Source organism: Sturnira hondurensis, unplaced genomic scaffold (genome assembly GCF_014824575.4).
Source record: "Sturnira hondurensis isolate 20B ecotype Veracruz unplaced genomic scaffold, ASM1482457v3 Scaffold0021143, whole genome shotgun sequence".
Taxonomy (NCBI): domain Eukaryota; kingdom Metazoa; phylum Chordata; class Mammalia; order Chiroptera; family Phyllostomidae; genus Sturnira; species Sturnira hondurensis.
The window spans coordinates 19,276,195-19,519,390 of NW_028093774.1; the positions used below are offsets into that span (position 1 = coordinate 19,276,195).

The 243,196-nt window shown below is 51.2% G+C and overlaps 1 protein-coding gene across 3 annotated transcripts; it reads right to left on the reverse strand.

Moving 5' to 3' along the window:
- Positions 1-32,223: 32,223 nt before the first annotated feature.
- ESRRB (estrogen related receptor beta) lies at positions 32,224-194,353 on the reverse strand. Of its 3 annotated transcripts, none has more exons than XM_037031178.1 (8): positions 194,121-194,353; positions 190,194-190,343; positions 83,118-83,527; positions 67,751-67,867; positions 48,439-48,549; positions 47,847-48,008; positions 39,491-39,760; positions 32,224-33,900 (listed from the first exon to the last, which is right to left on the reverse strand). In XM_037031178.1, coding segments are annotated over exons 2-8 (1,317 nt in total). In that variant the 5' UTR covers positions 190,196-190,343; positions 194,121-194,353; the 3' UTR covers positions 32,224-33,655. The 3 variants fall into 3 exon arrangements, with proteins under 3 accessions (XP_036887073.1, XP_036887072.1, XP_036887071.1); XM_037031177.1 differs by having other exon boundaries at positions 190,194-190,384; XM_037031176.1 differs by lacking the exons at positions 190,194-190,343; positions 194,121-194,353 and adding an exon at positions 135,571-135,923.
- Positions 194,354-243,196: the final 48,843 nt, after the last annotated feature.

The following is a 243,196-nucleotide window of genomic DNA, read 5'->3' on the forward strand; positions in this document are numbered from 1 at the left end:
TCTGGGTTGGCTCTGTCTTCAAGCAAGTCTGAAAGGAGCCACACAGACAATGTGAGTGAAGTGTCCCTTGTCCAACACTGAAACAGTGCAGGTCCTGCTTTCTGCTTTCTGTCTTTCTCTATGAGGAAATTAGTCTTGGATTTCATGAGTTTGAAATTAGGAGAGGTCTTGGGAATACATCTCTCACATAAACACTGGCCTGCCTGGAATTCAGCGCCGCATGCCAGCCCTTGCCTGCGCTCTGCGGGGGCAGCAGGTTGCCTGGGGACCTATGCTGGCACTTTAAAGAGGCTTCCAGAGAGAAGACCAGGGGAGGAAGAGAGGGAGTGTGCTGCTGCAGGAGGCCAAATTCATCCCCCCCCCCCACACACACACAGCAACACCGCTCCTCCTGGAGCTTGACTCTCGGTTCTTAATTCTCCCCGACACATTTACTGGGCCCCTCCTCCGTGTGCAGCAAGGTTCTGTGCCTCAGGGCCACACACCAGTGAGCAGGCAGACCGAATTCCAGCCCTCTTGGAGCTTACCTTCTTGTAGGAGGAGACAGGTCCTAAGCAAAACAAACAGGTAATTTGCACCTTGTAGCAGAGGTGGTTAGTATGTCGGAGGAAAATATAGCACAGCTGGGTCACTGAGTGCAGGGCGCTGCGTGCATGCGTGCACACACGTGCTTAGGTGCACAGATCTTCAAAGGCTTTCAGGGACGGTCTCACTGCAAATGTGACAGTTGAGGGTTTCTTCGAAATCTCACGTTTACATGTTACGTTCCAGTGCATCATTTGTCAGCAAGATCATAACTCCTCTGGAGTGGAAACTGCCTCGCTCACAGGGCCTAGCATGGAGTCGGACCCCTTATGGGGATTCAAAAATACTTTTTGGAAGAATGGATGAAAAGGATATGAATGAATGTACGAAAATGGAATGAATAAAGGTAAAAATGTCCTGCCGCCCTCCCCTGAGAGTTAGGCAGCTGGTCCAGGTGTTACCCAGCCAGGGAGTTCTCCCTCTTAGGGCCAGAAGAAGAGGATGGGACCTGGGAAAGCCAGCAGGCAGGGTGAGGGGGGGGCAGCGCAAGGAGGGTGAGGTGGGATGGGGGAGAGTGAGGCGGAGGGGCGGGGGTTGGAGAAGAGACAGGGGAGCGGGAAGAGCAGGAGGGGAGAAAACAAAAGATCAATAAGAGCGGTAGGGGAGGTGACAGGGAGGTGACAGCAGCCAGCCGGGGAGCGCTCCTCCCTTGATTAGAATTCATGAACTCCCCTCTTACATTAAGTCTTTATATGACACCTGGCCTTTAATGCAAAGCTGGCTGCGAACATTAAAAATTAAAAGCCGAAGGTAGGCTACATCCATCTCTGATAGCGCGGCTCCCCTCCTATCTGAGGTCTGCACAAAGCTATTACACATTGATAAATTATTTGGGGTAATAGCCGAGATATTACATTGTTTCTGAGTGAAGGTAAAATCTCTCCCTGACGTGGGCATTTATCAGGAGTGCCTTTCATCCTATTTATTACGGGCCAGGTGAGCGTGGGGCTGTGGCCGAGGGGGTGTTGGGCTGGGCCTCCTTCCCCTTGCCCACCTCCCCTCCCTCTTCCTCCGTCACTCCCTTGATGAGCTTCTGAAAAGTTAATTATCAACTAAAGATATGCAATTCACCTTAAAAGGGCCAGGGGCTCCTGGGAAAGAAGGACATTGTTATTGAACAGTCACAGCCTGGGCCCCTGAACCCATCTTGGTCCCACCAGGTGAAGCTGAAGCCACCTCTATGCCCCATCCTCACCCCACTCACTGCACCTGGGATGAAATCCACTCAGCTCCTGCCCGCTCCCTGCCCTCCCCTCCCCTCCCATCCCTCAGGCTGGGAGCTAATCAGAGTTGCTGGAAGTTCTGCAGAGGAGGAAGGCTGGGAGGTGTTTACCCTGCTGGCCCCTGACAACAACAACAACAACAACACCCACCCACACACAAGCCCCACCCCCGAAGGTACAGAGAGTCCAGGCTAGCAGCCTCAGCCTCTTGATGCGGAGTCTGCAAACAGTAGCATCTGCCCCTCCTGCTGTCCTTCCCTCTCCCTGTCCAACCTCCACACCTCCTCGAAACTCCTCGACAGTGTCCTTGGTGCTGACTGTTCAAGGAAGAGGCAGCCTTTGGAACCCGCATTTACCTGTAGGCCAGTCACTTGAACTTCCTGAGTCTCAGTTTCCTCAGTTGCAATAGGAGCATCACAACATACCACCCATCTCTCAGGGTTGCTGTGACGAGGGGTCACATCTCGGATGGCTGGCCACCAGTGTGGAGCCTTGGGGATGGTGTGTGTGAGCGTGTGGACTGACTGATGTACCTGTGGATGTGATGCTGCAGAGAGGACCACCATCGATGTGGGCAATCAGGTTGGGGGGGGCCAGGACTCGATCCACAACCCGCTTTGGAAGAAGCATTCCTTACAGAAATGTTTCCCGAGTGCCTCCTGTTTTCTGGGCACTGTGCTAAATGCTGACTAGACAGTAGTGAACACAACGGACCAGGTTCTGCTCTCTAGCTGCTCACATCTAATGGAATTGGCCTGCGATCCCCAGAGGAGAGAGGCAAGTGCTCTGGATGACTTTGGTCCCCAGGGATAGGTCAGCTCAGCGGCCTTTTGTTCCTGGATCCACGTCATTTCCAGCTCCCGTCAGGTGCCTGGCGCAGAATCAGCGGTCAATAACCATCCTTGGAATGGAGGACTGACATGATGAATGTTGAGTCACGGGTGGCAGGAGTGACCTCTTTGAGTCTCCCTGGCCCAGGTATAGTCAGTCCTGCTCTCTAGTGCACAGAGGCTGCTGGCTCAGCTCAGGGGAACCGCCGTCCCCAAGCCCCAGGCAGATGAGGTGACCGCAGCATAAAGGAAAGGGCCCGTTGTTGCTGGATATAAGGTAAGCGCTGAGGTCCTCACGGCTGCCAGCAGAGCCAGAGTGACTGTCCTCTTTCTGGAATTTCCACCTAAGGACCAGACATCTGTGGAACCCACCCACTGTGGGAGGAGGGGAAGGTCGCCCTAGGGCCCACATTCTCTCTGGGCCCAGCGTCCACTCAGCGTGCAGAATGGGTGGCTGCTGGAGGAGGCCAGATGGGGGTCACCACTGCAGCCGTGTGCTACCAGCTCGGCCGGCACCTCTTCAGTCCCCACCTTTCCCTCTCTGGCCAAGCCTCGTGAGCTTTGGCAGGGCCATCTGACCGCCTCTCAGTTTTGGCTTCAGCCTGCCTGCCATCTCTCCAATCATCCAATTCCAGTCTCTGCTGAGCAGGCCCAGCCCCACCCTGCCCTGCACCCAACCGAGCTTCCCAAAGCCCAGGGAGGATGCCTGGACCCTGATGAAGGATGGATGCACTTGGGCGTCTCCAAGAGAACAGGTGCCTGTCTGGCCACGTTGAGGTTCAGTTGGGCTGAACCAGCCCCTTCTTAATGACCCTTTTCCTCTTGGGAGAAGCAGGAGTCTAGAATCTCCACCACTATCGTGAGCCGTTTTCCCCTCTTCCCCTTGTAACAGAATGAAATTCTGTTACACTCAACTGGCTAAACTCAGTCACAGCTGTTTGCTGCTGAGAGTAGGTCTCAGNGCCTGCCTGCCATCTTTCCAATCATCCAATTCCAGTCTCTGCTGAGCAGGCCCAGCCCCACCCTGCCCTGCACCCAACCGAGCTTCCCAAAGCCCAGGGAGGATGCCTGGACCCTGATGAAGGATGCACTTGGGTGTCTCCAAGAGAACAGGTGCCTGTCTGGCCACGTTGAGGTTCAGTTGGGCTGAACCAGCCCCTTCTTAATGACCCTTTTCCTACTGGGGGAAGCAGGAGTCTAGAATCTCCACCACTACCGTGAGCCGTTTTCCCCTCTTCCCCTTGTAACAGAATGAAATTCTGTTACGCTCGACTGGCTAAACTCAGTCACTGCTGTTTGCTGCTGAGAGTAGGTCTCAGTCAACAAGTGTGATGAGGCAGAATAAAGGCTGAAACTGTGCTTTAAAAAGTTGATTGTACAAACCAAAATGAAAGGAAAAGCCTTCTGAGATTAGTTCAATGAGATCAGTTCGATGATACCTAATAATAATAACAGTAACATTAACAGCTAATCCGGAGTGTCCACCCTATGCCAGACACTGTGATAAGCATTTTGTGTTTAGTCTCTCCTCAATTCTCATAAATCCTCAGGAAGCTGGCATTGCAGAGGCTCAGAGAGATCCACAGTAAGGGGCGGAAATGGGATTGCACTCTGAATCTGACCCTAGACCACATGCTCTTAACCATCACCCTGGGAAGGATCTTCAAGACAGGCCCCTCCATCTCGCCATTTTTACGAGAGGAAAACTAGGGCCCAGAGAGGGAAACTTATTGCCTAGAATTAGCGGCAGCACTGCAACTGGGTTCTAAGTGTCCTATGTCCAAAGCTGAAGCTTTTCTCTACTGCACCACACTGTGCACTAGGAACAGAGCTCTCCCATCTTCTCCCCTGTCCCTCTAAGGCTGAGGGAGATCACAAAGGCAGAGGCGGAACCCAGAGCCAGGAGAGCTGGGATTAAGCTATAAGCAAAGCATTGCCACAGAAAACAACAGGCATGGGCTTGCATCCAGGGGAGCTCCAAAGACGATGGTGTTTAAGGTGGAAGCTGGAGTCAGAAGCCAAAAATGCAGCTGGAGGTATGGAGTGTGCAGCTACCTGTGAGTCCAAGTGGGTCAGGATTCAAGAAATTGGTGAAGACAGTGGCCATGCAGCCCCAGTGTTGAGGACACTTGGAGACAGGAGCCGGCAGATCCAAGGGTCTGCTGTGGCAGGAAGGATCCCAACAGGCTTGAGAGAGAGAGAGAGCCACTGAAGGAACGCAAGAAAGTGCCAGCAATGGGCAAAGGCAGAGAGACCTACTGGTGAGAAGAAGGTGCGTGTTGTAAGTAGTAGCAGGAGATAAAGAGGCAGCCAAGTTCAAGGGATGGGAAGCAGTGACCTGCAGTGAAGAGCTGGGATCCCTGCGTTGCACAGCCTGCTGGGGTAGGGGTGGCAACCTGACCCAGAGTCCCGGGTGGGGGCTTGGAGGGCTTCTTGGTTTGGAGTGGGCGCTTGGGGAAGGAAAAAGATGCCAAGAGCATCTTAGAGGTTTTTTCTGTGCATCAGATAAATATAGTTCTCTATGTTATTTTCACAAGTAACTGCTATCACTACTTGTTTTAATGAGTTTTTGGTAAGATTTTTTTAATGGAAATTTGTGTTGAGAATGGACCACATGGGAGCTTGAATTTTTGAGGGTTATATTTCAAATCAAGAAACATTTTTTAAAAAAAATAATAAAAGGATGAGATACTTGTATACCTACTATACCTGTGCCTAGAACTTCTCCCCCTTCTGTCCAGTATAATTTTAGAATTTATTTTTTTGAATGTTGGTAAAGAGGGGTACACAGTATCGAACACTCTTCATCTTGAACCTGCCTCTCATTAGGGCTTGCTGGGGTCCTCAGAGTCTTCTCCATTCCCCGGAGGAGTGCTGTGGGCAGGCAGGACTGCGTTTCTGCAAGGGATGCACCAGCAGGTCTGCAGATCCACCTCAGATCAGCAAGGGGATCACAACCACTCAGGACGCATAAGCAGGCCACTCTTGCATCTAAAGTCCAAGCTAATTCTGCACATTCCTCATCTTTGTACTATTTCGAGCTGCCGGGTTTTAGACTTGACTGTTTAGAGTTAATGTTGCTGGGGGGTGGGGTGGTGGGGGGCGTCGGGGAAGAGAGGTAAGGAGGAGGATGATGAGTTTTTACAAACCCAGTGCCTCTGCACCCAGAACCTGGTAAGGGGGCAGTGGTCAGAGGGAAACAGAGGGAGAGAAAGATATCAAGTGTAGTAATCAGGATGAAAAATGGAGCCACGGTTACTTTAAACAAGAGCTAATTCATCACAAGAACGAGTGGATAAGTAGCTGAGTTTCAGGCGTTCAGTAAGTTCCCCGTTCTGCTCCAAAAATTATTCCACCCCTGTCTGCATGCTCCCATAAATCATCCCTTCTTCACATCAGCTCCGATTACCAATTACTCCTGCCCGTAACAGGCTTTCCTTGCCCAACACCATCTGATGGGGCCCTGCCTTTTAATTTTACAAATGCCTTTTTTCTCCACTTTGCTTCTTTCTCCTCCAGTCTCTCCCCTCCCCCAGCCTTTCATTCTCTCACTCTCTCCTCTTTCTCTTCTTACTTGTGCAAAGCCCCTTCCCTGAGCCCCTGTCAACCTGGCTGTCCACAATTGTCCCTTGGAAAGGGGAGAGCAAAGCCATCTTGGGTAGTGGTGGCACCCGGAAGGCCTGGGGAAGGTTCCGCTCCATCTTGCCCCCACAGACATCCACACCCAGCCTGCTTCTTGGTCCGAAGACCTGGGTAGATTTGGGTCTAGGGTTCCGACAGCCTGTTGGGAAGGGTTATGAATGGTCCCTGAGTGGAGAGCTTTGCATTTCCTCGGCACAATGACAATGGTTGTGAATGCAGTCATGCACAGTGTGACAACGTTTTGGTCAACAGTGGACTTCACGCACGATGGTGGTGCACCATGAAGTCTAGGTTTGTGTAAGTGCACTCTGTGGTGTGCAGTCCTCGACGAGATCGCCTGAGGACACGTTTCTCGGGACGCGTCCCCATCGTTAGGCAGCACAGGGCTGTGTTTATCGTGACACAGATGGCGGCTGTCCGTGTTTACCGCGTGGGGGCAGGGAGCCTCTGCAAGGCTCTAACCACCCCTTCGGAAGAATCCCTGCCCTCCGGCCCCGCTTCTGCTCCTGACACAGAACCATGCAAAGCTGTGTGTCCCGAACTTCACGCACTGCTACATCACTGGCATGCTTTTTTCTGCCACATTTGAATACTGTGTACGCTATTTTCTTTAAATCAACTTTAAATGTATTTAGCTTTCAAAATTTAACTTTGTCCTAAGGAAAATGCATGAACTCGTGTGTTTGAAGTAATAGTTATGTTTCTCAATACCTGCGAGAGTCAATGCTTAGCTACTGTACCAGTGAGCCTCACTTTATACCCAGCAGCACCCGCTGCGTGTGGACCACACTTTGGTTACAGTGCTGCTCCCTTCTGTACACCCAGAGACGTGGTGCAGTGGCCGGCGTGGGTCCAGGACACTGAAATCAGAGAAGGTGGATCTCGGAGAACTTCACTGCCTAGCCCAGCCCCAGCTCCAGAGATTCTGATTCTGATTCAGGAGGTCTGGGACACAGCCAGAACTCTGGAGCTGGACACGTACCCCTGGGGTCCCTGACCCTGCTTTGAGAAAGCCTGTGCTAGCCTGTATATCAAAAACTAATTGGCTTTATCACCTTAGGAAAACCACTTATTTCTCTGTCTCTTAATTGCTGAAACTTTGCTACCTCATGGAGGCCAGAGGGGGTTCAAACTTGACTAGTTAGTGGGGAGTGGGTTTGAAAAGGAGCCCAGCTCTGTTCAGGTGGGTCGGGGAGGCACGGCTTGCTTCTTTCAGCTTCTGTGCCTCTTCACAGGGACAGGAGCTCAGCCTCACCAGCCCCCTGGCATTCGCATGCTGGCCTTGCATCATCAGAGGCTGCCGATTTTGGTTCGATTTGAAAACTACAGATTCCTGTAGTGTTGAAGACCCCCAAAGTGGATTTCCAGCCAGTTTCATGGTGGTCATTTAAATACAATTGTGTATGGGGTGTGGAGATATAAGGAGTCACCCAGAAGCCCCGGGTGGGGACAATGGTGCTGCAAGCAAAGTCCCTCCGGGGCAACATTCAAAGGGGCCCTTCCTCTCAGATGCTGACCCTGCACTTGCACGATCCCAAGAGCGAGGGCCTCCTCCATGTTGCCCCCTGCCTGCCCTGTTTGCCACTTAGGACTGCAACTTATCCCATTAAAAAGACTCGTTTCCCCAGACTCCTTTGCAGCTAGAGTAATCATTCGGCCTGGTTCCAAGTAAGGAGAAATAAACTATGGGATAGGGTTCCAGGAGGACCTCAAGTGAGAGTCAGCTGGCACAAGCCTTTCCCTTTTGCTCGTTCCTCATTCTTCATGCCTGGAGCATGGTAGAGAAATCTGGAGGTGCAGCAGCCATCTTACAACCATGAGGATGATGGTCACGTGTTGTCGGAGCTAGAAAGGGCCTTGGTTTTGATGACTTCCTCGAGTGGTTTCGTGAGTCAGGGATACACTCCTCTGGACCTCTTGTAACAAGAGGAAAATAAAGCCCTAATTGGGTAACTGCATTTGGGCTTCTGTTATATGCAGACAGTTGTCACACCTAATAAACAAAGGGGCTCATGCGTCCTTAAAGGCGTGCCTTCATGGTCAACCCCAATAGTTCACCATGACCCACTGCAATGTCCTCAAACTCGATCAGAATCACCCTAAGAGCTTGTGAAAATGCGGCTGTTGAGCCCCACCCTGATTTGGTAGGATTGGTGGGGCCTGGGGATTCGTATTTGCGTGTCTAAGAGGTTCCCAGGTGAGGCTGATGCTGCCCGTGCAGGTGTCTCACTTTGAGAACCACTGCCCTACAGAACTGGGCTCAAGATACTGCTTTAGGGCCCTTGACAGTCCGACCCTAACTGGTCCTCTGGCCCTGGCCCTGGCTCCCCACCTCCCAGTCCCCCAACCACCCTATTCTCCAGCCGTACAAAACTGGAGCATTACCCACACACCCCCATGGGCTCACACCTCCAAGCCTTTGCCCAGGTTGGTCCTTCCTCTTACAATTCTCTTTCTTTCAGTTTTTCTGCAACCAAACTCTCCTCTTTTAGAGCTCAGCCTTCCTCTCCATACCCTGTTCTCCAACTCCTCCTGCAAGTGAAATATTCTTTCCACTGGGTCACCAGCACTTAGCTTTCAGCTGTTCCTGCATTTCTTTCCGTCTGCCTGGAATCACAGGCAGTTGTTCGCTAGGTTGTCTCCCACCAGGACAGAGTTCCATGGGGTGCAGACCATGTAAGTGGATTCAGCTCTATAACCAACCCCTCTTCAAAATGCCTCAATGCTACAGACATAAACGTTGCTTAGAAGAAAATGAACTAGCCCTGGCTGGTGTAGCTCAGTGGATTGAGTGCAGGCAGCAAACCAAAGGATCACCAGTTCGATTCCCAGTCAGGGCACATGCCAGGATTGCGGGCCAGGTCCCCAGTGGGAGCCACGTGAGAAGTAACCACACGTTGATGTTTCTCTCCCTCTCTTTCTCTCTTTCTTCCCCTCGCTCTAAAAATAAGTAAATAAAGCCTTAACAAGAGAAAATGATGAATTACATGAGCACTTCTGGGGAGAGCATCTCCCCCAAAGCACAGTGCCTGCTATGTGCAGGACCCAGGTGACTTGCACTGTCCCACTGAGTCTCACCAGGTCTCAGAACAGGCTGCATCACCTTCCTTCTACAGATGAGGAAACTGGGGCACCAGGAGTCGCAGTACCACCGTGCAGCAAAATTAATTCAAATTGGTGGAGGCAGGACTCGGACTAGAGCCCCTGCCTTTCCCCAGGCATTTACCTGCCTGTCAGTGCCAAGGCCAGGCCTGTCGGGTCAGGGATGAAGAAATATTAGGGAGAAAGGTGATCCATTCCTGAATGACTAGGAGGTGAGCGAAATTAATCAGGGTCCTTAAGTGGCTGAGAAGTAAACCACCTATTAAAACCTGTCTTTAGTAAGAAAAATAAAGTCAGGAAATGGGTGCAATTAGTAAGTCATAATAAAAAAACAGGTAGAGGGTCACTTAGAAAAATTAAATGCTGGGGAGATACATAAATCAGAGGGTCTTGTGGCCTGCACACTGAAGGGTCTGGCCAGAATTAGCTAATGAACTTGAACTCTTGACATCTTTCAAAACGTGAGAATGAACCACGGAAGAGGGCGTGGGGAGAAAAATCGTGGGACTAGACTCGAAAAACAAGGAGAAACCTGCTCCAGCAAATTTCCCCCCAGGGAAGCCATAGTTCCGTCTGTAGGCAAGCCATAGAACAAATTTTATGATTAAAAATTTACGATAAATTTTATGAGAAAAGAATCCAGTAAGCAGCTGGAGGGCAACAGAGGCCTGAGCCATAAACCGAACTGGCAGGTTTACGCGGGAGTCATGCCGGGAACCCGTAACGCTTTTTTATTCCGACTAATTTGTGAAATTAGTGGGAAGAGGGTCCACTGAAGATCTAGTGCTTTTTGATTTTTAGGAAAGCCTTTGATTCAGTGTCTCATGAAATCTGACTGGCAAAATTAATTCAAATTGGTGTGGACAGGGACCACCTCAGGGATGGGGCTATAAACCAAGGTGTGATGAACGAGAGTCACCAACTGGAGGGGCGAGGGGGCAGGCCCAGGCCGCCGCTCTGAGGGTGGACTGAGCAGAAGCAGGTGTCTGATCACACCCACAATCTCCATGAAGGTTAGGTTAATGACTGATTAGTTAAATCTGCGCCTGTAACTTAGCCAGAGGGACGCAAACAGGAGGGAAGGCTACCTGGGAGACATGAAAAGGACAGAAGTATTCCCAGGAAACAGTGTGGGCTGGGCAGCAGGTACCTGAGAGCTGAAGAACCAAGGTCCAGCTGGCAGGAGAAACCGGAGTCCAGGTAGGTAGGTGTCTGGCAAGATCCCCAAGGGGTGAGGGTCGCACACAGGTTGTCAAAGCCAGAAAGGGGTGCAAGTCACGGAAAACCTGCCTTAAGCAACAGAGAAACATCTCACATATGGGCATGGCAGAGGTAGGGTTAGCTTCGGGGACAGAGTGACCAGGGGTCTGGCTTAGTGGCGCTGCCATTCGTTGCCTCTGCTCTCATTACCACATGGTAATGCGGGCCTCAGGCTGGCTTTTTTCAAGATTGCAAGATGGCTATGGTGGGGTGAATGGCTGCTCTAGAAACATATCTATGCCCCCAATAGACCTTATCTGGAAAAAGTGTCTTTTCAGACATAACTAAGTTAAGAATAAGAGATCATCCTGGACTGGCTGGGGGCAGGTGGGGGGGGCCTGAATCCAATGACAAGTGTCCTCATAAAAAGCAGAAGAAGAGAAAGCACAGGCGTGGAGGGGAGGCCACGTGAAGGCAGAAGCAGAGAGTGGAGTCCTGCAGCCTCTGGCCAGGTGGTGCCCAGAGCACCAGAAGCTGGAAGAGGCCAGGGAAGGTTCTCCCCTAGGGCCTTCAGAGACAGCAGAACCCTGCCGACGCCTCGCGTTTGGACTGTTGGCCTTCAAACTCTAATGGAATAAATACCTGCTCTTTGAAGTGGCCAGTCTGTGGTAGTTGTTACAGAAGTTTCAGGAAGTGAATGCAACGCCTGTTAGGAAGCTGGGCACTTTCTTGCTCTTAAGCAGATTCGCTAACCCTGAACCAGTCCTGGCCAAGGCAGTTGGGACCATATTGCATGGCTTCCGCTCATCACCTAGTGGAATAGGTGACAGCCACTGGCTACCCGCGAGGGTGAAGTGGAGCAGAGATGACCAGCCTCCATGACGGACATGCAACATGAATGAGAAAGGACTCTTTCCTCTGCACCACTGAGAACTGGGGTCTGTTTGTTACTGAGGCCTACCTGACTAACACAGCGGGGAAGATCACTGACATCAGGCGGAAGGACTGGCAGGCTTTGGGCAGGAAGATATAGTCCAGACAGGCAGGATGCATGAGCAAGGGACACAGGGTCAGTGGGTTCAGGGAATAGCAGTGGCTGTGAAATGCATACCAGAAAGGAAGAGAATCACCCAGCCAGGGAGGAGCAAGGCTCTGCCACACCGAACTGGGATGCGAGGAAGAGGAACACAGGTGACAAGCTAAATTTGGGAAGCTGCTGCCAGAATCCAAGTAAGCATAATGAGGACTTTACCCCAAGAAGAAGAATGAAAAAGACGATAGTAATAACATCCATGGTAAGTAATAGTGTTGGGACCATTTACCAAAGCCTCCTATGTGCCAGGGCCTGTGCTGAAGGCTCTGTCTTCCCATCCTGGTGGAAAGGAGGGCTAAGGCTAAGACAGAGGGGCGAATGAGGATGCCATGCGGGTTAGCATGGAAAAGCCAGCTCTACTTTGCCTCTGTAGAGCTCCCCTTGCAAGCCCTGGCCTGCAGAGATTTGCCCTGAACTCTGGTGAGCATGTTCGCTCAGCTGGTGACCCACTCGGGAGGAGGTGGGCCCAGGCGGGCAGCATGCCGTGGCCACAGGACCACAGGACCACAATCCAGGGAGGTCAGCCCTCCTCTGCCCTGATTAGAGATGGACCACTCAGAGGTGAGGGTGAAGAGTACCTTCCCTCTCACCGGGGCTGATGAGCCAGTTGTGGTTTGCGTGCTGCGGCACCTTGGAGTGACAAGCCTGGGGAGATAGCATGGGAGGCTCCTGGGTATCCTTCGAAGAGCATTATTTCCCTTGAGGAGAGAATGGACAGTTCCCACAAGAGGCACAAAGTTATAAGCAAACTAAGGGCTTGATGGGTTAATTTATTGAAAGGCCCATGGATAGGTGTGGCTTCAGGCTGGACTAGGTAGGATCTGGGTGCTTTCGGTGTGTCAGGAATCCAGCCCTCCTGCCCTCTCTCAATCTCCTTGGCTTTGGTCTCTCTCTGCTTGGTAGCAAGGCTGACTCTGGTCGCTTCAGGCCTTCATGGTCTTTGCAGCCAAGGATCCTCGTGAAAAAGACTGCACACCTTCCCCAGTGATTTCAGCAAAAATCCCAGAGAAACCCTCACTAGCACAGCTTGGGTCAGGTGCCTAGCTCAGGGCCAGCAGTGGGACCAGCTGCATCTAAAGCACATGAACTGAGGATGGCGTTAGGGTGGTATCTTAGCTGGGTGACCCCAAAGACAGACCCTGAGGCAAAGGCTTGCATGCAAGTAGTTTATTTGGAAGGTGGTCCCCAAAAGCATCATTAGGGGTGGAGGAAAGCGAGACAGGGAAGGGAAGAAACAATAGAAGATACATTTACAAGCAGGTTATATTATGGGCAGCTGCGCTCAGCGTCACACAGGCCCTCTGGGTGACTGCAGAGGCAGCCCGGGAGTTGTTTCGCCACCAATGCACAATTTACCCTTGGTTGAGCACTGCTTCTGGGGACATTAAGTCTCCTGCACCTCTCGCCTGCTCCAGGCATGGGGACTGAGCATGCTTCTGTGGCCAGAGGGAGCCCTCTGGCAGGTGCTCCCAGCAGCGAGGTACCAATGTGTCTGGAAACTGGGATTGCTCAGGGAAAATGGTCAGTCCATTGACACTGTGCTGTAGACTGTCCCCAAGGGAAAATAAGGGGCTATTCCCCAAACCAGGGAACAGGAACACAGGGCAGGCATAAATTATTGATGTCTTCTGCAGCCAAGCACCTGACAGAATGCACCCTAGGTACAACGGGCAAGCTGATTTTAACCCCCTACTCCCCACAGATTTGTGCATGTTTCTGGGCAGACCATCTATAGATCCCAACGACTCTCAAACAGGGTCTGTTCATAGTCCCAGAAATACGAAGAATCATTTGTCTAAGGATCATCTGATAAAACTGAAGGTCTCATCCCTCCCCAGAGATTCAGACTGATAAAGGATGGTGACAGACCCAAACAAGTACACCACTAATGACAGAGTTTCGGCCCCACACAAGCTGTTCCCAGGGAGAGCTTCTTGGGAAGAGGGACCTACCCTTGCTTTGTACCCCACAAGGAGTCACCTCTGTACTAAGTAGATATAAGATGATGGGACTATAGCTAATAATAGTCATTGCTAATCTGGTTTGATCTTTTAATAATCTGCGAGGCAGGAAGAATAAGCATCATCCCACTTTAGAGAAGAGAAAACAGAGGCTCAGAGGTCACACAGCCTATGAGACTAATGCATTTGTCTAACTCCCATCAGACTCCCCCATTGCTGTCCCACGTGGGACAAAAGGCACCGGCGGGAGAGTTCTTGCTTGTGTGACGTCATCCCCCCAACTAGGAGCACATTCCTGGGACATTTCTCCACGGCTCTAAGCCCTCCCCCAAATCCAGACCCTACACGGGGGCTATTGTCAAAACAGCAAGGGGCAGAGTGGAAGGAAAGCACAGGAACCCCAGGGGCCAAGTGCGAGGAACTCAAAGAGCACTATAGAACAATCATAGCAACCTAGTCCTGAGGAAGACAGGACAAATGTCTCACAGAGTCTCCAAAGTATCCAGTTACTGATTTTGTAGTCACTTGACTGAGTACTTCTGCCCTGTCTGTGCCCTCTTAGATATGCACCAGGCAAAGTGCCCACCAGTCCCAGGAAACAGGGTCTTCCTGGGTAACAGCTGCACCTCTGGGCACTCATGGAAGAGGACGGTGCCCCACCCTAAACAGCTCACTCAGTTCTCCGAAGCAGGCATTCAGAGTGCAGACGTGCCTCGGAGGAATAAACAACCTACAGTCATCTTGTGTGCCTCTGGGTGTTGAGTAGGGATCCCAGTGCGTGTGAATCTTGCCCGGGGGGTTCCAAATTGTGTGATCTTGGGAAAGATTCTTAAGCTCTCGTGTGCCTTCTTCTTCTCATCTGTAAAAAAGCAGACAACAACAGTACCTACTTCTTGGATTGTTTTGAGGAGGAAATGGATGAATGTATGCAAAGTGCTTAAAACTGGCCCATAGGAAGTATTCAACAGATGCTAGCTATTTGGATTCGTGGGTTACTGATGAGTATGTGAACGATGCCTCATTCTACAAGGAAGCTGCTCTTTGTAGGAAGGGTGTCCCAGGCAGGCTTCTTAAGACTTCTCAGTTGTTTTCATTCCTGCATCATCAACATTTGGTCAACTGACTGCAATGAAACATCATTTCATTGCTGTTTTCTAGCCCAGCTGTGGCTAAGAGATGCCAGGCTGTGGAGTGAGTGTCTTGCAATGAGAAGCTGTAGATCTGCTTAAATCTCACTCGTAGAAGGCAAGAGGGTGGGCAGCCTCCTTTAGCTCGTCTGGGCTCCTTTGGCAGAAAAAGGGAGCCAGCTGCTCCCTCACTGCCGCAAACTCAGTAAGAGGAAACTGCCCTGGGCTGAGGTCAGGACTCGGGTTAGCTCTAGGGTCAGGCCTGTTCTGAGGTCTTTCCTGAGAGCCTAGAAGATGGGTGAGGAGGCCACCTCACTGCACAGGGAGGCAGTGGGAGAGGTTGATGGGATCACCGCCCTTCCCAACTCCACTCCTCCTCCTGAACCTCGCTCAGCCTGTCTCTCTTTGGAAGAAGGATCTCACTGTTTTATTTGGTCATCCCACGAATGCCCATGAACTAGGTACTATTTTATCTCTTTTCTAGAGTTGAAGAAACACAAGCACAAAGAAGTTAAGTAACTTGCTCAAGGTCACACAGCCATTACGTAGAAAAGTCAGGCTGCAAACCCAGGTCTGTGCATCCGACTCCACAGCCCCTGCCCTGACCAGCCACTGACCCATAGCCAAAGAAGAACACCTGCAACTCCCTTGGCGGCCTTCAGTGATGTGGTCCTGAGAGATCAGGACACGAGCAGCCTCATTTAGACCCCTGGCTCCCCGCTGTCCTGGCTCTGCCCTCACGGGGATTGCTAAAATGTACAATGCCCTGGGACAGCGGGAGCACCAAGGGTCCTGAGTTTTGTTACTGAGCGAAGAGATCAAAGAGGCCACCCGAAACAGTAGCAGTTGGGTGACCCAGAGACAGCCAGTGATGCCATAGAGGAGGGGATCAAATGCGGAAAGGGGAGGTCAGAGCAGGAAAAGCAAACTTCCCACAGGTTCTCAGTTTGCCCAGGACTGGCTCTGCCTGCCTGGCACCTTCCTTCCCAGGTGCCCCTCCCCAGCCGCCCCAGCCCCGGCCCCTGATCAGGATGCGGCATCGCAATGGGCTGTTTTTAATCCTTGCTAGATCTCTTTTATTTTTTTCCCCCTTTGCTGGGCTTCCTGGGCTGTAATTTTTCCCTCTGTGTCATCCATCACAGACACAACGTCGCTTGTGCAAATTAAAATGCACCTCAGAATAATAAAAAAGGGGGCTTCTACTCCCCCTCCCTTTCCTTCCCAGCAGCAACTCCTCAACACAAAACATTTGTCTCTGGGCCAGAGCAGGAGCATTAACCCTGCATGTGCCATCGTCAGGACTACCCTGTAGTCCCGGCAGCCATGGGCAGACAGGGAGCAGGGCTGGGGCAGCTGGGGAACAGCAGAGACATGAGCCTGGCTGGATCTGTCAACTTCGCTTCATGCTAACAGGTGCCAGACCCTGTTCGGACAGTGGCCATTCAGTCCTCTCTGCACCCTGTTATTGTCTTCATTTTACAAATGCAGAAGCTGAAGAGGGGAGGTTAAGTGACTTGCCCAGTTAGCTGGTCCCTGACCTGGGATTGGAACACTGTCTGGCTTTAAAGTCCACACTCTACCGTTGCTACTTAAACTGTGGTCTGTGGATCAGTAGCATCATGGGCATTAGCTGGGAGCTTGTTGGAAATGCAGCATCTTGGGCTCTCTCTCAGACCTGCTGAATCAGAATCTGCATTTTGCCCTGGCTGCTGTGGCTCCGTGGGATGGGCGTCATCCCACATACTGAAAGGCCAGGGGTTCCATTCCTGGTCAGGGCACAGGCCTGTGTTGTGGGTTTGGTCCTCAGTTGGCGCACGCGTAAGAGGCAACTTATCGATGTTTCTTTCTCACATCAATGATTCTTTCCCTCTCTTTCTCACTTCCTCCCCCGACCCAGAACCAATAAAAGAAATTTTTTTTTAAGAATCTTCATTTTTAACAAGATCACCAGCTGATTCATGTACACATCCCATTAGTAGTTTAAGAATCGCTGCCCTAAACCACCACACTATAGCCTCTCTCTTCTGCTCCCTACCTTGGTGTCCCTACCTTGACCTGCCAAAAGGGACTTTTTCTGGGGATGGATTAGGATCTGCAGTGGATTTAGGTCAAGCATCTCCTTCATGAAGTCAGGCCTCAGAAGCATGTGACCAGGCCTTCTTACCTGGACCTATTTCCATCACAGCAGACGCAACAAGTAAAATAAATATAATTGCACTCACTTACCCACGTGCCTGCTTCACCTCTCTACAGGCTCCTTGAGGTTGGAGTTGTTTGTGCTTTATTTTGTTCTGTCCCTGCAGCGCCAGTACAGTGCCTAGCACCTCACCAAAGGCCGACAATGAGATGTGATGTACCTGTATCTAATGCTCCCAAACACACGAACAACCATATACACACATAATTTTTTTCTAATCATAAAAGTTATATAGTACGTAGCCTGGCTGGTGTGGCTCAGTGGATTGAGTGTTGGCCTGAGAACCAAAGGGTTGCTGGTTCGATTCCCAGTCAGGGCACATGCCTGGGTTGTGGACCAGGTCTCCAGTAGGGGGCTCGCAAGAGGCAACCACACACTGATGTTTCTTTCTTTCCCCTTTTCTCACTATAAAATACATAAAATCTTTTTTTTTTAAGTTACATAGTAGGACTTCTGCTTCTGGGAAGATGGAATTGACATACATTTCTCTGTTACTTCCACTAAGTATAACTAGGAACCTTGGTTATTATATACAAAACCTAAAAAGACTGAAGGGTAGAGAGAAGAAGGCAGGCCAGCCAGGGATGATGGAACCTGAAGAATGACATAATGAGGAGTTCGGCATGTTCCCTTTTTGTTTCCTGTGCCCCCGACTTGAAGCGGAAGCAGGCGACCTACAAACAGCAATAAGCACAGATTTTAGAAAGCCCATATGAATTTGGGGGTGGGAGACACAAACATTCAATCCGTAACAGCAACTATAGATCATCCATAAGAAATTCACTTATATACTATGACAATGTAGGTAGTTTGAAAGTAAGAGGATGGAAAAATATGCCTTGCAAATAATCATCTGTAGAAAACAGAGTGCCTATATTAATATAAAATGATTTCAGAGCAAAGAACATTGCCAGACACAAAGAGGTCTATTACATCATGATGAAAAGTCCATCCACCAAGAAGACATAACAATCCTGAATGTGTATGCACCAAACAACAAAGCCATGATGTATAAAAGCAAAAGCTGACAAAACTGAAGGGGACAGAGGGGAATCCATAATTATGGTTGGAGACTTCAATACCCCTCTCTCAACAGTTAGCACAACTAAGCAGAAAACCAACAAGGACGGAGAAGAACTCAACCTACAGCACACACGGACAGAATCCAATCAATATTTATAGACCATTCCACTCCGCAAAGCAGAAGACACATTCCTTTCAGGTGCCAATGGGACATAAGCCAGGACAGATCCTGTTCTGGGCCATAAAGTAAATCTCAGCAAATTGAAAAGAGTTGGAACCTTTCAGAGTATGTTATCTGACAGAAGTGGAAGCAAACTAGATCAATTACAGGAACATCTCTCACTAGTTGGAAACAAGATAATAAATTTCTACATAATCCATGGATTGAAGCAGAGAATCTCAAGGGAAACAAAAAAATAAATAAGGTTGAATGAAAAGCATAATGTTCATATTAATGAACATAAAGCATTTGTTGGTTTGTAGATAAAACCATGCCAAGAGGGAAATTTGCAGCATTAAATGCTTATACCAGAAAAGAAAAAAATGTTAAAACAATATTCTAAGCTTTCACCTCAAGATCCTTAAATAAATAAATAGAAATTAAAAGCAAACAAGAAGGAAGGAAATAAGAAAGATAAGAAAAGAAATCAGTGAAATTAAAAACAGAAAAAAATTAAATCAATGGGAGAGTTGGTACTTTGAAAAATATCAGTAAAATAGACAGCCCTCTAGCAAGACTTACAAAGTAAGACAGAGAATGAAAAATATCAGTAAAATAGACAGCCCTCTAGCAAGACTTACAAAGTAAGACAGAGAAAAGGCAAATAACCAATATCAAGAATGAAACAATGGATATTACTTTAGATGCTACAAATATAAAAAGAATAAAAAGAAAATAGTACAAACTATTCTACACACATAATTTGACAACTTCTGTGAAATGAAACCATTCCTCAAAAAACACACCAATTACAACTCACCCAATAACACATAGGTAATCTGAATAGCCTTATATTTTTTTGAGGAAATTAAATTTATAACTTTAAAACTTCTAAAATAGAAATCTGCAGGCCCAAATACTTTCACTGGAGAATTCTACCAATTGTTTGAGGAAGAATTAGCACCAATTCTATAGTAATTCTATAGTATCAAACTGTGGAATTGGCAAATGAACAGACACTTAAATCAATAGAACAGAATTTTTAAAAAGCAGAAATAGATCTCTCACAAATATGCTCAACCTTAACTCCCCCTTATTATGTAACCTAACGTGTTCCAGGCTCCAGGGATTGGGTCCTGGACTATTATTCTGCTACCACAAATATATCTAAAGAAATAACATTTTGAAACAAGAGTGAGGAACATGAGTATAAAGAACAACAAAGAGGAGGAAGTAAAACAAATAGAACTTATAGAAATGGAAAACAGAATAAAGTCTCAATGGAAGGATTAAACACAAGATCAGACACAAATGAAGATAAAAAATACTAATAAAAATAGATTAAAACATTTTCCAGAATTTAGTTCAAAGGACAAAGACATGGAAAATATGAAAGAGACCTTAAAGAGGCATAAAGGGTAGAGTGAGGAGGTCTCAAAAAAGTCTAACTGCAGTCCCAGAAGGAGAGAAGGAGAATGGAAAAGAGCCAATATTTGGAGAGGTTATGCCTGCAGATTTCCAAGAGCTGCTGAAAGACATCAGTACTAATGTCCTGGGTGTCCAACAGACACTAGGTATAATACATTAAAAGAAATTCATTCCAAATACATCACAGTAAAATTATAAAACATCAAAGAGAAAAAAACTTTTTAAACAGCCTAAGTAAAAGACAGATCACTTAAAACGACAGCAACAACAAGACCCTCCCCCAAAACAAAAGAGCAGTTAGGCAATGGCTCACTAATCAATAGTAATAGTGGAAACTAGAAGACAGAGATGGTAGTACCTTCAATACGCCAACCTAAGATTTATACCCAGCAAAGTATCTTTTAGGGTCTAAAGATTAGTAATACATTTTCATATGGATAAAGACTGGGTTTACCTCACATTAATATTAAGTGCCTACTATGTGCTAGGCACTCTGTGAGAACCATTACAGCCTGTTGAAGTAAGCATAGTCATTCCTATGTTGCATATGGAAAACTGAGCTTCAAAGAGGCCAAGAGATTTGTCCAGGCCCTTCTGATCCCAGAGTCCACACACCAAGGAGATACATATGAGATTGACAGTGGACTTTCCAGGATTCTTCTGTTTCAAAACTGGATTCAGGGTGGAAACTTTGAACACAGGAGGCTGCCTGTTTGAGGAGAGGGAGCTCCAAAACCCCAGATCTCCAGAGTTTACCACTTCCCCTCAGCAAGTCTGTGCAAACAAGTGATCAGAGCTTGGAAGGGAGAACTGTCTGCATGTGATGAGGTTCCATCTGATGCCTTGTGGGGAGGGTTCTGGGAAGTACAGTCAGGTGTCATTCTTCTCCCTTTCTCTCCTTCGCTCTGCCCTTTCATACTCACCTCTCAGTCCAATATTCTCTAGCCTGGACAGTCCTTCCTTCATAGTTATAACATCATTTGTCCTGCACGGTTGTCATGAATGCTAAGTGAGCAAACACCAGGTAGAGCTCCCCACGATGTGTACACCGCATCAAGGTTATTCTCTACTTCCCTGTCTTGTCCCCATTCCCATCAGCAACACTGGATACCATGTTCTATAACTGGCACTGAGAATCCAGTGACAAAATGCCAGAGGGATGACCATCATGGTCATTACCCAGCCAGCATCTTCTAAGTTCCAAGTGGAAGGGATAAAATTGGAGGAGGAAAAAAAAACATAAAAAAGCAAACATGTAGCTTTTCTGTAGCAGAGGGAGAAAAAGAAGTTGGGGGGGGCAAGCGTGGGAAGAAGGGAAGAGAAGTGGAAATCACTATTCTTAATCATTACATGGTGCATTATAATAATATGATTATTGAGTGGTGTTCTAATTAGGCTTAATGAAGAGTAATGGGCATGAGAGAGGCCTGAAACATATATAGTTTTATATAGCGTATGTCCCCTCTCCCCCTGCAAGGAAGCACAGGACCCCATAGCAGGACCCCAGGGCTTGGAGGCTAGCACGTGCTGCAGCCTGGGCCAGCTGGTGTCCAACCACAACTCCTGACATGTATGGTTGATAGGGTTAGTGTCTGGGGAACCATGTGTATTCAGTGTGTGAGGAACAGGTAGCACTTGACAGGTGAGGGATGGGGACAGGCAGAGGGACGTTTTCTGAGCCGTGAGTGACATGGACTTGTATTGTGGAAAGCAAGCTGGTAGGTGGCACGGGTGTGATATTATGAGTTGTGAGCCCCTCCCCCATGGGCATGTATACCTACCCATGAAGGGTATCTCAGGGTGCATATGAGCTAGGAAAGGGACAAGGCCAGATTTAGGGGGTGAATTTCCTTTGAGGTTTAAGCATCCCTAAGTCACTAACTACATAGAACACAGAAAGGAAAACTACTCATCTCTGCTGTCTGGGGGAGGGCTTGTCTGTCTTCACAGTGGTAAACTCACCATGGGCTTTACAGCTCTTGAGGCCGTGACTCTCTCGTGGTTGTTCAACTGTATTCCTGGTTACTGACACGGTGGCCTCCCTTCCACCCACCCTCCCTTCCTTCCTTCTTTCCTTTTCTTCCTCCCTCCTCCCTCCCTTCTTCCTTGTTTCTGGGTGAGAGGGGGTTGGGTGGACTGGGGTCAGCATGGGCAGTAAAATGGGCCAGAATGATGATGGAAGGATAGAATATAATTTCAATGAAGTCCTCCAAGCCCTGTGGGCTCTGTGGGTGTGTCAGTCTAGGTCATGCTGGTTAAAAAAAAATCAGAAACTTGCTGTGACAAAGGCTTCTTCTCATTTATCCTGGGGACTGTACTCAATGTTGACATCACTCCAGGACCCCAACTGATGGAGAAGCCATCTTTCCTTCCTTCTCATTTTGCAGGTTTTCAAAGCAAGGGGAAAGAGAGCTCTGGCAATTAAATCCTTCATCTTAAACATGACACTTGGTAATTCCACAAGTAACTCATTGACCAGAGTGGTACCATGGTCCCCACCCAAACACAAGCAGGCCAGGGAATGCAATCCTACTGTGTGCCACACAGGTATAAATACTTGGTTAATAGCACCAATGAGGTTAAGAGGCTCCATAGTTCTGAGCTTACTTGTCATGAACTTTCCCAGGCTCACGGCCATCAGCTACTCAATTGTCAAATATTTGCTGATGGCCTATTCTTAGTGGATCCTTGGGCTGCATTTGGGGGGACAAAGATGAACATGCCATGGCCCCTGTCTTCAAAGACCTTAAGGACTTATGTGGCAGGCAGACAAGTAAATAAGCAATCATGGTTCATCATTGTAGCTGCTTTGATAAGTAAATGCAGGTGCTGTGGAAACATAATACTCAGACTGAGAAGTCTGGGCTGTGGTAAAGGAGGGGATGCTTATGGAGCCTGAGGGTTAAGGAGCAAGGGAGGAGAAGAAAGGGAAGGGCATTTCAAGTGGAGGGAATGGAACAGGCAAAGGCCCAGAAACAAGCTGCTTTCCGAGAAAAATAAAATATGCCCTGGTGTGTATGGTATGGAATACAATTGGTAAGAGATGATGTTGGAGAGATAGGCAGAGGCCAGTTCACAAAAGGCCTTGTCTGCCATTCTAAAGACTGTGAATTTCATTCTCTGGGCAAAAATAGACCCAAAGGGGCTTGGCTACATTTTCAAAACAACCTATTGCTTGTTATGTGAAAAAAAAAATCACTTAGATGGAGTTGTGAGACTAAAGTCAGGGATAGCAGTGAGGAGAGATATTTATGGCCTGACCCGGATAGTAGCAATGGGGTGGATGCCGATAGGCAGAAGGGGATAGTTTCAAGCTAATACTCACCTTATTGGAGTGGTTGACCAGTTGGACAGGCTGAGCATGGTGTGGAAAAAGGGCTAGAACTTGTGTCGTGCTTTGTTTTTGTGCAAGTCTGCTCTCTGGTGTCTGCTTTAATTATTTTCTAGAAGAAGGCAGGGCACAAAACTATCTGTCAGTACTTCTACTTGATGGCTGTGCACTACACACAGAGGATTCAACGGGAGCAAAGCCCAGCCCACGCATGGAAGAGCTCACAGTCCCGATAGGCTTTTCATCCGGGTTTGCTGGGGCTGAGGGCCAGCTGGAGGCAGGAGAGCGTGGGGCTCCAGACTTCTCTTACACAGTGCTACCCAACTTATTCCTGCCTATTCACTTATTCCTGCTCCACCTTCACAAAATTCACCAAATCCCTATCTCACTCCTAATCTCTTTATTTAAACTAACTCACTTTAAGTCTTATGTACCTACTTTAGCTTCTCCCTAAGCAAAATATATAGAGACCATATATTTGGATATGTTAGTAATATTTTCTCTAATACACATTAAAATAAAACAAAGGCAAATGAAATGTAAAAAACGTCTGAGTGCCACCAGAAAAGATCTTGCAACTATACTTTGGGAAACACCGTCCTACAAGGAAGGACTAGGCGAGTCCAAAATTGTGTTTCTTTTCAGGTCTGCTCCCTAGGTGACCGAGCGACCTGCCTTCATCATTTTTATATTCTGATCCTTCTAGCAGATGTAGCCCCTGACCTCTGTTTTTCTTCAAGTTTTTTTCCTTCCAGCTACCCAAGGGTTCAGACATTCAGCAATATATTTGTTTCGGGTTTCTTGTGGGCAAGGCTGTCTTTAGAAACCCATGGAGGGCACCTGTGACTACTTCCTTACTGGTTTGTTAAATGCTACTAGACAGTGTTGGGTCAAGGGCAGTTGCTGAGATTATGTGAACTGCTAACTACCTGACCCCCTCCACCTGCTCAGGCTGGGCAGTATCATTCAGGACACAGGTGTACCTGTGTCTGGGCACAGGCTGGAGGAACTCACTTGGTGTAAAACACAAAGGATCATTGATGTATATGGCATCTCTCAGGGGGATCTCCACCTGCTGGACGTATACCTTTTTCTCTCAGAAAGCAGGCAGCGAAAGCTCACTCCCTGTTATCTATTAAAAGTCTCCCCAGCTGGGAGGCAACTTCAACAAGTCAACCTGTGTCGCCTACAGTCACTTTCTGATCCTAGATTCAAGAGTCTAACGGGATCACCAAGGTCTTTGATGGCAAGCATCAGACATTGACCCTGGGGTTTTATTAGAGAAATAGTGGAGAGTTTGCAGAACTAAGGAGGAGATGGACAATCCAATGTCAGGAAGAGCAGGAATCTGGGTAGCTGTGTTGCCTGAACCACAGCAGGTCCCTTAGGGAGCTGTCATCATGTGACCTGTCCCAGAGTCCAAGTGGCCAGACTCAGACCCTGGGCCCACCCCTCACCGGGGAGGGCAGTATAATTGAAGCCTCACCAGGACCACACGGGAAGGGAACAGAGAAGGGGATTGCTGTTGTCACAAAGAGAGAAAGGGATCGTAGGCTTGAGAGAACCCCATGTCCGCTGCTGGGTTGCACAAGGAATAACAGAATGAGTAAATGGGACGGTAATGGAGTTCATTTACTAGACCCAACAATTTAGGGGTGAGGAAACCAAGCGTCAGAGAGTTTAATTAACTTGCCTGGGGTCGCTGGCCCTTCTATGGCAAAGCTGCGTCCCCAATCCAGGGAGGTTTCCTAACCCCCAAAGCAGGGCTTCTGCACCTCACAGCTCTCCACGGACACAGGAAGAAAATGAGCAACAGTTAAGTCTGCAGGATCCTCTCGCCACCCCAGTGTTTCCATTGGCTCATTCTTAGCGCACATTTACTTTACTGCTTTGTGGAGCACGATGAAGATCCACACAGAGGGAGGGGGAAAAACCCACCACACAAATGGAAGCCAACACTCTCTGGTTGACCCCGGCATGGAAGTGACCACAGGGTCAAAGGAGACCCCTGCTGCCCCAGAAAGGGGGCCGTGAGAAGGGCAGTTGGCTCAGGTGGACTTCCCTCCCTTTCATCAACCCCAGGATACCCATCTCTCCCCAGTGTCAGAAGACACCCCAAGGAAGATGGATTGGGCTGTTGACTCTGAGCAGAAGGGGTCTGAGAGCCTATGGCTCTTCAGAGAGCAAGGCACTGCCTGGTGCCCGTGCCTTCGAGTGTGCTGGCTGCACCGCTCTGACAGCATGAAGGATGTCTGGTTTCGTTCCCAGTGCTGTTATCATTCATCATCCTCTTGTAGAAGCTGGCACCCTCCTCCTGTTCCCCTTCCTTCTCACTCTCTCCCAACCCCCCACCTCCACCCCAACCTCCACATCCTGCCTGTCCCCACCCCTGCCACTGAGGGGAGCCCTCTCGTATTTACCCCAGAGGAGACTCTCCCACATTGGTTCCCAGAACTCCAAGGGACATCCCAATTGAATGAAACATTTGCTGAAAAAGTCCTGAACAAGGTAATATGGTTGGGGCTTTGGGTGTTAAAGCATAAGACAAGTTCCTGCCTTTCCCAGACTCTCCCAACGTGTGGTGTTTCTGCCTCGCTCTCTGAGCATGCCTGTGTTTGGCTGCTGAGGACTTCCCCAGTGCTGGCTTGGGGGCAGAGGATGGGAGACAGAGGGCAGGGTTAAACAGTGGGTGGTGAGGGTGACAATGAGAACATCAAACATCTGGAGACAAAAAGTAGCTGAGAACACAGAGAAAGAGATGAAGTCATCATATCTGAGCTGGTTTGAAGGTGAAAGAGGAGAAGCCAATGAGACGGGAAGGTTGAAGGTATAGGAGAGAGGAAACAGTTGCTGAAGCAAAGGCCTAAAGGGGCTGGTGGGGCAGTCAATGGGGAAAGTCTGGCAGTGGAGGGAAGTCAGAATGCATCGAATTTCAAGAACAGTGGAAAGGAAGACAGGACTCGGCACCTACATGGGGAAACTTGGTGATAAGAGGAAGCTATGTTGGCTCCATCTTCTTAGAAGGAGGTAAGGTCACCTGCTACAGGCTGGAACTGGCTTGGGGCCTTAAAAATACTGGAATTTGGAATCTCCACCAAGGGTAAAAGAAGGGCATACATTAAAATATAAAATTTCTGAGAAATAAAGAGCTGTCTAGCATTAAGGCCCCTGAGTCAGGGGTCTTAATGAGAGTCAGCCTCACCCTAGGGCCTTTGCATATGCTGGTTCCTCTATTTATTTGCACAGTTAGCATTTTCCCATCTTTTAAACCATGGCTTACATGTCACTTCTTCAGGGTGGCTCTCCCCAGCAATCCCAGCTGGAGTAGGTTCCCACCCCATCTCATGAGTCCCCATCTCAGCTTCTTTACTCCTCACATTTGCAATTACTTTATTAGCTGCTTCTTTTTAAAAATTATCAGTGTAACCCAACCAGTGTGTAAGCCCCAGGGGATCAGGGACCACACCTGTCCCGTGAGACACATAGCAGGAGCTTGACAGACACCTGCTGAGTACAGGAATGAGTGAGGAAGAACGTGCGTCTGCAGTGCAGCGAACAGCCAGGCTGAGCCGTCATCCCCAGGGTCAAGGATCGCAGACTGAGGCTCAGATGGAGTTGGTGGTGCAAGAGGTTTATTGTGGTGGGAGGTAGGGAGTAACCTGGGAAAGATAAAGGGAGGGCAGCAAAATCTCCACGTGTGGCCCAGAGGCAGAGCTGGGGTGGAGGTGCGGTGGGTAAAACTGAGAGGAAGGCAGAGGTGTCTCCATCCCCAATGCAGGTACTGGATGTGCACAGAAAAAATATGGACTGTCCGGGCCGTTGGGTCGCCAGGTTTAGCGAATGGAAATCAGGACACCCAGTTAAGTTTGAATTTCAGGTAAACAAGGAATAACCCCAAGCAGTATTTGGGACATACTTATACTAAACATTATTCCTTGTTTATCTGACATTCAAATTTAACTGGACATCTTGGATTTTATCTGGAAATCCTACCAGGACGTTACATTTTTGTCACTGAAGGTATACTGGCCCAGTCTGGGACACCAGGTGGAGGGCTATGGTGTGGTGAGGGCTTGAGTTTAAGAGCCCCAGACCACCCAGCCAGGCATTCAATTACCCCAGTGTCCTTGGGGCAGCGTGTGGGCAAGGGGCATCCCGCTGCTCCCTAGAAGCATTTAATTCACTGTCCCTGAGCCGGACAGTGGCAGGCTCTTGTTTAGCTAGAGCTCTGCCCTCCATGGTCTGCCGCAGCCCGCAGCCCGCACCCTGCACCCCACAGCCACATCCGAGCGAGCACAGCCGACCTGGGAGGGGGTGGTGCCAGCGGAAGAGCTCATCCTGCCGCTGGCACAGACGTGGACCCAACAACCCAACCCTCAGGGCCAGGCTCCCCCCACCTCCCCCGTCAAGCCCCTCTCCTGGGTGGCGAGCTGTCACCACCCCTGCCCGGTCCCTTGGCCTGCCATCACCACACACACTCGATTAGGGGGATCCGAGTGACTTACAGGGGCTGCTCTTCCCCAGGGTCGGCATTTGCATAGGGTGATGGATGCGGAGATGTCATCTAAACACATCTGCACTTTGCATTTTAAACAAAGCAATTTCCAGAGGAAGCTGGGGAGGTTTGTCTCCTTCCAGAACGTTTCCTTGGAGTGGAAACCTCTTTCTTTTTGGCACTTCCCACCACATCTGTCCCAGATCCCTCTTCTTCACCAGCCTCCTGCTCACTCCCCACCCCACCCCACCTCCATGGTAGTAACCCCGGTTTGACCAGGGCCAGGCAGGCCTTCTGTGCCTGACACGGGTGCCCCTCCCCATGAGCACCCGGCAGGAGACCTGTGACTAGGAGAAGAGCGTTCGCCAAAACCGGCCACCTGTGAGTGTGGTTGGAGGGACCCAAAATACCTGCTTTGGATATCCCTGTCCCCTCCCCTTCCAGTACACGAGTCCAGGATACCCCTTAGATCCTCCATGCTTTGTCAGGGGACGTAGGATTTCTTCCAACCTCTGACCTCTGATAACACACAGTGGAGAATTTCCTCTTAATGAGTCTAAGACTTCCCCGCCAGGGACCTTAGGAATATGATAAAAATGTCACCATAACATTGACCCACAATATTAGGATGATTTATTTTCTGCAAAGACAAGCAGGAAGGAATAAAGTAGGCAGTCCCTGGAATTTCGCTCCCACTAATGTGGCCTGAGGGCCAGTAGCATGGTCCCAACTCAGTAACTGACAAGGAGCATGACTTTGGTTCAAGTCCCGTAGCCACCAAACTGGCACAGCAGCACCCGCCCCCCCACCCCCGCCCCCCCAAGGCTTCTCTGGAATAGCGCACGCCAACGGCGGGACACCGCAGTGTTTGTTCATGCTCCCTTCTCCCCCTGTCCGGCTGGATGGGCCACAGGGCGGGGGCAGACATCTGTGGCTGGGGGTGGCTCCTGTGAGGCTGTGTGGTTCTGTGCGGTGGGAGGCGGGTGCGGAAAGGACTCAACTTTGTTGAGTGCCTACTATGTGTCTGGCCCTTGGGATGGCCAGTGTGAAACATGGCACGGCAGGTAAAAGACTGGAATTGGACGCCTACAGATGTGGACTCCCGCCTGGGCTCTGTGACCTTCAGCAAGCTGATTACCCTTTCTGAGCTTTGGCCTTCCATGAAGTGAAGGCAGTGGCGTTTACATCAAACACTCAGTGTGAGGAATAAATGGGACCGTGTGTGAAATGTCTAGGAGGTAGCTGGCAGCACCCCCATCCCCAGGGGGGTGGTCGGCGGGGAGGGAGGAGCCTGGCCCTGGGCTGTTTCACCCACCATCCCCAGGTGGGAGAGACAGATCTGACCACATCCCTCCCCTGCTTAAAACTCTGCCAGGGCTTCCCACATGTTCTGGGATTGAGAGCAATGTCCTCATCAAGCCAACCAAGCCCCGTGCCATGGGGCCCCTCTGATTTGCAGCCTCCTCTTCCTCCTCTTTGCCACCAACCAACCAATCAGCCGTCCTTTTCCAGTTTCTTGAGCAAGCCTGGAGCCTCCCTGTCTCTCCCCCTCTGTTCCTCAACAGCTCTCCCTCTCCCTGCAATGCCATCTCCCAGCACCACCTGACTTCCTCCCCGCTATTGGTCTCAGCCTCCACCTGCACCCACAGGATGGTTTTCTCGCGCAGCCCTGCCCCAGCTAAAGGCCAGATTGGTTCCCTTGTTACACACCCCCATATGCCCCTGAAAGTGTCCTATTTAAGATACGCTCATAAAACGCCAGTTTAATGTCTATCTTCTCTGCTCAGCTGGGAGTGCCCACTATGCCCCCAAATCTAGCCGTGTACCAGGTGAGGAATGAGAGAGTAAAGAGTGGGCCCGAGTGACTGGGGTCAGTCGGGAAAGCAAGGGCTAAGGAGACAGAGCACACCCTGGATCAGAAAAGATTTGCCTTCCTGGGTGTTTGCTGAAAGAAGACTTAAAACTGTGGCAAGTCCTCGAGGCTGGAGGTGAACTCCTGGAAGGGCATGTCCTGGCTCTGTGAAACCACAGTCCTTTTGCACAACGAAGCCTCAGGCAAGGGAAGGGGCAGCTGTCTGAGGTTCCAGGTGGCGTCTGTTCTTTGGGGGCAAAGTGAATTTGCAACAGAGGCAACATGAAATAAATATACGGGGTGGCGAGGATCTGTCCACTACCCCCGTGCCACAGCCTTCGCTAAAGAAGAGACGTGGCTAACAGGATCGGCTTCTGACTCTTCAGCTTGTGCAGAGAAAGGGAAAGAGGCTAAGAGGCTGAGCTGATGTGGGTAACAACCAGCTGGATCCTGGTGAGGAGGGGCGAGGAGTGCCCATGGAGGCTGCGTTGGGGAGAGTTGGGGGCGTTGTGGAGATGCTGAGAGAGAGAGAGAGAGAGAGGTTTCCAAGAGCTGCTGCTACGTGGGAGAGAGGGAGGAAGAAAGAGCTTCTGATGAAGCCCGGCTGTGCATTAATAATGTAACACCCTGCTGGTGATATCGACAGTGCGCAGGGCAAGGGCTTGGGTCACTTTCAGTTCTTCTGCGCTTTGCTGGACTGTTGTTTCTTTGGAAGTGAGTGTCTGGGCATTGAATGTGAAATTGAGGCTTTCTTGGGGGCATGTGTTTAATGAGGGGCCTTGTGAACAGGGGCAGGCTGGCCCCTCCTTCATGTTGGCCCTGGTCTTAGCCTCCTTCCAAGCTTGATCGCAGGGGATTGTCATGTCTGTCAGTGGGAGGAGGGGATGGGAGGCTCTGGCTGTCCCTCTTCTCCATGGGGGATGTGGGAGAGACTCTTCAGTGCCCGAGTGAGAGCCCAGGGCCTTAGCTTTGCCTTGTGACAGCTGCCGAAGGGATCTTTGCACAGATGGACTGGGCATTTGGGCTGGCAAGGGAGGGGTGTCTGCAGGAGTGAGACCAATTTCCTGGAAAAAGTAAGTAGGAAAAAGGCCTCTACAGACCACTCCCCACATCTCCTGTAAAAAAGAAGGCAGGCTTCCGACCGCCAGACACTGGAGTTGGAATGGCTAATGAAGTGCTTTAGGTTCCCATACATTTGATGTTCCATGTCCGTGACAGTAATGAAGAGAACAGAGTGCCTCACCGTCACTGTTCCAAGTACAAAAGGCAGGACGGGGTTTCTCAGACCAGGGTCCTACTTCTCAGGTTGCATCTCTGAGTGTTGCTGCTGAATGCGCTTGAACGCCCAGGGAACTGGGCCCGAGCTGGCTCTCCCCGCGGCCTCTCCTAGCGTGGGCCTGAGACTGGGGGCAGCCAGCCTGAGAGAGAATGTGTGAAGAAATTCTCCAACAGGCCGTTTCTTATTTATTAGATTCCAGATACATGGGACCAGGACTGGAGAATCCTCGGTGGTGCATTACATGGGGGTCTCTGGGACACACATACAGAGGAGGAAATCCGTACAGGTGGGTGATGCAATGAGGGGCTGCCATTCTAAAAATATATACATTTAAAAAGCCATTTCCAGCCACATTATCATTAGAAAATAAAACAATCTTTCCACATAGTGCTTTTCTTTGGTGCTGTTCCATGCGCAGGGCCCGTCTTCCTGCTGTAGGTGGGCCACCCCTCCCCCAGGCTGCCCCTGCCCCCTGCCCCGGCACTTCTTCCATCTGTACAGGAGAGGGGAGCGACTGGAGGGGAAGGTGGCCCCCGACACCCGGGTGCATGCAGATTCCAGCTCCTCTAAGCCCTCCTCATGGCCACCCACCCCACTCTGGTTTTCAGAGCCTCCTGCTGGGCTCTTCCCTCGTGCCCTGGGAGGCAGCCGAGGCTTCCTGTGCGTGAAAGCTGGCGCCTCTTTTCAAGGTTCAAGTGTGGCAACACCAGGCTGGAAGCTTTAGCAAGGGTGGGGACACGGGGACCAAACAAAACCCAGCCACAACCACCTTCTCTGCGGTCGGATTTGTACACTTTATTTCTTGGTTCATTTCAGTGACCTGTATCATGAGAATACAACTGAGAAGGGCTATTTCCGCTTTACAGATTTTCCAGGAACAGCAGATTTGGGGGTGGAACTTGAATTCTGTCCTGTTTTTTTGGGGGGGGGCAGAGTATCCTAACCTCTCCTCACTTCACCATCCCCCCACTGAGCCAGGGCCACCCTCCTCCCAGGGAGGCCCCGGAGCTGGAGGTGCTTCCAACCAAGGCGTTGGCCCCTACACGGGCTCTCCGAACATCTGTGGCTCCAACATGGGCCCAGACCTCTCCCACCAAGTGGAGTTCCCGTTGTTCCCGATGCCAGGTGCAGTGAGGCACAGCTGCCCTGTGTACAGAACACCTGCCCGCTCCAGGCCAGTGTCACACCGGTAGCCAGAGAGGCTTCTCTTGGAAAAGACGGACTGCAAATGCCAGCGGACACAAGCCCTGCCGCGTGATCCTCATGCTTGAGCAGAAAGTGACACCGCACGGAGCGGGGCGCCCAGGTACGAGATGCTACCCTCTCCCCACCACCTGCAGCACGCAGCCCGGGGAGAGGCAGGCCTCAGGTTCTCTCACCAAGAGTTCTCCAGGTCAGACCCTGGGCTTGACCACGGTTAGGTTGGATTTGGGCTTTGTCCCAGTTCCTTGATGCTGAGGAGGTGCCCTCCCAGACCAGGGACAATGGGGACCCCCACAGAGCTAGGGATGGAGCATCCTTGATCGATCTTAATTCCAAAGCTGACTATCAAGTGACCATGACCTTGGTTTCCCCAGAGCCAAAGGGGAGGGGGACACATGTCACTGGGACCCTTGATATTTCCTATGTGAGGACATCAGCCAGCCACTCTGCAGCTGCTGGGTCTTAGCCAGCCCTCCTGCCTGGACAGCTGGTGTCTGTCTGGAGAGACAGGGAGGTGGAGCCAGCAACAGCCACCAGCCTTGGAAAGCCCAGGAGGCTGTGGAAGAGGGCCCCTGGCCTCCTGGTGTCCTAGTGCAGGGTGGTGGGGAATCTGCCTGCCTCTCCAGGTGATGGGAGGTTGGGTTAGAAAGGGTGTGCATATGTCCCAGGTGAAAAATGTCCCAGGTGGGGTGGCTTTGATGCTTACTTTAGAAGTTGGATGCTGGGAAGGGCATCTTCCATTCTTGGGAGAGAGCCTCTAAGCCACCCTGGGCCACCTGTGCAAACCATGCGGGGAGGGGTGTCCAGGTGTCCACTGCTTGTGGAAGCAGGATGGGTCAGAGAGGCCAGTGGCCTCCACTAAGTTCCCTGTCTCCAGGTTTCCTCTGTCTGCTTATCTGCCTCTGGGCTTTTCTGCACTCAGCAGAGATTGGTTTGGGCCTCCCCTCATTCTGCCCAGACCCTCCCAGCCTAGAATCCTCGTGCCCAGGTCCCCAGATGGGGCCAGGGCCCTTCAGATCCTCCTCTCCCCACAGACCGCATGCTCTGGACCTGACCTGAAGGCTGGCAGAGGGAGGGGGAGAGCATGGAGAAAGGGGGGCTGTGGGGAGCTCTCCTCCGGGCCAGCACTCTTCCAGCTACAGCCCCTGGCCACAGCGGCTGGCAGAAGCAGTCTGAGTGAGCTCGGAGGGAGAGACAGGAGGTAGCAGGGGGTCTTTTGGGGGTGAAGAGGAGGAGGAGGAAAGGCAGATGGGGGGCACTGAGCACTGGGGTGCCCATGAAAACGTGTGAGTTCTTGCAGCTGCTCTCCTGATGGTGAGACCCCAGGAGCTGGGTGTGTGCAGAGCTGAGGCAAAGTGGAAGGAGGGGCCGGCTGGACTGTAGAAGGCACAGGGCCTCTTGAGGGACCACGGGAACCAGAGAGTAGGCAGGGCTTCTGGGAGGGAGTACCTGCCCTCTGAGAAGGACCACTGCCGGGTGGTATCCAACCTGAGTGTGCCTGCATTCTGGGCCCTGGCACTGCCCACCAGGCCGGGGGTGGGGGAGGGTGGGTGGAGGTGGGGCCAGGAACTGTTCGAGCTGCCTCTTGGTGGTCTGGTGGGGAGAGGGGCCCCTTCCTCAGTGGTCTCCAGTCACAGGGAAGTCAGCCCTGGCCCAGGCGTCAGCACTGCCCATGGAGAAAGAAAAACATACCAAAGAAAAAGCCAGTTTCAGATGAGCCCCACGCCCGCCCCCCATCCCCGTTCCCCTGCCTCACAGCACCCAGGACTCTGCACACAGCCTGGAAGCAAGAAGCCCCTTCTTCTGGGGCTGCCCAAGGCCATGACACAGGGCTGGAAGGGCGAGGCTGGTGGCTGTGGAGGTCTCTGCATTGGGCCAGCCATTTGTCTGTCCACAGGTGGGAGTCTGTCTGTGTCCTAGGCCGTCAGACCTTGGCCTCCAGCATCTCCAGGAAGAGTTTGTGCATGGGCACCTTTCCCTGCAGTTTGATGCTGTAGAAGTGCTGCACGGCCTTGGCGGCCGTCTGCCTCAGCAGCGGCAGCGTCAGCAGCAGCTGGCCCGTCCTCCGCGGCTCTGCATGGCGCTGGCTCAGCTCGTAGTCCTGCAGCGCCTCGTGCAGCAGGTCCTGCAGCTTCTGGACCGCCTCGAGGTCTTCGATGTACATGGAATCTGCGGGTACAAGGGTGAGCATCAGGGGCCCTGGGTGGAGAGCAATGCCATGGGGCTGGGGGGCCGCCAGGGTCCTTGGCTCTGCTTTGGAGCTGTCCAAGTCCTCACTTTAGAGAGAGGGAAACCAAGGCTCAGAGAGCCTGGGCTGCCAGTCTGAGGTCACAGAGGCCAATGACAGAGCTGGGGGTTGGACTCAGGGAGTGAGGGATCTCTATCTGTGGAGGCCATTTCTTGAGAAACCACCAAGAGACAGAAGCGGAAACCCTGAAGGGTTTGAACATGAGCAGACCTGTAGGTGCCCTGCAGGTGCTGGGTGGGCCCTGGAGCCAGACTGGTGGGGGTGGCATCCCGCATCTCTCACTTGCTATTAGGCAAGTTATTTAGCTTCCCTGTGCCCCATTTTCATCATTTGTGAAATGAGGTAATAGCCATACCTACCTCAAGAGTTTAAATGAATTAATACAGATCAAGGGCTTAAAACAGTACAAAGTAAATGCCCAGCTAGTGGTATCAGCACCATCACCACCACTACCATCATCATCAGTATCACCACCACCATCAGAATCACCACCACCATCATCAGCATCACCACCATCATCAGCATCACCACCATCATCAGCATCACCACCACCACCATCATCAGCATCACCACCACCATCAGCATCACCAACACCACCGTCATTTCTACCACCACCACCAGCACCACCACCAGCACCACCACCATCAGCATCACCACCACCACCACCACCACCACCACCATCAGCACCACCACCACCATCATCACCACCACCATCATCACCACCACCACCATCACCACCACCACCACCATCAGCATCACCACCACCATCAGCATCACCATCACCATCATCACCACCACCACCATAACCACCATCATCAGTATCACCACCACCATCAGCATCACCAACACCACCATCATTTCCACCACCACCACCACCACCAGCATCACCAGCATTACCATCATCAGCATCATCACTACTATTGCTGCTGCTGCTGCCAGGCACCAGCTCAGGCCTTCACTGCAATCGCTAACCCCACAAAATGCTGGCTAGAGAGTACAGACACAGACCCAGTGGGAGGCTATGTGTCTGGGTGCCCCATGGTGGGGGACATGGGGGGTATTGACACAACGTGGCTGGAGACATAAGGCACAGTGATGAAGGTAGCTGTTGGCAGGGACCACTGTGATCTAAAATCCCCGGGGAGGGCTTTGGACTCAGACCATGGATTAGGGGTTGAGTAACTCCTAATCCCCAAAACAGGCCTAACCCCCAAACAGGCCCGTCCTTTCCCCACTTCTGCCTGCAGCCAGCTGCTCCACTGTGCAGCCCAGACCTTGAGCATCACAAACTCCTTCTCCTTTGCAATTTACCAAAATCTCAGGAGGGCAGGAGGTGCTGACAGGTGGGTTACAGTTGGGTCTGAGCTGAAGCAAAGGGAATCTCCTGGAACCCATTCCCTGGCCTCGAGGAGAATGACCAGCCCTCTTCTGACATTTCCGAAAGTGCCACCCCAGACTGCAGCGTCCAGTGCCTGCCAAAGTTCGGGGGCGGGCACATATGAGTCAGGTCAGCTTGAAGCTCTGAGTGGGTCTCCAAGGAAAGCTGAGCAAGTTTCCTAATCACTCAAAGGAGCAGAGCAGTTGGGTTGGTTTAGATACCAGACCACCAAGGGCAGCTGCACCAATGACCACTGCGACCTCCTGGGTCCACTCTCAGCCTGTGCCCTCAAGAGCCCCGCCCCTTTCTCTCAGGAGGACAGCAGTAGGAGGAGGCAGATGAGACTCTGGAGTCTCAGCTGCTCGTGCCTTTGGCCACGTTACTTGGGCTCTTGGTCTTCAAAATGGAGCACAGGAGAGCGAGCAGCTCAAAGTGGAGGTGAGGGTTGAACGAAAGAGCACAGTACCAGGCAGTAGGTAGGTGCTTAATGAGCATTACCATTCCCATGTTGAGAGGACTCCCACTGGGGGCGAGAGCCCTTGCAGGGCTGGGATGTTACTGACCCCATATCCAGGACCCCTCCCTGCGTTTAGGCTCCTGGTTGCCGAGGTAGGGAGGACTCCTTTGCCAGTTGCCGGGGAGCCTGGCTCCATTCCTACTCTCCTAACTGTTCACAGAGTGTGAATTTGAGATGTGTGGGTGCCTGTAAGGCAGGAGGCTGGCCACCCAGACTCCCTGCCTCCTGCCAGCTTCCTCTCCCCAGCTCCCCACCCTCCCCAAGGAGGCTGAAATTGGCAGCTGCTTTCGACCAAAAACGAAATAAAATAACATTGCAAGATTAATTTCTTTGCAATCCATCAGCACGTCTGTATCGATGGCATTGATAAACTGTTAATTACAAAATCAATGGCTATGATTTTTTTTTCTGCTGTCAGGGAGCCTTAGAGAGGGACAAGGGGTGAAAGTCGGCCTGCAGACTCCCCAGGGGGCAGGCTGTGGGGCGAAAGCCTGTCTCTGATGTGCTTCACCCTTCTGCCTATTGTTAACCCCCTGAACTGCATCTGAGTGGGCCCGTCCCATCCTCTCAGCCTCAGCAGTGGTACTCACAGGGGCCATTGGGCAGCCACCAGGACCACAGCAATGATCCCCTGGCCCCTAACACACTCTGTCTGCCTGGGTGACTTTTCTACCTTATTGCTGGGGACAGGGGGCCCACCCTATCTTTCATGGTTTCCTATGCTGACCCCATTACAAGCCAATCCCTTCACAGCCTGGGAGCCTCTAGGACCCCACACTGCTGTTCTAGCCTAACCCCTAAACAGGCCCGTCCTTTCCCTGCTTCTGCCTGCAGCCACTGCTCCACTGTGTAGCCCAGACCTTGAGCATCACAAATGCCTTCTCTGCCCTGAGCTACTTGAACCTGCGCATGAGAGGCGGGATGGCTTGGAAGAGGCCCCTGGGGCAAAAGTCCAGGCTCCTAGAACTTATCTCACACGACCAACCCTGTTTTTTAGGCCAAGCTTGGTGCTAGCGGAAGGTCCTGATGGGCTCATGTCACCAAGCCACCTTCGGTCTCCAGGTGACATGGTGCCTATCCATGAGTGTATGTGTATATTAGTATGCATGTGCATGTGTGAGAATCTGTGTGTGTGCATGCTTGTCTATACGTCTGTATGTGTCTGTATGTGCTGAGACCAAGGCAAGAGCAGCTGGCCTGGCTGAAGAGCCTTCTGAAAGGCGCTGAGGGTGGAATGAAGGTGACAGGGAGTGGCTTCCCTTCCTTCACTCTCTGCTCCCAGTGGGGCCAGCTTGAGCTCAGGGTCTGGGGTGAAGAGGTCGGGAGAACCCAGAATCGAGCACAGGCCCTCTGAGGCTGCCAGCCTTGCTGTCTCACCTGGCTGCCCGGGGTCCTCTGCTTTCATTGGGTCCCCTCTCCTGTCATGCCCCTCCAAACTGCCAGGCCCTCTGCAATGCTGCTTCAGGTGCTGCCCTCTGAAGAGGTGAGCAGAGGGGATCGCAAGGGCCGTGCAGCTGCTCTGTGTGGTGTGTCACGATGGAGCACTGACATCAAACATCTGTTAAAACCTCTAGACGCGTACGCCGCACAGAGTAAAAGCCCTGATGGCAGCTATGGACTTTTGTTAATAATAACATATCAATATTGGCCTGAACCTTTCAGCAAATTACCACACGAATGCAAGACATTCCTCACAGGGGAAGCTGCGCAGGGGTGGAGCGGTGCGTGGAGCTCTAGGTGCCACCTGCTCACTCCGTCCCTCTCAAACTGCACTCAAAGCCCCAACAGCATGAGCATTCTCCAACAAAACGCGCGTTGCACTGTGGGCGTCTCAGGGTACAAATACATCATCTCTATGGAAGTGTGCAACATGGTAGTTATCATTTTGCAGTAGTCCATTACTAAATGCTTCCCCACAGCAGGGGCTGAGACAGGGGTTTGGCCATGGGGTCTGTAGAGGGCATGATTTCAGGAGAACAGAAGAGGGGGACAGGACAGGGCGAGGGTGGGAGCCTGCAAAGCCTTGCCTTCCAGCTGACCCCTCCCTACTGGGAACTCTGCCCTTTGCGCCCCTGTGCAGGTCCGCCATGGGCCAAAGGTGCCAGGGGGTGGGTGGGGAAGGTAACCTTCTGGCCAGGCAAGTGATGGGGTCTCTGGTGTAGGGGGCAACTGTGAGCTATCAGCTGCAAAAGTCAGCAGCTGGGGCTCAGGAGCATTGACCCAGGAAGGGGGATCTGAAGGGCATCAGCAGCGCCTCTGTGTGCTCCATGAAGCCCTTTGTTAGAGGGACCAACCGACGCGTGAGCCAGGGACCGGGGTTTCCTGGGATACGGGACTTTCAGGCAAAGTGCAGCAGTATCAAGCACACCAGCTGGCTACTCCATTTGCACGGCCTCCACCTGGGAGCCAGCTCTCCCTCTTCCGCGTGCTGGAAACACTTTGCTTCCTCCAATACTAATAATAATGATACTAACGAGTATTTATGGAACGTTTCCTCTCGGCCAGGCACCGACTAAGCGCTTTGTCTTCGGTCGATCATTTGGTACAAAAGCGCTCAGAGGAGGTACTGGGATAGCCCCATGTCACACACAAAGACAGAGCTATGGAAGATGGCCGCATTGTCCAAGGTCACACTGCTACCACGAACCAGAGCTAGAATTTGAACTTGGGTCAATCTGGCTCAGTCTTGAACAGTTAGGTCAATGTGCCGTCTTGCAGCAGAACCCGTGTGTATGCTGATCCTGTCTTTGGGACAAGGACCCTGCCTGTCTCTTCCTCGTGCATCCCAGCAGGGAACCCTGCATACGGTGGACACCAAGTGCTGACATAGATTAGATTAGATTTAGGCTCATGCCCCTATGCCAGCCCCTCTCGCAGAAGCTGCTAGAAGCTAAAGAAATGGAGCGAGGCCTCCTTTTGAATGCCAGACCCTAAGCAACTTAGTGGGGAAGGTTTTCTGTCTTGGGCCTGTGCAATTTGGTTGTGAGATTCAAGGAACGGGCATAAACTCAGGGTGATTTTGGAATCATACAACCTTGGTTCCACTCCTTGATCTGTGCGGCCCTGGACAATTTGCTTCATCTTTCTAAGCCTCAGTTTCCACGTCTGTAACATGGGTTTAAAATGGTAAGAATTTTGCTCCTAGCATAGCTGTGAGAATGAAATAACTTCACAGCTAAATTTATTGAACAGGCTGAGTACTTATTATGGGCCAAGAATGTTGGTGGCACAATATAATTCTATACAAATAAATCCCTTCCATAGTCTCATGGGGTAGGGAACTGCTTATTTTCCCCATTTAACTGATGAAGAAACTGAGGCACAGAGTGAAGCCACCTGCCCGAGTGCAAGAAGCAGAATTTGACTCTCAGGAACCCGGCTCTGAAATTTGGGCCCTTAACTGGTGTGCTGGCCTGGAGATCAAGGGCCCAGCGGGGCACCCTGCAACTGGGGCTTAGGAATTGCTCACCCCAAGCTGACCTTCATCACCATCCTTTTAACCCCAGACCCCGTCTTGTACAATCTGGCGACAAGAAGCTCCAGCATCTTCACACTGTCCGACTGATAGGCTGAGAAGACGTCTCAAAGCCTCCCCCCACACACAGGTCCCCGTTACCTGAGTTGGCCAGGGCCAGGGCCTTGAGCGTCACAAACTCCTCCTTCTCCACCTTGAGCTTCTTGTACCTGCGCACCAGCTGCAGGATGGCCCGGTAGAGCTCCAGAAGCCCCGTGAGGCGGGAGTGCTCCTCGTCCATGATGTAGTCCTCCGCGTACACCAGCTTGTCGTCATAGGGCAGCGAGCGGTACACAACGCCCAAGATGAGGATCTCCATCCAGGCGCTCTGCAGCAGGCTCATCTGGTCCCCCAGAGAGAGGCCCGAGAAGCCTGTGGGAAGAGGGGGTGAGGAGGGTAGCCAGGGCTCCCCCTGGGGCTGGCTGGAGGACGGGATGAGCGTGGAGGTGTCCAGGCCCCTCCAGACCCTGCCTGTGCTCCCCCGCGCCCGCCCCGGTACCTTTGGGACTCATCGTCCCTCCCTTGGAGAATGAGTTGGATGTGGATTTCACGGGAAAGACTGACCTCACGAAAGCTCAGTTGATGTGGACACTTGTTATTGCCGTTATTACTGTTAGTTCTCTGGTGCTTTTCAAAGTTCTGGAGAGGCGGTTTGACTTGTTATTATCATTATCACTGTTCTCTGGCATTTTCTGAAGGTCTGGCGAGGCTTTGTGATTAGTTCAATGCATTCGTAATTTAAGGAGTCATTGAACCCATAGTAGAATTAGGAGGGGGCAGCCCAGGCTCCCCCCTCAAAAGCCAGGGGAGGGTCTGGTGTTTGAGAGTGAAGCTTGATCCTCTGTGCAGAGTCTCAGCTGTGCAGAGACCCAGGGGCCCAACCAGGAATGAGGACTCAGCTGTTCCTGGCCAGTGACCTCCTGTGGCCACAGCCTGGGGTTACAAAATGCTCAGGAGACCCCAGGGTCAGGGGGCACTTTGTCACTGGGCAGCCTGTCCTCTCTGGAGTCAGACCCCTGCTGCCCGGGCCATTACTCTCCATTTAACGATGACCCAGCAGTCCTGCGTCCTGTGAGCCTGGACTCATGGGAGGCCCCCTCCCTGTAGGCAAGGAGGCTGACTCCAGGAGTGAAAGAAGGATGGACATAGGGATGGCCCCAGAATCGTGACACTGTCTTGTCCAGTGTGTTCTAAAGGTGGCCAGGCTTGCATCCTGACTGCCCTTGAACTAGCTGTGGGCCGACCTTGGGGAAAGCTGCACAGCTTCTCCAAACCTCAGCTTTCTCGTCTATGAAAGGCTGTGACCGTGGCCATCATTACAGTGGCTTCAGAGCATCACTGTGAAGGCTGAATGCGCCAGTGGGGACAGAACATGCAACCCAGTTACGGAGCTTTTACTGTTATTGTTAGGGATGAGATGAGAGCCTACATCTGCAAAATGAGAATGATATATTGGAGCTGCATTCTGTGCAAAGTCAATTAACATATTGATAAACAAGAAAGAGGGAGATAGGAAGAAGGGAGGGAGGGGGAGAGAGAGAAGGAGGGAGGGAGAAAACGCTTTTCAAACGGCTGGTCACTAAACACAGGTGGTGACTTTAGTGCTTGGTTCCAGCACTGACTGTGCCAGATATATTGGAAGAAGGAAAAGTATCCACAAAGCTACTCGCACCCTATGTCATGGCCATGGATATTCAGGGACTTCCTGAAAGAAAGAAAAGCTTTTTTGCTTATGTAGGACCTGTCACTCATTGCCGACCAAGATCTTAACCCCATCGGGTGCAGCGGGCGGGGTGAGGACGCAGACGAGGGTGAGTGGATCCGCGCTCACAGCAGGTGCTCAGCAAAGCCGAGCCAGACGGCGGTGGTGGTGGTTCTAGTGGCTGCTACTATTACTTGTGTGGTTAGCATATTATTGGTACGGCTCTCTCCTCCCCTTTGGACTAGACGTCTGGGGTGGTCCCAAGCTCCTGGACTGGCCCACTGCCCTGGGCTTCCATGGAGACAGACTCTATCCCACCCTTGTCTGCTGTCCCCTGTCTCTAAGAACTGCTGTCGCTCCCTGTCTTCCAGCTGGTAGGGGAGTGTCCATCTGCAGGGCCCACTCCTGGGGCTGGAGCCCCCTTTCCCTGGCAGGCCGCCCTTTCCCTGTTCGTCCAGTCACCGCTGTCCCCAGGCCCAATCTGCACAGCCTGGGCCTTGGGGAGATACCTGGCTGCTGGCATCTGGTGGGGATGGACAAAAGAGTTAGATCGATGACACGGACAACAGGGGCAAGCCTGGACTGATGCACCTTCTCTGGGGACAGGCCGGAGCTCAGAGGGCCAGGTGCATGCACGCTGTCCAGATCCCAGAATGGGAGACTGTGTGTGGCTGCCTGTGGTTGTGGGGAGTGCCAGGAGGTAATAAAAGATAGATAGAAATGGACATCCAATTTCCCTTATCAGGCTTCTGAGCACGAGAAGCCTTGGGCGACATTAATTAACAGATACCAATCAGCCAGCCTGTGAGGAGGGTGTGTGTGTGTGTGTGTGTGTGTGTGTGTAGGGGAGTGTGGGATGGCACTGTGGGAGGGTGGCGGTCTGAGAGCAGACAGAATGAGGGGAAAAATGGCAGGGGTGGATGGGGGAAATTAGTAGACAGTTGAATTGGAGTGGCAGAGAGGGAGGGTGAGGTGAGATCCAGGCTTCTGCAAACAGAGGAGAAAAGGTGCTGTGAGGCTAAGCACGCAGGTGCAGTCCCTGGAAGAAGGTGAATAGTGTGCTTTGGCCCCTTCTTTCATCCAACAACCATTTACTGAGCACCTACTCAGTGCCAGGCCCTTGGCAAGGTACTGGGGACAGGTGGGGAGCTCACAGGCCAGAGGAAAAGGCACACCAGGCACCATGTGTTGCTGTGAAGTTACGACCTGAGGAAGGTGGAGGGCTCTGAGAGGGCACAGTGGGGGTTGTGGCCCGAAGGAGAGTCTGGGGAGGCTTCACAGAGGAGGAGGCTTTGGCGCTGAGCTCCTTGTCCTCTTCCCGCCCCGCTGCTGCCCCTGCTGCCGAGTCCCTGCCCTGGTGCAAAGGAGGTGCCCCACAAACATTCAGGTCACAGAGGAGAGAACGGACAAATGCCACCGGGCCTTGACTCCTAGGTGATGAGAAAATGTGTCAAAAGAACTTGGTAAGTCCCTCCTTGTCCTTTAGATAAGACTGTGGATTTAGCGGCCTTTGGGTTGGAGACAGGCCTGCCCTCTGGGGGGAGGCTTGTGGGTGGGGGGAGACCGCTGCTCGGAGAGCTTTGTGCCACCACTGAGGGATATGCCCCGAGGCCTGTGTCCAGGCCTCCCTGCCAGGCTGGTCTGAGCAGCGGGTCAGCCTTGCCTTCTCTCCTCGCTTCTAGAGCATCTTCCAGCAGTGGGCGATACTCCCCAGCTGGAAGTAGCTCTGGAAATCCGAACGCCCACTGCGAAGTGCTGGGCAGCGCTCATAGGCAGCTCCCATTGGAGCGAGGAAGCAGGAAATGTCCAACCTTTTCTAATGTTTGACACAAGAAACATGAGGAGGAAAAAAGAGAACTAAAAACTGTTACCTCTAGGAGGAAGTGGGAGGGGATGGGGGGAAATGAGACTTCCATGTGTATATATTTTTGTCTGTTTTTGGCTTTTGAACCTGTCCATGTTTAAGGTGTCCAAAGATAAAATTAAATCAGGCCCAAAATGGAAGTTATGCTCCCTGTAACCTAACAATTCCACAGCTGAGAATTTCTCCTAGAAAAGAGAGTATGCTTAAATACGCAAAGATAAATGTGCAAAGGTGTGTGCTGGATCCATTTGAAGTGGCCCAAAGCAGGAAACAACCAAAATGTAAAGAACGCAAGGCATGCCATTGTTCTACAAATGTGATTGATAGTTAAATGAATGGCACAGTAGAGGCCACTGGAAAGAATGGGGTGCAATGAGTGTGGATGTGGAAGATGCTCGGAGCACAGGGGAGGGGCAGGCGTGAAGCGCACAGAGGCCAGAGCCCTCTGCCTGTTAGAGTCCCAGCCCTGCCCGGCCCTGGCCACTCAGCTCTTGGTGCCTCAGTTTCTTCGCCAGAAAATGAGGAATAGGAACAGTGCTGGCCTCATGGGGTCGTTTGAACCAGATGAGCTGAGGTGCGGAACTCTCAGAGCATTGCTCCGCACGTGGTAGGTGCTACTGTTGGGGGTAATTTAATGGAAGGCGCAGGGTGTACAGCAGTGTCAAGAGTGCGATCCCCAGAGGGGATGGGGATGCACATGCACGCATGCACACCATGGTGTGTGTGTCCGGGAGACCCCCAGAGGGGTGCACAAGGAGCGCGAGGGGTCTGGAACTCGTAACTTCCGACTTTACTGGAAGCTCGCGTTCCTTCTCTTATTAAAACCAAACAAAGGGGCTGAGCCATTCCTCCCTGCCCTTCACAAAGCACCCTTCACTTGTTTTTTTGTGCTGGGGTCCTCTGCTCCTCCATCAATTAATTAGCAACTCTGGGACAGAGCAGTCTGCTGGGACAGGCTGGGTGTGGCCCGTGCCCCCGGAGTGCAGCGCTGTCCCTGTCCCCATACTGGCTGAGCCCCCAGGGCACCAGCCCCTTCAGGTGCTTCGCAAGCTGGCTGCCCCCAGGGCCTCTCTCCCCAGGTCTCCCACCCTGAGCGCTGCTGCTCCCAGCAAGTTGCTTTACCCGCACTGACTGATCTAACACCATTCAGGCTCTTCCCAAGCTCCCCCTCCCCCAGTGATTTGACAGCACAAGCTCCTAGAGTTTAAAAAAAAAAAAGAGCACATAATTTGTGGCAAGTGGAGTTCATAATCTGTTAATTTATTATCGTTTCTGTCGACCTGGAGGGCCATTAGCAGAGGTAATAAAGGGAGATGTAATTATAGGATCTGAGGCCACTCCAGACACAGCTGCTGTCACTCGGCAGCCCATAATTCATCGGCTGCTGGCATCCTCTCCCCCCTGTGAGCCAGCCAGCAGCTACCTGGGAGCAGGGCCACTGAGGGCCCCTGCCTGCGTGGGGAGGCCTCTGGGGGTGCCCCGCAGACACGCCAACGCACCTGTTGGCTGGAGCAGGCAGGGGCGCCAGCCACTCCGAGAGGGCCGGCAGGAGAAGGAGCCCCTGGCTGGGGCAGCCTCGAGGCCACCTGGGCTGAAGATGATGGGCTGATGACATCTGGAAGCTGCGATTCATCGAGTGACACCCACTGTCTACCTAAGGCCGAGGGCTCCTGGTCTAAGCTCTCACTTGCCAGAAGTAAGACGTGGATGATCTAAAGACATGGGCTTGTTCTCTGGGTGGCCCAACACTCAGGAAATCAACAACTGGGCGAGCAGGACTTCCAACCAACAGAAATAAAACAGTGGTTTATTCTGAGCAAACCCCAATCAGGCCCAATTCCCCACGACTCACCCCGTGTGTTCAATGCTGTGGTAAAAGGGAGCAGAGAGCAGGGAGTGAGTTTGTCCTGAAACGGCCCTTCCTCTGGCTGAGTGGGCTTCTGGGTGCCCACACGAATACTCCAACTTCTGTGTGTTGTCACAGCATCTACCGCCCTTCTGGACTTCCGTCCATGGCCTCTGCCCTTCAAACCCTGAAGGCCCGGCTCAGGTTCTGCTCTCCCCCCCGGCAGCCAATGGCATCGCCCCTGCCTCCAAACTCCGTCCCAGGGTTCCTCTCACTGTGTGCTACATGTGTGTCTCAAGGATGAGAGATAGGAGGGACATGGTGGGTAGATCTGAAACAGTTATCACCCGTTGACTCGGGGTGATGGATACACACAGGTGCATTATACTCGCTGACCTACCTTTGTTCAAAATTTTCTATGACCAGGGTTTTTTTTTGTTTTTGTTTTTTTTTTAGTTATTCATCATATTCCCAAATGGGATTCTTGGGGGGAGAAATCAATCTAATTCTTTGTATCAGCCACAAGAAATCTTATATACAGTTAATGCTCAATAAATTCATGCAGAGGCAACTATGAAACCCGCTCTGTGTGCCGGGCTCTAGACTGAAGGTTAGAGGATACTGAGGTCTGAGATGTGGTTTCCTTTGCTGAAGGACAGAGGCCTGGGCTCCTTTGAAAGTTCTATTCTTGAGCAGTCGTAAGAGCCAGTGCTTCTGTCTGTCCAGGAGCCAGGACAGACAGGAACCAGCACAAGCCCCAGGGTGGGACCCAGGCACGCATCCTTCCCGCTCACCCTGCTCTCTTCCCTGTACTCTCTTCTTTCTAAGGGTTGGTGAGCAGGTCCTCAGGTGAGTTTCCCATTTAGTCTAAGATGGGAGTAAGTCGATTCGTTTAAATACATCAGGCCCTTGATGTGTCATCGCCCTTAACGGGAGGTTTACAGGCAGTGGCAGGAGACTCTATTAATTAATTTTACCTTAAACACTAGAAGGTTAGGCCCAAATAATTCAGCATGCACCTTTATGCAAAATAGGCAAATTAGCGTCTGAGGCAGACAAGTGAGCTTCTATGTTTACTTTATTTTTTAATAGAAAAGAATTTGGCTTGGGACAGGGAGAAATGGTGATGCAAAAGGAGGCGTTTACCACTGTCAGTAACAGTGACAATGGTCATGCGGTCCCTGTCACAGGCGGGGCCTGGGCTAAGTGTGCCACCTCCTCCCTGCACTCCGGCGAGGGGGCTCCATTCTGAGTCCTCTCCCATTTCACAAGAGAGGACACTGAAGCTCAGAGAAATGAATGTCTTGTAATACGAGGAAGGGCAGCCGGGATCAGAACCCAGGGCTGCCCGAATCCAGGGTCTGTGTCCCCAGGAGCCATTCTGCTCTGCCCGATGGCCTCCGGGTTGGAGCTGGGAAGTCAGGAAGGAACAGGGGATGGGTGGCAGGGGAGACGGTGCCTCCTGGGTCTACTCTGTCCTCTCGGAGGTGTGGCAGGGGTCGGGTGGCAGAAGAGGGAAGCAGTGACGGGGGGAGACCACCAGGAGCCAGTCCTGAGCCATTGCTTGAATACCGCATCTGCGAACTCTGAAGTGAGTGTGTAATGAGGGGCGGGGCACAGGGGAGCTGTGCCTGATTTGGCCCTGGGTTAGTGGAGCAATCCAGGCTGAGGTGTCTTAAGCAGTGGCCTGACCCCACATCTGTGCTGAACCAGCACAGGACAGATTCGGAAACTACTGAGTGTGTAATCCCGAGAGGCTGAGCTCCTTAGTAAGGGCTCTGCAGCCCAGATCCTTGGGATCCCAGCCCTGTGCTGACATGCCTTGGGGCCACTAGGAGTTCCCCAAATGTGGGAATTCTAGGCACTCCACCAGCTAAGCCACACGGGCACCACCTCTGACCATGTGGGCTCTCTCTATAAGCCTGTCAGTGGGAAGGCTCCTCCCTGTAAGCTGTGCACACATCCTACATAAAGGCTTTCTCCTCACCGAGGGTCTCAGCATTGAAGTCTAGAACACCTTTGCTATGTAACCACGTATGCTGTGCTCATTGTTCAGAGATCATGACAGACATACACATACACCAAAAAATGATCTACAGACAAGAAGATGAAGTACTCCATGCCACATAGCTAGTAAGAATCCAAGTCCATGGTCAATTATTGCCAGAGGATTACAGGATATCTCCACCACACTGCAAGCCAAGTTTGTTAGAACCTTACAGGAATAAACGGCACAAATTTCAGAAAGGTCTCTAATATGTATGCTATATAAAACATGTGGGAATCAGTGTCTACAAAAATAAAATAAAAAAATTGGATCCCGCCATTTATCCAGAACAAGAGAAGCTAAAAGAGAGTTGGATGCCACATGCAACGAAGAAAAGTCCTATCACCCGAAACATGTTCACTACACACACTTTGCATACCAGAAACAATCATAAAATCACAGAATCCACATAAGGAGACAGGCCTCCCCTAAAGATCAGGCACATGGCAAGAGTGGGCACGAAACCAATGTCAGGATGTGCCTACTGCTCACGGCGCAGCCCACCAGACATGGGTGGACCTGCCCAGGGTCACATGGCTAGCAAGTTGCAAGTTGAATCCTAATCTGATTTCCAAGCCCTGTTCTTGACTGTTCTACTTCACCTGCCTCTAACAAGGAGCTAGAGGGCTGTTCCACCTTCTGTGCTGCTTTCCACTGTATTTCCAATAAGGTCGACATGAAAAACTCTACTTCTTGGTCTTCAAGGATTCAAAGAACATGCTGTTCAAATATCACCTATTGCAGATGCAGTCATGACCCCTTAGAATGACAACCAGTTCTGAAGGCCCTAGCAGTTGAAGAACATTACCAGACCTTCCAAACACCTGCTCACCTCCAACCCCACAAGGAAAGAAAAGAAAACCAGGGGGGAGACGGGCTTGCCGAGATTTTACAGGGTCCCTGAGCCCCAGGCTCCCCTGTGTCAGAACCACAGCCGGCTGCGGGGACAGCGGCTGGGAGTCCCTGGCTATGCTTTCTCCCTGGGCCTGTGTGACTCACCTGGGATGTGCTTGGCCCAGCCGATGATGACCACGAGCTCTCTGTCCGCCAGGTCACAGAGAGTGGCCAGGGACTTGATGTCACCCTCAGGCATGCCGGCGGGAGGCATGGCGTGCAGCTTGTCTGGCTCAGCCACCAGCAGGTAGGAGACGATCTTGGTCACTGCAAAGACCAAAGTGGGAAAGTAAATGCCTGGAAAGAGGGAGGGGCCAGGGCAGAGCCTGGGGTGGGTCAGGAAGCAAAGTCAGGTTCAGGGGAACCCAGGAAGGTCAAACCTAACTGTCATCTCCCCTCCCTGGTAAATTCTCCCAAGAGGAACCTGCTTTGAGTAGGTGGCTAGAGGGGCGTCTTCCAGGTGCTGGGGCCCAGGCCCTCTCAGGACTATGCTTCATTTGGAACCACATACTGGGGTGTTCCATATGGAAAGATATCATGCTGAAGCACCCAACTGCAGTGCCAGGCACTGATGCCACTTCCCCAGGATCCACACTGTCCCGTAACCCAGCACTGGGAAGATGGTGTTTCCCCAAGGGGTGCCAGCCATTCCAGTACAGGTGCTGGCCACGGGGGCATGGACTGCCCTGGCACTCACATGGCTTTTTAGCAGGTGGAGAGATCTGTAAGCTCAGGTATGGGCTGTTCTCCGAGTCCAGCCGTCGCTTGTATTTCTGGCGGCCTCCACGCACTCGGTCAAGGCGCACACCTGTTGGAGAGGAAAGGGAGGAGGTCTCAGGAGCTGTTCAGCACGACCAGGGATATTAGCACTGACTTTGGGATTTCAGCACCTGCTGAGTCCTGCCCGGCCACAGCCAGATGGCCTTTTACAGCTGCTCTGTGGCCAGCCTCAGGCCAGGTGGCTGGACATTCCCAAAACAAGTGTCTACAATAATGGCCCATCTCAGTTGCCCCGGGCCTGGTCCTGCCTCTCTGGATTCAGCGTCCTCCTGAAATCCGTCCCAAGCAACCTTCAGCTCCTGAGTCTTTCTGTCTCTAAAAAGGAAGGGGCAACAGAAGCACACCTCCTCCTCGGGTTGGGGAAAGGAGACGGGTGATTTCAGATCTGCTGTGAATCCCCCAGGGAGGGCTGAGGCCGCTGGCCGAGAGAGGAAAGGACACCTGCCACTGGCACGAGCCTCACAAGACTCACAACAAGGATTTCCAAACCTTCCAGTGAAGAAGCCCCTGGGTAGGCGCTCGTTAAAAACGTCAATTTCTGGATCCTACCCTCCGTGATTCTAGGATGGAGATCGAGAGTCGGTCAGCTACACAAGGTCCCCACTGGATGGGGATGCGGGGGGCTCTGGCCACATCTGGAAAACCAATGCCTGGAGGTATCTCAGCAGCAGGTGCAAAAGCAGTGTGGCCACCCCACACCAACACCCATTTCCAGGAGTGAGGCCCAGTCCTTGAGATCTGTATCGTTACTGGGTCCCCACCACCTTCAAGCAACCGGCCCCGCCGCCAGCTCCTGCTGTGTACACGGGTGTTGTAGCATCTGACACCCCCCGCCAGCAAGCAGAGTGGACAGGACCTGGACTGGGCTCCTCATCCAAGGGCACGCAAGCTCCTGCTGGCCACTGACCTGTGTGGCCTGACCAGAAGAGATGGCTGCAACCCAGCAAATCAGAGGAAACTAACACAGAAAACAGGATGGCTCTCCTTCCCCTGCCATGAAATGGGCCTTGATGAAAACACAGGAAAGGTCAGGAGCCAGCGTCCTGACAGGAAGCCAGCTCAGTGGCCTCCTCGGCCTCTGCCCTGACCGGCTAACTTCAACCTCTGGTCCTTTCCCCACAGGCCACATTTCACGTTTCCCAGTCAGTGGATGATCTCAGGGCTTCCCCAGCACCTCCTTCTGCTGGGACTAGTTTGTTCCCGGCTCCTGGCAGGCAGGCCTGGCAAGGCCTATCAGCCCCGGCCTGCCTTGAAGAGAGGGAAGGGGAAGGCAGGAATAGTGTAACGGGAGGAGGATTTAGAGCCAGGGGTGATTTTCTGGCTGCTTCTCAGTTAGGATGGATGTACAGCTCTTCAATTCAAGTCCAGGATAGAAAGTTTCCTGGGGCCAGAGAACAGCTGGAAGTGAAACTGCTGTTTAGGGAAAGGGCAGGATGGCCCTTCAAATGCTAATGGCCCTAAAGAAACTTCCAGGGGGAGGTGCCGATCCAAGTGCTTCCAGGCAAGGGCTCCGCCCACAGCCTCCACCCAGAGGGCAAGGAGGAAGCTCTGAGCACAGCAAGCCCAGCAGACTGCCCAGGGGACTTGCCTTCTGGGGAGCCAGTCGCTGCTCTGCATTTTCATCTGCAGCCTCCTTTCCTACCCTGCTTCCTAATTAAAGGGGACTCTCCTGTTGTGGGTCATCCTGCTGGAGGGCCTAGTACACCCTGTACTATGGATATCAAAGGGTCCAGGTCCTCCTTCTCTCCACCCTCTGGAGATGGAAGCATGGACTGGTGACACAGGCAGAGCCAAGTGGCTTTGAATCAGGACCAAATGGCACCAAGACAGAGGGAGGGTGAAGATGGGTGAGGGCAGCAGTGGTGGCCTCAGGAGCAGGGGAGTGGGCAGCCCTGGGTCAGACTCTCCTGGTTCCTCCTGTATGTCCTGCACCTGGGCAGTCCGGGCCTCCCCTAGTCCTCCTCTGGCTTCTGAGGGTGGTCCCGGGGCCTCCTGATAGGCTTCCAATGAACTCCCCTCTTGCTTCAAGAGTCAGAGTGGGTTGCAAGTGACCACCTCTGTAGTGGATTCTCCAGGAGCAGACCCTGAGACAAGAACTCGAGGCAGGCAGTTGATTTGGGGGGGACCATCTCAGGAAGACAGGCTGTGATGGGTGTGCTCCTGAACAGGCTACTGCTGTGGGAAACCTGAGGACCCTAGGACACAGTGCAGAACAGGCCTCAGCTACCCTGATGCGGATGAGGGCCTTGGGGCATCTGACCACCTCTCCCGCAGTCCCTGGCACTTTCTAGGTCCCGACTGAGCTGGTTTGGCGGCCAGAGAAAGCCGGGGCCAAGCTGTAGTCACAAGGTGGCAGGCAGACAGGTCAGCAGGCCACAGGGATCTGAGTAGATGTGGGTGGGGCACCCAGGCTGCCTTCCTTCTCCAAGCGTGGTCCAGGGCCAGCAGCATCAGCATCACCCAGGAGCTTGTTAGAAATGCAAAAATCTCAGGCCTGGCCCCCAAGGAATCAGAGTCAGCACTTTAACAAGGTGATGCACAGGCGCTCGAGAGTTGGAGAAGTGCTGCCCTCCAGCATCCTAGCAGATGTCAATCAACTCCCATCACTCCCTGGGACTTTGGAGGGGACAGCTGACTCTTATCTGGCACAAAACTTAACACATGAGCTGGTACAACTTTGGCTCACATTTGCCCCTTACCCCTCCCAGCCCTTCAGAAAGGTCACAAGGAGCAAGTACACAAAGGCAGGTAGCATAAGCCCTCTCTTGAGGGTTTCTGGGGAGAAGTTCTGTTTGGCAGAGTTTTCCTGCCCCCATCCTGTGACACAGCCACAAAGCAGCTCCCATGGCCCCCACGCCCAAGGGAAGCCAACCCTCCACCAAGCTCTGCTTCCCCTTGGAGAGCTGGTGAGACCAAGAGTGAAAATGCCAAGCTTCACTCACAAAGGATGTGAGGAGCCCATTTCTGGAGCGCCTACTATGTGCTAGGGTCTGCCGGTGGAGTCCAGGGGGAGGCCCTTCCCCACTTCACCAACTTTCTCTCCCAGAGGGGCCGACTCGTGAGCTCTCCCCTCCCATCCAGCCTGCCTGGCCCAGGCAGCTGTCAACAAGAGTGGAAACTTCTCAACAAAAAGCAAAAAGAGGCACTTAACCCTTAGCCAGACAAGGCAATGGGCAGTTGCCACATCTTGTTGCCACCTCCATCTGGAATGTTCTCTGTCCTGATACAAGACCTTGCCCTTAGTGGGTGTTCAAGAAAGTCTTGATGAATTTGGCAATAGGTGTGTCTACTTCCAGCCCCCACACCAGCCATGTTCCTCTTCCAGGGCTCGGATAACAAACTGGGCCACCCCTACCAACTAAGCGCCCCTTACGCTCAGCCACTCCATCCTACTCCGGGGTCTGCCACGGCACCCGATATGCAGTGGATGCTCAAGAAATTGTACCTATTCCTATCACCATCATTTGTTCTTCCCCAGCACTGCGTACATCTCTCTGGAAAACCACATGGATAGTGATAATGTGAACAGCCTAATTTACAAAGGACTTTCTCTATGTATTGCCCTATTTAACCCACAGCATGTCAAGCAGGTGCTATAATACCTCTTTATCTCTATTTTCCCTATTTTTCCAGAGAGATTTAGTAATTTGCCCAATGAAAGAGCTGGCATCCACGCTCTTTACCGTCTGGGGTCTGACCTCCCAGGGCACACAGCAAGCATAAACTCGGCTCTAAATGTCCTCCCTGAGATCGTTATGGCTCAGTGGTCAATGGCTCCAGTCAATAAATGGATCAATTACCAGAATATTTTGTTTAAAAAAACAAACTGCGGGCTTCGATTATGTGCAAACTGACACCTGGTGTGAGATGTGCTTGCCCCCCTTGCTTCCTGTCTGCTTCTCCCTCCGTAGGAGCTGGAACCGCCCTTGGTGGGGCGGGGGATCCGGTGATTCAGGGCCCAGGCCCGTCTCCGCCCCCGAGGGTTTTGCAGCCTTGGTTTCACCATCAGGTACAGGGGAGGGGGCAAGGGTAACCCCAACCCTGCTCACTGTACATGCCTTTCGTGACAATCAGATGCCATGCTAGTGGGAAAACGCTCCGCAAATTGCAAAGTGGCTCCGGCTTCGGCTCTGGCTCCGACGGGCCAGGTGAGGCTCCCATCCCTCTGCGCTTCGGCACTCACCTGGGGCTTCACACGCCACCCCCACTTGCGTCTGTATTCGTATCTGATCTTCGGTTCATGGGTTCTTAGAGGACAGAGCCCAGGCCAGCTCCATTTGCTGAGCTCCCCCTCCCCCAGCCACACACTGTCCCACCGGCAGGATCACCTCAGGCTGAGGGGTCCTGTAGCAGAAACATGTGCTTCCCAACCCAGGGACCCCCCATTCTCCTGAACTGAGATTGGGGCAGATGGGCCCTAAGGGAAGTGACCGTATCCCTCCTGCCCACACTATTCCCAAAGGCGACTTGGGGCCTGAATGTCTGAAGGCCCAGTTCAAGTATTATCTTTGAGAAGTCATTCCAGACTCGGCTGGCAGAGCTTCCTGGGCTCCTTTCGCTCAGCCACCGATACAGTAACTACAGTCGAAATAACAGCTCTTCACAATACCCCGCATCGCATCTCCCTGACTGACGGTGGGGACCTCCTGGGCAAGGGCTTTCACTCGTGTTGTAGTCCAAGCAAGTGTCTGAGTAGAATGATGCGCCAGCTGAAATGAAGCCCCGTGGACTTAGGAAACAGAGGAATCTCAGGGTCTGGCCTTTTCTCTGGTTTCCATTTGTCCCTCCAGCCTCCAGAAACCCGCTCCCTCAAGGCGGCCCATTCCTCACGACATTTCCCCCTCACATCAAGCTAAATTCGGTCTCCAAATCACTTCCTACCCCTCACCCCATCTGTGAAGACTACATCCTTCCACAACACAACCCTTTATGGACTTGAACTTTTCTTGGGCACCCTCCTTGCATGGCCAAGCACCCTTATTTTCTGTATTTGTAGAGTGCTTTCATGCCAATCCCTTCCCTGCCTTGTAAGCATTTGTCTTTACTGATGTGATCTGCTCGGAGCTGAGAAGGGCCAGCCCCTCAAGGGCAGAGACGGTGGACAGAGGTCTGAATCCCTCTGACTCAGACATTGCTCAACTGTGTTCATCCTTATTATCAGTCTATGTGTTTTTATAATATTTTCTCAAGTCTACTGCTCATAATCTTAGTGAATAAGTCCCTTCCCAGCTGGTTCTCATCCCGAGAGCAGGATGTCGGATCGTGAATCTTTTAGAAGCCGATCGCCAAATTCTAACAATTGGGCCTGGCAGACATTAGCTGTCTCTCCAGTTCTCATTCCATCCTCCTTCCTCCGCACTAACAGAACCAGGATTTTGGTGGCGGAGACAAGGTATCCTAGCAAGTCCCAACAATCCTGCTCCCCAGTTTCCCTCATAACCAGACCTGATCATATGACCTGGTTCTTGCCAACAGGATGCAAGGGGAAGTCCACCGTGGGGGTTTCTGGGGATGGTTTTGCTTTTCTGGTAAAAGAGACAAATATGGTGAGGTGGCTGTTTTTGCCTTTCTCCTACCCTGACCTGGAAGGTAAAGCTGAGAGCTGTGGCAACCACCTTGCAACCATGAGGCAGCCTTGTGAGGGCAGCAAAGAACACCTGAGGAGCAAGCCTGAGCCTCCGATGCTGTGTCTGAGGAGCCAGGGCAATGCCAGCAACTGCCCATCTCCAGACTTCTTCTGAGGGGGAATCAATCTCATTTATCAGTGCTTAAGCCACCGGCATCCAGCCCTCCAACTCTAGGCAGAGAGACATTTTCACCGATGCGATGGGCAATTACTTTGAAGTTAGGATGCTCGTGTCTTACAAATACCAAAGTGAAAGGAAAGGGGGACTTGAACTTGTCATTTGTATTCTTATACGAGCAAAATATCAGAAAAGAAGGCTCACAGAGCATGTCGAAGTACTAATTAATTTACAATTACTGCCAGGGATTATTGGATTGTATCATCACCTCATTGATACCTTCTGTTTAAACAAACATTGATACTACCCATCTGTGAAGTGCACCAGACCTCCAAGTGCTGTAATAAACATATCCTTTGTTGTAGCCACTGTTCGGCATGGCTTAATCCCTGGCACGTGCAGGCCAAAACTGAAGCATTCATATGTGTTCCACGAACACAACAAAGAATGACAATCACTGGATCCATGCCCCGGTGCAGACCGGTCCTTTACTTGAGCCCAAGACCAGATAAGGAGTTGTCCCCCTTCTTGGCAACAGGACAGCCCCCCTAAGTCTGTAGACACAAGTATAAGCACACGCTCACATCTACTGCCCAGTGGCTACCAGGTGCTGGCCTCTGCTCTGAGCACTGCATGGGCATCATTTCACTTAGGGACAGCAACAGCCCGGTGAGGGAGCTTCTATGATTATCCCACTTTACATATGGAGAAAGTGGGGCTAAGAGAGGCTGAGGCACACACCAGGGCTGCACAGGCAGGAGCGGAGTCTGACTCCAGAGCCCAGGCTCTCAACCACACTGGCAGTCTGCACCTCTCAACACGCCAGGAGTCTTCATGTTGAAGACAAGCAGCAGAGGGACCCTGAGTCAGGACCACAACACACACCTCCCGGGGCACCATTCACTAGAATTCAGTCTGAGTAAGGCCCCCAGAGATGCCCCTGACGGCACATAGAAGCCAGCATGGCCTCAGCGAAGAGCAGCCTCCTCCCTGCTGGTGGCCGACCCTGCCCAGAGGCCATTTGCCAACCACACGTGTATAATCTGCAGAGGATCCTGCTGTGGCATGCACGCAGGCAGAGCCAGTGACATCTCCCTGTGAGCAGCTTTCTGTGCTGGTGGATGGGCTGTGCTTCCTTTGCTCCGCCAGTTCCACACTCTACTCTTATCTGCCCTGTTCTGTCACCTGGGGTCCCTTGTCCTCCAGCTGCCAACTAGGAGTGCTTCCTCGAGGCACCACAGAGGATGAGGGAGGAGAGAACTTGGGGTATTTATTCCCAACTCCCACCATTCCCCTCCCTTCCCGTTGGGCCACAGTGTGGCCGAGACTTTGACCTCTAAATGCAGCCACAGTTCTCACACCTGTTCCTGCCCAGCCCTGACCAAGAGAGCAGGGAGGTGGGATGAGCTTGGTCACCCTCGCAAAGAATAGGGGGAAAGACAAGGCGAGCAAAGGGAGTATCACGGCCATGCTGAGATGCTCCATCATCATACCTGGGTGCAAACGCCCAGCGGCCTGACTGTGGCTTCCTATGCTAACCTGGTGACTGCGCTTATTTTGGGAGCAACAACCGTGTGGAGGCCCACAGGTGTCCTCACCTCTGAGGCAGAAGAACAAAGCACTAGGCCCCGGGGTCTACCCCTTACTACGTCTTCACTTCTCTGTGCCTCAATTTCTGCACCTGTAAAATGGGGATAATAATAGTACTTACCCTGTAGGATTGTTGTGAGGATTAAATGAGCTAATACACGTAAAACACTTAATATAGTATGACGCATCCATACCATTTCCTAAATGCTAAGGAAATGTTAGTGCATGTTATTAACATTAAAAATACCTCACCCTTGAAACTGTTCTATAGACTGATTGATAATCAAGTCAATAGTTTGCTGTGATATTGCCCTAGAGTTTTACAAGATGCTACCATTGGGAGAAACTGGGGAAAGGGCACACGAAATCTCTCTGTATGTGTTCATACAACTTCATGTGAATCTACAATAAAAAGGTTAGTTAAAATTTTTTAACCACTAAGCTGTTATACAGGCTCAGTGGTTCCTCAAAAAGCTAAACCAAATTATCCCATGACCTAGCAATTCCCCATCTAGGTGTCTACCCCAAAGAACTGAAACCAGGAGCTCAAACAGATACTTCACTGCAGCAGATTCACACTGTCCAAAAGGTGAGGCAGCCCACCTATCTATCGACAAACAAATGGATAAACAAGATGTGATACTTTACGCCCGGTGGAATATTACTCACTCATTTAAAGGAATCTAGTTCTAATACATGGATGGACTTCGGAAACATACTAAATAAAATAAGCCAGACACAAAATAAGGGACGTACGATTTCACTTAGAAGAAATATCTAGAATGGGCAGAAAGTGGACTGCCGGCTGCCAGGGTTTGGAGGAAAAGGAGAATGGGGAGCGACTGTTTAACAAGCAGAGTTTCTGCTTGGGACGATGAAAACGTTTGGGAAGCAGAGGGTGGCGAGAGCCGCAAAACATTATGGATGTGCTTAATGTCACTGAATTGTATGCTTAAAATGGGTTATAAAATGGGAATTGTGTCCTATATATTTTGCCACAATTAAAAAACATTAAAATATATTATACCTAAAGCCACTGATTTGTACACTTCAAATGGGTGAATTTTGCCTCAATAAAGCTGTTAAAACATTTTTAAAAATATTCTATCTTGTTCGGGTTGGGGTAATTAAACAATATAAGCATGTGAAACAGACCAAAGTGCTTGGTACACAGTAAGCACTTAATAGTAATTTCTTTCCTTACACCTGCCTACACAGAAGGTGATGGGGTCTGGCTTGAACGGGCGGGCTTTTTTCCGGGGAAGAGAGAGAGTGTAACTGCCCGGTTACAACCGCCACAGGTCAGACACGGTCAACAAAACCCTCAGGAAACTGAGGGTCGCAGAGGGTGTGCCCGGGAGGGCGGCGCAAAGCTCCCCCGCAGGCACTCTCCTCAACTGCCCACAGGGCAGAGGGGCCGCCTCCGCCCAACCCGAGGGCTGGGCTCTGCCCCTGATGCAGTCGCAAGGCCTCCAAACCTCCCACCTGTCTCCCCACTGGGCCGAGACCCCCTGTCATCTGGCTGAGAGGACCCGAGAAAGTTGCAGGCCCCCTGTGGGGCGGAAACTCCTTGGGTGGAGGGGCGGGGCTCCCCACACTTCCCCGCACCCCACGCCCCATCTGCTGACCCCTCCAACCCGCTGCGGGAACCTCAGAGCAACCAGAGCGGGCGGCTGCCACGTCCTGGGTCAGATGTCCACTTGCTGACTTGCTACGCTCGGGCTTCTGACTTTTTTCTTAATGGAAGTACATGAATTCCGATTCTCCCCCACCCCCACCTTCTTGGTTTCCCTTCCTAAGCTGGAGGAGAGCCCAGTCTTTTGGAAGTAAAAATAGCCGAGTGTGCAGGGGCTGCGATGGCAACAGGGGGCAGTTTAAATTTCTTTCATTTTACCCAGGCGCTAAAAATAACCTGCGGGAGCTCTGAAGTGCTCGGCCGGGCTGCTGGCCTGGAGCCTGGCCTGGCGCTGCCCCTGTCACGGCTCTCCTCCCCCGAGAGGCTCGGATGAGACCTCTGAGCCCTGAGCCGGTGTCCTCATCCTGCCGCCTATGCAGAGCAGCAGTCTACGACGAAGGGCAGGGTCTCTGACATTGCATAGTTTTCACGGTCAAGGCCCTTCCCTTCCCCTTCCCTAGAGATCCCACTCCCCTCCCCCCAAAGTCAACGTTCTTGGCATTTTAATGAAGCAGGTTCCCCCCCGAAGGCAGTGCTTCCCAGTTTACAAAGTGATTCCGTATCTCCTTTTATCTGCACAGCAGTGACCGGAGAGGTAGACTACCTGATTACTATTTTCCCATGTGGAAATCAAGGTCAGGTGATCGCTCAAGGTCACACAGCCCGGAAATGTCAGGGGGCGGGATCTGAACCTTGACTTCCCAGGCCCATCTCCCTTGCCCTGAACTTCAGAACACGGTCCTGTCGGATCATAGAACACTCTGGAAAGCCTTGGAGCTAAACAGGCATGGAGGACTTCCCCTGGGTCAGTGCTCTGGGGTGACGTCCAGGAATGGCTAGGTTTTCAAAGCCCCTCTAATGGTTCTGATTACCCGCCGGGTCTGGGGAGCACAGCGCCAAACCTTTTTCCTTTTTTAAAATATTTGATCTGACCCGTGTTCTTCCCAGGGGTCTTGGCAGTTGGGTCTAGACAGTTGACTCTTCGCCTCTTTCTTCTACCAAACAATACCTGACCTGTCTCCGGGGAGAGGAGAAAACCACCTGAGTATGGTGTGGGTACCCTGGGCTCCTGAGGGCCCAGAGGCCGTGGGTCACGTGGGCATGCTGACGGGCACCCCTGCTGATGGGCATGCTGATGGGACTACCCTCAGCCACCTGTCCTGTGGGGACTTCTGGGTGACAGGTGAGCTCACCTGGCGACCTCAGAAAGGATGGTTATTTGGTGCTGCCTCTTACCCCGGTGCCCTGTCATCGTGGTGAACGGGGCCTCACACCCGACTCCATGAAAGCTGAGAGGTGGAGAAACACACATGCCACCTACTGTTCCGGGCTCGTGCTGGCTGCTCTGGGCTGGGTGAAATGCCACTGAGGGACGAGCCCCTGGCCCCCTGCCTATTAGAGAAGTGTCCATCTCATGCTGCTCTCTCCTGGGGGACCCTTCTCACCCAGGGCACCATGTCCCCAAGGACATTTTGGCAAGCCTGTGCTATGGCTGCATTCCCAGTGCCAAGAAGTCCCCAAAACTGCACACCCTCCAGGCAAAAATTATTTCAGCCCAGCCTCTCCTTTGTTTCCCTTCCTCTTTTTCCCCTTTTGAGGAAGGACCGCATGCTTTGCTACTGGCCAAGGCAACGACATTGAGTTGAAATAGGCTTCTTAGAAGGAGCTCTTGCACAACCCAGGAGACTAGATTCCACCCAGCTTTGTTATGTACTAACTGTGTGGCCCTGGGCAAATCACTTAAACTCAGATGCACCAGATCAGACTGGGCGGCACTGCCACTGCCCTCAGTTTTCCAGTCTGTGGCAGACATTGCTAATCAATCACAGCACTCTCGCCTACTGATCCCAGACACTGCCTAAGAAGCTTTTCAATCATGCACTCTAGGCAGCCACTCCCCACCCTAGAGCTGACAGTCCAACTCATGGTACTTTGACATCCTGGAGTCTGGAACATTCCTCAGGTCCTTTCTACCTCTAAAAGTCTGATCCTGCAACCACAGGTCTCAATCCAGGTTCAGGAAACTCTTAGGTAGGCTCAGGGGTTTTGTGAAGCTCCTAAATTGTCAGCAAAATTTTATGTCAGTACTTGCGTATGTTTTATGATAGAGTTTCACTGGATTTTCGATAGACTGTGAGTTCCTAAATCAAGAACAATTGTGTAAGAAAGAGGCTGTCAGAGTGATCAAGTACACAGACAAGCAAAAGAATAAAAAAGATCATTTCAGACTGGGAGAAATTCAGAGGAAGTATACAACGAGATACAATACAAAGTGATGAAGTGGGACAAAAGGCCTTTCTGAGATGACATGTGAGTTGAGTCTGGAGGGTGAGGAGTCAGCCACGGGGAGAGCATTCCATGCAGAGGAAACAGCCTGGAGGGCCTAAGGTCTGTCATTCTTGAGAATCAAAAGGGAGCTGGTGAGGCTGCAACAGGGTGAGTAGGGGTGAGGGGCAGGAAAGGAACAGTGCAAAATGATACTGAAGAGGTGGGGAGGGGCTAGAGCATGCAGGGTCTTGAAGACCAGGGTAAAGTAGTTTTTATTCTAGGTGCACTGGAATGTCCCTGGATGATGCAAAGCTAAGCAACAGAATCATATTAGTGTTTTCAAAGACCGCCCTGCTGCTGTGGGAGTTAGACTGATAGGACCAACAGTCAAATCGGAAGTCCAGTTTGGAAACTGTTGCTTCCCAGGACCAGGTTCATGGCCATAGAGATGAAGGTAAGTAGGCAGATCTGAAATAGATTTTAGGCATCGACTCAGGAGGAGTCCAGGATGGCTTCCAGGTTTTTCTTGAGCAGTGGTCATTAAGGTGTGCCATTCCAGAAATGGGGAAGCCTGAGAGTGGTGGAGGGAGGGGTAGGAAAAACCTAGAAGTCTTCTCTAGACGTGTTGAATCTGTGATGCCTTGTCAGGGACCCAAGTGGAGATGCAATTAAGATGCATCTCCCGAGTAGAGATGCAAAAAGTCCAAGCCATAAAGAAAAAGATGGATAAATTCAATTCATTAAAATCCCTAACTTCTTTTATCAAAGGGCTCCAGAAAGAGAAGGAAGTGACAAATGAGATTTTTACAAGACCAACCACTGGAAAATGACTAACAAAATGACCAGAATATATCAAAATTTCTATAACAATGATTTAAAAAAAAAAAAACCAACCCTGGAAAAGTAGGGAAACACTAAGAAAAGCACCTCACAGGAAAGGAATCCCAAGTGGCTAATAAATATGTAAAATGCGCTTTTCTCATAGCTGAGAATACATATCAAAGCAGTAGGAAGACACCATTTACACACACAAGCAAGAATTTAAAAGTGGTGAGGATGTGGAGCAAGCAGAACATTTGAACACAGGTGGTAAATCAATGCAACCAAATCAAAATTAGTTTAACATCGTCCCTTAAAGCAGAAGATATACGTCTCCGGCACCTTTACAGCCAGGCCTGCAACCCTCGGATATGTGTCACAGAAAACGTGCACAGGATATGTGTCAGGAAACGTGCACAGAACTATCGGTAATTAGCAAAACTCCAGAAGCCCTAACGTCCATCAGCAGTAGAAAGGCTAAATAAACTCCACGAAACTCATACAACGATACTATACAGGAGGGGTTTGCTGACTACAGACCGTGAGCCAAAGCCAGCCCTCTGCCTGTTTTAAAAGAACACATCCCTGTCCATCTTTTTACATGTTGTTTGTGTCTTCTTTCACATCATCAGAGCTAAGTAGTTAAGACAGAGACTCGTTGGCCTGCAGAGCCTAAAACATTTGCTATCTGGTTAACTTCATAATCCAGAAATGAAAATAAATGAATAATAGCACCATGCAATAAGAATCGCTTATCTCAGAAATATTGGCTAAAATATCAAGATGCAGAAGAACATGTATAGTATATTTCACTTAAAACTAAAAAGTAATCATTAGAGATACCAACATGTGATAACACTATAAAGAAAGTCAAGGGAAAATAATACAAAGTCAGGATAATAGTTACCTTTGAGGGTAATGAAAATGAGGAAAAACAGAGAGGAAACCTCAAAAGTAAGAATAATTTTCTTTTTCTTACTCTGGATGGAAGGTATGAGCATTCTTCATACTTTACATATATTTTTGGCAAATAACAATGCTTGTCCTCTGAAATATGTTATTCCCTCTTCCATGTCAAGAATTTTTACTGGGTACATGGTATTCTAGCTAATGACTACAATTCCCAGAATTCCTTGCAGAGCTGTATTACCATATGACCAGCTTCCACCAATGGATTATGAATGAAAGGGCCCTGCACCACTTCTGGGTCTGGCCCTTCAAATAATCTGGAATAGGCTTTCCTTCCTCTGAGTCTGGAGAGCTAAGTCCACAAATAGAAGCCACTTGCTAAGAATGGCCAATCCATCCTGCAACACCTTTGACTGTCCTGGTGTGAGAGATGACAGAGAACTAACTTCTATCCTGCTTAAGCTTCTGGGGTTTTTGTTTTGTTTAGTTTTTTTGTTGTTGTTGTTGGGAGGGAAGGGAAGGAGTCTCTCTCTCCCTCTTTTAAATAGAAGCTTAGCCTTACTCTGATATAATATGCAGTACAATAAATATTTTTCTGGATTTACTTAATGTTTGCTTTGTAAGGAATTCTTTTTTTTTAAATGGATGGGGGTGAGGAACCAGATATAGTAAGTGCTATCAACTTTTGGGGGGAAGTTTTGTTGAGAAAGGGAGCAGAGTGAGTTAGCAGTATCTGGATGGAGATAAAGAGTCAAAATGCACTTGTGCATTTTAATTCTGTTTTTATGCTGGGAGGGCAAAAGTAGGCTAGTGTGCTGATGAAAATGAGCCAGTAGTGAGGAAGAGTCTGATGATGCCAGAAGCAGAGATGACGCTATAGGAGTGAAGTCTTTGACAAAGAAGAGTAATTTGGAGCACAGGTGGGTAGACACACAGGAGCAGAGCTATCTCTAACACGAGTGAATGCAGAAAACAAGCAGGTAGGTTCACAGATTTAATAGCAGGAGAGTATGAAATTCTGCACTTGACTGCTTCTATTTTTTCAGAAAACTGTCAAACAAGGTCATCATTCAAGGAGTGGGGAGAAAGGCTATGGGAACTTCAAAAGCGCCTTCTGGATCACAGAGGAAGCCCAGGTTTATAAGATGATGAAGAGTGTCTATGTCAAATCAATGACCAGATCCCACTTTGTGGTACAGCTCTAGGAGCTTTCCCTATAAAGTGGGAGCGAGATGGAAATGGCCACTATTACTATTCCCATTTTGCAGAGGACGCCTAAACAGGCCTAAGCAACCCCCAGGAGCTGAGAAGTGGCGGTGCTGGGTTTCCCGGGGCCTGTGTGCCTACTGAACCTGCTAGCAACACTCTGGAACACCAGAAGCCCTGAATGAGCAGCAATGAGGACTCAGCACAGATAAGATCACCTCCTACACTTCTTCCCATCCACGGACACTTTCCAGGGGTCACTAGGTCACTGTGCCTGAGTGGCCCAGAGACTTCAGGCCACATGGGATGACCTTGTGAGCCATCAGACATACGAATGCATGCATGTATGTGTGTGTGTCTGTGTGAGCATGCAGGACGGAGAGTGGTACAAACATATACCAGATTTCCTGGGCTCTAGTTCAAAGCTGTTCTCTGAAGGGCAGGGGAGTTGGTTTGCTTCAGAATACTAACGCATTTTGGAGAAGATAGAGAAATTTTAAAGGTAAGCCATCTCTCATCCTCTTTCTCCATTCAAAGGGCCAGAAAAGCAGTATTTCTGGCCCCGGGTAGAGGCAGAACTCTATAAATACAAAGCCATTAAATCCCGTGCAGTGGGAACCTGATCGGAGCCTCCTTTTAATTCCCTGACATGAGCTGGCCACCAACCCAATTACCCAGAATCCCCGGAGGAGCCCTCTGCCTTCCCGATGCGCACAAAGAGAGGGAGAGCGTATTGCACGGATGTCAGCTTAGCTTTCACTGAAATCAAATATCTCTTAGAAAACACTTGGGGAAAGACAGGCAGGGGCTGAGGGGAGGAGGGAATGGAGTGGGACCAGGAGGCTGGTGGCTTGAGGGAGGCGAAGTGAGGTAAGGAGAAGTTTGCAGGGACAAGCTATCTAGGGAGAGTTGCTGAAACCCCCAAGCTGGACTATAGTCTTGGGGGCAGAAGTACTTTTGACCCCCGAGGACTTCTGAAGGGCTGTGTAATGCAGCACATGTTTTTCCAGGTTCTACTGGCTTAGGACTTATCAGCCCACACCCTAGCCAGGCTGTGAAGCCCACCTGATGGGGAGAGCTGCTTCAGTGGCTTCCTAGGGGAACCCTCATCCTGGGTTTAGACCCCAGACAGGGGGCCAACCCAAGACAGATGTCGCCTCTAAGTTTCCCACCAGCGAATCCATACAATGGGCAGGCCGCTGAAAAGTTGAGCACCAACAGGCCTGTCTTGGAATCAAATCTTTTTAAACTATTGAAACACGCCCAGAGAGCTGACATCTTGAAAGCAATTGCATGGCGGATTTCACCAAGAAGTTGTTCCTCGTGGTCCCCACCCGGACCTCGCCTGTGCCCTACAGGCGAGGAAACGGAGACCCCGGAGCATAAGAATCCACAGCAAGAATCCTCCAGAGGCAGGAGGAGGACACAGGCACAACTCCTCACCGGTACAGGTTTTGTATTCAATTCTTTATAAAGAGAATAATCACTCCCCCAAAATATAGATTTTCATATACGGGTTTGCTTAAAGCGAGACAGACGCCTGGACATCGCTCACATTCCACCCTCGTTGATTCCAGAGCCAACAGCAGCTTCCAGGCAGAGGCTGAGCCAACAGAAGCCATGCCTGACCTCTCCCCTCACAGTTGCTAGGCCCCCCAAATCATGCAGCAGTCTCTCCAATTATTCTACTTAAGAAAGGTAAATCTGTAAAAGGCCTCCAGAGCTGCCACATAGAAGAGGGGAGACGGTATTCAGATGTGTAGGGGAGATGGGGGGGAAAGTGGGCCTGGCATCCACATTCTCTTTCCCAGCTCCCCCCAAGACCCAGAACCCCACCCCCATACCCCCCTCCCAGGCCCGAGGCCCACTGCGGAATCTTAAAGAGGAGAGCAGCCCTGGGGAAGGCTGGAGTTTGCCATTCCCAGGCAGGTCAGAGCCAGAGCGAAGACAGGGGGAAGCAGGGGGTGCTGCTCCCAGGGGGTGGGGGTGGGCTGAGCTCCTGCACATGAAGGGGGGACACCCAAACAAAAGCAGGAACCAGGGCAGCTGCCAAGAGCTCCTGTCTGGCAGGAATGCAGGCTCCTCAACGAGGCTGCACCTCCTAAGGGGACCGGTCCCCACGGAGCTCCAGGCCCCAGCTTCATACTGCGGGATAAAGACTAAGTGCAGGCGCCCCGCTTTGTCCACGCTGGGAGCCTTTGTGGAACCTTCCCCCAAGGGTTTAGGACTGCCAGTACCAGGGATGGTGTGAGGAGGGGAGCGTGCTGGTGGCTACCCCTTCCTCTCCAGGTAGAGCCCGGCTCCAGGCCCCTCCAGGCTGCACCCTGGAGGGTTCCCTATCCACTCCTGCCAAGAGCCCCAGATGCCCTGAGCTGCCACCCTGATTAGAAGCCATCTTGTGCCCTGTTCTGTGTCTGGCGTACCTCCCAGACCAACCACAGAGCTATTTACAGCAGGGGTGGTCAAGGCTGGTGCTCCCCCTGCATGCTGCCCCACCTGAGGCTGTGTTTCTCGCAGGCCCGTGCCCCCCAGCACCCTCCACCCATCGTCCCGGGACACATGGCATCCAGCTCACTTCTCTTCACTGGCTGGCCAGGCGCCTCAGCTGCAGCTGCTGATCAGTTGTGCACCTGGCCACCTGCGCACCTGCCATCAGTAAACCCTTTCATCATTCCCTGCCTGGGGGCCACTGGGAAGGACCCCGCTCTCTTCCCAGCCCTGGGTAGTACCTGAAGAGACTTCAGTGTTGCAAGATGGTCCAGGGATTTCCAGCGGCGGCCCAAACTTCAGCACCTTTCCCTCTCCCTCTCCCTGCCCTCTCTTTAGCTCACAGCCCTGGGGGCAGGGGGCCTGGGTTTGGAGCCTCCTTCTTCCTGACCCACCCATGGGGGCGGGGCAGACACAGGGAAGCTGCAGGCTGTGGGTCCAGCAACCCTCAAACCAGCTGTGTGACTGAGGGTGGGAAAGTCCTCTCTCCCCAACCCTACAGAACTCAGTTTTGTTGCCCTTAAAATTCAGGGGTACGCTGAGAGCGATGCAACTTCCTTCTGCTCTAAGTGCCTCGGGTGCCATAAAGTAAGCAAAGAGGCCACTGGACAGTGGGTCCCTGGCTTCACCCTGTGTCCTCACAGCTAGCCCCCCAGAACAATGCGGCAGCTCCCAGCCGCACAGACTTAAGAGCAAGGAGCCTCTTTGAGGCTTGGATACCCTTAGGTTGGTTCCCAATAGCATACAGAGCAGGGAGCCAGCAGACCAGCACCAAAGCACACTTCTGAGGGCCTCTGTCCCTCAGTTGCCTCATCTGTGAACACCAGGATGCTCTGGAGGGGCAGGAGAAGCCTGGTGTTGGAGGCAGGGCTGCTGTTCAGACACTGGCTTGAGTCCCACCCTACGCAGGGGATTTGTGTAGAGTCAAAATGAACCAACATAGTCTATCAGCAGGTCTAATACAGCCCATTTTTAATCCAGAAAAGAGGGCTGTTTCCCCACTTGATCCCCCAATGGGGTTAAAAGGGGTTGACTCTGACATCTCAAAGAGATTAAAAGAAGTGACTCATGGGAAACACATTTAAAAGGCCGTGTGCTGCGTGGACACAGGGGTGTTTCAGGAACTGTTTCCAGAGCTTCTGTTTTACGGGTGTGGACACCGGGCTGAGCTGAGGTGAAGAGCAGGGCCTGGGATTGAAAACAGAAGGTGAGGACCTCTGATTTCCACAGCACAAGAAGGCCCACGTCACCTACTGACAAAGCACCTTAAATTTGGGTCCTCTTCCCCAGCTGGTGCTGGAGAGGAGAATGGGCGGGGTGCCCCTGGGACTCTTAAAGGCTGGGCCGGGCTTCCAGAATCCCTTTACTAGTGAGGAGCTGCATTCCAGTCCCGCCCTTCCTCTTCTCTCCCAGCCGCTCCCGCCATCCCTCCACCAGCCCACACCTCTCTTCCTGCCTCTTCCAGCTTCTGGCAGGATCCTAGGGCCCAGGATCATGAAAGCTGATCTGTACCAATTTCCACTCACTCCCCTGGAAAGCTAGGGAAGGGAAGAAACACAGTGCACACACAATACCCATTCCCCAAAAGCAGTACTCAGAAGAGACATCAGCCTCAGCTGGTTCGCAGGGAAGGTGATGACGACGAGACCTAGAACAGCGCTATCCGAATCCTGAGAGCCAAGTGATATTTTAAATTTCCTAGTAGTCACACTAAAGAAGGTAAAAAGAAGAATGTGATACATTCTGTTTAACCCCATATATCCAAAATGTTACCATCTCAACATGCAATCATTACTCAGCAGCTGTTACTACACAATTTTACGCTCCTGTTATCATCCTAGCAAGTCTTTGCAATCAGGTGTGTAGTTCACACTCAGAACCTGAGGCTCGTGTTGCCACGTGGGACAACACAACTCTAGGGGACAGAGAGAGGCAAAGGGAAGACAAAGAAAAGGAGGATGAGAAGATGCTGAGACGGGGACCCAGAAGGGGCAAGACGACCTCAAGGTGATAGCAGTGCATGCGCCGTCCGCCAGCCGGGAAGCCTGGAGGAGTTCATCACGTGTCACTCCAGACCTTAATGTCTCAGAACTTTGCGCCCCCATACTCCATGGGCTCTCCTGCCCCTCCCAATGTGCAGGGGGCTTGCCCCAGAAGGAGAACCTGCTGCTGAGTGCCATGCCAGTTTCCCAGGGCCCATGTGGGCTCCCTAATGGAGAACTTTCAACTTCTGCCTTCTTGAGACTCCGTGTCTCCTGCAGGAGTAGAGAGCTCAGCAGGAGCGAAAGCTGCAACCTGCTTACAGGGTGTGAGCGAGAGGATGGGCAGGCACTCCCGGGGGCAGGGGCTTAACTCGGTGTGCACAGGAGGACTCCTAGAGTCCAGGGCCCCCATGGAATCACATGCACATGCCCTGGCCTGGAGAAGCCCGCAGCACACGGGGACCCTCCCAAGGGTCTGAGATGCCCAGTGAGAAAGGCCTCACCTAAACTTCCTCAGTGAAGCCTCCACGGGCATCTGGGGCATCTTACCTTCCTTCAGCATCCCCACTTTGAGGCATTTCATGAAGCGGCAGGCCTGGCAGGACTTGCGCCTCCGTTTCGTGATCTCACACTCGTTGGTGGCCGGGCAGCTGTACTCGATGTTCCCTGCAACCAGACACAGACAGGGTTGCCGGTTGCTGTCCAGGGCCCCACCTGCCCGCCAAAGGGCTACGCTGTCCCCATGCTGAGGTTCCTGTAGGGCAACAGTTCTCAGGTACTTCACTCTTAAATATAAAGACCCCAGGTCCCGAGGTCTAGGTGGGTCGGGCAGCCAGAGCTTTGAAGAACGACCCCTCACTGGGCTCGGACATCAAAACTCATGGACGGGCTGTCCTCAGGCTTCATCGTATCTCAGTCCCCGATGTGGCACATGGAAACCATTTTCTATTGGATTTCCTGAGGTCACACGTGAGCCAGGTTCTACCACTGACAAAGGGCTTCACAGCAATGAAACCACTGAGTCCCTGTGACGAAGCACCTGGGTGCTGAGTACTCACAATGGTGTGGTGAGTGCTCTGTCCCCACTTTGTACTGGTGAGGAAACTGAGGCTCAAAGAGGCTGATGTGCCCAGGATGCCTTAGATCTCTCTCCCTCAAGTCCAGGTGTCCCAAACTTTTTTCCACCCCATCTCCTGCAGACAGCAGGGCTGCAGGTCAACCTCTGTGCTTGAGGATGGGAGGGGACAGGAAGGGAATGGATAACGATTCTGTGTGCTCCTCTCCTCTGTTACCTAACCCTCACCATGTCCGAGGTCACTCTGGCTTCTTAGGAGATAACTGCAACACTCGCATAAGCATGGTAAAATTTAAAAGATAAATGGAAAAGAAGAAAACTCATACATACACTGATTTATCCAAGTCTACCTGGGCTTAGAAGCACTTGGAGGCTGGCCCCTGCCCGTACCTCACCTCAGCCCTGTCTCCACCTCAACATCCCTGTTCCTCTGAGCAAGTATCAGTCAGTGCCTGGAACTCAGTGATCTAGCCTCCTTTTGCTCCCACTGCTTGGAATAAGCACCATCCTGCTCCCTCTACCTCTTCACCTGGTCTGCGTGCATCTCCAGGCCCCATGTAGGTGGGTGTGCCTTCCCCACACCATCAGCTGTGCTGCAACTGTCTCCTCCTAGGCCAGCTCTCCACAGTTCAAGTGCCTGGCACACAGCAGGTGCTCAACGCGCCCTGAGAACTAATACTAACCAGTGCTTACTGAGAGGCAGCCACAGTTCTGCTCTCCGTACATTGAAACTTTCATTTTTCCAACAACCCTGGAAGTAAATGTCTTTCTCTCCATCTTACAGATGAGCAAGGTAGGTCAAGTCCAGGATGAGGCAGAGCAAGGACTTGAACCCAAGTGGCTTGGTTGGGTGTCTGCTCTGAACCACTGCAGGGAGCTCCCAGGGCCCACCCACTGTGGCCCTGGGTAACTCTGCCACCTCGGGATGCCACACACAGGCCGCTAACTTTTCACGTTCTCCAGCCACAGCGGCGCAGCCGGTCTGTCGTGCCTTGAAGGAGGATTGGTTCCAGGTTTCTCGGGGTTGCGGTTCCAGCAGAGGGTGCGTCAGTGTCTGCTGCCATGACACCGTTGCCTCCCAGGATGAGAGGCGGAGCATTTGCAAGAACTCACGNCACTGTGGCCCTGGGTAACTCTGCCACCTCGGGATGCCACACACAGGCCGCTAACTTTTCACGTTCTCCAGCCACAGCGGCGCAGCCGGTCTGTCGTGCCTTGAAGGAGGATTGGTTCCAGGTTTCTCGGGGTTGCGGTTCCAGCAGAGGGTGCGTCAGTGTCTGCTGCCATGACACCGTTGCCTCCCAGGATGAGAGGCAGAGCGTTCGCAAGAACTCACGCCACAGTCTCGACCCTCTGTGTGCGTGTATATGTGTGTGTACATGTGTGGAGAGAAGGAGAGAGAGATACCACGTTTCTGATTTTATTTATTTATTTTTTGTTCCTTTCAATTTGTTTTATGGCCCCTGCGGCTGACTGCCAGCACAGCCAGGCTTGGTAGCCTTGTAATTTCTGTAAGAGCCTCCTCGATAAAGTGATGAGATTAGTTCATCAGAATTCCTGGGGTCCCTTGGGGGCAGGTCTAGGAGAGCTCAGGAGTGGGGAGAGGCATCTATCACACATACACACACACATACACACACCATCACCACCATCCCAAGCTCAGGAGTGGCAGGTTTGGGGGTGGGCTCTCCTCGGATGGGGACATGGTCAAAGGCCGGCATAAATTCAGGGTTCTAACCTGGAAGTGAGCCCATGACAGACACATGCAGACTTCACTTCAGCCAAGTCACCTAACCTCCCTGGGCCCCAGTTCCCCATCTGTTAAATGGGCACAGTATGCTCCCATGCCACCAAATTGTGTAGATTCGGTGACAGTGAGCACAGAAAGGGCTTAGTGCTGTGTACGCACTGGCAAACATGGAACCAAGGTTACTACGCTTATTTTTACATCTAGGCCAGGCTGCCAGGCCACAAAGAGCCAGAGACCCCTGGGGAAGTCTTTGGTGGGTGTCAGACCTGGAGCTAGCCACCCATGCGGACCCTTAAGGACATTAAGATGGGCCTTCCAGAACTCTCTCTCAGAGTGGATGCTGTGCATGCCATGGGAGGGAGACAGGAATGTCCAGAACCTGACCTGGACTTCTGTGTGACCTTGAGGCAGAAGGCAAATTTCTGCCCTCAACCCTCTTTGACCTTGTGCCCCAGGAGAAGGGCGCCCCCACCAGCTCGCTGTCCTTGAACAGCAGCAAGGAACAAAGGTCCTCTCTTGGGGCTCACGGGTGGGGGTGTGGGCTAACGACAGAGCCTGCACGGGCCGGGCTGGTAGTCACTTTGTTCCACTCCCTGCTCTATCTTGGTCCTGGAGGACAGGAACCATGCCTTTCTCCTTTGCTGGCCCTCCGTTCTCCTCCCTCCCTGCCAGATTCCCGACTCACTGGATGATCTCATTCCTGCCACTGGCTTCAGCTACCCCAGAATTGGCAAGGATGGGCAGCCAGACTCACTGCCTGAGCTTCATTCCCTTATAGCCAACTACCGCTGCTTTCTCACACTTGCTCAAACTGAACCCATCCTCACCAAGCCTGTACCTCTCACCGTGTTCCTTACCTCGCAAAGGGGCTACTGGCCGCCCCACCACCTGGGTCAGACACTGAGGCGGCATCCTGAACATGTCTAAGGTCCTTTTTATCCCACGTCCCTCATATTTCCTCCCCCCTTCCCCTTCTGCCTCAGCTGGTTTCAACTCTCTGTATCTCTCACCTCATCTCTAATGTGCTAGACTCCTCTGTCCCATCCCTGCTTCCACCCTGCCTCTGGGGGTCATCAATAACTTCTCTGTGCAAAATCCCTCTATGGACCTCCGGTTCTTCATGGCACACTGAACACATATGTCTGTGGACCTTCCCAGGAGCCCACGAAAGGGCAGTACAGGAGTGAGAACTCTCACAGAAGAATGGAGGGAGCAGAAACCAAAGTCGCTAACCAGGGGGGTCCAGAGAAGTAAGCCCTTGGTCCTGCAGACCTTCTGAAAGCCTCAAGCGTTGAAGACTCAAGACTCAGTAGAAGATGTGATGTGGGGCGGGAAACATGAATTTGCTGGAAGTCTGCCCCCAAGTCGTGCTTATCTGCCACTCCATGTGGCCACCAAGTGTCTGCCCATGACCTGTGCTAGAGAAGCCAACTCAGTCCCTGGAGAATTTATGCAAGTGAAGTCTGGACTCAGGAACCCCAGCGGAGGGCAGAAGGGGAGTTGAAGCTGAGAAGAGGATGANGAACTCTCACAGAAGAATGGAGGGAGCAGAAACCAAAATCGCTAACCAGGGGGATCCAGAGAAGAAGTAAGCCCTTGGTCCTGCAGACCTTCTGAAAGCCTCAAGCGTTGAAGACTCAAGACTCAGTAGAAGATGTGATGTGGGGCGGGAAACATGAATTTGCTGGAAGTCTGCCCCCAAGTCGTGCTTATCTGCCACTCCATGTGGCCACCAAGTGTCTGCCCATGACCTGTGCTGGAGAAGCCAACTCAGTCCCTGGAGAATTTATGCAAGTGAAGTCTGGACTCAGGAACCCCAGCGGAGGGCAGACGGGGAGTTGAAGCTGAGAAGAGGATGACTGACTATTGCAGACTGAACAGAGAGACCGCCCAGCCCACTCCTGAGCCCACCCCCAGAATCCCAGCAGCCAGGGGCACACTCCACCTCCCCCCAACCCGAAGATCGGAGTTCGTAGGATTCTCCTCTGGGAGGACAAACAGCAGCAGAGAAAAGCCCAGCTGAGAAAGATGAGCCAAGGGGCTGTTCCTTGTCTGGTTTTTACCCCTGTTGCCATTTCGGACCGTCAGGATTACCAGTACATTTATGGAAAGCCTTAACATGAAAGACCGACCAAAACAAATGGGGGAGAAGCAGGCGGGAGGGAACCCGGGCAAACCAGGAAGCAGGGTTACACCCCAGAAGCAGCAGTCAGCACCCTGTTGGCCTGAGAAGACACTGGGTTCATGAAACAAGAACAGTGAGCAAAATAAAGAAAGTACAAAATGGGGTTCATAGAAATTAAAAAGTATGAAAGCCACAAGAAAGTCAGGAGAATTGTCTAAGGAGCTCCTTTCTCTAGAACAGACCAAAAATCAAAGAGATGGACAATAGGCTAGAAAAGATGTAAGAACTAGAAGATTGATCCGGGAAGCTCCACACGCCCAATCGTCAGGAGTTTCCACAAGAGAAAATGCTGGAGAGGAAGTTATCACAAAGGGAGAGAGGAAGGGAGAGTTTCATTTCAAAGGGAGAGTTTCATTTCTCCTCCCTCTGTGGGAGGAGAAATGAAACTTCCTAAGGCCTAAAGAATATGACTGTCCGGACCAAGGGGCCTGCTGAGAGCCCAGAAGAATGAATGAAGACCTGGACAAAATTACAGAGGTGGAGAACAAATTAGCTGCCAGGTTGGGGAGAGGGAGAGGGCGGTGGGGTAGCTATTGAAGGACAGTGCCCAGAGGCCAAGGTTATGGGCCTGCTGTGGGTCTACACTGTGGTGGTTGGTGGTCACAGGAATCTCAGGTGAAACCGCATAGAAACACGCACACACGAGCGTGCATGGCTGGTGGACTCTGAGTAAGCGGTGAATCCTGTCGATGCCAGTGTCCTGGCTGGGACAGTACGCTGTCCTTATTCAGGATGGGGGAGGCGGGGGAAAGCGGTGGAGTCTGCGTGTATGGGATCTCTCAGTACTGTTTCTTCCAACCACCTGGAGGTCTACAATCACACCAAAACAAAAACATGAAATCAACAACAAATAATAAAAAGGCCTAAAACACACAACAGAGATTTTTATCATAAAATTTCAATCATGAGGACAAGAAAGAAGGCCCTAGGAACTTGCAGAGGGAGTGAAAAAGAAGTCAAGTGCAAGGGGCCAGGAGTAAGGTTGGCCACCGCATCTCAGACCACAGCCCCTGTGAACACACACACACACATCCAGCATGCACATGCGCACTGCTCTTTATTGCTACCTAGCGCGCTTCCCCCGACTTCTTTCATCTATCTCTACTGTCTGCTTTGTTCTCTGCAGTTTCTCTGTACCTTGAACCATGTATGGAAAGGGGCGAGGCCTCCACGTACATTTTCCAATTGAGTGAATCTTTTTTTTTAAATCCTCACCTAATATGTTTTTCTACATTTTTAGAGAGGAAGGGAGGGAGGGAAAGAGAGAGAGATCGATGTGAGAGAGAAACATCAATCAGTTGCCTCCCATATATGCCCTAATTGGGGATCAAACCTGCAACCTACATATGTGCCCTGACCGGGAATCAAACCCGCAACCTTTTGGGGTACAGACAACACTCCAACCAACTGAGCCACCTGGCCAGGGCTGAACTAAATTTCTTGACAGAGGCACTGGAAGCTAGGAGAATAAGCAGCTTCATCCTTCCCTCTACCTGAAACTCCTCCTGGCAAACCTTCTACATCCTTGGAGCCTGGGTCTCCCGTGTCTTCTTGGTGATGCTCTCCTCCCTCCTGCCCCAGGTAGGCTCACATGCGTCCTCAGGTTTGCCCTACAGGCCTCATCCATCACTCATCTCCCTACCTCCCCGCACATGCTCAATGCAACTAGCTTCCTGTTACGTAATCACATCACGGTTCTACATATTGCCCTCCCTCCTGAACTGTGTGCTTACTGGAGACAGAGGTCGTTAGGTCTTTCCATTCTGTATTTTGAGTACAGTGCCTGAAACCTGAAAACACCTGTCAACCAAACCAAACGAACTGAAAGCAAGAATCCCCACCCCCAGAATCCTAGAGTTCAAAAGCAACCGCTCCATTGTCAAATGCAATCTCTCCCCCCCGGGGTCCTCCCCATCTGGGTCCTTCCTGAAACCACAGACAAGGCTCACACCTCTTGGAGCCTGCTCCTCTGAGACTGCACCTCTCTTCCCTCTGTGGGGACTTGCAACATCTCCGACCATCTCCCACCGTCTCCAGGTCCCTCACACTGAATCCCAGGTGCTCTGGATGCCGAGACTGCAGCATTATTTATTTCATGTCCCACCAAGACAGAAAGGGAAACGCTGCCCATTTGAGTAGGACTGTGCTTCCTGGCCGCTAGCACTTGCATTTCTTTCTTATCAGAAGAGCTCCTTGGCATTTATTCAGATACAGATCTGATCACTAGCATTCTCGTGCACACATGAGAGAGAAAACTNACACTGAATCCCAGGTGCTCTGGATGCCGAGACTGCAGCATTATTTATTTCATGTCCCACCAAGACAGAAAGGGAAACGCTGCCCATTTGAGTAGGACTGTGCTTCCTGGCCGCTAGCACTTGCATTTCTTTCTTATCAGAAGAGCTCCTTGGCATTTATTCAGATACAGATCTGATCACTAGCATTCTCGTGCACACACGAAAGAGAAAACTGGGGGGCAACTTCCCAGAGTGTGATTCCCCGGAATCATTTTTGACCAGGGTCATTGTTTGCGTGTTTTCCTGCAGAATTTTCCTCTCTGCTAACAAGGGGGCAGTGCTTCTTAAGCGGGTCCTTTGTGTCTCAGGGTTTCCTTACAGGTCACTAGCCCCTTTCTGCAAGCTTTAACCTGCTTGTGAGGGCAGTGACAGCCACACACAGCTGTCACCTAGTGGTCAGAGACTGGCACACAGTCTGACTCAGGGGTGGGACATGGAGAAAGTGCGCCTCTTGAAACCGATGTATTCTGGTACTTCTCGGTCTCCTCCAAAGCTCTTGTTTCCCACTCCCTTCCTTTCCCCTCTGCTCCGGAACTGTTTCCCCAGGAACAGGCTTTCCAGGAGCTGGTGTTAAATCAGGTCACTGGGCCTGCCCCACAGCCTCTCAGATACAGCAGGTCTGGGGTGGGGCCAGAAATGTGCATTTCTCACGAGGTCCCAAGTGAAGCCTTAATTTCCTTGTCAAGAATGGGACTAATGGGGCTAGTGAAAAGTACCTGCTCCCAGAATGTTATGGCAGAAATTAAATGAGACGTACTTGTAACATGTCTAGCTTATTGCCTGGCATATGATAACCATAAAATGAATAGTAATTGTTTTTGTTTTTTAATGCTCACCATCAGGAAGCCATGGAAGGCTTCCTGGGGACCACGCTCTGAGAACCACAACCCTAAAAGATCTCATTAGACCCCAAACCCCACTCAGATTCTGCTCTTGGCCCCCAAGCCCCAACTTCCAAGTCTCTGGGGTAGGTCCTGTGAACTGATCAAACTCAACCTGTATCAAACTTTACCCATTATCCCAACCCCTTCCTCACTGCCTGCCCCCCTTCCACCAGGAAAATCCTTCTTTCTGGGTTTCTTTTCCCTAACAGCCTCACTATCTCTGGAATCAGTAATCTACAACAAGAGCCCGTCTCATGTCCAGTCACTGTTCTTTCTACCCTGACTCCCCCTTTCAAAGGTTTCTCAAGCCCAGCCTGCCCTTGAACTGGTCAGGCTGTCCTGGTTTGGAGGCCTCTAACTAGCTCCCCTCCCTAGACTGTTAAAATCACCTCCCAGCTGGTCTGCCCGCCCCTGGACTCTGCCAAACCCAGACCATCGTCCCTATCATTCCCAGAATCATCTAGCTTGAAGGCGATTTGGCTCATTCCCAGCTCAAAAACCTTCCGTGGCTTCCTGATGGTGAGCATTAAAAAACAAAAACAATTACTATTCATTTTATGGTTATCATATGCCAGGCAATAAGCTAGACACGTTACAAGCACGTCTCATTTAATTTCTGCCATAACACTCTGGGAGCAGGTACTTTTCACTAGCCCCATTAGTCCCATTCTTGACAAGGAAATTAAGGCCCAGAGAAACTAAGGAACTCGCCCAGGTTGGCACAGCTAATTGGGAAGCTGGGAGTCCGGACCAGGTGAAGCAGCCCTCACACGGGAGGCCCTTTGACATCCAGCCCACCGTCTGCCACTGAGCCCCCACTTGCCTCAGCAGAACACATTCGTCTCCTCCAGGCCCTGCTCTCGCCACATGCTGTGCTTCCTGCCACCCACGCTCACCCTTCACTCCTGCTCACACGCCTGTCCTCTGGGGAGTCCTCCCTGCCTGTCTGACTGCTGGCTCTCACCTGACTTACTCACCAGCTGTGCCTCTGAAGAGAGAGATCGTGACTTGTCTCCCTCTCATCCCTTCAGTGCCCTCCAGGCAGCAACCCATTTGTGGGCTTGTTGACTCTTGTACGGATGAGGAAACTGAGGCCAGAGGACCTGCATCCCTGCCCAAGGTCAACCGGCTGGCATGCGGCGTTGCACTCCTGGCTTTGTCTCTGCACCCCTGTTGTCTTGTGTCCCCTGGGATCCTCCAGCCTTATTCTCCAGGACAAAAGGCCTGGAGGTGGTCCAAGGCAGAATAACCCATCAATCATGCCACTGCCCCTGTCTGCGGGGAGCTTCCTTCTGAGCCGCCTCTGGGCCCCGAGTGAACAGAGGGAGCATTATGCCAGGGCCTCTTGCTCACTTGCTCTTCCTCGTCTTAAATCACAGACCCAGGGGATGCTCAAGGGGCCTCCCAGTGGCCTGACAAGTTGGCCATATGCCCTGGGAACTTAAGGAGGGGTCCAGGGTGGCTTTACCCTCTGCATAGCCCCTGGGGCCATGCATCACGTGTTCATTTATTCATTAGTAGCTTTTGTTCCACCTGGAAGCAAATCCAAGTGTGGCACTCACCATGGCCCCAAGACGTCGCCAACCCCTCCTGACCGTCTCCTTCTTCTCTGCCCTCACTCACACACTGGCCTTCCCTCTGGTTCCGAAACACAGGGCTCTTTCTTCTGCCTGAAGCGCTGGTCCCAGGAGGCTTTCACGTACTTCCCCTTACCTCGCAAGCCACCTTCTCAGCACAGCCTGCCCTCACCCACCATCTGTGTGCGGTCCCCTCTGTCAGTCTGCTTTTCTCCCTCGCAATGCTAGCCTCAGTCTGTCATTGTGCTTTTTTATTTATTATCATATTTCTTGTCTGTCTTCCTCGATAGAAGACAAGGCCACCAAGGGAGGGCCATTGCTCCATTTCAGCCCCCGGGACAGTGGCTGGGACTGAACCACTGCTTCATAAGCTCACACGTCAGGCAGGAGCTCTCCCCAGATGCTGTTCTGTAGAAGAAAAAGTTGCTGGGTATTTGAATCTTTAGGAAGCATCACTCATATTACAGGTGCTGTGTCAATCACTCTACATTGAACAACTGCCATTTGAGAAGACGGGAATCGACGCGAGTCACCTGAGTGAATTGACAAAGGGAGTCAAGAAATTTTACAGAAATTCAGCTGTTCCTGAGAATAGGACCTCACAATGACGAACATCCGGTGTCAGGAGCAGTCCAGACCGGACATGCTGCGGACACCCGGACTGCAAGCTGGTACAAATGAACAGAACTGCTCTGATGGTCTAGACGCTGTACTTAAGGCTCAATGTAGAATTGTTAGGGATAGAAGCCCAAACATGCTCATAAATTCTCAAGTAACGGAAATGAAAGTGAAGGGAGTGCCCTCTAAAGTCCTGAGTGAAGTGACCCAAAAAGCAGCCTAGGGGCAGGCACAGACACCATTTCCAAAGGTTCACAGGGAGAGCGCTAAGCCTTGTTTTGCGAAGTGTGAGTAGCAAAAGACCTTCAAAAAATACATGGGTTTGCACAATACGACGACTCAAAATGTAATGTAACAAAAATTAACATGTTGTCATAAGTCAACATTGGACTATTTTATTTAGATCCCTACAAGTTTATATATACAAACCTTTGGTTTGTCCTCACTGGGGATCACCGTGGGGATCACCTTCCATTCAGATACCTTGAGAATTTCCCACGTGTCAGGTAATTCTGTGAGTGCACGTGGGGTGCAGTGAAAAACCACGGCATGTGGAATGCTGTTCCCTAAGCACTTACAGCCTTCCTGGGGAATTGCACAAGCAATTGCAATAACCACACAGTGTGGCCAGTCCTGCTGGTGTGCTGCGAGATTTACAGGAGCACTCAGTAGGGGCACTGCACATCACATGGCAAATGAGAAGAGGAAGTCCAAGAAGGCGCCCTGGAGGAAATGCCAGCTAATTTACTATCTAATGGACAAAAGTTGGGACTGGAGGCTGGGATGGAGAGCGAAGAGAAGACTAGAAGACTCTATGAAAAGTCAGAGATTGAAAGCGTGGAATGAGTTCTGGGAACTAGAAAACATAGTGGACAGGCCAACCTTCAACCTGCAAGGGAGAGGGCACCAGATGAGGCCACAAGGTCATCGTGGGGCGGCCGTGAAGGACATCGTCAACCACGTGTGGGAGCTTTGATTCCGCCCACAAGAAGACAGAAGAGTGACATGGGCGTACCTGCATTCAGAATGGTCTCTCTGGTAAATACTGAAGGCAACAGACTGGGAAGGGGTGGCCCTGGCAGCTGAGCCCAGAGGGATGGAGAGAAACTGTTGGGTCGAAATGGAGGGGGCACGAAGGGCAGGAAGCAAAGTTAGAGAAAAGACCCATTTCTGGCTTAAATGCTGGAGGAGTGATCGGGACTGAATTGGGAGTGCAAGGAGAAACATTCGCTGGTTAGCACTTGTTGCCTTTGGGGCGCTCCTGAGACACCTGCGTGGAAATGTTCTTTGGATGTTAAAGGAGCTGGAACTCAGGGAGAAGGTGAGGGCAAGAGCTGTGGAGCCGGGACTCTTGTCCTGATTCCAGGGGTAGTTGAAGGCATGGGCAGGAGGAAATTTTAAACAGATAAGGAGAGACTTAGAAGGTGAGTTAAGGACTGGGAGGAGGAAGAGAAGGTGAATACTAAAAGCTGAAGTGTGAGGGGAGATTTCTTTCTTTCTTAACTGGAGATAAGTATTTAAATGCTGAAAGGGAGAAGGAGACTGTAGAGAGTGAGAAGATTTGAAAAAAGGAGATAATAGGTAGGAGGGTCCCTGGGAAGCAGAGAGGAAACAGGTTCAAAGCCTGGGGGCACTGGGCCTGAGGGAGGAGACACCTTCCATCAGAGACTGTGTGGCTATAAATAACTATATGATTAGTGAGTGGCAGACACTGCAGATGTGGGAGAGAGTGTGTTGTTTTGGTGGCACCAAGCTGAGAAAGTTCTCGTCTGAAGTTTCCAGTTTCTCAATGGAACGGTTGGCAGGGTCAATGCTAAGAATGAGAGAGGACCACACCAAGGAATAGGGCTTGGAGAAGGCCCCGGGGTGGCTCCCCCAAAGTTCTCCTCAGTGCTGTTCTACTTCGGGAGTCAGTGACAGGGTCCAGAACCTCACATTCAGCCGTAGGATCCATAAGCCACAGAAAGGGACTCCATCTCCTAGGGACAGGCTCACACTGCTTTAATGGAGAAAGTTGATGTAGAAGCCCAGAGAGGTCCACACCCTCAAGTACAGGGAGACACTGACCAGCCTAACCCAGTTCACTGCAAGCAGAAGACCTACGGGAGAACTAGATCACCTCTGGCTGTCCCAGGCCAACTCCCTTTCCTGGAGGTTGTGCCTTAGTCAAGGCCCTCCTCCTATTCGATGCCCCCAGGGCAGATTAATGCTTTTGCTGAGCACATTTCCCCTTTAGATATGGTAGTAAATTGGATCAGGGAGAGGGTTAGCTCCTTTGGAGCTCAGGAAGGTGTCTGAGCTGGTCTACTGTAGGGGACTGTCACCGCAACCCCCAGCAGCCACAAGGAACTCCTCTCCATAGCAAAGAATCCAGCAAAAGTTGCCACGAACACTTAACAGGCAGGAGCACCGCACCAACCTGGTGTGATGCTGTAGTGCAAGGGCGCGCCCACTTTTTTCTGTAAGGGGCCAGACAGTGAATGTATTGGGCTTTGTGGCCAGGAGCTCTATGCCGCAACTACTCGGTGCTGCTACTGGATCATCAAAGCAGCCATTGACTATATGAAAACCAATGGGCGTGTCCAATAAACTTGATTTACAACAGCAGGTGGCCAACCTGCAGGCTCTCCTGTCCCCACCTCTCCTACCCTTCCAGCCACCCCCAGCACAGCCAAGCACACAGTCAGTGCTCAGTATTTGTAGGGAAGGAATGACCGCAGCCTCTCCCCCTATATCTGTCGTAACCACCTCGTTCTGCAAAGCTTCTTTCCCTATCGGCGCAGTGGCTGAGTTGAGCAGGCGAACCTGACTGAAGGAGGGAGGCGGGGTGTGAGCAAGCGTGATTTGCAGAGCTCTCCCAGCGACCCTTCACTTATTTGTGAATGGTTCATTCCATGACGAAAGGCTCTCAGGGAAAGTTGTTGAACTTTTGAAAATATCCTTCTTGATTGGGTAGGTGCTTAGGAAGCTGCCCAAGGCTACGCCTGCGACTGGGGTGCCCTAAGCTCCCGGAGGGCAGCCCCACCCCTCTCTAGCTTCCCCTGCAGCCCCTCACTCAGAGCAGCGGCCCCGTAAATGCTCACTCAGTTCGCAGCTTGGCTCTGGGCCACTTCTCCCCCCTCTTCTATACTTTACTTATTTTTTCCAATTTTTCTACAGTGATTACATTCAGACACAACAGAATTAGGATCTTTGTCAGAACAAAACCAAAGAGTTAATAAAACAAGCCCAGTTTACTTTTCCCTATTCTAGATAGAAACGCGAAACTCTCCTTGTGAGAAAGAGGAGAGAAAAGTTTGGTTTTGACTGCGCTAAAATGCTGCTGTTTGTCGTTTGACTTCTAGGAAGAGATTGTTATCCTATTCGTAGAAGCAAATAATTAAGACTATTTACAATTCCTCCTCCTGATTTGCTAAGGATGTTCTCTGCACCAGTCCTCTGCTGAGAGTGTAAGTGGGGTCTCTGCAGCTGCCTCCAGAACAGGTGATCCAGAACAGGTGATCCAGAACAGGTGATCCAGAACAGGTGATCCAGAACTGTCTGGCTCATTTAAGAAATGATAGGGAAGAGAAAAAGTAACTGTGTCCTAAAAAGCAACTTTTCAAAACTGACCTCAGAGTCAATCCTACCAAGATCACTTCCCAGTTTGTGAAGAAAAAAATGCGCTATTTCAGTAACTTACATTGGTTTAAACATCTCATGTCTACTTGTCCAATATCTCACGATATTGATTAGAAATCAGACTGGAGGTTTTCAATGCTGGCTGAGGCAGGAGCCAGAACCACCGCGCAATGCTTTCCAAATCTAGAGATGCCAGAGCCTCTCCCCAGACTTGGGTACAAAGCCGGCAGGACCAGATGCATTCGCTCACTGAGCTGGAGGCTAGAGCGGTGCCTGGTGCAAAAGTGCTTGGTTCCTATTCGCTGAAAGAAATCGTTACCGTGGCTCCATCTGGGGAAGGTTCAGGGAACTGGAGTCAGGGGTTTTCACAAAACTTACTTTATACTGCTTTGCTCTTTTGATCTGTTTGAATTTTTGCTATGTTTACTTTTTAAAAAGAGTTCCTTTTTAAAGCAAAATACTATCTATAACTGCAATAGCTAAAATAATTTAAATCCTGTTAAGTCAAAATAATTATAGTTTTATTTAAATATATGCAACTATAAAAGCTTGCTCTGTAAGATAACACAAATGGTATATCCATTGTCTTAGCAATGTCTTAAGTGACATTATAAGAGTGAAAATAATTATTACAAACACTTGCTTTGTACTCACTAGGTGCCACTGTGTAGTCTAAATGCTCAATACATATTAACCCAACCCTCTTCTACCACTCCCTGTGAGGCAGGGACGTGTCCTCTCACTGTAGGTGAGAGAGAGACAGGCCCACCCACGGCATTTGACTGTAAGGTAAGGAGTGGAGCTGTCTGACCCAGGAGCCCGGGGGCCAGCCGCTGTGCCACACAATTGCAACTGATATGCAGAATTGGAAACATGAGCCATCTTAACACCTGCAATGGGTTTAACAAATAACTAGTCATCTGAAGAGATCTCAGCAAATCAGTATTTGTGGAATGAATGCCCTGAGAATTATCCCGGGGAAGCTCCACCTGCCTCTTCCAAAAGGGAAGTCGGGGGAGGACTGCCTGGGGACAGGCAGGCAAGTCCTGGTTGAGGCATCCAGGCCAGGGGCAGGACAGGTGCCCCTGGGTTTTCCCCAGGCTGGTTTGCAGTGTCTTCCCCAGGGGCCCTGCCCATCTCAGGGATCTGCAGGAGCAGGGCCCTTTGTCCCCTCTGTTGCCAGCACCTGGAACAGTGCTCAGCAGATGCTTGGCTGAATGGGTGCTGCCAGCATTCTACCCACGCCTGCTGCTGCAGGAGGAAGCTCAGCTCCGCAGGCCCAGCCATCTCTCTGGCCTGGGCCTGGGCCTTGAACTTCATAACAGCCCATCATCATACCAAGTGTAACTAGAGGTCGCTTTCCAGAGGGGATCCATCAGGGCACTGGCACACCTTCATCAGAATGATTCGCTCCATTACCCATTGAAAGAGGCAGCCACCCCACAGCCACTGAGACATGACTCAGCTGACATGCAGATGCATCAGAAAAACCCTGGAAAACAGGCCACACTGGGACCTGGATGGGGTGAGTGGTCCAGGGAACGTCTCCTTACTCAGCCAGCCTGAGCCCACATGGAAAAGTCATGTTTCACTTGTGTAATAAGGGAGGCAGGGGGAGGGAGGCCCTTTATAGTTCGAGAGGTTTGCAATTGCAGGACAAAAAAAATGCTATTTCCGCCCCAAATCAGCTTTCTGAGGGGCACACATTTGACAGGATCCCCCATCCCAGTGAGGGGTGCAGCTGTGATGAGGCAATCTGTGAGACAGAAAAGGGGGCCCCTGAATCTCTGCTCCTCCCAGCGCCCAGGCCTGACCTGGCAGCTTGGGGGGTCACGTGGCCGCATGTTGGGCCGCAGGCCTGGGCACCCCCTCCCACACCCGTCCAGGGCCCGGCTGCGCTGCCACATACCTTGGATGGTCCTCTTGAAGAAGGCCTTGCAGGCCTCGCAGGAGGCCACGCCATAGTGGTAGCCAGAGGCAATGTCCCCACACACCAGGCACAGGCGCTTGGGGATGGCATTCAGCATGTACTCGCACTTGATGGCCGAGTCCTCCATGATGCCACCCGCACAGTCCTCGTAGCTCTTGCGACACGGGGTACTTCCCAGCCCAGCGCCTGCAAACATGGGTGGCGAGTCCAGACCATTGGCGTGGGTGCCCAGGGCCAGGCCAAAGGCGCCGCTGGTGTCCGAAGAGCTACTGGGGCTGTGGTGGCTGAGGGCGTCAATGCCCGAGCACGGGCTGGACGGCTCCGTCTTGATGAAGGAGCCGCAGCTGGAGGTCAGATGCCGGTCGTCTGCGGACATTCTGTTCAGCAGCCTGCAGACACAGAGCGAGTGAAGTCAGGTCTGAGGAGACTGAGGTGTGACGGTCGCCAGGAATTAGCCCCGGCCTGGGGCACCAGTGGGTGGAGCGGTGGGGAGGGGCTCTAAGCTAATTGTATCCCGAGATACAATTCAGCAGAGACTAGCAATTGGGCACAACCTCCAGCAAGTTTCTGGCTTTACACCCCTCCCCTCCCAGCACCTTCTGAGTCTTTCAAAGAAAAACTGTTTGACCAATAAACTTCAGACTAGGCAACTTGCCCTTTGCAAATTACTGACCTGAGGGTGACAAAAAGTGGTAGTAAGCAATGTGGCCAAAATATTTGGCCAAGCTTCCCGCACAAGAATAAAAACCATGGTGGCTACACTTGAAAAAGTCCCAACATGCCAGGGCCTGGACCGCACACTCTCAGGACAATGAGCTGGTAAACCAATTTTGCCCAATCCCTCTGGGCCTTGGAGCTTGGAGCTTTCTCCTCCCCGCACTGCCATCACTGAGATTGGAGCCAGAGATGCCAAAGGAGCTGGCCAGGGCAAGAAGCAGGGCTTGTGGAGAAGGTCCCAGCTAAACTGGCTGCCCTCTGGGCTTTGCCACTGGCCCAGGGCACTTCTGGAGGGTGGCCACAGGCCCCCTCTCCCACTTCCCTTCCAGGCCTCTGAGCCGGCAGCCTTCCGCCCAGCTCATCCCCTCTGAGAGACAGCAGGAGGAAGCCTTCCAACCCCTATTTCTCACTTCCTCAGCTGTTTCTGTTAACCTTAAATTTCAACCTTCCTGGCAGATCACCTGACCGGAGCGTCATCAACGTGACAGAGTCACTGAGAAGCATTGCATCGTTTCCCTGTAAGGAGAGGCCCTCCTATTAGAACCCTGGTGGGTAGGTGGGCGGCAGGGTGCAACCCTCCCAGTCCCAGCTCCCCAGGTGAGGGGAAGGGCCTCTCTGGAATGGGCTGGAAAAGCTCACAGCAGGGAGAAGAGGTGCATGGTTAGGGAAGCCCAGCTGCTGCCCAGCTCCAGCCCTCTGGGGCCAGCAGGGGCTTGGAGTCAGGAGGCTGGTCAGGGCCCATTAGTCCCTGGTCTGGCCTGGCCATATGGAGGCAAAGAGGAGGCCAAGGCTTGCTCCTGGGGAGCAGGTGAAAGGAAAGAGGGAAGGTCTTGGAGGCAGAAAAGAACTGGAGAGGTCCAAGGTGCAGCCCATGAGTGGCAAGAGGGCTCCTGGCTGAGAAGGAGGGTCTCACTGCTAGGGGCTCCCATGGCGAAGCAGCCACAGTCCTGCTTGTGTCTCTCGGAGGGAGCCCCTGTGTTCTGAGCAGCCTACTGAGGGAAGGGCTGGGTACCACCTTGGGAAGGGGCTGCCTCCTCACCCCCGCCCCCACCAAAGCCTGCCCCCACCACACAACCTTGGCCACACACCCATGTAGCCAAATGCAACCTTGTGATGGGGAGGGGCCTTCACTGTCCCTGGTCCCAGCACTGAGTTCACAGTCAATGTGCCCCCAAGGGGCTGTCCCATTCACCTGCACTTGAAGATGCCTGGAAATAGGGAATCACTGCCCTAGGGACAGTTCTAATCAGAAACTGGGCACTGCGGACTGCAAGATAAAAGATACAGATAGTTAAAAGAAACTACTCTCAAGAAGTTTATTATTTACTGGAATGTGGTGCTTGCTGGAATGTGGGAGATAGAGGCTCCCAGGTTCCCCGTGTTCCAAATTGAGCATTCTGAGTCCTCAAGTGCTGGGAGACACCTTTCCTGCAAGCCCCAGGTTTTGCTCACATTGGCCCAGTTGAGGGTCTCCTGAGTCTTTTTACATGACTGGCTGGTGACCTGTCATCTCCCTGGGCTCCCCACAGCCACCTGCTTCCCCTGAATCCACCAGTGGGTCCCGATTTGTTCTCAGGAAACACCGTCAGCCTGGCAGGGTACGTAACGCAGGCAAAACTCCGCTGGAGCAAACACAAGTGCACCTTTGGGTCCCTCCCCACGGCGCCCTTGTATGGGGCGGGCAGGCAGGGAGGGCTGGCCAGGTGCTCTTTCACGGGTAACCCCCTCCTGCCCCCTGCTGCAGACCCTGCAGTTCGCAGGAACATCCCAGGCCCACCGTGACAAACCTTGCAGGGTGAGACAGCTCCCAGCCCAGCCCTCTGTCCTCACCCCTCTGCCCGGGAGATACACTTGACATAAACAGTAATTAGAGCAGCTACTACCCAGTGAGCAGGAATTACCTGCCGCTGCTTCAGATGGGTCCCTTGGATGTACGAGAAACGTGCGTCCTGAAGGAAGAAGAGGGAGAGCCCTGCAGCCATTCCCCGTGAATAGCAGGCCAGAAGTGTCCCCACTGTCTTCCCCCAGCTTCACGGCTCAGATAGCCCCAAAGGACACCAGGGTGGGGGCCCCCTAAGCCTTTGGTTTCCCCTTCTGCCGCTCTCTTTCTGGGTTCAGAAGGGCACAAAACTTCCTGCAGTGGGCTGGGCAGCCAGCACAAGCCCACTCCACACCTCGCCCCCAGGCCCAGGTCAGAGACCCTGGGGCTGAGAAGGAAGCAAGGAGCAGTTGGATGCCTGAGTTCCAGCTGAGGGTGGGGGCAATTCTAATGATTTCCTTCTTGCAGTTCTCTGTTATCCACGATCATTAGTTTGGCCCCACTAAAACATCTTTCCCAGGGATAGTCAACCTGTATTTTAGACACCGACTATGGTTCTAAGAGCTAGACAGATCAGGGGAACATGCTGGGCACGCCCGAGATCTCGGAAGCCCTCAAGGAAAGTCAGACGCTAACAAACACAGGCGTGCAGAGGTCCAGAAAGGGTCAGGGGGATGCAACACTGACAGGGGTCCCCTGGTGCGCCCCGCTGGTCTGGCTTCATTCATGCAGATGTGATGACTGAAACCTTCTCCAGATGTTGCCAAATATTCTGGGGGTGGAGGGTACAAAATCACCCCAAGCTGAAAACCACTGACTTAGATGCATGAGGGAGGAGGGTGGACAAGGGGTACAGGAATTGAGGGCTTGGGAAACAAATGGTGCAATTTCAGGACAGAGAGGCGTGATGTCAGAAAGGGAGGAAGTGAGAGAAACCGAGACCTAGAGCGTGGTGGTTTCCAGGATGGAAGAGTGGGGACAGGGGAAGAGTGCGGGGCAGGGGCATGAAGTGTTGGTGGCAGGTCCAGGAGGGGGTGGCTGAGCAGGTTCGAGGAGGGAGTGCAGCTCGGAGTCGGGGGAGGTGGCTGACGCTGTGCTCTGGGGAGGAGGGAGCCATGTTGAGCCTGTCATCTGCAGTGGGCCAGGGCGCAGTTCCCAGCTGGGTCGATGACTATTGACTCTCCTCAGAGGGGCCAGATGCTGCGTCTAAGCAGCCTTTGAAAGAGTGGGGCTCAGTGGTCGAAGTCCCTCAAGGCATCATTTTTCTGGTGATCCATCCAGAACAGGAGCAGAGCCAGAGCTGCCTTGGCCTCGATTGGCCACCATCTGATTAAACAAGGCCTCCCTCCACCCCCACCCAGTGCTGCCCCTGGCCCTCCCAGTGACCAGGGTGGGGCCCTGTACCCCAGGGCGGCCTGAGCTCCAGGGGCGCCTGAGCTGATTCAGGGGCTCTCTACCTCTGCAGTACAGCACGATGGGCTGCAGATTTTCTTAACATGGAGACCAGGAGAATCTTGGAAGTTCTCAGTGAAACCCAGCAGTTGAGAAGTTCTTCCGTGGACCTCTAGAGGTCACCACCAAGAAACAATCATATACTTTTGAGCCATCATCCCAGGCATCTATGGCCCTCATGAGGCAAACTCCTGGAGAGAAGAGGGATAGCCTGGCCTGATTAGCCAGTGCCTGGCTTGCTCTCCTCTGCAGGGCAGTGTCTACCCCCCCACAAGCAGAGATCCGGGTCACATGCGGAGGGGCTGCCCTCAGCCCTCCTTTGGCTCAGTGCCAGGACCACGCCTCTCAGGGCGGAAACAGGCAGCCGAGCCCCTCCCAGTTATGAGCCTGCACTCTGGCACCAGATGTGCCAGTTCCATCATGCGGCAGCTGTTCACCGTGAGTCAATAGGTCACCCTCTCTGGGCCTCAGGGACCTTGTCTATAAATGGGCTCCACCACGGCTCTCATTCATGGGGTTGTTCTGAGTGAGCATGAGATAACTAACACAGCGATCACTCAGAGGATGCCAGCTGCTGTTGTGGTCTCCCAGGAAACCCCTTCTAGAAAACCCAGCAGCTGGAGGCCTGCGGTTAAGCCCAGCAAAGCTCTTTCCTCACCAAGTCCCCAGATCTAGAAGAGCTCATTGCACATTGAACTTGCCATGTATTAGGAGGGAAAGCGGTTGGTTAGGCAAATTAAGAGGATAAAATAAGCCTGAAAGGGGCATCATTCTGCAGAAGAAAAATGGCTTCCGAAGACTTGAGAGACTCTTATGTGCATTTCTGTAATTGGTTTGCTAAGCAGGGCCGCTTAATCTAGTCAAGGCAGCCGGCCCTCAGGCCCTGCAGCCAGGCTTGGTTAGGTATCAGCCTCTCAGGCACCTGGAAGGAACACAGCTGAACTTCCTTTAAAAATATTATTCAATTTGCATCTCTCTGATGGCGAGTGGTGCTCAGCATTTCTTCATGTGTCTATGTGCCCCCTGTGTGTCCTCCTTGGAGAAGTGTCTATTCAGGTGCTTTGCCCATTTTTAAATTGGATTGTTTGTCTTCCTGGTGTGGAGTTGTGTGAGTTCTTTCTATATTTTGGAGCTCAAACTCTGTCTGAGGTGCCATTGGCAAATATGTTTTCCCATAGGGTTGACTCCCTTTCCATTTTGTCGATGTTTTCTTTAGCCGTGCAGAAGCTTTTTAGTCTAATAGGATCCCATTTGTCTATTCTTTCCTTTATAACCCCTGCCCTAGGGGATGCATCAGTGAAAATATTGCTGCGTGGGATATCTGAAAAAACTATGGTACGTTTATAAATGGAATATTATGCAGCAGAAAGAAAGAAGAAGCTCCTACCCTTTGTGACAGCAGGGATGGAACTGGAGAGCATTATGCTAAGTGATATAAGCCAGGCGGTGAGAGACAAATACCATATGATCTCACCTATAAGTAGAACCTTATCAACAAAACAAACAAGCAAGCAAAATAGAACCACAGACTTGGAAATAAAGAACAAACTGACAGTGACCAGAGTGGGGGCAGATAACGGGGGAAAGAAGTGGAAGGGACAAGCAAAGGGACATGAATAGAGGACTCATGGGCACAGACAATGCAGGGGGATTGACTGTGGGAGTCGGGGTGACGGGGTTGGGGTGAGCAAGGGGGGGAAGGTGGGACAACTGGAACTGGACAACAATAAATACAAAAATATGATTCAAGAATGCAGAATGAGCCTATGGTGGGGGTTAGTTAGGGTGGGGAGGACCACGTGGTTAAATGTGAGTTAATTGTCAAGGCCCAACATTCCTGTTGGGACATGAATACATGGGCTCCTATTATGTGGAAGGGAGGGAAGGGAGGGAGGGAGGGAGGGAAGGAAGGGAAGGGAGGGAAGGGAGGGAGGGAGGGAAGGAAGGGAGGGAGGGAAGGGAGGGAGGGAGGGAAGGAAGGGAGGAGGGGAGGGTGAAGAGGCCAATGAGGAGTATTATGAACCAAGGATTAAAATTAATCAAGTTCTGTGCATCTGAGATCCATTAATTATATATATATATAACTATATATAATATTATATATTTTTTCTTAAACCCAGATGTTTCTTTAATTCAAGTTGACTATCCCCGAGTAGTCTGAATCACATATTTTAATAAATAGGGCTTTATCACTACTGCGTGATTAAAATCTTACATATGTGTATCTTTCAGTAGTAGATCCATTTTTCTGGATGGACACACTAGCGCAGCTGGAGTCAGTGGGTTGTAGGCTCCCAGAGATTCTCCTGCCTACACCGTGACTTTCAGGTGAGGAACTAAAGCCTCAAGAAGTTGTGACTTGTTCAAAGTTACTGACTAGACGGCCGGGCTGGTGGGGGGCTGGTTGGGAGTTGAGAGACAGCAAGCTGGTGGCCTGCCCTGGAGAAGGGGCCGACTCAGGCAGTGGCCCACCCGCCAGCCTCCCTCACCACAGGGCTACCCTGCACACCGTTCTTGTGGTGTTCCGTGTGACCTGGTCTCCTCGGTGATACCTGCCTTTCTCTTTTCCCCTCGGGAGCCCCTCTGGGACCCGGGACTTCAAAACGAACCATAGCAAACTGGCTTCAGTGAGAATCCGCCTCTCTGTGCGATGGAGCTCAGGCAGAAATCTGTAATTAACCATCTTGTCGTTAGAAGGATTAGTCAAAACTAGGCTGATCCTGGACAACTGATGGAAATCTCGTTCCACGCACATTACAGAATGGAAAATAATGATGGGTAATTAGTGCCTTCAATTGGGGCTTTTTACCCATGACTTTCCAGGCTGCATCCATCATGCTGGGAAGAGAGAGGTTCCGCCGGGGGAGGGAGCGACGACTGCACGTGGAGGCGGCTGCCTCGGGACAGCAGGGAGGGCCCGCAGCGGAGGGCCACGGTGGGCTCAGACAGCAGCTGCTACAAATTAGGACCCTCACCCCTACCAGGGAGGCCAATTGCACCTTGGTCATCTCAATGGAGTGTCCTTAGGTAGGACCCCGAAGTACCTGGAGGCTGTCACTTTAGCCCATTTGGCCAACTCTGGCCTCTGACCGCCACAAAGGGAATGTTTGGAGGAAGAACAGCTTCACGCATCAGAATATGCCCCAAACACACCCCTAGCAATCTTCCTTTCAGTAGCTATCGGAGAGCTGATGTCTTTGAACCTAACTCTTCTCGCGTCTGTTTTTAAGCTCACCCTGTACCAAGTACTGATGTGGCATAAGCATCCCACCTGCTGTCGTTGATCCGACCGGGCAGTTTCCAGATGACATGTGATCCACTGCCGGGCCTTAGAGCCATGGGGCTGCAGCTGCACTGCCTGAGTTTGAATTCCAATTCTGTCCCATACAAGTTAGTTAACCTTTCTGTGCCTCGGTTTCCTCATCTATAAAACGGGGGTGAACCTTATCACCTCATAGGGTCGTCTTGAGGATTACTGACTTAAACAGAAAAGAGCTTAGAACAGTGCCTGGTACACAGTAAGTGCTCAATAAATAAATGTTAGCAGTTGGCATTCCTTTTTGGCAATGAGGCGATGGCTTCCATTCACAGCCTCTAAAAAATCTGATCCCATCGCATGTGAGACCGTTTTACTCCCTCTCTCTTTCCATCACTCACCCATCTGTGTGTCTACCTCACCACCCATTTAATCATGCATTTGCAAGCCTCCCCGCATGCTGGAACTCCCACCGAGAGTTCCCTTTTCAGGCAAAGGGGCCCCTCATTCAGGCACTATTAGAACCAACTATTAGAACCAACTAGCCTCTCTCCCAGGAGGGGATGTCCCACTCTGGCATTCATTCTCTCTCGCGCACGCACGCGTGCTGTCTGTCATACACACACGAGCTCCCGCAGGCATTGCCAAATTCTTACAGAGCTCCATGCTACTGGCCCACCGGACTGTGCACCAGGGGTGTGCACCGGACCCAACAATGAGACTCTCCCATGAGATCTGTGGCGTCACACCTGCCTCTCTAGGGACAGAAGCAGTAAGATGGGCAGTTCAGGTGTGAACAAGGTCACACTTCACCCCATGTGCAGCGAGGGAGAAGACTATGGAAGCTGGCAGCAGAGAAGGGTGCTGGCCAGGGGCAGATTCCTGGGAGCAAGCCTCCATTGTGGCTGGGGGGCGTTCTCAAGCCCAGCTGCACCTCCGCTCAGGTGAGTGAGAAGAACCTGATCCCTTCACCCCACAGCTCAGACACAGCGGTTCTGACACGTGACCAAAAGGACAACTCACACACCATCTCATTCATTCACCCCTCCCTTTCTCATTCATTTCACTGCCAATTCTTGAGTATCTGTGGGGGTGGGGCAGACACTTGCCAGCCCTGTGGATGATGACTGCCCTCAAGGAGTGACGAGTTCCTCTTTCACGGACTCTACGCTACACCATTTTATTCTGGTCTTGGCAATCAGAATGCATCTTAAACTGATAGCACGCCATAGTTCAATTTAATCAGTGGTTCCAAAAATAATGGTGTCTTTAACAATAGATGATGTCATAGATTCAGCGAAATATGGTCATGATAGCTGAGACTGTTAGGAGTTCAGCCAAAGCAACTTCATTTTCTTCTGGAGACCAGAAAGAGTACCTTTCCCAGTTTCCCTTTCGGTTCGCTGCGGCCACCAACTCGTGCTGGCCAACAGGATGTGGACAAAGTGATATAAGCCACTCCCCCTTTCTGGCCCATAGAAATCTCCCATGACACTCCTGCCCCCTCTCTCCTCTCCCCTTCTATCTCTTTCCACCCTGCAGGCCACACAGGATCTGGGCAAAGGCTCCAGGGGATGCAGGCAGAGGATCCAGCAGGGGGCTCTGAAGCCCCCGGGGGTGGCAGAACCAGAAATTGGAAGGAGCCCGGGACCCTGGAGAACATCTTGAAAAGCTGCCCATTGAACAGCCTCCCCAGGATGTTTGTGGGCAAGAGGTAAACTTCTGCTGGGTTAAGTCACTGAAACACAGTGACTAGTGATAAAAGCTAGTGGTACCCACCGAAGAGTATCGATTCAGTTAATGATGGGTGCTGCTGGCCTCTCTGAGGAGGAGACATTTACTCAGAGGCCTGAAGGAAGAGAGGGAGGGAGGCAGGCAGGGAGAGTGCTGGGCGGGAGGACAGTGGAGACTGGGCGGGGTAGGCGGGGTGGGCAGGGCCCTCCTCCTGCCGGAGGCACTCAGGCCAGGCCAGGACCTCAAAGGGCCTCCACTCTGTCCCTGTGGCCAAGTGGCTGCCTGTCTTTGTTGAAGGTCCCAGTGACAGGGAGATCACCAGTTCAGGAAGAAGTTATTTCCATCTTTAGGCCACTCACGTTATTTAAACACAAAACAAGGCAAAGCAAAAAAACTCTTGTCAAGAGGCAAATATTTCTTCCCTCTGGCGCTTCCAGTGTAGTTTACGCAACTCTCCCCCTCAGGACCTGCACAAAAATGCTAAGCCCCCTGGATTGCTGGAGGGGCTTCCTCTCCTCACCGGGCCGACAAGATAACTGAGATAACCGAGATAACCGTTTGCTAAGAACTAGCACAGCCCTTCAGGCAAGTGCCGATCAGCACAGAGCGGACAGTGCCGACCCCTCCCTCATTCCAGACATTGTGCTTCTGTCGACGCCACCCGAGACAGAATCAGTGATTTGGTGGGCCTTACCACCGCTTCCCTGTGTGTGTTCCCACGGGCCAGTGTGCAGGACAGAACCCATGAGGGGGACACCTCTTCCATCCACCACATGGTCATGGCTCTGGCCCTTTCTCTGTGACCTTATGCACAGCAGAGATGACACAGGACACTCGAGTCAACCATTCCTCTTCCTGAATCAGATTTTTGGTCTCTGGGTGGATGACAAAGAGACATCTTAACTCAGGTGAACAGGTGAGGGCCTGGCGCTGCAGCCACCTGGGAACCTGCTTCTGACCTCGGCAATGGGGGTGACAGTGTGATGATAAAGGCCCCACGGTGTGCTGGGCATGGAACTGCATGCACTCAGTCACTGATTCCTTGCAATGACCTGTTGAAGTAGGTACTTCAAACATTTTCCCCATTTCACAGATTAGGAAACTGAGGCTCAGAGGGCCAAAATGTCTTGGCAGGGGTCACAGAGCCAGAAAGTACTGGAGTGAGTTACAAAGCAAAGGCAGACTTAGTCACAACACTCCTCTGCTCAGAATAGCCAGGGCTTCCCACCAGAAAGCAGGAGTCCTGACTGCGGCTGGGAAGGCCTTCGGGGCCTGTCCCCACCTCTGCGGCGCTGTCCTCTGCCCGCCGTCCCCGTGGTACTCTGTGCCAGTCACACAACCCCGGGGCTGTCTCTTGGCAGTAGCTCCCACCCTGAGGCCTCTGTCCCCAAGAAGAGGGCAGGGCTGGGCCTGCTCTGACTTCTGCTGCTCTCCATGGTCCGGCACTTCCAGGCCCCAGTAGGTGCCCAGTAAATATCTGAACAAATGAATGAGGAGGTCTAAGAGTTGGGTGGGATAAGAGTCTCAAGCCCAATGCCCACTGAGGATGTGACAGTCACAGCCTGAGCCACAGGACAGGACCAGTGTCAGACCAAGGGTGTCAGCCAGTGCCTAAGAACAGAGCCCAGAGGCCTGAGTCCCACAGTCCCCACTGAAGGACCTAAAGGGTCAACCTCACCACCAGTTCCCATTGAGTCCTGCTAATGCTGGTTTAAGACGTTACAGAAGATGCATGAATCCAAAACCATGTAATGTGTTTGGAAGCGATTTGTAGGGTCTAGAGTCTGAGACCCACATATCAAGAAATCTGGTTTTGAAATGTCGTAAAAGACACTTTAACTGACAGGGGTGTCCAACCTGTGGCCAGTGGGCTGCACATGGCCCCAGGATGGCTATGAGTGTGGCCCAACACAAAATCGTAAATTTACTTAGAATCCTTTTTTCGCTCATCAGTTTTCATTAGTGTTTGTGTATTCAGGGTGTGGCCCAAGACAACTCTTCTTTCAGTGTGGCCCAGAGATGCCAAAAGGTTGGACACCCCTGCTTAACACAGGAATCAGTGTAATTTGTGAAAACCTGTGGAAAGTGGGATTTGGAAACCAGAGCCAGAACCCCGACTCTGTGGAAGTGAAAGGGCCCACCGTTGTTCCCCGCTCTCTGGAGAGGGGTCAGGAGAGAACCCAGGCACGTGGGTTCTGGGCCCCAGTCCCGTGGACTCAAACCCTATCTTTGTCACTTACTCCTTGTGTAATAGGTTGCTTAACCTCTCCACACCTCAGTGTCTTCACTTGTGGAATTTGTAATATAAAGTTGCCACACCTCATAGAATTTTTCAAGGATTGAATGACACAATAAATGGACATCACCCCCAGCAGCACCTGCACATCGTAAGTGCTTGGTAAACACGAGCTGTCAACTATTCTTCCAGAGCTCATATAAGCGCAGGTCCTTCCAGCCAGGAAGGGCCCAGCAGTTTGGGTCTCTGTCGTCTCCTCTAGGAACTGGATCGGAGAAGAAAAATGTGGAAAGCGGGGAGCAGAAAAGGGGGGCAGTCCCAGGCTCCTGGCCTGCCCTGGGCTGTTGGGGATGGGGCACTGGATTCACTGGGCTTGTCCTTGGAAAAGCTGTCACTTATCAAGCTGACTTCTCCAGATGGGGCATTTTGACTATTGATCTGATAAATAAACAGCCTGCTGGCTCGATCAAAATGTTATTTTGCATTTTAATTACTGTTCACTAATGCAACCTTCATCCCACCAAGATGCTGCTGGCAATGACACCAGCTCTGCCACTGGCTTGAGAGGCAGAGTCACCCCCTACCAGTACCAGATAGAATTAGGGGCCCCGCTCCCTGGGAAGTCAGAGCGGGGGCTGGGTTGTGGGAGGACAGCTGCTCCTGAGGAGGGGAGGGAGGAGCATGAGGGAGAACTGGGGGGCGGGGGCTGCTGCTGTGCCCTCGTGGCTGCAGGTATGCCGGACTGGACGCACACCTAACCCAGCCAGGGGCCCCTGGGCCCCAGAGTCAGGCCTCGGCAGCCCCGCTGCTTGGTTGCATGGCCTTGGTGGCTTTACTGCCCTTCCTTGCATCTCAGATGCTTCATGGGCGAACTGGACCCGAGAGCTACCACTTCATAGCACTGGCTTGTTGTAAGGAGGACACAGATGTGGAAGCCCTTCGGAGGAAAAAAGACATTAATGCAACTGTATTAGTTAATGGAATAATAATGTGAAATTTCCTTTCTTGTTAAGCACTTAACTATGTGCAAAGTGCTTCACACGTATCAGCTTTGTTAATCTCATGGTAACTCTGGATTTTCAGTCCTATTTCACAGATGGGAAAATCCACCGAGGCATAAGGATGCTGAGTGCTGTGGGTCACACAGTGTCTCGGGTATGTTAAAGGGTGAAGTGCTGAACTCTAATCCATTCTGACACCCACGTCTGGGGGTTCAGCCCCTCAGGGCTCCCCCAGGCCCCCCACCCCCCCACGAAAATCAAGGACTGACTCTGGAGAAGTGTGGTAACTCCTAAAGTTTGCTTCTTCCCTTTCCTGGCCAGATTGGCCTCTAAAGGTGGCAGAAGAGAAATGGCCCCTGTCCTCCTCCTGGTGGGTCTGGACTCAAAGGAGGAGCAGAGGGAGGGTTATCTGCCAACAACCAGAAAGAGGATGGCAGGTGCCATGAACCAAATGTGTCCTCCCAAGTTCATGTGTTGCAACCTGTCCCCAGCCCAGGTGATGGATGGCAGGGCCTTCTAGGGGTGATTAGGTCACGAGGGTGGAGCCCTTGTGAATGGGGTAAGCGCCTTGGTAAAAGAGGCTCCAGAGAGCCCCCTCACCACCTCGCACCACATGAGGACAGAGAGAGAAGACTGCTGTCTATGAACCAGGAATTGGGTCCTCATCAGACATGGAATCTGCTGGGGCCATTGATCTTGGACTTCCCAGACCCCAGAAATGGGAGAAACAAATTTGTGCTGTTTATAAGCCATCTGGTTTATGGGATTTTGTCGTAGTCGTCCAAATGGACAAAGACAGCAGCAGGCCTGACCAGCAGCTGTTCTCTGGACCACCTGGGAACGCACACCTGTGACCCAGGTCCAGCCTCCAGGATGAAAAGGGCGAAAGGGGGGGCAAACACAGCCTGCTCAGTGAGACAGTGGGCTGTCCAGAGGTCTGACACACCTCGATGTCAGGCGCAGGCAGAATAGATGCCACTTAGAACCAGAGGAACTGCCAGGGCGATGTCATCTGTGTGCAGACCTATGAGGGGGTGCAGGTGGCCTGTGAGCCCTGAATGGAGAAAGTTCAAAGTGGATGGAGTGGGGACTCCCAATGGCGAGGGAATGGCAGCCATAGGGGCTCCTATGACAAGGACTGCCCACACCTCCAGACTTGGTGTCTTGGTGGGACTGAAGGTAAATTTTGGCTCTTTGCTTTGTCTGCATAACACACTCGCCTAATGTGTTTCTCTCTCTCTCTCTCTCTCTCACACACACACACCCTTCCAGCTCCCATTTCAAGGGCAGATTGCAATTTTATAGTTTATACTTCCAATTTTTAAAGAAATAATAAACAGCACAAGGTCCTCTGAGTTCTTAATTACACCTGGTCGAAAGAGCCCAGAGACTAACGGATTTGGCTTCTGCCCCAGCTCTGAGGCTGTGTGTCCTTGAGACAGGCACTTGCCCTGTCTGGTCTCAGACCCACTACTGCCCTCTCTGGAAAATGGAGACAGCCTTAGACCTCTGCCAGAGAGGCCAACAGGAGGTGACACAGGGGGCTGTCGGGAAGCAAAGGGGACTGTCAGTCCCGAGGCTAACCTGGGAAGCTGGGCACCAGTCACAAGCTTTTAGTTCATGTTGGTTTCACAGGTAACTCAAGGGTTAAAAATGAAATCACCTAAAGAAAAAAAATCCACATTACAAAATGAAACGCTCCCTGTAATACAATGACCTGAGATCAATATGACGTGTAAAGACTAGGAATCCATAACTCCCCAGTCTCCCACCCTGATGTGTCTGCCCAGCGAAACACCCGTCCTCCTGTCCCCCATGGCGGACCCCCCCTCCCCGCACCAGAGGAGCAGGGCTTCTCCACCCACATCCACCCCAGAGCTGCCTGCCCCATCCACCGGCCCGCTTGGGCCAGACTACACTGCAAGGAGGAGTCACCCAAATCTGGGCTCTCCCAGTTCAGGTTCAAGTCTTGGCTTCTGCATCTTCCTTCCTCCATGACCTTCAGCAGGTTCTTGACCTTCTCTGAGCCTCAGTTTCTTCATCTCTAAACCAGTGATAACCCATCTTGCTACCTTGTGGAGTTACTGCGAGCATCTGATTAGGACACTATTTTTCAAAAGCTTGGCAAACTGTCAGTGTCCTGCAAGGTTGTCATGTCCTCCCCATCCACATGTTGGCATTTCCCAGCCCTGGCTGCTGGAGAGGAAGGGGACAAGGTTTCTGGGTGACCAGTCCCACCAGATGGTGTCCACTCACGAAGGAAACCCAAAGTGAACCCAGGTTGCTGAGCTCTTGCTCGTCTGTCCAGGTGACCGAGGTGAAAAGTCTCCCTGCCTCAGTGAGGGTCGGGGAGCTGAGGATGGAAGGGGACCTAGTTCAATGTCCCTTTGTGGGTTGGGGACAGAACCAAGATTTGAGCCCAGACCCGTCCAATTCCTGAGTTCTGAGCTTGACCTCAACATTTCACAGCCTCTCAAGATCACAGTTCCAAAGGGGAATAGTTTAAATATGCAAAAGAAAACTACTTGGCCAGCTGCCTCCCAAATTTCAAGGTCATGAAAGAAGGGAAGTCTGAAAAGCTGTCACAGACCGAAGGAGATTAAAGAGACAGGACAACTAAATGCTATGTGGGGTTGTGGATCCTGGAAGAGGAAAAGGCCTCGGTGGAAAAACAAATGAAATCAGAGTAAAGTGTGGGGCTTAGTTCATAGTAACACACCGACACCCGTGTCTTCATTATGACCACATACCACAGCCGTGTAAGAAGTTCGCGAGAGGGAAACTGGGCACTGGTATTGTGAAACTGTCTGCACTATCTTTGCAATTTTTCTGTAAATGCAAAACTATTCTAATAAAGAGGTTGTTTTTTCCTAACTAGAAAAATTTTAAAAGCTCCAACCTTGCTCCTGAAAGAGAAGGTGAAGAGCCATGTGACTCTGGTGCTGTCCTCAGGAGGCATCTTCTTCCTGACCACCAGCTCCCCCTTCAGGCCAGAGGCCTCCGCAGGCTGAGCTCTGCCTTAGCCCTGCTCCTTTGCACACACCGGGCACCCTCCCCCCACCCCCACCCCAGGGACTGCCCTCTCCCCTCTCCACAGGCAGTCATGCCGTGGCCTTAGTGGTCTGGAGCCATACAGATGACCAGACACTGTGAACCGGTTATCTCAGGCCTATCAGTTTAGCCTAAGGTAGTTCATCAGAAGCAAATAGCCACACACTGGAAATGTGACCTGTAGTATTCACTTCAAACACACATCCATCCCTGCACCCACAAGCACACGCAAATACTGCTAAAAACAACCTTAGTGTTGGTTTGTAATGCTATATCCACTGGGTTGGATTGTGCAATTATTGAAACACTGGGAATTGGAAGAAAGTGGAAAAACATATTGGAAATAAAATCCAGTCCCTTCCATGGATTGCAAAGACCTTTGCAACCAGCTCTGGCTACCTTTCCAACTTCACCTTTGACCCTTCTCCCCATGTCCAGGCGCACTGGCCCCCTTGCTCTGCCCCAAATACACCAAGGGCATTACTACCCCAGGGCCTTTGCACCGGCTACATATATACACAATATAAAAAGAGTATGTATGAAAGATAATGTGCAACGATGAAAAGAGAAGTGATATTTGGGAAATTAACTGAACTTTTAGAAAACATTTCTCAAATTAGTTACTAGTGTAACATGACATGATATGGTATAAAGAGGATATGCTTGGATATTGTTCAGACCTCATTTCAATATCTATCTGTCCCGCTCACCTAAGCAAGCCACTTACTTTCTCCAAGCTGCAAGTCCTTCATCTATAAAATTGAAATCAAACTCCCTTATTCAGAGGGCTGCACGAGGATTAATGAGAAAATGAGAAGAAAGTACTCAGCACAGTACTTGGCATGTAGGGGTGGCCTTCACAAAGGTCTCTGCCCCCACCACAGTCTGTTCAATTTTGTTTGTGTTGTTTGGACCAAATCAAAATGTCACTCCCTCTACAACTTTCCAGAATTAGGGGCTCCTCCTGAACTCAGAACACACATAACTTATACACACCAGACTTTGCTGTTGTCAGCCTCCCCCTATTAGCTCCTGGAAGGCAGGGCCTTGTCTTACTCACATCTGGATCCCACAAAACCTGGCTAAGTGCTGGGCACAGAGAGAGCTCTCAGTGGTGCGGAATGAATGATTCACACAACAGGGAACTTCTGGTCAAGGTGGCAGCATAGGTAAACACTGCTAACCTTCTCACACAACCACATCAAAATTACAGCTAAATTATAGAGCAGCCATCACTCAGAACTGTCAGAAATTGAGTTGAATGGAAGTCTGACAACTATGGAGTTAAAGAAACCACATCCATCCAGACTGGTAGGAGGGGAGGAGATGTGGATGGGCTGGTCCCACACCCACGTGTGGTGGATAAAAATTTGGGAGGGCTATCTCAGGAGCAAGGCATCCTAGCCCCACCCAGGCCTCCCAGCCCAGGGTTCCAGTGATGGGAATATAAGTCTCCATAACTTCTGGCTGCAAAAACCAGAGGGGACTGAGTCAGTAGAATAAACCTCTGGAGTCTCAAGCAGTTCCTCTTAAAGAACCCACATATAGACTTACTCAGACCCACTCCTTCTGAGCTCCAGCAACTGGGGTAGCGGCTTGAAAGGCACCAGTGGCATATGAGAAGGAACTGAGGTGTCTGGCATCAAGGCAAGAGCTGGGGGACAGCTTTCTCCCAGACAGAAAGGTGGGCAGAAGCCATTGTCCCTTTTCTGAACCTCCCCCCAAAACAGAGCCACAGAGCTGGCAGGCAGGTGCCATATTTGAGTCTCCATCAACCTGGCTAAGACTGTTTGCTCTACCCCGCAGATCCCCTGAGACTCTGTCCCACCCAACTTATGGGCCCACTCAAGTTGTTAACAGAGACTTTTCATGTGAATGGCTGATCTTGGTTCACACTTTAGAACTTCCTAAATTCTCTCAAACAAACAACAGCCCCCCTCTGTGAGGCCCCAGCCCCCAACTCTGGCTAAGTGGCCCCAGGCATGGCACTAGCAGTGGCCAGCCTAGATTCAGAGTTTGGCTTTGCCTGGGAATTGCCAAGCCCAGCATAAGTAACAGCCATCTCAGATTGCTTTATAGTCCAGGCAGGGTGGCCCTGGGTAAAACACAGGTCAGAGCTGACCTTGGCCTTAACCATCTGGGAAACTCCAGAGTCTGTAGACCCAGTGGATAGCTACAGACCCCATTGGAGCACCACTATCCTGCCCTTCCACAGCTGGTACTCCATGGAGAGCAGAGGTTGGTCGTCAGTGATCATAGCCAGTCTTTGCAGCTGATTGGCATGGGTAAATCCCTCCCATTGACCTTACAACAACAATCAAGGCTCAACTACAAGAGGAGGGAGTACTCAAGCCATACCAAGAGTGTACCTCAAGTACTCAGCTTGGTTGACAGTGGACTGGACTGGGAAGGCTGTGCCACTGGACTGTATAGGACACTTACTACATTAGGCCATACTACTAAGACAGAGAGTCTTAGGGGCTCTATCTAATACATAGAAACAACACAGAGAGGCTGCCAAAATGAGGAGACAAAGAAACATGGCCCAAATGAAAAAACAGATCAAAACTTCTAAACTAAACACAACAGAGATAAGCAATCCATCAGATGCAGAGTTCAAAACACTGGTTATATGGACTCTCTAGAGTCTTAGTGAGGGTCTCGGCAACATAAAAAAGATCTAGTCAGAAATGAAGAATTCACTAATCGAAATAAAGAATAATTTACAGGAAAAGAACAGAGTGGATGAAGCTGAGAATGAAATCAATGATTTGGAGCATAAGGAAGAAGAAAATCAAGCAATTGGAACAAGAGAAAAAAATAAGGATAGTGTAAGCAGCCTATGGGACATCTTCATGCTTTTCAACATTCACATCATAGGGCACCAAAGGGAAAAAAAGAGTGAGAAGTAGAAAATCCATTTGAAAAATAATGAAAGAAAAGTTCCCTAATTTAGTGAAGGAAAAGATATGCAAGTCTAGGAAGTATAGAAAGTCCCAAACTAGATGGATGCAAAGAGACCCACTCCAAGACACATCATAATTAAAGTGCCAGAAGTTAAAGATAAAGAGAGAATCTTAAAAGCAGCAAGAGAAAAGCAGTTAGTTACCTACAAAGGAGCTCCCATAAGACTGTCAGCTTGATTTCTCAAAAGAAACTTTGCAGGCCAGAAGGGGTTGGCAATATTCAAAGTCATGGAAAGCAGGGACCCACAGTTAAGTTTGCTTTACCCAGCAAAGATATCATTTAAAATTGAAGGACAGATAAAGAGCTTCCCAGACAAGAAAAAACTAAGAGTTCATCATTACCAAAGCATATCGTATGAAATGTTAGAGAGATTTATTTAATAAAAAGAACAACGAAACTATGAACAATAAAATGGCAATAAATACATATCTATGAAAAATTGAATGTGTAACATAAACTAAGCAAACAAGTGGAACAGAGACAGAATCATGGATATGGAGGTTTTGATGGTTGCCAGATGGGGGGAGAGGTGTGGGGAAGAGAGTGAAGAGGAGAGGGGATTACAAAGCACAAATGGGTAGTTACTGAATAGCCATGGTCATGTACGGTATAGGAAGTGGAGTAGCCAAAGAAGCTATATACATGTCCCATGAGGGTGTGGGGATGGCCTGAGGGAGTGGGTTGTGTTGGGTGAAGGGGGGCAAACGGGGAAAATTAGGACAACTGTAATAGCATAATCAATAAAATAGCATTTTTAAAAAGCTAGGGGATAGCAGGGGAGCTTAGATGTAGAGTTTCATAGAATTTTAGGTCTGGAAGAGATCGGAAGACTCATTTAGTTCAATCCTCTTTTCACAGATTAAGCCCTCAGGCTCAGGGAGGATAAGGAACTGGCCCGGGGTCACTGAGCCAGTCAGGGCCAGGCACCGGGCACCCAGCCCACCCACCACACCACCGCACCTCTGGGACAGGAGCCCTGGACGCCTGCAGTCAGCCCCAGGTGTCTCTGGGGGAGGGTGGGGGAGGAGAGGGTTACAGAGTGTATCCTTCCAATCAGCAGTTGTGCAAATCAATCAACTCAATTAAATCTAGAATGCTTAAAAACAAGTAATAAACAAAAACAGCAGCAGAAAGTAATGACTAATAATCAAGTGAAATTGGATTATTTCTGTGCTGACTGGTTGGGGAGGGGAGGGAAGTGAGAAAGTTCACTGGAGAGAGGGAGGAGAGAGAAACAGCCAGCTCAGCAAGCTGGGGACACTGAAGGCCTGGGAGGGGACATCCAGGGTCCTCAGAATCCAGGGCCCTCAAAAAAAAATTTGTTACCAAACACGGGACTATGTCCAGGCACTGTTCTAAATTCAACACCAAGATTAACTCATTTTGTCTTCACAGCAACCCCAAGAGATTGGAGAACTACTAAGATTCCATTTTACAGGTGGGGAAACTGAGGGGCAAAGACATCTGGTCCCACAGCTGGGGCACAGCCAAGATTTACTTGGACACCTGTGGTCTAGCACTAAGGTTTCATGCTTAAGGATGTGCCATTTGCTTCCTGGGAGGTGGGGTTCTCTATGAGTCTGGGCAGGAAGCACAGTTATCTCATATACAAAGCAGTTCCTCTCATTTCATTGCATTTACCACACACTTACTGAGTTCAGCAAAGTGGGGACCTTGACCCTCAGTTTGGCAGGTCACGGCAGATACAAACAGGTGATAATCACAACCACATGGCCAAAGTGTGGTGATAGAGTCACATATACATATTCACAGGAATTTCTGAGGCAGAGGGAGGGGTATCTAACCCTCCTTAGGAGGAGGTCAGGGAAGACTTCCTGGAAGAGGAGGAGTCTGGGCTGTTGTTTTTAAAACTTTTCTTATTTATTGATTTGAGAGAGGGAGAGAAACTTTGGTCCATTGAGCCACTGAGCTGTGCACTCATTGGCCGATTCTTGTATGAGCTTGACTGGGATGAAATCCGAAAACTTGGCCTATGCAGACATGCTCTAATCCACTGAGCTCCCCAGTCAGGGGCCGGGGTGTCTTGAAGGACAAGTAAGGCTTGTTAACCAGGCCACTAAAGGGAGTGGATGTGGAATGGTTTTCCAGGAAGCCAGGACCAGCAGGTATAAATCTCAGAGATACACACAGAGGGAAGTGCCAAGGTATTCTGGGACTAGAGGTGCATGGCAGGGGGCGGGGCCAGGAAGACCTCAGGTGAGGACAGGGCAGGTGGTCCAGATGGGGAGGTGAGCCAGGACCAAGTTGGGTGCTACAGCGAGGGGATTGGAACTGGAACCTTTCGGTGCTGGCTCCAGCGCTCCTGGAGCACGCAGGAGGCTGGCAGGTCGGTCAACCGCCCCACCTGACGCGCAAAGGCCCTGCAGTCAGAGCCCCTGCCGCCTTGGATCAGCGGGTCAGTCAGTTAATCGCTGCGTTGTGGCGCCAGAAACAGGGGCAGCACTTTTCACCGTCACCAACAAGGAAACTGAGGCCCCAAGCGGTAAAATGCCCTTCACGTAGAAGTCTGTTTCCCAGTCCTGTCCACCTCCCTTTTTCCCACCCAGCCTTTCTTTTCAGTACAAATGCATTAGCAAAGCTAGCTATTTAAAGGAACCCCACGGCTAATCCTTGCGCAAACGGAAAATCTTTAAGCAAAGTTAGTAATCCCCCTGTAATCCAGCTGTTACATAATCCTGGTTTTACTACAGTACTGGGGCTGAGGTCTTCTGGTCCCAACAAAACCTTCCTTGTGGGGAGAGGATGGGGTTGGGATAAAGAACTGTCGGGATGTGCAGCTTGTAGGGGGACAGGCGGGGGGACAGGCTGCAGTTCAGGGTAGGAGGGCTGAAAGGATGGAGGTCCCCAGATCCGCAGCCCGGTGCCTGCAGCCCTGAGTGCAGGCGCCTGCAGTGGGCACAGCGCTCAGTGGGTGTAGAGCGCTCAGTGGGTGTAGAGCGCTCAGTGACGGGGAGAGCCCGCGCGAAGAAGAAAGGGGCTAGGCCCTGCCAGACTCCACACGACTTAAATCCCATCAGCCAGGTTGTCTCACATCTTCCAAACACCAAGCAACAAAGAGGGAGGTAGCCCAGCGCACAAGGGGAAACTGAGGCACCTTCACCCGACTGGCACTCCCCAAACCCCCAAACAGCTTAGATGGCAAGTGATCCCCCTGTTCTCAAATGGCAGGGGCTGCAGCCTGGAGTGGCCTTCACGACCCCCCCCCCCCCCGGCAGCTGGCACAGTGCCAAGCAAACCGCAGGTGCCAGTGAGTGTGTTGGGTGGGAATTGACATTGGTTCACTTCACAGAATTGAACTCGGAACATGGATGAAAGAGAACCAAGACCTGATGCAAAGCTGGTAAAGGGAAAGGAACAAAAATGAGAAATCACATGTATCTAGCATTTCATGTATGACTGGCATTGCACTGATTCTATTTAAAACAATGCTATTTCATTATGTAAATACAATTATATATTTTAAAAGTTGTCCATTTAAAAGTACAATAATTTAAAAGAATACTATTCTTATATTCTGGGTAACCTAATTTACACAGAATGGATGAATAATGAATTACTAGTTTATTAGCTAGTAATACCCATAATTGCTAATATGAACTGAGACCTTACCGTGTGCCAATGGCCATGCCATCACCTCATTCAGCCCTCCCAGGAGACTTATGAGGGTGGCACTATCATTATCCATAGTGAAGCGTGGNTTAAAAGTTGTCCATTTAAAAGTACAATAATTTAAAAGAATACTATTCTTATATTCTGGGTAACCTAATTTACACAGAATGGATGAATAATGAATTACTAGTTTATTAGCTAGTAATACCCATAATTGCTAATATGAACTGAGACCTTACCGCGTGACAATGGCCATGCCATCACCTCATTCAGCCCTCCCAGGAGACTTATGAGAGTGGCACTATCATTATCCATAGTGAAGCGTGGCACTGACCCCAGATTCCGATGCCACCTTCATTTTGCCGTGTGCATAGCCACTGACTGGCACCCACGCCACCCCCAACAAGCGCCTGGTCGGGAAGAGGGCAGAAGAGGCCACCGGCGAGGTTTTAATAAACAGTCAAGGACTCTACTCACGAGAGCTGTTGAATTGAACGAGGCTCTAACCAAAGATGCCCTTGGAAGCTCCTCTTCTCTTTTGAGGATGCTTCGGTGTAAGCAGACAAAATGATAGTACGTGAATGGACCCGAGAAAGGAGGTGGGGAGTCAGAATCCAGGTGCGTCTTGTTCAGCTTTGAGCAGCCCGCCCTCTCCAGGTAGGGCACATGCATGCTCGGGAAGACTCCAGGACTGAAGCCAGACCACGGACAGTTTGGGGCCTGGCCCTGCCATACCCCAGCTGGCTCAGCCGATGTAAACCGCAGCATCTCCCTCTGTAAAAAGGGACCCTCGGGCTGTCCTCGTGGGTTTCTGGGAGGGATGAAGAAAGCTGTGGGTGAATGTGAATGGGAAATCTGCGCAAAGACACAAGAGTCACAGGAATCGTGTAAGGGTGGTGATTCTGGGGGGTCTGTCTAGGGGATCAGGGATTAGGGGAGAAGGAATGCCTAACATAAGGCCATTGCCTACACTCTGGTACTGCTTGATTTTTTATTACACATGTGAGTATTACTTATTTTAAGACTGAAACATGAAACGGTATACATAAAGGCACTTGTAAATGACAGGTTGTACAATAGCAAGCCCCTTAAAAGCCTGGTTCATTCTCATGGATGGGGCAAAACCATCAGAAATGCACAGCCTAGTGATCTAGGGTCCAGCTCTCACCCAGAATGTGTGCAGAAAGTACCCCTTCTTCATTTCCTCAGCCTTCCCACCGTCACCCAGCCCCATCCCCCCAAAACTCACTCCCTATAGGAGCCCCCTCAGCTTGTTGGGCTAATGTATTCGAAAACCAAATTAGGGGCCCTGGCTCCTCAGGAGGTCCCCAAGCCAGTGGGTAGACGCAGGGAATGAGATAGCATCTAGTGCTCAAATGCGATTAGGTCCTGCCTCACCCCCCACCCCGCATGCAAAGCCCACTTCCTAATCAATTTTACAAAGGGCCCTCTGCAGAGATACACTAATGGTATTGAGCTGAGATCTTTAAACCGAGTCTGCAAGAAGCCTGCGGAGATAAAACGGACAGGCTGTATTAAGGAGGAAGCCTGTCGCCACAGTGTCCTTCTCCCCCAAGAGGAGTGGGGTGCAGGGGGCGTGTCCACCACAGACAAATGGCACCCCTACTCCAAGAACACCAGCCTCAACTTCTCCTTCTCCTTTGGAACCGAGCCCCCGCCAGCTCCCTCCCCCTGAGGTTCCCTGTCGGTTAACCTTTCTGCGTTACAGGCCCAGTAAGTGAGCCTGTGACTGGTATGTTGTTCTTTCTCCTCCGACCCTTGGTCTCCTAGACAGACTCCTCAAAGTAACCAAGCTTCTGGTGAACTGTGTAATCTGCGCACAGGTTTTCCACGTGCACTCATGCACAGCTTTCTTCATCTCTTCAAGAAAGCTGCAAGGGAAGCCTGGGAGTCCCATTTTACAGACCGAGTGATTGAGGCCCAGATGGGTCAAGTGCCAGCAGGGGAGTGGCTGGACACCTGGCTCCGCCCCTGGTCCCTGCACAGCGAGGAGCATTAGCTGCCCTCTCTGGGCCTCGGGCCACGCAACTGTCAGACGGGAGTGACAGCCACAGGAGCCGTCACACAGGGTTAAAGAGATGGCGTGTGAGCTGTGTTCCAAGCCTTGCCGGATTAGAGCTACGTGCTCAATGAACACTGCCACTCACACCAAATTTTGTGTCGTTCTGCAAATATTCAGTGACTTCACGCTTTCTCTGTGGTTCCCCTCCTCCTTCGTGAATAAACCTTCCCTGGCCACTCTCACCACGTCCTGATGGTCCCCCAGCACCTGCTTGTTCAGAGAGACGGACGGAGCCTAGTGCCTGCTGAGTGCCGGGCACTGGGCACGAGGGGCGCTCGCCACTCTCTACACTTCTTGGGCATCACTTATTGGTTAAGTTCCTTGAGGACAGGGACTGTCTGAGTCATCGCTGTGCCCTCATAGAAGGTGCCTAATACATTTCTGGGGAATGAACAAAGGAATGAACCAATGAGTGGGACCAGATAACTCAAGGCAACTGCCAGCCTGGTGACTCAGGGTCCCGAGTCTGCTCTGAGATATGAGCCTGATACGCTGTCCTTGCAGGCTGCCACTGTGTGTGTGACCTGCACGCTGAGGGCTGCTTGGTGTCTGTCAGCGGGCTGGGGACCCGGGGCCTGTTGTCTGGCATCAACAGGCACTGACCCAGGGGCCGCCCCAGGGGAATTCACAGGCAGCTCGGTTTAAGCAGATCCGGCTGGGAGGTTCTGTCCCACTTCGGGGAAGTAGCAAACTGGTGGCCTCTAGCCGTGGTGGCCTCACTGGCTTCGGCTGCCCCACCTCCAATGCCAGCACCTCTGTGCCCTGCTCCAAGGTCTTCAGGCAGCAGCGTGGTAAGCCTGCCCTCCTGGAGGCACCCAGACCAACTCCTGTCCCTACCAATGCTCAGCAACCAGGGCTTCAGGCTGAGTGTGAACCAGGATGCATGGTTCTGCAGGACCTGACGTGTGTGCTGGGTGCCTGTGTGGCCCGGAGTGCCAAATGAAAAGAAATGAGAAAACCAGAAGTCCTGCACCTAAGGGCGCCCAAACCAGAGTCAAGGTAGTGGCTCTGTGCCATGCTGGCTCTCGGGCCCTCAAACATAGAGAGGGGATGGCCCCAGTCCCCACCCCTTCACCAGCTTTGGAACCATGGACTCCTGGGTCACATCGCATTCCACCTGGAGACAGCCCGTGGGCTCTAGGTTTATGCCCTACCCGCAACAAGAAGTGAAAGTTACCAGTTCTTGGCGAGGGCCTCTCCCAGGACAGTGTGGGGACCAGCAGCATCAGTACCACCCGCAGGGTCTGTGAATTCGGATGCCCAGGCTGTACCCCAGACCTGCTGAGTCAGAATCTCTGGGCTTCAACCGGCACTATGATATGGTCTCCAAGTGACTGTTCCCCCAGTGGAAGTTTGAGAACCGCTGTCCCGTGAGCCGTGCAGTAAACATCTGGAAAGCCCTTTGCAAGCAGAAAAATGTGTCTGACTCCTGGGCCACTGGCATGTGTGAAGCAGGCATCTTCTTCTCACCAGATTCTCCCAACAGCCACTGGAGGCAGTGGGGCAAAGATCCATTCATCCACTCGTTCACAGAGCCAACATTATTTACTGCGCAGAACTACTAGGTGCCAGGGCTGGAGATGGCACGGTGAACAATGCAATCTTGACCTTCAGGGGGGCGGTCCAGCCAGACCACATGCCCGTCAATGAATTAGCACATGACAGGACACTCCCCATCCCTTCACCCTGCTTTGTTTTCACAGCTTTCATGTCTTCTTTAAAAAATACTTCATTTATTTATTTTTAGAGAGAGGAGAAGGGAGGGAGAAAGACAGGGAGAGAAACATCGATGTGAGAAAGATGCACTGATCAGTTGCCTCTCCTATGAACCCTGAGCCCTGACAGGGGACCAAACCCACAACCCAGGCAGGTGCTCTGACCAGGAATTGAACTGGCCACTCTTCACTTTGCAGGAGGACGCCCAACCAGCTGAGCCACACTGGCCAGGGTTGGCTTCTTGACACCACATCTTATGTTAGAAGAGAATGGGGCACCATTTTCATTAAGATGACGTTTGAGTCTTGAATGAAGGTTGCGGGCAGAGCTTAGTGGGTATATGGAGAGTTAGGGGAGAGGCACTCCAGGCAACAGAACATGGTTCAGAAGCCCTTTTACAGATTAAGTTAACGATCTCATGAAAAGCCCAGAACCTGGCGGTGACTCCTAGCTCCAGCCCCGCCCACCACATCAGCTGGCTCTCAGCTCACAGAGACCCTGGCCATTATCAGCCAACACCTCCTCCTTCTCCCCTCCCCCTTCTGCTCCCTCCCTACCTGGTCACTGCCACAGCTGGAACTGGGGTGGTTTGTCCATGAAGCTCTATGTACACAGAGCCTCTGGCCTGTGACTTTTCCCAAAAACATTCATGTGTTGGACATACACAAAATATTAATCTACGAACATAAAAAAGCAATGTCAAAATGTTAACGTTTACTTAAATGTCCACAAAGCATCACATGTCAACTTGCCTTATTTATGGTGTATTCATGAACATTTTGTCACATCTGCAAATAGCTGGTAGGTTAGATTTTGTTAGTAAGACTTTCTAAGTTGCCTTGATGATTTCCAATAAATCACAGCCTATTTTAAATGCAATGAGTTACTCACATCCAAAACATTCCAAATAATCTGCCCACAAAGGTTGCACCGATGAGGCGCGGAATGCGTGTGCGACGACGTGGGCAGGTGCCTGGCTCTGTGTGAAGCGGTGAGAGCAGCGGGGCCAGGGGCCCCAAACCCGGCTCAGCACCCGGGGCCCGGGGATCAGGGCCCCTGAAGCTTGGGACAGAACGAGGAGCCTGCCCAGCAAGGTAATCAGGGAGCAGCTCCGTCCCAGTCCACCACCCCTGGGAGCAGGGCCAGCCCCCGAGGAGGCCAGTCCCTCCCTCACGGAGGAAGGGCCCGGCCTCCTGAATAGCCACTTCCCCAGGCAGCAGGCAGCACAGGATGGAATAAGACGCCCTACCAAGGGCACATGGGGGCTTGAGCACAGAAGGGGGAGGGGAGGGCTCCCTGCCAAGGTCCCACGGCGACAGTGACATGGAGGGAAGAGAAGGGACTTCTAAGAGAAGTCTTAGCAGAGGAGCATCTGAAGGGCGGTTTGCGGACCTGACCACAGCAGGTGCTGGGAGATTCTAGGCTTTGTCCGTTTCCCTCTCTGATACAACCGTGGACATTCACCGATGCCTCGTCCCCTGTTCACTGGGAGAAACTGCCAGGCCCTCCCTCTGCCCTCTCTGATCCCGCCCACGAACTCCAAGCCCCAGGAGACGCATCCAAACTCCCTCACAAGGAAGCCTCTGGGCACTGGGCCATCTTCAAAAAATATTCATGTTACCAGTATTCAGAAATGTTTGTCTGATCACTACACCTCATTTATCATCCCTGGGTTAGTGACTAACTTGGCCAACAAACCAGCTCATATGCCTTGGTTTCAGATGACTTTGTCTCTTAGAAAAAAAAAGTCAAAATCATCGTTAAGGATATTCAAGAGGCTGGGCGGAGCCAGAGATGACTCTGAGCACAGTGCTAAGAGGAGGGGGGGTGGATACTGAGAGAGCAGGAGGGGGGCGGGAGGAGGAGGGGAAGAGGTAGAGGAGATGAGGGGAGGGGTGGGAAGGGAAGAAGGAAAAAGCATAGGAGGAGGGGGAGCGGGAGGGAGGTAGGAGGAGGGGAGGGAAAGGGAGCGAGAAAGAAAAGGAAGGAGAAAGGGAGAAGAGGGAGGAGACGAAGGGACGGGGAAGGCTGGACAGCTCACTGTGGTTTCCTGAGGACCCTGTCAATGGGGTGCAGTTCACAGGAAGGCGTGAGAGTCAGGGCACTTACCACAATGCCCTGGCAGTCTGTCCGTTCACTCCTTTACTCATAATATTTATTGGTTGATGTTCTGGACACTGTCTGACGATGAAAATAAGGTCCCTGACCTCAGTCAGTTTTTATTCTAGCTGGAGAGACAGATGACTAACAAGAATATCGCTTCAATCATATCATCATATATCATATCATATTAGATACAACTACAATGTGATAGAATAGAAATAGTTTCCAAGCACTCTGTGATGCAGGTGCACATTTCAGGTGATGTGCGTGTGCACACCCACGTGCAGACACACTGTTCTCAGGCGACTCAGCATATAAACACGCTGAGTCTCTCTTCCCTAACTGGCATTGTGCTTCCTCCCATTCCCTAATCTCTCCAATTTTCCCTTTTACCATCAAAAGGCATCTTGTCAGTTGAGAGCTTTCAGATAAACTGTTCGATTTCAAACTACATGCTGGTGAGGCCTCTGCTTCCGTTGTTCCTAACGGTTTCCCAGCCACACAGTGGGAATCGGGGCGGTAGGGTGGTAGCAGGCTCGGGTTCAAATCCTTCCTTCCCATGTGCTAGAAGGTCATGGAAACATTGTGTGCCTATTTCTTGATCTGTAAAATGAGATACCAGTTCCTGGCTCAGATTACATAAGCTCAGGTGTATGAAGTGCTCGGCAACGAGCCAGCACTACTTGAGTAGCCCCGTGAATGCAGCCTAACCAGCAGCCCTCCGGAAGCCCTTTCCCCTTGGGGTGCAGTTTGACCATGACCGTGCCAGGAGGCCTCGGCACACAGATAGTGCCCGTCGGGGACAGGCCGCCTTCCTGCAGCCGGCCCAGCACAGCCGAGAGCAGGGAGGGGAGGTCTGAGACGCCAAAATCCAGTATTTTCAGGGATGGCGGTCACGGCAGAGGAAGTTCTGAGGACCAGGGAGGTCTCATTTGCCATCTCCAAGGCAGCGTGAACCCAGTTCCATGGGGTATCTTGCCTCTTCCCCACACCCTTTCTGCCAAAAAAAAAGTACCATTGTCCAAAAACAGGGCAAGCACTTGGGTGAACAAGTCAGACAGATTTCGTTTCTGTGAAACGCAGAACCTTCGGCGCACTAACATACGCTGGTGGGTCTAAGACAGGGTTATACATGGAGAATCTCCCACATTCCTTTGACCATGGCGATGGTTACTTTTATGTGTCTCCTTGACAGGGCAGCCTAGTGCCCAGATATTTGGTCAGACACCAGTCTGGCTGTTCGTGAGTTCACATTTAAATGATAAGACTGAATAAAGCAGATTGCCTTCCCTAAAGTGGGTGGGCCGCATCCAATCGGTTGAAGGCCCGCGTGGAACACACAGGTTGCTCCTTTCCCAAGTAACAGAGGATTGGTCCTGCCTGACTGCTTTCAATTCGGGACATCGGCCTTTTCCTGCCCTTGGACTCGCACTGAAACATCAGCTCTTCCTTGGTCGCAAGCCCGCGGGCCCTTGGACCGGATGTGCCCTGCACTACTGGCCCTCCCGGGTCCCAGGCCTTTGGACTGGCCAACTCATCCTGCAGATTTTAGGACTTGTCGGTAACCATAATTGCATGAGCTGATTCTTTAAAATCTCTTCATTTATATTAATGTGTGTGTGTGTGTATTCTCATACAGACACACACACTTTTTTGTTCTGTTTCTCTGGAGAACCCTGACTAATACAGCCACAGAAAGCTTTTTTCCCTCCAAGAGCATCTCGCAGTAATTAAATTCCATAAAGACTTCAAGGAACGCTGCAGTTGAGGGTCAGAATCTAAGAGGCCCATAGGCCTCTGCTCTGGGGCTACCCTCAGCCTACAGCGGGGTGCTCTCTGAAGTAATGTATCACTATGGTCCTCATTCATCATGATCTCTTTAATCTGAAGTCTTCCAGGCTGAAAAGACCGGGATTAAGCAGGCAAGCCCTTTCATGAATGACAATTCCCAGTCTGTTTCCGATTTCTCCTTTTGTTCCCTTCTTTGACGGGAGGAGTTCGGTGCTTTCCCCCTCTCCATCCTCCCACGTGGCTGCCTAGGGCTGTGCTAGCCTCAGCAGTGGCCTGGCCCTGACCTTCATTCATGACAAAGGGGGACAGGAGCCTTTCTTCTCAGGCACACAGCTCCCTGCAGGAGGGCCAGACGGCAGAGCTGGCAGGATCCGGGAAGAGTGAGGACAGTGGCTCTCTCTGAGATGCTCAGCCAAAGCAGAGAAATAGTCTCCCATCTCTGTGACTCAGAACCAGTCGCCCCAGAGGGGCACAAAGAACAGAGGTCCATGGAGGAGGAGGCAGAACCCTAGCAGCTCTCTATGGGGCCCGAAGTCCAGCCTGGGGACACCTGGGTTCTGGGTTCTGGGTTCTAGGCCAGTGGCTCCCCATTCTCTGACCCACAGGCTAAACCCCACTCCACTACCCCAAATCTGAGGATCAATACAAGGTTGACTATTCTGTCAAATGAAAACATTAAGGAATAAAGGGATCTGGTATAATCATCATTTCATAAAAGCCAAGCCATTTCACAGCTCAAATGAGGAAGACAANCTTTTGTTTTAGGTGTGGTTGTTAATAGCTGTGAGTTTGCTGTCCTTTCACTGTTCATATTTTTCATCTTCTTTTTCTTAAATAAGTCCCTTTAGCATTTCATATAATAAGGGCTTGGTAATAATGAACTCCTTGAACTTGACCTTATCTGAGAAGCACTTTCATCATTTCATAAAAGCCAAGCCATTTCACAGCTCAAATGAGGAAGACAAAAGTCTCAGAAAAAAAGGAAGACCTTCCACTTGACGTGAGTGCTTCTGGAAGGCTCACGGCACTGCTCGGACCTTCCCATTTCGTTCTAATCTCTACCAGGCTTCAGACTGGCATTTGAGGTCATCTGCCACTGTCCAGAGTTCTCTGCCCCCATGCTGTACCTTTCTCCCCAAATTATTCTTGGCTTTCAATCTTTGTATTCAAAACTCATTCTAGCCCTGGACCAACATGGCTCAGCTGGCGGGGTGTCATCCCACAAAGCAAGAGATCACTGGTTTGATCCCCACGCAGAGCCCGGTTGCAGGTTTGGTCTCCAGTTGGAGCATGGTGAGAAAGGCAACCAACGGGTGTTTCTCTCCCTTTCTCCCTCCCTCATTTCCCTTCTCTCTAAAAATAAATAAATAAAAAGAAGGAAAAAAAGCCTATTCCATATATCTACCTTCCCCAGAATGGTTTCTCCAGAAGTTTTCTCAGACACAAAATGCCGGAGGAGGACAGTACCCGAAAAGGGGAATCAGTTCCCACTTCTAGGGCTCCTGCTACCAGGCTAATTCTCAAGAGAAAATGATGTACTGGGGATGGGGGTGGGAGGGGTTTCCTTCCCTCCTTTTGCCTCCAGCTAGACTCTGGACCACGCCAGCTCATTGTGTCCTCCTGGCCAAAGCCGTGTGGGTTCTGCTGGGTAGTTTGCAGATTTGGCTGGTGGGATGAGAGGGTTATAGGCATCTTGCCAGGCCATTCCTCATTCTGCATGGAGCAAAGACTGGGCTGACCTGAGGCTGCCACAATTCCCCACATTCCCCCTGGATACCTGCAGAGTCCCCACTGAATTTGCTCCACAAAGCGGTGGCAGCTGGTCAGGAGCAGCAGGGTGTGACTGTGAAGTCAGGAGACCAACTGTGACCAACTGATATTTATACACCCTGGTGAGTGCTGTCCCCTTCAGTGTGGTCACCTTGGGTATCTCCTCCCAGTTCCCGGTGACGCTGCCTTTGGTCAAAGCATTTTCGGAGTTCCTCTTGGGAACTGCCTTGATAGCCAGAGCACCTGCGAAACAGAGTCCCGCCCTCACTTTTCTTTGTAATCAAAAATCGCTTTGCTCAGCTTGTCACCCAGCTAACTCCCTACACTTGCCTCCAAATGACCTTGGCGCATTAAAAATTAAATGAAAGAAAAAAAGATCAGCCACCAGCGAGCACATGTGGAGAAGAGGATACAGACTCCGATGGCTGACCGAGGAGGAGTGAGGGATGGGGCTGCTGCCAGGACCTGCTTCCCAGGGAGCCAGATCCCACTGTGGTTGGAGACTGGACCCTACCAAGCACCCCCCAAGGTCACAGATCTACCAAAGGGGCTGCTCTAGGGCCTTGGACTCCACCCCAGAGAGCTTCCTGTTGGATTGGTCAGAGCACTCTATCTGTTCAAATAGACAGGCATGTATACTGATCGGGAAAGACACCCAGCCAGCCACCATGTCACCCAGTCTCCCTGCACCTGGCCCACACAGCCACACCACCATTTCCTCCCACGCAGTCCACATCTGCGGCTGGACCCATCTGTATGTGAAGAAGAAGGCAGCCTGGAGCCAGAGGACACAGAGGGGCCTTGGGGTAACTTCGGTCCCCAACCTCCGACTTCAACAAGACACCCTGGGTCTTCAGGTGTCCATCTGGAGAATGGGGACTAAAACAATCCCTGCCCTTCCCGTGTAACTGCACCCTGCCTGTTCCCTGGACGTCCCCTCTGCAAATGGCAGGGCCCGGACTATATCAAGGGCAGGGTGGCGGTGGTGACACGGTGTTTAGCAGTCGAGTAGACCCTGACTTGAGTCGATTCCACGGTCCACTAGCCGAATGACCACGTAGCCTCTCTGGGCCTCAGCTCCAACATTTTCATGACGAGGTGCAGGAGAGCTCCTGCCTCAGAGGGCTGTTGCTGATGACTCGATGAGCCTGTGCCTCCGGTGATGGACAGGCTCACGCCCCACTAACGGTTCCCACCACATGAGTGCCTCCTTATGGCCTAGGGTGATGCCCCGCCCCTCCTCCCACCCCTGCCCTCCTCCCACCCACTGGATCTACCCAGGCAGGAAGCAGCCAAGCAGAGACCACCCAGTTTCCTGACCACCTCTGAGTCTCGAAAGCAGGAAGAGTGATGAAAAGGAGAACCAAACAATTTCCAACAGAGAGCAACAAACACAACTGGAATCGCTTGTCGTCCACAGGGGTGCCCAGCTTAGTGGACTCTGGAAGTGGACCTAGGTTTAAATCCCAGCTTTGCCTTTCATTAGCTCTGTGACTCTGGGGAGGCTCCACAACCTCTCTGAGCCCCCGTGTTCTGATCTTTAAAATGACAGAAACGCATGTGCACACTTTGCAGTACGACCGAGCCTCAAAACAAAAAATAGGTAAAAGCAGCGCTGTGCCCGACACAGTAAATACATTGTGTATGTTAGCTATGAGGATTATGGAACCGACTTTCCAACAGTGCAGGCTGGCTCAGGGGGCACTGCCCCCCATTGGAAAAATAAGTAGGATAATGTAAAAAAAAGGGAGATGTCCAGTGAGGCCCGCACAGGCTCGCCGAGTGCTCCCCACTGATGTGCAGTGAAGACATCTATTCTAAAGGGGGAAAGTGTACCACAGAGTGCTCAGCATCCTGCCAAACAGGTCCCTTATTGCTTACATGCCTCTAGCGATGGAGGACTCAGCGCTCAGTAGATGACCCACTTCTGAGTACCAAACATCCAGGTTAATCAAAGACCCCTACGCAAACTGACCTTACACCAAATAATTCTCGTTTTGGAATTACTTTAAAGCCAGTGACCTTGCCTTCTTAAAGAGAAATACCAATCTGAGAGCACAGCCGAGATTCCTAGGGCCAAGGTCGAACTGTGCACATTTGCTGGCAGCCCAGATTGGTACCTGGCAGGCTGGCTAATTTGTGTGGGAGAGTCAGGCTGCAGGGAAGGAAACGCAGAGCTGGTCATGCCAGGAAGCTCTGCTGCCTGGCCTGGCCCTGCAGGAATGGCCTGTCCGGTGCAGGGAATAGGGTCTTGCCCTCTGCGTGGCCCTGGTTCCCCTCTACAAGTCCCCTCCCAAGGCATCTCCAGGACAGGAGGCCCCAGGTTCAACAGGCAGCCTCGGGAGGCGTGAGTCTACCTGTGACCTTGAATCTGAAGGCCCTGCCAAAGCAATAACAATGAGAAATGTCACCAGACACAGCTCTCTCTTTGACGTGTTCCAACCTGGGGAATGGGTGTCAGAACACACACAGAAAAGCCAGATGGTATTTTCCAGGGTCACACTCCACTGTGGAGAGAAGCCCGGGTCCCCTTTTCATGTCCTTTCCTGAGTCAGTCTCTGCCAGGGCGGCCGGGCGGGAGCACGGGAGGCTGGGAGACACAAGATTAATGGCTTCCTAGGCAGGGGGGATCCTCCAGTGATGCCCGGGGCCTGGCTCCATGAGGCGTGGAGTGTAGAAAGGAGCTGGAGAGGCCGGCCCTGGCCAACCTGGACAGAGCCTGGCTGGGCTGCCTCATCGGCAGTCAGGGCAGCCACTGGGAGCCCGCTGCAGGCTTAAGCCCCCTCCTGGGTCTGTGTGTGTCGGGGGAACTAGCAGAGGTGCCCCTGAGCTTGGGGCGAAGTGCGTGGCATGGGACGAGCGAGAGCAGGCAACAGGAGCCGGGGTGAGGACAGGACCCTGTTTCTAGCAGTTGTTCTGGCCAGACACTGCCTTCCGGGTTTATAGAAGGACCCTTTTTTATTCTGATGCTTTTCTTAGGAGGGTCTGTTAGTCTGCTTGTGTGCTCTGACTTCCTTAATTTCTCAATGAAAATCATTTTCATTAAGAATACACTCTCTCATACGATCAAAAGGGGTAAGATCAAAAGTAACAACCTCTCCCAACCCCAGGTTTCTCAGGTAGATCCCCCAGAGATGACTCCCTGACAGCTTCTGGCATCCCCTTCCAGAAGTTTCCAAAGCTGATGCCTAGCAATTAAAACTTAAAAACCATCAGAGTAATCTTACTACATACAGGGTGGGGCAGCAGTGGGTTTACAGTTAGGAGTATGCACTTGTCTTACTATTTATTAATTATTGTATTATTTTCCATAAGAACAGCTGCAAACCTACTATTGCACACCCTGTATTCTGTTCATCCACCCCTTTCCCCCCACTTAACTCTATGTTGCTTATATTTTAATATCAGTCCAGATGGATCTAGGAGGGTCTCTGTTTAATGCCGCAATATTTCTTGATCCCCTGTATCATAATCTTGGTACCTCTATTCTTCACGAGTTGGAAAGAACATAAGGAACTCACAACCCAGTAATACTGGGAAACGCATTTGCACGTGGCCACAGCCGCGGTCACCGAGAATGCCGGGGCACGGCCGACTCTGTGAAGTCCCAACAATGCCCCTGTGGGAGTGTTTTACAAGCACGATTTTGCCGCATCTTCCTGTAACCCTATAAGGATTGCAGGAATGATTATTATTTCAATATTCAGGATGAGGCCAGTGTGACACAGGGAGGTTAGGTGACTTGCTCAAGGCCACACAGCAAGGGTGGGGGGCAGAGCTGCCAGGTGTATTCAGACCTGTCTGGCGTCAAGGGCCCCACCCTCTCCTTCCTCAAGAAGCCCTTCTCCAGCCTCGCCGGGTGGGCCAGCCGCATCTGCAGGCGCAGGAGCTCTGCCAGACCCTGACACTGACCTCAGCTCCAGGACAGCTGGTTAGGGGCTGACCTTGGACACGGGCTGCCGTCAGCCGGGGGCTACCTGGAAGTGCCCACAGGGCTGGCAGCAGGGCGCTGCATTCCTACCTTTATGCCAGCGGTGGGGTGAGATACCAGGAAGGCCAAAGTGAGCCAGGCAGAGGATGTGGGGTTTACTGTCACTTTCTCACGCCCATGGGAAGATAAGATCCTTCTGTGCCTCCCCTCCGATCAGCATACAGAGATGGCCTGGGGAAGCAAGCCTGAGGGGGTCAAAGGCCTGCACCAAGGGCCGGAGGAATCCTGGGAAGAGAAGTCCACCTGGCCAGGAAGATCGACTCACCCTGCATCCTACCGGCTTCCATCTACTGGAACTCTTTCGGTCCTTTGATGTATTATTATTTTTTGCATTGGATTGTTTGTGTCAGTCTGTCCAGCCCTCCTCTGGTTCTGCCTGGCTCCCGTGGTCCCATGGTCAGGCCTGGTGTGGGGCCGGCGTGACAGTGGCACGTGGAATCTTCAGTCGGCACTACTCAGCCCTGAGGCTCACAGTGCAAGTCCTCAAGCCCACAAGACCACGGGGGCACTTACTGAAGCTGAGGGCAAACAGAATTTACGTTCAAAAGACAGGCTACCAAGTGCTGGGTGGGGCTGCAGGGATGGGTCCTGGGCTTAGCTCCACAGGTGAGTTCCCAGACTACAGAAGAGGCCCCGTCGGTTCAGGGCCTCCATTGTCCCATCTGCAAATTGGCCAATGAGCCTCTTGGGAGTGCCCCAGCCCCCACCTCCTGCCTTCTCCCTCTGGGAAGTCATGCAGGGCCCTTAGGGGTTCCCAGAGGTGCATCTTTAGAACAGAAGGCCCAGAGAGGAGGCCAAAGGTGTGAGGAGCTGGGAAAAGCCCTTGGCACAGTGCCCAGCTCATAGTAGACATTCAGCAGATGTTAGCAACAGAAGAGAAAAATACAGGGACACTGGCCTAGGGTGACAGAGGCAGGAACACAGGGCTAGTGCGGTGGAGAGAACGCCAAGAGCAGCAGAATCAGAGAGAAACTATGTAGCCTGGAGTGGTTAAGTCAACCTGTCATGGGCACCATCTCTGGCCTCACCTGGACAGAGGGTATAAACCAGAATCCGAAGTGTCGCCCTGAGAAGACAGCAGCCTTGGAGACCCTTGCCTATGCCCTCCCGGCCACCTTGAGCCCCGCTGCCCCTGTGGAGAGTCCTCTGATTCAGACCCTGAAGGTGTCTGCTGTGTGTGGGCACCTGCTGCTGGTCCAGCCCCTGCCTGGAAACACTACAGACTCCACTAGGCACAGCCTATATATACCTGGCCACACCCTCAACATGGGCCCTATCCTGTGGACCCACCTCCAGGCCCGCCCTCCGCTCTGCCTGTGGGTGTGGCTTGGCTGCAGGGCGGAGGGGGGTGTCCCTTTTTATTGGACTGCTCTGAGCCCACATAACTTGTTGTCTTTGCAATAAGGATATTTCAAGCCATAAAATGTAAAATTTTTAGATAACTACATTTACAGACCTCACAAAATGATCCATCGCTAGACCACGTGTAACTATTTTTACTACTATTACCACAGGAAAGTGCCAGGGGGTCAGGGCTCAGGAGGTTTTGAGGGGTGGGGGGAACCAGTAAGGCTGATGGCCACACTCACACCTGGGGGTGTGTAATGGAGCCAGGACAGGGGCACTTCCCAGAGCAACGAGAGCCTTTCTGTTGAGGGGTGCCCGTCCCTAAATGAGGGCAGGTCAGACCCCTTACTGTTGCCACAAGTCAAGAAGCCTACAGGGTCTCCCGCTGGGGCTGCTTGGCTTGTCAGGCATGGAGCTGGGCGGGGAGGGTGGCATGGAGGGGCTGGTGGACAAAGCGCTCAGGGAATCCGAGCAATAAAACCTCAAACACTAAGGCAGTCAGCTAGGTACTGGCCACAGCACCTCCCACGTGCCCCTGCATCCTGACACCCACACCCCACCTGGCACCTGGGGTCTGGGAACACAGGGCCGCAGCACATCTCTGCCCCATGGGCGATCTAAATCCTGAGCAGCAGCAAGAGCACAACCTGGGTACCTTTCCTGCTATGGGCATGCTAAGAACTGCAGCAAGTGTTCTGAGTGCAGAGTTATCAAGCTCCCCATTCCAGCGGCAGGGATGGCGCTGGGCACAGAGAAACAGAGTGGCCGTCAGAGAACCAGGGCAGGGGAGCCACCCCCAGGGCAGGAGTCAGGCTCTGGAACTCCTCAGCCCCCTTCTAGGCCCTGAACCTCTTGGATTCTCACCTTGCTGCCATGTATGTCTTGGGGTGAGTTAGAAACTCTACGTTCAGACCTCCCACACTCCCTCAACCAGGCACTGTGGGCCAGAGAACAACCTGCACAGGCGCCCCACTGGCAGTTCAGACAATGCACACAGTTTCTCAAAACATGTCCAAGCTGTCACCTCATGTCTGCTGAAGGCTCCTGCGCGCCCAGCCCTGTGCTGCAGAAGTCACGGCTGAATCAGACTCCGGCCCTAGAGGGGCTCAGGGTAAATAAAGGAAGGACTCTTACCGAGTGGTAGGAGGGGCGGTTTAATTCTCAAGGCTGCCTCCACCTGGCAAGGCCATTTTCAAGGGCATTTCTTGACAGACCAGGGATTCAAAGAATGAAATGAGCCCTCACCGCTGAGATTCACTTTCTGGCGTGTACAGCTTTCTGGGTAGACCCAGCCATTCCCTGCAGTCTGTGGGCCTGCAGTTCGCTCACCACTGGGGCTGGCTGGCTGGCAGCTGCGTGTAACCACCAAGCTGGGCCTCCTGACGCCAAAGGTCTGAGCCGTTCCAGTGACCTGCACAAACTCCCTGCCAGTGCAAAGCCCTCCCCCAGGGGCCCAGCGCCCTCTGGCCTTCCCCCGGGGCCTCCGCTGCCCTGGGCACTGCAGACTGGATGCTCTCTCTCAACACCGCCTTCCTCTGGCAGCTGCAGCAACTGCAGCTCGGCCGGGGCAACCCCAGCCCAAGCTGTCTGCAGCACGTGCGCTAACTTGGGAAGGGTCTGGAATATTCCCTCATCTCCCAAAGCCAGAGGGGCCCCTGCCCATGTGTGCACGGTTGCACCCAAACCCCCCAAGCATTTTCAGGGTGAGGAGCTACCCCCTCATGTGATCTTAGGGACCCATCACAGACCCCTGGGGCAGAGCCTCCCTTTGGCCTGAAGCTTGGATGTGCTTAGCATTTGCTTTGACCCCAGTTGTGCCGTCCCACCTGCTCAGCCCAGCTGACTGCTGCGGAGGTCCCAATTCCTCGCAGGGTCCGGAGGCAACCCTCTAAAGCCTGAGGGATTGGGCATACCTCCCCACCTCTCCCCCTGGGAAAACTAGTGTTTTAGGTTTCCTGTTTAAACCCCACAGGCGAGAGCACAGCAGGGAAAAGTGATAACTGCCCACCCTAGGCATAAAACTCACATTCCACCCTGGGAAGGCTGTCTGTTCCCATAGACTTTGGACAGGGCCAGGCCTGGGGCCATGAGGAAGAGACACTCAAAGGAGCCCAAATTTACTGAGCACTTCCTGTGTCCCAGTCTCTGCTCTAAGGACTTGATGGTGATCCACGTTTAATCTTTAAAACAACCGGGAAATCACTGCCAAGGAGAGAATCCGAGGCACAGAGAGATTAAGTCACTTATCCGGGGTCACAGAGCTGGGATGTCATGCAGCCAGGCAGTGGGGCGGTGGTACAGGTTTAACAACGAGCTGGAGGAGGGGACCGACTGCAAGCACGTGCCAAGCTCCACGGCGTAAATACCCATTGTGGCCGGCCTCCAGCTGCCGGTGTGACATCATTGACATTGTACCCCTGTGAAGAGGTGGCCCCCAATATACCACCATATACAGGGTATGGCACAAATAATGCCCCTTTTTATTACAAACTTTTCTGTAGCATAACAATATCACGCGCAAGCACACCGCATGACATTCCAGGTGAAATGTTCACATTGGAACTACAAGTTATCACACCCATGTTATTACCCTACTGAGCACACTCCAGCAGGCCTTACTTCCGACAGACCTACTCCCTGTGGTATCCCCACCTACAGACACATTAGAGTCAAACTTACTTCACGAACGTAGAGCTAAAGGGTAGTAAAGTTTTAGGAAGGAATGAGTATTGAGTCCTTCTTACCACTGTTTTTAATACAATGTACTTAATTGTAAGTGCATAGAATTTCATTTATTTTATTTATTTATTTATTTATTTTTAGAGAGGGGGGAGGGAAGGAGAAAGAGTGGGAGAGAAACATCAATGTGTGGTTGCCTCTCATGTGTCCCCCAACGGGGACCCGGCCTGTAACCCAGGCATGTGCCCTGACTGGGAATCGAACCAGCGACCCTCTGCTTCACAGGCCCGTGCTCAATCCACTGAGCTACACCAGCCAAGGCTAGAATTTCACTTTTGATAATGTTTGTATTTAACCATCAGCTGGTAAGATTCCTAAAATAGTAACAGTCAGCTCTTCTGAGCTAGTCTGAGCTGGGTCCAGCACACCACCGGGGCCAGGATTCAAATGCAGTCTGTCCGGAGCCGGAGCTTTCCTCTTACCACTCCACATTCTGCCCCTGAAAAGGATGTGGACGCCCACCTAGCCAGCCGCTTTGTCCCTGTTGACCAACAAGGCAACAGACTCTGCAGAACCAGGTCCCTCCTGGCCACTTTGTCCATGGCTTTGACCTCCCTCTGTGCTCTTGGACTTTTCCCCTCACCCACTTCCCATCTCCCTGGCTTCAGTCCCCTGCTAGGCATTAGGCACCTGCTCTGTGCCAGGGACTGTTCTGGGCACAGGGGACACAGAGACGAGTTTATACTCTAGAAGCTCATAGTCCACTGAGGAAAGATAAACACATATTCAAGTCCAACAGATTTGCAACAAGTCAGGGACACGGGCCAGATTGAAACTACAAGGAGAGAGAGAGAGATTTATTCACCTTGGGAGGACTCAGGGATGGCTTCACCCAGAGGGGCCTATGCGAATAGGGTTTTAAAGGATAAATAGAAGTTCGCCAAGCAGACTGGGGCTTGGGGGGTATGCAATAGTACAAAAGGAAAGGAATAGATCTGAGGCATATGTTTGGATAAAAGTTGCCCAGACTGCAGAGGGGATTGGACAACAAAGAGAGAGAAGGAAGACCAAGATGCGCTCCACGTCCTGGCTGGGTTCTGTGTTGCGGGAGGGAGAGGCAGGGAAGACATGGGGAGAAGCAGACTTGGAGTGTGGTGCCGCAGTTCCATTTGGTGTGGGCTCGTGTGAGGTGCCCTGAGTCGGTTGCTGGAGTTGGACGCGGAGATTCAGATACAGGGGTTGCTGAGAGCAGGTGGTGTGGTGAGGGAACAAGGTGGTGGCATGAGACAGACGGGAGAGAGTGCAGGCTGAGAAGAGAAAGGGATTCAGCTTCCAAATACATTTACGACAGACTCGCAGGGAGACGCAAGGTGCAGCAGCCCATCCGGGTGCCTCTGGAGGGTGACGTCAGAAAGACCAAAAGCTCCTTTCTCCACCTTCCCCTGTGTCAGTGACACAGGCTGAGGGGCAATTCTTCCACCTGCCATTCCAGAAACGAGACACCTGCACCCTGAACTTCACCTACATGTCCGGCCAACACAACTAACAAGGGGTGTTCCAAAAGCCGGAGTTAGAAAACCAACCTTCCAGACACAACGCATGACGCTGAATATGGTGGTTAGGAGAGCGGGCTCGCCGCCCTACTGGCCCTGAGCAAATCCCAGCTGCGTGACCTGGGGCAAGTGACTTCAGGGCAAGTACCTCAGTTTCCTTACCTGTTAAATGGGTATGGCAATAGGAGCTACTTCACAGAACTGTTGTGAGGAAGAAAGAAGTTAATATGTGACATGTGCTTACAGCAAAGCCTGGCGCGTAGTAAGTGCTCAATAAATGTCAATGATTGCTACTTTTACTGTCATTACAACTGCCCGTCTCTGACGCTTATTTTTAGCTTTCTGGTCTCCCCCAAAACTTTCCTTCTAGCAAGCCCTAAAATGATCCCCAGGGAGTCAGGTGTCTTGGAGAAGAGAATCTAAACACTGAGCCCTGAAAATGTCGCTGGCTGCATCGCTTCCACATGTGCAGTGGCTGGCGGGTTTCCTTGGAGGGAATGAGGCCTGAGCGCTTTCCTGGAGGTCAGGCAGGCCATGGACTCAGTGAGTGCGTGGTGAAAGTTTGTATGTGTGCACCCGTGTGCACGTATGCGTGCTAAAGAGCACGCATGGAGCATGGCTCTGAAAGGCGGCTCCCAAACCAGAGCTGCTTTCTGGGGCAGGAGTTGTGCACTCACTCTTCCAGGATCCTGCATTTCTGCAGGCTCATTCACTGTGATCTTTCACACTCCTTGCCCATCACGCAAAGGCTCCATAGTGGCCCATGAGGTGCAGTGCCGTAGAGGGCCTGTAGGGGGCTCTAGAGCTCTTCCATTCCCCATACTCTGGGCTATGAAGGGTACAACGCTTAAAACAATGGTGTGTTTATCCTGGCTGGGAAGAGAAGCCGGGGTTCGCTGGTCCCTTATTTGTGAGCCCTGGTGCATCCATGCTTCCAACAGGCTGTCTCGAGTTTAGCCCCTTGTCCTCCCTACTCTATCATCTAACCCTGATTGGGGCACTTTCCCCGGCAGCAACCTAGGGGAGGCCTCGAAAGGGTCGGCCTCCTGTCCCTGGGAGGGAAGGCGGGAGAGGCCACTGCCTTGGCTTTCAAAGCGCAGCAAGGGTAGCTTCCAACTGCTGGGGTCTCGGCTTCTAGCAGTCCAGTCCCCAGCCTGCCTGTCAGGGACGCATCACGCAGAGACAGTTTCCTGAAAAGGCTGGGCTTACCCTGTTCCTCCCTAAGGCAAAATTCAATAGCTCTGGGTCCTGTGTGAGGAGACCTCATTTGGCAGATTCACTTACCTAATTGCAACTCTATCGATATGTCTGGGTGAGAGAAATCACTTGCACCCACTAACTTCTGAGGATGTGGTCAACTGCACAACTTAATATCAGCAAAAAGTTAAAGACAGTCATTTAAAAAACAGTTTGAAAACACGAAACACATCATCATTCTTTCAGGCTTCATCAAAAACAGAAAAAAAAAGGAAATGTGTTTCTTAATCGGAACAATTTAAGAAAAACACCCCTGGGTAGGGTTGGCAGGTCTAGCTAATACTGCATGGGGCATACTTATGCTAAGAGAATTATTTATCTAAAATCCAAGTTTAACTGGGTGTTGTAAATTTTATTAGGCAACTCTGCCCACAAGACTGAGGACACAGGGATTCATTCAGAGGATATTTCCTATTCATCACCTCCGCCCCAAATCATAATTCCTTCTCTAATCCCCTGTGTTACATATGGAAAGCCAAGCTACATTGATCGCATTAAACAAAGTAATCAGTTCAAGCACCCCAATCTTAACTGCTGAGGACTCTCCTTGTGGGGTTATGTCAGAGGAATAAAAAGTGACTTCCAAAAGACAGCATCAAGAAATTAGTGAGGATGTGAAACCCGTACTGTATGTACCCCCACTATGTCCTGCCACTTGTGAATTAACTCAGCTCAATCTCCACAACCAACCCCGGAGGAAGACACTGTTCGTGGAAGCTAAAAATAGTATCTACAGGTCTAATTTCTGTAGTTCTTGCCAAGGCACGTAAATTTCTGGTCAATTACTTGCCAGGGGAAGAAAGGGGAGGGACACCAAGAAGGACACATCCCACCAACCAACCTGCTCGTTCATAATGCAACGCCAGGTCTGTTGCTGTTTGGTTATGTGCCACTTACACGGGAAACAGTCTTCATTTCAATAAATCATCACTGGCTTGGGGTACGGGATTGTGGGAGAGAAGTGAGTGGGAAACCCAGAGCAGTCCTCAGTAAGTTGGCCTCACAACTGAGGGAGACATGTTTACTCCCCCCCACCCCCCACCATAATAAACAGCTCACTTGCTGTGAATAAAGGCAGGTCCAGCCATTCCAACACTCGGTGACAAGGACATGCAGATTCCAAATGTTCTCTGTAAGAAAAAACACCCTTTCTCCTAATCCTTCTTAAACTCAACAAGACTGATTGGTTTTTATTATTCATGAATTAATTTTTTACTCAGCGTCCAACAAGGGGATTGAAGCTCCAACGTCTCTCACTGGTTGAGGGGGAAAAGCAGGTCTGACCTGGGCACCCCGGCCAGACTTTCACTGGGATCCTCGGGGGCAGGCTGTTTTGTTTGTTAAATCAGTTAATAATCAATTAATAACCCAAAGCTTTGGGCTGTTTTTTTTTTTTCTAGAAAAAAATTGAATAAGAACATAAGTAAAAAAATTTAAGCAGAAAAAAAATAAAGACCCCTGAGGGACCCCGGTACATTAAGTGGCTTCTATATTATATTAGGCTGGTGTATTAGACTGCCTCCTATTTCCCAGACACTTATGAAAAAAAGGGGGGGGCGATGAGGAAGGAGAGGAAATAACAAAGGCAGCGCTGATTTCAAAAGTAACGTGCAGAGGAGCAGATCCGAGTCTGGGAGTCGGAGTAAAGGGTCACAGGACCCAGAGGGACAGCTCCCCGGTTCCCTCCCTCTGAGCTCTGCCTCCAGAGGGCAGGTCGAGGTGCTCAGGAGGAGCAAACAACAGCCTCAGAGAAGCTAAACGGCCAAAAAGGCAATCAAGGGTGGCGGGTGACTTTGCCTCTCTCTTCACACAGCTCCTTTCCCAGCTATTCACATGCGCCAAGCCATGACCACCCCCACCCCCGTCCCCGTCCCCCATGTGCCTTTGGTCTGCAAACAGTGCCCGAGATTGCAGTCAGAGGAACCACAGAATTTGGGGGACCGAAGGGCATGGCATGGCATGGGGCCTCAGTAGCTCGCGGTGGTGGGTTCAGACCTGATACAGCATCCTTTACAAGACACATTCCTCTCTTCGTCGTTCAAAGGCAATACACCCAGCATGTCTCAGGGGGACGGGGGGCATGTAGCCAACACCGTACTCCCTTCTACCCGTCTGTTCCTGTTTCGGAGACCAGGTAGTTTCAGCTCCTGGAGGAATTCAGATGTGCATGTTTCTGTCTGCAGAAAAACATTTCTGTTCGGGGGAAAGACACAGCAACCCTTACCCGGTTACTGTGAGAAACCGGTTATGAGAATTGCTCTGCGCTTTGGGGGAGGAAAAAGCTGCAAGCTGTTATTACCATTATAATTATTACAACCTTCGCACGATCGCTATTATTTCTGTAAAACCGGTGTTCTTTCTGCCAAAACTTGTTAGCTTGACTGCTTAGGTAGACAATGTCAACACACCCAAGAGACAAACGACGGAGTGGGGCTGAAAGGAAAAGGACACACACTGCACTCCGCACGGGTGCTGAAGGGACGTCTCACCATCAGAAGGGAATGTTTTCTGCTCATTGATTGGGAAGGAAAACAGAAGAGAACACCAGCTTGTTTACTCCGCAGCCGCCCAGGCCCCAAACAAGAGCACCAAGTGCCAGGAAGTGAGGCAAGAGGAGAGATTTAAAAACTGGGTTTGAATGAAGTTTGGTGTTTCCCGATGGCCTCACCCATGGCTCCAGTCCCTGTCGCCTTCCTCCTTGGGTAACGGATGCAGCAAGCCTGGGGTTCGCCTGTGAGCAGGGGCCTTTTCCTTCCTGTCCCCAGCACACATGGGAGCAGACCACTGGCAGCGCACCAGGGTAACGGATGGCCGAATCGGACCGGGCGCCCAATCCGGGATGTGCCACTTTGGGACTTCACCCTGCTAGGCGTGCTCAGCCCCTCAAGCCAGCTTGAACACACTCATACACACACATACACACTCCCACATGTGCAGGTAGGCACACACAGACCCACACACTCTATGCTCCATCCTCCGAAACATATACAATCCAAGAGGGATAAAAGGACAAGGTCAAACTAGAGCAACTTGAAATGAAGATAGAGGGAAATAATAAACAAAGACAAAGGAAAATGTGAACTCCTAAGACAAGAGAGAAATCTCCTTGAACACATCACCCCTCTCGGCCCCTCCCTTCCCAGAGCGTTTCCTTCCGAGCGCATTTCGTTTTCCTTTGCCCTTCAGACACCAAGAGCACACGAACAGGACAGTGATGCTCAAAAGCCATTTTCCAGGTGTCTTTAAATATATATATATGCCAGGTAAAAATACTAAACCTATAAATCCAAGTAAATATAAAAATTGTTTTTAAATTAACAACCAGAAGAAGACGAAAAGCCAACTTATAAATTCAAGTTCATTCAAGCAATCAAAGAAAGAACAGCCAAGTTTAAATAACACTCAGTATTTGGGGGGTTGAAACTCCTAGTTTCCTAGATGAAAAAGCTTGACTCTGGCACGTTGCATCCGTATGGTTTTAAATGCAATCTTTCGTAAACACCGATGGTCCGGCGTGAGGCTGGCTGCGGCTGTAATTGGCAGGAGAGGACCCTGATATAGTTTTAAATGAAAATTGATCACATTTGAAGCCAGAAGATAAAAACAAAACCTTGTCAGAGTTTGTTTAACTGCCTTTTGACCTCTGGGTGAAATGACATTGAGAAATAAAATAACATTATCCAGAAAACCATTCCCAGAAAAGGCTCGGTCCTGGACATGCTGAAGGACAATATTGAATAGAATATTTTAAAGTCCTAAGGGAGGCGGGGGGGGGGGGAGAGAACTTCTTGGGGACTAATATGTGTACAGATTAAAGCGACGAACAAGAATGACTTCTCTAACCCCTGCGAAAACTTTCATTGGGGTTTATTTTAACCCCAGCTCATACAAATTTTAATTTAAGACATTCAGCCAATAGATTTTTTTTCCTGCTCCGTCCAATTCCATACTGAACATCCCACGGGCAGACTAACCAGTACGCTTTCCCTCTATTTAAGAAAACATTCAACCCTTCTAGCTACAGACTGCCAATGGCTTCCTCCAGAGAGAGAAGGGGAAGCCGGGAGCCTGGACCAGAACTGCCTGTTTGAGCACCTTTGAGCATGGCCATCTGTCACCCCAGAGAAGGGCAGGACGGCCCTCTCACTTTCTCCGGGCTCTGCCCAGTCCTGCCCAGGCCAGAACACGGGAGAGGCTCTCAGGAAAGGCTGAACTCCTGGGGCTGCAGGGACGGCCTGTCCTCGGGCCCCTCTGTGTTCCCTTTCATACCACAGAACACACCCCCCGCCCTGCACTGGAATATGGCCACAGCCTGACCTCAGCCCAGGCCTGTGTACCACACACAGCAGGGGCTGTGTTTAAAGAGCCCCTGGCCCCTTCTTTCTCCCATTCTAAAGAGGGATAGTGCCATCACACACTCTCACACCCACACTCGCATGCACACAGACCCTCCAGGTGGGGACTCTCCCAGGAACGGAGGCAGCTTTTGATGTGGCTGGGTTCAGAGGTGTCCTCTGCGACAGCAACAAGACAGGGCTTGCCACTCCCTCCAGCCACTGCTTACAAATAAAGGTGCTCTAAGATCCTTACTATTTTAATCCTGATCAGCACAGAAAGGTGCTGCAGACAGGCAGATCCAAGTACACTTGTAGGAAGGGGAAAAATAAAGACCCAGCGGCTCCAGGGTTCCCCATTTGTCTGGTTTTTCAGTGTCTTTTGTTGGGGGCTCTCTGCTCCCAAGGACAAATTGAGCCTGTGCCCTCCTGTGGCTGGCCTCCCCGCAAGTCCCTTCCTGGGGTGGGGACCACTGTGGCCATCCAGCTCTGTGGAACCCAGGAGCCAGGGGGCAGTCACGTCCCCCTGCCCACTGAGCCTCAGGAGCACTTACTGGAAGTCATGTCCCCTTTACAGAGTACCTTCTTCCAAGCAGGGCACCAGCATGTGCCCAAGGTCTTCCTGTCACATCCTTGCAGTGTGCCGGTGAAGTGAGGGAGGAAATGCCCCTGAGCAACCTGCATGTGGGGTCACACTGCTACAAGAGGCAGGGGTCACTTGTCCAGTGGCCTAGGGAAGAAATGACTCCCCAGCTACTCACCCCTCCCAGACACCTCCCTGACATCCCCTCTGACGAAGAAGTCTGGCCCCGGCACCCTGCACCCAGGATAGCTTTGCCATCATCCATGAAAGGTCAGCAGCCTTACCAGAGGCAGCGGGCAGGCTGGCCGGGCAGATCGACTCTCACGAGAGTCGGTGAGAGTCGATCTGCCTGGCCAGCCATCACAGGGTCACTGTGATGCGCAGAGAAGTTGAGCGTCCCAGGCCCCCAGAGCTGGTCTGTTAATTACATTTGCAATTATAAACACCATCCTCTCCCTGCGCAGGGCCCCGGCCACGCCAGCCACACCAGCCACGCCAGGGGATGCTGGGCCAGAAGAAGCCTGTGGGCCCCAGCTCTGAGGGACGACCTCGTGTATGACGGTTCCTGGGGGTCTGAGGCCTCTGGGACTGGAAAAGGGGAGCCCACTAGAGATGAGGGCCTGTCAGGAGCCACCTGCACTCAGGGTCTTTGCTTTATCCCTAGAGGTCAGCAAATGGCCTCAAGGGCAAGCAGGCGGGATGTGGACTCAGACGTGTCTGCTTCCAGCCCATTCCCAAGTTTGCCCCTCCCTGGCTTGCTGGCATGGTCTGTGGACCCTGGACTTGAAGCCCCCTGCTGAGCCCACATACCCTCTGATAACTAAGTGCCTGTGGAGGACACCAAAGGTCGAACACTGAGCCATGCTGGGGTCCCCATGGAAATATTCGGTCAAGACAGAAGCACCCAGCAGAGCTGTGGAAAGTTCTGGCTAATCCTGGGCAGACCTCCTGGTCAAGCTGGACAAGCAGCTGGAGGTGTTCATTTTCGGAAGAATGTCAGGAGCCCCGTGACAGCCGGCAGGTCCGGGAAGGCGTCAGCATGGGGTGTCCAGGGTGTGGTTTGGAGTTCACTTTGAAGGAATAGATTGTGGCCTGAATACCTGCTCTCCCTTCCCCTTGAATTAGAACCACAAATAATTTTAATCATGTTGAGGCAGCCACTAAAGCATTTGGGAAGACAAGTTCCGGAGAAGGGCACAGCAGAACCGTGTCAAAGCGTCCTGCTTCTATCTCTGTCCTCCGAGTTCTCACCTTTGACATCCTGCTCATTCACAGACCAACTCCGTCCCCCGCCCCGGAGTGCACACCTCCTCGGGGTCTCTCTCCCTCTCCCGCCTCAGCCCCTGTGGCCTGCTACACTTGCCCAGATCTTTCCCGTTCCAAGCACTCCAAAGAAACATGGCATTTTGCAGAGGACCGAGGGAGTGCCCAAACTTTTTCAGTGAGTTTAGATTATATTTAAAAACCCTTTGGCAAAATGTCCAATTATTAAGAACATGAATAGAATATGCAGGACAAAGTTACAAGGGCCCCCCTGAGCTAGGGCCGGGGGGCACTCTGAGAAGGCAGGATTGTGACACGAAATCTCTGTCACAGCCACTTCCCCTGCAGCGCTTTCCCCGAGAAGTCCCCTCTGTCCCCGCAGTCTCGGGCTAAATGTAATATTTATTGGTGGGCCGGGTTGTTTCCTTACATACACATATTTTTAAGAAGTTTCTTTTCATATGCCCCAATTACCGGCAAAATAAAGGATTGTTTCTAAAGTAACAGGAATGGGGGAAATAACAGGCTCTGGGAGTAAATTTCCAGCTGATGTCGGGATCTCACTGAGCTGGAAAGGGCCTTACCGGGGACCAGGGCGTGGGACTGGGGCTTCCCCCGCCCACCCTCCCAGTTCGTCGCCCTTGGGCCCGAACACGTCCGGCCTCCTGTCACCCCCTCTTTTCCACGGCAGCCCACGTTTCCAGAAGGGTGGCAGGCTCATGGGTTCATTTCCTAGAGCCCCTCCCTTGGAAAACCAAGACTAATGTCCTCACTCTGATTTATTTTTAAATGTACCATTAAAAATTAATTCCCCCCTTTGTTTTTCTCTGGGTCACTGATTCTGAATTGCCATGTGGCATTTTTCCTACGTGTGAAGCCACATATTTTACCTTTGGGACAATTTGTTCTTTGTTTCTTTAATAGCAAAAAGTGGTCACTGGCAGCCCCCCCCACCCCCAGTTTTTATGCCGAGGGGGTCTCCAGCCAGGCAGGTCCGGGAGACATTTGCACACAGGCACACGCAGGCCAGCGGCGCACTCGCTCCCTCTGCAGCTGATTATATATGTACATAAAATATTGATTAGAAATGGTAATGGAGTCACCTACAGGGTTGGCTCCAGGAAAATGAAAATGCAGGATAGAAAGGTACGAAAGAGTGTGTGTGTGTGTGAGAGAGAGAGAGAGACAGAAAGACAGAGAGAATTTCTCACCTGGGACAGTGAGAATAACACACAAGCATTAAAATATGCCCCCTCTGCCTTGGCTGGTGTGGCTCAATGGACTGAGCACCAGCCTGTGAACCAAAGGGTTGCTGGTTCGATTCCCGGTCAGGGCACATGCCTGGGTTGCAGGCCAGGTTCCCCGGTGCGGGGCATGCGAGAGGCAACCACACATTGATGTTTCTCTACTTTTCTATCTCCCTCCCTTTTCCTCTGTCTAAAAATAAATAAATTAATTAATTTTAAAAAATGCCCTCTGCGCGTTGGCAGGTGAGGAGGGCTGGACTGTGGCCCCACACCCCTGGATTTTCTCACGTCCAGGCATGCGGATCGAGCCACACGGGTAGAAACTGCATGTGCAGAGCACACAAACCCACTCATGCGTATGTTCCCCAAGAAACACCAGCACTGGAATGAATGGATTTGTCTTACTGGCCTTCCAACAAACCAAAAAAATGCTGTCCCGTTTTGTTACTTTCCTACCAATGGCACTAAAGCTACTTGTCACGAAGCACCCGGCTGAGGTCAGAAAGCCGCCTCCCGGCCACACCAGCCTCTGGTGCCCGCAGCAAGCTTGTCCTTGGAGACTGTGTGCCCCTGAACTCCGGCAGGGGTAACACATCACCAGGAGGCACACATCCGCACACTGGCCAGCTCCCCACGCACACGGGACATTGGGCAGGGACGCTTAGCTCCTCGGTGGACACAGTAGGTATATTTATGGGTTTGCCTGTGCCCCATGGAGTGAGAAGCGAATTCTTTGCAAAGAAACCAGGAAGGGCAGTGAATCCCACCCACAGCCAGACTGACTTCATAAATGATTTCCACTTCAAACCCTTCCCAGACACTTGGGACTCGGGCTCCCTCCTTCCCCTGACATTCCTTCCCTCTTGGCCCGCACTTCTCCTCAAACTCAAGCCAGGGTTGCCCTCAACAAGATGAATTACTCAGCTGCTTAACCCTCCGTCTCTCCTTGCTTTCTGGTCAACATAATCAAAGGATGTATTTCCCCCATTTGAGTTTCCACATTTATTATCTACAACTTGAGCCAGGGACACATACATAGATATTTCGAGCTCAGCGGAAGAAGTCAGCCCTGGTGAGAGGGACACTAAATAATTTAAATGTCCACTCTTTGCCCCACTTGGTAATTTTATGTGAGAAAATGCCCCACCGGCCTCAAACGTGGTTCACAGCCTCACTTGCCCGCCCTGAGGTTTCTTCCCCCGCTGCCGCTGCAAGCGCTTGAAGTGCGAGCATCCCGCCGCACCACCCCACCCCCACCCACCAGCCCCACTGGCTGGGATCAGTGTAACCTTTAACCAGAACGAAAAACCACTTTCAAGCTGATGGAAATTTGAATCCATTATAATGAAAGATTCCCCTGATGTTCCAACCCAATCATCACCTTCTGACGCTCTTATCTACATTCTGGCAGTACCGAAAGGACCCTCACCCAGGGAACTCCTAAAACCAGAACCAGAAAGGTCAGCGAGGAAGCTGGGACAGCCGGGTCATCGACAGGAGATGCGGCCGCGAAGTTTGTCTCTCGCGCATGGTCTCCCCGGGGTGGAGGTGGTCTGCGCAGCAACGGGGGCGGGTGAACGCACTTCCTGGAACCCCACATTCATTATCTAGAGTATTTATTTCAGGGATGTCCTGGTTCTTGGGGGGAAGGGTACGAAAATGAAAGGATGGTGGGAGGAGCAGCGACTTTGGTAGTTTAGTTAGCTTCAAAAAAAAGCACGAAGTTGCGCGGGTCCACGAAAACCTCGAGTTTTCATTTTATTATTATTTTTTTAAGCATCGCGAGGGACCACTCTGCGTGCTCCGACACCCGGACGCCGGGACACCAGCCCCGACGCAGCGGGATGCGGCGCGCCGGAGGGAGCCCCGGGCAGGGAGCAGAGCAGGCGGGTGCCCTGGGAGGGAAACCGCGGGTGTCCAGAGCCCGACCCCTGCCAGCCCAGGGTTGGGTGCTCCGGGCAGCCCCCGCCGTTGGGGAGAATCAGTTCTCTACTTTCCCAATCTGCGCGCGCGGCGTACTGCCCAAGCCCAGTGACCTCTGGTTCCTGGGAGTCCAGTTCTGCAGCCCTGGCCACCACCTACGCCCACGCCGCTGGGACCACCCCGGGTTCCCTCTAGGTGAGCGCAGCGCAGCCCGGAGCACGGAAATCTCGCCTGTCTGTTCCGCCGGGTGCAACCTCTGCCAAAATCCGGAACCAACTTTGCCTGCGCCGCAGCTCGAGGCCAGTGTCCCGACTCGGGGGGGGGACGCGGGGGGGGACGCGGGCTGCCCTCTCAGGGCGTGCGGGGCACAGTGCGCCCCGGCCCTGCGCTCAGCACTCCTGCGCGCGCCTCGGCTCCCGAACCTCGCCCCGTGTGCGCCCTCGGGTCGCCTCGCCAGGACTGCCTGCAGTTTCCAAACCGGCGCAACACCCACGATTTCGCTTCCTCGCCGATCATTTTTTATCTCCAGTGTGGAAATAAATATTAAAGTCAAAGGCCCCGCGGGGAAGCTTTCTCAGACGGGGCAGGACATCTCTGCGACTTTGCCGCACCTGTTCTGGGCTTGCTCCTCCCCATTCCACAGAAACTCAAATATTTTCTCTGCGTGAGAGAGAGAAAGAGTGAATGAGAAAGCGCTGCTCTAGAAGTCAGAGTTTGTAAAGAGGGGTGCGGGAAAAGTTAGATGTAGGTTACCCCCGACAAGGAACCTCAGGACGCGTGCGGCTTTCCCCCACCAACACTGCCCAAGTGCCTCCTTGGTCCCGGCCACTTCAAGAATGCCTAGAAGAAGACCTGCGACACCCAGGACGGAGCCAGCCCGAGAGGCAGAAGGACAGGCAGAGAGACCAACGGGGAAGCAGAGCACCTACTGGTTGTGGTAGCCGAGGGGGTCCGGGATGCAGAGTTCTGACACGTCCATCAGGCCTGTTTTCGCATTCCCAGGTGGTAGAGAAGGACCGCGGGGAAATCACGCGGAAGAGCGAGTGAAGGGCACAGGCGAGGTGCGAGTCCGGGCTGGGGCACAGTGAGCGGGAGAAGGCAGAGTGGGAGGAAGCGCCGTGGCGGGGCGAGAAAGAGGCGGAGAGCCGCGCGCGCACAGCCGGGTGTTCCGTCTTCTGCACGCGCTCCTGGCGGGCAGAGGGGACGGGGAGCCGTGGAGGAGGCTCGGGCACCCGAGACTTGGAGCCCACTAACCCTACTGTAGCTTTAAGGCTGGGAGACTGATGTATGGTTTGGCTCCTATTGGCTATCTCTCAGGGGCTGGACTTAAAGTGACAGAATCAAGCTGGGGGAGGGGGAGGGGGAGAGCCTGAGAGACTTCAATGGAATCAGGCGCGCAGGCGAGCTCCCCACCTCCTGAGGAGCAGGAGGACTGGGCTTAAGGGCCGCAAGACCTGCCCTCTCATCGTTGTGGAAAAGCAATTTTTGTCCAGCTGGCTTGTGGCACTGGGGAGGGGAGGGGGAGGTTGAAAGATCTGCTGCTTGTGTACCTGCCACCCTCCATCCTCTCTGTTTAACTGGCTGGTCTAGCAAGCTCACCTCTCAGCCCTTTGGAATGGGTCTGTTCTCTAGATTAAAAATGAGCCCCATGTCTCCACTCTCACACCAAGAATGGGCCAGCATCAGGGACATTCGCAGCCTCCTACCTGTGTGTGGTGCGCGGACGTGCAAAGGGCCAGGCCCGCAGGTGAGGCGCAGCAAGAGAGCAGCAGAGAAACACTTGCCCGCCCAGCTCCCCTCACCTGGGCCAGCTGGTTCTGAACCACTTTCCTACGGCGAGATGCGGGCCTGCGTCTGTAAAGTGCTCTCTGGATGAGTAAAACGACGCTCTCTTCATTGGCAACTTTCAGAGAGGTACCCGGCACACAGACACAGGCCAATAAATTCCCGCCCGCTTAGAAAAATACAATAGCAGTGAAAACAACTAACCTGTCACAGGCACGTGGAGGTGCACAAGTAGACACTTCAACACACACACCTGAATCCCCAGCTAGGAACACACCTGCATCCCTGCGGCTGCTCCCTCCACGAACCCAATTGTTATAGGCTGCCCCTGTACCAGTGCAAGCTATAAGTCATGCCCCAGTTCTTCTTCTGGGGCTTGTCATCTTTTGAGATGTGCCAGCCACAGGGATAATAATCAATTTGATGATTCAAATGAGTGTGGGGAGGGAGGTAGGGATAGAATTATTTAAAAGGGGAAAAAAGCCCTCAGGAGAGACCACCACCTTATTCTCCTGTATTTTACAGAAGACAATGAGCAGTAGGGGGGGGGACATAATTTTTTCATCAAAATAATGTCTAAATGGAGAGTAACTCCAGGCAGTGTTCAAGCACTTCAGGAATAAAAGCAGGAGGGTTGTGAGAGGCCCCAGGAGGGGCCAGCCTCTCGGGAGGAGCTGGGGACTGGGCAGCAAGACGGCGGCAGATGATACTTGACTCGGATAAATGGAGGCGCGCGCAGGCTGGGACGCAGCTGACATTTTTCATGAGTGCCGAAGTGCAGGAATGCGGGGTTCTCCGCGCACGGGGCTCAGGCAGGTATCTCAGAGAGATGGATGCAGATGTCTGCTCTGTCAGCAGAACCCCAGCAGCCCTGGGTTTGGGTTTTGTTTTAACTACCTAAGTACTGGGTCCCATTAGAGACGGAGAGGGTGCAGAGACACTCACCTTGAGCTTCTACGCTACCAGCATATCTGGCCAAGACCTCAGTGCCGGTTTCGCTGCATCCTTTCTGATGCCAGAAACCCCTTCTCCACGAGCACAGCAGCCAGGGGGCACTTTGTAAAACACGCACACACAATGTGTCCTTGTTGCAGTTCAGAAAGGGGTCCTAGTCCTTCCTGTGCCCTACAGGGAAGGCCCCACATGACAGGTCCACATACGTCCCTCCGCACTCCTCCTCGGCCCATGCCATGCTCCCCTCGGTCCTTGCATCTGCCACCTAGAATGACCCTCCTTCCAGACCACAACAGAACCTTCTGCTGGTCACTTGGCCTCAGGTTATTTACCAGTTTGCAATGAGGTATATGTGTACCGGTATGAGCGATACTCCCCCACTCACAACATGCTTGCACACACTCACTAGACTGGAAGCTCTGTGAAGGCTAAGCTTGGGTGAATTGGTAAACTGTAGCAGTTTGGGGTGGGGCGCCAGAGCCTGCCACCCCAGAGGGGCTGAGGCCCTGGCCAGGTGCAGGGGATCAGCTGACTCCTCGCTTGGCGTGGGCACACCATTTTTAATGGGAGACAGCACACTCGGTGGAGCATGACAATAAAGCGTCACAGCCTGGAGCCGTGAAGGCAAAGCCACTGGGGACAAATGGGGAACCGGGAGGTCTGTGTTGGCGAGGAAGCCGGCCGATGCCTGCACACAGTCACTGTCTGCACCACCTCCCTTTGGGGCTTTAATGGATTTTCCTCCAGGGCCAGAACCAGGCCTGCAGACCCAGCCCTCCCCAGACTGCCCTCCTCCGCTGTGCCCGTCCAGCCTCCTCAGCCCTGGGGCAGAGTTCTTTCTCCTTTGCCTCCAAGGCAGGCTCAAGCCTGCAGACCCTGCTACAGTGGAGATAAGGGCCCGCCAGCAGAGACACTCCCGGCATCCGGTCCCTGGCAGTCCCAGGCAAACATGGCCAGGTCACCCGCGGAGCCCATGGGAGAGCCTTTTCCCCACTCTGTCTGAAGCCAGTTCATGGGGGACAGGATTCCTTCCCAAAGCCAGGGCCAGCTTCCATGCTGCTAGCTGGAGAGGCAGCAGTGTGGGGGAGTAAGAGGATGCCTGGATCTAGTCCTGACTACCCCGTGTGACCTTGCCAAAGTCGTCTCCTCCAGGAAACCGAGGTGGTGCAGGGGGTGGAGTGAGATGGGCAGGGCTCTTACGTCCCTTCAAACCTGAGCTTCATTCAACCAACCATCACTTTCTATCTTCACCGCTCACCTACAGCAGGGGCTATTTGTAATCCATTCCAAAAAAATACTCTAAGCCACCCCCTTCACTGTGCTATGGCACCTCCAGTACTGGCACCCCCAACTGGGCAAGCCAGCCAAAAGGAAATGGAACACAGTAACTGCAGAGTATACGGGGACAGCAGCTCGCTCTGTTTTCAGGACAAACTCCCTTAAATAGATATTTATTGCTTTCACAGAACCTTATGGGTAAGAGGGCTCAGGGGTCATTTAGAACCATTGTAAGACTTCATAATTAAGGGAGTCTGTGAGTTTCTCTGTGTGGTGACGTGACCTACCCAAGGTCACACAGCGAGTAACTAGCAAAGCCTGCCATCTGTGGAGTGTGACTGATGTAACTCCCGCATCTTCGTACACACTCCTCTTCCCTTTCCTCCCCCTTCCCTTCCCCAAGTTCAAGCTCTGTCCTAAGGAGGAGGAAGCCAAACCACTGGCAACACCCACACATCACCTGGGAAACGGTGGGGGCCTGGGCTGCTGCCCACTCTGTTCCCCCAAACCATGCTTCCCCAGATACAAAGGCTTTCCCTGTGCGGTGACTGGGGGGCTCGGGTCCACACGAAACACCCCCCTTCCCTTTCTAAGTCTTCAGAACGGGCTCTCCTAGTGCCCGCCCCTGGGTCTCAAGGGCCAGCTGAGCGGCCTGGTGATGGGCCAAGCAGCTGACCCCGGCACCGCGCCCCTCGCCACGGGGCTGGTGAAAATCCCCGCCATTCAGAGTCCGGTCTTGGTGTGCTTCTTCCCTCTCTTGAGACTGCCTCCCCGACACCCGCCATGTCTGCACACATAAGGCAGCAGCATGCAGGATCCCTTGAGGCCCTGACTCCCCTCCCTGTGATGTGACACTCACAGCCCCACAGAGGTTTTTTCCTCACCTTTCAAGCCAGGCAACTCAGTGAGAGCTGGTGGACTCAACAGGGGCCCCAGCAGGGCAAAGGTCTCCATGGCGGCACCATGAAAAGGTGAGACCCACCAGGAACTTTTGAAGAGCCGGCCACAGGCTCCATAAGTCCAGTGACCGTGGGACACTGTTTGTTCTGTCACACCAGCCCTGTCCCTCACCCTTACCCACACTCCCTGAACCCAAGTTCCGAGGTGAGAATGATGCCTTGGGAAACGCCCAAGGCGGGAAACTGCGTCTTACCACCAGCCCAGGAAGAGCGGGAGGACTCCGCGGAACTGTCTGATTCGCACGCCAAGCTTGTTTCTCCTCCACCCCAGGGTTCGTGCTGGCGGAGGAGCGTGGACAGCGCGTCCACTGCACTTAGTCCAAGAGGACTAAGGAGAGCCTGGTCTAGACAGCAGGCCTAACCTGTGCATCCCTGGGAACAGTGCAGATCAGGCCAGGGCTCCATGGTCTCCAAGCTCGGGGAAGTGTCCCTGGCCACACGCATCTGCGGTCCCGCTCACTCTCTTCTAACCTACCTGAGTTGAGGGTGTGGAGTTATATCCCTGAGTGGTGGTCAGCAGACTGGCAGCCCATTGGCTGGCATGTGTCCCAAGGATCATAATTAACTGATAACACTGATACAATGCGAGTTTGTACTCCCATAATAGTCTCCTGCTGACAGATAAATGCTGCGGAAACACGAAGGCTTTTCCTGAAGCCGTAATGGGCCATTACTGGGGCAGGAAGAGCCACGTGCTGTGAGCACAGCCATGTGACACCAAAATGCAATGTGAAGGGGACGGCATCTTGAGTGGGTCAATGCTTGGGTTCCCTCCCACCCCCATCACCACCATCTCTTCCCTTATCTGAAATCCCCACCAGGGGTCTTGGGACAAATTCCAGATATTTTGAAGATCTATTATGATCTTTTTTCTGATCCTCAAGATCCTATTTTCACCAACATGGCCAAACAGGATAGGTCGGTTCTCTGCCCAAAAGACCCCAGTTCTGCAGGCACAGTGCAAGGTGGCTACTGCGTGACCGGGCAGGCGGTACGTCATGCCCGTGGGGCATGTCTCTCCATAGAAACAAAGACCTTTCTCCCTCCTCATCTCCAGGAGAATAGGAACACATTATGACAGCAATAGCCTTGTCCCCAGCCAAACTTCTGGGGGGACAGGGAGAGGGAGCAAGACTAGAAGTATGAAGAGAAGAGGGAGGAGGAGGAAGTGGAAGGGGGGAGGAAAGAGCTCTGTGCCTTGGTAGCACCTGGTACCTAACAAATATTTCCAGTGAGAGTGGATTATGGGTTTTTCCTTCTAATAAAGAAATTTGACCTGATTTCATCCTGTGTCATGTGTTAATTTATCATCCAATTTCTTGTGACTTTTGCATCCAGTTAAGCATAAAACATAGTTGGTTCCAAGTAGCTATAACGTTTATCTGTCACGTCTTGCCATTGGTAAGAGGAAAGCTCCTCTTTGCTGATAAACCTACTGTAAGCATCTCACAGTCACCACTGGCCACGGAAAGAATGCACCATTTGCTTTGCAAGCTCATGCCTGATGCCTCCGCGAACACTTATGTTCTCCAGGATAATTCTCCTAGAGAAAGCACAAAACACATGGAATGTCTGGAAAATTAATTCTAAGGTAACACACACATAAAGTGTCATCAAATGGGAATGAAGAAACAGGTTGGTGGAGCCTGTCTTCCTGGCATTCACAACATGAGTTTCAAGACCGGGAGCATTCGAACGTATTTTCAGTTCCTAATGGCGCAATTAGAGTTGAACTTCTTATTCCATGACCTTTCAGAATAAAATGCATTGTTTTCTCTAATAAAATGTCTCACGAAGAGGAAAAAATAGCAAATGCTTTTAGGTTTTGGGAAAAATCCAGTGTTCTGTAAACTGCTGTTTAACATGCTGTTTCTTTATAAAAACACTGTCCAGATGACCGCTCTCGACTGAGTTCGCACCGCTGGCCGAGTGCTGCCTTTACAAACGTATAGTGTCGGGTTGGCCAAAAAGTTCATGGGTTTTTTTTCCATAAAATAGAAACCGCATTTTTCATTTTCACCAATAACTTTATTGATTTGGATACTTTGAGTATGTAGGCTAATGTTAATTGTTCTCAATTAGTGTCTCAATTTGATGTCTATCAACTTCAACTGGTCTACCTGACCCTGGAGCATCATCCAGAGAGAAATTTCTAGCATAAAACTTCATAAATCACTTTCAACATGTTTGATCAGTCACGGCACCTTCTCCACACACTATACAAAATTTTTTTTGCATTTCAGTTGCAGTTTTACCTTTCTCGAAATAGTAAAGCACAATATGCCAAAAATGTTGCATATCTTCTTCCATCTTCAATATTAAAGTGGCTACACAAAAATTCACCAATTTGGTAAGTTTTTTTTTAATGCACACTGATATGACAGCTGTCACAATACAATCTAACAAAATTGTTCCAAATGAAGTTAAAGGCAACTAAGCACTACTAGAGCCATCTTGTAGGAAAAACACAAATGAACTCTTTGGCCAGCCCAATCCGAGGCAGTGAGTGCAGCCGCTGGGGCCCTGCCCTCCGCCCCGAACGCTGCGGCTGTGGGTGGTCACCGCCGATTCCAGATGAAGTCCTGGGCTCGGCAGCAGGGCCAGTGCAAACATCTTTATTCCTCATAAGCAATTGGGAACGTGAAGCTTTAGGAGGATTCCCAGTCCAGAAGGGTTTGCCTTTCCTAGAAGGACAAGACAAGGCGGGAAGGAAAACTGCAGAACCAAAGAGAGTCTAGAAAAATGGGTAAAAGGCAGTCAATGATACAAGATTTAATATGGATAAACACCGGTAATACACTTGTCAGCAATGACCCTAGAAGGAGCCGACGGGAGCAGAGCTGGTGGGAGAGCAGCGGAGCAGAGAGACATCTGGGGTCAGAACGGAGAGCACATTAAGCGCGGGCCTCCAGCTCATGGCATGATAAACACTGCTTTGGGGTAATTCTGCAAAACCCAGCCAAGCAAGGAGCAGCCATAATTCCTCTTTACTCTCCCTTACAAAAGGTGCAGATGGAATTTTATGCTCGGCCCCGAGGAACTTGATTTGAAAGCGAAGTGGACGGGTGAAGAGGAAAGGTCCTGAAGAGAAGCAAGGGAGGCGCTGCAGGCTGCCTGGAGTTGCCCGGGCTGCCTGACGCCCAGGAGAGGGGGACAAATGTGGGACGAGGTGGGACGGGTTGTCCCTGCTCACCGACGGGTAAATACGTGGGTCCCAACCTGTGTCACACACACATTGTAAGTGTCATCTTAGGTTCCTTTGACCGCCTCTCTGGTCTGTCTCTTGGTCAGCACCCCACCAAGGCCCAGTCTCACCCCCACATCCAGTGCATGAGATCCGGCTTCTCAGGGGCCAGATGGCCAGCCCAGGAGTGCAGGAGGGTAGCTCCCCAAATTCCTCCCTTTCTGCCCTCTGTGCACTGTTTCATGGTGATATATTTGTCACAATCCTTCTGGAAAGAATGTGCATGCAAGAGCCACCTGTAAGTCTCCTTGGGGCTGGACAGGAAGTGATGGCCAGCACCATGGCACATCGCTTTGGATTGCTCAGCACCTGTCCTCACCCGAGACCCTTTATAGTACCCTCAGTCCCCTAGTCTTTCACCTCACAAATGAGGTGTCAGCATTTTCAATGCCTGCCTCAGGCTCTGTTTTCTCAGGGACCGGGGCGAATACACAGACTGAATCAGCAAAGAGTTGAGGGCCACTGACTTGCTCTCAGTTTTAACTACCGTATTACTTACTCCCCCCTCCCTTGGTTAGGGGAGGGGAGCATAATGAGGACAATGATTGACAGATCACTAGGGGTGGCACCCATGTGAGTTACAGACTGGCCGTTTTATGAAGGCCCACAGAACCCTGCCCCACTCACCCACTCTCCCATCTGCTTGGATACTCTGGCTCTGGTTCAATGGCCAAGAAGGTCAAGGGTGACATCGGAAGCCAGCTGACAGGACCCTCTGGCCCAATATCCCTTCACCACTCCCCTTTTCCCCTTCACCCACCATACCCAGGAAGCCAAGTGCATAGAGATGACTCTTGAACAACAAGGGTTTCACCTATGCAGGGCCATTTATACGTGGATTTTTTTCAATAAATATTGCACATATATTTTCTCTTCCTTGTGATTTTCTTAATAGCATTTTCTTTTCTCCAGCTTACATTATTATAAGAATATAGTACATAATACATATAACATACAAAATACATGCTAATCTACTCTTTGTGTTATCAGTAAGGCTTCCTCTTAACAGTAGGCTATTAATAGTTAAGTTTGGGGGAGTCAAAAGATACCTGTGGATATCTGACTGTGGGAGGGGTTGGCACAGGGTCAAGGGTGTTGGTCACGGCTCACCTGTGTTATATGCTCTCCCTTCCCCTGGTCATTTCCCCGCATATCCGCCCGCCCACCCCAAAGTGGGCTTCCAGTGCCAAGAGAATCCAACAGCTTCAGGAGCAGAAGTCTGTGATCTGACACAGCAGACATTCTAGCAGCAAGTAGTTCCACCCTTCTGGTCTGTTGTCCTTAGCACATCACCTGTCACCCTCACTTTGTCCCCTCGTCCCCATCCCCGCCCCACGATGGAAGGATGGTTCTCATGGCCTAGGCATCACCGCCTCCTCCAGCTGTGCACACACCCAGGAAGGGCGTGTAGGTAGATGTGGATTTACGTCAGGGGAATGTTCTTCCCTATGGCTCTCATTGGTCGCCCAGTTGTTGGTTTGGATTTGACTTTAGTCTGGAGGGAAATCTTGCCCAGGATTTCTGCCCCAGCAGGCTTATCCTCACATCTTCTTGGCCAGCATCCAGTTGCATACCCAACCCAAACCACTCACTGTCCGAGGAGAAATGGATCACCGCGACTGGTTTGAAGTGCGTCTACTCCCTGAAGTGGGGGAGAGGCTCGTTGATGGCGAGAACACTGCTGTTCAATGGCAAACAAACCCACGCCTGTTGGAGGAGGAGGTGGGCCTGGCTGCTGGGTGGGCAACCAGCAGCGTCCGCCACACCTGGTGAAGGGCCATCGAGGGGGCGATGGCGAGAGGACACCACGGATGCGGGCAGAACGAGGGCCGTCGTCTGTACAGACAGAAACCGACAACAGAGATCTGGCCCCTTCATGTGGTCCTCTGCTCCCGCAAGCCGAAACAATGGCGGCGATCAGCGGTCCTCCCTAGGAAAACCTCTGGCTGCTCTACGTTCTGCACAACTGTTGCAGTTGCTGTTGAGTCTTAATAATACATCTAAGCTTCAAATCAGCGTGTTCTCATTACCTAAATTTGAATACAAATGGCATTCCATGGGAAAGTTATAAAGTCAGCCACACACACACCGACTTAGCTACACAGTGTTCTGGGAGTACATCCGTGATGGGGCAGAACCCTTCAAGCTCACGTAGGGCACAGTGTGTGCCTCTGCCCCGGGTATGATGTACCCGCAGGTGCACCCTTCGGGGGGCTCCAAAGCGATGAGAGCACAGGGATTCTACAGAGAGGAAGAGAACGTGAGGTTCTTCAGTCGTGTTCTTCTGTGTGACCACTCGGAGGTTTCATTTGCATTTAAATTTTAAAACAGTGAAACAGAGCAGACGGTCAGATGTGATATTTGTAACTTCAAATATTAGTTCCTACATGACAAGTTCTATTGAATTTGAGCAATATTATAATATTATTAATATTATAATAGTAATATTATAATATTATAATATTCTAGCGTAGAAATGTACTCGTCATTTTGAATTATGGTTTGTTTTTAAGTTAATCAACACATCAGGAAAATAATTTTAATAATTAAAAAATGTATTGATTGATTTGAGAGAGAGAGAAGTATCAATTTGTTGTCCCACTTATTCAGGCGCTCACTGGTGGATTCTTGTATGTGCCCTGCCCTGGGGACCAAACCAGCAACCTTGGTGATCAGGATGATGCTCCAACCAAATGAGCTGCAAGGCCTGGGTAAATTTTAACACCAATTTAATGTTAGTGATAATCTAATAATGATCATTATTAATTATGATATGATTATTACTAAGTATGATTTTGTTGTGCAGAGGAGGGCAGGTCCAGCTGCCCAGATCTTCAGGTTTTAATACCCTCTCCCTCCTCCCCAGTTTTCTTGTTCTCTTCCAACCCCTCAGAGGGTGGGTGGTCAGTGGTCCTCAGATATAGAAAGGCGACTATTCACACAGCCCTCGGGTGTTTCAAAGGAAACTCATCTCCAGATAGATCTATTCTGAGCCCCAAAGTGTTCAGAAATCCCCTCGGCATCTTCATCATGTCCTCATCTTCTTTTAATTGAATAATTCTACCTTTTTATTAAGTACCATCAATAAAGACAGAAACTATTTTTCATTCATGACGTGGTTAATTCTGTGTTTTCTTTTTCTCGTCCTTTTGCATTGTTCATTGGAGAACGATAACTCTAACATGACTCTTCAGACCCAGCGACGAGGGCTAGAAACAGGGGTGGGGATGCACCATTTGCTGAGCACCCCCCACTCTGTGCTGGGTGCCCGCACTGTCCTGCCGGTTCCCCCCATCACAGGAAAATCAAGCCCACTTCCCCTCTGAGGTGGCTATCATTACTCTCATTCTGTCCATTGAGGAGAAAATTAAAGCCATGAGGGTAAAGTGGCCCAAGGCCAGAAGACAATCTGAAACTTGACTCCAGTCCTGGGATGCCCAAAATCCCTGTCCAATCCACCAGGTCACCTTCACGGAGTCCACACGGCAGTATGTCGATGACTAATGAAGACGCCTTCGTGGGCTAGCCTGGGAACCTTACCATGACGGAGAACTGGCAACATCTATGCTTAGATACAAGCAACCGACTCGTTCAGTATGGGAGAACTTTAGGAACATAGCCTCTGGGAAGTCAGTAAGGGTCAGACCTGTCCCCACTGGGCGGGTATTTAGCAAGACACGTTCATTCCTAACAGGGAGGTTCTTTAAAGCCAGAGCGGGGTGTGCTCTTGGCACAGAAGGGAGAGAAGATGAGGGAAGGAGTGTAACACTGGGAAGAAATGAACTAATTTTATGGAATGATGCCAAAGGATACCGTCTAGCTTTCTGTGACTTGGAGAAGGTGAAGGGCAACTGGAAGAAGAGGACAAGGTGATGAAAAGGAAGATGACCTACTGCCATCGAAATTTCCCCATTAGGGCCAATTTGCTTGGTTGGAGCAGGTTCAAATGGGCAGCAATTCTGAACCCAGCAGGATGTGCTTGAATGGTTTCTGCAAACACACCCAAGATTAGGAGGTCCCCTCTGGAGGTAGGCAAATTCCCTGATAAAATGAGGAGGGCTCATGACTCCACAGTCTTCTGCCTTTCAGTTTGTAAGGCCACCACAAGACCGAGTAAGTGGCTTCGTTTTCCTCTTTCTTCCAACATCAGCCCATTGCACACTCCTCTTTGTTCCTTGGATGCTAACTTACCTACCCATTTCACTAAGGAGATTCACCTCCTGCCCCAGTACCAAAGGATGGGCTGAGGATGGGTCTCTGCAGAGACCCCGTTCCTTGACTCTTACATGACAGCCAACCAGCTGGTCCACAGGAGGGCAACTCTCCCACAAGGTGTGAGTTGTTTTGTTTTGTTTTATTTCAGTTGCAACCCCATTTTGCCTATGGGGTTGCAAAAGCATTATTTTAAAGCAATTGTTTTCTGTTTTTGTTTTTGTTTTTTTAAAGAATAGTCTTCCTTCAGATAGAACTGTACATAGAACTCTATCATATAAAGCAGCAAAAAGTGGCCCCTCTGGTTTAGACAAGTGGGTCCCACACTCAGTCCTTCACTTCCCCCTACCCCCCAGGGGTGGGGTGGGGGGTAGCCACAATCCACCTCTGTAGAACCCTAGGTCCCCTGGGAGCACACTTTGAAAACAAAACAGAATCTCTAAAATCAGCGTTCTCTAAATAACATTGAATCAATCGACTGATCAATAAAACAAGAAGAGCTGCTACTATAAACCAGAGCCTAGAACGACATCCCCCACGGAGGCCCCAGGGCCGTGAAGAGAAGGCCAAGGGCAAAAAGCAGCAACTTAGCCAATCCCCTTGTTTTTTGTAACAATATCCTCTCCCATTGAGAATGAGGCCAAGCCCATTCAGGTGGCTTGCCTTGCAGCACGCTTGGGAGCAAGGAACACACTCATTGTCATGGGCAGGGCATCTTAGCGGTTCTCAACCAACACCATGGTGTACAGGTGGCTTTCAAATTAGGTTTGAAGTCAGTTACTAGAAATCTCGGTAATATTGGTCAAGTACTAAAGTTGGCAAGCACAATACCTTCTCATCTAGTACCTGGTAACATCACTTTCATTTATTTGTATGAGATGTGCTCTCTTGAGTGGGAGCATGAGGGGCGCAGCAAGAGGCACCTGACACTGTGAATTACAAGCAATGCTCTGTGTGACAGTGGGCGTGTCCCCAGGTGATTGCTTTCTTCACCGGCAGAGTAGAAAGTGCACAGGCTTTGGGGTGCGGCAGACTTCAGTTCAAACCCTTGCTCTGCCCTTCATTAGCTGTGGTTCAGAGGCGGATGCAACCTCCCCGGCCATGTGTTCTCAGTCTTTAGAATGTTCTGTTGCAGGATAGTGTATGTAAAGCACTTTGCATGATGCCTGGCACGTAGTAGGTGATGAACAGACACTAGTTTCGCTCCACCCTTCCCTACACGGAGGTCTGGCCTCAGCCCTAGCCTGCCTCTCCCAGTGATCTCCCTGTAACGTACCCATGGTCCACATTGCACCCAGCCCCTGGAGTGGAGAACGCCCGAGACGGCAGTCAGTGGCTGACTTTATTCACTGTGACAGTGCAATTCACATGTTCCCCTCTCTGTCCCAACGCACAGCCAGACCCCTGAGGATCTGGAGCAGCATCTTCTTGGCTGTAATTGGGGTGCGGTTCCTCAGAGCCCCACCCCACCTCTGCCCTTCTCACCACAAGCCCCTCAACCACATGTCCCAAGTTTTGAATGCCTGGTCCATCATGGTGAGCTGTAGACTCTCATTTCATACCAGGGTCAAGGCCAGTCAGGTCCACCCATTAGAGATGCCCTTGAGTTTGCTTTGAGTCTTCATTCTAATTCAAACATGAAATCTCATGCCGACCTCACACCTCACAGGGATCTGAGTCCTTCAACGGGGATTGAAAAAATTGCCATTCTCGAAGCCTCTGAGGCTTAGTCCATTTTTGGAAATCCTTCTTTCTTCCACACACCTGTTAATGACACCAGGTGTTGCCCAGACAGCCCTCAGAAGTGTGCAAATTACTCCCATCCCTTACTCTTGAAGGAAGAGTCATCAGTACGCAAAAATCCACATGCTGGCCATTTCTTCTCCAGAGGACCTTTCTGAGGTAATGGAGAGACAGGGTTATTTAACTCCCTGAAGCTGAACTCACCTCCACTCACTGCTGAGGCAGCGTGGGAGCAGACTGCCTTGAAGTCTCCCTCACACCCCAGCCTCCTGTCTGTCTAGGACCTCTCAATGCAGCCACCTTGGAGCAACCCAGGTGGAGAGGCATGTGGCCCCGATGCCACCTGTCTGTCTAGGCACGGGGCATGCAAGTCACCTGGGATGGGCTGAGAGTAATGAAAACCCAGGCGCAGCTTCTCAGATGTGCCCTTCACGATTCCATGACCGACAATGGGAGGGAGCGCCCCGTCCAGTGTCGATGGGATGGGCCCGGTGGCAGCACGTCCAAAGCAGGGCGGGTGAGATGACTTGTCATCTCAAAGTCCTTCCTGGCTATTATCTCACGGACCTCATTAGCTCCAAGCCAGAGGCACAGTGATGCCCCCCATCTGGTAAAGGGGGAAACGAAGTCAATCCACCCTCTGGACACTCCTGGGTCCCTTCTTGGTGGGGAGTTTGTGCAAAGAGAAGACACTGAAGATTAATAGCATGTTCGTGGAGTTCAGGGTGGAACAACCCGGAAAGCAGGCAGGTGCTCACAGATCTGAGACCAGGGGGACCGGGCGATCATGCGCTTTTACCACCCATCCAGGCTCTGACCCTCACTGCCCCACTACAATAAAGCCCCGAGGTAGAGCGGTCTGCAAAGCCGTCAACTTGGACTTGGTGAGGCATCTCACCTAACAGAACAATGCATGCTAATAAGAAAGGGGGGTGCCATCCCCCCAACATTTTCATCTCTGTTCACAGGAAAAGCAGGTAGAGTTACTGATCGGATTGGTTAGTGCCAGGACATTTTTTGGGCCACGTTCTACTAGGGGAAGAGCCCCTCAGTGTCAAAGGTTTACACATCTTCCCAGGACTCTCTCTTGTCCACTGGACCTTCGGGGCTTCCAGCCTCTTCCAGGCCAAGTTGGCTCATTCCTGGCCCCCTGCCTCCACCTCCTCTGAGGTCCTGCCCGCAACTGAGCAGTGGGGTCTGCTGGAGCCCACTGTGTCTTGGGTCACGGGGAGGGAGAGGGCAAGAGTGCAAAGCAAGCACCCACAGCAGGGAATCCAGTGGTAGCAACAGGAGCCCTGCCCAGGCACACGACTGTCTGGATGTGCTGCCCAGGACAGGACACACACCAGGCTGGACACAGGCCAGGCAACATGACAGTGTGACAGAGGGAAGGGCAGCCACCGGCACAGACCGTCCCGCCCAGAGCTCTCAAAGCACTTGGGCAGCCCCCTCAGGGACTAAGACTAGGCCCCTGGCCGCTGGACTTGGCTTTTTTTCCCTTTTCCTATTACGTCCTGTAGAAAAGTCAGGACTGAAAAGCAGTGGAGCCTGGATCGAGCCGCCCCTGAGGACCGGGTCTGCAGGCCAGGGAGCCTCGGGGCCTTGGCTTACAGGAGCTGCTTTCCCTTCATCCCCAGAGGTCACGGCAAACAGAGCCCAGGTTGCCTTGCTTTCTGCGTCTTTCCCTTCACACCGTTTCCTCCACCTTCCTTCTCATGGCTACCATCCCCCAGCCCACCTGCACACCATCCCTTTCCCTGGCTTGTCCACTCAGACAGCCCTGGCATCCCTTCCCCCAGCCACTTGTGCAGGTGGCCCCAGGAGTGGGTGACTATGTGCCTGTCACCTCTGCCTGGCAGGCCACAGGCTCTGGACCAGAGCTTCCTTCCTGGCTCTGGCCCATGGAAGATGCAGGGCTTTGGGTGGGCTGCTTGACTCTCTGGGCCAAGGAGATAATGATCACAGTGACCTCAGAGGCTGGCCCTGAACTGTGACAAGGGTATAAGGCTCTCAGCCTAGTGCCTGCCCCAGAGTAATTGCTAACTAAATATTAATTGGTGTTTCACCCCTAGGATGGGTGTTTAAAGATGTAAGGCCAAGAGTTTAAATTTGTATATTCCCCATCCTCGAATGATTTTGTGTCCAGGTCCCTCTCACGCCTGGCGACCCCCATACCCACTGCGACTAGAGTTTCGCAAAAGCATCAGAGGGCCGGTCGAACTCAGTTCATCCCGCCCGGAGCCCAGAGCAGCACGTCAGGCGAGCAAAGGCGAGCAAAGGACGTCTTGAATGTTACAGTAGAATTATCAGCCAGACCTGTTCCGCTTTTGTGGAAGGAAGAATATGGCTCAATATTCATCAGCAATGGTCCTCCTGCACCATCATGCCTGGGATTCCAGAGGGTTATTTCAGGGTAGCGGTTCTCAAAGTGGGTTCCACAGGCCAGGGGCACAGGTACCACCTGGATATTTGTCAGAAGTGCTAGGTCCCAGGCCCCACCCCAGACCTGGGTGGGGCTCTGCGATCTGTATTTTAACGAGCAGTCAGGTCCCCCGGAGGAGCTGGATGCACTCTCAGGTGCAGAAACCACGAATTTAAAGGTTTCACGACCTGGCGGGCATAGCTCAGTGGACTGAGCACGGGCCTGCGAACCAAAGGGCTGCTGGTTCGATTCCCAGTTAGAGCACATGCCTGGGTTGCAGGCCAGGTCCCCAGTAGGGAGCCACACATTGATGTTTCCCTCCTTCTCTTTCTCCTTCCCTTCCCCTCTCTCTAAAAATAAATAAATAAATAAAATCTTTAAAAAAATGTTTTCATGAATTTGAAGTATGCTAAGTTCTAAAGTCTATCTCCTTGCAGCCCATGCCATCAGCTTCAAACAGCCCCAGAGGAAACGACTTTTTAAGACTGCATTACTAATTTTTAATAGGAGGACATTTTAGGGGGAAACTAAACCCTCACTAATAGCGCGGTGTGTACTTCACAGTATGTCTGATGAAACGTGAGGTGATCACCCTTTCGGTTTTCCATATCTCCTATTTTCTTCTCGTTTTCAACTTTCCGTGGAAGTAACATGCATATAGAAATGCTCACATGGCTAAGTGGACAGTTCACCAGGTTTTCATGAAAGAAACACGTGTTCATGGGTGCCCGGCACCCAGATTGAGACGTGGGACACGGCCAGCACCCCAGGGTCCCCCTTCGATCACTGCCCCTGCCCCCATTCATTTCTTGGGTTTTTTTTTATTGTAGGAATATTTAAAGTAAGGAAAATTAAAGATGGAAAGTTACCACCCTAATCACTTATACCAAAATTATTTCAGCTTCGCTCATTCCCTTCTCTGCACATCTTGTCTGTAGTTCGGTGTGTCCTGCAATTTTAATATATTCACGCTCCCTGCTACTGCGCGCTCTCCCTCGGCATCATTTACAGTGACCCCGCACGTACCGCCACGTCGAAGGGCCCGTGGGAGTCGGCGTGCCTCCTGTTCGGGCCGTTTCTAACTCGCCTCTCTGGCCCCCGTGCCTCCTCTATTCTGGGGTGATTCCCTCAGAATCGGCTCTCAGAAGTGAGATTACTGAGGAAAGGCCCTCACATTTTACTAGGGCTCTTTATCGTGTGCGCTGCTTTTTGTTTTATGCGAGCCCTCGTCTCATTTGGGTGGTACTTTGCGCATTTCTGAGCTCCTCCCCGCATCTTAGAATTCTGGATATAGATTCTTCCGTCCCACCCTCCTGTGAACTCAGGAAAACATTTTTGGTGATATTGGGTGGGAGTAGAGAATAGTGATGAATGACCCCCTCTCACCCCACACTACACAGGCTGCAGCTGGGCCCCAGCAAGCTGCAGGAGCCGGGACAGCCCTCCGCCCAGGGTGGGGGTGGTTTGAGTGTAAACCTTCCCTAGGGTCCCCACGGGAAGCTCCTTGTGCCCATGAAAGGCCCAGCAAAGGCCTCCTGTGTCCTCTGGAGAGGAGAGGAGGGGCAAGGAGAGGAGAGGAGAGGAATCACTGTGGACACGGTGCAGTGAGAGAGCATGAGGTTGGACAAGAGGGTGAGAGTGGGTTAAAACCCACAGAGAGAGTCCAGCCTCCCCAAGCAATCACAGGGCCAGGCGCTGATGGGGCAGGACAGGGGGGATTATTGACCCATGTGCTGCTCGGTCCCCATTCCCAGGGGACGTCCCTCTTCCCCTTGAAAGCTGGGCCACACCAAGAGGGTAGGAGGCATCTGGAGGGAGTTCAGGGCTGGAAGGTCTGCGTAGAGAGCTCTTACACAGGCCTCGGGCGATGGGCAGGGCGGCTCAGAGTGGGCAGGAAAGGCAGGCCGGGACTAGAAGAAACCAGGCTACCAGTTTGAACGAGAATGTTCGCTCTGTCATCCTGGAGACAGTGTAATGGTAGACCACACAGGTTCCAGAGCTGAATTCTCCTGGTCCTTACGTGTAAACGTGGGGAACGCAGGACCTAGCTCGTAGGTCACTGTGAGCAGTCAGTGAGCGAGTGAACCTCCTCCCATGCACGCTGTGGGAGTCAGTGATTTGGCTGCTAGACAGAGCCGGAGGAGAAAGGTTCAGCTGCCTCTGCTCCTGACCTTTGCCCCATCACTCACAAATACAGCACGTGCCCCTTGAGAAAGCCTAGCCTAGCCCTGGCCTCTACCCCTCCACCCACCCATTTTCAGTCCATGTGAGGTAAAGGTGGGAAGGGGCTCTGGGGAAGGTGACGTCAGTGACAGCCCCACCTGTACCTGCCACCTCGGGCTCCTCGGGGCTCTGGCTGGGCACTGGAGGAACAGCCAGGACCAGAGCTCCTCCTCGCTGGAGCCTGGTGGGTCCACTGCCCTTTCCCACCAGTCCTCGAAAATGGGAGTGGGGGCTCTTGGGGCCACAGAGTGGCAGGGAAGGACTCACAGAAGTTTTCTGAGCAGATACCCTGGGGGTGAGGGTTTACGTATACAAGGTCATGGTCAGGGTACACGTATATAGGGGCATGGGGCAGGACCAAGTACACAGAATTCAGCAGGGGGGCAGCAAGACACAGTGGTAGTGACATCAGCTTGGAGGCAGTGTCCAAATGCCCGCTCTGTGTGATCTTCCACAAGTCACTAACTTCTCTGAGCTGTTTCCTCGTGGGTACTGCTGAATACAATGAGTTATACACATAAAACTCTGAAAACCCTGCCTGGCATGGACTAAATCTAAATAAAAGTTAGAGATGGTGCTGCTGAAATCCTGGGGTCAAAATGCCCAAATACGGCAGACAGGGTGGGGACTCCAGCTCCCATTCTTAGGGGTTGGGAATGGCCGAGAGTCCAAGATACGTCAGGTAAAGCTTCCAACAGGCAAATGTGCAGATACGGGGCCCTTTCAGCAGCCCAGTCGGTGTCAGTATAACAGTGAGGATAAAAGTAGCGGGTGGAGGAATGCAAAAGCGTGGCTCCCCAGCTCTGCTCCCTGCTTTGTGTACTTCACAGTATGTCTGATTAAACGTGAGGTGATCACCCTTTGAGGATGGGGAGGTCAGACCCCGACACCTTTCTGCCCTTCCTCCCACCACTCTCCAGGCGCACGCACGGCAAGCACTTGAGAGAAGCCGCAGAGCAAAGCAGCTTTTCCTGCAAACCCCATGAAGGGTAGAAAGCCTCAGTCACTGGTGCCTCAGAGTCGGAAGTGTCAGAGGCCCCAGGGCATGTCACGCTGGGCAATGTGAGCAGGAGGGGCCTCGAGCAGCCCATCTCAGGCCGAGCGCCACCAGAGGGCGCTCTGGATCTCAGAGTGCCGGAGAGCTGGCTGGCTGGCCGCGGTGGGCGCGGGAGCGCAGGCATGGGTGGACCGCGACAGGCCAGCACAGGTGCTGGGGACCAAGGGAGGGAAAGTCTGCTCCCTGGAATTCATCCCAGAACTCAGGGGCTAGGTTTCCCAGTGACCTATCTCGCAGCAGTCAGGGCAGAGCACTTAGAAAAGGAATACTAATCACATTAAACTTACACATTTCTCTCACTCCATGCCAGGGACTATAATTCTACCCTCGCTACTACCGCAGGAGATAGATGCTATCATCGCCTCACTTTATAGATGGATAAGCTGAGCCTCAGTGTGCCGGAGGGCATACAGCCGGCGAGGGTCGCAGCTGAGATCCGAATCCTCAGGGACGGGCCCCAGAACCTATGCCCTTATGTGGCACCCCAAATAACCCCTCTCTAGCAATCCCCTCTCCTCCTTCCACTTGCAGATCCCTGGTTACAGCAGCCCAGCCCCTCCCTGCAGAAAAGAAGGTATGTAGCTACATTTCCACTCAGCCGCTTGGCCTGGCTCCAGCTGCCAAACTCAACAACCAAGCCACGGCCTCCAACAGACTCTGATGTAATCGACATTTATTGAACACTTACTATGTGCCAGGAACTGAGCTGATGCATTTACACCAGTTCTCCTGCGATACTCCCAGTGATGTGTGGATTACGTGGACTCAACCCTATTTCTAGTTTGTGTATAAGGAAATAAAGTCAGGGAGGGGAGTGATTCTGAGTGACATGATGAAAACCTGGGGGTCCCACCACCATAGCCATCCATCCACCCGTCCATCCCGTCACTTAGCAAACTTTCACTGAACACCCACGCTGTGCCAGGCACTGTTAGGGTGCTGGGGACTCTGAAGTCAACAGGACAGATAAAGCCCCTGCTTGCCTGGAGTCTGCATTCTTCGTCAGCTACAGGGAGTTCCCCCAGGGTGTTAACCCAGTTCTTGTTTCTAGATGGCCATGCATACTGAGCAGAAAGGAAAACAAGTATTTTTCCCATAGTGCCCTGTGAGACCATTTCTGGCCTTCCCCTGGGAGGCAGGGAGCTGGTGGTTGCTGGGGGTAGAATTGTATCCCTCCAAATGACATGTAAAACCCTAACCCTCAGTACCTGGGAATGTGACCTCATTGGGAAGTACAGCCTCTGTGGAGGTCATCAAGTCAAGACAAGGCTGTCCTGGAGTAGGGTGGGCCCTAATGCGACATGACTAATGTCCTTAGAGAAGACAAACACTCACACACACCGGGAGAATGCTATGTGACAATGGAGGTGGAGACTGAAATGCTGCTCCTGCAAGCCAAGAAGTCCAAGGGCTGCCGGCCCCCATCACCGGGACGAAGAGGCAAGGAGGGTCTCTCTCCGGGAGTTTTCAGAGAGAGCACAGGCCCCGCTGACACCCTGATTTCAGCCTTCCATGCCCCCGAACTCCGAGACACTACAGTTCTGTGGTTTTAAGCCACCCAGTGTGTGGTAGTTTGTAACTGGTGCCCTTGGAAGCCCCTCTAGTGCCATTAACTGTAATCGTGTTCCCACTAACAGAGATGAGCCCGGTGTTCTTTTCGCCTCCTCCCCACAGTGGTCGGGGGCAGGTGTGACCGTGGCCGTGCACTGCTGCCGAGCTTCCTGGCCACAGCTGAGCCGCGGTCTCGGCCTCGCCATCCTTCACCCGTCTGAACCAGCCCGTGGCCTGCATCCAGGACGATGGAGGTGTATCCAGCTGGCAGAGGCAGGGCAGGCAGCTGGCAGGTGCACGCGGGCCCCCACCCCTCACCTGCCCGCCTCGCTCAGCATTGCCAATGCCCCATGTTGCTGATGTACTGCTTGTTGATTCCCGGAGAGGGGAGGGGCAAAGGGGGAGGCCAAGCCATACTAGTCCAACCAGCTGTGTCCAGGTGGCCCACAACAGTGGCAGACAGAGGCCATCTGAGCTGTGGAAAGTCACCCATGGCTCCATCCCTCTCCCTCAACAGTCACCCCACAAAGAGCCCCAGTCCAGCTGTCACCAAGCCTGGTTCTGGGAGGTAGATACTGATTCACGTGGCTGAGGAGATTCTGGCTTGGACACGCGCAAAGTGCCTCATCTGAGGACTGTGGGGTGACCTAGACCCTCACTGTGAAGCTGCAGATCCATGTGGGCCCAGCGGCTTCTACCCTCCTGGAGGCTGGGGCTGCTGCGATCTCCTGGGCAGCCTCTCTGCCTGCTGTCCCTCAGCTCGCTGAGTTGTGCTGGGTGTAGGGGCTTTCGCACGTGGGCGTCCTGCCTCTGCAGAAGACCGCGCACTTTGTGTGGGCAGCAGCTGTTCTGAATCGGCTTGTCCAGCCTGTGCGGTACCTTCCACGATGAAAAGAATCTGGGCACGTGGCCTGTCCTACCCACAGCCCCTGCTGACTTGATGGGGGACGTACTGGAGAAGTTTTTTTCTGGATTATCTGGCCCAGGTTTTGGGGGAGAGAAAGGGGCAGGGATTCCATTTAGATGCCCCAGGTGGGACTGGAGACAGCTCTTGGCTGGAGACTACCCTGGGGTGGCTATTCCAGCAATCAGAGCAGGCCGGAGGGTGGCAGTGAGGGTGTAGAGGAGAAAAGAAAGTGTCGCTCACTGAGAGAATATCTGCCTTCCCTGCAAGCAGGTGCTGAGAAATGGGGTGAGAAGGGAAGAACGGTACAGAGAATGATCCCGCTTTCACCGAGCTTGCCTGATTTCTGTTAGACCTACCTCAGCTGTATGGGTCCTCCCCGCCTCCCTCCCCTCCTTCTCTATTTACTCACCATTTAACACAGCTTTGACACGCATTGCTCTGTGCCAGGTATTGTTCCGGGTGCTGGGGGCATGGACCCAGCAGTGAGAGAACAGACAAAAAGTCCTGCCTTTGTGGAATCCACATTCTAGTGCATGCATCTCTGTTCCCTTTTAACAACTGGAGAGCCTGAATCTCGCCCACTCATTCAAAGCTGTCGATGAAGGACCCACAGGGCGCCAGGCAGCACTCAAGTCCCCACACATCCTGGGCCTCTACCACGGAGGCCACACTTCCCGGCTGAACAGCAGTCTAAGAAAATTGCACCTCCCCCACCCCAGGCCAGCCCATCTCACTCGAAGCACAGAAGTCACAGGGCACTCTTGATTATCTGTGAATATTGTGTACAGAATCCAAAGGAAAGTGGAAAGAGCCAATCTTAAGCCACCACGCTGAGCTGGTGGAAGGGCCACTGAGGTCTCCCCCTGCCTCCCTGTTTCCACCTCTGTGTCCACCCCTGTGGCGCCCACCGCCCCCTTTACCCCCTTTGGGGCCCAGCAGAGGGGAGCCCAGGTCTGCCCTGGGCGGTGTTCCTGACTCCAGCCCCAGCAGAGGGGAGCCCAGGTCTGCCCTGGGCGGCGTTCCTGACTCCAGCCACCTCCCTGCAGCAGCGCCGCTGCCCCCGCCAGCCCTCACCGCTCTAATTAACTCAGCCCGGACGTGCTGCCTCACTCGTGGGCTCCGTGACCCGCCTGGTCGCAGAGGACACCTCCTCAGACACAATTACATTTGAGGGTGAAGCATTTCCTCTGGGCACAGGACACGCCAGTGAAAGCTCTTCTGGGGAAGCGGGAGGGAAGGCCGGCTTGGAGATGACTCACAGAAGGGCCTTGAGGTTAGCGGTTCCCCGAAGGGCAGCGTGTCTCACTCAGACACCATCCCCAGGCGGATGTTCCTGCCGTGTGGAAGTTCCCCTTCCTGGGGGAGGGGAGAAAGTATGTCTCCCTTCCCAGGCCCTGGCCAAAGCACCTGCGCTTAGAAAATTCCCGAATCTCCGGGTGGCAACCCAAAGCCGTACAATCAATTACCCAGATTTACCAACATGGTCTACCTCCGTGTCTGCCAGGACACAGGGGAAATGAAACATGATCCTTCATCCTGGACTCGGGGAAAGAATCGAGACTCCACACTCTGCAACATCCCCAGGAGACCAGTGTTCCTAGTCCCACTCTGTGGATCAGGAAATGAAGGCTCCGAGACACCGAGTGACCTGCTTTCTCCGGAACCGCACTGCCTTTAACAGTGAAATTAGTCAAAAATGCTTCTGAGTTCTAGCACAGGTGACTGGGGAAAAACCCGGGAAAAAAAATGAAGCCCCAGTCTCCTTTCTTGACTTGCGCCTTGAAGATTCAAGGAGAGAAAAGCAAGAAGTCAGCCTGCCGTGGCTGTGATGGAATAGTACGCAGGTGGGAAGAGTCCCGTTGCTCCCTAAGGCCAGCCCCCTGCAAGCCTCTGGGGCCAGCGGGGTCATCTGTGTTTTCTTTGCCGGGAGCCAGCATCTCTATTTAAAATGAAGCAGAGGAGTTTGCATTCAATGACTTCCCAGGTTTGTGCCACCTTGAAGGGGCTGTTACTGGGCAAGAAAGGTTCCATGGGAAATGTGTATTTTATTTAAAATGCATTCAGACACTTTTGGTATGGTGGGGACGTATCCATCCGCCCACCCATCCATCCACCCACCCATTCATCCATCCATCCATCCACCCATCCATCCATCCATCCACCCACCCAACCATTCAGATACTTCCTGTCCAGTTATCAGGTGCAGGCAGGTCAGTGAACTAGACATCCATGCCCTCAGAAGCTCCCAGTCTGACGCGAACACTGTAAGTGATAAAGACGCTGGACAACAAAAGGCGAGATCTAATAAGCTCCGCCCCCGCCCTGGCAGCAGCCCTGAGTACAGGGTCAGGCGTTCGGCTCCACAGGGAGGGCAAGAGTCCATCCTCCGGTCCCTGCACGGTCAGGAGAAAGGAGGAAAGGGGGTGCTGCCTTGGCCATTGGATTGGCCGGTGGCTTTGTAGGGAGAAGAGGCTCCTTCTGAATTGTCTGCTTGGAGTCCTTCGACCTCAAAGGGGGCCTAATGAAGACGCCCTGGGACTTAGAGCCGGACGGGGGCTGGATTTGAGCCCTGGCTCTGCCACTTAATAGTTGTGCTGTCTTGGACAAAGTACTTAACCCCTCGAGCCTTGGGTTCTTAATGCAGCCATACCCACCTGGAAGAGTTGTGGGGCAGATTAGTGAGTTGGCTCAACATCTATGACATTCTCTCTCTCTCAGACACACACACACACACACACACACACACACACAGAGGAATGAATGCTGATATTACTTCACTTTACAGAAGAGACAACTAGAACTCGGGGGCCCGGAACCAACCCAAGGTTGCAGGTAGTACGAGACCTTGCTGGGATTTGAGCTGCATTGCTCTGGCGCCAGAGCCGCGCACACATTAACCCTTTCTCACCGCCAGCATGCATGGACATAGACTGGCAGCAGGCTGGTCTGGGGTCTGGCTCTTCCTGAAGCCTGCAGAGAGTCAGCCCAAACTGGATGACGAAAAACAGTCTGAATGAAGCAAGTCTCCCTGCAGAGTGAGGCTGCTGCCCAGACCACCAGGCCCCTTGCTGATTCCCCAGAGGCCAGGGCCGGGGAGGTGGGTGGGGAGGCCTCACCCCCTGCTACCTCCCAGCAGTGGTGTCTAGAGATCCCGCACAGGCCCAGCTCTGCGGGCGGGGTTCGCCAAGCACGCGCCTGGGAACGTGTGTCGGGGCGATGTTATTCACAGTTGCTGGCCGACAGTAAATAAGACAGTGGGGCTTGATTCATGAGGTCTGACAGGAAATCTATAGCATGTGGTGTCTATAATCTGCACCCTACGATGTGGCAAAAGGAAAGAACAACAGTCCAATTACAAAATCCTGACTGATTCTGGGAACACTACTCAGACCTTGCCTTGCAGGGCCTGGGCTCAGCCTGGCCGGGGCAGCCTGACCGGAGCAGCCAGGCAGATGCCTCCAGGACATGGCCATGAAGACAGGGGGCCTCAGAGGCAGCAGCCCAGTGGAGGTGCATAGGCAGAGTGGGGCTGCCTGGGCAATGGGAAGGAGTTGGGGGCCTGGTGGTTGGCATCTTACCCAGCTCATCCAGCACCTAGTACCCTGGCTGGTCTGTCTGTCCACCCTCTTCTTGGACCACCCCATCCCCTCACTGGGCTCCACTGTAGACTGTTTCTTTGAGAGGCTAAAGACACTGTGCTCTTGCACTTGCTGTTCCCTCCTCCTGGGCTGGTCTTGGCATGACTCGGCCGCTCTCATGCTTCGGGCCTGAGGTCAGAAAGTTCTGAGAAGCTTTCCCTAACCCCCTGGCTGGAAGACTTCTCATCTCACCCCACCAGCGTCTCTCCACCACTCTGTTTGCCTCCTTCGTCCCTGCTTACTCCACTTTGTAAAGGTCTCATCCATTGTTTATCGCCTACCTCCCCACTAGTACATAAATGCCTCAAGAGTAGGAATTTATGCCCTGACCGGTATGGCTCAGTTGGCTGGATGTCTTCCCTCAAAGCACAAGGTTGCCAGTTCGATTCCCCATCAGGGCACATGCCTGGGTTGTGGGTTTGGTCTCTGGTCAGGGCACGTGTAAGAGGCAACTGATCCATGTTTCTCTCTCTCCTTTATCCCTCCCTCCCCTCTCTCTAAAACTAATTTTTTTTTGAAGATTAAAAACTTGGCTGCCTAGTTCATTAGTGTGAGCCCAGGACCTGGCACCATGCCTGGCACAAAGTAGGTGCTCTACAAGTACTTTCTCAATGAATGAGTGAGTGAATGAGTGAATGAGTGAATGAATGAAGAATCCCGGCAGTTACCATTTACTAAGTTCTTACTCTACACCGGGAAATATGCTACATGGTGACCACCCAACCTCTCCACGGCATGAGCATTACTGTTTCCGTTCTACAGATGAGACGATCAAAGCTCCGTGGACTGAATTTGAACCAGAACTCTGGCTCCAGAGCCCATGTTCTCAACCAGCAGTACACCCTGCACGAGTCTCTTCTTTTGCCTCAGTTTGCTCATTGAGATGAATGGAGATGATCTCACCGCCTGCCTCTCATCTTCCCCGGTGGCTGGCTGGCCACCGGGGAAGAATGCAAGTGGCCGTATTTGTGACATGTCGTGTGTCAGATGAAGAAATACCCTCACTGGGATCAGCAGTATTTCCTGGGTCTGGGGAAGGCCTAGGAGCTTGGCAGGCGCTGCCTACAGGCTTGCTTAGGGCTCTCTCCAAGCTCCCTGCTGGCTTGGCACCTTTGCTCATGATATTCCTTGGTCCCTGCTAGAAGGAATGCCACCTCTTCTGAAAGGTGTGTGATCTATGGAGGCCGAGGGGAGAAGCTAGATCACACCTGAGATGGCCTCCTGGGAAGCCTGACCTCCGGTGCTCTCTGGGAGGGTCTTGTGTTAGCTCCGCCCATCTTGACATCTCTAAAGTGGGACTGTGTCTTATCATCTGTGCTCTTCACCTCCACCTCTGCCACCTGTCCTCGCACATGCCACCAGCCTGGCATTTTGAAACTTCACCCTGGGGTCCCCATCTGACCAAGTCCAGGCTCAACCAGGTCAATGGCTCCATGGGATGTTCCCAGTGACACAGGGACTCTGCCCCGAAGCACCAGCCTTCCACACCACCGTTCCCCAACAGATTTTCCTGCTGTCAACTTGGAGAAGGGAGAGTCAGACTCCGTCCAAGTGTCCCACAGGTTTCTCACCCGAGGACGTTCTCAGACACCCCCGAGCCTGTAGTTCAAATGTTCTCACTTCCCAGTCTGAGCAGTTCAAAAAATACCGACTTGGCCACCAGAACTAGGCTCAAATTCTGGCTCTGAGAAACAGTGGATGGGCTTATTTACGTCTGAGCAGAAATGAAGATCTCTGTCTGGCAAAGCTATTTTAATAAATTAAATAATTTGTAAAGCCCCAAGAGCCCCCTTCCCCCACACGACCTCCGGGAACCCCAGGCCCTTTGCTTCCACGGCCTTGCATTTGAAGCCGACTCTCTCTCTTGAGAGACAGAAATGCTGGTCTCAGGGTCTGGGGACAAGGGCCCTAGGGCATGGTGTCGGGAGGGCCAGAGGGGACCAAACAGGCCCAGGGGACAGGAGGCCACAGGGAGTGACCACAGGAACTGGTTAGGAACTGGTCAAGAGCTCAGCCAAAGAAGCACAAACTTGGAGGCATTTCTGAAAGAGGCCATAAGGCGGGGGCTTCCGAGGGGACAGTAGGACATGGCCCCAGGCTAGAGCACCAATGAACAAAGAGCTGGGTGGTGTCTGGACGAGCTTCTCCCCTGAGCAATGCCGTGTCTCCGGACCAGGGACGGGGAGCAAGGGGCAGGGGGCCCAGTCCCTGGCGGGCCAGAGAAGAAGGGGACTTCCCAGACAGGAGCTGCCGCACATGGGTCACACTGGCGTCCAGGCCAACCCCGTTTTGATTAACCTGGGGTGCAGCTTGGGCCACATCTGGGTCCTTCTGGGGCCCCTCCCAACCCTGAGAGGGAGGGACGGCCACACCCAACCAGCTCGTGAGGAAACTGAAGCTCGGAGAGAGCGGGTGATTGAATCCAGTTCACAGCGAGTCCAAATTTCCGTCCAGTGCACAGACTCACGTTGTGTTTTTCACCCCCAAGACAGAATTTGTAGGCGCACTGCTCCATGCCCTGGTCGCCTCCCCCAGATCCATCATCCCTGAGGACCTGTCCACACCACTGAGTAGAAAACTCACCCAGAAAGCCGGAGCCTTTGTCTCTATCCCGTGATGGTCTAAACCGCCCCCACCGCCCAAATGAAGCTGCTCGCCAGGCAGGCAGCAGGAGGGAAAGGGGAAGACCACCCACACAGCTGCCCACTCCTCCTTCCAACTCACGGCCACAGCAATTCTGCCAGCAGGTGTGACTGTCCCCAGTTAGCCGCAAAGGCCACTGAGCCCAGAGAGGTGAGGCCACACATCCACAGTCTCTCAAAATGGCTGGCACAGAGCCAGGGAGCCAAGGCATAGGATTCAAACCTAGAACTTGCTGGCTCTTTCTACCATGTCATTAAAAACGTAGAGCAGAAATCAAAATTCAGAGTTAAAGAGAAAAAAGAAGTGTGTGTCCTGACACAAGCCAGGGTGGGAGTATAGGGGGTGAAGGGGCGGAGGGCAGGGAACCCTTACATCTCATCTTCCGACCCAGCCACTCCCCAGGCTGCCTCTTGCCGTCACTCTGAGGGCTGTTATCGGGGGCCACGGGCCCTGCCCTGGGCAGCAGGGCCTGCGCGAGTCCTTCCAGGTTGTCTAGGAAGGACACTCTCCTTGGGTGGATGGCCACTGCCTGGGCCCTGCTGTCCTTTCCCCGCCCCCTGCGCTCCCCGCCCTGCCCCTCCGCTGTTATCTGTCAGTACACAGTAATTAGAGATGTAGCATGCTTGATAAAGATTGCCGCCTGCCCCAAGATGGAACTGCCCTCTCGGACGTGTCTAATTAAAGTCCTGATTGATAAGATGAAGAAATCCCACCCGGATGGATGCGTGCCGGCCTCTCCCCTCCTCTGAGCTCTCGGCCTCTTCATTACCGAGGCGAGGGAGAGAGATATAAAGGACCCCAGGAAATGCTCCTACAAACCAATCGATATGTCCTTTTGTGCGACGTGATGGGGCACGAGGCATAGCCTTTTGAACTGTTCCTGGGGCCATGAGGCAGCTGTGCAGCTGGGAGAGGCCCTGGCCTCGGGCGGGCCAGGCTGGGGGCCGCAGCACTGCCGAGGCCTGGGTCTGGTCAGGTATGCTCGGCCCAGAAGCCAGGTGGGGTGGGTTTCCCACCGGCCCGCTTTCTCCAAACAGTGGATCGCAGAATCCCAGGACTCCCTGCACAGCACACACACGTCAGGCAGCAGGCCGGTCTGGACACTGTACACACCAAACTTGCACAAGTGGCCTAAAGGGGGATGGGCATGAACGTGTACATTTGAGGAGCAGCCTGGAAGCCACAAGGGCCCCCCATGAGGTGCAGGTGGGATACAGGGAGAGGGGATATAATGATGATGTCCCGCATCGGGAGCACTTTGCTAAGTGCTTTAGTTGCTGCATTTCATCCTCACAAATCCTGTAAGGTAGGTAGTGTAATGACCCCTGTTTTAGAGGCGGGGAAACCGGGACGTAGGGAAGCTAGGTTACTTTGCCAAGGTCAGAGAGCTGCAGGCTGCAACCTGACTCGAGCCTCTGCTGATACCCATGGAGCCACGCAGTGGGGGCAAGCGATCGTCCCCAACAGACCGCACCTTCCTGGGGTACACAGCTGTTCCTTAAAAGAATCTTTAAGGACCCAGAAAGATACATAATAAATTCATGAGGGGTTGGGACATAATGCATCTGAGGGGTGGGCACAGGTGAGCCTTCAACTTACTCAAAATGTTAATTCTGCTATTAGAATATATATGATACAACATATTATCGGTTGTCAATTTTGTATGGTAGACACATAGTATATTGTGTAATAGTTTTTTAAAAATGTTGTTTTCTTTAAAAGAAGAGAAAAGAAAAGAAAAACCTATTCCCCAAAGGAAAAACAGTGTATACGCTTGTCTCCCAGAGGAGGGAAGAGTACGCGTGTTCTCGTAAGCACGGCAGTTTCCTCCCCAGCTTTGCCAAGGACAGGCCGACGGGGGCCGAGATGCACCCTCTAGCTACGGACACTCACAGGTACTGGAAGGAGCCATCACTGATGAAGAACAGATGCCTATGGTTTAGAGGGACCAATACCCCATCGTGGCTCAGGTGGGGCTGGCACAATGTGCCCGCTGGGGACAGAGAGACTGGACAATGGCTGGCCAGCCAGCACTGCCCCCCTCTAGCTGCCAGGGTGCCAGGGTGCTCTGTTCACAGCCGCCCCGGCTGGAGCCAGGACCAGGGCTTGATGGAAAGACACACGGCTGCACCAGCTAATAAATAGAAGTAATTTGATTAGCTTTCTCTAACTGGTGATAAGATCCTGACAAACCCTTTTTAATGCGTTTCTGGAGCAGGATGAAATTGTTTCATTCGGGGAGTGGGGCCCCCCGGGAGTCGCCTTGAAGCTCCTTCAGTGAGAGGTAAAAATATGCCAATCATTAATGAGGGGAGAATTACGGAGACTTTAATACAATCAGAGAGAGGAGCCCGGAGGCAGCTCGGGAATAAAACCTGCCCTTAAATCAGAGAGAGGCGGCTGCAGGCAGGAAGGAGGAGACAACAGAAGCACAGAAAGCAGAAGCCGCAGGCTCTGCTGGGCAAAACAGCCTTAGCTTCGCGGCTGTGTCCCCAGGAGCCCCCGGAGCGTTAGGGACTCCTAGCCCAGGCAGCAAGTAGGGGAAGCAGGGATGGGGGCAAGATGAGGCTGTGTTCATGGCCTGCCCTCTCAGAATGGGGCCCTCAGAACCATGGCCAGGGCCTCGGAAGTTCCTGGAAAAGTCAGGGACCGACGAGGCCTGCCTCCTTCCTGGGGCGGCTGTGGGAACAGGAGCTTTGCAAAGCCCTTTTCTGGAGCAAAGAGCAAGGTCATTTTCCTCAGGAAAAATTCCAGGTTGTGGCACTTCGGCCACACGAAAGCTTAAGCACCTGCTCCCCACTGCACCCCCCACCCCAGCACCCACCCTAGAAAGTTCTATGGATTCCACCCACTGTGGTGTGGGGGGTGAGAGGAGGCAGGGTGTGAGTGGACCAGTCTTCTTCTATTATTCCCTTTGTCAAGAGGCAGGGGTTGGAAAGGACAAATAGCTACCTCTACGCCTCCTTTCTACCTGCTAGTTGTCCCTACAAACACTCCAGAATTCTGGAGAAAACCAGGACAGCTCAGGGAGACTGACCCCACGGGGAAAGTCCTCTGCTTCCACCCAGCTGGATGCCAAGCTGGCCCTCCTGTCTCCCTGGGCCAGGAAGCCTGAGCCCCAGCAGAGTCTGTGCCAGGGCAAGTGATTCCTGCCTCTCACCGATGCCTGTGCTCAGCCGCATGAGAGGGTGTCCACTCTTTGAAGCTCACTCTCTCTCTGCACCTCCGTCTGCACTTCTCATTTGCTCCACACCAGCATCTGGCCTCTGTGCTGTGCCTTGAACACTCCAAGCCCATTTCTACCACAGGACCTTTGCACTTGCTGTGTGTTCCCTCCATATGAAATGCTTTTCTCCAGATTTTTGCAGAGCTCTCTCCCTGGCCTCCCTCAGGGGTAGTGAGGGTCTCCATGGTTCCCTTGTTTTACTGTTTTTCCATCGCACTTACCTGTGTGATATACTCAACACACTATTATCTCTTTTTGGTTATTATCTGCCCCCCTCGCTCCCCATTGCCTGCCTTCCCCATATGCACACCCCCTGCACCCCGAACACGCCAGCACATGTGTTGGAATGACTGAGTGAATGGAGTGAGGAGAGCCCTCGGGACAGACTCACGCTCCTGACAAACTGAGCTAGGGCAGCTATGGTTCCAACCCAGCCATCGGGGGCTAGCCTCTCCCCACTCCCACTGCTTCCTGGGGGCAGCCTGGACTTATGCACAGGCTGCTGGTGTGTGGCTCCCCAGGGGAAAGGTAATGGAAAGGAAGGGGGGTGCCAACTCTGAAGAGGGTGGCACAGGGCAAGGAGGGCAGGGAGCAGTGGGCCCAAGAGTCCAGGAATAAGGGTCCGTAGAGTTTCAAGGACAGCTGAAAGGCAGCTGCAGGCCCAAGAGGCCAGGAGCTGCTCCTGGGCCCTTCCACCCACTCCACCTGAGACCAACTGTCTGCTACTAACCAAGGCAAAACAGTGCTCAGAAAGTCAGCCCGGGGCTGTGGACAGCCTGGGCCAGGAGAGCCACTCAGCCAAGGCTTGGTCTTGGGGCCTTGGCCCAGTCCCTTCCCATCCCTGGGCCTCAGCTCCCTCGGCGGACACATGAGAGGGGTGCAGGAGGGGACCTCTGAGGGCCCCCCAGTGTTGCCATCCCATGGTTCCTGGGAGGTGTGGTGCATAGTGTGGACATATCCAGCAGTGGCACCCTATAATTAAAAGGGGGGTTTCTGCAAATGGGGTGAAATGGGCCTTTCTGACTCATCTTCTACATGGTAGGAGGAGGCCATGGGTAACAGTGCAGGCTAGTGCCCAGGCTGACTACCTGACTTTAGTCCCCGTTCTGTGCCATCTCAGATGAGCCAGTTCACCCCTCTGCGTCTGATTTGCCTCGTAAAATGGGTGAATAACAGTACCTATCCCATGGGGCTGTTGTGAAGACTAAATTAGACCATATTACCTGTATTGGCAAAGCGCTTAGCACCTGACACATAAGGAGCACCTGATAAATGTTGGTGGTCACCATTATTAATTTGTCACACCCGAGGTCAGAGCCAGCCGAATCAGGACAGGGACTCCCTGATGGGCAGCAAGTGAAGGCCCAGCCCAGGGACCAGCCTCACAAACACAAAGTAAGCAGGAGGGAACGTGGCGGAGTCAGACAATCGGCTATCTCCGAACCAACCAGCCAGTACACGTGTACTGAGCACCTGCTGAGCACAAGACATCAGGGAGGCTGTAAAAAGGTGCGTGGGGCGCCTGCCGGTCTGCTGCATCTGCCCCACCTAACTGTCAACTCTGAAGGCAGAGACTGTGTCTGTCTTGTTTGCCACTGTAGCTATAGTACCCAGCACAGTGCCTGGCACACAGTAGGTCCTTCATACATGTTGGGGGAATAAATAGCATGTACCTATTAAAGTACACAGGCCCCCGTGCCCCCTACTATAGCACCTTCCACAGAGTGAAAAGGTTTACGGGCAGACAGCTGGCCTTCCCCACTAGGCTGAGCGAGCAGGCACAGCGCCTGGCACTGCTGGGTGCTCAGAGAGTTGGTGGGTGGACAGAAGGATGGTCAGAGGGTAGTGGAATTGCCAAGCTAGTGGCGCAGACAATGGGTAATGTGGTGGAAAGGAGACAGGAAGAGTGGTTGGCTAGAGTCAGGAAAAGCTCACGGAGGAGCCGGGATTTGAGCCGGGGCCTCAGGAATATCAGGAAGAGTGAAGGAGAGCATTCCAGGCGGGCTCAGTGCAGAGCTGGTTGTCAAACCAAATGGGCCAGGAGCCAGCAGCCTGCAGGTTATCTAATAGGGAACTAAAGCGTTGCCTCCACCAGAAAGGGGCCAGTCAATCACCAGGTACCAGCAAGGGGAGGTCAGCTGAGAAGGCACCTGGCCGGCTCTGGTGCACCCAACCCCAAGCCTGACAGAGGCTCTGAGAAAGAATGACCCCAAGCCTTGGAGAATGGGCCACTCAATGCCTCTGTGGACTTCATACCCACATGGCTCCTGGTCACCCTCATGGTTCTTTGTCCCTCCCGTGGAACCAGATGGTCACATCTTTACCACCCCAGCTTCTCCCAGTCCTAGCCAGTGGGCACCTAAGTGTTTCCAGTTCCCCCAACCCACCAGCCCCCTTCTAGAAGGGAATCACAGCCCAAAGGGAAGGACTGGCACCGCATGGCACAGCCAGGGGTGAGACCCTCTCTGAAGTTGGGAGCGATCTTAGCACTAGAACTGGGATGTGGGCCGAGAAGCCGGCACCCACTCCCCACCAAGCAGATCCTTCAAGGGGGCCGGCCAGCAGGGGCTGCCTTGCTGCAAATGATTCCCTTTGTCATTCTGTTTTGTTATGATTAAAAATGCATGTCGCAGGCGAAGCCCTGGAGTGGAACCTGGTTGAAAATTGAATCATTAATATTCCCCCTCCAGCTGATGCCCTGACGCTTCCCAGGCGGCGGCGAGTGGGAGGAACGCAACAGTTTTGCAGTCAAAGCAAGATAGGGAAGACTAAGGGGTACATCAGGCCCCCCACCCAGGCCTCATAGTACCCCATTCATCCTTTGAGGTGGGCACAGGTGTCAGGCGAAGTCTCAGCCCCTAGAATCTTCCCTGTTTCTGAGGCTCTGTTCACGGAGCTGAAAGAAAGCCCAAGCTCTTCAAAGATGGACGCGATAGTGGCCGCCCTGCTGGCCTCCTCGGCCCCGTCCCCTTTGCCCCGGCCCGGGGCTCCCTTCTGCTCTGTCTTCTGCCTGGACTGCTCTCCCTGCGGAGATTTATCATTCTTGTTTTTCTAATTCTCCTCATTAATGGCGAACATTTAGATAGCGCTTTCTGCCTGCCAGGCACTGTCTTATTTGGCTCTTATGTTTATGAGCTTATTTAATTCTTGTGACAACTCCAAGGGGTAGGTGCTATTACTACTCCATTTTACAGACAAAGAAGCTAAGGCCCAAAGTGGTTCAGCAACTTGCCCAAGGCCACACAGCTAGTGAGTGGCTCCAGAGTTTGCCCTCTTAACCTTGACATTTGTGGCGTCCAACACTGCAGCTGCTGGCCACGAGTGGCTGCCACGCGTGGCTGCAGGGCACTTGAACTGTGGTGAGTCTGAACTGAGAAGCGCTGTGAGTGTAAAACAGACACCAGAGTTCAAAGATTTAGCACAAGAAACAGAAAGTAAAATAGCTCAGTAATAATTTTTATGTTGACTGTGTGTTGAAATGATAGTATTTGGACATACTGGGTTAACTAAAATGTATTATTGAAATTAATTCTACCTGTTTCTTTTGACTTCTTAAAACTGTGTCTATGAGAAAATTGAAAACTGCCCAGCTGGCTCCCACCTGTGGCTCATGCCACGTCCCCGCCGGCCAGCACTGCCCCAGCCCCCATGGACCCTGACTGAGCTCCGCCTGTTGCTCAGAAGGACTGAAGTTTCAAGGTCACTGCCTCATCACAGCACCTGCTCCATCATTGGCTCCTCCCCCAGGCACAGAATAGACGCTTCCCCAACATTTGTTGAAGGGCTGTTGTAGAATGACCTGTAAATTGAGGATGATAGGGAGGGGAAGCCTGGCTTTTTGGCTTTTCTGACTCTTAAGCTAGGGTGAGAGGTGGGGGCCAAAGACACAGTGCCCCAAGGAAGTGATCTTGGGAGGGCTAGGAGCTGGGCACCAGGCCTCCCAAACTCTGCTCTGTGGGCCACACCTTGTCTAGGGCCAGGGGGACCGCCAGTCAGCACAGTCAGGGATGCTCCTCCCCCACCCCGCACTGTACATACACATATACCCAGGGGCAGGGTCTAGGAACCGGCTGCAGGGGCGCCCCACCTGAACCGCATGGGCAGGGCTGGGCCTGCAGATGCCTCCGGACAGGAGGTGCACACAGCGCAGCACACACCCCGCCCTGCCCAGCACCCCTCACAGCACCCTTCAGATGGAGAACCTTAGAGGGTCCACATTCAGCCTTCTCCATCACACTTCACAGGTGAGGAAAAACCAGGTGAAAGAAGGAACCGTGAGGCTCTGATGCCCCCTCCCCATTCAATGTCTTCAGGAGCAGGGTGCTAGCCGGCCAGCCCCGTGCTATGCACTGCACGTCTACCCACTCAGGTGAGGGCGGGACTCATCATCCCCACTGAACCCACCCGCAAGAGGACTTGGCAAATGAACAGATGGAGCCAGAATGGGATCCCAGGTCTTCTGGTTCTAGACTCCACAATCCTAACCACCGGTGGTCTCCACTGTGCACCAAGTCCAAGGGGGAATGTTCCGGGTTCAGGGACAGGCTGAGGAGTCAGGCAAGGGCTGGTTAGTGATCCATTTCTATTGTCTCACCACACATAAGGTGTCGGGCAGGGCGGGCAGATTTGAGATGGCAGCTGTGGGAGAGGCGGGCCCCTTTCCTTCTGGCCCCCTACGAAGGGCCCCATGCGGGTCCATCCCGGGCAAGGACTGCTGACACAGGAGGCGGGGTTTGCCCCCAGGCCTGCTCCCAGGGCAGGGCAAGGCCATCTGCAGGACTGTGCAGGGGAGACACAGGACAGGAAGACAGAGGGATGGCCCCAGCAGTCAGGCCCTCCATAAGCCGCCTCCCCCTCCATTTCCCGAATTTCCCATGTCCTCGGCACACCCCCCACCCAACCCACCCTACAAGCCCTGCCTCTTTCTACTCCCCCTAGCCCCCCCTCCCCGACCGTCCCAGGATTCACCCTGTGCCCTTTGCCCACGCTATTTCCTCCACTGGGGACACGCTCCCTTTTTGCCTCTACACCCGTATTTCACTTTGGGTGGTGGCTCAGCTGGAGCCCCCAACCCTTCACAAAGCTACCTGGTGACCCAGCCCACAGCTGCCAGGGAGGGCCTCTCCAAGCACTTATTCAGGAGGCCCTGCCCACTGGGAGAAAGGGTGCCGGGTGTGTGTACCAGGACAGTGCAAGGACGCAACCCTGGCCAGCAGCCACCTCAGCCTTGTTTTAGGAACATATTCAGCCTCCGCAGTCCCTGAAGACATGGAGGGCCTTCGAGTTGTCAACCACGGTGTCCCACCTACCAAAGTGTGAGGCGTCTCTTTGGGGCATTCTAACCAGCACCCCTCCGGCCCTGCGCCACACAGCCCAGGCCCCAGACTTCTGGTCGCCAGCCCTCAGGCCCTGACAGGTAATGGAGCCCATGTTCCCAGAGCCCAGGGTGTCCTTTGGAAGCCAGGCTCCTCCCTGCCCTGTGGGGGTCTGGGCTCCCTGCGACTGGGTGGGGGGCAGCTGCAGAGGCGGGCAAGCCTGTCACTCACCTGCAGCGGGAGGTGGGCCCAGAGCCAGTGGCAGAGGGGGAGCCGCAGGTGCGTCATTCATTCGCTCTTTTTTCCCACCCCTTTGCCCCAGACCCTAACCCCGCCCCACCCTCAGCCCCCACTCAGCCCCCTCCCCCTTCCTCTTCTTCCCTCCCCCAACCCCACCTCCCCAAGGACGAGCAAAGTTATTACAATAATGAATTAGCCGGCCCGCTTACTGCCGCCACTGGCGAAGACAATTATCCCCACCAAACATCCCTAGCCGCTGCTGGCTCCCTCGTAAAGACAGGCTTTTGGGGCCGCTCTGTGCTTTGATTGGAAATGAAGAGATTGCTAATTAGGGAACACCTGCTGGGACTCGGGCTGGCAGGAACAACGGCAGGACGACGGAGCAGCCCTGCAGGCAGGGCTGTGTGTGCATCCTGCCCCTGCACCCTGGCCTGTGTGTCCAGGGGTAGGGGAGGCAGAGGACGGAGGGAAAGCCAGCACCGCCCGAGCACCCCAGTGACTTAATCCAACTCCTCATCACCCCTCCTCAAAGCCGTAAACAAAACCCAGACTGTTGATGGAGCTTTTCACCTTTTAAAGGATGCTAATTTGTTTATGGGTGGCTGCAATTCTGCTTGTGTTTGCACAGGTCAGGGCCTGGCTTGTGATGCTCGGTGTCTGTGCTGCACACAGCTGTTTCCAGTGGTTTCCAGTGGGGCGAGCCAGTGTTGGGGTGCACGGAGCCTCCAGCTCCCAGCAGAGGGGCAGGGATGGGAAGTGGCATGTGGAGGTGACCTGCCGGCACAGGCCTGTCTAGTGGCGGGGACAGTCAGGGACAGGAGGTCTGAGGGGAATTAAACCTGAGATTGACTTGATTACTGATTCTTGCACCATTTTCTTCACTCCTTCCCGGGCCCTGGGGAACAAAGCTCATTGGTGGTCCGTGCCCCGAAATAAAAATCCAGTTTTCACCCTAGAGCTGGGGGGGGGGCTTGGTGGCCAAAGAGATCCCTAATTGCTTTTCCCTAAATGGTGCCATGAAACACTAGCCAAGGGGCCCCTTCCCTCTCTGCCTCCCCCAGACCAGGCTCCCTGCACAATGTGACGTGTCCATCATCGCTCCTGTCTGAATGGGGTTCACACAAGCGTACTGAGCAACTATTGTGTATGCTAAAGATTGCGCACACACACACACACACACACACACACACACAAGCTCTTTAGGGCATTCTTTTGAATGTTTGAGCACAGTTCCTGGCTCAAGAGGTCTCAGCCCTGGTGGGAAGACAGATATAGAACCATAACTCCAGGGCGTCCATAGAAGGGGACACAATGAACGTGCATGGAGCGACGACCGCCAGAGCAGGAGCTATGGAGGAGGGCCTTCCTAGGAAGGGGATAGCTAGCAGAGCTGTGAAGGTGCCTGCGTGAGCCAGGACGCGGAAGCCTACCCAGCCTGGCCCTTGTCAGGAAATGGAGTGTTTCAGCCTGGCTGGAGAAGGGGTCTCACGGGCAGCACAGGACAGAGGGACGTGGGGGGTGCGGAGCATAGGAGATGTGCTGGGGGTCCAGTGGGTCCCTGGCCACGGAGGAAGGGCAGCATTTGCACACCACACACTTTCTAAATCTGCCTGTTGCCCTTGTGCACAGAGTCGGAGAGGATGCCACCCAGAGTCTCCTGGAAGATGATTGTCCTAGATCCCTACTCAGGGGATTTAAGTGGCTTCCCATCCACACCTCACTCCACCTTCCTCTTTGCCCTTCACCTTCTGCACTCTACGTGTCAAAAGTGCATGAGTGCATTTGCCCACAGAACGGAGCATTTGCTAAAGTGCATGAAAAGTATCCCAGCAACCCCTGAGTTCATGCCAGGAGGCGAGGACCCTCAAAGCACTGCACTGAGAGCACTCTGACCACTGGTCTCCATTTTCCCACCGATGGAATGGGGACGTGCCCCTCCCTTGGTTGGGTCTCCTGCAGCTTTGATATTCCATGATCCCACAAAGCACTGCACAGTATTGAGATGCGAGTGAGAAGTGGTTAAAAGTATAGGTGTCCTGGCTGGTGTAGCTCAGTGGATTGAGCGCGGGCCTGCGAACCACACGATTGTGGTTCGATTCCCAGTCAGGGCACATGCCTGGGTTGCAGGCCAGTTCCTGGTTCCTAGCAGGGGACGCACAAGAGGCAACCATACATTGATATTTCTCTCTCTCTCTCCTTCCCTTCCCCTCTAAGATAAATAAAATTTTAAAAAATTAAAAGTATAGGTGTTACCAGGAATGGATTCTCATGTATATGGTCAAACGATTTTCAACAAGGGTGCCAAGACCATTCAACAGGGAAAAAATAGCCCTTTCAACAAATGGTGCTGGAAAAAAAAACTGGGTACATCCACATGCAAAAGAATGAAGTTGGACCCTCACCTAACATTACATACAAAAATCAAAATGGGACATAAACCTAAATGCAACACCTAAAAACTATAAAACTCTTAGAAGAACACAGAGGGCAAAGCCTCATGAAATTAAATTTGGCAATGATTTCTTAAATATGACACCAAAGGTATGGATGACAAGAGAAGACAAATTGGACTTCACAAAAATTAAAAACTTTTGTGCACCAAAGGACACCATCAGCAGAGTGCAACGGGAGAAGCTATTTGCAAATTATATATCTGAGAAGGCATTAATATCCCAAATACACAGGGAACTCCTAAAACTCAACAGCAACAACAAAAAGGACAACCCCATTTAAAAGATGGGCAAACTACACAAACAGATATTTCTCAAAAAAAGAAAAAGACACGTGAAAAGCCAACAAGCACGTGAAAAGATGCTCAACATCACCCATCAATGGGGAGACACAAATCAAAACCACGAACAGATGCCACTCTGCCTCCGTTAGGATGGATCTATCCAAAAAAAAAAAAACCCTCAGCATCTAAATTTTGGAGAGGATGTAGAAAAATTAGAACCTTCGTTCTCTGTTGGTGGGAATGTAATATGGTACAGCCACTGTGGAAAACACTATGGCATTTTCTGAACAAAATTAAAAATGGAATTACCATAGGACCCAGCAACTCCACTCCTGGCCGTATCCAAAAGAACTGAAAGAAGGACCTCGAAGCGATATCAGCACGCCCACGTTCAGAGCCGCACTACTCACAATAGCCAAACTGTAGAGGCAACCCAGGTGTCCATTGGCAGGTGAGTAAATAAGCAAAGTGTGCTCTATGCAGACACTGGAACGTTATTCAGCCTTCACAAAAGGAAATTCTGGCGCATGCTACTACGGGGATGCAACCTGAGGACATTGTGCTGAGTGAACTAAGGCAGCCCTGAGGACAAACCCTGCGTGACTCCGCCTCTCGGAGGAACCTGAGCAGGCGGATTCCAAGGGGCAGGCGAACCATGGCTTCCGGGGACTTCGGGGAGGGGCTGGGGGAGGGGCAGGGGGATCTACTGCTCCAGGACGCCAGAGCTTCAGGTTCACACGGTGAGAAGGGTTCGGAAGGGGGGTAGTGGTTAGGTTTTATTGCACAACAGATGAATGAACTTACATTACTGAACTGATGCTTAAAACCAGTTAGGATGGTAAATTTTATGTTATATATATTTTACCACAATTTTTTAAAAAAACTTGACCTGGCTGGTGTAGCTCAGCAGATTGTGCTCCAGCCTGCAAACCAAAGGGTTGCCAGTTCGATTCCCAGTCAGGGCACGTGCCTGGGTTGTGGGCCAGGTCACCCGTTGGCGGGCGGGGCGGGGCGTGCAAGAGGCAACCACACATTGATGTTTCTCTCCTTCTCTTTCTCCCTCCCTTTCCCTCTCTGTAAAAATAAATAAGCAAAGTCTTTTTAAAAACCTGGCAAACAAAACAAATACTGTAACACAAACTCAACCATTTAATTTTAAAAAGTCTTTATGTTTTTGAGTATATAATATATATTATATTATATATATATTTATATATATAAAATAATATATATTATTTTATTTATTTATTTATTTTAAAGATTTTATTTATTTATCTTTAGAGGGGAAGAGGAGAGAGGGAGAGAAATATCAATGTATGGTTGCCTCTGTCGAGGACACACAATGTATCATGTGTCCCCTGCTGGGAACTGGCCTGCAACCCAGGCATGTGCCCTGACTGGGAATCAACTGAGATCCTCTGGTTCGCGGGCCCACGCTCAATCCACTGAGCTACACCAGCCAGGGCTATTATAATATATCCTTCTGATTCAAATGTTAAAATATATATAAAAGTATGCAAAAAAGCACAAATACTACAGAGAGACCTGGTTCAAATCCCCATACTGCCACTCTGCAGCTGTGTGGCCCAGGACAAACCATTTAGCTCCTCCGGACCCAATCTTTCTCACCTGTAAATTGGGAGAGACAACAGCACCTGCTTCCTAGGGTTACTGAGCACGAGAAGGAACAGTGAGCACAAAGTGCCAAGCACGGTGCCTGCCTCATCGTGTGTGCTCAATAACAGGACTGTCTCCTCCCCCACCCCACCCCTCTCAGCAGCACAGCCGGTATTCTTTCCCACGGAGTCAGGTTAGAAAGCCCATGCCTCACTTAGCATCAGTATCCTTTCACTATAGTTTAACAAGTGTCTTTGTTTTCACAGCCACCTGTACAGTTCCTCCCATTAACTCATGTGAGAGTAGAAATCTTCCGAGGAGTTTCCAGACCTGTCAGAGAGAAATGGAAAAGCTGGCAGAGCCTCACCCTGACTCGGGGTCCATGCCCCTGGAGGGACAGGCAGGCGGCCATGGATGCAAGACACACAGGCCTCTTGGTTGAAAGCCTTTGCCAAGTGCTGGCACCGGCCAGGCAGTATGAGCCTCTGGTACTGAAGGACAGTGGGCCCTCTGCCTGGCAGCCAGGATGGGCCCCTGAGATGGACAGAAACACAAGCCCCCCAGGGGCTGAAGGCACAGCTGTGAGGTCATCCAGCCCAGGCCTGGCTCCCTCAGCCCAGGCAGCTGCCAAAAGTTGGGGAGGGGTCCTGGAGGCTGGGCTGGTGCTGGCCCCAGGCATGGCAGCTCCAGCAGATGGTGGCCTGTGCACCCCAGAACCTTACCTACACCCAGGGAAACGAACGTGCCAGGCACTGGAAAGAGCTGCTGGCAGGAAGGTACCTTCTTCCCTACCCTGTGCGTGTCGCAGCCAGAGAAGGCAGCACGGCCTGAAGGTGGAGGATGAGCAGACCATCACGTGGTCGCAAACACCTTACAAAGCGAACCTCACGTCTACTCTTTCCCCAGGTCTATAATCAAATTCTTGAGTCAGCAAGGCTTTAGACTAGGCTAACATTGTTAGTACCAGAACACCCTCCATGGCGGCAGATCTGTATCCGTGAAGACCCAGCTCATTGTCCTTGAACTTTGGCCACCTAGCCAGGGGGAGAGGAGAGCTCCAGAGCCCATCCCGAGCTCATGCTTCCTCCCGCCTCATCTCATTTAATCCTCACAACAACCCTGTGAGTCTGGATGTGGTCATCCCCTCTGTGCGTGTGAGAAAACTGAGTGCAAAGAGGCCAATTAACTTGCCTGAAACCAGAAAGCAAAGAAGCCGCAGAGCCCAACTTTGAACCCAGGTTTGCCTTACTCCAAAGTCGGGACTTCTGCCACCCCCTGTGCTGGCTCCGAGATGTCACTGGGCCCTGCAGTTTCTCTTTCACGTTGATAGTGCAGAGCACAGAGCAGGGGTGGAGGACGGACTTACGAGGGGCATCCAACGCGGGCATGGGAGGAAGCGCTGGGCAGCTTGTACACAGAGTGTGAAGATGTGTATTGGTGAGACAGATGTGAACATGCCTGTGCTCTGGGTACACGGAGACCTCATGGGTGTCTGTAAAGGATGCTGGCCATGCAGAACCAGGGGACCGGGTACTTCACTATTGGGCTTTATATCACCAGGGCAACTTCAGGGAGCAAGCAAGTTACAATAACTGAAAGATGGTATAGGGCTGCGGGAGGAAGCAGGGTAGATGTGCATTACAAGGAGATGGATGAGAGGAGGACGGGGAGAGGCAGCGAGCCCCTGGGGACTGGGGTGAGCTGGGCAACCTGGACTCACCGGGCCAGCATGCCTTCAGGTACCCTGGTGTTCTCAGAATTGGGTGCCAAGCCCCACTGGTTTGAGAAATGGACTACAGAGGCAACCAGGCTTGAGTGTGAAAGTCATCTTTACCATTTCGTAGGTCTGCAATGCCCTCAGGAAATGCTACTGCTGATACAGTAGCCTGGGTTCCTTCCTTCGGCTCTAAATTGGGGATACCAAGCCCTGCAGGGAGACGACAAATACTTTGTCTCAAACAGTTATCACATGCAGGCCTCCACCCGAGGAGAGGAGACAACTGTCCTCAGGAATGTTTTTAGCAGAGACCCCTCACCCCAGCCTCACTCCCTGAGGAGTGAGTTTTTCTGAAAACTGTGTGGTGGGTTGTGCTTGGCGCAGTCTATGCAGGAGGGCAGGACACGCAACACCCTGCAAGATAACGGGATGCTATTGGTTGGAAGATGGGTCAGGGATCATCAGTGTCAAGTTCATAAAGTAGACGAAGCTCTCAGAAGACAAAGGCAAGAAAGATGACATGTGGAAAGGGTATGGTGGGGAAAAGACAAAACCAGAACCAAAGGGAACAAAAGCATGGTCTGTGATTTGAAGTGGGAAAGGCGGTGGGGGGAAGGGGGCATAGGGAAGACGCAGCCATGATGCAGCAGGAGCAACAGGAACGTGCTTTTGAGGAGCCCACGTCACGGTGGCTTTTAAAAGCTGCCCATGTTAGCCACCGATTGGGTCTGTATTTTACCAACGGGGTTTCCAGCTCCTCTGGAGAGATTTTTAAAAACTGATTAGGGAAAGCAAGACTGTGAGTATTGCAAAGGAGGGCACAGAGCGTTTCACGGGGGGGCTCGCCGGATGGAAATGTCCGCGTTGTAGGGATGATATTACGAGGAGACAAGGACATGGGGAAAAAAACCTGAGAGCTGTAGCCCTTCTCAGACGGGTCTGTTCAAAGGACCACCTGACACTTTTCAAAGATTAGTAAAAACACTGAATTTTGAAAAATGTTGGTCTGAGTTCAGTGCTTATATAAATGACACCGAAGGGTATTGGTGTGGTTTTGGGGGTTGCCTACTTGCACTCAGCCCTGTGACATGTCGTCGAAGGCAACAGCAGGCCATGCTCCTTACCACCCGGGGGACCTTAAGCAAGAACCTCCGTGCATCTGCTTCCTCTTCCATAAAATGGGGATAATAATAGTACCTACGTCTTTCAGCCACTGCAAAGATCAAAACTCAACTGTGTAAAGTCTCCAAACAAAGCTGGTCCTCATCAACTCCATTCTTTCTCCCACGCTGAGAAGGGCAGATGTAGAGGGCAGACACACGGGGAAGTCAAGGAACCAGGTGAGCACTCAGCGACGTTGTAAGGAAACGGGAAAGCAACGCTCCGAGGAGAGGGCATGCTTGGATACCAGGTAATGCCCGGCAGTGTCAACACGCGGTGAGATCACGGTCAGGGGAAAAGTGGACTCGTCCACAATGTGGCGCACTGGATGGAGCCTGGAGAGTGGTGAAGGCTTTAAATTCAGAATGAGGCGGACCTGCGATGTGAAAACTGCTGGTTGAAGAAAATATGAGGTTTTAAGGGAGAGAACAAAGCGTGTCCCCAGGCTCAGTATGGAAATGACAGAGACCCCAGACCACCCGAACGGTGGAAGTCCAATTGTAGAAACTGTTCTTCCGGGACCTTCTGGTGGAAGACTCGCAAAGGCCCAAGATCAAGGGTCCGACATGTGAAGACATCACTTTCTCAGTCGTGTGAAATGGCAGACGGACGGGAAAAGGGCACAGGGATCAAGAGAAGTAGACTTAGGGACTTAAGGGAGAATATTTTAGAAATAAGTTAGACACAGTAAAAAGAATTGTCACATAACGATTCATGGTAAAATCAAGGCCATTTAGTCAAAAATAACAAAAAATTTGTTTGAGGACTCACACAGGGACACCCAGAAAATGGATAAGGGTTACTCTGTGCTCTGAGGTCTCTTTATTTAGCAAGTCTCCAAATGTAATATTTTTAAATTAGTGGAGTGTGATGGAGAGGAAAGAAAGAACAGAAATAGTGCAATGGTCATGGAGGGAGGTAGGCATGGCAGTTGGAAAACAATGTCGTTCCTCAAAGGTGTTTTCAGTGGCTTTATTTAGGCAACTCAGTTCACATATTATGGTGGAAAGATTTTCCAGTTCACACCGTGGAGGCCTGAACCACCACCTCTGACCCATGAGGGTGGACACTGAGGGTCACAACCCAACCGGGTCTGTGGCATTTCTGGAAACAGCAAAGCTCATTCTGGGTTGGGGAGGCTGGCTTTACCTGTGTCATTTCCTTCATTAATACATACAAAAGCGTGTTGGGTGCCCGTCACATCCAGCCACTGTGCACAGAGCCTTCATTCTGGGGTCAGGGGCCGGGGACCATCATGCACACAGCTGGGATCCATGTAGATCCCTGGGTGGGGCTTGGAGAAAGTTCACGGCTGGCCCACTATTTCTTTTACAGGGAAAGAAACAGAGGCAGGGGGATGTAGCGACCTAGACAAAGCCGCCAGGCAGTGGCAGAGCTCACACTGGAGTGGAGGGGCTTCGGGAAGTTAGCCCAAAGGCTTGCTCAGCAGGCTGCCATGAAAACCAGTTTTACATTCACAAGCAATGTCCGACTACATCAGCAGAGGGTCCTATTCAAGGTAATATTCCTGATATTTTTAGCAGGTAGACTCCAAAAATTTCATTATAATGCACCCATCTGCCTTGTTTCTGCCCCCATTCCCCACTTTCAATGATGAGGCAAATGTACCGCCAAAAATAAATGGGAAGGAAAGCAAGCGAGGAACCGAGGGAGCCGAGGCACACGCGTGCACTCGGCAGACGGGTGGGCAGAGCACTCTCACAGGCGTGTGCTCCCCTCCCCGAGCACCTCTTTCTCATTCCCACGCACCTCTTTTGTCTGAGCCCTGGGCGATGAATGGCATCCGTCGCCTGCTTTAGATCCTGTCTCTAGAATTTTTCTGAACACACTTCCCTCGTCAATGCTGCTGGCTGTCCAGATCCACCAAGACAGCTCATTAGATTACACTGGCTTTGCTTTGAACCTTCTCTCGCTGAGGGCAGACAACTGGGTGAGGATTTCACATGAGAAAAAAAATGCCCCCGCCATGTTGCTGTCACCCAAGAGTAAAGCCTGAACTTGCCAGGACTGATATTCATCTCCGGATCTCTTTCCCTTGGGCTAAAAGTGGTGCTTGGCTCCCACTGGCTTCCAAAGGAGCAACGGCAGATGGGCATCTGAAGGCAGAATTAACTCAAGAGTCATTACACAAGGGTGTTCTCAAGTGAGTGCCCTAGAGTAAATAGTAATTACACTTTCCTTCCAGATTACGCGCAGCCCAAGACAGGGAAAAAGGAGAGTCATGGATGGCTGACCACAACGCCCCTGACGCGCACACGTGCGCACAGATGCACAGGCTGGTCCCAAGTCTGGGTTGGGAATTCTTCCCTCAGAGCGTGATGTCGATGCTACAAGTCCCTTGAAATGTGCAATCACCTCTTCCCCCTGCCCCAGGCGTTAGAAATCGCCCTTACTTATTCCCCTTCCTCTTCCCTCGCTAAGTTCTCCCTACAGATACACCCGCAAGGATGTGGAGAACAAACCATCCCCCCTTAGTTATGCTGCACAGGGAGGAGGAACTGGCCCTTTGCAGAAAATGTACTCCAGTGACTCCACGACTTAGGGGCGCACGAGACAACCCAATGAAACCATTTTCCACCTTCCCACCTGGACTTGGACTTGCGGCCCTTGGCAGCCCTCTAGGCTAGGCTGTAGAGAGCTGACTTCCACGAGAGGTGAAAGGCTTGGCCGGATCCCCCCAGCCCCAGACAGGCACTGGGAGGAAGCTCGCTCGGTTTCAGGATGTGGAAATGCAGAGAACTGTGGAGGACCAGGGGGTGTCTGCACTGCACCCCCACCTTCTGCTGAATTTGTAAGTGGTTCAGGGGGACTTTTGGAGGAATGTCGGGGCTTTGCACAGCTCCTCCCTCTTGGCCTTTCTGGCACGGGGCCCCAGAAACCAATTACAACAGCTGTATCATCACTGTGGTCATCATTAGTGGCACTGGAGCCCAGAGCTTACTGTCCAGCTCTAGCAGGTACTGTTCAAGGGCCCGGATGCGCATCTCCTTTAGTCTCCATGACAACCCCACGAGGAAGGTGCTCATGTCACAGCCATTATACAGGTGAGCAAGCTGAGTGTGGGGGGACTCAGTCTCCTCACCTTTGGGTCACAGCTAACACAAGGTGGACATGGGTCCAGGAGCGTGGCTCTCACGCCCACTTACTGCCCAAGCTACTCCATGGAAATCGCTGGGCAGGGGAGTCCATCTAAAACTGGCAAGCACTCCATTTTTAAAGAAAAGCGTGTGTTCTTATTCTCAGCCCCACACCAACCTCGTGAGACACAGAGCAGGTTTCAGTCTCCTGTTGTAGGTGAAGAAACGGAGGTGCAGCGAGAAGAAGGACTTGCTGAGGTCACCCTGTTGGGAAACTATCTCCCAAATCTCACCTGTGCTCCTTTCTAAGTGGGTGCCAAAGGGCCTTGAGCAAACCCTGAGGACAGGGACCTGCCACTGGGGCCTCCCAGAAAGGTAGAGGCCCTAATGTGACGCATGGGGCGGCGTGTTGGGAGGGGGAAAATAATAGGACCACAGAGGCATGAAACGGTGGTCTCCACAAATTAAAAACAAAATTAAGAATGTGGAGTGGATGAGCGCGGGTCTGCGAACCAGATGATCGCGGTTCAATTCCCAGTCAGGGCACATGCTTGGGTTGCAGGCCAGTTTCCGGCAGGGGCCAGTTCCCTGCAGGAGATGCACAAGAAGCAACCATACATTGATGTCTCCTTCCTCTCTCTTTCCCTTCCCCTCTAAAGATAAATAAATAAAATATTTTAAAAAAAAGAATGTGGAGTGGATAAGCAGAGCTGTTTCTGAACAAGTAGTTCTGATCAGTTTTCTGCTCCCTGCTCAGGTGTGCATGTAGGTTGGGAGGTGAGGAGAGAGAACAAGCTGAGGAAAATGATAGGTAATAGAGGCTGATGGAAGGTGAGAAAGGCACGAAGCCCAAGAATAGTCATATCTGGGCCCAAAGTCTTGAATTAAAGGGACACAGGCGGCTGACCTGTGGTTACTGGTTACAGAGGGAACTCAATGTACCAGGTCCATCTTGAACAAGTTCTACAAAGGAAACTCTTAGAGCTAGCGGGCCTAAGAGGTTCCTTCCAAGCCCTCATGTTACAATTAGGGGAACTGACCCCCAAGAGCATGTGTGCCTTAATCAGCCCTGATCTGGAGGTGGCTGGACCTGCCTGGTACCTACCCCCTGGTCCCCCTGAGCCACAGGTGGAACAGCCCTCAACATCGGGCCTCCCTTCAGGTGACTTTGTCTTTTAACTTTTTATTTCAAAATCACCCTAAATTCACAGGGAGCCACAGGGAGCATGGGGAGGTCCTGTGCAGCCTTCATTCTGCCTCTCGCAGCTGGCTTGTCCACACAGCGCCCTAACATAACCACAGATCTATTTGAGGTGACAGGTCTCCTGCTGAGAATGACTGACTTAGGAGCAAACAACCCGACCTTTCTCTCTCAGATCTTATCCTGTGCCCCCTCACTACCGTGAACCCAAACACACACACACACACACACACACACACACACAGCCTAATCAGCAATGGGTTCACTCCTGCATACTGCTAGAAGGATCACAAGCCAAGCCAATCAATCATCTCAGCCAGCCACCAGTCCCCCAGGGGGACCCCAGCTCCTCATTGCATCATTTAACCCTCGGCATCCTGAGTTTTCGCTCTTCCAAAAGAGCAGAGATACTGTCCTGGGAAGAATCCGGTACCGAACATCATGTTTCTATCCTGCCACCGCTCCAAAGCCTTGTCTGTGCTAATGGAAAAGGACACTCAGAACACTTCAGAAGGCAGGTCCCCCTCTATGGGCACCCCCGGGACCAGCGTGGGCGGAGCAAGAGGAGGAACAGCCAGAGCAGGCAGGGACAGCCCCGGAAGGGAGAGGGGAGAGTGGGGCAAGTGAGGGCAATAGTCACAGAGAAACGCCCGTTTAGCAACTGAATTTGACATCGACTTGGACAAAGCTCTTCACTGAACAGAATCAAGTTCCTGGGAAGGTCTGTGGACACTGGAGTAAGGACACACCTTGTTTTCCCTTTATCTGGATGGAGGAACGTGAAAGCAGGAGGGACAGGGAGGGGGTGCTTATCATTGGTACCTCCAACTCACAGAGGAGAGTGAGAAGAACATGGGGCCCCTGGTATGTTTGGTGGCACTGTGACCCACACTCCTGTCCCCTGCCTCAGCCAGGAAGGAAGTGGCTTCTCAGCAGGGAAAGCAAAGGACAGGGTTCATTCATTGCTTTGCAGCATGGAGTCCCTACACAGAGACTCACAAGGGGTCAAGGGCACAGGGACTGGGGGACGCCCACGAGAGGACACCTCTTCAGGAACTCCTGTGAGGCCCACTTGGCTCTTGGGTTAATGTGTCAAGTGACCATGAAGAGAGAGAGGAGCACAGAGCTGTCACCAGCTGCCCTGAGAACACCCCTGTGGCTTCACAACCAGGACTGGCCTGGCCTGCTCTGTGGGCAGAGCCCAACCTGCCCGCTGAGAGCACAGGGTGGAGGGGAGCACAGGGGTGACCTGGAGACCCAAGCACAAGACTGTCCGTTGCAGCGTGGGCCAGGGCCACAGCCGTTGACAGAACTCTGCTTCTACAGAGCAGATGTGAGTCAGGCCTTCTTCCCCGGATGTAGGACTGCCCACCGAAGCCTAGCTCACATCCTCTGTTTTCCCAAAGTGGCTTAAAAGCCCCAAGTCCTTTTCAGGTTGGGGGGTTTCCAGATATGCCTTGATCTCTGGCTTCTGAATGGAATAGCCCCCCTCAGAGGATGAAGCAGGGGGTCCTTGGAAGAAGAGGAAGACAGCAGAGCGGAGCTCTCCCCCCAGTGAGGACACAGTCAGAAGGAAGCCACCTGCAGACAAAGGGGACCTCAGCAAACCCAACCGCGCTGGCCCCTGATCTTGGACCAGCCCCCAGAGCTGTCAGCAAATAAATGTCCGTGGTTTAAGCCACCCAGTCTGTGGTGCTTTGTCCTAGCAGCATGAGCTAACCGTGACATGGCCCCTTCGTGGGAGGTGTAGGGACATGTTTTTATTTTTTATATACACATCGTTTTATTTTTAGAGGGAGGCAAAGAGAGGAAGAAAGAGAGACACTGATGTGCAAAAAAAACCCCATCAATTGGCTGCCTCCGCACGCCTCTAACTAAGGGACCTGGCCTGCAACCCAGGCATGTGCCCCTGACAGAGAATCGACCGGATAACCTTTCGCTTTGTGGGAAGATGCCCAACCTCCTGAGCCACGCCAGTCAGGGTGGGACCCGTTGTCAGTGGTGTGACGAGGGACCGCTCTGTGCTGAGCAAACAGAAGTCTAACTCACTGGACAAAGGGCTAGCACTTCATACGCATTTCATCTTCCTGGAGACCCTATATAGAAGGTTCTAGAATTATCCCCAGGGAGCAGATGGGAACATTGAGACCATTAAGGGCTGAGAGAAAAGGGTGCTGGCATTCGAACCCTGGCCACCGGCCCCTGCATGCACACTCTCACCCACAGCTCCGTGCGGTCCGTGGGAGGTAACCACGGGGGCGAGAGGGCAGGAACGATCCACTGTGATCTGGGTCTACAAAGGGGGATGAAACGCTGCCCCTGCTCCTGGCCCGTGGCTGGTGCCTTGGGGGCGACCCACAGAAGGAGCACACCACAGAGATGATGTGATAGTGAAGAGAGACCAGCCAGGGGCTCCAGGAAGGGAAGGACACCAGCCACGTAAGAAAGGCTGCAGAGAAAAGTTGCCAAAGACATAAGTGCCACCTTGACAAGAGAAAGTGCAAACACACGACGACTCACAGGCCGCCGAGCATGAAGCTCTGAGAGGAAGACGCCAGAGGCCCAGAGATAGAAAGTCTGCTGTCTGGTGCCTCCGCTGACCCCGTGGAGCAGGAAAAAAGGGCCCGAGTGAAAGGCCTAGAAACTGCTCAGCTAGTGAACGGCAGAGAAAAGGACAGGCATCCACAGGGCATTCAGAACCCTCCTGTCTCGGGGACTCCTGCCCTTCCTTTCCAACCTGGAGAAGGAAACAGCACTCCAGGAGAGCCAGGGCACGTTGTGTGGGCTGTCTGGCCCCAGCGCTCCCCCCTCCTCTACTGCGCCCCAGAGAACCAGATGAGAGGGCAGCCCGTGCAAACGGTAGAGAGCTCAGACTCCTGACCTCACTTTGCCTTGACTTTGCTTGACCTTGGTGCCCCAGTCACTCCTCTCCTTCTCTGAGAGATCAGGGAGTCCTCGACCTGTTTTCTCCTGGGCACAGTGAACCAGGTGGGCTTTGAGGTCCTCATGTGCACCAAGCCCCAAGCAGAAGGAGGGCAGGGGGCCGAGGGACTGGTCAGTCAGAGCGAAGGGACAGAGAGGGGCTGAAGAATATGCTCTTCAAGGGGAAGCCGCCCTCTGCATTTCACAGGCAGGACCAAGTGGGGTGGATCCCACCCGCCCCCCACCAACCCCCAGTTCCACCAGGCGGTAGGGGCAACTCTCCAGCTGCTGGTAAATTGAGCCATACTCCTGTCTCCACGTTCTCACCTCCGGACTGGAGGAGGAGAATTAATCTGGGGAGTTACAGGCACACAGCCCCTCCAGGCCCTTGGTGAACCGAGGACCCCAGTCTGCTGCGGGGGACTTTTTTCTGAGCACATCAGCCGACTCTGGCTTCAGAGCCTCAGCCCACAGTTTCCATTTTCACTCTGTGAACCGGCTCCCCTCCCGCCCCACCTTCCACTTTGCTGAAGTTGTACAGTAGCCTGAAAATGCTGATGGTTTAACTGGTTTAATTTTTTTCCCCAGCAGCCCTGAGGGGTTTTAACTCTTTCCTCCGGTAGAAACCCTGCTTTTGGAGTTGAATGTTTAAACTCTCACTGGGAGACTCATAAATATTCGGAGTCACTCTCCCCCTCTCTGTTTGATTAGGAAATGAGCCTTTAACTCAATGTAATCCCCAAGCCATTAACAAAAAAGCCCTCAACAGCTCCACTATTAGAATTTCACTCTTAACCCGCTGAGGATTGAATTAGATTAACATAACTACCCACAATCTGAGTTTATTTTCTGTGCCAGATAGAAATGTGTTTTTTCAGGAAAGGCTACAAGGGGGAGGAAAGGTGGGGAGAGAGAGCAGGAGGATAATGAAATGTAAAAATAGAGATGAGAAAAAGATGGACAGATACAGGGCCGAACGAAGTGGTGGAGAGAGCCGTGCCTGGTCTTTGGTTTAAAGACCCTGCCAGCTGCCATCTTTTATTTATGGGGCGTTTGGAGAGACCCCAGCTCTGCCAAATTGTTTGAATTAGAGGAGCACTTTCCATGTATTTGCGATTCCTTCTTCCTCGAGATTGATGGTCCTGCACCTGAGCCTGCCGTATTCCAGAGCACCTGTTCATGGGCGCCCACTGTCCCCAGTTTGGGAGGAGGCTGGGGCTGGGGTTGGAGGGAGGGACACATAAAACAACCGTGCAGTTCCGTTCAGAGAAATAAACAGCCACAGGGATGGAATGGGTTAGATTTTGCAGACATGAAGTCACAGGCAGCCCCATGACCAATTGCTTTAAAAAAAAATCAGTTGGGAAAAAAGATGAGTTTGATGGGAGCTCAGTCCACATAAAATTAATCGTTATTGAAGCAGAAACTAAGTAATCAGAGGCTGCCTTATGCAAATGTCTTGAAGTTTCCCCCAATTGCATCTCTGTCATTAAAGCCCAAAGGGGGGAAAAAGCCCACAACCCAGACTCCAGGAGGAAAGCCAGGCCCTCCATCACACGGCCAAACAAGCCCCCTCCCACCAAAAAGCATCCAAAGGAGAGGCAGACCCTGCCTAAATGTTCCAACGAATATTCTTCTCTCTCAACTGCTGACACTGATGAGAACACAGAACTTGCTCAGAAAGGAGCCTCTCCCACTGCCCTTCACGGTGGGCCAGCAGGCTCCAGGGTACTCGCTGGGGAAGGGGGCGGGGGGTGGTTTGCTCTCGGGTTAAAAGGTTAAAAAATGCCACGCCTTCTCTAAAAAGCCACTGAGATCTGAAAGTCCTAGGATAGTTTAATTTTGCAAACAGCTGACTGCTGTGATTTCTGAATGCAATGTCTCAATCACTCGATTCACTTGAGTTTTAATTAAAAATAACCCACCAAATCCCACTTCGGCATTATTATGGGGAACCTTCGCAGGGTGTGTTTAGCAAAACAGAGTCCCTGGGAAAGAGCACTGAGAATGCTACATGGGTGGCAGGCTCGACTCCTGTTTATTTTTTTCCTTCCTTTCCCGGATGTTATTTACCATACGAGGTTTTAAATAGTGGCATCCCCCGCCCCCTCCACTTTCCAACACGCTTATTCTGAACTTCTCCAATGAATGGGGACTTCCTACCTGAATGTGCGAAGTTTACCTTCTAATTTCTTACCCCTTCTTGATACCCATTCTTCCCTCCAAAATAATAAAGGAATGGGGTCAAGACAACAATAGCCCGCAATAAAATACTGGTGAACATAAAGAACCAAGGGAAAGAAAGTGGACATTCACAAAGGTCAACATTAAAACGAGATCTGATTGCCTCTACACCGAGGGTCCTCATTATTCAACTTTTACCAAGCTAGATTCGCTGCTAAACTATTTTGTCTTTAATCGAAAACAACCCAGACATACCTGTTTTGGTTAATCCTTTTAAATTATTGAAAATACTTCTGTGTTAAGATATTGTTTTCCAAAAAACACCGAGACACAGTCCTTAGCACTATAGTACATGACAGAAACCCAGACATTATTAGACTTGTAAACAGAATGAGGTACATTTTAAAAGTTGTCTATAACACATGTTAGGCATCAGTCATCACATTTTCTTTTTCAAAATTCAGGGCTATTGTTCCTTTATACACAACACAGCAAACCTCCTCCAGTGCAGGGTTGTTATAATACTATGCATTCTCCAGAAACTAAAATCCCAAGTGTCCCAAAGGAGACCTGTGGTGTGTGAGGTGTGTGGGCCACCAGACAGTGCCTGGGGACAGCCATCTCTGAGAGCCACCAATGGGCTCACAGGAACCTGCACTCTGACCCTCTGCAACAAGCGTGGCTGTGACAAGAATCGCGATATGAAGTTTCTCCCTTCGGGAAGGATGCTAAGATGCATCGGCAACACGCCGGCCCCTGGCTTCGCCCTTTCAGAGCCTCCTCCTACCCCCAGCCCCTGCCCAGCCCCCTCCCAAGGCCCCCTCTCGGGGTGAAGAAAATACACCAGATGAGTGAGCCCACGGAAGCCTGGAAGGTAAGACAAATCCTCAGTCTCATCTGGACTTGTCAAAGCAAACTCATTCTGTGGGAAGAAAAAAAGTCACTTTCCTCTGAGGCACTAGAGAAAAGCTGGCCGCAGGGACCGTCATGAACCCCCCTGAACCTGGAAGCTCCCAGGCTGAACCCGGACCTGCGGGCAGCCCTCCATCATCACCTGTCCTGCGTGCACTGAGTGTCCCTCTGTAACCTTCCCAGCTCACCCAACGCCTGAGCTGCCAGCAAATAAAAGTTCTCACGCTGGGAGACATGCCCACCCTGCTGAGTCGCATGTAAACTTTCTCTTGCCCTTTTGATTTACTTACTTTTTCTCAGCGAAAACAAACAAAATAAAAGGGAACCCACTGCTTGCAAATGAGTTCATGAAACTGTCCCACCAGCCATTCCCCGTCCCTCTGACCTTCCCATGACAGCCTGCAAAAGGCAACATTTCCCTCTCGGCCACCTAGAGACGTTTTACAGCATCGGAAACCAGGATGAAAGAGCAGGCATGGGGAGATATTTTTATCCATTTTAAACAGAGAGAGAGAGAGCACGCAAAAGAGAGAAGAGGGGGTGTAGGAAAAAGGGCAGGAAGGTACAGGGCGGATTCTGGGCAGAGAAGGGGAAAGCCGTGGTACTCACATGCTTGGGGCCGGGTGAGGATTGGGCTGGGTGCACTGTCCACCCCTCAGGTGTTGCCAGTTGCTGATGACTTGCTGCTCAGCTCCTCCGGCACCAGCTGACAGTCCCCTGTCTGTGTCTCTTTGTGACTAAGGACACAGTACTCCCAACCTATAAATAGATCCCGACTCCGTGATTGATATAACAGGCAGCTGACAAAAAAAAAAAAAAGAAAGAAAGAAATTCCCACAACCATAACCAGGTCTTAAACAAAACAGCAAAAAGCTCTAGACTCTCAACTCCACTGAGCCCCATACAGATGACAAAGCCACTGACGGGCACTGGGAAGGGAGCAGCAAAATACACCATCAAAGGAAGGAGGACCTTGGGAGGGGGACAAAACCAGGGAGGGAAAGAGTGGAAGACAGTTACTTCTCTAGTGGGGGACCAGTCACTTGGGGCCACCAGACAGCCGAGGACTGATGGTGGGCAGAGAGGGCAAGGGGAGGAGGCGGGGCAGGAGGTCCTGACCCCGCCAAGGAGAGACCCCCGGATCCTGAGCCCCGTGGCTCTGTCAGGCTGGAGTCAAAGCCCTGACTTGGGAGCATTCGTCAGCACAAGTGCTTTCCACGAAAGTTTCCATTCCTCCTGCCAGGTCAGGAGGAGGGGAGGGAGCAGGCAGAGCCTTCCCAGCGTGGGGGCCAGACAGGCTTTTTCGGGGGACCTGCAGAAGGCTCCTGGAGGGCGCGGGGTTGGGATGGTCTCAGAAGTCACCTGTGCCCTGTGAAGCAGGGTTCTGTGGGCCCCATCGCAACATGTGGAGGCTCTTTAAAGGGCTAGGGAATGACATCCGTGACAGAAGAATTGCCCAAGATTGAAGGCCTTTGGGGCGTTGATATCTCCACTTTTTCCAGAACAATTTCCTAAGAGACTAAAGTGCTGGGAAAGTGTCTTCTTGGGGAAAGGAGCCCTGGTCTTTGGGATGCAGAAGAGTCTCTAAGACACACTGCCTGCCCCAGTTTCTGCAAAGGTAGGACAGCTTCCCCTGGTGGACCAGGCCAACTCTGCACGATGAGCCGTGGTGCAGTTTCCAGAAGATGGAAGAGTCGCGGAGGAACAGCGGAAGTATGGGCTGGCCCACAACTAACCAGGCGAGTTCTCGATCACCCCTGGGCCTCCCATCCTGTCACCCGGAGACCCATTTGCTTCGATCGCACAAGGGCCATCTGCTGTGATGATCTGGGTACACGTGCACACAGATTTAGGTGGGGTTTCCAGTGATGTTCCTCCTTCTGGAGGGGTCACAGGACCAGCCCCCAAAGTTGAATCTCTTCTTCATGTCAGATCTAATTCTTCACTCTCCAGGTTTATAGAAACTAGGAGAATGGGGCAGCACCCAGGCCATGGATGTCAATGTACTTTTAGTACATTAACTTCATTTTGTAAGTTAATATGTAGACCGATGAACATTTCCACAGAGGAGAGGCTGGAATACAGCCTCCAGGACAGGAAAGACCCTGGATTTGTCCTATTCACCATCGCATCCCCAGTGCCACCATGACACTTGACACGTAGTAAGGCTTTCCTGAATGTGGAGTGACTGACTAACCAATAGAATGAATGAGTGGGTGAGTGAGTGAGTGAGTAATGCCTAAGGTATATACCCTTTGAGTCATTCCTTTCTAGAGTCATATTCTCTCTAGAAATGTGTGTATCCTGAGGGTGGCCCACAGAAAGGTAGAGAATCGGGACTTCAGGCAGATGTAGGCTGACCCATCACTTACCCACAGTTTCATCTGAGAGCCACTGTGGCTACTGAGGCCTGCCCCCGACTCACACACAGGGTCTGCGGTGAGTTTAGTTGCTAGGAAGGCGGCGAGCCCTGCCCAGAGGGCTCCGGATTCCCCATGCTGGTGACTGAGGCCATAACCCCTCTGCACACATTCACTGTTCACCACTAGGCTCCTTCTCAGGGGAAAATTTTCTGATGCAAACCGAGGACTTCTCTTCATTATTTGCTTTCCTTTAAAATTCTCCAGCTGTGCCCACTGGGATTCTCCCTGATCCCTTCCTGGTTTCTGCCAGAACTCAGACACCTCTGTGGCTGCAGCCCTTTCTAGGGCCACCCCAGCCTCTACTAGCACAGCGTCTTATCTGTAGGAAGATTTACCCATTTACCCCTTATCTGGGTAAATGGGTTGAACCACGCCACTCCCCCTAGAAGGCATCCTCCTTAGAAAGCCCAGTGGGACTGGGATTTAGGCTCTCTACCTCCAGGCGGACCTCTAAGTCACTCAGTTTCAGTCTTAACTCTCTCAGCTGAACCAAGCCTTGGAGTCTACAGCCTTTTGCATTTAGGAGGCTCTTCACAGCTTCACTTTCTCACCTTAAAGCCCTCCAGGAGAGGCACAGACACACACCCACCCTCGGCAGTTACAGCACTGATGTTGGATTAGGACTTCCTGGGTGGGAATCTCGCCTCTCCCACTGGGTACTGGGAACGGCTGCAAGCCCTTAACCTCTCTGTGCTTCAGTTTCCCTCTCTGCAACTTGGGGCGTCTAATCAGCATCCGCCTCCGAAAACTGCCCCGATGACAAAACGAGTCAATGGGAGGAGACGCTTAGAAGAGCACCTGGCACCAGAGCCCCCTAGGTGCTCCAGGTGGTATTGCCAGCCCGCAGGCACGCAGCCTGCGGTGGTTCTGGAGGTGGCCCCTGCCTAGCTTAGCCACGTTACTTGGGCTTGTTTTGGTTCCTACCCAAAAGCTACAGGTAATCCTGGCTGGGCAAGCCCTTGACTGTTAGAGTGCTCTAGCCTGCAGAGCTTGGCCAGAGGTCAGAGGTCAGGAAGAGAACACTGTGTGGAGACTTTTGGGGATTTAGGGGCAAGTAGGGAAGGACAGGAAGACCCTAGAGGACCCTGAATATCTCTCCCCCGGCCACCCAAACAGCCAGGTTCATAACATGCTTGCCCCTCCCCCCATGCCCCCCCCCTGCCCCCCGCCTGAGACAGTCTGCTTGCCCTGAGTATTCCTAGTGTTCCGGAAGATGTGAGCACACACCTTGGAACATGGCTATTAAAAAAGTGAGGAATGTGTCACTGTGACCACAGCTATTTAACCCATTATTCCCTGCCTCCTCCTTCAAAGGTGGTTTCAACTCTGGGACTTCTCCAGTTTTCTGTACTAACTTCTTTTTGTTAGCATGCAATATAAACTGTTTCTTTTTATTGTAAAATACACATACCAACAAGTTCACCATTTTAACCTTTTTACAGTGTACGATTCAGCAGCATTTAAAACACAATGTTGTACAACCATCCCCACTATTTAGTTCCAGAACATTCCCACCACCCCCAGAGGAGAAAGGGCACCCATTAAGCAGTTACTTCCTATTTCTCCTGCTCCCCAGCCCTGGTGATTAGTAATCTGCTTTCTGTCTCCGTGGACTTGCCTAGTCTGGACACTTCACATGGATGGAATCGGCCCTTTCAACCCACGTGTCTGTCCTGTAGAAACAAGGAGCCTGACCGTTTCGCAGCCCTGGTTTTCGGTGGTTCACTGGCCCTCCATTTGTCTGGCCCACCCTGTACTTGCCCAGTGCCCCTGGCCTAAAGGTTTGATGATTATTTATGGGCACCTACCCACTGTGTGGTTTCACCTGGGCTTCCTTGTGACACCCTACTGCCCACCTAAGGGGAGGACTGTTTAGTTTCCCAAACAACTACCGCCCATGGGGGCTTATAACAACAGACATGTATTGCCTCACGGTTCTGGAAGCTGGACATCCAAGACCATGGGGTGGGCAGGATCGGCTCCTTCCCAGGGCTGTGAGGGGGGATCATTTCCAGGCCTCCCTCCTCCCTTCTGCTGATTTGCTAGGCAACTCTGGGGTCTCTGGGCTCAGAGAACCCCCCCCCCGACCCCCGATCTCTGCCTTCACGCTCACCTGGTATTCCCTGTGCGTGTGCTGCCTGTGTCCAAGACCCCTGGATTCGGACCCACCCTTGTGACCTCTTCTTAAGTCGATCATTTTCAAAGACCCTATTTTCAAATAAGGTCATATCCTTAGGTCCTAGGGGTTAGGGCATCAGTGCCATTTTCAGGGGACATCATTCACCCCATAACATCCCCTTCAGAGGAAGCAACTGAAAGTTCAGGAGGTTTTGCACTCAGTATGAAACAGAGCTGAGTGTGTGTCACCAGGAAAAAGACACGGACGCAGGGTCGGGAGACCTTGACAGCCCCTATTCGTGCCATCAGACGCTGGCTCCTGCCCTGGCTCGGTGCCACTGGCCTCCATTTGGCTTGCTCCAGCGTCATTAGTCCGAGCACATCAAGGTGACTTTATACTGTTTACAAGGGCCACTGAAGGTACAGTCATCCTGCCCCCACCAGCTTATCAACTCATTTACCTTTCAGAGCTCCCTAACAGACTGCAACCGGGAGGGGTGGGCAGGGACTCACAGCCCAGGAAGGGCCTGCGTTCATTTTATCTGGGAAGAAAAATCTATCTGCTTGGGAATAGACCTAAATACAACACATCGGAGCAGCTAGGCCATTAATCATCCTCCACCAGGACATGGGAGACCAGGGAGCAGCCATTGTGGGCGCTGGCTTCACACACAGGGGCCGGGTGGAGGAGCCGGGGACACTGCCCGCTCTTGCTTCTGGAGGGCATTCCACAGGGTTGGGGGAGCAGTAACACGGCGCCAGGCCAACAACACCTTAGTGGGAGGAGGAGATGGGAGGGGCAGCCTGACCCCATCCTAGGGGGTCAGGCCTGGAAGGAGGTGTTCCCACTGGAGCAAATGCCCCCCCACCCCCACCACCAGCACTGGACGCAAAATGCCTCTTAACCAGGAACACAGTTTGCCAGGCAACTGCCAGGCCCAGCAGTTCTACACATGCCCACAACGCCCTCTGGGGGTGCTACACTCTTCTTAGAGGAAGGGGAGGTGTCAGAATAGGGGGATAACGGGGACCTAAGGCAGAACCAAGTCAACACATCAGAGGCCCCCAGGTCCTCAGGCCCAATGTTTTTTCCATTCTTTACCCCAAGAGACCAACCCTGGCCTGCTGCCAACCAGCCTGCCCAGCACCCCATAAACAAGCCGTCCTTGCTGGGTGCATTCCTAACCCTGCTGCCTTTCCAGTCTCTCCTACCTAATTTCTACTCATTCCTCGCCATCCAGCTCACATGTGATGCCCTACTTGTCCACTCCATGCCCACTAGGATCCTGACTGCTCATCTCCCCCACCGCCAATAACACATCTGACTGTTGTTGATGCCGCCTCCCACTTTGCCTTGAGTCGCGTGCTGCCTTCTCAGGTGCCTGTGCCTCACGGCACAACAAAGCAGTAAAATGGGAATAAGTCACTGTGCACTGAGCACCTACTGCATGCCCCGGTCTGTGAGAAACACCTGCACCACGCTGCCTTCTGTAGTCCTCACAATGACCCCAATGGACGGGGGTGATTCCCCCCATTTATCCTCATCCTCACCATCATCATCGAGAAAACATGGGCAGAGGGTGGTAACGGTGGTTTGCCCGAGGTCACACAGCGGGTACGTGACCGAGTCGGGGTTTGCATCCACATCTGCCTCACTGGAAAGCTGGTGCTCCTGGCCACTGTCTGACTCTCTCTGCTATGCCCACCCCGCCATGTGGCACTGCCTACACCTCGGGGTGAAATCTAAGTGCTTTGCCTGGCTCTAACCCGTAATTCTGCTCCAGCCTGTAGTCCTGGTCTCATGTCCCACCACGTCCTGCAACGTGGAGCTTTTCCCTCTGCAACACTGCATTCCTCTGCCGGGAACACACCGTTTGGCCTTCAAAACCCGGCTCCAGTGTTGCCTCCTCTGGGCGTCTTCCCTATGTCGGCCACACCTGCCCCTGCACCCCCGTAGGGCCTGTGCCACAACATGCTGCAGCATTCTGCACACAGCGCTGTCGACACGCCTTCTCGCGTTGGTCTCCAGCCCTGGCACGTAGCTCCCAGAAGGCGAGCACTTGCTTTTTTCATGGTTACATCATTCTCCATCCCACCGCCACTCAATGCCTGTTGTAGGTCCTGGCATTATAGTAACCGATGAATGTTTATTGAATGAACAAACAAAAGCGAATGAATTAGGAAATACAGAGTAAGACAGTGAAGAGCGAGGTACGTGAGCAGGAGGGGATGAGTGAGAAATGAAGGGTCCCAGGGGCTGCTGGGTGAGAAGGCTGAACACAACACGCCTGCAGAGGGTGCGGCTCACGTGCAGCTCCTAGATCATGCAGGTCGCACCCTAGCAGCAGCCCCCCAAAAGAACACACTTAGGAAGGCAGAGACCCTCTTCCAGGGGAAAAAAGAGCCGGCCAGTTGATATGAGTGGAAAGGGACTTTGGGAAAAGAGGACATAGATGACAGTTACGGAAGAGGAGCCGAGCGAGTTTGGCAGACATGTGACTGGTTGCCTAGCCTACTGTCCCCGCTGGCTGGCTGGGCCCCTCACGAACTCTAACAGGGGAAAATGCCACCTGTTTTCCCAGACCCCGTTACAAGTAGAGGTTGTCCTGTGCCCCAGTCAGACGAGACTTAAAAGGGAGTCTGTTGGGGGAGAAGGGCATTGGGCAATATTTTCCTCCATGGTCCAAAGAGAAAGCGAGAGACGAAAGGAGCTGCAGAACTCGTCCCGCAGCCGTGAAGGAAGAAGCTCGGAGAAGCAAAGCCAGTAACCGTGCAGAGGATGGCGGGCCTTCTCAAAGGCCGAGACGCGATGGCATCCGTGACCAGCACACAAACCAACCCTGGGGCCTGCTCCCTTGTCATAGGAGACGATGCACGTTTTCATTGCTTAGATCTCTATTACTTATTTTTCTGTTACTTATATCCCAAAGCATTCTAACTGATGTACTGGGCAAGGTGGGGATGAGGGGCCACGCTAAAAAAAGCCATGTGTTTAGGGAGCCAGCCAATTAATGTGAACTGGATGTAAATGAGTAGAAAAGGCCCGCGACCTCGCAGGCTAAGGATCCCTAGATGCAGACATTAGTACAACCATGCCAGTGGTGCGGATTTGGTTTCCTATTTTGGGGGATGCCATTTCTCTCTGACTTTAAGTATGATAAGTTGGCACTGTCTCCCCTTAGTTTCAACCCACTGCCCCCCACAAAATGATTAGTCTTTGGGCCAGACATAACACCCTGCACATTCTGGTAGCACTTTACAAAATGATTTTCCATTAGTTAGATCACAGTGGCCCCCACGCAGGTAGGATGAGGTTCGGAAACGGCCAAGGCGCAGGCGGCAGCACTGAGATCACTGTCTGGCTCTAAACCAGTCGGGCCACAGGAAAGAGTTTCCAGAAAAGCTCCTCCTGCCCCTGAGCGCCTCCCCGTGCCAGGCACAGTGCGGAGTACATCACCTGGGTTAGCCCATGCGCTCCTCCCAGCAACCCTCTGAAGGGGAGAAACATTCTCATCCTCACTCTACAGATGAGGAAACTGAGGCAGGGGGAAGCCCTGCGGTGGTCCCACCTTGAAAGGGGCAGAGCTGGGATGTGAACCATGTCAGTCCCAGGCTTATACTCCCCCCCACGAGCCTTCCTGGAAAGAAGAGAAAGTGGTTCTGTGCTTATGAACCGTGTCCCTCCAGGAGGAAGCCCAGGGCCCAGGGCCCAGGAGCTAAGCAGCCCTCCCGCTCCACTAGCCCTTTCATAAGGTCTCTGCCGTCCTGGCCTTCCGGTGGCTAACTCCAAGATCCAACTTTTTCTAATAGGACCTCCCTCCCAGGGCTGACGTCCATGGGTTGTGGGGGTGGGGAAGGGTCCTGTCACCTCCATGAGGACTGCATGAGGCTTACTTAATAAATAACCTGGAACTCCACAATCTTTCCCCATAGATTGCTTGGTATTTGCCTTCAGTAGGTTCAGAAGTAATTAAACAACCATGCAGCCAGCCTGCAAACCTCAGGAAAAGCCCTGCGCTAAAGTAAAGCCTTACTAATTATTAATTCAGACAAACGAGGGGAGGGATGAGAAAAAACGGAAAAATGCTGTGGCTTTCCTTTTAAAAGAAACACATTTTTCACATTTCCAGTACTTATAGTAAATCACACTAAACATTAATAGCAGCCAAATGGTGTTCTTGCTGAGTTTGTGTGAATGAATAAATAAAACTAATTTTAATTAGCATATTCCTGTATACAGATATCTTCTGTTAATGCTCTTTTGAGAACTTGCTGTTTGAAGGTTAAACACGCACTCGTTCGTCCGGCAGGCGAGCAGGAGAACCAGTGCCGAGAGCCCACAGCGGGCTACTGCGTACTCTGTTCCCACAGCCGAAGGTGAAGAGACTGACAGTTTCAGGGGGTGCTGTGGAAGTATCTACACACACAAGCAAACACACTGTGATACACTAGGCTATGATTTATCAGAAATCCGGAAACAACGTACTGAGTGACCACAATCCATGGAACGACCGACTCTCCTACAAGGAGGTAAAAGAAGGCTTCCCTGGGAAAGGGCATGTTTGAGCTGGGTTTTGAAGGATGAGTAAGAGTCTGCCAAGAAAGAAAAGGCAAGGGTGGACCAGGGGACTGGCGATGATGCTCCAATGGGCAACTCATCATTCAGGCGTCACAAATGGTGAATTGTTGGAGTAGAAATTTTCAAATAGATGATTTGGTGCAGAAAACACTTTAAATATAGGAATATTTTTAATACAGAAAAGTGTAGCCACTGTAAAAAAAAGTACAAAAGGTAATAAATACCCAAATACTTGCCACTAAAAGGAACAAATGTTAACCTTATGTCATTAGCTACAGGGTTGTTTTTTTCTTTTTAAGAAACAAAATTCACATCAAGACACTGACCCTGTCCATCAGGGGTCCTGTTGCCTCCTCCGATGGCCCCGCCCCTCACCACTCTCTCTGAGCAGACCCCTCTCCTTTCTCTGTCAGGGGCCTCTGCTTGGTTCCCTCACAGTCTGAGCTCCCCTTGTGGGTTCGTTGACTCGGCTCCCATGTCAGGTCATCTCCGTAAGAGAGGGAACAGGAATGTCTTACCACGGGACCCTCCGTGCCTGACTTGTACAAGGTACTCAACAAATATTTGTCGAAGAAAGATGGGAAAAGAGAGAGGGAGAGAGAGAGAAGGGAGCGGGGAGGGAGGGAGGGCTTATGGGTTGGTGCAGCTCTTTGGAGACAGAAAGTCTTCCAATAAAGGGACCTCAGCAGGAGAAGGGACAGCAACTCAGTTTAATTCCACGGATACTTCTGGAACACCTCCAATGTGCAAGGCCCTGGGGCAGGCACAGGACAGGCCCTGCCCCGAGGACCTGCCCTCCAGGAATACCCCATGTTCCTGGGAGCTGGCCCCAGGGTGGGGGTGGTTTGGGGCCTGTCCGGTGGATTTGAGAAATCTAGCCAGGGTCAGGCCCCTAGGGCTGGAGACAAAGGTACCCAGGCCTTTGTCAGTCATCCTGGAGCAGAGGTGGCTGGGCCTGTGGTGGGTCCTGCAGTAGGACTAGGCTGCACATTATAACCAAGGAGACTGAGCAAGGTGAAAGTGTTACAAGCAAATAAAGGAAATCGACATTCAGGAAAGGTGACAAGTTACACATTAAACCATGGAATGGGAGAGGGTCAGACCTCCCCCATGGCATATCCCTAAAGACTTCATTTTGTGCTCATGGAGAAGAAAGTCCCTCCCTTTCAGACATTATTAGCATTTCCTTTCCAGGCACTGCTGGGCGTGAGGCTCTGGGCTGGGGGTAGGAGGACTCAGCAGCAAGTGGCTTAGGACGAGGAGCCAAGGCTGGCCATTATCCTAACTAACTGCCCTTCCCCGCCCAGCCCACTGATACCATTCATGGAATAGGTGTTCATTGAGCACCAGCCTGGGGCCAGGCGCTGGGCTGAGGACCAGGCTATGGAGATGAACAAGCCTTCTTAAGAAGGTGAACAGGAAAGGACAAAGTATAATACAACAGACTAAATCCTAGGGCAGAAGTAGAACCAACTGCTCAGAGGACTTGAGTTAAGGTGTTGAAAAGAGTTTATGAAGCAGTGAGATATTTGAGCTGGGTTTTGCAGCCTGAAGAGGAGCTTGCCAGGAATTAGAGGCAGACGAGCGTTGTGTTCCAGGTAAAAAAACAAAAAGCATAGAAGGTCCTGGCGTGCCTGAAGGAAAAAAGGGGAGAGGGGGCAGGAACTGACCCCTATGCCTAAAATGCTCAGTCTTGCCTCGTGGGCTCCTTCTCGTCATTCAGATCTCAGCTTCATGGTCACCTTCTCAGAGAGGCCTTAAAAGAGCCTGGCGTGTAAGTGTGATACATGGTGTGTGTGTGTGACTTAGGTTAGGATGTAATCCCAGGGTTGCTAGCATTTCCATCAGGGGCTCACAGTGCAGGGCGAGGCTTGGTGATCATCCAGGAGGCCCATGGTCGGAGCATCTGGTGTTTGTGTCTAGATGAGTAAACAGCTCTTGGCTGAGCAGCATAAGTGAGTGTCAGCAAGGGATCATCACTGGTAAATTAGGAATGGGCTCTCCTAGGAAGTTTGAAGATCTCTGGGAGGGTGCTGTGGGTGCCCCAGCCCTGCCCATCTGGTTTCACTCGCATCTGGGTGGCCGGTGTCCCCGCGAGCTCCCGCCTCAAGCACCTGTATTTTTTCTCTTTTCTGCCTGTTTCCTCCACCACCACTGGAGCTTGCTCTGCTAAAAGCAGGTCCATCCAGGAGAGTTAGTGCCCCATGGGCCAATTCTCAACCAATAGGAGATACCCCCATCTCCCAGTCCTTTGGTGGGAAGATTCTGACTCTTGCTCTGCATGGTGTCTCGAGGGTCCTCAGATGGGTTAAGGACCAACTGTTCATAGCCAAGCCTCTCTCCTTTGCATGCTCTTTGCTACCTTTTCTCCATCTTCTACTTTAGTTCCCTAGTCCCTCACTGGTGCTTCCTGAAATCACCTCCCCAGTAAAATAGCTGGGCCCAAGGTCTAGCTAAAATGTTTTGGAAGCATTGTTCCTCCCTCGCATGACAAAATACATGAGTCCAGTGGAATCTGCAGGTTTTACCCACTGGGCGATGCTGTAAGCCAAATCCCAAGCGGTTCCATCATCAGCCAGCTGTGAATTCTGGGAGAATCTGGTTGCTGGTGGGCTGTCAAGGTAGTAAGAATTCTGCCTCTGGCATCTTGGTGCTTTTTGGAGTGCTTGGAAGGACAGAGAGCTAGGATTTCCTTGAGCCTACAGAAGGAATATATGAACTGGTTTTGTGCTTGCCTTCTGTAAAAGTTTAGTCCACGAAAGTCTTTATGATAGTGTAATTCAGTCTCTAATCGCTTCTCCTACAACACGGTTGTAAAATTATGGGTGTCACTAACCTTCATCCTCTTCAAACTTCTTTAACCTCTCCCATTATGACCAAAAAGAATCTGAAAGGTGTCATTGACCCGATTGGCTAGTTCAATACCACCTACAGTAGCCACCTATGTACATTCACATAATCTTACTTTGATCTCCCAAATGGTACTTACTATGTTTTTTTATATTATTCTTTTTATTTATCTGTTGTTTCCTGTGTCCATATTCCCTGTGACCCCAGCCTTGATGAAAGGTAGATGCAGGGTCTTGTTTTCTTTGTCTCCCCAGTGCTTACAACAGTGCCTGGTGTTCCGTAGATGCTCAACAAACATTCTGTTACGTGGCTGGTGTAGCTCAGTGGATTGAGCATGGGCCTGCGAACCAAAGGATCGCAGTTTGATTCCCAGTGAGGGCCCATGCCTGGATTATAGGCCAGTTCCCAGTGGGGGACAAATGAGAGGTAACCATACATTGATATTTCTCTCCCTCTCTCCTTCCCTTCCTTTCTAAAGATAGATAAATAAATACATACATACATAAATACATACATAAATAAATAAATAGCATTCTGTTAAATGTGGAAGAATGACAGCAGGGAGGCCAAACAATGGAGAGCCTCTTATTTCTAAAAAGGCAGTCTGCACGTTCACCTTCAAGCCTGTGATTCTTAGGCTATGGGGGACATGGGTACCTCTGAGAATGAGCTACTACTGCCTTCTCCCCCCAAAAGCACACATAATGATACACCCCAAATTATACCTGTGATTTGAGGGAGCCTATAGACTCCCAGGTTCAAAATCCCTGCGTCTAGCCCTGTGCAAGCTAGAGAGGCTTTGAAACAGACACGTGACAAACCTGGCTTTGTTTTTTATGAAGCTGACTCACGTGGTCATGCAACGAATGGTGGAGGAGACGGGAGTGGGAGGCAGGCAGACCAGAAAAGGTCTTGAGATAGGACGAGACAGAGGATGCAGGTGGAGATGTAGGCAGCACTAAGGAAGGAAGAGAAATGAGGATTTGGGAGAAACATTTCTAAAACAGAATTTGTAAGACTGATAATTCACTACTTAATGGAGGTGAGCAAGTGGGGAGGGGTAAGGTAATTGTGAGAGTCTGGCCTGGGGCCCTAGGGGATGATGAGAACCTGAAATAAGGCAAAGACGTGTGCGTCCCTGTAGTGAGGGGGAGCGACAGCCTGAACTTCAGGCTGAGTCACACGTGTAGACTTTGGCCTCCCCTTGGGCTACCCTGCAGCTCCTGGGAAATAGTCTGAACCAAAGGCCAGGGGGCTGGGGGAAGGAACCCGCTTCCTCTGTTCCGGAAAGAGCCCCCTTCCCTTGTACTAGTTTTCCCTTCTTGCTGAATCTTCCTTGGAGGAGCCAGCCCTTCACTATTGAAATGCAAGTTAAGATGCCGAAGTCCAAGGGTGAACAGGTCAGCACCTTAGCTCCTCTGGGACGTCTGTGGCCTGAAGCAGTGTGGCTCGCTCCGCATAGCGGTTATTGAACCTCACAGAGGCGACCCCCTCGTGTGCACCGACCCCAGTCCCCCTCGCCCATTCAAGGACACGGCTCCAGCAATTCTCCCCTTTCTGTTGCATCGCCCATTTTTGTCCCCTTACTGGACTGTTCACCCATCATTGCAAATAGGCTACTGTTTATCCAGTTTGAAAAATACTCTGACCTCTCTTCCCAGTGTGGCTTCTGCCCCTCTTCTTTGTCACAGAACTTTATCACCAAGTTCCTTGAAAGAGTCATCCATACTTTTGCCTGTTATTTATCTTCTGTCAGTCTCTCCTGAATCCATACGTAAAAGGCATTTTTTCCTAGAACCGCAACACCAAAGACCCTTCTCAGAGTAACCTACTGCCTCCACATCATTAAATCTGGTGGTCAGCTGCCCGTCATCACCTAATTGGACCTCTCTGTGACACACGTGACATAGCTGGTCACTCCTGCCTGGACGTCACACTCTTCGCCTTTCCCTGCTGTGTCTCCGGATATTTCTTCCTTACCTCCTTTGCTGCTTTTTTCTCGTCTCTTGGTCCTCTAACTGTTGGGGGAGTCTGGGGATCGGTCCTGGGCCCCACCTCCTCTCTACCTACTTCTCTCTTCGTGCTGGCCTCAGGTCTCCTAACTTTCACTATAATGCTAGCTGCACACAATGCCTCCTGCATTTACCTTTCCAGCCAAGCCCTCTGCCTTGAATTTCACATTTTTATGTCCAAACATCTCATTCCACTTGAATGTCTAGTAGGCATTGCCAATTAGCATGTCCGAAGTTGAGTTTCTACAATCCCCCTTCCTGCCTCTACAAACCTGTTCTTCTCCTCACAGTAAATGGTTTTTCTGTTCTTCCAATTTCTGAGGCCAAAATCCTAGGAGGATCTTGACCCTCCTCCTCCTCAACCCACACCAGATCCTTTGGTTTTCACCTTAGCACTTTCTCTTTCACGCCCCAACCCGAGACCTTTCCTCCCTAGATCACTTCTTTCTAATGAGTCTTCTCGCTTCCTCCAGTACCCTTCTTCTACTAATTCCCTAACTGTAACTGAGTGAGCCTGTTAAATAACGAGGCAGTCATGTTGTTCTTAAACTTGGAACTCTCCTATGGTGTCCCATCTCATTGGCAGTGATCGCTGAGTCCCTTCTGAGGATCTCCAAGGTCCTTCATAAGCGGCGCCCCCTTCCTCTTGGACCCCACCTCCCACTACTCTCCCATCGCTCATCTGCTCCAGCCACACTGGCCTCCTCAGCCTTCCTTAAACACCCTGGGTGTGTCCTGCCTTGTGCTTTGGCACGTGCTGCTCCAGCTGCCTGGAGTGCTCTTCCCCCACCCCACACCCCGATCCGCATGACTTGCTCTCTCTCCTCCTTCAGGGGTATAGGTCCCATTCCCAGTGAGACCTTACTTAGCTGGCTGTCCTACATAAAATTATAACTCACTCCCCTAAACATTTCTGTTCCCCTTTCTTTATGTATTTGCCCTAACACTTTTCATTATTTAACACACTATATATTTTACTTAATTATTTTGCCAATTTTCCATCTTTCCCATTATAATACAAGTACCACACATACAGGGACTTTTGCCCTTTGTTTATTGCTATGGCTTCAGCACCGAAACAGTGCCAGAAATTACAAGTAAGAACTCAATAGATATTGCTCAGAAAGTGTCTGGATGCTAGTCCTAGATCAGAGCCTAAATGACAGCTCTAGAGACTGTAAGAAGAATGTTTCCGAAATGCCGTTTCTCACCACGGTAGAGCACCTGTATGACACCAGTAATCCCACCAAGAACAAACGGAGAAGTCGGAGGGCATTGGAGAATTTCCAGACAGTGGGATGTCGAGGAGATAAGATGACTTAAAAACATCCTGAGTTCCCAGTCAGAACCTCTGGAGAGCCATGCCCTGAGAGTGAGGAGCGTCAGGGGAAGAGTAAGAATTAGCACGTCTAGACCCAGCTTTGAGTCACCTCGGTCCCCATTTGGTGAGCGGCCCTGCCCCCACTGCCTCCCAGCAGAGAGGGTAAAACCTTTCTGGGGTGAGTTGACTTTACCTAGAGCCTCCACTACCGCTCTCATACCAACCCGGGGGTGAGTAAAATTTCCTGGCACACAAAAGTAGAGGACAGGACCATAGACACAAGGCTATGCCCTGACTGGTGTGGCTCAGGGGGTTGATTCCCAGCCTGCAAACTGCAAGGTGGCAGGTTCGATTCCCAGCCTGGGCACATGCCTGGGTTATGGGCCAGGTCCCCAGACGGGGTGTGTGAGAGGCAACTGTTTGGTGTATCTCTCACACATTGATGTTTCTCTCCTTCTCTTTCTCCCTCCCCTCCCCTTTCTCTAAAAGTGAATAAATAACATCTTTTTTTAAAAAAAAAACAAGGCTACACATGAGGCAGATATTCGTGTTATTAGACATAGACTTTAAAATAAATGTGATGAAATGTTCAAAAAAATACATAACTGACAACATGGAGAACTTTGTCTAAGAATTGGAATGTGTTGAAAACATTGGAAATTCTACCACTGAAAAAAGTGCAGTATCAAATTAAAAACTCAATATATGAATAGCAGCATAATGGACAAAAAAAGAAAGGATTATTTTACAGTAAGATGAAAAACATCAGACCAAAAAAATCAGACTGAAACACAAAGAGAAAAATGTAGGGGGTGGGGGAGGGCAAACAGGCATTAGTGTGGTGAAAAGTTCTAATATATGTAGACCTGTGGTCCCAGAGGCTAAGAAGAGAGACAGTTCGTGAAAGCAGTATCTGAAGAAATAAAGATCTAGAATTTTCAAAATTGATTAATGATATCAAACAAATATTCAACAAGCACTACAAATCCCAAGCAGAACAAATACAAAGGAAAACACAGCCAAGCACATCCTACTCAAAGTGCTGAAATTAAAGAGAAGAATCTCCAAAGCAGCCACAGTAAAAAGACACACCGCACTGGAAGGAGCGCCGATAACTCAGACAGCAGACTTCCCAACGTGAGCAATGGAAGCCAGAAGACAAGGAATAACGTCTCGGAGGTGCTTGTAGAGCGCAACGGCCAACCTAAGGTACTCTGCAGAAAGCCTTCGAAAGTGAAGGCAAAATACAGACATTCTCAGGCAAACAAAAATAACGATTTTGTTGCCGTCAGACCCAGTCAACCACAAAGGGCAGTTCTTATCAGGAAGGAGGCAAACGGCCCTGTAAACGTGGAAATAGAGAGAAAAATGAAAAGGGCATCTATGTGGATAAATCTAAAAAGTATTAAATACAAAAAACAACAGCCGTAATAGAACAAGGACACAAAAAGATCAGCACGAATACAGAAGCTCTGCCAACATGATTAACAAACTTGAACGAATCAGTATCTATTGGATACCTCATTCAACAACTTTAGAAAATACATTTTTTTAAATATGTACAAGTGATGTCCAACAAAATTGGCCTTATGCTCAGCTACAAAGCAACTCTCAGCAAATTCTAAAAGACTAAAATAAATCAAAATAATTTTTCTGATCACAGAGTAATTAAGCCAGATATAACCCAAAGATAACTAGATGGTCTTCAAATGTTTAGGAATCAAGTAAAACACTACTAAACAATTAGTAAGTAAAAGAAGAAATTGTGGTGGAAATTAGAAAATATTTCTAATTGATAATAAAAATGTGGTCTATTAAATTTTTATATATATATATATGTTATAGACATTATATGTTACATATTATTATATGTGTATAATATATAAATTATTAATATAATATATCTTATATATATATAAAAATATAAAATAAAACAAGAAAGGCTGAAAGCAAATGACCTAAGAATTCATCTCAAGAATTTAAAAATCAACAGTGAATTAAGTCCTAAGAAAGAGGCAAAAGCAGGAAATAATAGAGATTAGAGCAGAAATTATTTAAAAAGAAAATACATGTATATAAGAGAAAACTCAACAGAGCCAAAGAATTAGTTCTTAGAAAAGACTAAAAAAATTAGTAAACCCTCAGCAAAATTCACACAGAGACACAAAAGGAAAGAAAGGGGGTCACCATCACAGATGCTGCAGACTTTAAAAAGATAAGACTATTATAACAACTTTGTACTGACATAGTAGCAATTTTAATGACGTGGACAATTTCCTTTAAAAATAAACTGAAAACTGCTAAGAAAAAGAGAAAATCTGAATCGTTCTATTTATATATTAAAAAATTTCAATCTGGCCCTGGCTGGTGTAGCTCACTGGATTGAGCATGGGCCTGTGAAGCAGAAGGTCGCCAGTTCGGTTCCCAGTCAGGGCACATGTCTGGGTTGAGGGCCAGGTACCTGGTAGGGGACACATGACAGGCAACCACACAATTGATGTTTCTCTCCCATTCTCTCTCCTTCCCATCCCCTCTCTTTAAAAATAAATGAAATATTTTTTTAAAAAAATTCAATCTGTGCTTTCCAGGCTGAAATGGCTCCATAGGTAAAGATTTACCAGAAAATGTCTAAATGGCCAACAAGCATTTACAAACGTGCTCCACGTTGGCTGTTATCGGGACACGCAGACTGACCGCAGTCAGATGCCGCTCCACACTGAATGGCTACAATTACACCTCGTCCAGCTGTACACATTGATCTGTGTGTTTTCTGTAGGTAGATGTCAAAAAATAACTTCAAAATTAGCTACACATTATTCTTGATTTGTCCTTATTAACAGGTATGCTGAAATTAAATTTATATGTAGTACAATGCACTTATTCTAAGATGATAGCTGGATGACTCTATCTTAGGGATTAGCAAGTAGGGCCTAGAGCTAAATCCAACCACACCTATTTGTTTACATATTATTTATGTCTGGTTTCATGCTATAGTGGCAAAACCGAGTAGTTATGACAGAGACCATGTGGTCCATCACAGCTAAAAATATTTATTATCTGTGCTCCTTACAGAAAAAAGTTCTGCCGACCTCTAGCAATGACCACAGTTGAAATATAAAATATTTCCATCACTCCCAAAAGCTTCTTCCTGCCTTTTTTTTTATCTATAGAGGGGAAGGGAAAGAGAAATATCAATGTATGGTTGCCTCTCATGCGTCCCCTGCTGGGAACTGGCCTGCAACCCAGGCATGTGCCCTGACTGGGAATCCAACCGTGATCTTTTGGATCGCAAGCCCCAGTTCAATCCACTGAGCTACACTAGCCAGGGCGCTTCTTCCTGCCTTTTGCCCACCTTGCCCCTGGCCCTGGACGACCACTGATCTGCTTTCTGATACTCTCAGTTCATTTTGCCTTTCCTAGAATTTCATGTAAATGGAAACACAGAGGATGTACTTCTCTGTATCTGACTTGATTCATTTATTGTGAAGGTTTCTGAGACTCATCCATGGTGGTGTATGTATCTAGTTCTTTTACTGCTGAGTATGTTCCACTATATTAGACCATAATTCATTCTCTAGTTGATAGACACGTGGGGTCATTTTTAGTTTTTACAAATAAAGTATTTTCATGAACATATGTTTTCATTATTTGGGATAAATAACTCAAAGTTGAGTCCTGGGCTGTATAGGAAATGTACATTCAACTTTATCATCAACTAGCAAACAATTTGCCAAAGCAGATGACCATTCTGCATTCAGCCAGCTGTGTATGAGAGTTCCAATTAGGCCAATTCCTCACCAATACTTGGTATCGGCAATCTTCTCAATATTAGCTAATCGAATGGGCATGAAATAATGTGTTGTTGTAATTCTAATTTGCATTTTGCTCATAATTAATAACACACATCTTTTCATGTACTTATTGGCCAGTTGTGTATCTTCTTTAATCCATGAAAATCTTTTGCCAATTTTTAAACTGGGCTGTTTACCTTATCAGTGAGCTGTGAGACCTCTTTATGTATTCTTAGTACCAGTCCTGGGTGTGTGTGCATGTGTGTGCACACTTCTGCTCAGTAGTGTCTGCATTAGTTTCCTATTGATGCCATAACTAATTATCGCAAACTGAGCAGCTCAAAATAACACAAATTCATTATATGATGGTCCTGGAGGTCAGGAGTCAGTTTCCCTGAGCCGGAACCCAGGTGTGGGCCGGGCAGCAGCACCCCTGCTGGAGGCCCTCGAGGACAGTGTTTCCCAGCCTTCCCTGGTTTGCAGAGAAAGCCTGCATTTCAACTGCTGCTTCCACCCTCACACCTTCTCTCTTACTCCTGCCTCATTCTAAAAGGAGCCTTTATGATTCCATTAAACCCAGGGAACAACGTTCCAAGAAATCATCCCTGTCTCAAGTCCTTAATTTAATTACATCTGCAAGGTGAAAATAGTCACAGATCCCAGGATTAGGGCATGGACATCTTGGGAAGCCATCATTCAACCTACCACAGTGTCTTTTACTGAGCAAAAGTTTATGTCTCTATTTGTCAGGGTTCTCCTGAACCAATAAGAAAGTAGGTAGATAGACAGATAGATAAATAGATGAGTGAAAAGTTGAATAGGTAAGATAGGTAGATAAATCTCCTTTATATATATATATAGGATATTTATAAGGACTTGGCTGCTATGATTATAGAAGGCTAACAAGTCTCAAGATATGCAGAGTGAGCGGGCAAGCTAGAGGTTCAGAAGAGCCAGTGGCACAGTTCCTGTCTGGAATCTGGCAGGTGTGAGACCCAGGAATAGCTCAAGTTCAAGTCCAAATACAAAAAAAAGTAGTGCCCCAGTTCAAAGGCAGTCAAGCAGGAGGAATCATCTCTTACTCAAGGGAGTATCAGCCTTTTTGTTCTAGTCAGCCCTTCAACTGCTTGGACGAGGCCCACCCACATTAGGGAGAGCAATCTGCTTTCCTCGATCAGCTGATGTAAATGTTAACCTCATTGACAAATATCCTCATAGAAACATGCAGAATAATATTTGACCAAATACCTGGGTGTCCAGCTGTTTGGGTCTACATTTGAACTCTCCACCCTATTTTGTTCACAAGTATGCAGGTCCTTATATCAATCACTTAGTGTTGTACCTTTATAGTTAAGTCTTGCAATCTGGTAGCATACATTTTCCAACATTTTTCTTTTTCAAAACTGTTTTGGTTTATTATGAGGCCTTTGAATTTCCACATAAATTTTAGAATATATTTGTCAGCTTCTATTTTTAAAAAGCCTGCTGGCATTTTGATTGGAATTGCATTAAATCCATACGTCACTTTCAGGAAAATTGACGGCTTAAATTTTACTCCTTTTTTAAAGTAATATTCTAACTGTTAACAATCTGAGGATCCTCATTGCTGATGATACTCATAACAAATCATAATAAAGAGAAATATATCTATAGTTTATTGAATTCAGCCTTGTAAAGACACTCTCTATATATTATTTTACTTAATAATCCCAGCAACCAAAATGAGATAGGTATTATTACCCCCACTTTTCATATTTATAGATAAGGACTCAGATTCTGAGAGATAAAGTCACCTGCCTGAAGTTACAATATTCAAACTCCTTCCCCAGAGTTAGGATTTGAACCAACAGCTTCCTGGCTCCAAAACACATCCCGTTTTTTTCAAAAGCCCCCGGCCATTTTACATTGAATTCCTTGCCCCCGTCCCCTCCTGCCCTGACTGCAGAGGCTGCTTCCTCGACTCCCTAATTAACACCAGTTGAGCTCCTAGGACGTGTGCCTCGTGCCCAGCAAGGTGATCTCGACACTTCGCCCATTCCCTCAGGGATGCATGCTCACTCCTGCACTGGGAGGAATGGACACGTGCGCCGAGCCTGCCCCAAGACCGAGCTGAGTCTCGGCCTACCGCCAACCGTGCTGTGAAGGTGGGGTCAGCTGAGGGGCCGCTCCTAGGCCTGTCCCCCTCCCTCACAGCCAGCCCTAGACCTCCGGGGCTTCCGGAGCTCCTCACTCAGCTCACCTGCCTGCCTGCTCCTTGTAGAAGGTGTGACAGGTTCCCATCTTTGGGGGAACAATTTGATCCTTTTCTCTGACTCTCAGTAAATAAGCAAACTTGTGCCAACCAGTCAAGATGAGTCACAGAGGACCCGTCTCTAAATGCGGGAAACCAGCGCTGCTATTTTTAGGTAACCCACTTGCTCTGCTATCTCACCCCTCTGTGGATGGAGTCCATGTGCTCACTCGGGACCAGCTCCGAGGAAGCAGGTTTTCTGGACACTCTTTCATTCCCAGCCACTCTGTGTGGCCCCCCCTCTGGTCCCTGGCATGCCCAGGCCCAGGCCTGGGCCCCCAGGGCTGCATCCGGCTTTCAGAGGCTAGAGACCAGAAGCAGCAGCATCTGAACGCCAATCTCTGTCTGCAGCAATAGCAGCACCTGAGCAAAGTCTCCACTCATTTCACGTTAAGAAGGACCTTGGATATATGTGGGGTAAAATGGCATCTTGGGGACACTTTCTATCATACTTTGCAGGAGATACTTAGACACTCCAGTGCTACCACAGAGGGGTGTGTGGCAGCACAAAAAATTAGGGAAACATTTAGAGGCAGGCTGGATGTGAGCCAGATAGAGTCATTCCAGCAGTTGTGCCTTCATTCAGCAAACATTCAAGGCAGTCAGGGGTCCCTGGTACATAGTGAGGGGGACATAACCCTTGGTCTCCAGAAACTCACAAGCTAGTGCGCAGGCTACAAACAGCTACTTTAACTACAGGAGGAACACGAAAGAGAGAGCTCTGAGGAAAGACAGGAAGAAACGATGGTGAAGAGCCAGCTGCGTTAGGCAGGAGGCTCCTCACCCAGAGAGCAGCGGGGCACCCTGTGGTCCCACTCTGCTTACAAGGAAAGGGTGAACGGAGGCGGATGGGCCAGCCCAGGAGAAGTGGCCAAGGGCCGCTGGTAGTAGCAGCCGGTTCACCACCCTGTCTCCAGTGAAGAGGGAACACAGGGAAGAAGGCAAATGCCACGTGGCGCATGTAGATGGCTTGGTGGTATCATCAGTGGAATGCATCGTCCAACCCTTTTTTGTGGGTTTCCAAAATAAGGAACTAGGTGATGGACTCCTGGGGGAAAATGGAGGGGGGTGGTCCCTCCTGAAGTAAAGGTCCTGGCATGTGACATACTAAATAATATGCCTTGAGAACTTTGGGGCAGAATTGGGGACCTTAGACAAAGGAACACAAAAGAAGAGAATATATATGGCCAGGTGTGCATTATCCATTGAGTAGTGCTTAAGGGTCAAATCAGGCCAACCTCGGGTTCAAAACTCAGCTTCACCACTTCTTACTTGCTGTGTGACTGTGGGTAAGTTATTATACCTCTCTGAGCCCCAATCTCCTCATCTATAAAAAGGGACTCAAATACCTGTCTCACAGTTGTGAGAACCAATGAGACACATATATATTCATCTCCTGCCCCCCCATCCCGCCCCTCACACTTGTTCAGTGAATGAACAAATGAAGTACTACCTGCCAGGCAGTAAACAGTCAGCAGCCACTGTGCCTATTATCACCCAGATTCCTACCCCATCTATGCCCACCTCACCCAGGGCTTGGACTTACCAGTGAGTGGCCGTGCTGTGTACGTCTTTAGAGCATTTGCAGAAAGCTGTGAAACACAAGCCCCCGTGCAGCTCTCGGCCCTGGGCTGTCTGCTAATCAGCACGCTGCTTCTCCCCTGCCATTCCCTCTTTGGGCTTTGGGCTGGGTCCTCCTTCCTGATCCCAACCAGCAATTTTCCGAAACGTGAAGAGAGGCTCCTGGCCCGCACCTGTGTCTGCGTCTCTGCTCCTCTCCCCCTGCCTCCCCCCCTTTATTTTGGCCCAGGAACGAGTCCCCAGCATGTCAACAGCAGTGGGAAGTAACCTAATTAGTAGTTATTTGATAGACTGCCCACCCTCATGTCCCACTGGCAATCCAGCAGCCTTTTTCTGCAGACAGAAAAATATTTCCTTGCTAATTAATCTGAGCACAGGGATTTGAGTCTGGACCAAGGCAGGGAAATCCATCTCCATGAGTCTCGTTCAATTGCATCTGTTTCTCCCGCAATCATTTCCTTCCCTCTGACTCCCCCCGCACCTACCCAGCCCTCACACATCTCATCTACCTTTATTAAGGCTGGTTACCCTGATGATTTTCCCGCATGCCCCCTGTGGCCCTATTCATGAAGAGGCTGCTCTCGGAGGACTGGCTTTGGGTTCATTTTCCTCCAGCACCAGGTGCTTCCCAAGGATAGGCGAGTTCACGTCCCTCGGCTTGGGGTGGGGGAGACACTAATGGCCTTGTGTGTTCCGCTCCCAGGCCCCATCAGAATGGCCCACACCTCACTGTGGTGCCCCCTGCCCCCGCAAATCCACACTCCCAAACAAATACAGACATCTCACTGTCGTTATTAAATAAGGTTCAGCTTCTGTCCCTGGGCCCTGCCCTGGTCCTCTGTAGAATCGTCTATTTGCATCCAAAGAGGTTCCTGAGAAAGGGGCAGCTGTACACATCATTTCACATGCTTGTCGTGGCTCCCGCCCGGGCCTACTTACAAGTATGTCTCCAGGACACACACTTGACACGGGCAGTGGGGAGGGCGGCCTTGGGTGCTGGTGGGAGTCCATGAAGGGAAAGAGGGCCATCCACAATGAGGTGGTGCAGGTCTCATTTCTGCATGGGTGGGCCTGGGGTCAACAGAAAGAAAGTGTCTTTGCACGACACTAACTTAGTAGACAAACATGAAGGTTTCACGTGTGTGCTCGCACATGTGCAATTACTCATACAGTAGCAGACGGCCTATTGTTTTTGTTTTCCCAGTGTATCCTTTTCCTGGTGCCTTCAATTCGATTTTGTTTTGGGGAGCTGTCCCACACCCATTTCTTGCAGCCTTGGTGGTACTATCAATCATGTGACCCAAACTGGGCCAATCAAATGCTCTCTGTGTGGGTGGTGAGTCTTGAGCCAGGTGTCCCAAAGGCTGAAAATGGCCAAGCATACCCGGGCCGCCTGTGCCCTGACCCTTGGACTGAGGCTTGGCCCCCCTATCCATCCTTCCAGTGCACGGCAGTTTTGGTTAAGTTAGTTCGGTCAGTCTCCACCACTTACAACCAGACAACTGTGGGGCTGCTGATGAGCTGCACGGGACAGCCTGACCTTTCCTTCCCTCCTCCTCCTACAATCGGGCTTATAGGAATTTTCTTTATTCAGGCTGTGGGTGATTTTACAATGAAATTACAACATAGGAGATTAGAGGCTAATGCTCTGCATTCTTTATCGTGTCCCCATGTTCCTTCTCAGACTGTTTCTCAGAAACTTCTCCATCTCCCATGAGAACCACCGCTAACACAGCAGGGGGTCCGTGTAGCTCCGTCCTTCCTATCTCCATGCAATGCACCTAGTCTGAGCCTATCATGCTTTAACTGTAGACCAGGTTGACCAGATGGTCAGGATGGAGCTGACTCCACCCAAGTGGGATCTACTCAAGCTGGGCGGGAAAAGGTTCTCTGGGCCCCATGGTGGGTGTAGGTCCTTCCGGATGGAGCTACCCTTCAGTAGCTGAATCAGTGCACACTTCAGAGAGGCCAGGTGCTTCACCTAACCGGCCCGTTAAACTAGGCACATACATAACTCCCCAAAAGACGTTAATCTGGTAGGATAACAGTGTACACCCAACTTGAAATGGTCGTGTTTTTTCAGTTATCAAGGCGTCTTTGCCTCAGAGAATGCTTTCCTGTGATTAGCACACAGCATCTCTCTTCCCTCTTGCTCCACATGGGTCCCGCCTATGAAATAAATGCACTACATTGTCCTTAACATGGGTTTTATTTGTCACTCAAGGATGAGCTCTGGACTCTGCTAGATTCTGGAGTTTCCAGCCTCCCTCTGAGAGACTGCCAATTCTTCCAGAGCTGAAGGAAGTCGTTCTCCAGGAAGGGGGAAGAATGTCTCAATGACAAATTTGTGTTGTCCCTACTTCCAGGAGAGAAATGGCAGGATTTCACTATTTAAGGAGCACACTAATAAATAAACTCAGATGGGTTCCATTTGTTCCCAGTGTTAGTGAGGTCAAGTCTGGATTATTTCTCTGTTGTGGACAAAGTCCTCTGAACTCTGGAGACAGAGCTGTACCATACACCGCATGAGGCTTCCTTGATATAGAAGTGTTTCTTGAGGACACAGTCAGGGATTATTCCCTCCTGTTCTGGGTCTGAGACACCTCTGATGACACCCCCTTTCTTACAAAAGGAGGGCTCTTTCTTACCTACCAGATAACTAAGGAATAACGTTTCCCCCAGACCTAAGTGACATGTACTTCCTACCTTCCTCTAGGACAGGGCTAAACAAATCCTACGGGAGATGACACCTTTCCAGGTGTCAATGGCAAATCTCTTTTCACCAGGACATTACATTAATCTCAGTCTCAATCTGTGTGGAAGGTGACAACCTGAGAAAGTCATGCAAGCTCACTCACCCTTCTCAGATAGGCCTTAACCATCTGGGTGGCTCAGTCCCAAAGGCTCCTCGGCTGTCGTGAAGCAAAGTGGTCAAGCGCAGGCTCTAGAGTCCAACAGCCTTGGTCCCAATCCTGGCTCAGCTCTCAGCTGTTGTATGGGTTATGCATTGCTGCGTAACAAAGTATCCCCAAACTCAGCAGCTTAAAACACACTTATTACCTCATAGTTCCTGTGGGTCTGGGCACTGCCTAGCTAGGTCCTCTGACTCAGCTTCTCCCCAAGGCTTCCATCAAGGTGTCTGACCAGGTGCTACAGTCATCTCAAGTCCTCGCTGGGGAATGGTCCACTTGCAACTTCACTCACCTGGTTGTTGGCAGGTTTCAGTTCCTCATGGGCTGTCAACCAGAGACCATCTGCAGTTCCTTGAGGTTTCTCCATAGTGCAGCTTACAGTGTGGCAGCTTGCTTCATCAGAGCAAGTGACCTGAGGAGAGGTAGGAAGAGAGAGTGTGGGCAAGACAAATATCACAGTCTTCTGCAATCTAATCTCCGAAGTGGCAGCCCATCACTTTGGTGATACTCTATTCATGAGAAGCAAATCACTAGGTCCAGCCCACACGCCTGGGTGCACACGGTGTGGATGCCAGGGATAGAGATCAGTGAGGGCAGCTCAGAGGCAACCTACCACACTAGTCACCTGAGTGTGGCAGCTCATCCCACCTCTCAGGGCCTCAGTCTCCTCATCTGTAAAGTGGGCATTTAACAATGACTAACACTTAACCTCTGGGGGCTGTGGTGTGGATTAAACATGTGGACGCAGGTAAAGGACTTAGACCACTGCCTGGAAAGAGCATGTGTTTAACATTGGCAGTCACAAGTATTGGAGGACGTGAGAAATAACGGAGTGGTTTGAGATCCTAGCACGCACCCATTAAACCAGGTGCCCACCTGCTTTGCGGCTGCTGTAGACAACGTTCCGGCACACAGAGGGGAGGGGGTGAAAAGGCTACGGGTGAACACTGCCCAGGGTGGGAGAGGAACCTGACAAGCCAAGCTATTCCTGGAGCCCAGGTCTTTGTCTCCTAAGGGTCTGGGGCCCAGGGTTCAGGTCTATCTCATCTGTGGCGGCCACACATCTGAGCCTTTCCTGTGCGCGTACGTACTGGGGACTGTGTGGAGTTCCCTACATGAGTTATTTCACTCCATCTCCACAGCATCCCTGTATGGTTCGTACCATCGCTACACTCAATTTACAGGTTGTGCACACTCCCATTGTGGGGGGCGGGGATTGTAAAGGAAGGGTTTAGAGATTGAAAATGAAAGCTCAGAGAGGTTAAAAAACCTGCCTGGGTTGCACAGCTCTGACATGGCAGAGTGCGGAATCTGATCGAGGTCTGCCTGACTCAGTGTCCACTGGGTTCACCGGCCGGAGCTGGCATTCAGCAGGAGACACACTCGCAGCATCTGCATCGTCTCACATGCTGGATCTCACTGCCAGCCTCCCCAGTGTGACAGGCAGTTTCTCTGACCTCCCCCGATCTGCGTATGTCGTCACCCCGCCTCCCCTCGCTCACCTCCTAAGCCCCAGTGTGGCTCTTGAAATGGCCCATTCTGACCCACCTGGCTCAGCCTCCTCGGCCCCGCCCACCACAGTCTCAATAGCAAACTCTCATTGTTATTACAACCTCATTCTGCTCCTTGACGTTGCTCACAGTTGGCACAGACTCCGCATGCTTTCCAAAGTCACCTTTCTTCTCCACCCTCACATTAAACCTCTCTCTTCGGATTATTTTATAATCAGGGGTCTGGCCTTGCTGACGTCTAATTCTCTGAAAATGACTGAGACCTTCCCTCCCACTGGCCCGTACATGCACAACCCGTATCGAACACCCCTGTGCCGCCCCAGAGATGCCCCCTGCCCCGACCCGCAGCCCTCCCAGAGAAGGATGTTCGCTGCCCCAGCACCGAGATGGGAGAGAAGGTGAAAGGCCCACGGGAGGGACAAGACAATGATAGAGACCGAGGTGTAGATGCAAGGGAAGTGAATGTGTTCCAGGGGGGCTATAAATTCCCTTCTAATTCCAAATAATTCCGATTACACGGATGAGTAGTTTTCAATCAGGAAGATAATCTCGGAGATGGATGGCAGGATAATTGTTCGTAGCGCCGACGTAAATATTGTGTCATTTCTATTAATCTCAGCGAATCGGCTGTCAGAGGTGTCACTCATTCATCACAACAAATTAAAAATAAAATTTCAAGAGAGAAAGTCATGCCTGGGGGTGGGGTGGAAGACGCTGGAGTTGCTGTGGGGACCGTGACTAAGGGGGGAAGGTGCCGTCGGCAAGCTGTTGCCAGGAATAAATTTGGTTTACCTATTTAATACACTCACTTACGAAAGCGAATGGTAACGAGGGCTGTAGGTCTCTGTTAACCCCCCTGCAGGGTGTGCACGCTCGTGAGCAGGTGTGTGCCCACATGTGCAGCCGGCCACCCTGCTCACACCGCTCTGCGGTGAGATGCATCTTCAGGCCCATCTGGACCTGGCACACACATTCCAGAGGCAGGTCACCTGTGCTCTGTGCACCCCAGCCTCACCCAGCCAGCAAGGGGTGATGGCAGAGGGGTCAGCGCAGTGAGATCCCCTCATTGTAGCGAAGATCTGCCTTGGAGAGAAGCAGTGACTGGACCAAAGCTGGAGTTCCTGGAGCTGGCTGCTGGTGTTTTTTACAACACTGCGGCCTTGCAGGGTTCCTTGGGCACCTCGGGGCATCAATCCGGAGTAAAGGCTCTTCCTAGAGATACCTGAGAAGTAAGGGAAATAGCTTATTCCTCTGTCTCTCCCTTATTTAGATTCCCTCCAGGAAAAGGCACACACTTCCAAAAGCTGCCCTTCCATACCACACTTCCTCCATGCCTAACCACCCATGGGAGGAGATATGCTAAGATACCACTGGGCAGAAAACGTGTCAGTGAATTTTGCTCTCTTGTTCCTTCCCCTCTGAACCCCTTCATCCTCAAGAATAAAAGAAAAGAAGTTAGAGATGGCTGAGGAGCCAGGGGGGAGCAGCCTGGGTGCCGGAGTCTCTTTTGAGGGGAAGACCACCTGACCCACAATCAGACTGTGAGGTGAACACACTGTCAGCCTTCATGGTGTTAAACCCCTGAGAACTCAGCGTTTATTTGTTGTTGCATCATGGCCTGGAGTATCCCGACTAATACAGCTGCTTTTTATAGCACACTTCGGTAAAAGCCAAGAGCACATATTCCCAAGAGATGTTTGCACGGGGGGCCAAAGCCATCCAGTCAAAGTACACAGCTCTCCCGTGGTTCTGCTGGGCCCAGGGGTGCAGTTTGGAACAACTGGAGACACAGCCAGGCTACAGATGCTCCAGGCAGTCCTCCATGATCATGAGTTTTTGAAATAAAAAGTTTCCTAAGAGCTGGACAATTCAGTCATTGAGGTTATATGCCTTATCAAGGACGCGTCACGCAGATGCTGTGTTCCCAGTTGAGGGCTGACATATATGCTTTGAAATGAGCCAGATGGGAGGCGGGATTAACCCTCTCTTCTGGAAGTCAAGTTGCTAACCAGTGCTCAGGCCTGACTAGGACAGCTCCGAGGCCTCTGGAAACCAGCAGGCCAAGGGAATCCATCAGATAGTCCTAGAATGCCTCCGAGAGCGGCGCCAGGACTGCGGGGCCCCAGGACAGGTGGGCATCGTAGGCATCTGTGTTTTGTCTGCTCATCTGTTATTCCCTCTTTCCCTGGGAGGGAGGGCATTCTCCTTTGCAGGACCTCTCCTCCTTCTCTTCCCATCAGTGTGGGTTAGGCGGGGCTGGTCTCTCCCACTCACACCATGTGACCCAAGTCTGGCCAATCAGCATGCTGTGTTTTCTAGGCCATGGTGATCAGATCAGGACAAGCATGAGATCTTGGTACCCTTACGGGTGTGAACCGGGGGACTTCGATGTAACTATGGGGAAAGAAGTGTTATTTCCCCTGGGATTGTTAAACTGAATGAACATGAGCTTGGTTTTGCTGAAAACCCTGTTGTTACCTTGAGGGGAACAGTTTCCTGGAAATGAATCTAACCTACAGGGGAGCAGAGACAAGAGGTGGAGGGAACAGAATCAACCTCATCTGAGCTCCAGGATTTAGACAAACCTGAACCCCATTCCGTGTCTAGATTTGGGGGCTGTTTCCTTTTTCACCTTGGCCAGTCTGGGCCGTGTTTTCATACTCGCAATAGAAAGGGTCTTGACTCACAGAAAGATCTTCCAGCCCACCCGTGACTCATTCCAAACTCCAGAGAAATCCCTGGGTTCATAAATAAGCATGAAGAGCTGTAGTAGGAAGAAAGAAACTGAAGATATTGGACACTGTTTGGACCTCAGCGATTTCCCCCTCTTTCCCTTCAGCCTAATTCACTTCCCTTGCTCTTCAATACGCAACCTGTACCTCCATGATGCTTCTGCCTGGGGTCAGGTGCTTTTTGTTTTTTAACTGGACTCCTTGATATTCAGAGAGGCAGTCAGAAATGTATATGAAAGCAGGCAGACCACTAAAAATAATCTACATGTTACAAGGAAAAGAAGGCACATATGAAAAGCCACCAAACCCCATACGTCCACTCCTACCCATGATTCTTGGTATCTCTCTGTTTTAGAAGAATCAAATTACTTCTATTTAAAGAAGAAGAAGAAGAAGAAGAAGAAGGCGGTGGTAGCAGTAACCACTATCGTTTATTGAGTGCTCACCACGAATCAGGCCTGGATGTTCGCAGTGAGTTTGGGAAGCAGGGCCCGTTACCCCTGCTTTACAGAGGGGGTCCTTAAGTGACTTGCCCAAGGTCAGCCAGCCAATGGCATCGCTAGGATTTACTGATTCGGGACACTGTTGTCTGCTCATCGAAGCATTTGTCATTGAGGCTGTCTGGCCTGTAGAGAGGACCCCGGGGCCGTATGCACTTGAGTGTGTGAGATGGAACAGCAGGGTGTTGAAAGAAGAGAAGAGCTTGTCTTCCCCACCAGACTGTAAGCTTCTTGAGGACAAGAATGGCTCGCCTCCCCCAGGGGGCCACACAGCACTCGGCACATAGGAGGTACTGGGATGAAGGAGTGGGTGAGGGCACCGGTGATTCTTTGGATGACCTTGGCCGAGGCAAGTGTGAGGAGGTTTGACTGAGGAAGTGGTTACTAACCAAATAACCACGGTCACTCTGCAGTTAGTTGGGGAATCCTAGCTTCGGGATGGGGTGTCTCTCAGAACACACAAAATGTGGGGAACGTGATGGGGACGCATCAGTCACTTCTGCTCACTGCCCCTAAGGCAAAGACAGGAGCGCAGCCTGGGACACGACTGGAATCCAGGCGCCTCGGTGGCTCTGCTGGGCTGTTTGTTACAGAACGGGGCCTCCGTGGTTTGCACACCTACCAGCTTTCCCCTCTCCTCCCTCCCTCACTAACAAGCAGCGGCTCCTGGACCACGTGTGTAGGAGCGGCCACCAGCGTGGTCGGGGGAGGCTCTGTGCCCTCTCCTGCCGTCAGGGCAGATCTGCTTTGAGAACCTGCCAGCTGAAGGCCACTGAGACGTATCCATGATCACAGAGTCATCAAAATGCAGGCCTGCTGAGGGTTTCTTCCCTTTTGGCTGATGTGGCAATTTAGAGTATTCTTTCTTCCCACTGATTCCAGATCTGCAGCGTGTGGCAGTGTCCCGAGAGTTCCTTTAGAACGTCTAGCCATCCACCACTCCATCTGAATAAGACCATGTGGCAGTTCGCATGGTCTCCTGGAGTCGCAGTCTGTTCCCATGTGTCATGGAAATAACAGCGCTACACCAGCTGCTGTGAGGTTTCGAGTGAGTTGACATAGGTGACGCCCCAGGCACCACAGGGCCCCGCTAGTGTCGGCTCCTCTCCTTCCCTTGCTCCACAAAGCTGACCGCCTTTCTCTAGGAACTGAGACCATGACACTCGCTCCACCCCTGTCCCCCCACCACTCCACATTGTCACCCTGCCGCTGAACATAAAATGTGTTCTCCTTGGCATCTGTACCCCTCCAAAAACTCATCATCTTGCTTCCTCCCAGAACCCCATCTGCCCCCATGGTTAGTATTGGGCCAGTGTGGCTCCCGACAGCGACACCTGCAACCCTGTGACAGTGAAGCTGTAAACGGAAACTTCAGCTCTCCCCAAGAGCGTGCTCAGTCACCACCATGATCATCGCTGTTCTCACGGCTTCTCTGGCACGTCTCACACATCTCACTCACAGTCGCTAATGTGAAGAGCAAGTCTTCCAGAGGACAGCAGGCAGCTCTCCCAGAACGGCAGCAGTGTGTCTCCAGGTGGTCCTGCACTTTCTCATAGCAATGAATGAGCATCACTGCAAAGACCAAGAGGAAAAGCCTGAGGCATTATGTTCTGCCTTGTGCGAGGGTCTTCGCTTCCTCATCAGCTTCAGAGAAGACTTGGCTTAATGGGCCCCTGCAGGTTTAAGGGTTGGCTTACCAAGTGAAGAGGACTTCTAGTCACAAAGCAGAACATCTTCCATCCCTCAAAACTGACCTAAGTAGTGGATGGGCCACTTGGTTGGCGGTCTAGCATGTAATCCCCTCCTGTTACTATTCCAATATGGGAAATCCATGCTGGGTGTCTTCTTGGAAGTAGGGAGTACCTGCCCATCATTATGGGGAATCTTGGGAAAGAGGGTACCTGTCTATCATATGGGGAATCTCGCAAAGGGTGACATCTTGGGGGTAAAGAGATCCTGTCCATCATTAGGAAGCTAGAAGTCAACCCTGAGTCTTCTGGCCCATACCCACAGTGAGCGAGAACCTGAGTCTGAGTTGGACAATCAGACTCTCTCTCCCTGGAGCGAGTGAGACAAGGATGCGAGACAGTCAGAGGCTGTGTCCATCTCAGCAGCCGCTGCAGGATACAGGACAGCCAGTGCCTGCTCCAGGGGCTTTGGCTCAAGTTCCTGCTGTTCTGTCCTTGAAACAGCCCCTTGGCCTTGGTTCCTGACATTCCCAAACCTGGCTCTCCTGCCTCCTGACGAGTTTGGGAGGCCTCGCTGTCCCATTAGCAAGTTCCCTCTTACCCATAAGACAGCCAGGGCCGATTTCTGTTGCTTGCAAACAAGAATCCTACCCAATACACTATATATGTAACATATAATGTATATGTAAATATCATGCATTATATATACTATATATTGTATTATAATAGCTACCATTTTCTGAGTACTTTCTGAATGTGAGATAATGTACATCTTCTAGTATGACTACACCTACCTTATATGAATCACAAAAAGACACATCTTTAGGGTGAAAATATTTGAAAAAGGCTCCCCTTCTGGCAGACAAATTACAAAAGATGCCCCTCTCCCTATGCTGACACAGCCCCATGGGGACACAGGCCCCCACCCCGTGGAGATACCGGGCTCAGTGGCCAAGCATGCGTTGGGTCCCTTTGGTCATGAGCCATCTGCACGGCCATACCTGGCAGCTGTGATGCAATTCCTGTAACTGCTCTTCAAGACCACTGTTCTCAATGGGCCACAGGAAGCCAAGGCTCAGAGACATTAAATACCTCGTCATGTCCCCCAGCTGGTTAGGTGGCAGAGCCAGGAGACAGACCATGTCCTCCTGCCCCCAAAGCTTGCCAGTTGCACAAGACTGCCTTCCCATAGCCAGAGGAGTGGACTCATGGAGATGGGCCCTTGGAGTTAGAGACTGAAGAACGGACAGGGACTGAAGCTGAGGACCAATGGTTCGAGGGTCAGAGCCAGCCCTCCTAGTCCCTGCACCCCGCTGACCAAAGCCCACAAGCACCCGTTCAGGGCTGTGTGGTCAGTACCAGAGTGGCGTATGGACATAAATCCCTGGGAACCACTAAAGATTGCCATGTAATATAGCAAAGCCATGAGCAAATGGGACTGCTTCTCCCTGCCGCTTCTTATTTTCCCAATATCAGGTAGAATAAAGGTACATGAAACACAACTTCCCTATTACTCAGCAATTCCACTCCCAGATACTTACATAAGAAAAAAAAAACATGTCTCTAAAACGATCTCAACACAAATGTTCATAGCGGTTTTGTTTATAATAACCCCAAACCAGAAACACAGTGACACCCACGAGTTCGAACCAGACACACAAATGGTGGTATATCCATACAACAGATTCTATTTGGCAACAAAAAGGGACAGGCTATGGATAAACGCAAGAGATTAGATGAATCTCATAAACATTAGGTGAGCGACAGCAGCCAGACACGAAAGACTACGTGGGGTGTGCTTCCAGTTTATGAAATTCAAGACCTGACACCACCACCTGATGGTCCCAGAAGTCAGAACACTGGTTGTTGAGGGCATCAAACTGGGAAGAACTTTCGGGGGCAATGGAAATGTTCAGTGTTGTGTTTGGGATGGTAGTTTCATAAGACTATAAATGGTCATAACCCACTGAACTGAGCATAAGACCTGTGCATTTCATTATATATAAATTATACCTGAATCGTTACTTTTTTAAAATGTCAATTAAAATGAAAAAAAAGAACAAAGGCTTCGGTTGCCTTGGGGCAAGGCACGCCCCCTTCCTGCCCTTTTGGCTGCCCTACTGCTCCCAGCCTCAGGCAAGTCCCCCTGTGCTGAGCCTCCAGCCTTACCACCCACCCCTCCTCGGGCTGGTGGTGGGATGATCACCCAGGCTTCCAGCCGGGGAGAAAAAGACTAAAGACGCCTCTCAACAGCCAAAGGAACTCCTGAGCTTTGGTTACAATTGTTGCATTTGAGCCTCCCTTCCCCACAGGCTGGCTGGCAGGACCAACCGCCACCCGGAGCCTCTTGGGAGCAGCCTGGAGGAGCAGAGCCAGGAACTGGGTCTTCTGGTGCAGGGCATCCCTCTGGGAAGGAGAAGGACCCATTTGCCTCCCTAACCTGAAGAAGGCAGCTGAAAGGCCAATTGCTTATACAGAGGTGCTTGATGGAATATGCAGAATTTAACAGAGCAGGGAGAGAGCTCGTCCTTCCTGAGAGGACTTGTGCATGAGGAAAAGAACAAGTGCTTTGAGACAGAGACATCCTGGGTTCGAATCCCAGCTATGCCGCCTGTCTGGTGTGTGACTGGGAGCCAGTGACAGCTTCTCTGAGTTGGAATGATGCTCTGTGAAGTCCCTGTCCACACTCTCCCCAAGCCAACCACACATGTGCTAAGGACCCTTGGCGATGTCCTGCTCTTCCCACAGACCTAGGACAACGGGTGGATAATGCGCATGTGCGGAGGTGACCTGGATGTGCGTGAACAGGCAGTGCTCACCATGTTTTGCACCTCAGGCTGTGTCACTACCTCAGAGACACCTTCCCAGGCCCCTCCTGGACTAAACGTCCCCTCCCATGCTCGCTCCCAAGCACACCCGTCTAGAAGTATCATCATACCCAATATTATGTTCATTCGGGCTCATTTACCTCCTGCCCCCGGCACCCCTCAGCCACTCATCCCAACGAAGGCAGAGACCACGTCTGGTCCCTGTACCCACTATTTTCAGCAACCACGTAACACAGCGTTCATGTCCAATAGGGATTTGTGAGTGAACAAATTCACGTCCATAGTAAAAGTGGTAGGAAGCTTCATCTGGTCAGAACCCCAGAATCTGAAAGTGACGACACCTAGTGTGTAGCTACATGTCGCTAAAAACGCTAGATGTTCCTGCACAAATAGGTGTGTTTGTAGAGGTGATCCACGGCACTTTACTCCTGGTCGGGATCGGCCAATAAACCAGCATCTGGCAAAAGCCTTATTTCCCATTCAAACAACCCACATCTGGGTTACGTGCCTATACCAGAAAACAGGTCTCTTCACTTGTAGAAGTTCAATAAATCACCGGTGATTTCTTTAATGGAGACTAAGTTAAATCAATACCACCAACTTTTATTTTTTTTATGCAGTTCACATTTTCAACATTTATTTTAACGTAGTTCAAGGTCTGCAAAATCCAGCGTTTCCAATGGTCTGGGGTTTCAGGGTTAATTTCCATATTAATTTAAGCTATAAATACAATTAGGAAGTAAATCTACTGCCAAAAATATATGTATCAATGCATTCTGAAACCAAAGGCGCATTCGGGATTATCGATGGACATAGATCTACGTGGTGAAAGAGCCCTCAGATAATACCGGGGGAGTATTTGCTCCATTTCTACTGAGCCTCTGTGGAAGTCAGCTTCTGAAGTTTCATGCCACCCTATGAATCAGCAACTTCCCATTCTTACAATTCTTCCCTGTGACTCACTTCTTCTTCTGGGAAGCCTGTTCTAAGCCCTCGTCAGGAAAAGCCAACCAGATGTGGCCCGACGGCATGCCCTCCCCCACGAAGGACTCCGTAACTCAGAGTGGAGTGCACAGGACTATTCTGAACAAGGGGCCAGCTCGCTGCTGCTCAGCAGGGACTTTGCTCTGGGCTGGGCAGCCTCTGGCCCACCTGCTTCTTAGCCTTGAGTCGGTACTGCCTGATATTTTCCTTTCCGAGCATGTACAGTGAGTGGGGCGCTGTCCGGAGAACGGTGGGGAGATAATCTCCGCTCTGTAGTCTCTCCAGCTCTATATCAGCTCTAGAATCTATCCCCATTTTACACATACAGAAACCAAAGCTCAGAGAGGTTAAACAACCTGCCCAAAGTCACACAGCACCAAGTGGCTGAGACAGGCAGACCACCTACTGGCTGCCCTCTTAACCACTCCACTGCAATGAGCTGAGCCATCTCTGAAGCTAATGTTCTAGTGTGTGGATGTCTGAAAAGGCGTGTGCATGGAAGAACAAAGAGAAGCACCTGAAGGAGCCAGGCAGACCTTCCCTCACTCACAGAGCAAAACTCCAGTCTTGGGTGGAGAACCATAACCGTACCTGCCTCGTGGGAATTAAACCAGGAGCCAGAAGTAACACACCTGGAAACACTGTGTACACGTAACTGATCAATATTTCGTTGGCTATTGCTACCACCACTAACACCACCTGCACTAGCACCCCACCACTGGTACCACGGGCGCTCAAAGAGGGACGCGCAACCCACCCACGAGCAGTAGTTTCCTAAATCCGCTCTGTCTGCTCTTGACCCCTCTCCAGCCCCCCAGTGAACTAAGAAGGTGGAAGAAGGCATTGAGTTCCTTTCCCTGCCCCTACTCCGGGGTCCTGAAATCAGCCACAGTGATCAATTCTCAACCTCATTTTGCTCAGAATCAGGCAGAGGGACGCTAGTTATCGTGCCAGTGTCCTGTACACAGTAGGTGCTTAGTAAATGTTCATTGAATGGCTGTAATGTAAGGGATGAGAACAAAGGGGCCAGTGGGTAAGCGAGTAGACGGCAAACTGACCGGCAGGCAGGGAGCCACGCACACCAACGGCTGAAGAGGAACTGGGGGACCAGTGTCCTGCAGCCACCTCGTGTTCCCCCCTCTTGGCCAGAGCTTGTTCTTCCCTGGTCCTCGTCCCGTTCAAACCTGCTGCTCACCCACACTAGAGGTCACGTCGTGATCCGCTGAGCCACCTTCTGCTCACAGGGCAATGTGACGGAGTCGCTATTTATCTTGGTTACTGCGGCAAGTGTCCAAAAAAAAAAAAAAAAGCAGCTTCAAAGATCACGTCTGTTGGGATAACCTATTGATTTGTGCCACATTTCTCCCAATCCCCATTTTATTGTTGCTCAAGACGGGGTCAGACTGGGTCAAAAATAACTCTTTCCAATGGAGGCAACAGACTGAGGAATTCTACCAGGAATTTTAAATTCTCTGGAAGTGAGGGCCAAGGAAGTAATGAAACACCGAGGTAGCCCAATGCCAAATTGGGGACTGTGGGAGGGAGGGTCCGAATACAGTCTGTGATACACAGGCTTAGGGAGAACAGGAAAAAGTGAACTACGAAAATAGACAGCATTCCAACTCAGAGTGGACACCCAGGACAAGCTTTTACGAGATTTTTTAAAAATTAGTTTTTTGTGCCTGTCAACCCACTTTGCTGAATATAGTTTAAGTGTTAGGCAACTATTCTGTGGTCAATGAAAGGGAAAGCACTTCATATTTATGAATGCCAGACCCTCTGATGAATACTTTATCTCTATCAGGGTCAGCAAGCTACAACCGAATCCAATGCCTGGCTGTTCGGTAAATAAAGCTTTGTTGAGACATAGTCACACTCATTCCTGTATTTATTGTCTGCGGCTATTTTGCTACAACCGTGGAGCCGAGTAGTGGCCTCAGAAACGGTAACGCTCACAAAAACGTCAATATGTACTCTCTGGACTGTTGCCCCAAAACGCCTGTAGGATCTTACTTAATTGTCACACCTCCATTTTACATAAGGAAACCTTAACTCACCAAAGTTAAATAACTTGCTCAGGATGAGATTACAGGATGGCGCTGGGATTCTGGGATCAGAATACAGGTCTGCTTGGTATAGAAAATTTCCCCTCGACATAACCTACGTTCCAAACGAGATTTTATGCTCACTCTTAATCACGCTGCCTACGTAAGTCAAATATCCACACGAATTGTATCTCTGGGAGTCAAATCCGGCCCAGGGAGTGTGCACACCCCGCTCTCTCGCCGGACCGTTGTTCAGCTGAGTAGTTTCGAGGTTAACGAAGATACCTTCTAGGGCTTAGAAATCTTTTAGTTGCACTGAGATATCTGGTGACACCATTTGTCATTGAGTTAACTTATGTCTCTTTCATCTTGATGGCTCCAACTTCCTCCTCAGTCTTGACCAACACCGAACAAATATGAATGTTCCCCTAGAGGAGACTCAGCAAAGGCGTGGGAAAGCAGCAACAAGGCACAGCTGAGAGCAGTTTAGGGATAAAAGCCGAGTTTTCTACGTGTCTTTCACCTTCAGTCCCTTCCCTGACAGTAGAGTCATTGGCTCAGACACTGGGCCCAGCTGGTGATAGTCAGGATGAAGGAGGCAGGAGATCACAGAAATATCCAGAATGCAGCACTTTCCAAAGACTTTCTTATTCTCTGGATAACTCAGAGGGCAAAAACACTCACTGTGGTCAGAGTGGAAAAAGGAAATCCACTGTTTGGTTTTAGGAGAAAACAGTGACTGCACCGGGGGAGAGGGAGGCAGAGGCAGGAGGGTTCACAAAGGACAGGACATTGGAGCAGCATCTAGAGAGAGATTGTTTAAAGATCGCCAGAGAAGGAACAATTCACAACATGTGATTGTCGAACGGCTGCTAGCTCCAAAGGCCTGCAGTGCAAGCCCCCGTCCCCAGGTGCTCTGCAGCTGTCACTATGAGGTCATTTGCACAAGCTGGGAGCAACCTGATGGCAATGGCCATGGAACTCGCAAAGAATGGTGCCTGGGACTTAAAGAAGGACCTCAAAGGCCAGGAAAGAACCACTTGGGCGGCGTTTCATTGGATGATGGGGCGTGAAGTCCACCAATGCCAATGATGGCTGCTCCCCATCGCCATCAACGTGAATTCCCGAGCTAAATAGTTCCTGGAATGTGACCTTGCTCAGAGTCATCCTGGGGGGCCCCGGAGACCCTGACCTAACCTGCGTTTGGAGTGGGCATGCCACTGGTGAGGCCAGCCCTCCTCCACGTGCCCGGCTTCCTTCCGGCTTTGCTCCCACAATTTCATCCTTTCCTCCGACGATCCTGTAACCAGGCTCCTTTCACTGCCTTGCTAGCCCGAGGGGAAAGACCACGTGGCCTCAGATTCACCCTGGTCTTAGCCACACGGCTACCCCATACAAAATGGCACCTCTGCCCTATTGACACCCTGGAGAAAGTTGAGTTACAGTGATGGGAAAACCAGAAATGCAAGGCCCGTGAAAATGACAAAGACACATGGAGAGAGACACAAGAATAGAACAATGAAACCACCACCCCCAAATTTCAGTTTATCTTGTTTCTTCAAACTTTCCATCTTCCCACTAAAAGGAAAATGAGGAAAAAAAGAAACAAGTACATACTAAAGGTAGAAAACGATATGGGTCTCTCATATCAAACCTGACCCTGTTTTCCCTCCCCCTCAGGACAACCCTTTCCAACGGCAGAAATTAACCCCCGTTAGTCTTTCACTGCTGCTGGGGTGCACGCAGCCCGGCCAGAAGCAGCCCTGGTCCTGGGCAGCGGCACCGCAGGGGTTAACCAGGGGTATTTATTTACAGGTTAAAGAGGCGAGCTCTGGAGCGAACGCCGAGCCTGAGGAGATGCTGAGCGTGAGCTAACAAGATGCTCTCTCTAGCGGCATTCTGGGTGATTACCCCCGAGCACCCAACCATACCAAAATCAATAAACAATTTCAGCGCAGCCCAGGGAACTTTGCCACACTTAATAAAAGTCTCCAGCTGCAGTTATGGCTTCATTTCACCTTAACGTCTTCTTTAACTGTCCCCTCTTTTCAAGATCAATTAGAGGGACATGCAAAGAGAATAAAGAAATATGCACATGCAGCGCGTACACACCAACACACACACACAGTGAGCAAACAAGGTCAAAACTAGTTATAGGTGCAGCGCATGCCCCCTCCCCACTCATCTCTTCTCTATGAGATGACCCACGGTGGCGAAGTCTGCAGATGGAGCTGAGTGTAGAGGGGAACGAAGAGGGAGCGAGGTAAGGGATTGGCCCCATATTTCCTAAGCACATGTGACAAATCCCAATATGAAGGGCAGTCCTACTCTGTTCAGAGACTTCCCAGGATCTCTTCCTCTCCGAAAATCACCGAGGAAACCATGCTTTTGACTGCTTCCTTACTCCCCAGAATATCCATCTAGGAATGAGTAAAAACAGAGAGGAAATGAGGACAAACTGCGTTGATGTTCTTGTCAGTGTCTTGAATGAAAGAGTCAGAGACAGTGCCTGGGGCAGGGAGGTGGGAAGAAGACGAGGAACTGTTCGGCCTGTTAGCTAACGTGACGTGTGGCAGTGAACTGCCAGTGTGCTTGTCTCCTGCACCCCACCTGCCATTTCCAGAAGCCCACGGAAGACGGGCTCTGGGACTGGGCCTGGTGCTGGCCGAACCAGCCAGGCTCATCAGCCACCTTCTAGGCTTGACTGGATATGGAACAAAAGGTAACGAGAACCCGTGTAATTTCTAAACAATGGCCCCAGTATGCATCACATTCTATAGGTTTGGAAGTTCATTACCTATGCACAACTCTACGTGCACACACCCTTTCCTCTCACTTTACAAAGTGACTGGACTCTGTGAGAGGAACTGCCCACCCTTTCAGGAAGTCAATAACACTAATTAATTCATCATCTCTCTTGGATTCCTTGCCACTCAAGCGTGGTTAGAAACAAATACAATAGAAGCTCCATCTGCAAGGAGCCCAAAGATAAAGACCTTCTGGGAAACCAACGCACCTTACAGACACAGAAGGACTCCCTCAGGTGATGGGAGGAGAGATGGTCCTGGCCGTTTGGAAAATGGTGACTCCCTTTCCCCTTCCTCCCCCTTCTCTGATGGCAGCCAGCTCTGAGCCCCAAGCCCCAAGCCTGGGTCAAGCGAGCCAGCTTCCTCCGTGTAGAAAAGTCCCTTTGGAGGAGGAGACAGTGGCTCTCACTGCTTAACTGATGAGCTCTCCATCCCCTCGAAGGCCGAGGCACCCTTGCCATTGGCCGTGTGAAACGTGCACACGTGGAAAAGGGAAGGCTTTGCCCGGGGCTCTCAGCCCCAGAATCCTCTCTGCCTCCAGGTGTGTCCATGCACTGGTGCCAGTTCTCTGAGCTACAGGCTTTCTCCTGTTTTCGGAGGACTTGACTCCATCATCAAGACATTGCCATCCTCTGCTTAAGTCTCATCTTCTCATTCCCACCTGCCATTTCCAATAGACTCGCACCCCTCACCAAGGTGACCAAACATTCGGGAAGGCAGAAGAAAGAGTGAAACAATGATAGCATACTTCACATTTCTCCCTGACAGTAGAGAAAGTGGTCCTATTTAAAAAGTGAAATTCATAAGGGAACAAAAATGTAATTGTGAAGTATTTGGCAATTTCCAATGCAGTTACTACAGCTGGGAATGCTACAAACTGGACTTTGGTAGAACGTTGCTTAACAGTTCAGAGTAAAAACATAAAGACACACCAACCACAGAAAGAAAACACTTTCTAAATTTGTCTACATTTGTTCAAGACCAAACTAGGTACGTCGACAAGTCGGTCACAGAGCTGTCCACACACCAGACATCTCCTCGGGTTCCAGTGGCTTTCTATTGTGCCAATGTGTTGGCCAGGTTCATGACACCTAACACAGGATAAGCCACAGGTACGCCTGCCTTTCTAAAACTCAGTCAATAAACACATTTGTAAAAATATTCCACAAAATGAAGATTAAAACCACAGGTTCCGGTGGAAAAAACATAACTACAAAGTGTGTGTTCTTCTGCCTTCCTCACGCCTCTATCCTATTTCATATTTTCATGGTGAGCACAGAGGCGGAAGTTTGTGTCTAATTTTGTCTCTGGATGCCCTGCAGGAGCTCGGGCTGCGCAGCCGTCTTTATAAGCAACCTTCACAGGAACACTCATTTGAAAAATAATCAACTGGGACTCTGGTTAGAGTAATGCTTATCTATTGAAGACTAAGAAAGGCCACGTAGAGATTAATGCAAAATATGCCAGGAAGCTACAAAGAAGAGGCACTTGGACACCCGGGTATCTGAAGACCCCCTTTGCTTCAAGGTGCACATAAGATTTGTAGGACAACCCACCTTCATGTGGTGACTCACATGGTGTAATTCACCAAACTCAAAAATGACAAGGTCTGATCTTTGTATGTTTTCTGATCTCTGCATGGTTCTGTGCATCACACAGAGCTTTGAAATATATATTTAGAGTCAGGCAACAAACAGAGACACTTACTTCAGCTATAAATCAATTCCTGGTTACTGATTGCTTTTTAAGGAAGTTATCTGAAAATTAACTGTCTGTATAAGCCATAAGAAGCCACTGAAAATCTTCCTCTAGTAAAAGAGAAAACTCAGAACCATCAAACAGCACGCTAACCCGGCTTCTCCCCTCCTAGGCCGCCTCCAACACCCACACTCATCCCCCACCGCAGCACCCGTGATAACTGATGGTCTCATGCCCAAGTCTCGGCCCCACTCACTGGACAGCTAACACCCAGAGTCCGCACAGCCACGGCTAGAGCTGCCCATGGCCACTCTGTCAGGGCCTGCCTTTTACTCATCCGTGCCATCCAAGTCCTGCAGGAAGATTTGAGCGTCTGCACAAAGAGGGCGAGGGCCTCCATTCTCAGCTCCAGTAGTGTGGGACTGTGATTCTCGGTGGGTCTCTCCCACTGTTGGGTTGTATGGGGTCCCCTGCTGGGCCAAGCACATGCGTGAGTCCTTTCTTGGCTCTTCAGGGCAAATAATGAGCAACTGCAGAGACTGTGTGTATATATATATATACACACACACTCACATGTATATGTATATATATGCGTGTGTATGGCTAAGGAGTTCTTACCAGTAATGCCCTAAGGAGGGTGGTAAAGATTACTGAAGTTTCATATTCACAGGCTCACACTGGCACATTCCCAGGGCTCACCGAGGGCCGATAGTCCTGGGGCTGCTAAGCCACTGGGCATCTATGCGGCCCTTGGCCACTCCACAGAGCAACTCCTGAGTGTGCTCGCCCAGAGTCAGGACCCCCACAGCCTCAGAAAGCGATCTGTCATCGGTGTGCCATTGGTCATCCGTGCTGTCTTGAGTTGGTCAGGGTTTTCGATACTTGTCATTCTTTCATTTAAGTTATTAGTTGCTGCTGGTTTAGCTTCAAACATATCAGGTTGGTTTGTTACAAATCCAGTAGTATTTTCTGATACATAAGTGTAGATCTACTTAGAATCTGTCAATTTTTCAATTACTTGAATTGAAGAACACCTTTTTTTTGCCATTTAAGAGTGAATCACTCCCACCCCTTCTGATAAAAGTTGTACTGACAAACCTCCCCTACACACACACAATTTCATCTTGGAGACCCTGGACTTCCATCCGTCACTGACTTCTCCTTCCCATCAGAAGCTGGAAACAGATAGGTGGTTGGCCAAAGTCATGAATTCCGGCTTTTCTTTATGAGTACACAGAGTTCTCGGATATTAACCGTTTAATATGGAAATTTAACATCTGTGAGGAATCAGATATTTCTTAGTGACATTAAAGTTTTTCATGAGACAAATTGCGATAAAGCAAACTGCAATATTTTGGCTTAGACTTCTCCTGCGATTAAAAACAAGCCCCCGAGACTGTACTGTTTCCATTTACAGAAATTCTGGAAGTTGTTCCTAGTTTTAGGAGACAGTTCCCAGAGACTTGTGTTAATATTACTCACAAACCACATCCTTTCTAAAGGTTGAATGAAAAAAAAAAAAAAGCAGGAAAAGGTGGTTTGTTGAAAACAAAAACAATTCTAAGAATATCAGTACTCGTGTAAGAGCCTGTGCCTGGGGCCCTTTCACAGGACCGTTGGCACATCAGCAGCCTGGTGCCTCTTCTCCAAGCGCCCTCACAAGTGTCGTTCTTCCCCCATCCAGCAACACGAAAGAAAGACAACCCCTTTCTCCATCAACTTCCCTTCCTCACAAAGGCCTGCTTCCATTTTGTCAACTACCGTGAGGAAGAAGTTGTAGCAACTTCCAGAGTCTGTAGCAAGGGCAACGGAAATACACCTACGGATGAGTCCATTGCTGACCCAAATTTCAGGCGGGAGTTGGGGGCCCAGCCACCCCTGGCTGACCCACGCCCTTGGCAATCCCAGCATAGCGCATTTACTGCTAACTTGCTAGGGCTGTTGCTACATTTTATTTTGTTACATGCAACTTGGAGATCTATATGCACACACATCTGTATATGTGTGTATACACATGATAACTATCTAACAATTAAGTCCCCATTATGTACAATGCAGGTTCTTTAAAGGGAGAAAGACAAGAGGCTGAAGAACGTGCGTATGTGAGCGGTGACACACAGATGAGTAACTGTAGACTGAACACACAGCCCCGTGACCCTTCGATCTAGGCCCTGGGTATGCGCACCTATATTCACCAAAAGAGCGCACAGGAATGTTCAGAGCAACCCTCTTTGTAACAGTCTCAAACTGGAAATGAACTAGATGTCCATCGACAGTAACATGAATACGTAAGTCGTGGTATGTTCACATCATCTCACGAGAACGAACGAACTACTGATGCGTGTCTGTTGAGATGCTGTGTGGTTTTGACCTTTCATTCTGTTAATGTGGTGTGTTGCATGGTTTGATTTGCATATGTAAATCAGCTGTATCTGCATATGCTAAATCCCACTTGGTCATGGTGTACAATCCTTTCAATGTGTTGTCGAATTTGGTTATTGAGGATTTTTGTCTCCATGTTCATCAGACATACTGATCTGCAATTTTCTTTCCCATAGTGTTTTAGTCCGACTTTGGTATCAAGGGAACTCGGGCCTCGTATAATGAATGTGAAAGTGTTCCCTCTATTCCTATCTTTGAAAGAGTTTAAGGACTGATGTTCATTCTTCTTTGAGTGTTTGGTAGAATTCACCCAGGAAGCCACTGGTCTGGTTCTGGGCTTTCTTCTGTTGGAAAGTTTCAATGACTGCTTCCATCTTCTTGTTACTGGTCTGTTCGACCTTTGTATTTCTTCTTGATTCAGTCTTGATAGGTTGTTTCTTCCAGGAATTTATCTGTTGCTTCTAGGTTATCCAATTTGTTGATGTATAATTGTTTATAACAGTCCTCTATGATCCTTTTCATTTCATCCATTGTAATGGCTTCTCTTTTGTTTTCAATTTTATTTGAGTCTTCTGTCTGGTTTTTCTTAGTCTAGCCAAGGGCTTCAATTTTGTTTTTGTAAAAAAAAACCCAGTTCTTTGTTTTGTTGACTTGTTTCTAGTTTATATTCACTATATGATTTATTTCTGCTTTAATCTTTTCCTTTCTTTTGCTTACTTTGGGTTTAGTTTCTTCTTCTTGCTCTAGTTCCTAGAGTTGTAAAGTTTGGTCATTTGAACTATTTCTTCTTTTTTAATGCAGGTGTTTCCCACTATGAACTTCCCTTTTAGTACTGCTCCTGCTGCATCCCACAAGGTTTGGTAAATTGTGTTTTTGTCTTCACTTGTCTCAAGGTATTTTTTAAATTCCCTTTTGATTGCCTCTTTGACCCAGTGGCTGTTCCCGAGTATATCATTTAGTTTCCATGTATCTGTGAACTTTCCTATTTCCTTGCTCTCACTGATTTCTGGCTTCACGTGCTGTGGTCAGAAACACTGCCTGGTATGATTTCAGTCTTCTCGGACTCGTTTGGTGACACATGTGACCAACCCCAGGGACTGTTCACCTACACTCGAGAAGACCGCACATCCTCCCGCTATTGGGTGCAAAGTTCAGCGTTTCTTTCTTGATTTTCTGTTTGGACACGCCGTCTGTTACTGAAAGCACTGAAGTCTCCCGATGGCATTGCACTGCTGTCAAGTTTTCCCTTCAGATTTTTCAGTATTTGTTTATATACTTAGGTGCTGTGACGTGTACGCACACACACACACACACACACACACACACCTGTTACATCTCCCTGTTGAATTGATTTTTTGATCACATGCAATGACCTTCTTTGTCTCTAGACACAGTGTTTCATTTCGTCTGCTTGGTCCGACGTAAGCACATAGAGCCGCCCCTGCTTTCTCTTGGTCACTGTTTGTGTGGAATATCTTTTTCTGTACCTTCATTTTTAGCGTATGTGTGTCTTGAGTCTAAAGTGATTTTCTTACAGACAGTCTAAAGTTGGATCTTGATTTTCTTATTCAATCAATTACGCTGTATCTTTTAATTGAGCAGTTTAGACCACTTACACTTAAAGTAATTACTGGTAGGGAAGGATTCATTATCGCCTTTTTCAAAACAATTTCTGTTTGTCTTGTACTTCTTTTGGACCTCTTTTTGTCTCTTGCTATCTTCCATTCAAAACAAGAACATGTCTTTTTGTATCAATAGGTGTTGATTCCTTTTTCTTCTGTGTAACTTCTATAGATATTTTCTTTGTGGTTATAAAGGGGCTCTTTAAGTATTTCTCTGCTTGAATGTCTCACTTCGATAGGCATACAATCCCTGACCTTCAGATTATAACAGGATACAACAGAAAAATGAGCACAGGGCCAATTTTAATATGTCTTTAAAAGTGTCACAAGGTTTTTGTGCTAATTAGGACATGTCCACCTGCAAATTACAACAAAACCCACTTAGACTGGCTTAATCTAAAATATCTAAGAAAAGAAGCTCACATGCCATCAAGTGCAAAAACAAAACAGAAATTAGGCAATTGTTATTAGGCAGTAACAAGAATGGCTAATTCATGATCTGACAAAAATCATAAAGGACCCTGGTCCTTCTCACCTTCTACTTGCCCATCCTTGGGCAGCTTCCCTTGAGTTTACCGGACAGCTACCATGATTCTAGAACTCATGCTCACACAGACATGTTCAGCAGAACTGTTCCCTCCATAATAATCTTTTTGAAAGAAAAAAGCCTTTCCCAGAAGGCAGACATTTCCTCATAATCCATTGGCCAAAACTGTATCACATGACCACTCCTGCACCAATGAGTGCCCAGTGGTTCAGACTCACCATAGATAGCTTCAACTACTCGGGATTTGCCCCGAGTCCAAATGAGCAGTGACCACCCAAACCTGCAAAGAGGGAAAGGCTACTGGCAGGCAACAAACAAGAACACAAAGCATAGTGGGGGCTGGAAGAAGAGGGGAACATTTCAAGAACAGCTCTTGAAGAAGGCAACTTCGGGAATAGGACCTGAGGATGCAAGGATTTTTAAAGGTGGAGATGAGAGCTGTGGAATACTTTCCGGCTGGTGGGCAAAGGTATAACAAGCCCAAGGGGTGTTTGGGCCCCAGCAAGTGGTTCAATGATACCTGTTCAGGGACCATGTGGGAGATGACATAGGAGGGTCTGGGTCACCTACCTGAGCAGCGAGCACTTAATGTGAGATAATAAAGTCACTGGAAGTTTCTTAGAGGGAGAATGACAGAATCGGCCTCAGCAGTGGTAGTGATGTAAGGTTTGTCGTATCGTAATCTGCTTGTTTTCTATTACTGTGTAGCGAATTACCCCAGAACCTGGTGCCTTAGAACAAACTTTCACAACCTCACCGTTTCTGTGGGTCAAGAATTCAGCAGCAGCTGACCTGGGTGGTTGGTCGCACAGTCTCCCTCATGAGGCTGCAGTCAGGTCCTTTCTAGGGGGTGCAAGCGTGTGAAACGGGCTGGAGGGCCCACTTCTGCGGTGGCTCCCTCACTGGCTGTGGGCCCGAGTCCCTGCCCTGTGGGCCTCTCCAGGAGGCTGCTTCACAGTCCTCACAGCTCGGCAGCTGGCTTCCCTGGCCCGGTGATCCCACAGAGTGGGGGAGAACAGAGGATGCTTGAATGGCTCGGACCACCTACCTTCAGACGTGGTCAAGTTCCAGGGAAAACAGGACTTCTGCCATATCCTATGATGATAAGAGAGTCACGAGACAGTAGAGCCTGTCCTCAAGGGATGGCAAATTAAAGTCCACCTCCCGAAGGGACGAGTACCACAGAACCCGTGGATCTGTTTTAAAACCACCTCATGTGGCACCGACTCTGTGCTCTTGACTTACCTGATACCAGACACAGGGCCTCAGATGTAGCAGCAAAGGTGGCCAAGCAGTCCCAGGAATGCAAGGTGGTCCGTGGCTGAGCAGTCTTCTCCCTACTTGTTCCTTGTCTTCCCTCGGTCCTCTGGGGTTGGAGACAGAGGCCAGACTCTGGGCAAAGTGGATCTGACCAGCTAGTGCTTTTAGTTCCAAAGGACGGTGTTGCGCAAGGAGCCTTAATCTCTACCCAGCAAATGAGATCTTTGCGCCGGCTGCCTAGTATAGTGAAGTATAATTAAGTATAGTACAGTACAGTGAAGTACAGTATAGACTGTGCCTGCTCAGAGTTTAAAATTCTGCTTCCTTGTGACTCCAGCATAAGCTGCCCCTAACCTCACCCAGCCTTATTTCTAGACGGGATTCAGAATAAAGCCCAGAGACAAAGGCTATTTTCAGCTAGCCCAGGGTGAAAAAATTAGATGGGAACTTCCAAATGGGTCACAACTGGTGGCCCATCTTAGGGTGCTCTAGGGAAAGAAAGAAAGTTTCTTCAGAGCAGTGGTTCTCAGCGTGTGACCCTCGACAGACAGGTGACAGCAGTACTTAGACACTTGTTAGAATGCAAGTTCCCGGGCCTGCCCCAGCCTCACTGAGTTAGAAACTCTGGAGGTGGAGCCCGGCGACTTGTGCTTCAGCAAACCTTGTGGGAGATGCTGACAGAGGCTCGAGTGTGAGAATCACTGCTTTCGAAAACCCCCGCCCAATGCACTGCACTAACTGAACAAAAACTTGGTAAAGCAGCGGGCTGGACACTTCCATTTACTCCGGTCTATGCACAGATGTGCAGTCACAGAAATGTGCACAGAGAGATCGGGCCCCACACAGCATGGTGCACAGGTGACAGCTTACAAAGTCAACCTTGGAACCCAGGCCCCCGCTTCCACAAAGTGGGAAACGTCTCGTGTTTTTCAAGCAGCAGAATATGAAGGCAGTACAGGGCTGGGGGAGGAGCAGAAAAATATCATGAATTTTCTAACTTGATTCCATAAGACATCAATTATCTCTAAAGACCATCCCAGAACTCAAACACCGGTGATCTTCACAGAAGCCTTAATAAGAAAACTGAACCTTTTAAATAATTTTATACCTCAAAAAAACTCAGCCATTTTGAGGGCATGGTTCACATCTTTAAAGGAACAAACAACCTGCCAGAGATGTGTGTGCTACCTCGGACCTTGGTCCCGAACAACTATTTGCTTTCATCTCATGGACCCGTGTCGGAACCGCTGATCATGTTTCCTTCTCCGGAACGTTCAGAACCAAATTAGCGAGCGAGCATCCATCAGCCTTTGACGTGAGAGCCTCACACGGCTGTCCGAGCTCCCCGGCCTTTATTTCCTTGGCCGATGCTCTTCCCTTACCCTCTGCCTTGCCACACCACCTGTGTTCTTCTTGTCTGCCATTTCAAATCCTTGCAGGAATGAAACCGGCAATAAGAAAATAAATGTAGAGCAGGGGTGGGGAGGGGCGACTCCCCAAGCAAACTGAGAACCTGGGAGGAGAGGCCGAGCGTGGCAGCCACGGGCCCAGGGCCGTGTAGGCCCACTCCTGAAGCCGTGGCCGTGGGCCCGAAATTGGGGCCACTACTCATTGTGCAAGTCGTTTCGGGGGTGGGATAGGAAAAGGGGGTGAGAAGAGGCCCCTGAGGTCTGGCTTCCCTGTCTGATGAGAGGGACCTCCTCTGTCCTCCTCAGTCTCCTCACTGTAAGCCTAAACCAGTATCCGCGAGGACTGGCGAAGCTGGTGCAGGCCCCAAAGGCCCCGAGCAGGTCTCCCTGTGGGCGTAGTGCACCAGCTGCAGACAGAGACCCACCAGCTCCACCCTGCTGGGCTCCCAGGGAGCCGGCTGGTGGCTTCGGGGCAGGAGAGTAGAGACATTAGGGGCATCTGGTTCCAGCTTGTTGCAAAACCGAGAATACTTACTGTTCGGATTTTCTATCAAGTTGGGAACAGGTCAAGGGTCATTTCCATGGGTAGCTACCTTGGAAGGACTTACTTCAGCTTCAAGACAGGCTGACTGGAAAGGAATCGGCAATCAGCCACGGAGCAGGGGCTCCTTGGAGCTGCCCACTCCCCAGCCAGCAGTGCCTCCCAGGAAAATTTCCATAAACAGCTCCGTCAGGACTGAGCGTCAACCTTGACCAGTCACTTCTGAGCCCAGGTACATCCATAATGACACTTCTCCACCTTCCCCTTCCCCCAGAGCATGACAGATGAGGGACTTCGTGGAACGAGTCCCCGAGCTGTGATGGGGATCCGTCTCGCTCCACTGCAGGAAAAATATATATCCCTGAACAGCTGTGAGGAATTCTTTCATTATTTATCTGCACTCTTACCGCTAGTCCGAGCTTCCTCTTTTTACAATAAAAAATGAAAACAGATTCAATGGCATATTCTGACAATGATTGTTTTTAGGACCCAGGCTGGACAGACTATGGGGGGAGGGGTGGTGGTAGAGAGAACACTAAGAGAACAGAGGGTTTGCGAAGCCCGGGGCTGTAGAGACAAAGGGGAAACCTGCCCCTGCAGAGTGGACAGGTGAGGGCATTTCCCAGGGTGACCTGTCTGCACGGTGACCACACAGGGTCAGCTCAAGGCTGCATGCTTATTTTATTGGAAGCAATTCGTAAGCATTCAGAACTCACATTGGGGGAGCTATGTAGAGGGGAGCAGGGAAATTATAGCCAAGGCAGAACGATTCACAGGGTAAAGGAAACACAGGCAGGCACCCACAGACTGTGTGCTAGTGCTGCTCGCTCTGGAGGGGAAACTACCACGTGCACTGAGAAGGTACTAGTCCTTTGGGAGGGTTATCGGGAGGGTGCTTATCTCCCTGGAAACGCATCCTAAGGTCAGTGTGAGCAGGCAGAGAAGGTCATGGGGGTGGGGCGGGGGTGAGGGGTGAAGCAGTGCTGTCAGAGTGTGTGCAGGAGGCCTGACCAAACAGTCAGCACTGATGCATGTCACAAGACAACCTCCGAGGCAACAGTGGCGGTGGTGGGGTTCGACCCTCAGCTCAGTGACGGGAAGACTCACTCAGCTAGAAGCAGAGTCAGGCCAGTCCTCACCTAGCCTTCTCTTGTATTTGTTAAATCACTTCAACATAGATTTAGCGGACACCCACTGTTCCCTTTCTATACCCCTTATGTCATTAGCACCAGCTTAGCAGCTTCAAACAACACACATTTACATCTACATGTTCTGTAAGTCAGGAGTGTGCATACTGTGCACACGAGCTCTCTGCTTGTGGGTCTCGCCAGGCACCGGCTGCAATCCAGGTACCGGCTGGGTATGCTCCCACCAGCGGCTCGAAAGAGAAAAAAATCAGCTTCCAAGGTCCCTCAAGTAGTTGCCAGACTAAGGGTTTCAGCTTTGTGTGGCAATCTGCCCTCAGCAACTAGTCCCTGTCCACAGCTCTGCGCCACTTGCTTCTTCAAAGACAGCACCAGTGAAAGAGAGAGAGGGCGTGGGGGGGAGGGAGAGAGAGAGACTGACAGTTGGAGGACAGGGGCTAGATTCAAACCTGCATCAGCAGATCTCAATATCTGGACCTCACTTGAATCCTGGTTTTTCTTAATGTAAAAAAAACTCCTGGTAATTATGCAATTAGAAATTTAAATACCAACTGGGCATTTGATGACACTGAGAAATTATTGTCAATTTTTAAAGTATGATCATTGTATTGGTGGACTTCCAGCAAGGAGTCCTCAGCTCTGAGGGCTCCATACTGAAATATTAAAGAAAAACAGTACATCTAGGAGATTTTCTTCAGATGACCACGGGAACAAGAGAAGGCCGAGTTATGGATGAGGGGGAGTTCTCTGGGGCCTGTGGGCTGCTGGGATGGGCACAGGGGGGTTCATTGTGTTTTGGAAGCTTCTGTGGGCACTCAAAATCTGCATAATACAAGCTTTAAAAATAAACATATGGGTATATGCCCTTATTAGCAACCATGGAAATACAAATGAAAACCATGCGATTCTACTTTGTGTCTATCAAATTGCCAGAAATTTTTAAAATGGCAATAACCATTGCAAGTAAGGGTGTGACGAAGCAAATACTCAGATACACTGTTGGGTGGGGGCTGGGGAGGAGCAGAGTGTAAACTGGTACACGCTTTGGAAGGCATTTTGACATGTACCAAGAGTCTTGAAAATGTTCATATTCTTTAATCCAGTAATTCTACTTCTGGGAATTTACCCTACACAAATAGCCCCCAAAATGAACGGGGCTTAGGCACAAAGATATCCATCACAGGATGTATAGTGGAGAGTCCACCTCACCCACTGGGCAGCCCAGCCTTTGCCCTCAGCTACCGGGAGGTCATCCCCGGGCTCTTGGAATGTCCTGCTTGAGTAGAGTGTCTTTGTTTGCCTGGTGGCCTTGGCCACTGGACAGCCTAGCACTGTGACTGATGATGAGGGATTCTGTCAGTGTGGCGTCCACTCTGTGTCTGGAGGGGCTGGAGACTAAAGATCAGCCCCATGGCAGCAGGCCATGGAGCCCCAGTAAAAACCCTGGATCCAAGGCTCAGGTGAGCCCCCCTGGCTGGTAATACTTGGCACACACTGTCACACATCATTGTCAGGGAAGTCACACTGCCCGTGACTCCGCAAGAAGAGGACAACTGGAAGCCCCCTGGCGGGCAAATTCCTGACCTCCGCCCCATGTGTCTCTCCCCTTGGCTGACTTTCCTCCGCATCCTTTAACTGCAACAAAGCCCAGCCATGAGTAGAGGAGCCACACACGAGTCATCCGGGAGTTCTAGTGAATTCTTGAAGCTGAAGGCGAGTTCTGGAATCCCCTAACTCACAGTTGGTGCCACTGGTAATGCTGGTTGTGTGAACCGCCCCCTAATCTCCCAGCTGGTCTCAGGAATGCGGGCAGTCTTGGGGACTGCACCCCTGTAACCTCACAGGAGGTTTTTGTTTTGAAAAATTCCCTGGGAATAACTTCACTGATCTACAATAGAAGCACTAAGTATTGCATGTGTGCAATATTACACATGCTTTAAATAATGCACTTTTAAAGGATTTATATTAATGGGGGGCATGTGACATGTCTACCACAAAGTGTTTGGTGCATAGTACTATTACTGTATGCACATAAA

Coding starts and splice junctions, on each gene's coding strand:
- ESRRB (XM_037031176.1), bottom strand. CDS start 135,620: ATGGACGTGTCAGAACTCTGCATCCCGGACCCCCTCGGCTACCACAAC. Junction 83,528..135,570: donor CCCCTCGGCTACCACAACCA/GTAGGTGCTCTG, acceptor CTGTGTCTGCAG/GCTGCTGAACAGAATGTCCG. Junction 39,761..47,846: donor CTGGGCCAAGCACATCCCAG/GTGAGTCACACA, acceptor CTCTTCCCACAG/GCTTCTCGGGCCTCTCTCTG.